This window comes from Anomaloglossus baeobatrachus, unplaced genomic scaffold, assembly GCF_048569485.1.
Source record: "Anomaloglossus baeobatrachus isolate aAnoBae1 unplaced genomic scaffold, aAnoBae1.hap1 Scaffold_98, whole genome shotgun sequence".
In the NCBI taxonomy this organism is placed as follows: domain Eukaryota; kingdom Metazoa; phylum Chordata; class Amphibia; order Anura; family Aromobatidae; genus Anomaloglossus; species Anomaloglossus baeobatrachus.
The window spans coordinates 35,839-324,196 of record NW_027445382.1 but is presented as its reverse complement, the minus strand read 5'-3'; the positions used below and the strand labels follow the sequence as shown (position 1 = coordinate 324,196).

General features: G+C 48.5%; 2 protein-coding genes across 3 annotated transcripts; one reads left to right on the top strand and one right to left on the bottom strand.

The window, feature by feature from the left end:
- Positions 1-51,552: 51,552 nt before the first annotated feature.
- LOC142289581 (uncharacterized) lies at positions 51,553-67,946 on the bottom strand. Of its 2 annotated transcripts, none has more exons than XM_075333604.1 (3): positions 67,832-67,946; positions 56,308-56,408; positions 51,553-52,585 (listed from the first exon to the last, which is right to left on the bottom strand). In XM_075333604.1, the coding sequence occupies exons 2-3, from the start codon at positions 56,384-56,386 to the stop codon at positions 51,624-51,626; spliced, it is 1,041 nt and encodes a 346-aa protein (XP_075189719.1). In that variant the 5' UTR covers positions 56,387-56,408; positions 67,832-67,946; the 3' UTR covers positions 51,553-51,623. The 2 variants fall into 2 exon arrangements, with proteins under 2 accessions (XP_075189719.1, XP_075189718.1); XM_075333603.1 differs by having other exon boundaries at positions 67,666-67,945.
- Positions 67,947-90,411: 22,465 nt separating this feature from the next.
- LOC142289579 (uncharacterized) lies at positions 90,412-218,533 on the top strand. The gene is given in 10 exon segments (XM_075333599.1): positions 90,412-90,425; positions 102,743-102,843; positions 109,064-110,810; positions 111,260-111,349; positions 113,721-113,746; positions 156,828-157,015; positions 209,856-209,944; positions 213,646-213,746; positions 217,420-218,257; positions 218,259-218,533. Coding segments are annotated over 10 exon segments (3,402 nt in total). The 3' UTR covers positions 218,467-218,533.
- Positions 218,534-288,358: the final 69,825 nt, after the last annotated feature.

Here is a 288,358-nt window from a genome sequence, read left to right as displayed (position 1 = left end):
AGCTCTATAATTATAGTATTCCTTTACTCCCATTTACCTATCATAATTGTTGTTTTTTCATTTGTTTGTTCACACTTCATATATTTTTTATATATATATATATATATATATATATATATATATATATATATATATATATATATTTATATTTCTATATTTTATTCTGTGGTTATATGTTTATATCATGAATGTTGAATACTCTTCTTTAGTCTCCTTAATTAGTGGATACAGGTGATTTGGCCCGTTCCACTTACGATTTTTTGCATTTCCGCCCATTTTCCTGGTGTGTATTTCATTTCCTTTCTTATATGAGTTGCTTCCAGCCGAGCATAGGTCACTTATGATTAAGGACTCGTTTGTTTTTATTCCCTAAGTCCGAAACGCGTAAAATACACCTATGCGCTAATTGTAAATACTTTCCTCACCCCCGGTCTCTGAAGATTTTTAACTTATGAAATAAAGGATGAATTTTTACTTTTAACCCATGAGGATTTGTGCTGGATCCTTCCTCTGTTCAATTTCCCTGTTACCTTGGCTGGCTTGGACCTGCCAGCGGATCCGTGCACTCAGGAGTTCGTAGCAGTTGAGTCGGCAGGTGAGCTGAAATTTCCTTATTTTCACATTGATACCTTTTAATGGCTAACTAAAATAAAAATAAAATATGATGTTATAAAGCAAGCTTTCGAGACACATCAGGTCTCTTCCTACCATGCCTGAGGAAGAGACCTGAGAAGTCTCAAAAGCTTGCGTTATAACATCATATTTTATTTTTATTTTAGTTAGCCATTAAATGGTATCACAACTACAAAATTTCAATTTTGTTTCTCTCAGTGAGAGCAGTCAATCGTGAACCTACTTGACATATGTAAACGAAATGGGTGTATTCAATTGCAATGTATGTAAATTTTGAAAAATGTCAAACTGGTTTTCATTTAATTTTCTTTTACAGATTTCTGGCCACTGGAGAGAGTTTTGCATCCCTGCATCTTCAATTTCGGGTTGGTAAATCTACCATTTCCGAAATTGTGAGGTGCACATGCAACGTGATTTGGCAGAAGTTGCAGCCCATAGTGATGCCTTCCCCAACCGAGGAAACTTGGCTGCAGGTTGCGGCAGGCTTTCAGACTGTGGCCAACTTCCCCAACTGCATAGGTGCCGTTGATGGCAAACATGTTAGGGTTCAGAAGCCACTGCGATCAGGATCCAATATTTTTAATTACAAAAAATATTTTTCAGTGGTCCTCATGGCGGTGGCTGATGCCCATTACAACTTCGTGGCCATTGATGTTGGTGCTTATGGCAGTACGGGGGATTCTCGGGTGTTGAGAACATCACAGATTGGTCTGCAAATTCTTCAAGATTGCGGAACGCTCCCAGCCCCACAACCTCTGCCGGGCTCCACAGATCCAGTCCCCTTTGTGATGGTATCGGATGAGGCCTTCCCTTTACGAACAAGCCTGCTGCGCCCATACCCACGGAGGGGACTGGATGACCGTCAGAGGATCTTTAATTATCGGCTGAGTCGTGCACGTAGATATGTGGAGTGCACCTTTGGAATCATGAGTAGTCGGTGGAGGATCTTTCACACAGCCATCCAGTTAAAACCAAACACTGTCGATGCTGTCATAAAAGCGTGCTGTGCTCTACACATTTTTTGCTCGTCAGTACAGCAGTGATGTAGTTAAAGAAGCACAAGCACGAAGCTTTATGCCAGTATTGACCGTTTCTGGTCGGCCAAGTAACTTCGGTGTCTCGGTGAGAGAGACTTTCACTGACTACTTTGAGTCCTGAAGGTGCCGTGCACTGGCAATACTCCAGTGTCGGTGTTGAGCAGCCAGACCAGCAGAGAAGACAGGACCCTGAATGAAAGACAAGAGGTTGAAGATTTTTTTTCTTTCCCCGCTCAATGGAATAGTACACCTTGTCCCCCCAAATTAATCCCTCAAATGCAACATGTTTATGTTATGTGAAATAACAAAAACGGAAAGTGCCCAGGGGCTGAAGGGGTTAAGATACAGATTGAATATGTCAACAGATACGTTATTAGCAAAATTAAAAAAATAAAACAAAAAAAAGGAAAATAGCCTATAGAGATGCATATAAAAATATGGTATTACATACACATAAACATATGTAGCAAAATAAAGACACTAGGTTTTGCTCACCGCCTTAAATCGCTGTACAGTAAGGTGAAATGGCCTTTCTCCTCACGTGCCATAACAAGAGGATGCACACACATCTTTTTTGTCATTGCCTACAACATATTGTATTGGTTAAAATAGAGCCCAACACAGAAAACAGAAACATTATAAAATTTTGGTAAAAACTTACCTGGCGTCTACGACGACGAAGTAATAACAGTAGAATAATCAGCAGCCGACTTCGTTGTGCCCTGCGTAGATGAATCTGTCCTGTGGGGTGCGGCATTTTTTATTACAGCCAAGATCACTCTGTTTCCACAATGGAGAATGTAGAGAATGTGGAGAAGAAGGAAATGACATCACAGGCTTTTTTTTCCTAAGTTCTGTGTTCAACAAACTTTATTTAAACACTAAAGTGTTCAAAAACGCACCTAAAAAACACATAAAAAACGCATGAAAAACGCATAAAAAACGCATGCGTTTACGATGCGGGTTTTTTTCAAAACGCATTGTTTACAATTAGCTCCTCTGCCAGAGGGTGCATTTTTTTCTGCACTGAAACGCAACGTGCGCACATAGCCTTAGTGCGTTTTTTTCTGAACTTTTAAACCCTTCAACCCATTGATTACAGTGAGAAAAACGTATGGCACAAAAACGTACCAAAACGCATGTTTTTTGGTGCATTTTTCTGTCAGAAGATGCAGATGTCATGGAGAACATTTCTGCACCAAATCTGCAAAGTGCGCACATAGCCTAACAGAGCGACACCAACAGAGTCGTCATAATTTACAACATTGGATTGGAGTGGATTTTTTGATGATCTCCTTGTAGCCTCCAGCAGTGGCATACCACCAATAGAGGCAGGCCACATGACCACTATGGGGCTCGTGAGTCAGAGGGGCCCGATGCCAGCGCTGGCACCAGCCCCCCTCCCCTTCCACAGGCCCCCCTCCCCTTCCACAGGCCCCATGCCATGGATTGCACTTACATTTATATTGGCATCACAGATGCCAATACAATTGAAAGCAATGATGAGAGGAGCAGCAGAGCACTCCCTTTCTCATCAGTCTCCCGCTGTGTGTCTGTGACACTCTGATGTGTCAGCACAGAGAAGCGCGGTGACGTCACTACTGTGCGCCGCTGTGCTAAAATGTCAGAGCGGCAGAACAGTGGACACACGCTGAGGAGACCAGAGCAGTGGAGGAATGAGGAGAAGTGAGTGTATTTGTGTATTTAATCAGGATGGCCAGAGGTCTGAGGGTGCATACTACTATATGGGGGTTGCAAAAAAGTGCATGGGGCTGCATATAACTATATGTTGCGCACAATACTATATTGGGGTGCACAATATGGTGGTGCAGTATATGAGGGATGCATTCTAGTACATGGCGTAATATAAGGGGTGCATACTATTATATGGAGGAATATAAGGGGTGTATAATACTATATGGAGGATTATAAGGGGTGCATAATACTATATGGAGGAATATAAGGGGTGTATATGTGGGGCCCCTGCGGCTTCGGGCGCCACAGGGTACTACACCTCAGCTGAGGTGCAGTATTCATTCTGGGTAAGGAGGAGGTTATTCACCGGTGTACATTATAATATATACAACACTCAGTACAGGAGCCCTCACACTGGGACTGGGCTAGAGTAGGTGCTGGGGGGTGGCCATCATGAGGTATGGGACCTCCTGCCATTGAGTTCAGCAACCCGGGAGGTGGGGCACCATCAGGGGAAGTTAGTGGCCATCACACACTCAAGTCAGTCAAGTTGGGACCTCCACTCCAAGCAACAGCAGACAACAGGAGAGAGCACACAGCAAGGGATCTGTGGTCTGGAGCTGGAGTGCTTGACCCAGGCTCTTAGGAAGAAAGGGGGATCCCAGGGTTCGTGGGGAGTGCAGCGGACACTCGTGACCCATTCCACGGCCCAGGAGCTGTGGTGGAGAGAATACCACAAGAAAGGACACACAGAAGGGAACACCGGCCTTGACCTCCAAACTATCCGGGATCGACTGGAGCCCATAACAGCGGAGCTTGGCACTCCAAAAGCGGTGACATCTCAGTGAGTAAAGAATTTTAACTGCAACCACTGTGTCGTCCAATCACTGCCGGGGTTGTTGCCCTCGCGCTCCGGCGCCATAGACTACTACGACTCCCAACATCACTGGGAGACAGCTCTGCCTGTGGAGAGCTGCACCAACTCTGCTGCATCACACCATCTGCCCCAGCGAGCACGTCCCACAGCAGCGGCACATAATGGCCACATACCACAGGTGGCGTCACGAATAATCACTAAATCAACTCCATCAATCCCTTTTATTGACACCGCCGGTGTCATGGAACTGGGCCTGGCCGCTGTGACATCCCATTCCTACACCGGCCCAGTGAAGAGTAACCCCCAGGACCCCTTGGGCGCGTCATATACTACTGCTGTATATGGAGGGATATAAGGGGTGTATAATACTATATAGAGGAATATAAGGGGTGCATACATAATACTATATGGAGGAATATAATGGGTGCATAATACTATATGGAGGAGTATAAGGGGGACATAATGCTATATGAAAGATACCTTTTACATGGACTATAGGGGTGCATTATACATGGAGGACTATGGGGCTGCATAATACAATATGAAGGACTATGGGTGCATTATAATACCTATAGGAGTATGGGGGCTGCATTATATGAGGACTAATGGGGTTATCTTATACATGGACTATGGTACTGCATTATAATACATGGAGGACTATTGGGTGAATATTACAATATGAAGGACTATGGGGACTACATTATAATACATGCAGTACTATGGGGGCTGCATTATAATATATGAAGGACTATTAGGACTATCTTATACATGGATTATGGGAGTTCATTAGAAAACATGGAGGACTATGGGACTGCATTATAATATATGGAGGACTATGGAGGCTGCATTATAATATATGGAGGACTATGAGGGCTATCTTATACATGGATTATGGGAGTTCATTAGAAAACATGGAGGACTATGGTGGCTACATTATAATTTATGGAGGACTATGGTGGCTGCATTATAATATATGGAGGACTATGGTGGCTGCATTATAATATATGGAGGACTATGGAGGCTGCATTATAATATATGGAGAACTATGAGAGCTACCTTATACATGGAGGATTATGGGAAATGCATTATAATACATGGAGGACTATGGTGTGCATTCTAATAATATTAAGGGTTACGTGGGAACCTTTATTCTATATGGAAGGCTATGTGGGGGCCATTATAGTATTTGGAGAACTATATACGAGGGGGGACAAAGACACAAGCTTGGGATGGGAAAGTTTTGTGCTGAGTGAAAGAGGCTGTTTCCCTCAGCACCCAGCTTTCCGATGCTATGATATGGGAAACCTGTGTGCTGAGGGAAAGATGTATAGCAGAGCATGGGGAATTTGGGTGCTTAGGACAAGATGGATTTCAGAACATAGGAAAGCTGGGTGCTGATAGAAAGAGGAATTTCAGATTATGGAAAACCTGGGTGCTGAGGGAAAGCGCCAAATGTCAACGTCATTTTACCATAATCCGAGTGTCAGCGTCAATATCCCATACTACGAGTGTCTGTGTGTTGGGGGGGGGCAGGTCCAAACTTTGCACTGGGGCCCATCAAACTCTATTTACACCACTGCTTGGTATAGAGATGACTAGATCGCTGTTGTCGCACTGAGGCTCATGATTTCTGGGCACTGTACTGTCTATAAGGCCAGAGTTACACTGGCGTATGACTCGAGAAAATCTCGCATTGCACTCGGCCAAATGTTAGACAATGATGCAGCTCAGATCTATGATTTTTTTTCTTCAGCCCCAATTGAACTGAGTAAAAATGGCAGCATGCTGTGATTGCAGGGAGTCTCGACTCACTTACACCCATACAAGTCTATGGGTGTGTGTGTGTGAAACATCATACTGCGCTTGGATGACATCTGGATATACGCAGAGACAAGCAATGGAGAAGATGGAGAGATTAATCCCTCCCTCTCCCCTGCACCTGTGATCCGATCACTGATTGGATCACTGTATAATGACACTGGACTCACACTCGCAGCAGAGCCTGATCTGAGTGCCATTAGCATATCGCATCTGATGCCTTATGCTAGTGTGGCTCTGGCCTAAGGAAAACCCTCTGTACAGACACTCCATTCTAGCTGTCTCACCACTGAGGCTCATGATGTGTTATCTCCCAGCACTGTCTATAAGGAACGTCCTCTGTACAGTAACTCCATTCTATCTCACTACAGAGGTGACTAAATCGGAGTTGCTGCACTGAGGCTCATGATTTCTGAGCTTACTGTACTGTCTATAAGGACGGCCTGTGTACAGCAACTCCACTAAAGATGTTTCAGGACAGAGATGACTAGATCGGAGTTGTTGCACCTAGGTCCATGATTTCTGGGTACTGTACTGTCTATAAGGACGTCTTCCCTGCAGCAACTCCATTCTAGCTGTCTCACTACAGGGATGACAAGATCGGAGTTGCTGCACTGAGGTTCATGTTCTCAGAGCTCCCAGTATTGTCTATAAGGACGGCCTCAGCCAGTCCATGCATTGCGTTCTTAGACTGTACCGACGTAAATAGATGTTTGAATAAGCCCTTATACATATTACATGAAGGCTCCCATAGACATAGGGCTACAGTTGGCAGGATCAGATAACAATGCGATGAGTATGGGGGCTTCCCGACTTACCTCAAGAATGGATGTCAAGGGAGGGTAGGAACTGGCGTGTTGGACTGTTGCACTGTGGTGACGCATGCGCATTTGGCCTTTACTCTGGCACTCGCTTCCTTGTGAAACGACTGTTATTACCTGGTCTCTTCTTTTCACGTTCACATAGAATCACCATTCATAGTGTCTCTAACACACACTATTCTATTATTATACAAATATACATTTCATTGGCACCTTGGGCATTTCTCAGTGTTTGCTTTCCCTTTACTCCATACCTTCTGGTGGAGGCTAATACTAATGGTGTACGCGATGATCTCCCACGTCGTTGTAGAGTTCTATCCCAATGACACATGTCCCGTTTATTTTTACTATTTACACCATTAAATTTTTATTCATTAAATTAATTATTTTTCAATTTTCACAAATTCAGCAAACAGAACCGATTCTTTACATTTGATTTCAACACACACTTTAATTATTCTATATTTCCTTTATACACGCTGTTTCACTTAAAATATCACCAACTAGGAATATTCTACATGAATATTCTCAAGACAATGGGTATTGTGTTATTATTTTTCACATCAATTTTTTCTTTAATGCATTTTTATCGTGATACCCATAACTCGCAGGCCCCTAATTCATATGCCACTATAGTGCCGCGTACTAACCTCCTTACTCCATATATATGCCCTACTCTATGATGCTAAGTTCTAGACCCGTTTATGACGTCTCCCAAAATACATATATTTTAATTTTCACAGCGATTTTCTATTTAAATTATTTATTCACAAATATTTTTTTGAATTTTGGTTATTAAATACTCACAAATGTTGCGTTTTTTACATTTTATTTATTAAGGCGATTATACATTTTGTTTTGATGCATATGTTCTGTTATTTGCATATCCGTTATTGTAACTGTCAGAGATCCCACCAGTATTTGAAATACAGCGGGCGGTCCTCTGGTGTGTATGTACTTGTATATATAAGGGTTCACCCCGGCCATACTTCAATGTTGATTTTTCTCTGATGTCCTGATGAAGGAGACTGTGATCTCTGAAACGCGTTGACCTGTGCATAGAATAAAGAGATGCTGTAATATCAACATCGTTTATCTCTTGGTGATAGCGCGGCAAAAAAAAGCCGATTCTCGTGTTTCACGCTCCTATTGATTACCTCCGGGTTGCGGCTGTTCACCATTCTACTAAGATAATACTAGGAGTTGTGACTTTCACAACCCTACCAGGTGAGTGTATATACCTGCACTCGCGGATTGTTTTACTGGATAAGACCCTATTGGCGCATTTGTGTCCAGTTTTCTTTCTCTCTGTATTTGTTGTTTTTTTTTTTCTGGCAGCCATATTGAGAATGAGTAGAGCAGTGGTTGGACATCCATCTTATTGTTCCATTCTGTAACGGATAAAAATTCCCCATTTTCCCAATCAGTGCAGGTCCTGGTGACCGGGCACTCTGATCAGCAAATTATCACCTAGCCCATGGAGAGGTGCCAACTTGTTTTCACTACACAAACCCTTTAAGGCCCATAAACAACCAATCCCCACAATTGTTTGGCCGACAGCTCTCTTTTGACTATCACATACAGGAATGCTCAGCCAAATGTACTTGTGTTCTCTATTAGAGAGCAGATGTCGGCCTCCTCTGGTGGTGGATTATCTTTGAAGAGAAAAAAGGATCAACAAGTGGAATTCCAACACGCCAGTTCCTACCCTTCCTTCACAGCCAACCTGTTCGATGGAAGCATTCACCTTCTCGGCCCAGGAAACCGACATTGATCGTGTGGAATGAGCTGTTAGGCGATCCAGAGGAAGGCGGCCCTGGTTAGAGTATGCTTCTTTGATAGCGTTTTTTATCCAGTTGGATAACGTGCTTTTGGCCGCTTTTTTTCCCAGCATTCCGACCCACAATCTGGATAAAAAGATTGGAATCCTTCCTGAAGGATTCGGTCTTCTGTAGTTAGAGTACCTCCGTTCTACGCACATCGAGTGAATGGAATTCCATCTCTTTCTGGTTAGCCGGGTTCTGGCAAGAAAAAGATGGTAGGATAATGTCCTGGTTTCTATAAAAGTCTGACACCAATTTTGGAAGAAACTATTAATCCAGACGGAAGACAATCCTATCATCAAGAATCTTCATATAAGATTCAAGTATGGAAAGAGCCTGAAGTTCACCCACACGCCTGGCTGTGGTGATTCCTATATGTTAATATCTTATACGTGTATGGTGTTATTTGATACATTTTAAAAGGTATCTCTGATCTAAAGTGTCACTAACTTTTATATACTCTCTATATACATGGTCCTTTATGACATTCTGTATATAGAATACAATTTTGACATTATGCTGTATTTATTTGATCTGCATAAACGTGTATATTTACATGGTGACACCCATATTTATAACAGCTTACCTGTCTTATTATAGAACAATATAGGTCATATGCCTTAATAGTGACGACTCTATCAGCAATAGTTTCTATTGGTAATTTATTTATGACACCACACATGGTGATCTTTACAATATAGTAAAATAACGAACTGTAATGGACCATACGAATATTGTGATATTTATTAATATAAGGATATTTTCATAATTTATTGTATTCATTTAAGTATTATATATTCCCCCATTCAACCATTTTTCATATGAGGATATTGTACAATTGACCACACTGCCCTGTCTAGTTTTATGCACGGGTTTGCACATGGTTTTTATCTAACACTTTCTTCACTAAATGTCCCAGAAAACATAAATAAAGTTTGATATAATAATTTGACATAAAACACATGTCTGTCTATTTTTGGACTTTATTATATTAAAAATTTAAGAAGTGACCAATGGTCATATGTAGGTTGATATTTCACGAAAACCTAAGCATGATCATCGTACTGTGAAGAGATTTGTGGCCGATTCTGAGCACATATGTGTTTGTGCTGATAAAGGCAGAATGAGGAAGGTTTCTGCCAGGCAAGTTCATCGGAGAGCAGCTGCTAATAAGCCATTACAAACCAGCAAACAGATATTTGAAGCTGCTGATGCCTCTGAAATCCCTCGAACCTCAAGGTGTGGGATCCTTCAAAGACTTGCTGTGGTGCATTAACCTTCTATTTGGCCACCCCTAACCAGTGCTCACAAGCAGAAATGGTTGCCGTGGGCCCAGACATACATGAAGACTAATTTTCAAACAGTCTTGTTAACTCATGAGTGTTGAGCAACCCTGGATGGTCCAGATGGATGGAGTAGTGGATGGTTGGTGGATGGCCACCATGTCCCAACAAGGCTGCAACGTCAGCAAGGAGGTGGAGGAGTCATGTTTTGGGTCGGAATCATGGGGGGATAGCTGGTAGGTCCTTTTAAGGTTCCTGAAGGTGTGAAAATGACCTCTGCAAACTATATAGCAAACTTCCATGGTACAAAAAGCAGAAACGTGCCTTCTGGAGCAAAATCATCTTCATGCATGACAATGTAGCATCTCATGGTGCAAAGAATACCTCTGTGTCATTGGCTGCTATGGGCATAAAAGGAGATAAACTCATGGTGTGGCCACCATCTTCCCCTGACCTCAACCCTATAGAGAACCTTTGGAGTATCATCAAGCAAAAGATCTATGAGGGTGGGAGGCAGTTCACATCAAAACAGCAGCTCGGGGAGGCTATTCTGACATCATGCAAAGAAATTTAAACAGAAACTCTCCAAAAACTCACAAATTCAATGGATGTGAGAATTGTGAAGGTGATATCAAAGAAAGGTTCCTATGTTAACATGTAACTTGGTGTAACGCCTGCCTGGATCTACAGACTCAGACGGGCTGTAATATACAGGCTAAAGGGAAGCCACTCACCAAGCAGGACCCCCAGAACCCTGAAACCCTTTAACCCCTATACAGGGATTTGGAATTACACAGGGCCCTGGAGATCACTACCTGTGGAAGGCTGCAGTCTGAGAGAGTAGTCATCAGGCAGGGTCAAACCAGGAATTGCGGAACAGGGACAGAATCGGCAGGCAAAGGATGTAATCAGAAACAAGCAGAGGTCAAAACCGGTTCGGACAGCGAGGTACAAAAACAGCAGGCAGGAGGGTAATAAGGAAACAATCGGTAATCAGCACACGAAATCACAGGACGAACCAGGCGCCAGAATTCTCAGAACTATCTCTGGCAGAGGTCAGCAGACAGGAGGGGCATTAAAAAGGGTGTGGTGTCTTCCCATAGGCTGTAGCTGAATGATGGTACCTCAGCTGGGAGACACCCGCCACCTACAGTCAGCCAGTGCCACTGCAGATCCCCAGGAAACCCAGACCAGTGGATGTACGGAGCCTGCGCCCACCGGTACCGCTGGCATCTACTCCTCTCCCATCACCAGCACCATCCACGGCAGGAACATGGCTTCGCCTGGCGATCGGAGCAGAAGTCGATGGAGCGGACTCCGGCGGTGACGTAACACTTGGCCTGTTAGGATGTTTTGGAGTTAAATAGCTTTTTATTTTAGTGAATGTGACCTAATAATGCTGCAAATTCTACAAATGAGCATTTTCAGTTCTTTAAAACATATAAAAATGTTTAGACGCTCTACTGTGCCTAATAATTTGGAACAGTGCATTTTGAGCTTTTTTCAATTTTGAACTTTATCCTGTTATCATTGGGAGGTTTCTTCAATAAAATTTGATTTATACTCTAACGTTTGATGACTAATTTGACTGACTGTCATTTGCACCAACCGTTTAGAAAAATCAGAGAAAAATATAAATTTGCATAATAATTTGGAACATGGTGTATAGCTAGTTGTCTACAACAAGACCTGAACACCGAAGACAGAAATCTTTTTACCCAGCGATGGTTTGCTAGGTCTTGATCAAAATAAGCACTCAATGCCGATACCTGGACCTTAAAAGTGCTGGGACAGACCTCAAGGGCGTTTTGTAGGAAGTCCAGAATGTGAGCCCCATTCAGATGAAATAGGTCAGGAACCTGAGGTTTGCACCAGGCGGTAAAGGTTTTCCATATCTTGAAATATATGAGGTTAGTGACTGGCTTACGGCTTTTTTGAAGAGTCTCAATTACTCTCTCTGACAGGCCAATTGCTATCAGAATTATGGCTTCAGAAACCATGATCTCCTGAGATCTTGGTGGAAGGGTGGATCTTGATGGAGAAAGTCGTGGACTTGAGGCAATATGAAGGGCCCGTCCTGAGACAAGTTTATGAGGGTCCCAAACAAACTTCTCCTGAGCCATATTGGTGCAACCATTATGGTAGGCACTTTGTCTGTTATCTTTTGCAGAGTCCTTGCCAGTAGTTGTATTGGTGGAAAAGCATAGGCTAGTAGAAACCTCCAAGGGAGGGAGAAGGCATCCACTGCTAGAGCCTGATCGTTGGGATTCAGGGAAAAAAGTTAATCTACCTTTGCGTTCTACTTGTTCGCAAAGAGATCCACCTCTGGACGGCCCCACCTCAGGACTAAGATGTGGAATACGTCTGCCTTCAAAGACCATTCCCCAGGATGAATGTCCTTCCTGCTGAGATAATCCGCCTGGGTATTTGCGGAACCCTTCAGATGGACGGCCGACAGAGATAGAAGATGTCTTCCTGCCCATGTGTCGCCCTGGGCAAGCCAGGGGACACAGGTCACAGCACCACCACACCCCACACTCCAGGTAGGCACATCACAGCTAACCACAAATCCTTGTTGCCTTCCTCCAGGAGTCTGATGATGCACACCAGGGGGTGGGCCAGGCGGTTGGCTCCGCCCACCGAGGAGCTCACAACTCTGGAGGCAGGAAGAAACCAGGCAGTCAGCTCAGGGACGAGCTTGAGTGAACAGCAGATTAGCCCAGGCAGGGCTTGAGTGCAGAAGAGCTCAGGGAGAGCTGGAGTGAGGAGTCTAGTCAGGGAGGAGGAAGTGGAAGAAGTGGAGGAGTAGTCTAGACAGGCAAAAGTCAACAGGAAAGTGAAAGTGGAAAAGGAGGAAAAGCAAGTAAAGTGACAGAAGAGAAAGACAGCCTGAAGGGTCCAGCTTTGTGAGGGCCAGAACAGCAAGGTCAGCAACGGCGGTGACTGTCTGGAGGGGGACCGTTTGGAAGTTCCTGGAAGGACCCCGTTGGCTGTGTGCCCGGTGGTCTGGAGCAGTGTTCCGAAGGACAGTCAGCACCAGGGCAGGGGCCTCTCGGACCCCGGCAAGGCTAGGAGTCGCCAGATTTGCCAAATCCGTCAGTGACGGGGACGCAGATCCCCCAACAACCAAGTCCCGATTGAAGGCAACAGCCCAACCCGTATTGGAGAGACACCGCCACCGCCACGGCACCAGTTTCTCAGGGCCAGCGGCTGCGGGCAAAGTGTAGAGCTCCTCCGGCCCAGATTGCAGCCGGGGAGCGGGTAACCGGAGGGAATCCACCGCTACCATCAGTCAACACAGGTGTAAGGAAGAGGGACATCACCGTCACCTACCGGGAGTGCAGGTGCAGCCGTCTGTGGGACCGTCCTACCAGCCGTTGGTTTACCGTACAAACTGTGTCCGTGTGTCAGGCTGAGTGAGTACCATAGTGCCGCAAGGCACAGCGCTGCCCCCGCGTCCCTGCGCCCTCCAGGCCCTACACTTTACATCTCATCACCGGGCCCCGGGATCACCAGCCCCTACCCACGGAGGGGCAACACAACACCTGGCTGCTCCGCATCACCATCCCCGGGACCCCCATACTGAGCAGCGGTGGTGCAATCACCACAACCGTGGGTGGCGTCACGAACTATAACAATCCCCACACCCAACAACCCCCTTTCACTCACGGGCGAGGAGTGTCGCTCGAGAAACCCCGGGATCCGGCCCACAGCTCGAGCCACCAGGAGCAGCTGCCGGACCCGAGCAGAAGGGGTGAGCGCGGTGTGCTGACACCCTCCTCCCCGCCCGCGACAACTTGGCGTCACGAACAGGATCTTACCGCTCTGCCATCAGGTAGAGGTGCGCCTTGTTACCGCCGGAGGCATCCGGCAGAAAAATTTCAGAAGCCGCCATCTTTGGCGCGAAAAGTTCCCGCTCGAGCGTCTTCTCGAGCAGTAGAGGCGCGAAGGCCAAAACCCCGCCCCGAGAGAGGAGGGGCCGGAAAGAGCTAAGGGGGACGCGATGGCGGCTGGACGCATGTAGCTGCGGCTATAAAAGCAGGGACGCCAGGACCTTGCGAGAATACCGTTCCTGGAAGCAAACAGTGAAGACACCATGTGGATGCCGTCCCGCGATACCGTACCCCCCGCGCCTGGAACCGCGGCGTGGGTGGAGATCCGGACCGCGTAGCTCTCCCAACGGCTGCAGGTGAAGATGCAGCTCCTCGTGGAGGAGTGGGAGGCCGACATGGCGGACGTTGTAGCCACCGTGCAGAGACGCGAGGAGGAGGCGGAGAAAGGGAGGGTGAGTGACCCACGTCCCGATGCCCTTGCAGGGCCGGTCATCGCGGCTGTGGGGCCCGGTCCAAGCCCTCTCCCCCCGTTGCCTCCCTCGCCACCCATCCCGGAGGCCGTGACCCTGCCACTAGGCCCGCTACCACCGCAACCGGTAGCGATACCCAGCCCGTCCGCCCCAGCGGACCGACCTGTAGCCGGAGCCCGTAGCAAACCGGAGGCATTACCTTGGAAGGCCCCGAAGATTGTGCCAGAGACAGTCCCCGAGCAGTTTCCCGAGCCGGAGCCGACGACCCGCTCTGAGCCGAAGGCCCGGCTGCGGAAAGCCCCTGTGCCCATCCCCCACACCTCGGCTGAGGTGGCGCCGGGTTGTTGCTGCAAGGCAGCGCCCGAGGCCATGACACCGCGGGATACGCTACCCACCTTCCTGACAGTGGGTAACGTGCTGGATGTCCCGCGGGGCTCAACCCGTGCGCCAGAGCAGGTAGCAGCGCCATACTGGGACAGGGAGCCGACAAAGCTGGGCCTGGAGATCGCGGAGAGGGAGAGAAGGAAAGCCGAGCTGGTGGCCCGAGCCATTCGGGAAAAAGAAAACCTGCGGCAAGCGACCTTCCGTGTCCGGGGCCCGTACTACGAGGGGCAGGTGAGGCGATTTGATATCCGCCGGGGCTACGGATTCATATACGAACCGGGCCTGGAGGCCGAGGTGTTTGTGGCCCGGCGGGACGTGAATGCCCATCTGCCCGAGGAGCATCCTGGCCGCAATCTTATACCGGGGGACATGGTGCGTTACACCCGGCACTGCGGAGAGAGGGGGTGGTTTGCCCTCGATGTAAAGCTGAAGGGCAGCCCGGAGAGCAAGGTGAGCTCTGCATCCCCTCCCTCGGATGAAGCAGCAAAGGGACCGGAGTAGGGCAGCGGATGCCCGTTGCACCGTCCCCGTTGGGACCATCACTGAAGTTGCTGTTTGTTTGAAAAAGTTTTGAAAAAGTTGTTGAAAGAATGATAAGTGAAATGATACCGAGTACTTCACCAGATTTGCTTTGTGATTTGTAACCGGCTGGAGCCGGCACCGTTGTCCCCGTGGGGACCGTTTAAAGTTTATATGCATGGGAACTATCCATGGACAAGCCCGTGAACTTGCAGGGCACCACAAACGTTAAGTGGCTTGTAAATATGTTGGGTACCGTTACCGTTTCCGCAATGCCGCCTCCGGAGAGGCAGGTTGGAGGGAGGGCCCTGAGCAGAGCAGGCCAGGGCCCAGCCATCAAAGGAACCGGTGGCCACCCTCTGGAGGGGAAGGACAGATCCCGCTCGGGTAACTTGTGCTGGACTGTGGGTCAAGGGGTGCTGCCTGGGCTTTAGGGGCAGCATCAGGGCCAGGTTGCTTGGGTGGGAGAGAGCGGAAACCGTGACCGTATACCGTTGCAACGTTTAAGTAAATGTGCCTCCCGTCTTGGGAAGAGTTTTGATTAAAAATGTATTTATGTTTTGCTTAACCCTGTTATCCCCTTTTTACAGAAAAATAAAACCGGTGTAGGACGGCAGCCCGCGGACGGTCTGCATTTTGCTAAGGGGGAATGTGTCGCCCTGGGCAAGCCAGGGGACACAGGTCACAGCACCACCACACCCCACACTCCAGGTAGGCACATCACAGCTAACCACAAATCCTTGTTGCCTTCCTCCAGGAGTCTGATGATGCACACCAGGGGGTGGGCCAGGCGGTTGGCTCCGCCCACCGAGGAACTCACAACTCTGGAGGCAGGAAGAAACCAGGCAGTCAGCTCAGGGACGAGCTTGAGTGAACAGCAGATTAGCCCAGGCAGGGCTTGAGTGCAGAAGAGCTCAGGGAGAGCTGGAGTGAGGAGTCTAGTCAGGGAGGAGGAAGTGGAAGGAGTGGAGGAGTAGTCTAGACAGGCAAAAGTCAACAGGAAAGTGAAAGTGGAAAAGGAGGAAAAGCAAGTAAAGTGACAGAAGAGAAAGACAGCCTGAAGGGTCCAGCTTTGTGAGGGCCAGAACAGCAAGGTCAGCAACGGCGGTGACTGTCTGGAGGGGGACCGTTTGGAAGTTCCTGGAAGGACCCCGTTGGCTGTGTGCCCGGTGGTCTGGAGCAGTGTTCCGAAGGACAGTCAGCACCAGGGCAGGGGCCTCTCGGACCCCGGCAAGGCTAGGAGTCGCCAGATTTGCCAAATCCGTCAGTGACGGGGACGCAGATCCCCCAACAACCAAGTCCCGATTGAAGGCAACAGCCCAACCCGTATTGGAGAGACACCGCCACCGCCACGGCACCAGTTTCTCAGGGCCAGCGCCTGCGGGCAAAGTGTAGAGCTCCTCCGGCCCAGATTGCAGCCGGGGAGCGGGTAACCGGAGGGAATCTACCGCTACCATCAGTCAACACAGGTGCAAGGAAGAGGGACATCACCGTCACCTACCAGGAGTGCAGGTGCAGCCGTCTGTGGGACCGTCCTACCAGCCGTTGGTTTACCGTACAAACTGTGTCCGTGTGTCAGGCTGAGTGAGTACCATAGTGCCGCAAGGCACAGCGCTGCCCCCGCGTCCCTGCGCCCTCCAGGCCCTACACTTTACATCTCATCACCGGGCCCCGGGATCACCAGCCCCTACCCACGGAGGGGCAACACAACACCTGGCTGCTCCGCATCACCATCCCCGGGACCCCCATACTGAGCAGCGGTGGTGCAATCACCACAACCGTGGGTGGCGTCACGAACTATAACAATCCCCACACCCAACAACCCCCTTTCACTCACGGGCGAGGAGTGTCGCTCGAGAAACCCCGGGATCCGGCCCACAGCTCGAGCCACCAGGAGCAGCTGCCGGACCCGAGCAGAAGGGGTGAGCGCGGTGTGCTGACACCCTCCTCCCCGCCCGCGACACCCAACAAAATATTTTTGCGGAAATCCTTTGAAGCCTCACGAGGTGTGTGCTTCCTTGATAATGAAGGTGTGCCACAGACGTCATATTGTCCAAGTAGACTATCACGTTTCCCCTGTGGATAATGGGGGATGCTGCTCTGACAGCTTGGTCCACAGCTTCTAGCTCTCGGTAATTTGTGTATCTGCGGTTGACCTCCTGGGACCAGAGACCTTGAAAGGGAACTTGAGAGACTATTGCTCCCCAGCCTCTCTGGCTGGCATCCGTTGTATTCATCATCAGTGATTCCCGATTCCAGCAGACTCCCCTTTGTAGATGAGTTGGAATCATTCACCACAGCAAAGATGTTTTTACCGGACCTGGCAAAGATATATTTTTGTTCAGGGACCTCTGAGAACCGTCCCAAGAAGCTAGGATGTGAGCTTGTAGTGAGCTTGAGCCCAGGACACTGCTGGGAGACATGTCATAGACCCTAAGGCTATGTGTCCACGGTAGAATGTACCTGCGGATTTTTCTGCATGAAAATCCGCGACTTTCGCGGCAAATCCGCACCTTATTTTTGCCGCGGATTTGCCGCGGATTTACCGCGGATTACCGCGAATTTGCCGTGGATTTTGATGCGGATTTTTTTTTTTCCCCATTCTATACCCAAAATCCGCAACAATAATTGACATGCTGCAGATTTTTCCGGATCAAAATCCGCGGCAAATCCGCCGCGGAAAAATCCGCAGCATGGTCACAGCATTTCCAAAATGCCATTGAAATGGCTTGGAAGTGCCGCTGCTGCAGATTTTCGGAAAATCCGCGGTAAATCCGCGGCAAATCCGCGGCAAAATCCGCGGTAAATCCGCAGCGTGGGCACATAGCCTAACACTGACATTGCGAATCTTAGGGTTATCCATCGCTGATGATGCAGGGCAAAAACTTTGTTTTTCATCCTCACTTGTTTGTCTATGGGCAGAAAGGACATTTGTTTGATGGTAACTCTGAGGAAGACCTTCCTTGTAGAGGGAAGTAGGTCCAATTTTTTGAGGATTTATCACCAGTCCCAATCTCTGTAGGATTTTGAGGGTCATCGGTACCTGTTGTCGAGGTAAGGAATGACACAAATGTTCTGACTTTGTATGAACACCACCACCTCCCCCATTAGCTTGGTGGACACCCAAGGGGCTGAAAAGAGACCAAACGGGAGGGCGTTGAATTGGTAGTGATGGAGAAACCCGTTGTGACGAACCGCAAAATGGAAGATTTTTTGTGAGCGTGACAGATTGGGATGTGATAATATGCATTCTTTAAATTGATAGTAGCCATGAAAAACCCGTGACTGATAAGAGGTATGGTGGATTTGACGGACTCCATTTTGAAACGTCTGTGGACGATATGACTATTTAATGGTTTTAGATTTATAATCAGCCTGGGGGCGCCGTTTTTTTTTTTATCAAGAACAGACTGGAATATTGACCGTGACCCACCTCTGTCTCTGGTACTGAAGATATTACTCCTACATTTTGGAGATTTTGAATGCTTAGCATAAGGGTGTCTCATGATCCCTGAGGAGGGGGTGTTCCTAAAGCCTGCTTTACACGTTGCAATTAGTTGCACAATCGCATTTGCGATGTGACACGCCCAGGTTGCATACGGGATCTTATGAGTAGAGATGAGCGAACCGGTCCCGGTTCGGCTCGAGGTCGGCTCGCCGAACGGGGGTCCCGTTCGAGTTCGGTTCGTCGAACGTTCGACGAACCGAACTCGAACGTATAGGCTAGAATGGGAGGCAATCACAAACACATAAAAATGCATGATAAATGTACACAAACAGTTAATAAACATTGCCATAACACTTACCGGTCCTCGCGATCCCTTCTGCACTCTGTCTCCTGCCGCTATTCCATCCGATGATCGCTGAATCCTCCCGGTGACCGGCACTGCCAGCAGAGATGCAGGACCTATCGTGACGTCAAAATAGCCATGTGACCAGTCACGTGGCTATTATCTCATTGGCTACAGACTGGTCACATGACTATGACACGTCATGTAGGACCTGCGAATGCATCACTCCGGTACACGGTGCACATATGTGTATCGCCGTGTACCGGCGACATGCTCTAGCACACGGTCGACTCCCCGTTCCGTTAGGGACCGGCTGACACAGCCGGTCATTAACGGAGATCACCGTTGCCATAGCAACGCAGTTAGCGGTGATGTCACCGCTAACCGCGGCTCCGAGAGCACCGTTGCTATGGTAACGCGTCTGTCAGCGTTACCGCTGTTACCGCTGACAGCCAGCACTGATCACTCACGGAGTGAAGGCTGCACGCTGCTTCCCGATTGTAGTGAGGATTGTAGTGAGGATGGAGGTTCCCCAGCCCCAAGTGATGAGCTGGTGAATCTCATCCTCACTACAATCGTCACTACTACTACACTAGTGAGGATTGTAGTGAGGATGGAGGTTCCCCAGCCCCAAGTGATGAGCTGGTGAATCTCATCCTCACTACAATCGTCACTACTACTACACTAGTGAGGATTGTAGTGAGGATGGAGGTTCCCCAGCCCCAAGTGATGAGCTGGTGCACCTCATCCTCACTACAATCGTCACTACTACTACACTAGAAAGAAAGAAGACAGAAGAGCAGGATCGTGGAGGGGTGACAGGGGGTAATAAAGATGGAGTCTCTAATGTGTCTGTGTATTTATTTCTATTAAAGTATTTTTTCTCTGTGTGGTGTTTTTTTTAACCCTTTATTGGAGATTCTTAATGGCCGGGTCAAACATGCCTGACATTAAGAATCTCTGGCTTAATACTGGCTAGTAAAACAAAGCCAGTATTAACTCATGATTACCCAACAAGCCACCCGGCTCCAGGGCTGTTGGAAGAGTTGGATACAGCGCCAGATGATGGCGCTTCTATGAGAGCGCCATTTTCTGGGACGGCTGCGGACTGAAATCCGCAGTAGAGGCGCCCAGAAACCTCGGGCTAACCTGTGCTGCGGATTCCAATCCCCAGCTGCCTAGTTGTACCCGGCTGGACACAAAAATGGGGCGAAGCCCACGTCATTTGTTTTTTAATTATTTCATGAAATAAGTGAATAATTAAAAAAAAACGGGCTTCCCTATATTTTTGGTTCCCAGCCGGGTACAAATAGGCAACTGGGGGTTGGAGGCAGCCCGTGGCTGCCTGCTGTACCTGGCTAGCATACAAAAATATGGCGAAGCTCACGTCCTTTTTTTTGTAGTTTTTTGGCAAAAAAAAATAAAAAATGCTTCCCTGGATTTTCCATTGCCAGTGAAGGTAACACCAAGCAGTGGGGGTTAGCAGCCAGTAGCTGCTTGGATTACCCTTAGCTAGCAATACAAAAAATGCAGCGGGAGCCCATATATATTTTTTTTAATTATTTATTTAAATAACTAAAAATAAAATGGGCTTCCCTGTATTTTGATTGCTGGACATCACAGTGCTGTAAAAATAAATCTTTAAAAAAATGACGTAGCGCTCCGCGGTATTTTTGATTCTCAGCGCAGATAAAGCAGACAGCTATGGGTTGCCACCCCCATCTGCCTGCCGTTACCTTGGTTGGCAATCAAAATACAGGGAAGCCCATTAATTTTTTCTATTTAAAAAATGGTTAAAAAAAAAATGACGTTGGGTCCCCCCATTTTTGATAGCCAGCTAGGGTAAAGCAGATGGCTGTAGCCTGAAAACCACAGCTGGCAGCTTTACCGTGGTTGGGGATCCAATGTGGAGGTCCCCTCAGGCTCTTTTTTATAATTATTTTATAAATATTAATAATTACACAATAAAAGTAGGGTCCCCCCCAAATTGGATCACCAGCCAAGGTAAAGCGGACAGCTGTGGTCTGGTATTCTCAGGGTGGGAAGGTCCATAGTTATTGGGCCTTCACAGCCTAAAAATAGCAGGCCGCAGGCACCCCAGACGTGGCGCATCCACTAGATGCGCCAATCCTGGCGCTTCACCCCAGCTCATCCCGTGCCCTGGTGCAGTGGCAAACGGGGTAATAAATCGGGTTGATACTAGCTGTAAAGTCACCTGAGATCAAGCCCAGCAGTTTGTGATGTCATGGCGTCTATTAGATACCCAACATCATAAACTGTCAGTACTAACAAAAACAAAAAATCGAAAAAAGAAATTTATTTGAAAAAACAGTCCCCAAAACATTTCCTCTTTCACCAATTTATTGTAAGAAAAAAAATAAAGGGGTCCCACGACGACTCTGGACCGTCTAGAATATGGGGGGGAGACACTCAGGGAACGTATCCCCCATTTTCTAGGAGTGCGGACCCTTCATGTGAGGAGTGTGGGTGCAATGAATCTGCACTCACTCTCCCCGGGTCCACAGCAGCAGAGTCCATGTCGTAATGGTTGCTACCAAAGCTGCAATGCCCTGCTCATGAGGTAAGGGTATGCCTAATCAGGAGAACTACTGTAGAGGAAGCTCTGCTCACTGGTATATAGGTGCTCAGAGGTAATAATAGATAAAATTAGTGAGTAACCTCGGCACTCTAAATCTCCCAGACTAAGTCAGTAAGTCACAACGGATAGTAATGCAAAATCACTCTTTATTGGTCCGTATTAAGAAAAAAATTTTTTTCAGAAGCATATATGTTTTTGTCCAAAACAAGTTACAAATGACGTTTCGGCCTGAGCCTTCGTCAGATTGGACTTATCTGCATGTAATCATGAAAAATGACAATAATCAGTATCACATAAGAGTGAGAGAACAATAACATAAACTCGAACAATGTAGAGGTACAATTGGGATGCAGCAAAAAAATTGCAACACAGCAAGAAATGAAACACATGATACAAATGTCATAATACAGTACAAGGACAATATAGTAATGACAAATATGGGGTCAGAGTAGACTTAGACAGCTCTGGTACGAAAGAGATGTCAATCATAAAGTAACATGTGCAGTAGGTGTAGAGCTACAGTATGCATGGCAGAGCTAATGGGTAGACCGACCATAGAAAAAGAACGGAGAAAAAGTGGAGAAAAAGTGAAGAAAAAAGTGGAGAAAAAAGTGGAGAAAAAAGTGGAGAAAAAGTGGAGAAAAAGTGGAGAATAAGTGGAGAAAAAGTGGAGAAAAAGTGGAGAAAAAAATGGAGAAAAAGTGGAGAAAAAAATGGAGAAAAAGTGGAGAAAAAAATGGAGAAAAAGTGGAGAAAAAGTGGAGAAAAAGTGGAGAATAATTGGAGAAAAAGTGGAGAAAAAGTGGAGAAAAAAGTGGAGAAAAAGTGGAGAAAAAGTGGAGAAAAAGTGGAGAAAAAAATGGAGAAAAAGTGGAGAAAAAGTGGAGAAAAAGTGGAGAAAAAAATGGAGAAAAAGTGGAGAAAAAAATGGAGAAAAAGTGGAGAAAAAGTGGAGATAAAAATGGAGAAAAAGTGGAGAAAAAGTGGAGAAAAAGTGGAGAAAAAGTGGAGAAAAAGTGGAGAAAAAAATGGAGAAAAAGTGGAGAAAAAAATGGAGAAAAAGTGGAGAAAAAGTGGAGAAAAAAATGGAGAAAAAGTGGAGAAAAAGTGGAGAAAAAGTGGAGAATAAGTGGAGAAAAAGTGGAGAAAAAGTGGAGAAAAAGTGGAGAAAAAGTGGAGAAAAAAGTGGAGAAAAAGTGGAGAAAAAGTGGAGAAAAAGTGGAGAAAAAAATGGAGAAAAAAATGGAGAAAAAGTGGAGAAAAAGTGGAGAAAAAAATGGAGAAAAAGTGGAGAAAAAGTGGAGAAAAAGTGGAGAATAAGTGGAGAAAAAGTGGAGAAAAAGTGGAGAAAAAAGTGGAGAAAAAGTGGAGAAAAAGTGGAGAAAAAGTGGAGAAAAAAGTGGAGAAAAAGTGGAGAAAAAGTGGAGAAAAAGTGGAGAAAAAAAATGGAGAAAAAGTGGAGAAAAAGTGGAGAAAAAGTGGAGAAAAAAATGGAGAAAAAGTGGAGAAAAAAATGGAGAAAAAGTGGAGAAAAAGTGGAGATAAAAATGGAGAAAAAGTGGAGAAAAAGTGGAGAAAAAGTGGAGAAAAAGTGGAGAAAAAAATGGAGAAAAAGTGGAGAAAAAAATGGAGAAAAAGTGGAGAAAAAGTGGAGAAAAAAATGGAGAAAAAGTGGAGAAAAAGTGGAGAAAAAGTGGAGAAAAAGTGGAGAAAAAGTGGAGAAAAAGTGGAGAAAAAAGTGGAGAAAAAGTGGAGAAAAAGTGGAGAAAAAGTGGAGAAAAAAATGGAGAAAAAGTGGAGAAAAAGTGGAGAAAAAAATGGAGAAAAAGTGGAGAAAAAGTGGAGAAAAAGTGGAGAAAAAAATGGAGAAAAAGTGGAGAAAAAAATGGAGAAAAAGTGGAGAAAAAGTGGAGATAAAAATGGAGAAAAAGTGGAGAAAAAGTGGAGAAAAAGTGGAGAAAAAGTGGAGAAAAAGTGGAGAAAAAGTGGAGAAAAAAGTGGAGAAAAAGTGGAGAAAAAGTGGAGAAAAAAATGGAGAAAAAGTGGAGAAAAAGTGGAGAAAAAGTGGAGAAAAAGTGGAGAAAAAGTGGAGAAAAAAATGGAGAAAAAAATGGAGAAAAAGTGGAGAAAAAAATGGAGAAAAAGTGGAGCACCCTTTGGTACCTTTCATATGGCACTAAGGGGTGCTTAGCTTTGTATTTAGCCAAAAAAATGAAAAAAAAAATGACGTAGGGTTCCCCATAGTTTTGTATCCAGCTAGGGTAAAGCAGACGGCTGCAGCCTGCAGACCACAGCTGGCAACCTCACCTTGGCTGGTAATCCAAAACTGAGGGCACCCCATGCTGTTATTTTAAATTAAATAATTAAAAAAAAAACACGTAGGGGTCCCCCAAAATTGGATCACCAGCCAAGGTAAAGCAGACAGCTGGGGCCTGATATTCTCAGACTAGGGAGGTCCATGGTTATTGGACTCTCCCCAGCCTAAAAATAGCAGGCCGCAGGCGCCCCAGAAGTGGCGCATCCATTAGATGCGCCAATCCTGGTGCTTCGCCCCAGCTCATCCCGCGCCCTGGTGCGGTGGCAAACGGGGTAATATATGGGGTTAATACCAGATGTGTAATGTCACCTGGCATCAAGCCCTGGGGTTGGTGAGGTCAGGCGTCTATCAGATACCCGACATCACCAACCCAGTCAGTAATAAAAAAAAATAGACGACAACCACATTTTTATTTGAAAAAACACTCCCCAAAACATTCCCTCTTTAACCAATTTATTAGAATGAAAAACAAATCCAGGTCTGGTGTAATCCAAGGGGTTGCCATGACGATCCACACTGTCCCAGTCAATGAAGAGCAGAATGTTCCCCATTGGCTGGGAGAGCAGTGCAGTGACCTGAGCTAACATCAATGGGTCAGCCCAGGTCACTGCAGGGCATGACAAGTGCTGCTGTCAGTGAGGTACATTACCTGCGCTGATCTCCTGCACTGCCGACAGCCCCTGTCACTGAGGTCAATGACCGGCGCCTTCACATCAAGTATCGCGAGAGGTCCGTGACGTCACCGCTAGTCAGTCTCGGGTCGGAAGCGAGAGGTGATGTGACAAGCGGCGGCCATGGAGGACAGTGACAGCGCTGAGGTCGGGATGGCGGGACTTCATCACCGCAGGTAAGCCGAGCGGGACCATGTGTGTGTGTGTGTGTGTGTGTGTGTGTGTGTGTGTGTGCGTGTGCGTGTGCGTGTGCGTGTGTGTGTGTATGTATGTATGTGTACATGCCGAGGGCAGGAGGGGGCAGAGCGAGCTGAGCGGGGAAGTGTCGGCTTCCTGCACGTAACTAAGATAAACATCGGCTTACTAACCAAAGCGTTTTGCTTGGATACCCGATGTTTATCTTGGTTACCAGCTTCTGGCAAGCTGCCAGCGATGGCTCCTGCACACTGTAGCTGTAAAAAGCCCTGCTTTTTGCTGCTAGAACCATTCTCGAACGTATCTAGAACTATCGAGCTTTTGCAAAAAGCTCGAGTTCTAGTTCGATCTCGAACAGCCCCCAAAATCACTCGAGCCTAGAACTGGAGAACCTCGAACCGCGAACCGCGCTCAACTCTACTTATGAGATTGCACGTAGGTCGTTCATTTGCTGTCACACGTGCGTTAGTAGTCTATGTTAAATTGATCAATTTTGTGTGCGATCCTTTAGATCAGGGGTCGGGAACCTATGGCTCGCGAGCCAGATATGGCTCTTTTGATGGCCGTATCTGGCTCGCAGACAGGGCTCCTACCTGTCTATGGGAAGGATGCATGCACCGCGCTCCATCAGGCCGCGGTGCACGCTGATCAGGCCCGGACTGACAGGCGGGAGGGGCGAGTGCTCGGGCAGCCGCTGATCTTGTCTATTGCCGGCAGACAGCACTGAGGGTGGGACTTCCTCCCTCCGGCTCCTACATGCTCCCCTGTGAAATTGCAGATAGAAGCAGAGTGATGGGGCAGGGGCCTGTATAGTGCCGTGCGTTCTGCCTCTCACCCTCCAGTTCTGTGCTCTGCTGCTCAGGTCTATAAGGTCTTTTCTTGGAGAGAAAAGAGGAGAATGAAGCCAGCCCTTGAACTGCTGCATCCATCACTTGTGCTGGACCTGATCTTACAGGGCAACTAAGCAGCAGGTACTTATATCTGTGTGTGCTGTGCATACGGCGCGTGCGTGTGCTGTGTATACGGCGCGTGCTGTGTATACGGCGCGTGCGTGTGCTGTGTATACGGCGCGTGCGTGTGCTGTGTATACGGCGCGTGCGTGTGCTGTGTATACGGCGCGTGCGTGTGCTGTGTATTCGGCGTGTGTGAGTGTGTGCTGTGTATATGGTGTGTATGTGTGCTGTGTTTGTTGTGTTTGGCACTTAATAAAGTTTCATATTGTGAGGTTTATTGGTATATCTAATTCCTGGTGTGCATATATTTACATGCAGAGCTTTTTTTCTTCTCCTTATGTACTGTGTATACGGCATGTTGAGTGCTGTGTATGGCTTGTGTGTGTATCTCCTGGGTCTGAGCCTCTCTTTTTTGTTCATTTTCTGTAAGACCAACACTTTTAAAAGGGCCACTGACAGATACAATTGCTCCAGCGGTCACTTAGTACACAAAGGAGTGTTCCTCTCTGCTGCACTAAGCCACCGCTGGACCTAAACAATAATTCGCTGTAAAATAATAAAATAGATAATTGACATAACTGACAATGCGTTGTGTGACATGTGTAGTGGGTGAGCATACCCCCTACAAAGAGAGTCAGTTAACCGGAGTTATTGTTAATAAAAATGTTTTATTTATACTGTGTTAGGGCACCCCCTAGTGGCCGGGTGGGACGGCTGTCGCCACAGTGAGAGGAGGAGCCGGCAGAAACCAGAGGGAAGAGTGTGTGTATGTGTGAGAGAGAGTGAGTTGGATCCGGGACGTGAGAGAGTGAAGATCAAGGGGCAGAGTGTGGGGGCTGAATCAAGAGGGGACGCCGGAGAGAACAGGAGTGTACGGAACCTCGAGAGAGTGAAGCAACCGGTGTGGGTCCGGTGTGTGTGTAACCGCTAGTGGGAGCCCGGTGAAGCGGAGTAATCAGGGCACAGCCCCACGTGAGGATTCGTTAGGGCAGGTTGTCCCCCAGCCCAGGAAGTGTTTTCTTGTCTGCAACAGCCGGATTGAGACTACGTGTGTCAAGTGTGTCAATAAATATGTCTTTTGTTTGCATCACATCTTGCCTGAAGACTGTTTGTACCACTACCGACGACGACACCACCACACTCTGCCCCACCAAGTCAGCTCCCGACCTTGAAGTAGTGATGGAGCCAGGGGTGAGCCTTGCATCAACAAAGGCCACGACTACAAGGCCGGAGGCGCCTCTGGCGCCTCATTACACATGTCCAATATTCCAGCTTCTTTCTTCTGCGAATGCCTCAAAGCTGGCATTCTCTCAACATCAGGTGGGAAGAATGCCAGCTTCCAGTCATGCGCAGGAAAAAGAAGAAGCCAGACTGCTGGACTGATGTCATGCATCGCAAGTTCACAATGTAAGTTATTTATTTGATTTTTTTACTGCTAATTACCATTGTTTCAGTCCAGTTGTGGCTTTATACAGCAGGGAGGAGCATTCCTTGCTGTACTAAGTGAACATTGGAGCGATTGATCTGTCAATGGCCTTTAAACATATTGTACGGCTCTCGCGGAATTATATTTCAAAATATGTGGTGTTTACGGCTCTCTTAGCCAAAAAGGTTCCTGACCCCTGCTTTAGATCATGTGTTCTGTGACGTATGCATTGGGCACCTTTTTTTTTTTTATTTATTGACTTGACAAGCGTGTGTAATGTGTAGGGATGCGTTTTTATTATGTCATCTGCCATTCAGCTCTGCTACATGGCCGCTAACAGCAGACACAGGCAGCCATGTAGCAGAGCTGAATGGCAGATGACAGCAGACACAGAAAGAGCCGCACTGTCAGAATGAACTCGGGTGAACTTCCCCCGACTTCATTGTCATGCTGCGGCTCTGTCTGTGTCGCGTCCTGATTAGCGGTCACCAGTGAAGGACTCACCGGTGACCGCTAAACTCCTGAGTAACTGAATTGAGCAGCCCTCTCTCATATACTCACCGATCCCCGGCGTGGCGCTGCACGGCGTTCACACTGCTCCGGCGGCTTTTACTGTTTTGAAAAAGCCGGCCGCTCATTAAACAATCTCGTATTCCCTGCTTTCCCCGCCCACCGGCGCCTATGATTGGTTACAGTGAGACACGCCCCCACGCTGAGTGACAGGTGTCTCACTGCACCCAATCACAGCAGCCGGTGGGCGTGTCTATACTGTGTAGTGAAATAAATAATTAAATAATTTAAAAAAACGGCGTGCGGTCCCCCCCAATTTTAAAACCAGCCAGATACAGCCATACGGCTGAAGGCTGGTATTCTCAGGATGGGGAGCTCCACGTTATGGGGAGCCCCCCAGCCTAACAATATCAGTCAGCAGCCGCCCAGAATTGCCGCATACATTATATGCGGCAGTTCTGGGACTGTACCCGGCTCTTCCCGATATGCCCTGGTGCGTTGGCAAATCGGGGTAATAAGGAGTTATTGGCAGCCCATAGCTGCCAATAAGTCCTAGATTAAACATGTCAGGCGTCTCCCCGAGATACCTTCCATGATTAATCTGTAAATTACAGTAAATAAACACACACACCCGAAAAAATCCTTTATTAGAAATAAAAAACACAAACATATACCCTGGTTAACCACTTTAATCAGCCCCAAAAAGCCCTCCATGTCCAGCGGAATCCAGGATGGTCCAGCGTCGCATCCAGCGCTGCTGCATGGAGGTGACCGGAGCTGCAGAAGACACAGCCGCTCCTGTCACCTCCACACAGCAACTGAAGACAGCGGCGCGATCAGCTGCTGTCACTGAGGTTACCCGCTGTCACTGGATCCAGCGGTGGCCGCGGGTAACCTCAGTGACAGCTCAGCTGATCGCGCTACTCACCGCCGCTCCTCTCAGCTCCACGCAGCAACTGAGGTGAGTAGCGCGATCAGCTGAGCTGTCACTGAGGTTACCCGCGGCCACCGCTGGATCCAGTGACAGCGGGTAACCTCAGTGACAGCTCAGCTGATCGCGCGGCTGTCTTCAGTTGCTGTGTGGAGGTGACAGGAGCGGCTGTGTCTTCTGCAGCTCCGGTCACCTCCATGCAGCAGCGCTGGATGCGACGCTGGACCATCCTGGAGTACGCCGGACATGGAGGGCTTTTTTGGGCTGATTAAAGTGGTTAACCAGGGTATATGTTTGTGTTTTTTATTTCTAATAAAGGATTTTTCGTGTGTGTGTGTTTATTTACTGTAATTTACAGATTAATCATGGAGGGTGTCTCATAGACGCCTGACATGATTAATCTAGGATTTAGTGGCAGCTATGGGCTGCCAATAACTCCTTATTACCCCGATTTGCCAACGCACCAGGGCAAATCGGGAAGAGCCGGGTACAGTCCCAGAACTGCCGCATATAATGTATGCGGCAATTCTGGGCGGCTGTTGGCTGATATTGTTAGGCTGGGGGGCTCCCCATAACGTGGAGCTCCCCATCCTGAGAATACCAGCCTTCAGCCGTATGGCTTTATCTGGCTGGTTTTAAAATTGGGGGGGACCGCACGCCGGTTTTTTTAATTATTTAATTATTTATTTCACTGCACAGTATAGACACGCCCACCGGCTGCTGTGATTGGGTGCAGTGTGACACCTGTCACTCAGCGTGGGGGCGTGTCTCACTGTAACCAATCATAGGCGCCGGTGGGCGGGGAAAGCAGGGAATACAAGATTGTTTAATGGGCGGCCGGCTTTTTCAAAACAGTAAAAGCCGCCGGAGCAGTGTGAACGCCGTGCAGCGCCGGGGATCGGGGATCGGTGAGTATATGAGAGAGGGGGATAGACTGACATGGACTGAGAGAGAGGGACAGAGATAGTGACCGACTGACAGAGATTAGTGACTGACAGACATTGTGAGGCGCTTCAGAACGCAGCTTTTCAGCTGCGCTCTGAAGCGGACCTTTTTTAAGCTGTGGTGCAGAGCGCACACCTGCGCACATAGCATCAGACACCAAAATCGTATGAGGGATGTCACACGTTACAATTGACTAGGTTCGTGCAACAAAATGCTCAATTCTAGACAAAGATACGATGTGTTTGCGATCAACGGTTTTGCGTTCAATCCTGATCGCACTTAGATGTCACACGCAGATACCTCACAAACGATGCCGGATGTGCGTCACTTACAACTTGACCCCAACGACGGATTGTGAGATATATTGAAGCGTGTGTAGCGGGCTTTAGACATTGTGGTAGGTATGTGGCAAATTCGAATTTTAGACCATCCCTGATGGTGTTTATGACCCACTGATTTGAAGAAATCTCTTGCCACCGATGAAGAAAACTGGATAGACGAACCCCTCTTCTGAGGGCGTCATTGCTTCTCTTGATGATGGCTCCAATATTCGGACTTCTGGAACATAAAGATGTACCTACCTTTGCCCCCTTTTTGATAACTCCACCGACCCATTTTATCTTTCCCTTGGTACTGGGTAGGCTGACTCTGGGGGAAGGACGAAAACATTTCTTCCTTTGCTTCTCCTCTGGCAAGCTTCTTTTTATCTGTTGCCATCTCCAGGATGTCATCCAGGGCAAGGCCAAAAACATATTCTCCCCGAAAAGGGATAGAGCATAGCTTAACTTTAGAAGCCGCTTTGCAGCTCCAAAGGTTAAGCCAAATGGCTCGTCTTGTAGAATTTGAAAGAACCCCACTTCTTGCTGCCACCTGGACTGACTCAGGTGATGAATCTGCAAGACATCCTGTCGCCATCTGTAGAGGTGGAAGGGAAGCCAAGAGATCTTCCTTTGGTGTGTCTTGGGCGAGATGCTCCTGAACAGTGATCTGGCTACACATGTAGAGGCCACCCCGGTCCTATGTAGTACCGCGGAGGTCTCCCAGGACTTCTTAAGAACGCTGTCAATCTTACGGTCCATGGGATCCTTAAATTGTGATGAATCCCCAAAAGGGAAGAGTCGTCCTTCTGGCCGCTCAGGCTACTTGTACATCCACCTTAGGCACCTCCCAGCAGCAGGCAGGATTGTCTTCTAGCAGGAACCAGTTCCTCAATTCCCGAGGAATGATAAGGCGCTTCTCTGGGGATTCCCACTCCTGGATAATCATATCTCTGATGATCTCATGCACCGGGAATCCTACTTTTTTTTGGGTTCTTAAACCCCCAAACATTTCCTCCTGTACTGACATGGCAGATTTCTTTTCCTCAACCCCCATAGTATCCCGCACCGCTCCCAGTAGTTCATCCATATCATCCATGGAGAAGAAATATTTGTTCTCGACTTTATCCACTGAAGAGATACCTTCATTCTCCTCTATGACCTCATCTGGTAGTGATGATGGACCTTCTAAAGAGTCTGACTCTGACTCCTCCATGAGGCTGTTTCCTCTTTTTGGGTGCTGGGGCTGCAATGGGAAGAGCCTGGGAGAGGGATGCTAGGGAAGACTGAACCTCCTGCCGTACCAGGCTTCTTAACTCTTCAATGAGGGAGGGTTGTTCCTCTCTAACTACTTGGTCAGTACAGGGTTGGCATAGTCTCTTATTATGGCTCGAAGGAAACCTCTTGCTACACAACACATTTATGGCTGGAGGTCTTCTCCTTCTTGGGTGCCACATTCTTGTTTCCCCCAACTTCCCCCAAGTTGCGAGAGAGAAAAAAACTTCAGCACTCAAAAGGAAACAGTGGAAAATGTGTTTCTTTTGAAAAAGATTTCTTTTATTAATGGCTCTTCATTTGAAAAAAGAAAAGAGAAAAAACAGTTGTTGACGTTTCGGCTAATACAATAGCCTTTCTCAGTAAACTGTCTATGTATACAGGGTATAATAAAAAAATATATGCATGGAAAACCTCGTCACCAGTCTTCTTCACTTTGTCCTTGGATCAGGTGCTCACTAGATACCATCACTGCATGTATACCATTGACTGGGTTCAAGAGCAGACTCTTGGTATCTTTCTCATAACAGGAAATTTCCTGACCGCATATATATCACTACTGCATGATTATCATCGACTGAGTTCAAGAGCAGACTCTTGCTATCCTTCTCATAACAGACCACGGAATTGTCAAACTGGTGACGAGGTTTTCCATGCATATATTTTTTTGATTATACCCTGTATATATAGCTTATTGAAAAAGGCTACTGTATTAGCCGAAACGTCAACAACTGTTTTTTCTCTTTTCTTTTTTCATATGAAGAGCCATTAATAAAAGCAATCTTTTTCAAAAGAAACACATTTTCCACTGTTTACTTTTGAGTGCCGAAGTTCTTTCCTCTCTCTTGGTTAAATTTTGACATCTAACCACCAATTATCACGGTTGAGCCAGATTCTTTACTTTTCTATTCCCCCAAGTTGCAGTATACTCACTGAACTGGGGGCTGTGTTGGGCTCCACAGAAGCAGAGTGGGTAGAGCGATCTCTCTCCATCCTCAGTCCAGCCTAGAAAGTGCTCTGACTGGGATCTTTATGTGGTCCAGATGATATCCCAGCTTCCCACTGTGGGGGTGACTCCACCCCTACCATTGGTAAGGGGGACGCAGGCCATCTAACGGGGTGAGTGCCTGGTTTACCGCCACGGTGCTGTGATCACGCATGCGTTCCACAGTGGAACGTATGAAATCTGAAAGTGACGCTGACAAGGAGCCCCTGATGACGTCACTTTCTGCTCTCCCCACAGCCACCGTCCTTGAGGTGCCGAGGAGCTAAAGGAAGCCCCTGGCGAGTCAGCCTGCCTCGCTTTAGCTCTGAGAGGCGCAGGAGGGGCAGGCAGGTCCCAAATCCGAATGAGACAGAAGCAGCAATAGAGGAGGAAGCAGGTTGGCTCAGATCTCAGCTGCCCGATTGGTAAGGAAGTATGTATACGACGTTCTCATCACCGGCCACAGAAGCACCGCAGGTCACTTCTTCGTGCCCCATAGGGACAGGAAACAACACTGGAGATGGGAGGTGGAAAGGGATTATTTAACCTCTTTGTGTTTCCTGTCCCTATTAGGGTAGAGAGGTAAACTCCTGTGTGCTGTCGTGGAAGGTGACTAGAGAAAAATAAAATGTTTAATATTTTGCACACTTAAGCACTAGGGGGAGCAGCTGCTGAAATCCTACTGTAGACCTACTGTACTGTATAACTAGCTCACATTACAACTGCAGTATACGTGGGTGGAATCTGTTCATGTGTGTGATGTCACCTCCGCCTTCTGTTCTGGGTGTTTCCAAAAGGATAACAGAGAATGAAGTTAAGGATCACAGTGCGGAGCCATTTTGTTGGTGAGCGCAAAGTGATCCTAATATCTAGTGTCACCAAGGACAGCTGCATAGTGCTCCTTACATAGCGCTCTGCACAACCCATACCAGCAATGCTCTGCCGCATGCCCGCCTTCAATGATCTGCTGCATGCATGCCAGCCGTCAAATTTCTGCCGCACGCACGCCCCCAATGCTCTGTCGCATGTACGCCCCCCAATGCTTTGCTGCACGCACGCCCCAATGCTCTGCTGCATGCAGGCCCCCAGTGCTCTGCAGCATTCACACCTCCCAATGCTCTGCTGTATGCACGTCCCTCAATGACTGTCAATCTTACTCGGTTTGAGGCTCCATGCAAGATCTCGCCTCATGGGGGTAAGTATAATTCTGAGAAAGGTCAAGAATCAGCCTAGAATTACACGGGAGGACCTGGTCAATGAACTGAAGAGAACTGGGACCAAATTCTCAAATATTACTGTAACACACTATGCCGTCATGGATTAAAATTCTGCAGGGCACACAGGGTCCCTCTGCTCATGCCAGCACATCCAGGCTCATTTGAATCTTGCCAGTGACCATCTGGATGATCCAGAGAGGCATGGGAGAAGGTCATGTGGTCAAGGGAGACCAAAATAGAATTAGTATTAGAGCATTGAAGATGGGTTGTGACTGAGTCTAAAGGCCACTTTACATGCTGCGATATTGTGACCTATATCGCTAGTGTGCACACCCGCCCCCATCGTTCGTGCGTCACGGGACAATCGCTGCCCGTGGCGCACAAAATCGTGTGCACCCATCAAATTACTTACCTGTCTAGCGACGTCGCTGTGACCAGCGAACCGTCTCCTTTCTAAGGGGGCGGTTCGTTTGGCGTCATAGCGACGTCACTAAGCAGCCGCCCAATAGAAGCAGAGGGGCGGAGATGAGCGGGACATAAACATCCCGCCCACCTCCTTCCTTCCTCATTGCAGCCGGCGGCAGGTAAGGTGAGGTTCCTCCTTCCTGCAGTGTCACACATAGCGATGTGTGCTGCCGCAGGAACGATGAACTACATCGTTGCAGTAGCAGCAACGATATTCGAGATTAGGGTGGCATGTCACCGATGAGCGATTTTGAACGTTTTTGCGACGATTCAAAATCGCTCATAGGTGTCACACGCAACGACATCGCTAATGCAGCCGGATGTGCGTCACGAATTCCGTGACCCCAACGAGATCGCTTTAGCGATGTCGTAGCGTGTAAAGTGGCCTTAACAGCATGACGATGACCCGAAACACACAGACAGGGCAACTAAGGACCTGAGCCTAATAGAAAATCTTTGGAAGGAACTGAAACTCAATGCAGCCCAGTGACAGCCAAGAAACCTGAAACATCTGGAGAAGATCTGTATGGAGGAGTGAACCAAAATCCCTGCTGCAGTGTGTGCAAACTGGGTCAAGAACTGTAGGAAACGTCTGACCTCTTTAACTGCAAACAAAGGTTTCTGTACCAAATGCTAAGTTCTGTATTTCCATTGTATCAAATACTTATTTCACGCAATAAAATATAAATTCATTATTTAAAAATCATGCAATGTAATTTTCTGTATTGTTTTTTTATTGTGTCACAGTTGAAGTTACCTACAATAAAAATTACAGCCCTTTCCATTCTTTGGAGGTGGATATTATTTTTGAAATTTAAGTGTTTTATTGGTTTTCATGAAAAAAGACAACATAATGGGTCAGGTTATACAGTTACATGTTGCATAACAACTATGAGTATTGGGACCATGAGGTCCAACAAGCAAAGGAAAGAAGGGGAGAGAGGGGGCTGGAGGGCATTGCACGTAGACGATATTGTGACAATTATCCAATACGCCACATAAAAGAACTCCTGGCGCACAGACTCCCCCTTCCACCCCTCTCTTACCCTCCTAAAGGAAACTTACCATGAAAGAAAACTCCTAATAAGAAAGGTCAGAGAGTGGAAGGAGAAAGGAAGGAAGACAGAAAGGGAGAAAGAGTATCGAAAGAGGGTGCCATGGGGCCTTCACCTGCCCGCCATGTTTATGTAAGGAGGTAAAAAGTTCCGATCAAAAAGGGGATTTGAGTCATGTCATGGGTTTGAGCCAGACCCTGCCAAATAAGACTCCCAGTGAGACCATTTTGTGATCACAGACTCTGCATCCCCCCGCGACTGGACCAGAACCCTCTCCATCCGATATATTGCATTCACCTCGTCAATCCACTCTTCCAAGGTTGGAGAGTCTGCCTTCTTCCAGTGACGGGGTATAGCCATCTTGGCCGCCTGTAGGAGGTGTCGCAGAACAGATTTTTTGTACGCAGCCTGCGGCATAGGGAACATGTAGAGCAGAACCGCCTCAGGGCGTCTAGGCACGATCACTCCTGAAACCTCTCTGATCGCCTCTAGCACCCCCTCCCAAAAGGACTGCAAGGCTAAACTCGACCACCATATATGCGTCATGGTACCCCCTTGGCTTCCGCACCTCCAACAGTTATCTGGGGTCTCAGGCCACCACCGATGTAGGAGGGAAGGGACCCGATACCATCGTGATACGACTTTATAACTGGTCTCCTGGGACTTAGTAGCAGTCACCGACTTGTGTGACAAATGGAAGCATCGCCCCCATTGTTCTCTAGAGAATGTTTGGTTGAGTTCCCCCTCCCATGCTCCGCAAAAGGGGGGGGGATTGTCCAAGCCCCCGGAGACCAGCAATTTGTATATAACTGAAATGTTGTGATTCGGGGCAGTCTTTGTTGTACACATGGCCTCATAAGGGGATGGAGAGAGTGAAAGCTCATGCGTCTGTGTAAGTGATGTAATAAATGCTGGAGTTGGGCGTATTCGAAATTGGGGCGTAGTTTTTGGGGTTTCTCCCCCAAAATTACAGGATGGATGGGGGTAGTGGTCCGTCCCTGTGGGGCAAGACGGGGGGGGGGGGGGGGGGGGGGGGGGGAGGGGGGGGAGGGGGGGGGGGGGGGGGGGGGGGGGGTGGGGGGGGGGGGGGGGGGGGGGGGGGGGGGCCAGGAAGCGGGGGGGACAAGAGGCACCCGGAAGGAAATCCGGACTATCGGTCACCGGCATCAGCGGTCCATATGCACGAATCAAATCGCATTTCCTTCCAGGGGCATGTATGGTGCGCAGAGTCTACTCGACACTGTACCCCACCACAAGTTTGCGACGGTTCAGCCGTGGCCACGTCCAAGGCAGAGTTGGTGCCGACAGAGAGCATAGATCATGGGCCAAACACACCCATAGTTTAGACCCCTCACCGTGCAGCAGGTCCAGGACACGGGCATGGGCCACTGCTAGGTGATACTTTCGGCAGTCCGTCAGTCCCAACCCTCCCGCGTCCTTTGGTCTGGTCAGAACACTACCTCGTATTCTAGGTCGGCCCTTGGCCCAGACAAACTGGATAAATAATTGTTGAATTTTGTACCAGTATGACGCAGGGATGTGGACGGGTACCGTCTGCAGGAGGTATAATAATCGGGGCAGAACTGTCATTTTGAGGGCGCCAACCCTACCAAACCAGGACACCACCCCCTGATGTCAGGTGGCTAGGTCCCTCTCTAATTTGATAAGAAATTGTTGGAAGTTAAGTGGAAACAGTTTGGACAGGTCAGATGGAATGGTGATACCCAAATATCGGATACTATTGTTTTGTGGCCACTTAAAAGGGTGTTTGGATTGTAGGGAAGAAACTAGATTTGGAGGGAGGGAGATGTTCAAAGCCTCTGATTTGTCGAGGTTTATCCGGAAATTGGACCATCTCCCAAAGCTATCCAACTCTGACATCAGGGATGGAAGTGCCTCAAGCGGATTAGTGAGAAAAACTAATAGGTCATCGGCGAAAGCCGAGCATTTATATTCATGGTTCGCTATCTTGATCCCGTGGATGTCTGGGTTGGCTCGCAGGGCCGCCATGAGATGCTCCATCACTAGGATGTATAGAAGAGGGGATAAGGGGCATCCCTGTCTCGTCCCGTTATGGATGGTGACAGGGTCCGACAGGGTGCCATTGATTTTTATACGCGCCGATGGGGTGTGGTACAGAGCAAGGATTTTAGCCGTTAGGTTTGGGCCCAGCTGCAGATGATTTAATGTTTGGGCGAGTGACTCCCATGAAATCCTGTTGAAGGCCTTCTCTGCATCTAAGGACAGGATCATCAATGGGATCCCTCGGTTGCGAGCAAATTGAATAATATCTAGAGTTTTAAGAGTGTTGTCTCTAGCCTCTCGTCCCGGGACAAACCCAACCTGGTCTAGGTGGATCAGATCCGGAAGGAGAGGATTCAGCCTATTGGCAATAAGTTTAGCATAGCACTTGACATCTACATTGAGCAGGGAAATCGGTCTGTAGCTACCGCAAACGCCCGGGTCCTTGCCCACTTTGGGAATAACTGTAATGTGCGCCGCTGTAGAGTCCGTTGGAAAGAGGGTGGTGTCTGAAATTGAATTAAAAGACTCCAACATCAGAGGCGCAAGTAGGGTCGAAAAGGATTTATAGAATTTTGCCGTTAGCCCGTCCGGACCTGGACTTTTATTGCCAGGAGCGCTCTGGATAACCTGCAATAGTTCTTCTATCGTGAACGGGGCCTCAAGATTTTCTATTATGGCGCTATTCAGTTTTTTAAAGGGGGAAGGGGGGGCACCCGTTGAGGCGTTGGGGGACACCCTAGGAGGGGGTAGATTGTACAACCTAGAATAATATTTATGAAAGGCACTTGAAATTTTTGGGGTAGTATGCACCAGGCCACCCGATGAGTCCTGAATATGTGAAATCAGGTTTGTTGCCCTTTTGGCTCGTAACGCGTTGGCTAGCATTTTGCCTGGTTTGTCGCCGAACTCGTAAAATCTGCTCCTGCCCAATTGGATAATGTGTCTATATGAGGAGTCCAGTAATTTCCTAACCTCAACCTCGCTCTCAGAAGTGCTTGGAGTGTCGAGGCCGCCAGAGCACGTTTATGGAAGAGTTCAAGTGTTGTGACTTTTTGAAGAGCGTCTTTGCTGGCTTGTGCCCTACTTTTTTTAATTCGAGAGCCGTGTTTAATGAGAGTCCCACGGAGGATACATTTCAGGGCCTCCCACTTAAACACAGGCGCAGTGCTGTCTGATGCGTGGTCCCCAACAAAATTTGTGATAGAGGTGCAGATATCTGAAGTGCAGCTCTCATCCAAAAGCAGGGACTCGTTAAGCCACCAGGATCCTGCCGTCTTTGCCATGGATGGAACATGCATGGAGCAGAACACTGGAGCGTGATCCGACCATAGGATGTTTCCAATCCCCGTATGGGACAGCCAAGATAAAACATTATGCTGAACCAGAATATAATCCAAGCGGCTGTACGAGTCCTGCGAGTGTGAGTAGAAGCTGTAATCCCTGTCCGAGGGGTGCTGTATGCGCCACGCATCATACAGTTGGAGCTGTAATAAAGATTTTTTAACTCGTTTAATTAGTGCATAGGAGAGGCTTGATCGACCCTTGGAGTTATCCATAGCCGGATCGAGCGTAATGTTTAGGTCCCCACAGAGAACCACTGAACCCCTAACCAAAGGGAGGGCCGAACGTACTAATCCGGCGACAAAGCAGTCTTGGTTCTGATTGGGTGCGTACGCATTAATTATAGCAAAATCCTGTCCACTGAGAGATAATGATAAAACAATATAACGTGCCGCCTCATCTATTTTAACGTCCAATACTTGGTGAGGGAGTGATTTGTGTATGCCTATCGCCACCCCCTTTGAATGTGTCTCTGGATTGTTGGCAAAAAACCATGTGGTGTAGTATTTGTTTTTGATCTTTGGGGTGTGGTTAGTTTTAAAGTGCGTCTCCTGGAGGCAGATCAGGTGTACCTTACGTTTGTGCAGGTGATAAAGGATCTGGGCCCGTTTCTCTGGGGTATTGAAACCCTTCACGTTGAAGCATGTAATGTTCAGGTCCGCCATTTAGAGGGGAATCCGGATGTTGCGATGGAAGGAGGGCAGGGCTGCAGTTTTGGTGGACAGTCCCCATGGCGAGGTCTAGTACAGAGAAAGAAGATTAGGAAAAAGAGAGAAAAGAGGAAGGGAGACGATTCAGAGGAACAAAACAAAAGCAGAGGGAAAGCCTCCGCACTTAACACTAAGCAAGTTAATACAATCAACGGGAGCATGCCCGCCGCACACCGGCGGGGCAGGGGCTTCCAACCTATTGGGGGGAGAAACTGGTCAGACATAACCAAAAGACAACTCCTTTCCAATTGAGCATGAATACAGAGAGACAAATAACATTAGCATGGTACGAAACCATCGGCATCTCATGTAATCAATATCATGTACTATAGATATCTTAGAGAGGTTCCTTCAGGCGGGGTCCAGACTACTGCGGCTCAGATGTGGGTGTCTCTTGCCCCGGAATCTCTCCTCTCTCCGAGGGGGTCCCGCAGACTGCCGATTCGTGGAGGGGCTCTCAGGAGGACCCGTGCGTAGCCCCATACCCCATGGACGGAGCAGCGTGTTAGGCCACTGGGGGAGAAGAATCGGCGGCAAGCCAAGGCCCGTAGTAAAAGAGGGCAAGTCCTCGGGTGTACGGAGGGTGAAGTATTTCGAGCCCTGGCGGACCGAAAGGGAGAAAGGAAATCCCCATCGGAACTGGATCTCTCTATCCTTTAAAACATCTAATAGAGGTTTGAGGGCCGCTCTTTGAGCTAGTGTATGGCGAGAAAGGTCCGGTAAGATTCTAATAGGGGTCCCATTATAGGAGAGGTCAGCTTTTTTCCTACTCGCCAGTAGGATCGCCTCCTTGAGAGCGTAGAAATGGACCCGGCAGATAACATCCCTTGGGTGGGGGTCCTCCGGATTGAAAGGGCGGAGTGCTCTATGGGCTCTGTCCAGCTCTATTCTGACCCCTGGCGGGCGCCCGAGCAGCCTGTTGAAAATTGTGGTGAGCACCGATGGTACATCCACGGAAGCAATAGATTCTGGCAATCCTCTGACACGGAGATTGTTTCTCCTATTGCGGTTCTCTAGATCGTCCATATTTTGCTGCAGGGAGAACAATTGTTTGGCGTGTTCTGTCACTGTAGCTTGTAAGGCATGGATAGAGGTAGAGTTATTTTCTTGTATCGTGGAAACCGTATCCACTCTATCTGTTAGAGATGAGAGTTCCGCTCTGAATTGAGCAAATTCCAGTTTGCATTCCGCAACGACTTGGTTCGCTAGAGCCGCGATGTCACTTTTGGTAGGTATCGCCTGCATGAATGCTCGGAGGTCCGCCAGGGAGGCCGGCCTATCCTCACCCCCTGCAGTCGGAGAAAAGGCCACATGGGAGGTATGGAAGCTTGACTGTGGCCTGTATATTTGTGGTCTCCCCTCTCTCGGAGTTGCGATCATGATTGGGGTGTGAGGTACCATTTGAGTGTCAGGGCCCGCTAGAAGCAAGGTGGGATGCCTCTCAGGTGTGACCGGGTGCTTAGCGGGGGGGGCTGTCTGCCCATGATGAGCCAGTGGACCATCTGGTTGGGGGGCTTGATGCTGCCTCCTCCCTCTGTAACCTTTCTTGCATGACAGCCTCATCTTTCTGGGGGGGGACTCCCCATCCTCCTCTCCCATATGTGGGGGGCAGGTGTCCCCAGCTCTCTGTGAGACCCCGGGCTCTGTGCTTCCACACCCATTGGGATCGTAAGCTGGGGTGGAGGGGGGGCCTGGACAGACTCCAGCTACTCCCATCTATGGCTCCGGATTTTCTGCCAGGATCAGGGGCGACTGGTGTCCCAGGCATAGTCCTCCCCCTCCCTCTTGTGCGGCCTGATCGCCGCTTGTCAGCTGCTTCAGCTGCAGGGTCTGGGGCCTGCTTACCCGGTCCGTCTCGGCTGGGGATCTGCTGCGGCGGCCATCTTGGAATGGCGCCGCTGCCGCGCCAGGCCTCTCCGCCTCCGGTATGGGGGTCCCGATCGTTCCGATTACGGACCCATTCCTCCGGGTCTGAGCTGGGGTGCTTCCCGCTTCCTCCGATGACCCGGGTCCCGCTCGCCGCGGCGGCGGATTCAGCTTGACAATCTGGTCCCCGGGCAGGACGCATGGAGGCCTCAGATTTTTCACTCCCCGCACTGGTGAGGTAAGCCTCCATAGTGTGCTGTGGGGACGTCGGGCGGGCAGCAGAACGGGACCGGGCTTTCTTGGCAGCGGTACGCACCATTTTGGTGTGGGGATGCCGGTGGATCGTGGGATTCTGCAGCGGAGCTCAGGAGCTGCACGTCTCTACACGGCCATGTCTAGCCACGCCCCCATAAATATATTATATGCTAACTCCACTACTTGATAATGTATAAAGAGAAAACACAGGAGCAATTGCGCATTTCAAAATTAAGAAAATTACTTTTATTACAAAATAATAACAACATAAAAAAAGACATACATAAACACATAAAATTGAAGTGTGACAGTGTATAAAACACACATAGATGGGGAGGACTGAAACTGGCTGAGTTTCCGATGCTATAATGTTATTTGCTTATTGCAAGTAAAAAGTGAAGGAACCCACATTGGTTATATCCCTCTGCTATTACATAGCAACGGAGTGCAGAACTGTGGAGCATGAGCTACATGGATGCAAATGCGTATATACGAAAAACACTCAGTATACGGTTTCATATCGTGGCCATTAAAGGGTTAAGTTCATGAGGTGCGCCTCTGCATCCAAACGACCATGCCCACAGACAGCATTACACCATAGAATATACAATTAAAGTGCTTAGTGCATACAGCATGTAAACTGATGCTATGTGATCCAGAGAATAGATAAATATTAGTGATAAGCGAGTATGCTTGTTACTACTCGGTACTCGCACGAATATCACTGTACTCGGGCTACTCGGCGGGGACCGAGTAATCTCGCGATACTCGTGCTGTACTCGTGGTCTTCATCCCTGCATGTTGGCGCTCTTTTGAGAGCCAGCCCTCATGCAGGGATTGGCTGGCAGACCACTGCAATGCCACAGCCCTGTTAGTTGTGGAATTGCAGTGATTGGTCGGCCCGCACAGCGTGACCGAGCCTTTATACCGGTGGGCGCGCTGTGCTCTGCTCACAGCCATCCAGACAGTCAGTGCAGGGAGAGTGTTGCTGCTTCAGGGAAAGGTTTGCAGCCCTTTATAGCTATTTCCGTAGCAGGGCTGCAAACAGTGTGACCAGAAGTCCTTCTCAGGACTATTATAGTTGTATACAGTCAGGCAGGGTATAGCCAGGTCGGAGTACAGTAGCAGAGTCCTTCTCAGGACTATTGTTGCTGTATACAGGCAGGGTATAGCCAGGTCGGAATACAGGCTAGTGACCAGAAGAGTCCTTGTCAGGACTATTATAGCAGTATACAGGCAGGCAGGCAGGCAGGCAGGGTATATAGCCATTCCTAGTGGTGACCGTATACCAGCCTTCATCATATCTGGGGCTGGTGTACACAGTCTAAAAGTCCAGATAGTGTCAGACTTCTCAGTAATTGTCGCTCCTAAAAACCTGTTAGGTTCTTAGTGCGTCCGTGCTTGCATTTAAAAACCGCACGTGTGTGCCTGTCGGTGGCAGCGTACAGGTGCACTTGTGTGCGTTTTGCACAAACTTGGATATAACGCACAAGTCTAGTGAATACACGTCAGCACAGCATTGCAAAATGCGTAAGGGCGTTGGCAACGAACAAGGAAGTGGACGTGATGGTGGTGCAGGCAGAGGCCGAGGTCGTGGGCAAGCTCTAATTTCGCCACAACAAAGGGCCACATCTAGTCGCTCGCACGTCCTGTCCCAAATTCTTGGGGACCGCAGCAGTACACCGCTCTTGAACCAAGACCAGTGTCAACAGGTTGTTAGTTGGATAGCGGATAATGCTTCCAGTCAGATTGGCACCACCACAAACACTCTGTCTTCCACACGGTCAAGTGTCAGTAGCCGTGATACTGCACCGCACATTTCAGAACCTGATCCTCCTTCCTACCACAAGGCTGAGTACACGTCCTCGGACATTACTGATCCCACACTTGGACACTCGGAAGAGCTGTTCACGTTTCCATTCGCACATTCTGGCCTCTCGCCAGCTCATGTTGAAGTGGGTCATGAGGAGATCGTATGTACAGATGCCCAAATATTTGAGCAGCCACGTTCTCACGAAGTTGGCAACGTGTCTCAACAAGGGGTGGACGATGATGAGACACAATTGTCAGGAAGTCAGGAGGAGGAGCAGGGTGCGGAAGAGGAAGACGACGTGGTGGATGATCCAGTAACTGACCCAACCTGGCAGGAGGATATGCAGAGCGAGGACAGCAGTGCACAGGGGGAGAGAGGCGTAGCATCCCAACAGGCAGTAAGAAGCAGGGTGGTGGCTCCAGGCAGAAGTCAGGCAACCGTTCCCCGGAACAACAACACGACACAAGGTGCCTGTACAAATGTTAGGTCTTCCCGAGTCTGGCAGTTTTTTAAGTTGGCTCCAGATGATTCTAAAAAGGCCATTTGCAACACCTGCCATGCCAGCATCAGCAGGGGTACCAAAACTAGCAGCCTGACCACCACCATCATGATCAGGCACATGTCAGCCAAGCACCCGACTTTGTGAGATGTACAACAGAGTCGAGGAGCAGTGCTTGCTGATGTCACTGCTACGTCTTCGCTTGTTGTGCATGCGAGCCAATCCCCTGTCCATGCTGCCTGCGAACAAGCCTCCTCCGGTCCTGCACCTGCAGTTGCCTACGCAGAAATAACACCATCATCAAGCACGTCCTTGTCCCAGCGCAGCGTTCAGTTATCCATTCAGCAAACCTTTGAACGCAGGCGCAAATACACTGCCAACGCCCCACATGCCACAGTTCTAAATGCTAACATTTCGCGACTGCTTGCGCTGGAAATGTTGCTTTTTAGGCTGGTGGAGACAGAAGCATTCCGCGACCTGATGGCGGCAGCTGTCCCACGTTACTCGGTCCCCAGCCGCCACTATTTCTCCCGGTGTTCCGTCCCCGCGTTGCATAACCACGTGTCACAAAACATCACACGTGCCCTGAACAACGCTGTTTCACCCAAAGTCCACCTAACCACAGACACGTGGACAAGTGCTTGTGGGCAAGGCCGCTACATCTCGTTGACGGCACACTGGGTTAATATTGTGGAAGCTGGGACCCAGTCTGAGCGAGGGACGGAACACGTCCTTCCCACACCAAGGTTTGCAGGCCCTACCTCAGTCAGGGTTTCACCCACACTCTACAGCTCCGGAATGTCATGCTCTTCAGCCTCCTCCTCCTCCTGCGCATCCTCATCCACTTTACCCTCCACACCAGTCCCAAGCTGGAAGCACTGCAGCACTGCCTCGGCGAAGCGGCAACAGGCTGTGCTGAAGCTAATCTGCATAGGTGACAAACCCCACAATGCAGAAGAGGTGTGGACAGCTCTGAAACAGCAGGCAGATCACTGGCTCACACCTCTGAACCTAAAGCCAGGAAAGGTCGTGTGTGACAATGGCCGGAACCTGGTGGCGGCTTTGAGGCGAGGCCAGCTGACACATGTTCCATGCGTGGCCCATGTGCTCAACCTCGTGGTTCAGCGGTTTCTAAAGTCATACCCAGAGCTGTCTGATCTGCTGGTAAAAGTTTGCCGCCTGTCTGCACATTTTCGAAAGTCACCTACTGCTTCAGCCGGCCTTGCCGGCTTTCAGCGCCATTTGCATCTTCCGGCTCACAGACTGGTGTGTGATGTCCCCACGCGTTGGAATTCAACTCTGCACATGTTGGTCAGGATATGTGAGCAGAAGAGGGCAGTTGTTGAGTACCTGCATCACCTAAGCCGTCGGGAAATGGGTCAAACTCCACACATAACACCTGAGGAGTGGAGATGGATGTCCGACCTATGTACCATCCTACAAAACTTTGAGGACTCCACCAAGATGGTGAGTGGTGATGACGCCATTATTAGCGTCACCATACCGCTTCTCTGCCTTCTAAAACGGTCTCTGCTCAAAAACAAACATGATGCATTGCAGGCGGAGCGCGATGAGTTGGAGCAAGAAACAGTAGTGGGTGTGGGTGATAACACACAGCCCAGCCTCGTCTCATCACAATGTGCAGTGGAGGACTATGACGAGGAGGAGATGAAGACATGGAGCAACTCTCCGGCCAAATTGAGGATATGACATGCACACCAGTCATATCCTCGGTTCAGCGTGGCTGGCCAGAGGACAGGGTAGATGAGGAGGAGGAGGACAGCATGTTCAGTCATCGTGTTGGTCAGGATACTGAAGTACTGGCTGTTAAGAGTCTGGCGCACATGGCTGACTTTATGGTAAGCTGCCTGTCTCGTGACCCTCGCGTTAAGAACATCTTGGCCGACAATCATTACTGGTTGGTAACACTGTTAGACCCACGCTACAAGGAGAACTTTATGTCTCTTATTCCCGAGGCGGAGAGGTCAGCCAAAATGCAGCAGTTCCGGAAGGCCATAGTCACGGAAGTAGGCAAAGCATTCCCCTCACAAAACGCTAGCGGCATAGGTCAGGAATCAGTAGACAACCAAGGCGTACAGCCGAGAGAGGCACAAGTCCAATCCGCCAGAGGTAGGGGAACAGTCTTTAAGATGTGGGACAGTTTTCTCAGCCCCTCACGTACCACAGCCCCTGAGGTGCGGGGTAGTGCCACAAGAAATCCTAAGTTTGCCCAGATGCTCAAGGAGTACCTTGCAGATCGAACAACTGTACTCCGACATTCCTCTGTGCCTTACAATTATTGGGTATCCAAGGTGGACACGTGGCATGAATTGGCTCTCTACGCCTTGGAAGTCCTGGCCTGCCCTGCCGCTAGCGTTTTGTCAGAGCGTGTTTTTAGTGCCGCAGGTGGAATCATTACAGATAAACGCACCCGCCTGTCAACTGAAAATGCTGACAGGCTGACTCTGATCAAGATGAACAAGGGTTGGATTGGGCCAGACTTCACCACAACACCAGCAAATGAGAGCGGAATTTAAAGTTTGTAACGGGAATTTGCCATGTACCTCCACTCACCCATGGGTACACACTTCTGGACTTTGGATAATCGCTGGACTGCTCCTCCTTCTCCTCATGCGCCACCATGATGACCGTTACAATAGTTAGGCCTTTGTTTCAGGTATACCCCCAGTGGTAAATTGTTTCGCCCATTCTTTCAGAATGGACATTACAACGACAGGAGACCCGCTCCTTTGCAATGGGAACAATGTTTTGAGGCCCTCATGCACGTCTCTATCCAGGGACAATGTGGAGCCTCCCAATTTTTGGCTGCCCTGCCTAAGGGCTATACTACAATACACCCACTTCCTGACAATGGACACTTCAGGTTTACAGGCCCTCATGCACGTCTCTATCCAGGGACAACGTGGAGCCTCACAATTTTTGGCTGCCCTGCCAAAGGGCTATACTACAATAGACCCACTTCCTTACAATGGGCACTTCAGGTTTACAGGCCCTCATGCACGTCTCTATCCAGGGACAACGTGGAGCCTCCCAATTTTTGGCTGCCCTGCCAAAGGGCTATACTACAATAGACCCACTTCCTTACAATGGGCACTTCAGGTTTACAGGCCCTCATGCACGTCTCTATCCAGGGACAATGTGGAGCCTCCCAATTTTTGGCTGCCCTGCCAAAGGGCTATACTACAATAGACCCACTTCCTTACAATGGGCACTTCAGGTTTACAGGCCCTCATGCACGTCTGTATGCAGGGGCATTGGTGAACCTCACAATTTTGGACTGCCCTGGCAAAGGAAAATACTACAAAGACTCACTTCCTCAAAATGGGCACATTAGACTCAAGAGGCCTTCATGTACGTCTCTTCTCAGGGACATCGGAGTGCCACACAATGTTTTACGTAAAATCTTTCATGTATTAATCTCAAAAAGTAACATACACCAGCTCTATCTCACTATTGGGTATGTGCCCTTAACATTTCCGCCATGAAAATTCATTTTGGTGTCATTTTGAAGGTTTTCTGGTGAGTCCGTAAAAATGGCGTAAAACGCGGACAAAATTGTTCACAGCTGTGACTTTTGAGTGATAAATGCTTCAAGGGGTCTTCCCCATGCTGTTGCCATGTCATTTGAGCACTCTTCTGAGACTTTTGTGACATTTTTAGGGTTTCTACATGCTGCCGGGGGTCATTTCATAAAAATACTCGGGTCTCCCATAGGATAACATTGGGCTCGGTGCTCGGGCCGAGTACACGAGTATCTTGGGAGGCTCGGCCCGAGCTTCGAGCACCCGAGCTTTTTAGTACTCGCTCATCACTAATAAATATATATATAGCCACTACATCCGGTCAAATAACATGGTTATAGTAAAATACAATCATCACAGTATAAACCAGTATAGGTAAGAATACTATATTCCTGGAATAGAGGTCATAGAATTGGCTCGAAAAGAGGACCTGCGCGTGTTAGTAATCTGTCATCCGTAAAAATTCACATCTCATTCAGTGCAGGTTACCATATGACCTAAATGGCTCAGGCAATCATGGCATCACATTACCCATTGTAAATTGGTGGATCAGCACTGTTCAACCTCCACCCGAATGTACATTTCACAATAGAATGCTTCCTCAGGGGTCTGCTGTTAATCGATATACCCTCACCTTTTATAGTGTGGTCACCCAAATGAGTCTCACCTGCGATCACACGCCGGCGCATGTGCGTTGACGTCCACCGGCCCTCCCGGGAGCGCCGCTCGTCAGCATCGCACGTGCGTGCTCAGTGGCTCAGAACGCCAATGATCACGTGCGTCGCCCATGACAGCGGTGCCACCCGGGGGATGGGTGGAGAGCAGCGGGCACGCGCACAGGAACACACCTGGGACTGATCACATCCACTAGAATGCGGCACCATACACACCAGTACTCCGCATGTCATTCTATGTGGATACAAGGTATGTGACATGTTTGCCTCACAAAATATATACAGGGTGATTAATGTTCGTAATGACTTGGTTCCCAGGTGGTGTGGGATATCACCAGGAGATAAATGCAGTTCCATTGGGATCAGTTTCACATACAAGGTGCTCCTCAGGATGGCAAGGGAGAAATTACCTGTCAACAAATACACAAATTAAAATAGCTTAAAAACAAACAGTGTAGGAGAGTAATGGAAATATAACAACTGTTTAAAGTACTAATAAGTATCATAGATGCTGCGCAAAAATCCAAAACCAGACCTAGAAGGCCAATTTTAAGATCTATTTTAAGACTAAGGTGGACCATGGACTAATTCACAAAAAACATGCAAATGAGTTAATTTCGTTTAGCCCTATAGGTGATTCCGTTTGCAGCAGGGTGATCTATTTACATTCCTGCTGCAGCAGTTTTATTATGTTACCACCACGAATTCCTACTGACACTTGTTCAATACCCCTCACCTTAAACATGGATGTGATCCCCGCACCTTTAAGTTTGAAATGTCGTGGGATTGTTTTTAAATCCTCCAAACTGGTAACAGTTTTTGCCGCAAGAATGTCACGGACATGTTCTCTCGTCCGGACTCGCAGTTGGCGAGATGTCAACCCGATATAAATCAGGTTGCATCCGCAAACCGCGTAGTATATAACCTGCGTAGTGGAGCAGGTGATATACTGTCGGATTGTAAATTCTTTATCACCCCCAGAAGACTTAAGGCTACTTTACACACTGCGATATCGGTCCCGATATCGCTAGTGTGGGTACCCGCCCCCATCTGTTGCGCGACACGGGCAAATCGCTGCCCGTGCTGCACAACATTGCCCAGAGCCGTCACACATACTTACCTGTCCGGCGACGTCGCTGTGACCGGCGAACCGCCTCCTTTCTAAGGGGGCGGTCCGTGCGGCGTCACAGCGACGTCACTGAAGCGTCACTGAACCGCCGCCCAATAGCAGCGGAGGGGCGGAGATGAGCGGGACGTAACATCCCGCCCACCTTCTTCCTTCTGCATAGCAGCCGGGAGTCAGGTAAGGAGAGGTTCCTCGTTCCTGCGGCGTCACATGCAGCGATGTGTGCTGCCGCAGGAACGAGGAACAACTTCGTTACTGCTGCAGTAACGATTTTTAAGAATGGACCCCCATGTCGCCGATTAGCGATTTTGCAACGATGCAAAATCGCTTATCGGTGTCACACGCAACGGGATCGCTAATGCGGCCAGATGTGTGTCACAAATTCCGTGACCCCAACGACTCCGCATCAGCGATGTCGCAGCGTGTAAAGCCCCCTTTAAACGTTTTCATTCTACTCATATTGGCACATGCCTTGAATCCACCATACAGATAAAACCCCGATTGGTGGGCCCGTCCCAAATGGTTTGTTGGTAGTTACCACATAGTGGCTTCTAACCAACAAATCTTTCAGATTTTTGTTTCTTTTATAAGACATCTGGGGGTAATCCAATAGGTAGTTCTTCAAAGTTGGTTCAGTTTGGAGAACTGACAAGTAACGCTGTAAGATTTTCTTAATTTCCTCACTTTGTGAGTAGAAGGTCGAAATTAATCTAATATGGTCATTATCCTTGGAAGTTCGTTTTGAAGACTGGAGTCTGCTTTCTCTGGTAGAGTTCTTTGCCCTGTTGTAGCCTTCTTTGATGGCTCTGTTACTGTACCCTCGTGACTGGAATCTCTTTCTCAATATCTCTGCCTGATGTTCAAATTTTTGTGGGGTGGAACAGATCCGCTTCGTTCTCATGAACTGACCAACTGGAATGGCTTTGATGGTTGTGTAATGTTGACTAGACCCAGCATGCAGCAGGGAGTCATCTATGTGTGTTTTGTACACTGTCACACTTCAATTTTATGTTTATGTATGTCTTTTTTAATGTTGTTGTAATTATTTTGTAATAAAAGTAATTTTCTTAATTTTTAAATACGCAATTGCTCCTGTGTTTTCTCTTTATACATTATCAAATTCAAATATTGTAAGAATAAGCTTCTTACCTTTTGATACAGCTCGAGTTGCCTTTCTGAGGAAGGCAAGGTGGTTGGATCAGCGGTTCTCAGGAATAGCGGGTCCCTGTTCAGGCACCAGATTTTGTTGTCACCATTCAGCATGGGACATAAAAGATTTTGTGTGTGTGTGGTCCTAATTAAATTAAATAGATCATGTATGTATGTATGTGAGACACCCCTCTGAGACAATAAAGTATCAGACGTAGCTCTCCCTTTGTCTCAAACAAATAAAAGATTACATCATCATCACTCATTTATATAAGACTATAAACTTTTTAGTTTCACATTCCTGAACTTCACTTTTAACAAAGAAACTGAAACTATAGAAGTCCTTATCTAACGTAAACAGGAGGTCTCTGCTGCATTACACCAGGGGAGACACAGTACAGACTCTTATGGTCATGTCACACACAACGACAGCGACATAGTCACTGCTGTCGCCATTTTCTGTGACGTAGCAGCGACCGTGCTAGTGATGTCACTGTGTGTAACATCCTGCAACGACCTGGCCCCTGCTGTGAGGTCGCCGGTTGTTGCTGAATGTCCTGGACCATTTTTTGGACGTTGCTCTCCCGCTGTGAAGCACACATCGATGTGTGTGAGACAGAGACAAACTAAACGTGCAGGGAGCCGGCTTCTGCGGACGCTGGTAACCAAGGTAAATATCGGGTAACGAAGCAAAGGCTTTGCTTGGTTACCCGATATTTACCTTTGTTACCAGCGTCCGCAGCTTCTTGAAGCCGGCTGCCTGCATACGTAGCCAAGGTACACATCGGGTAACTATAAGCAAAGCGGTTTGCATGTTAATCCGATGTGTACTCTGGCTACGAGTGCATTCAGCCAGCGCTAAGCGGTGTGCACTTGTAACCAAGGTAAATATCGGGTAACCAAGCGAAGCACTTTGCTTGGTTACCCGATATTTACCTTAGTTACCAAGCGCAGCATCGCTTCCACGCGTCGCTGCTGGCTGGGGGTTGGTCACTGGTCGCTGGTGAAATCAGCCTGTTTGACAGCTCACCAGCGACCAGGTAACGACGCAGCAGGGATCCAGATAAGGTCAGATCGTCGTCGTGATCGCTGCTGCGTCGCTACGTGTGACCTAGGCTTTAAAGGTCCCGTCACACACAACGAGATCGCTACCGAGATCGTTGCTGTGTCACCGTTTCTGTGACGCAGTAACGATCTTGCCAGCGATCTCGTTATGTGTGACACCTACCAGCGATTAAGCCCCTGCTGTGAGATCGCTAATCGTTGCCGAAGGGTCCGGAGCATTTTCTTCAAAGGTGATGTCCTGCTGGGCAGGACACATCGCTGTGTTTGACACCTAACAATGACCTCCTATACAGTTCGCTCATCGTTACTGCATCGTTGGTAAGGTCTGACTGTGTGACATCTCACCAGCGACCTCCCAGTGACTTACCAGCGATCCTTATCAGGTCACATCGTTTTCGGGATCACTGGTAAGTCGTTACATGTGACGGGGGCTTTACACAAAGACAAAATGGAGTGTAGATTTAACAAAATGAATTCTGCTCTCATTCAAGCAATACACAAATGGATGAGTAAAGCATACAACTTGGCTATAAAAAAAAAATAAAGAAAAAAAAAATTCTCCATCAAAAATTAAAAAAATGTGTAAAAAAAATGAATAATTTGTAAATGATCCATTATAAAAAGTACACAACCGTAATGACCTAAAATTAACTCTTTATTAACAGATAGTAAAAGTCTATTAATATTTACTAAAACAGACATTCTATTCATGACTATGGCTTCACTCCTGTGTAATAAGCCTTGATTTCCGAGCAAAACAAACATGAATATGGCTTCACGCCTGTGTGAATGCTCTCATGTATAATGAGACTTGATTTGTCAGCAAAACATTTCTCACATTCTGCACATGAATATGGCTTCATTCCTGTGTGAATTCTCTCATGTCTAATAAGATGTGATTTCCGAGCAAAACATTTCTCACATTCTGAACATGAATATAGCTTTTCTCCTATGTGAATTCTCTCATGTTTAACAAGATCTGATTTCCGAGCAAAATAATTTCCACATTCTGAACATGAATATGGCTTCTCTCCTGTGTGAATTCTCTCATGTCTAATAATATGTGCTTTCCGAGCAAAACATTTCCCACATTCTGAACATGAATATGGCTTCACTCCTGTGTGAATTCTCTCATGTTTAACAAGATCTGATTTGCAAGCAAAACATTTCTCACATTCTGAACATGAATATGGCTTCTCTCCTGTGTGAATTCTCTCATGTTTAACAAGATCTGATTTGCAAGCAAAACATTTCTCACATTCTGAACATGAATATGGCTTCACGCCTGTGTGAATGCTCTCATGTGTAATGAGACTTGATTTGTCAGCAAAACATTTCTCACATTCTGAACATGAATATGGCTTCATTCCTGTGTGAATTCTCTCATGTCTAATAAGATGTGATTTCCGAGCAAAACATTTCTCACATTCTGAACATGAATATAGCTTTTCTCCTGCGTGAATTCTCTCATGTTTAATGAGATTTGATTTGCAAGCAAAACATTTCTCACATTCTGCACATGAATATGGCTTCATTCCTGTGTGAATTCTCTCATGTCTAATAAGATTTGATTTGCAAGCAAAACATTTCCCACATTCTGCACATGAATATGGCTTCGCTTCTTTGTTACGTTCACTTTCCTTAGCATTCTGTGTGGAACTCCTGGTACCGTCATCTGCCATAAATAAAATTGAAGTTATAAGCTTTTAATAATATAACCTCAAACATACACAGACACACATAAATCCATACAAATTCCAAAGAAAGTGTGTAGTGTATTACTTTAAAAGGCCTATGTGACAGAAAATACCCAAAATGACATCATTTTAAAAACTGCACCCTTCGAAGGGCTCAAAATGACATTCAATAAAACATATCTACAAAAGCATATCCAGTGGCACTCAATAATATAAGGATACTTTCGCATTGCATTACTGCTGTAGGAATATTAGAAAAAAGGGATTAATACATAGGTAATGAGAAAAATGAGTAAAACGACATAGGCATTGCATTACTGCTTTAGAGATATTTGTAAAGTGAGATTCTTAGTTTATGTATTGACCAATCCATGTGAGCCAGATAACCGTGACAAGCACCTGACCAAGCACTCTGCCCTATAGCCAGGGTGTGTCCACCATCTTATTTAGCCAGGAAGCAGAAATGCAGATTTTTTAACCACACAGCGGCATTTAAGGTTAGGTTCCCAATAGAATAAGATCACCTTGTCAAGGTGATCGGCCTCACATGGATTGGCCAATACATAAGCTAAGAATCTCTCTTTGCAAATATCTCTAAAGCAGTAATGCAATGCCTATGTCTTTTTACTCATTTTTCACATTAGCTATGTATTTATCCCTTTTTTGTAATATTCCTACAGCAATAATGCATCACAGAAATTAAAGCAATGTGGAAGGAAAAAAAAAAACATTTTAATTTTTCCCACAAAAGTGTTGCGTTACCACAAATTTTTATTTTCCCAAGGGTAAGATGAGAAAATGGACCATATAATTCTGTTGTGCAATTTCTCGTGTGTACGCCGATATCCCAGGACTCGGAAGGGAAGGAGCACCATTTGACTATTGGAGAACAGAACTGGCTGAACTAGAGGATGCCATGTCATGTTTGTAAAGCCCTTGATGTGCCTAAACAGTGGAACACCCCACAAATTCTCATTTTGAAATCTACACCACTGAAGGAATGTATCTAGGTGTGGAGATCATAGAAGTACCCATATATAGGGCAAGGGGTCTTTAGCAGACCCCAGCTATTATGGCGACCCATATGCACCCAATGATAAATGTTGCTGGGGGCGTTGGATAGGTGGAACGTTGTACCCCATAGGCTGCAAGCTGCGAATGCTGCTGTCAAAGATTGAAAAGTTAACAGCAGTGGGTGAAGCCTACCTCCACTGAATAACTCAGACATCATCTGCTGGCAATAATGGAGACTCAGCTTCTGAGCCCGCCAGAAGCAATAGGATGTAATAATATGTTATATATCGAGAAGGGGTTAAAGAAAATCTGGCAGCTACAAAAACACTATTTACCTGCAGATATAGTGGTAATCTGAGTACCTAGCATTAAATGATCTCTATCTGGTTTATTAGAACAGTGTGTGACGCTAGTCACTGCATGGACAAGCCGTGAGGCAGGGTTATCAAATGTTCTGGGGTCAAATACAAAGAACATGCCATGAACTAAGGGGAAAGACAAAGGCGTAGTCAGCTCTGGGGTCAGAATATCAGGAGGATAGCGGATATGGGCAAATGGATGGTCAGAGGAGGTCCAAGGTCTCCCAGCTATAGATCAGAGCACAGATAACCAAGGCCCACATTCGCAGGGAGCCACAGTGGCGACGGACTCTGTTCACAGGCAACCTAAAATTAGTTGCTCAGCCTCAGCTGAGTGTTTTACACTGTTTTCCAGTCCTGTGGAGTGGTTTGTGGCTTCTTGAGACTCAGGGGGCTAATTTCTTTTCAGCTGTCTTCTCCCCATTTAAGGTTCGAGATTCCTCTTGTTACTGCAGATGATACCTTCAGTTTATGCTCCTGTCATTCCGGTTTTTGTGGCGATTCTTTGTGGGGTTTGCATCTCCACTCCCGGTGGAGGGGGGGGGGGGGGGAGGGTTAGATCAGGGTTTGGACAGGTGTTAGTGTGGCACCCCAGGCTTCAGTTGCCACAAATATACCTGTACCCGGGGCAGGGAAGGATCTCCACATCAGGTAGTCCCACATACAACACTTCCACTCCAAGCCTGGAGGGGGAGCTCTACAAGCAGAGTTCAGGTGAGGTCCCCTTTAAATCCAGGTTTGGAGGCGGAGTTAAAAAGACAGTTGACAGTTGGAGAAAAGGAGACAGTGCGAGCAGAGAGTGAGGGAAGACATCAAAATAGAGAGGGCTGTGCTTAGCCCGTACGAGCAACTGTGTGACCGCCTGAGGGGTCAGGAGTGAGGCAAAAGAGGAGTGACCGGGAAGGTGGAGCCAGATCGGTTCATCCCCAAGGAACAGCGCTGATTACCGGACACCGGCGTCCGAGTTTGTGAGGGATCTAATCTACCCAGCAATAAAGACCGGAGGCCAGGAAGACTCCAGGTCTCCTGGCCGCAGCAGCACCTGAAGGCAAAGCCGCTACACAGAGCTTAGGGACCGCAGTGAGTACAGCAGTGCCCCTTAAAGAAGCTCCCGCCGCCTGCCATACAGGTGAAGACAGTGAGAGAGGGACAAGGTATAGCTACAGGCAGCCTAGTACGAAGGAGAGAGACAGCGCAGCAGGGAGGTCTCACAACTAACATGGTGCAGAGATCCTGAACTGTTTCCAGATTACCCAAAAACTGTCACATCAGAAACTGAACCCATTTGTAATAACACCTGCAACTAAAACCTGGTCAGAGTTAATGAATTGGTGTAACGCACTTTATTTCTTCATCTGAGGAGCCATAGGCTGCTGCACTAAAGTGACAGTTGAAAAGGCTGTGAGGAAAAACCGCCATATCTGTGTAGAGACTGCTAAAACTGCCCTGGGGACCCCGCTTCACCTACGGGAAGCATAAACAACTGGCTGCCTAACCATCACCCCAGAGGTCTGACCTGCAGCCCCAGTAACCATACTGGAACCGTAGGTGGCGTCACGAAAGTTTTATTTTTTTTTAATTTTCTTTATTATTTTTTTTATTTTATTTTTATTATTTAATGAGTTTCAGCGAACACCAGGGCCATGGAACTGGGCACAGGCCCCCGTGACATAATCCCATTAACCAACACCTGGAACCGAGTACCCCACGGCCCTGGGGCGGGTCATTAGGGTTAAGCTGGAGGTCCAGACCTGGATACCATCAAGCCTACCTCTGGGATCAGGGACAGCACAAGTTCCCTAGTTTGAGGGCCAGTTTTAGGGTCCCTGCTCCAGCTATCCTGGCACCTCCATGATACTCTGGGTTTAGGACTGATTACTCAGAACAGGGAACCCCTGAAGAAACCAAGCACCTCCCAGTTTCAGATTGAACTGAGCTTTCGCTCAACAAACAGCTTGGCACGACCCGGATTCCATAGGGAGCCAAAATTGTCACTCACTGCGTACAAGACAGCGGATAGAGTGTGACACAGTAACTACAAGGAAAAAATGCAGTTACATTCTCCCAGCAGCTGCTCACTTCCAGTCACCAGCACAGTGGGAGAGGCTGAAACAGTCACCACTCACTACATAGTGGGTGCACAGTAATCAACCCTCTTGTTCCTTGGCTGACAGCCTGTGAGCGGTAAGTGTTACTGTTTCCCGCACTGCATCGGTGACTGTATACGAGCGGCAGCAGGGAGAATGTAACTTCATTTTCTCCTTGCAGCTGGGAATGTGACTGTTCTCCTTGTTATTTAATGGTGACTCTTCACTGAGGAGGGTTACCTGTGGAAAGGTCTCTACTCCGTTCATCACCCCGCACATCCATTTCTCCTTTTTCCATTGTGTCTGCAGCGTTCTGCATATCTTTTCCCTGAATTTCAAAGCTGTAAAATAAATAATGTAAAAGTCATGGACAGAAGGAAAAGTCATGTGGAAGGTTCTAGATCAGCGTTTCTCAACTCCAGTCCTCAAGACCCACCAATAGATCATGTTTTCAGGATTTCCTTAATGTTGCACATGTGATGGAATTATTCCCTTTCTAATATTAAGGAAAACCTGAAAACATGATCTGTTGGTGGGTCTTGAGGACTGGAGTTGAGAAACACTGTTCTAGATTGACGCTTCTGCTACCAGAGTCTTATGGCACCTGAGACCAATCGATGCTTGGCCTCTACGCCTCCTATATCCCCCGTGCTGCCCCAGAGTCAGTTCAGCAGGGATAGAAGCAGACGTGGCAGGATCCACTTAGTGTGGTACATTATGACATTGGGATTTCCTTCATTGTTTTGTCTTCACAATTTGGATGCCCTAATGCTTATTTTTCCATCATTTTAGAATTGGTTTAGTCAACAATGTTATATTTTTGAAAGTCTTTTTGAGGAAATACGTAATTACTTACCGGTAATGTGTTTTTTCTGAACCCATGATGGCACCACGAGAGAGGGGATCCGCCCTTACAAAACAGGAAACCTCCAGAATAAAAAGGGGCGGCACCTCTCCCCGCATCAGTTGATTACCGAGCATGACAGGACCTCCGAAACAAGGAACATCGTTAAAACATATCCCGCCACCAGAACTGCCCAGTGAAGAGGAGCGAAAAAGGAAGCAAACTAGCAACCCCTAAGTGCAGGGAGGGAATGTAAGGGTGCCGTCATGGGTTCAGAAAAAACACATTACCGGTAAGTAATTACGTATTTTTCCAGCACCCATGATGGCACCACGAGAGAATTACAGAGAGGAAGACCTAGGGAGGGACAACAGTTTGCAGAACCCGTCTCCCAAAGGTGATGTCGGTGAATGACAAATCAAGGCGATAGTGATTAAAAAAGGTGGACGGAGAAGACCAGGTTACTACCTTACATATTTGCTCGATAGAGACCTCTGACCTCTCCGCCCAGGAAGATGCCATCGCTTGCGTGGAGTTCGCCTTCATACCAGGAGGTACGGCTTCACCCCCGGCCGTGTAAGCAACAGAGATGGAATCCCTGATCCACCTGGCCAAGGTGGATTTAGAAGCCTTAAGCCCCTTCCTACAACCCTGGAAGACTACAAACAGAGACTTATCCCTCCTCCCTTCTGAGGTGACCAACAGATACCGTTGAAGACAACGCCTAACATCCAGGCAGTGCCATCCCATCTCCTCCGGAGTAGAAGGGTTGGCATAAAAAGAGGGGAGCACTATTTCTTGTGATCTATGGAAGTGGGAATGCACCTTCGGCAAATAGGCAGGGTCAGTTCTTAAAACCACTCGGTCATCAAAAAACTGGGTATACGGAGGAGAAATGGATAAGGCCTGAAGGTCACTAACCCTACGAGCGGAAGTGAGTGCGACCAGGAGAATCGTTTTGAGGGACAGATGCTTGAGTGAGATAGAATCTAAGGGCTCAAACGGGTGCCGTGTTAAAGCTGAAAGGACCAAGTTAAGGTCCCAGGACGGCAGTGGCATGTTGCCCCGAGGCCTAGACCTAGCACAGGACCTAACGAACCTAGACACCCAGGGATTTCCGGCCAGGGCATGGTTATACAAGGCGCTCAGTGCGGAGATTTGCACCTTTATGGTACTAACCGACAGACCCAGTTCCCAACCCCTCTGGAGCAATTCTAGGACAACCGGGACAGAGGGTGGCTTAGTAGGATCCGCACCCGTAGAGGCCAGGAATTTGGCCCAAACGCGCCCATAAATACGAGTAGCGACAGGCTTTCGACACTGCATCAAGGTGGAGATCAGACCTGGAGAAAACCCCTTGTGGCCTAACAGTGACCGCTCAAGCGCCACGCCGTCAGGTGTAACCTGGTGTTCTGCGGGTGGAAGGCTGGACCCTGGGATAGGAGATCCGGTAGGTCCGGGAGAACCCACGGATTGGTGATGGACAGATGCGTCAGCCAATAAAACCAAGGTCTCTTTGGCCAAAAGGGTGCTATGAGAATCACGGCTGCTTGATCCTCCCGTATCTTCCTGAGCACTGCAGGGAGGAGGATGATCGGAGGGAAGGCATATGCGAGGCGGAAGTCCCATCTGAGTAATAGGGCGTCCACCGAGTGGGGATGATCCCTCGGATCCAGGGAACAGAATTGGGGAACCTTCCTGTTGGTTCGGGTTGCAAAGAGGTATATCTCAGGAACCCCCCACATCTCCGTTATCCTGTCGAAAACGGACTGATTTAGAGACCATTCGCCTTGGTGAAACTGGGTGCGACTGAGAAAGTCCGCCAAAATGTTCTCCTTCCCTCGGATGTGCACTGCCGACAGGGAGCCCAGATGAGCTTCTGCCTGAGACATGATCCTGCTTGTGATGGACATTAGGTGCCTGGAGCGAGTACCCCCCTGGTGGTTGAGATACGCTACTGTCGCTTGGTTGTCAGACAGAACTTTCACATGGCGACCCCGCAATAACGGCAGGAAACGACCTAACGCCTTTTCCACCGCCAGCAATTCCCTTGTATTCGAGGAACTTTGAGTTTCTCCTCCAGACCATCGTCCCTGAATGAACTGAGTGTCCAAGTGTGCACCCCAACCGTAGAGACTGGCGTCGGTGGTTACCACCACGGGCTCCGGCGCCATCCAAGGCACCCCTCTGCCCAAGTGGACCGGATCTAGCCACCAATAGAGGGACTGCAATGTGCTATGGTCGAGAATGATGAGTCTGTCCAGATGGTCTCCGTGAGCGGTCTGATGCTGCAAGATATTCCACTGCAGGACCCTGGTGTGTGCCTGAGCCCATCGGACTGCCGGGATGGCCGCAGTCAGGGAGCCCAGGAGGGACATCGCACCCCGGAGAGACATGCGCTGGTGCCGCAGAGTCCGGTCTATCTGGGTCTGGAGGGCTTCCACTTTGGAAGGAGGCAACCGACATAGTTGAGTGTTGGAGTCCCAAGTGAGTCCCAGAAACAGGTGAACCTTGGAGGGGATTAATCTGGACTTCTCCTCGTTGATCAACCAGCCCAACTCCAGTAGGGAAGCTTGCACCTGCCGTAGAAGCGCCGCACAATGGCGAGCTGAGGCGCCCACAATCAAGAAGTCGTCCAGATAAGGAATCAGAAGGATCTCTCTCTGACGCAGATATGCCGACATTTTTGCTATTATCTTCGTAAAAATTCTCGGGGCGATGGCCAGACCGAAGGGGAGGGCTTTGTATTGAAAGTGGCAGACCCGACCGTCCATGTGGAGGGCTATTCTGAGGAAGCATTGGAAGAGAGAGTGGATTGGGACATGATAATATGCATCGCACAAGTCTATGACAGCAATGTGACAATGGGGATACAGATATTTCACGATGGACCGCACGGACTCCATCTTGAAGCTGTCTATTTGAAGGAACCGGTTGAGGGCTTTCAGGTTGATGATTGTGCGATAGGAACAGTCAGGCTTCCCCACCAGAAAGAGGGTGGAGTAGAATCCTCCTTGTTCCCGTGCGGGAACTTCCATGAGAACCCCCTTGAAGAGGAGGTTGCTTCCAAAGCCAGCTGTTCCGCCAGAGAACGACGCAGAGGGGTAACCAGGAATCGGGGAGGAGGAGGGTGATGGAAGGGGAGCCGGAGGCCTGAGCGTATGAGGCCCAGGATCCATGCACTGGATGAAGTCCTTTCCCAAGCCCGAAGGAACTGAGAGAGCCTCCCTCCGACCTGGGAAAGCGAGTCACTTGGACGACTTATTCTGATCTTTTGAGGGGCCCTTGAACATGAACCCCTTTCCCGGATTCTTTCTATCGGACCAGGTATTCCGATCCCGGGGCCGGGTGGGGCGAAAGGACCGCCGTGAAGAAGGAAATGACGGAAAGGGAAAACCACCTTTCTTGTCGCTAGCTTTTTCCAGGATGTCATCCAGGACGAACAGATATTCACCTTGACAGGGGATATTGCAAAGTTTAGACTTAGTTTGCAGATCCCCCGGCCAGCATTTCAGCCAGAGAGCTCTTCTAGCCGCATTGGAGAGGGACGCTGACTTTGAAGCCAACTTAGTGGAGTCCGCCGAGGCGTCCGCAAGGAAGGCCGCCGCCCCCCGCAATTTGGAGAGGGAGGAAGCAATCTCCTCCTTAGGTGCCCGTGATCTAAACTGGTCTTCCAGTTCGTCAATCCATATAGTCAGGGATCTAGCCATACATGTAGCCGCAATTGCGGGTCTCAGTCCTCCAGCAGAAGCTTCCCAGGTAATCTTCAGGAAGTGATAAGCTTTCTTATCCAACGGGTCTTTCAAGGAGCCCATGTCCTCAAATGGCAAGGCAAACTTTTTGGACGCCTTAGCGACAGCCACATCCAATTTTGGCGCCTTATCCCATGTGGAGCAGGAGGCCTCCTCAAACGGATATTTTCTCTTAAAGGCGCCTGGAAGGGAATGCTTCTTATCAGGTCTCTTCCATTCCCGGGCAATCAAGGCCTGTACTTTATCCACCACCGGGAAGGAGCGTCGTTTTTTCTGCTCCATGCCCCCGAACATCCTATCCTGGATAGATTTTTCAGGTTTCTCATCCGGGATGCCCATAGTGGTCCGCACCGCCTTAACCAACTTCTTCATATTTTCGATTGGGAAGCACTGGCGACCCCCTGAGTCGCTATCTGAAGAGGAGCGGGAAGTAGAGCCAGAGGAATCACAATCCCCATCAGACCTATCAGAGTCCTCGAGGGTAGGCGAAGGGGGCCTAGAACCCCCAGCACTCTGCGCCCCAGACAGGGATCGGAGGGAGTCCCTGACCTCTTCCCTTATGATGGACCGGAGATCGGAGGCAAATCCCGGCTGTTCCACCGACAAAGTCTGCTGAATGCAGCCTTTGCACAGCCTCTTAGTCCAGGAACCAGAAAGTTCTTTACAGCACAAGGCACATTCCTTATGGCTGGATTTAGATAAACACTTCTTAGGTTTACTGCGATCCTATAAAAAACACAGACAAGACGACCGCCGGTTAGAAGCGGAACTCATGAGGTAGCACTCACCCACAGATGCAAGAGGCTATACCGGGTCAGCAGGGACATCATCTGACTTCCCTCCTTTAGAGGGCCTTTTTCTGTCAGGAGAGTCAGGGTCCTTCCACTTGGAGGACCGGTCGTCAGACATCCCACGCTTGACCCCCGAGCCAGTGACACTGTCATCCTTGCCACCTCTCTGCTGCCGCTTCAGGGAGGCAGTATCCATGATCAGAGGGAGGCTTTGGGGAGGAGGGAGGCGAAGGAGACGCAGCTGACTGCTTGTCAGCCATGGTAACCGAGCACAGGCACCATAGAGAAGATTGCCGCTCTGATTTTCAAAAAAAAAAACCTTGGCAACTCCGCCCCCTATTTCCGGTAGATGACAACCCATCCGCGCGTCCAACAGGAAAAGGCGCGCTGCGCATGCGCACCGCCCGGACATCCCCGCCGCCACACACAACATGGCGCTCAGTCACCCGGAAGCGCCATAGCATCTGCCGCCATGAGGACGCCCTGCAGGGAGCGCAGCAGCAGCCACCCGTATCCCATCCCCTGGTGCTGGTACGACGTGGTAAGGAGAGGGGGGGGCCGGGAGCAGGGAGGGAAGGAGCCCACGCGCAGACAGGACCCCCGTGGGTATGCTGCGTCGGGAGAGCCCTGCGGTCGACCGGACATACCTGGTCCCCGCAGGCTCATGGCGCTCCTATCGGGCGCGCCGCACGCAATCCTGACCCCCACTGGTCCGCTGCGGCAGCTCCACAGCACCTCGGCCGACCGCAGCAGGACCCGTGCCGCTGCCAGAGTCGGCCGGCCGGGCGCCAGACTTGAATCTTCGGCCCATCAGGACCTTCTTGGATCCAGTGGATCCCTGGAGGCTCCCTGTTCAAGGACAGGAAACCAACTGATGCGGGGAGAGGTGCCGCCCCTTTTTATTCTGGAGGTTTACTGTCCTTGAAGGGCGGATCCCCTCTCTCGTGGTGCAGTCATGGGTGCTGGAAAAAATTAGTTTTATTCAATTGTTTTTCTTTAACGGGACGAACAGAGGTGTACATAAAATCATGGGACCCCATAGCGGAAGTTGTAATTGGTACCCCCCTCCCCCAAAAAATAAAAATGTAATTAATATTCAACTGGGTCATATAAGAACCTCTCTCACAACTTTACAGCCCTTAAAAAGTAACTTTCCTCCTAATGAAGCCCAAAGATTCCCCTTTCACTGCCCCATAATGTATAATACAAGCACTGTATGATACCTCCACAGTCACTTCCTCCACACCAGGGCTGAGGAGAAAAACGAGAAGTTTCCATCCGCTCTCTATACAGACACATCTGCAGGTTTTTCCCTCCGCTCTCTATACAGACACATCTGCAGGTTTTTCCCTCCGCTCTCTATACAGACACATCTGCAGGTTTTTCCCTCCGCTCTCTATACAGACACATCTGCAGGTTTTTCCCTCCGCTCTCTATACAGACACATCTGCAGCTTTTTCTCACTATCTGACATCAAATCAGAATAAAGTGAAGAAATAAATCCAGCACTCAAAATATTTTCAATTTTTTTTTTTTATTTTTTAAATCCAGTGAATAAAGACCACAATGTGAGTCAATCAGTGACGTTTCGGTCCTTGCTTGGACCTTTATCAAACTCACACTATAAAGATACATAAGAAAAATACAAAGTGAATATTATGGGATATTGCAGCCGCTGGGGACGAGGCCATGTTCCAATTGTGCCCATTTTCTGTTATATAGATAAATCTTTTCTATCTTTCCACAAGTAATATGTATGATTTTTGCTCTAATATTCATGCACCGTATTTTTCGGACCATAAGACGCACCCTGGTTTTAGAGCAGAAAAATAGAAAATAAAATTTTAAGCAAAAAATGTGGTCATGACACTTATTATAGGGCGAGGATCTGCTGCTGACACTGTTATGGGTTAATGTCCCCAAATTCTCTACTAGGATACCCCATCCTGGTAATGATCCTCCTGCCTTGTATATACAGTATATACCCCCATCCTTGCTCATATACCCCCATCCTTGCTCATAATATACCATGACACTTATTATAGGGCGAGGATCTGCTGCTGACACTGTTATGGGTTAATGTCCCCAAATTCTCTACTAGGATACCCCATCCTGGTAATGATCCTCCTGCCTTGTATATACAGTATATACCCCCATCCTTGCTCATATACCCCCATCCTTGCTCATAATATACCCCCATCCTTGCTCATAATATACCCCCATCCTTGCTCATAATATACCCCCATCTTGCTATACACCCCCATGCTGGTATACGGCCCGCATCCTGTGGCACATAAAAAAAAAAAAAAATAAATAAACGTTCATACTCACCTTACCTCACTCCCTGCAGCCCCTCCTCCCGTCTGTGTCAGCAGCAGCGCCGCTGAGTGGAGCCGTCCCCGTTCCCCTGCAGTACCGCGATCTCCTCCTGGCTGCCGGCGGCCAGCCAGGAGGAGAACGCGGTACTGTAGGGGAACGGGGACAGGTGAGTATACTGATTCCCTGCACCCCGCGCTGATGATGATGCACGGGGAGCAGTAAATACAGCCGCACATGATCACTCCAGGCTGTAGTTGCCAGGGGTGATCATGCGGCCGGCTGTTTATCCCTCGCCCATCATCCCGTCCACCTGTCAGCGCTGAGAGATGGGCGGGAGGATGGGCGTGCATATGGAATGAATGGGCCCACGTGGTCACGGCAGGTGCTGCTGCAGCCTGCTCGTGCCCCCGATGACCCGCTCCACCGCAGCACCCTCATTCCCCGCAGCCCTACATTCAGACCATAAGACGCACCCCCCACATTTGGGGGGGGGGGGGGGGGGGAGTTCGTCTTATGGTCCGGAAAATACGGTACCTTTGAGAGAATATTCACTTTGTATTTTTCTTATGTATCTTTATAGTGTGAGTTTGATAAAGGTCCAAGGAAGCACCGAAACGTCACTGATTGACACACATTGTGGTCTTTTGTCACTGGATATAAAAACCCTAGATGTGCATCCATCCTTCCTACAGGCCCACCCCGGGTGTGCCCCCATCCATCAATCCATCTATCCTTCCTACAGCACCCCCATCCATCAATCCATCTATCCTTCCTACAGCACCCCCCCAACTTGCAGTCTCTCCCCCCTGCGAGCCCCCCCCAACGTGCAGTCTCTCCCCCCTGCGAGCCCCCCACAGCTTGCAGTCTCGTCCCCCTGTGAGCACCCCCAAACGTGCAGTCTCTCCCCCTGCGAGCACCCCCAAACGTGCAGTCTCTCCCCCTGCGAACCCCCCCCAACGTGCAGTCTCTCCCCCTACGAACCCCCCCAACGTGCAGACGTGCAGTGTCTTCCCCCTGTGAACTCCCCCCAACGTGCAGTCTCTCCCCCCCAAAGTGCAGTCTCTTCCCCCTGTGAGCACCCCCACAGCTTGCAGTCTCTTCCCCCTGCGAGCACCCTCAAACGTGCAGTCTCTTCCCCCTGCGAGCACCCCCAAACGTGCAGTCTCTTCCCCTGCAAACCCCCTTCCCAACGTGCAGACATGCAGTCTCTTCCCCCTGCGAGCACCCCCACAGCTTGCAGTCTCTTCCCCCTGCGAGCACCCCCACAGCTTGCAGTCTCTTCCCCCTGCGAGCACCCCCACAGCTTGCAGTCTCTTCCCCCTGCGAGCACCCCCACAGCTTGCAGTCTCTTCCCCCTGCGAGCACCCCCACAGCTTGCAGTCTCTTCCCCCTGCGAGCACCCCCACAGCTTGCAGTCTCTTCCCCCTGCGAGCACCCCCACAGCTTGCAGTCTCTTCCCCCTGCGAGCACCCCCACAGCTTGCAGTCTCTTCCCCCTGCGAGCACCCCCACAGCTTGCAGTCTCTTCCCCCTGCGAGCACCCCCACAGCTTGCAGTCTCTTCCCCCTGCGAGCACCCCCACAGCTTGCAGTCTCTTCCCCCTGCGAGCACCCCCACAGCTTGCAGTCTCTTCCCCCTGCGAGCACCCCCACAGCTTGCAGTCTCTTCCCCCTGCGAGCACCCCCACAGCTTGCAGTCTCTTCCCCCTGCGAGCACCCCCACAGCTTGCAGTCTCTTCCCCCTGCGAGCACCCCCACAGCTTGCAGTCTCTTCCCCCTGCGAGCACCCCCACAGCTTGCAGTCTCTTCCCCCTGCGAGCACCCCCACAGCTTGCAGTCTCTTCCCCCTGCGAGCACCCCCACAGCTTGCAGTCTCTTCCCCCTGCGAGCACCCCCACAGCTTGCAGTCTCTTCCCCCTGCGAGCACCCCCACAGCTTGCAGTCTCTTCCCCCTGCGAGCACCCCCACAGCTTGCAGTCTCTTCCCCCTGCGAGCACCCCCACAGCTTGCAGTCTCTTCCCCCTGCGAGCACCCCCACAGCTTGCAGTCTCTTCCCCCTGCGAGCACCCCCACAGCTTGCAGTCTCTTCCCCCTGCGAGCACCCCCACAGCTTGCAGTCTCTTCCCCCTGCGAGCACCCCCACAGCTTGCAGTCTCTTCCCCCTGCGAGCACCCCCACAGCTTGCAGTCTCTTCCCCCTGCGAGCACCCCCACAGCTTGCAGTCTCTTCCCCCTGCGAGCACCCCCACAGCTTGCAGTCTCTTCCCCCTGCGAGCACCCCCACAGCTTGCAGTCTCTTCCCCCTGCGAGCACCCCCACAGCTTGCAGTCTCTTCCCCCTGCGAGCACCCCCACAGCTTGCAGTCTCTTCCCCCTGCGAGCACCCCCACAGCTTGCAGTCTCTTCCCCCTGCGAGCACCCCCACAGCTTGCAGTCTCTTCCCCCTGCGAGCACCCCCACAGCTTGCAGTCTCTTCCCCCTGCGAGCACCCCCACAGCTTGCAGTCTCTTCCCCCTGCGAGCACCCCCACAGCTTGCAGTCTCTTCCCCCTGCGAGCACCCCCACAGCTTGCAGTCTCTTCCCCCTGCGAGCACCCCCACAGCTTGCAGTCTCTTCCCCCTGCGAGCACCCCCACAGCTTGCAGTCTCTTCCCCCTGCGAGCACCCCCACAGCTTGCAGTCTCTTCCCCCTGCGAGCACCCCCACAGCTTGCAGTCTCTTCCCCCTGCGAGCACCCCCACAGCTTGCAGTCTCTTCCCCCTGCGAGCACCCCCACAGCTTGCAGTCTCTTCCCCCTGCGAGCACCCCCACAGCTTGCAGTCTCTTCCCCCTGCGAGCACCCCCACAGCTTGCAGTCTCTTCCCCCTGCGAGCACCCCCACAGCTTGCAGTCTCTTCCCCCTGCGAGCACCCCCACAGCTTGCAGTCTCTTCCCCCTGCGAGCACCCCCACAGCTTGCAGTCTCTCCACCTGCGAACCCCCCCCAAGCGTGCAGTCTCTCCCCCTGCGAACCCCCCCAAGCGTGCAGTCTCTCCCCCTGCGAACCCCCCCCAAGCGTGCAGTCTCTCCCCCTGCGAACCCCCCCCAAGCGTGCAGTCTCTCCCCCTGCGAACCCCCCCAAACGTGCAGTCTCTCCCCCTGCATACCCCCCCAACGTGCAGACATGCAGTCTCTCCCCCCTGCCAACCCCCCCCAACGTGCAGTCTGTCCCCCCTTCCAACACCCCCCCAACGTGCATTCTCTCCCCCCTGCCAACACCCCCCCAACGTGCAGTCTCTCCCCCCTGCCAACCCCCCCCAACGTGCAGTCTCTCCCCCCTGCCAACCCCCCCCAACGTGCAGTCTCTCCCCCCTGCCAACCCCCCCCAACGTGCAGTCTCTCCCCCTGCGAACCCCCCCCAACGTGCAGTCTCTCCCCCCTGCGAACCCCCCCCCCCAACGTGCAGACGTCCAGTCTCTCCCCCTGCGAGCACCCCCCAACGTGCAGTCTCTCCCCCCTGCGAGCCCCCCCAATGTGCAGTCTCTCCCCCCTGCGAGCCCCCCCAATGTGCAGTCTCTCCCCCCTGCGAGCCCCCCCAATGTGCAGTCTCTTCCCCCTGCGAGGCCCCTCAGTGTACAGCCTCTTTTCGTTAGCCCGCTCCATCGTGCAGCATCGCCCAGTGCCAGCCCCCCCCCCTCCCCCAAACGTGCAGCTTCACCCCCTGTCCAGTGCGAGTCCACCCCAAACATGCAGAGTCGCTCTGTGGCAAGTGCGAGCCGCCCAAATTGTTCCACATTGCCTCCTGCAAGCCCCCCAAACATGCAGCGTCGCATCCTGCCTAGAGTAACCCCCACATTCCTTATGAAACCTCCACAGCATCACCCCCTGCTCCGTGTAACCCCCCCCATAAGCCACTTACCTTATTGAACCCTCCACAGCCCCGTGCTGCAGCCTCCGTACATTCCCTGTGACATATACACGAGCTGCAGCTCCCAACACAGACAGGAGACACTGCTCTGTGCCCCCAACATCCAGGCTGAGACCCCAGAGCTATAACTAATGTGGGAAAGCTGAATCTTCCCCACCTCAGGGTCAGGATCCTCCGCTCTGCACAGAGGAGCCCGAGCACTGCTGCTTCCGCTCACAGATCTGCACGGCACAGCACGAGAGGCCCCGCCCCTTCCGGTGACATCATGATTTCATGAGATCACCTCAAAAAATCAACTCCGATCTAGCCTCTACCTATAGAATACAGGCTGCTTGCAGATTTTGACGTCACTTCCGGGGCGTATTCAGGTACTGTTAGGGGGCGTGTCCTTTATTCAGCGCGGCCTGTAGCTCTAGGCTCAACCGATCTGGATTTTGGGGGAAGAAATAAAAGTGTCTCCTGTCACTACTGGGGGCTGCAGCTCGTGTATATATCACAGGGAAGGGGCTGAAGCTGCAGCACAGGGCTGTGGAGGCTTCCATAAGGAGGGGGATATGGGGGGCTACACAGGGCAGGGGGCGATGCTGCATATTGGGGGGCTACACAGGGCAGGGGGCGATGCTGTGGAGGTTTTCATAAGGAATGTGAGAATAACACTGGGCAGGGGGCTATACTGCACATTTGGGGGGGCTCGCAGGGGGCGACGCACGTTTGGGGGGCTCACTGTGCATGGGGCTACGCTGCTTGTTTGAGGGCCTCGTAGGGGGGTGACTGCATGTTTGGGGGAGCTTGCACTGGACGGGGCGATGCTACACGTTTGGGGGACTCGCAAGGGGGTGGTGCTGCACGTTTGGGGGCTTGCAGGGGGTGACGCTGCAGTTTAGGGGGGGCTCACTCTGGCCAGGGGGTGACGCTGCACATTTGGGTTTGGACTAGGCAGGGGGCGACGCTACATGTTTGGGGGACTCGCAAGGGGGCGACGCTGCACTTTCGGGGTGCTCGCAGGGGCGATGCTGCACGTTTGAGAGGATCGCACTGGGCAGAGGGCGATGCATGTTTTGGGGGGGCTCGCACTGGGCAGGGGGCGACTGCACGTTTGGGGGGCTCACTGTGCATGGGGCTACGCTGCTTGTTTGAGGGCCTCGTAGGGGGGTGACTGCATGTTTGGGGGAGCTTGCACTGGACGGGGCGATGCTACATGTTTGGGGGACTCGCAAGGGGGTGGTGCTGCACGTTTGGGGGCTTGCAGGGGGTGACGCTGCAGTTTAGGGGGGGCTCACTCTGGCCAGGGGGTGACGCTGCACATTTGGGTTTGGACTAGGCAGGGGGCGACGCTACATGTTTGGGGGACTCGCAAGGTGGCGACGCTGCACTTTCGGGGTGCTCGCAGGGGCGATGCTGCACGTTTGAGAGGATCGCACTGGGCAGAGGGCGATGCATGTTTTGGGGGGGCTCGCACTGGGCAGGGGGCGACTGCACGTTTGGGGGGGCTCGCACTGGGCAAGGGGCGACTGCACGTTTGGAGGGGCTCGCACTGGGCAGGGGGCGACTGCACGTTTGGGGGGGCTCGCACTACGCAGGGGGTGACTCTGCACGTTTGGAGGGGCTCGTACTGGGCAGGGGGCCACTCTGCATGTTTGGAGGGGCTCGCACTGGGCAGGGGGCGACTGCACGTTTGGGGGGGCTTGCACTGGGCAGGGAGCGACGCTGCACGTTTTGGGGGACTCGCACTTGACAGGGGGCGATGCATATTTGGGTGCAACGCTGCACTTTGGGGGAGCTTGCAGGGTGTGCTGAGCAGTTCGCCATGTTGCACGCTGGGGGGCTTACACTGGGCGATGCTGCATGTTGTAGGGGGCTTACACTGGGCGATGCTGAACATTGAGGGGCTGATGCTGCATGATGGGACCACATCGGGGGTGGGGAGTGTAGGAAGGATGGGTGGGGGCACATCGGGGGTGGGGGCTATAGAAGTCCATCGCTTATAGGGAACCTGTCACCAGTTTTTTGGTGTATAAGCTGCGGCCACCACCACCAGGCTCTTATATACAGGATTCTACCATGCTGTATATAAGAGCCCAGGCCGCTGTGAGAACATAAACACTTTATAATACTTACCTAGCGGTCGTGCGGTTGGCCATATGGGCGTCTCTGTTCTCCGGTGCCGGCGCCGCCTCTATCGGCCATCTTCGTCCTCTTTCTGAAGCCTGTGTGCATGACGCGTCTACATCATACACACTCGCCGATCCTGCGCAAGCGCACTACAATACTTTGATCTGCCCTGCTCAGGACCTGAATGCCGGCGAGTGTGGATGATGTCGGACCCGTCGTGCACCGCGGCTAGAGAAGGAGGACGAAGATGGCCGAAAGAGGCGGCACCGGAGAACGGAGACACCCATATGGTCCACCGCACGACTGTTAGGTGAGTATTATAAAGTGTTTTTTATGTTCTCACAGCGGCCTGGGCTCTTATATACAGCATGGTAGAATCCTGTATATAAGAGCCCGGTGGTGGTGGCCGCAGCTTATACGCCAAAAAAGTGGTGATAGGTTCCCTTTATCATATTTCCTCCAGCAGGATATATATTATCTCTTCCTCCTTTATGGACCTGAAATCCCGGGAAGATATCATAGTCTCCTGAAGCGAGTGTCCCTCACTGCTGAGTGTTTGGTGCAGTGTAGCAGGAGGTGGGTTTCATCCTTCCTTGGCCTCCAGGTCAGTGTTGGCACAGTCTGTCCTCCCTGGGCTTGTAGCTCTGCTTGTGTGGGAATTGATGGCTAGACTGTGGGCACTGAGTCTATATTGGCTCATAGTCCTGCGGTCTCTGGGGTCTGGGGGTTTCTCCAGATATGGGGCCAGTCTGTAGTCTCTGGTACGTGGTCAGTTTCTGTGAGGTGTAGATATCGGTCCTCCAGTCACTGACACCTCTCCTGGCCCTCGTCTACCATCTTCCTGATTCTGGCTTTTGTCAGGCTGCTGTGATTGGTCATTTTGTCCTGTTGAGTTTGGGAGAGCTGTGCCAGGGGTCCTGGTTCATCTGGACCACCTATATGTATCAGGGCGTTATGGTGATGGGAGCGTGGATTGCTATTCTGTAGGTGAGACTGACATGACAGTGTCCTCTTCAGAACTGCTAGGTGTAGAGGGAATCTGCCCAGCTCGGCCTGACAGGCGCTGTTGGAGGTGATTTGATGGACCTGGAGAAGGCGCCTACAAAATTCCAGGTTGAATATTTATGTTGGGCTGGAATCCCACCTTGACCAATCTGGGTAAGCCCGGTTTCACACATCCTTCTTTTCACTGGTTTTGCGGATGCGGCGAACTCCCGTACAGTGTATACAGTACAATGACAGCGCTGTAACGTCCGGGTCACATGCGCCGGTCACGTGACAGCATGTGACCAGAGCTTGTCGCGCTGCCACTGTACTGTATACACTGTAGTGGCGTGCGCCGCATCCGCCAAACCAGCGAAAAGCCGGATGTGTGAAATCGGGCCAAGTGTGAGGGCCCCAGACTTCACTGTTGTACAGGAGGATTGGGGTGATGATGGAATTGAAGCTTTTTAGCCAGACCCTCACTGGTGGCTTCAGATGATGGTTTCCTTCGGATGGCATAGCAATCTCTATTGCTCATTTGAAGCTCCCTGACTGGTGAATTTCCAGGCCCAGGTAGGTGTATGTGTCCGTTCCTGTATGAGCGCAATTATTTAAGACAAATGAAGGTGCTGGTCCGATCTTCATTTTTCTGTTCTGGAACTCTATGATGTTGGCCTCCTTTTAGGTTGATCAGTGGCGCACACGTAGAGCTGGATTTCTCCAAGATTTGTAGGTTGTCTTGGAGGCCTTTCTCAGTTGGTGTCAGCAGCAGGAGGTCATCTGCATAGAGCAAGAATGTCACCTGAGCGTCATGGAGGGTAAGGCCTGGAGCTGTGGAACGTTCCAGAGCAGTGTACACTCATTGATGGAGATATTAAAGAGCGTTAAGGTGGCTTTACACGATACGACATCGCTAAAGCGATCTCGTTGGGGTCACGGAATTTGTGACGCACATATGGCCGCTTTAGCGATGTCGTTGCGTGTGACACCTATGAGCAATTTTGAATCATCGCAAAAACGTTCAAAATCGCTCATCGGTGACATCACCCCCTATTCCCAATTATCGTTGCTGCTGCAGTAACAATGTTGTTCGTCGTTCCTGCGGCAGCACGTGTCGCTGTGTGTGACACCGCAGGAACGAGGAACATCTCCTTACCCACGTCCCGCCAGCAATGAGGAAGGAAGGAGGTGGGCGGGATGTTCGTCCTGCTCATCTCCAGCTTTATGCTTTGATTGGGCGGCCGCTTAGTGATGTCGCTGTGACGCCGTATGAACCGCCCTCTTAGAAAGGAGGCGGTTAGCCGGTCACAGCGACGTCGCTAGGCAGGTAAGTAGTGGGACTGTTCCTAGTTACGTTGTGCGCCACGGGCAGAAATTTGCCCGTGTCGCACAACCAATGGGGGCGGGTACGCATGCTAGCGATATCGGTAACGATATCGCAGCGTCTAAAGCGGGCCTTAGACTTAAGCTGCAGCCCTGTCTGACTCCTCGGCTCTGCTGGAAATAAGCCATTCTTCTATCGTTCACACTCACACTGCAGAGGTTCTCGGTTTAGGAGCTTTTGATGACATCGTAGGACTTTCCTCCTATTCCGCTCTCCAGAAATTTCAAGAACCCGGGTGCCAGACGGAGTAAAAAGCCTTTTTTAAGTCCACAAAACAGGCGTATATCTTCACGTACTTTGTTTTGTGGATGTGGCTCTGAATGAGACTGTGCAGGGTGTAGATGTGATCCGTGGTGCGGTGGTTTGGCAGGAACCCTGGTTGGCTCTTGCTGTGGACATTGTGCTCGGTGAGGAAACTGAGGATCCTCTTGTTCAGGAGGCTGGTGAACAGTTTTCCCAGGTTCCTGCTGACACGTCTTCCTCTGTAGTTGGCAGGGTCATACCTGTCCCCGCTCTTGTGGATGGGTGTGATGGGCCCTTGCTTCCAGGTACGAGGGAAGTAGCCGGCACTCAGCACAATATTGAACAGTTTAACCATTGCAGCTTGTATTTGCGGTGGCTTTATATCAGCATCTCTGGGGGGATTCCATCCGGCCCCCTGGCTTTTTTACACCTTATGGAAGAGATTCTCTGCATCTTCCCCTAATGTAATTGGTGTATCCAGAGGGTTTTAGGAAATGTTTGACTTTCTCCTCCATCGCCTTTAGTTTTGATGTTCTGTTTTCCTGTTCTTGGCTTAGCCCTTCTTTTGGGAAGTCTTTGTAGAGGTCTCTAAAGTAACCTGAGTGATGTCATCACGGCTCAGTCATTCTCTGCCTGAGGCTGGAATCACACTTGCGTATGAAAAATCGGTCCGATTCTCATGCCGGAGATTAGGACGATTGTTTGCCACTTGTCATCCTTGTGCTGTCCGTGTGCAATCTGTTTGTTTTCTCAGCAGCTTTTAGGCCTTGTGCGCACTAGGCGTTTTTGTCGCGTTTTTAGCGCGTTTTTGTGCTGAAAACGCAGTGACATTGCTTCCCCAGCAATGTCTATGGGATTTCATAAGTGCTGTCCGCACACAGCGTTTTTTTTTGTGGTGACCACAAAAATGCCGCATGTCAATTATTTCTGCGTTTTTCACCCATTGAGTTCAATGAGATGTTCAACAACGCAATGAAAAACGCATATAGCCGCGTTTCTATGACTAAAAACGCAGCTATAAACGCAATGGGTGGGCAGTAAAGTGACGTGTACAGGAAGAGGATTCCTTCTGTTGGTAAACACAGAAGCATGAATCCTCCCAATACCGTCACCGCTGCTTCCACCTCCCGTCCTGGGCATGTATGCTGCCGTGCAGCGCCATGTCTGGGCGGGAGGTGGAGGCAGCGGCGAAAACAAAAGTGAACAGTAGAAAAAAAAAAAAATGTCATATATACTCACCTGTCTGCAGGGTCCCGGTGCCATGCCCGCTCCCAGCCCCTGTCTCGGTACCTCCGCTCTGGCTGTGTGCAGTCTCTCCGGGGCAGGACCTTGCTTGCAGGACCTGGCGGTGGATCACCTGATGCAGTCACCTGACGCATCAGCTGATCGTAGTCTCGCCGGCTTTTTCGCGCCCGGCCGGCTATCAGCTGATCCTGCCGTCAGGGGACTTCATCAGCTGATTACCGGCAGCTCCTGCAGCGATCGGACAGGATCAGACTCCTGTCCAATCGATCGCTCCAGGAGCTGCTGGTAATCAGCACAGCACATAAGTGAGTATTATTTTTTTTTTTGCACTGATTCATCAGCTGATTGTATAATCGGCTTTTATACAATCAGCTGCTGTATCATGTGATTCACATCCTGGATCCTGACACATCATCTGATCGCTCTGCCTTCCAGCAAACCGATCAGATGATATTGGATCCAGATTGGACGGCGCGGGACCCTCACCCAGGATTACTGCGGAGGGGGGTTCTTTATTTCAATAAAGATGGAGTCACTAATTGTGTTGTGTTTTATTTCTAATAAAAATATTTTTCTGTGTGTTGTGTTTTTTTTTTTTATCATTACTAGATATTCATGGTGGCCATGTCTAATATTGGCGTGACACCATGAATTTCGGGCTTAGGGCTAGCTGATAATATACAGCTAGCCCTAACTCCATTATTACCCAGCTAGCCACCCGGCATCAGGGCAGCTGGAAGAGTTGGATACAGCGCCAGAAGATGGCGCTTCTATGAAAGCGCCATTTTCTGGGGTGGCTGCGGACTGCAATTCGCAGTGGGGGTGCCCAGAAAGCTTGGGCACCCTGCACTGTGGATTCCAATCCCCAGCTGCCTAGTTGTACCCGGCTGGACTCAAAAATTTGGCGAAGCTCACGTCTTTTTTTTTTTTAATTATTTCATGAAATTCATGAAATAATTAAAAAAAAGGGCTTCTCTATATTTTTGGTTCCCAGCCGGGTACAAATAGGCAGCTGGGGGTTGGGGGCAGCCCGTACCTGCCTGCTGTACCCGGCTAGCATACAAAAATATGGCGAAGCCCATGTCATTTTTTTTTTCTTTTTGGGCAAAAAACTGCATACAGTCCTGGATGGAGGATGCTTAGCCTTGTAGTTCTGCAGCTGCTGTCTGCTCTCCTGCATACACTAGTGAATGGAGGATGCTGAGCCTTGTAGTTCTGCAGCTGCTGTCTGCTCTCCTGCATACACTAGTGAATGGAGGATGCTGAGCCTTGTAGTTCTCCAGCTGCTGTCTGCTCTCCTGCATACAATGAACATTTTGAAGAAGGAAATGACATCAGACCTTTTTTTTTTTTTTTTCCATCAACAATCTTTAATGGCATTGTGCACTGATTAAAAACGCAGTGAGCAAAAATGCAGCAAAAAACGCACCAAATCGCGGCAAAAACGCATGCTTTTTTTAGCCGCGGGTGCGTTTTTTGAGACAAAAACGCACATAAAAACGCAGCGTGAAAAAAATGCCTAGTGCGCACATACCCTTAGTCATTTACAGGACCTTTTATAGGAGCATTAAGGCCTTGTGCGCACGCTGCGGTTTTTTGCTGCGGTTTTGCTGCATGAATTGCTGCAAAAAATGTTCCTTTCTGTAACCTTTCTGCAGTCATTCCCCAGTAAAACCTATGGTAAAAAAAAAAAAGATGTGCGCACACTGCGTTTTTTCCCCTTCAGGTTCTGCTGCAGAATTTCTGCAGCAAAAATAATGTGCATGTCACTCCTTTTCCGCAGGTACCTGCGGTTGTTGCCCTAGATAATGCTACAAAACCGCAGGGAACAACCTGCAGAAAATTCACGGCAATACCGCAGCCAAACCGCGGTAAAACCACATGCGGTTTTCAGGTGCGGTTTGCTGCGTTTTTTTAGCGCAGGTGCGGTAATCTTTCAGAAGGTGCAGAATTTGCTTAAGAAAATTCCATTTTCTAGTGCGCACAGGGCAGTGTTTTCTGCTACATGATAGAATTGTATCCTGAAAAACGGATGTCACTAGGATGGTCCGTGTGACATTGTTTTTTTTCTCGCACCCACAGACTTGCATTGGCGAGTCTCGAGCGAGATACCTGTGCAATCGCAGCATTCTGTGATTTTTTTTTTATTTATTTTATTTTTCCTCAGTCCAATTGGAGCTGAGAAAAAAAACGCAGATCGGAGCTGCCTCATTGATTAATTTTGTTTTGAGGCCAATGCGATATTTTCTCACATTGCACTTGTGCGAGTCATACACAAGTGTGACTCCTGCCTGAAGCCATGTTCTATGGCCACACGCTGTGATTTCAGATGTAGCAGAGCTGCAGCCGTCGTGGAACCTTGTGTGGATTACGTCGGTCCTGGGTGTTTTGGGGGTTAATAAAGGGGTGCTTTTTTTGTATTTTATTTCAGATAAAGGATTTTTTTGGTGTTTGTTTATTTCTTTTCACCTACATATTACTAATGAGGGGTCTCATAAACACCTCCCCATTACTAATCCAGGACTTAGTGGCAGCTCTGGGCTGCCATTAACCCCTGATTACCTTGATTGTCACCACACCAGGGCAATCGGGATGAGATGGGTAAAGTGCCTGACTGGCGCATCTAATGGATCCAGCAATTCCAGGCGGCTACAGGCTATATTTAGACCGAGGGGGCCCAATAACCATGAGTCTCCCTGTAATACTATTGTATGTTTTGAGGATTTCGATAGCGTTAGGGCAATGACAGCCAGAGACGAGTTTGTGGTACAAGATGTTTATGATATGTAACCACGGTAGATACACAACGGAAATACACAGTATAACAAACACATGAAAATACCTTTCCGAAACGGAGCGAAGGGGATTCCCGGGGCCACGCACCGGACTCCCCCAGGGAGACCACCAGAGCGAACCCCTATACAGGGACTGTCCGGCAATCAACCCCGGAAGGCCTAAATGCGCCGCAGCCGGGACACAAGGGGCAAGCGGTAAAGTCCAGAAGTGTCCGTACGGGATGAAAGTCCAGAATGGTTATGAACCGGAAGAAACCGGGCAGACGTGCTGACCAAAGACGGCAGACGGAGTCCGGGCACAGTTTGAAGAAACCGGGTATGGTCCAGAGTCGGTCGGTAGATTTTCAGGAGGATTCAAAGGTAATCAAGTAGCAGCAGCAGCAAAGCAGGAGCACACAGCAAGCAGTATACTCAGGCACTGGACTAGGCTTAGAGGCGGCCTTTTAAGCAGCTGGACAGGAAGTAGGGCAACAGAACATAAAACTCCATGTTAACGGAGGGCAAGCTCTTTCAAAAGAGGACTGGAAAACCCGGAAACCTGACATTACTCCCCCCCCCCCCAGAAACGGCCTCAGGACGGGTCAGGGCCCGGCTTGTCCGGGTACCGTCGATGAAACTGAGCGATCTTCCGGGGTGCTCGAATGTTACCCACCGGTTCCCAGGAATCGTCCTCGGGGGCGTACCCCTGCCAACGTACCAGATACTGAAGCCGACGACGATGGAGCCGGGAGTCAATAATGTCCTCAACCACGAACTGCTCCTCGCCGTCGACCATCACAGGCGGAGGAGGAGGCACGACACGACCATGAAACGTATTGGGAGAGACGGATTTGAGGAGAGAAACATGAAAGACCGGGTGTACCTTTAGATGGTGCGGTAACCGCAGCCGACAGGCCACAGGGCTCACGATCCCGGTGATCTTGAACGGACCGATGAATTTTTGTCCCAGCTTCTGCGAAGGGACACCCAATCTCAGGTTCTTGGTGGACAACCATACAGAGTCCCCTACCTTATACATGGGTGCCGGTTTCCGGTGAGCGTCTGCCGACCTCTTGTAACGCTCCTGAGCTGTAGCCACAGTGTCCTTCAGAACCTCCAGATTTTGTCGTAGCTCTGTCAATCGGTCCTCCACCGCAGGCACTGAGACCGCAACCGGTGACCTAGGCAAAATAGTCGGATGGTAACCCAAGTTAGCAAAGAAGGGCATTACCTTAGTGGAGCTGCTCTGAGTGTTGTTATACGAGAACTCCGCCAACGGAAGCATCTTCAACCAATCGTCCTGCAGATGGCTGACATAACAGCGAAGGTATTGTTCCAGGGTTTGATTGGTCCGTTCGGTTTGCCCATTTGTCTGAGGATGGTATGCAGAAGACAAACAGACATCAATCTGGAGTGCCGTACAAAACCCCTTCCAGAACCTAGACGTGAACTGCACGCCCCGGTCAGAGATGATCTCGTCTGGTACCCCATGCAATCGGAATACGTTCTGGATAACCAGATCCACTGTCTCTGCGGCTGAGGGAAGACCGGCACACGGAATAAAGTGAGCAGCTTTAGTCAACCGATCCACCACCACTAAAATGGTATTGTGACCGTCTGAGACGGGCAACTCCACAATAAAATCCATTGAGATAGACCCCCAAGGGCGAGATGGCACGGGTAACGGTTGGAGGAGTCCTGTAGGAGCCACACGAGGGACCTTGCACCGGGCACAAACCACACATGAGTGGACATAGTCCTTTACATCCTTTAAACAGGTAGGCCACCAGAAAAAACGGTTCAGAAATTCCTGCGTCTTCTGTACCCCCCTATGACCAGCCAACACGGAGTCATGGACCAACTTGAGAACCCGAAGTCTTACGGCCTCCGGGACATAAATGCGTCGCTCTCTCAACCACACACCATTCCGAAGAACAAGAGTTACATCATTCGGGGGGGCAGCAAGAAATACGTCACCATCATAGGCCAGCTTGATGTCCTTCCACAAGTCCTGGTCCTGGATTACTCCAACGAAATTGGCATCCGATAACACGGTCTGAGACGGGGTTCCAGGCACGGAGTCCACGGCGTGGATTCGGGACAAGGCATCGGCTTTCCCATTACGTGAACCTGGACGGTATGTAACGACAAAATTGAACTGGTTAAGGAATAGGCTCCAACGGGCTTGCCGTGGAGACAGGCACCGGGCAGACTTAAGAAATTCCAGATTACGATGATCTGTGAGTACTATCACTTGCTGCGCGGCTCCCTGTAAGTGGTGTCTCCATTCCTTGAAAGCGGAAATAATCGCTAACAATTCCTTGTCCGCAATGTCATAGTTCCTTTCTGCAGGGGACAACCGGCGGGAAAAGAAAGCACACGGATGTAAGAGACTCTTGTCCCCAGTCCTTTGAGAAAGGATGGCCCCTAATGCGTAGTCGGAAGCGTCGACTTCCACGATAAAGGGAAGTGCGGGATTTGGATGTACTAATATAGGCGCTGAGGTAAAACAAACCTTGAGACGATGGAAAGCTTCCTGGGCCTGGGCGGACCACACAAACTTCTGTCCTTTCTTGGTTAACAGAGTGATGGGACGAACGATCTCTGAAAAGTTACGGATAAAGCGTCGGTAAAAGTTGGCAAAACCGACAAAGCGTTGTACCTCTTTGATGTTCCCCGGTTCCGGCCAGTCTAGAATTGCTTGTATCTTGCCAGACTCCATGTTCAGTCCCTGAGGAGAGATGACATAACCTAAGAATTGTATTTGTGAGCAATGGAATTCGCATTTCTCCAGTTTGATGTACAGGTGGTTTTCCCTCAGCCGGGTAAGTACGGTCTTGACGTGTTCCTGGTGTTCCTGTAGGGAATCAGAAAAGATTAGGATATCGTCCAGATAAATCACCATGAATTGGTCCATGATATCCCTAAAAATATCATTAACTAGATGTTGGAAAGTCGCGGGAGCGTTACAAAGTCCAAAAGGCATCACTAGGTACTCAAAATGTCCATACCGACATCGGAACGCGGTCTTCCACTCGTCTCCGGGACGTATACGGAGTAGATTGTATGCCCCACGGAGATCCAATTTGGTGAATATTTTTGCCTGTTGGACCCTCTCCAATAGCTCAGGAATCAACGGTAACGGATACCGGTTCCGGATAGTTATTTTATTCAGTTCCCGGTAGTCAATACAGGGTCTCAGAGTCCCCTCTTTCTTTTTCACGAAAAAGATGGGTGCCCCTGCTGGTGAGGTAGACGGACGAATAAATCCCTTAGCTAGACTTTCATCAATGTATTCTTTTAGTGCTTCTAGCTCAGGTGCCGCCAACGGGTAGACATGACCAAACGGGATCTCCGCCCCTGGGAGTAAGTCTATGTGGCAATCATACGGTCTATGCGGGGGAAGCCGATCGGCTTTTCTTTTGTCGCATATATCCGCAAAGTCGTTATACACCGGGGGTAGAACAGGTACCTGTACAGTGCCTTCCGCATTCGGTGTTACTGGAACCGGAACAGTTGGACTAATGGTCGGAATACTCTGCGGTGGGAAGGATATTTCCTTAGTTTCCCAATCGATGACCGGATTTGTAGACCGTAGCCACGGAATACCTAGAATAATCGGAAAATGAGGAGAAGAAATTAACATGAAAACAAGGGTCTCCTGCTGACCTGGCTTCATGACGCATTCTAGCGGTACGGTTTCCCGATCAACTGGTCCAGAGATTAACGGAGATCCGTCAACCGTCTCCATGGTAACCGGTGAGGATCTTTGCTGAGTCCGGATACCGTGTTTCCTGGCAAAAGAGGAGTCCATGAAATTTCCCCCTGCCCCAGAATCTATCATTGCAGAGGTAGGTATTAGCTGTCCCTCCCACCGGATCTGAATGGGGAGCGAGCAATGGGTATATTTCCCTTCCGAGTCCTTCGGTGAGGTTGACATTACAGTCAAGGGAAATACCGCATCCAAGTGTCCGCTTGCCTCAGAGATATCGGACTCTGCGTCCGTGTTGTCACACTCTGCCATGGCTGCCAATACCTTATTTGGGCGATTCGGACGTTTCGGGCAGTCGATCAAGAAATGGTCTGATTGACCGCAATAGAAACACAAACGCTCACGGAGCCGGTGTTCGCGACGTTCATTGGTCTCTCGCTTTTGCAGAGAGTCCACTTGCATAGGAACGTCCTCGGCCTCCCGTGGCGTCCTGAGAGCGGGTTCTCTGGAAGGAAATGCAAAGTTGTTCACACGGTTTACAGCTGCCCATTTTTCCTGTCTACGTTCCGTCAAGCGGGTATCAATACGCACACAGTGCTGGAGAAACAGTTCAAAATCCCCTGGAGATTCGGAACGGGCTAACTCGTCTTTGATGGTACCGGACAAACCCTTTCTGAAAACAGACAATAATGCATTGTTTCCCCAGTCGGTGTCTACCACTAACCTCTTAAATTCAGTGGCGTATTCAACGACAGAACGCTTTCCCTGACGTAAGGAAAGGAGAGCCGATTCAGCGGTAGCACGGCGATTCGGATCATCAAACATCTGCGCCATTGCGGTCAGAAAGTCCTCCAGGTGATTTAAACGGATGTCCCGGTTCTCTATCATAGGATTAGCCCAAGCCAGTGCTCGTGAGGTTAATAACATAATTATACATAACACCTTGGACCGGTCAGAACGGTAATAATCAGCATGTACATCAAAAAAACAGTATACATTGGTTCACAAATCCACGAAACTGACTACGGTCACCATTGAAACGGAATGGGGGTAACCTAGGCATACCGGCAGCTGATACGGACGTAGTGGGGCCGGCTTCCTGAGCCTCCACTCTGACTTGCAAATCCTGTATAGCCGGACCCAGTACCTGGTGATCATGGCCCAGCTGTGTCTCCACATCTCTAAGTTTAGTCTGCACCACCTCCATCTCCTGCTGCAAGGAGTTAATCATAGAAAAGAGCTGATCTACTCGTGTCTCAGTCATTGCCCCAGCGAAATCCTCTTAGTGGCCTGAGTATAATGTAATACTATTGTATGTTTTGAGGATTTCGATAGCGTTAGGGCAATGACAGCCAGAGACGAGTTTGTGGTACAAGATGTTTATGATATGTAACCACGGTAGATACACAACGGAAATACACAGTATAACAAACATGAAAATACCTTTCCGAAACGGAGCGAAGGGGATTCCCGGGGCCACGCACCGGACTCCCCCAGGGAGACCACCAGAGCGAACCCCTATACAGGGACTGTCCGGCAATCAACCCCGGAAGGCCTAAATGCGCCGCAGCCGGGACACAAGGGGCAAGCGGTAAAGTCCAGAAGTGTCCGTACGGGATGAAAGTCCAGAATGGTTATGAACCGGAAGAAACCGGGCAGACGTGCTGACCAAAGACGGCAGACGGAGTCCGGGCACAGTTTGAAGAAACCGGGTATGGTCCAGAGTCGGTCGGTAGATTTTCAGGAGGATTCAAAGGTAATCAAGTAGCAGCAGCAGCAAAGCAGGAGCACACAGCAAGCAGTATACTCAGGCACTGGACTAGGCTTAGAGGCGGCCTTTTAAGCAGCTGGACAGGAAGTAGGGCAACAGAACATAAAACTCCATGTTAACTGAGGGCAAGCTCTTTCAAAAGAGGACTGGAAAACCCGGAAACCTGACACTCCCCAGCCTGAAAATACCAGCTTCCAGCTGTGACCTTTATCATGGCCGGGTATCAAAATTAGGGGGGGTGCAAGCAGATTTTTTTTAAATTATTTAATTTTAAAAAAGCTGCATGCGGTTTTTCTTTTTTTTTTTTTTTTTTAATTCACAGCCAATGTAAGGGTACGGCTGGGGGCTTCAGCCTGTAGCTGTATGCTTTATCTGTACTGGGTTTCATAATACGGGGGGATGCTACACCAATTTTTATTTATTTTTATATATTGCAGTCAGACACACTGTTACACAGGATGGGGGCGCGTCTGACTGCAACCAATCAGCGATGTGGGGATTGGCAGTGGGCGGAGAAGCAGTGAATGTGTGTGAGGTTAATGAGGTTATTGCGGTTCAGAAACTCTAAGTATAATGTGTCTGCTCCAATCCCACTATCCCTTCTACCACAATTTTAAAGCACAGGACTCTGGTCTCCATAGACTTATATGGAGACCGCCATCCGGCCAGATATCCGGTATCAATTCCAGGCCCGAATCAGGTTTTTATGTTAAACCCATATGGACCTGCCTCCCGGGTATCTGAGAGTCCGCTCATCACTATCTATTATTTATCTATCTCTATTCTCTATCTTTATCTATGGGGCGGCATGGTGGCTCAGTGGTTAGCACTGCAGTCTTGCAATGCTGGGGTCCTGGGTTCAGATAACACCAAGGAAAACATCTGCAAGGAGTTTGTATGTTCTCCCCGTGTTTGTGTGGGTTTCCTCCGGGTTCTCTGGTTTCTTCCCACACTCCAAAGACATACTGATAGGGAATTTAGATTGTGAGCCCCAATGGGGACAGTGTTGTCAATGTATTTAAAGCGCTATGGAATTAATAGTGACATATCAATGAATAAATATATATTATAATCTAATATATAAAGCTGAATGTGTGTATGTATGTCTGTGTGTGTGTGTGTGTGTGTCTGTGTCTGTCCGGGATTGCCATCTGCACCATCGCAGCTACAGCCACAAAATTTTGCACACTCACACGTCTGGACCCCAAGAGCATCATAGGCTATGTTTTGAGGGGAAATTTTAACCTCGCGCTTTACAGTTATTCACCAAAAAACCTGCCTCCATTAAAGCGAATGGAGCTGGGAGCCCCAGTGCAGCCAGAACTTCAGAAGATTGCGCAGCCACGCCCTTAAATGGAATGTTTGTGTGTCACAATGCAGCCAGGGAAAGAGACAGACACAGACAGGGTAAGAAACAGACATAGCTTAGCTTCTATTTTGCTACAGTTATGGACCCCGAGAGCGTGATAGGCTATGTTTTGAGGGGAAATTTTAACCCCGTGCTTTACAGTTATTCACCAAAAAACCTGCCTCCATTAAAGTGAATGGAGCTGGGAGCCAGATATGAAAACAAGAGCAGCTTCCTCAAGAGCCAATGAGTCATCTCAGCAGAGACAAGGCCGACTTGCCACTAAGAAAATTGCTATTTCTTCCTCCAGGGCACAGGAAATGGTTGGAGATTTGAAACATGCTGCCTTTTGTTACCAGTCAGACATAAACTATCAGGATCATCCTAAAGTTCAGATAGGAAAAATGGATGTGGTCTGTATGTACTGCAGTGCCCTGAAATGGAAAGATGAACCGCCGAGTTTATGCTGTGCAAATGGCAAGATAAAACTTCCACGTCTCCTGTCACCACCAGATCCCCTGAAGTCTCTGATGACAGGCACCAGTACAATATCAAAGCATTTCTTGGACAAGATTAGGAAGTGCAACTCCTGCTTCCAAATGACATCATTTGGTGCAACAAAAGAAATATTTACAACACGATTTATGCCGACATTTAAAGTTCAAGGACAGGTTTACCACTCAATTGGGTCACTGCTTCCATTACAAGGAGAAGAACCTCAATTTCTTCAACTCTTCTTCATGGGAAATGCAGAAGCGGAGGCTCAGCGGAGATAGTCTTTAATTCCTAACACTCGCCTTGATATTGTCACTATTTTGCAGCAGTTTCTTCACTCCAACAATCCATATGTTCAACTTTTCAAGACTGCACTTGAATGCATGCCAAATGACGATTACAAGGTTGTCATTCGAGCTGACAAATCACCACAAGGTGAACATCAGACGTTTCAATGCTCCCACATTTGATGAGGTAGCCATCTTGATTGTAGGCAATGATTTTCAAAGCCGTGACATTGTGCTTCAAAAAAGGAACAATAGTTTGCAACGAGTAGCAGAAACGCCACATGTAATTGAGGCAACCATTATGACAGGATGTGCCACAGGAGAAGAGGTTTTCATTCCAACAATTCCTCTTATTCCATCTGATTTGCCTTTTGATTTTAAACGCCTCCAGTTTCCTGTTCGACTGGCATTTGCTATGTCCATCAACAAGGCTCAGGGACAGTCTTTGAAAGTAGTGGGAATTGATTTACAATCTCCATGCTTTTCTCATGGTCAACTTTATGTGGCCTTTTCAAGAGTTGGAACAGCCAAAAATCTGTTTGTCTTTGCACCTGAAGGAAGAACTAAGAATGTCGTCTATCAAAAGGCTCTCGAATAAGGAGTAGAAGATTACTTCACATTACTTGGCCAATTTAAATAAACAATTTAATAATTACATTTCTATCTATTTGTTTTGTGGTTTTTGTGTGCAGAATACATTTTTGTTAATACAGTCTATTTTGTTAACAGCAGTTATTAACCCGTAGTTGGCTCTCAAGCCTATACAGCTTGGAGTAGGACAATATGTATAAAAAGCATCATGTGATCAAAATACTCATTTGCCTAATAATTCTGCACACAGTGTATTTATATACATTTTACTGGTTCTGAGCCTGTACACATGTAGCAAGCGATAATATGTAAAATTACATGACCGCAAGGGTTTCTACATTAGTATTTATGTTAGTAGCATTAAAGGGGTTGTCCAGGTTTGGGATGAAAGTTTCTATGTGACTGCAGACTTCTGAATCCTCAGTGTGCACACTGTAAGGACGCTCTGATGCCAGCAGTGAGAGCTTCAGGGCACGTAACTATTGAGTGAGGGTGCACACGTCTAATTTGAATGTGGCCGGATGTAGGCAAATCGCATACTTGCAGTCCCATGACTACTTGCCCATGGCACGGGAAAATCATGACAGTGTGCAGTCCGCAAGCTGTGAGAATTCAGAAGTCTGCAGTCATATAGAATAACTACAAATTTTCCTTGTCGACCTGAACAACCCCTTTAATAATAAAAGTAAGCCCCGTAGCATGCCCAATCCAACAACCTGTAATATACTCTATGTAAGGATTCAGCTCTGCTTGCTAATTCCAGAAGTGGTCACATGACCACTTGCAGGTCATTTTAATACTTCGAGTCACAATTTGCTTCTCTTCCTGCTTCTCTTTATGGGCTGTAGTATTTCACTTAACATTGAGAGAATTAGGAAGAGCAGCTCATCGGCACGTGGCTAAGTGTGAAAATCACGTATGTGCGGTCACATGACGACTACTCAAACCGCATAAGCCATGTATAGAAGGGGGCGCCAAACTGAACTCCTACTCCATGGACAGGAAAACCTAGATCCACCTCTGATACTGTGTATGGTATACCGTGTACAGACATCAGCTGCTATGTACTACTCTGGAGATAATACAATAGAGAGCACATTGTTATTTTTAGCAACCATTGCTGCCAGTGAAAACTTCCCCTTTCTGCATTTTTACTATTCCTTCACTTTCTTAACATTGGGATCAATAAAAAAATATGAGTAATTCTACTTTCTGTGTATTAGTGACGGCTGTGAGTGATCCTGGACTGTATCTGTATTGTAGTACTGTAAATCTGAATGTGGCAGAACAAGAGGATAAGATCCATGCTCATTGGATTTATATCTAAATGCTACAGTTCGCGCTCTACTGTTATGGCTAAATATGTTAAGGTTATTGGGCCCCCACCAGATTTTCTGCCCAGGGGCCCCCACCAACCTTAATCTGGCCCTGTATCTACCGTATTTTTCACTTTATAAGACGCACCGGATTATAAGATGCACCCCAAATTTGGACATAAAAAAAGGTAAAAAAAAAGAAAAATGGGGTCCGTCTTATACTCCGGTGTTGTCTTACCGGAGGGGGGCAGCAGTGGTGGTGAAGCGAGGTCACAGGAGGAACAGGTTGTGCTGGCAGGCGCGGCGGCTAAGTGGCAGCGGGTCCGTGGTGGCAGGAGCCGCGGGGTCCGTGGTGGCGGCAGCAGCGGCGGGTGAGTCGTGCAGCATGCCGGTGCAGTGAGTGTCCCAGTGTCCGCGGTCCTGGTTCAAATGATGGCTCAGTGGTGGCAGCGGCGGTGACGGCTCAGTGGTGGCAGCGGCGGTGACGGCTCAGTGGTGGCAGCGGCAGTGATGGCTCAGTGGCGGCAGCGGCGACTGCTCAGTGGTGGAGCAGACCGATGCGGTGTTTTCCCAGTGTATCCGCGGTCCCGATTCAAGTGATGGCGCCCGGAGCGGCGCATGCGCACATGGAGCTCTCATCCAAGGGCTCCATCTGCACACGCGCTGACTCCCGGAGCAGCGCGTGCGCAGATGGAACTCTCATCCAAGAGCTCAATCTGTGCACGAGCCCGCTCCCGACGCCATCATTTGAAAGTGAGACCACGGACAAACTGGGTAATTTGCTGCACAGCCGCCCACCCCGCACGCACAGAGTGGCAGCCAGCAGGCTGCCCGCCCACCCTGCGTGCAAGTGGCCGGGTACCTGTGCGGGCAGCAGCCAGGTGCCTGTGTCAGGGCGGCAGCCGTCTGCCGTCTGCCGCCCGCACGGGCACCCGACGGCCGCACACGGCCACGGGTACCCGGCTGCCACCGCATGCAAGCACAGGTACCCGGCAGCTTGCACACAGGCACCCGATCGCCGCACAGACAGGACCGCCAGGTACCGCTATATTCTGATTATAAGACGCACCCCCCATTTTCCTCCCAAATTTTTGGGAGGAAAAGTGTGTCTTATAAAGCGAAAAATACGGTATCTATTATCTATTTATCACTATTATCTGTCTATCTATATATCTATCTATTATATATCTGTCTATTGACTTCCACTATACTCAGTAAACAAGTCGATCCCGTCCGAGCATCAAAATGCTTGTACTGAGCACCGGAGCATGGTCATGTTCGCACTCGCTGGAGTCTATGAAACAGTGTGTGCACATACGAGGTCTACACTGATGTACAAATGATCACAATACAGAGCCTTGTGTATTATATCAACGAGCAGAGGATCTCAAGACTAGAGATGACCCCGATGTTCGGTGTTCTTTTTTTTTTTTTTTTTTTTCGAGCCAAAAGCCAACTTTAAAAAAAAACCCCCAAAAAACAGAGTTTGGATGCTTTACGTAAGCTGACCAATGGCGCCAGCATCGCTGTGCTCAGCCCGGTGCGAGCCTCTTGCAGTGTTTAAACTGCTCACACTGGGGGTAACAGCGGGATCACATGTAATGTGCAACCCCCCCCCTCTCGTAAAAGACAAAAATGGAAACACCCCACCCACCATCTCCCAGAAATATTCTGCTTATGTCTGGCATTATGTGGGCGGACACTCGAACGGCCAATCAGTGATTTCCATTGGGGTCCGGGTCAATTTCCAACTAGTGGAGGTACGACTGCTGCCGCCGAACCGAACTTTCACAGGTTCCCTCATCTCTACTCAACACCCCAAACTGGGAGAAAAGACAGTGAATAAGAAGATCAAAAAGGTTTTATATAAATCAAAAAAATATTTCATACAAAAAAATCTAAAGAAAACATAAAAAAATTATACATGTGAAACAGCTTTTTGTAAAATAAAACATAAAGCAGAGATCCGGGGGGGGGGGAGTATTGGCGTGATGTCAGCGCTGGCACCATTCGTTCCCCTGCTCAGCATTGCAATTTTAACTGTATCAGCATTGCAGATGTCGCCACAGTTGAAAGCAATGATGAAAGATGGAGCTCTCTGCTTCCTCCTCCATCGTTCTCCTTTGGCGTCTGAGATCTGGCGTCTCAGCACAGGGGGGGCGCGATGACGTCACTACTGTGTGCCCGCTGTGCCGAGATGTGCAGAGCTGCAGAACACGCACCACTGCAGAGACTGGAGCAGTGCGGGAAAGAGGAGAGTTTTGTCTTTTTTTTTTTTTTTTTATATAGTATACTAGCTGTACTACCCGGCTTCGCCCGGGTTAATAACTGCTGTTAACAAAATAGAATGTATTAACAAAAATGTATTCTGCACACAAAAAACACAAAACAAATAGATAGAAATGTAATTATTAAATTGTTTATTTGAATTGGCCAAGTAATGTGAAGTAATCTTCTACTCCTTATTCGAGAGCCTTTTGATAGACGACATTCTTAGTTCTTCCTTCAGGTGCAAAGACGAACAGATTTTTGGCTGTTCCAACTCTTGAACAGGCCACATAAAGTTGACCATGAGAAAAGCATGGAGATTGTAAATCAATTCCCACTACTTTCAAAGACTGTCCCTGAGCCTTGTTGATGGACATAGCAAATGCCAGTCGAACAGGAAACTGGAGGCGTTTAACATCAAAAGGCAAATCAGATGGAATAAGAGGAATTGTTGGAATGAAAACCTCTTCTCCTGTGGCCCATCCTGTCAAAATGGTTGCCTCAATTACATGTGGCGTTTCTGCTACTCGTTGCAAACTATTGTTCCTTTTTTGAAGCACAATGTCACGGCTTTGAAAATCATTACCTACAATCAAGATGGCTACCTCATCAAATGTGGGAGCATTGAAACGTCGCTGATGTTCACCTTGTGGTGTTTTGTCAGCTCGAATGACAAGCTTGTAATCGGCATTTGGCATGCATTCAAGTGCAGTCTTGAAAAGTTGAACATATGGATTGTTGGAGTGAAGAAACTGCTGCAAAATAGTGACAATATCAAGGCGAGTGTTAGGAATTAAAGACTCTCTCTGCTGAGCCTCCGCTTCTGCATTTCCCATGAAGAAGAATTGAAGAAATTGAGGTTCTTCTCCTTGTAATGGAAGCAGTGACCCAATTGAGTGGTAAACCTGTCCTTGAACTTTAAATGTCGGCATAAATCGTGTTGTAAATATTTCTTTTGTTGCACCAAATGATGTCATTTGGAAGCAGGAGTTGCACTTCCTAATCTTGTCCAAGAAATGCTGATATTGTACTGGTGCCTGTCATCAGAGACTTTAGGGGATCTGGTGGTGACAGGAGACGTGGAAGTTTTATCTTGCCATTTGCACAGCATAAACTCGACGGTTCATCTTTCCATTTCAGGGCACTGCAGTACATACAGACCACATCCATGTTTCCTATCTGAACTTTAGGATGATCCTGATAGTTTATGTCTGACTGGTAACAAAAGGCAGCATGTTTCAAATCTCCAACCATTTCATGTGCCCTGGAGGAAGAAATAGCAATTCTCTTAGTGGCAAGTCGGCCTTCTCTCTGCTGAGATGACTCATTGGCCCGAGGAAGCTGCTCTTGTTTTCATATCTGGCTCCCAGCTCCATTCGCTTTAATGGAGGCAGGTTTTTTGGTGAATAACTTTAAAGCGGAGGGTTAAAATTTCCCCTCAAAACATAGCCTATGACGCTCTTGGGGTAGAGAACTGTAGCAAAATAGAAGCTAAGCTATGTCTGTTTCTTACCCTGTCTGTGTCTGTCTCTTTCCCTGGCTGCATTGTGACACACCAACATTCCATTTAAGGGCGTGACTGCGCATTCTTCTGAAGTTCTGACTGCACTGTGGCTCCCAGCTCCATTCGCTTTAATGGAGGCAGGTTTTTTGGTGAACAACTGTAAAGCACGGGGTTAAAATTTCCCCTCAAAACATAGCCTATGATGCTCTTGGGGTCCAGACGTGTGAGTGTGCAAAATTTTGTGGCTGTAGCTGCGACGGTGCAGATGCCAATCCCGGACATACACACACATATTCAGCTTTATATATTAGATGAGTGAGTACATTGGTGGCCATTGGTTATAATACTATGTGGAGGACTATGGGGGTGCATTATACTATATGGAGGACTATGGTGGGTGCATTACACAATATGGAGGACTATGGTTGTTACATTATATTATATGGTGGACTATAGGGATGCATTATAATATATAAAGAGTGCATTAGAATATGTGGAGGACTATGAGGGCTGAATTATACTACATTGCAGGCTATGGGGTGTGTTACATACCCATAATCCTTCATATATTGTATTATATATGGAAGACTATGGAGTGCATTATATTATATGGTAATATATGAAAGGCAGTGTGAAGACCATTATACTAAATGGAGAGCTAATGGGTGTGCATTATATTTAGAGGAATAAGGAGGTTGCATTCATGGCCGGCTTTAGGTATGTGCGATTAGTGCAGTTGCACAGGGCGCCAGCCGGCAGATAGCACAGGGGGTGCTGGAGGGAGCATCAATTCACTTTCATTTGCTGCTGCTGCGGTGCACAGGCTCCAGCAGAGGGCGCCCTCCCCTCCTGTGTGTTTTGCGTCCTGTCTTCTCCTGTCTTCACCAGTGAGAGGGGGGAGGGCCGCCTGCACTGCTGCAGCTGGAGAAGCTGCTTCTAAAGACCCTCTGTACTCCAGGAGGCCAGGAAGGCGGTGAGTATAATGTGAATCATGTATTATGTGCCGTCTGTCTGTGTTATGTATAAGATATGTTTGTCCTGTATAGTGTGCAATATATCATAGTATCATAGTTTTTAAGGTTGAAGGGAGACTCTAAGTCCATCTAGTTCAACCCGTAGCCTAACATGTTGATCCAGAGGAAGGCAAAAAAACCCCAATGTGGCAAACAAGTTCCAATGGGGAAAAATTTTCTTCCTGACTCCACATCCGGCAATCAGACTAGTTCCCTGGATCAACACCCTGTCATAAAATCTAATATACATAACTGGTAATATTAAATTTTTCAAGAAAGGCGTCCATGCTCTGCTTAAATGTTACTAGTGAATCACTCATTACAACATCATGCGGCAGAGAGTTCCATAGTCTCACTGCTCGTACAGTAAAGAATCCTCGTCTGTGGTTATGATTAAACCTTCTTTCCTCAAGACGTAGCGGATGCCCCCGTGTTACAGTCGCAGGCCTAGGTGTAAAAAGATCTATGGAAAGGTCTCTGTACTGTCCCCTCATATATTTATACATTGTGATTAGATCCCCCCCTAAGCCTTCGTTTTTCCAGACTAAATAACCCCAAGTTTAATAACCTGTCTTGGTATTGCAGCCCACCCATTCCTCTAATAATCTTGGTCGCTCTTCTCTGCACCCTCTCCAGTTCAGCTGTGTCCTTCTTATATATCGGTGACCAGAATTGTACACAGTATATAAGTGCAGTCGCACTAGTGACTTGTACAGAGGTAGAACTATATTTTTTTACATGAACACTTCTACCTCTTTTAATACATCCCATTATTTTATTAGCCCTGGCAGCAGCTGCCTGACACTGTCCACTAAAGTGAAGTTTACCATCCACCCATACACCCAAGTCTTTTTCTGTGCCTGTTTTACCCAGTGTTCTACAATTAAGTACATAATCATAAATTTTATTTCCTCTACCCAAGTCTACCATACATTTATCTACATTAAACTTCAATTGCCACTTCTCAGCCCAATTCTCCAATTTACATAAATCTCCCTGTAATATAAAATTATCCTCCTCTGTATTGATTACCCTGCAGAGTTTAGTATCATCTGCAAATATTGAAATTCTACTCCGCATGCCCCAAACAAGGTCATTAATAAATATGTTGAAAAGAAGCGGGCCCAATACTGACCCCTGTGGTACCATATAAGAACAAGAGAACAAGGAGTATATGTGCAAAATAGACAAGTTTTATTTCATATGAAAAAACCACAATAGACAATTAAAAACATGATTAAGACATCACCAAAATGAATCATCTGGGGGAGATGTGAGAATTGTTACACAGGCAGGGCTTTTCTCAGAAAAAAACCAGGATCATTCAAAATGCACAGGATACAAATGAATCCTAGAAGTGAATCAACCACAGTGTCTCTAAACAGTGCTTTACACGCTGCGACATCACTACCAATATATCGTCGGGGGTCACGTCGTTAGTGACGCACATCTGGCGCCGGTAGTGACATTGCAGCGTGTGACACCAAGGAGCGACGATCAACGATCGCAAAATCGTTCAATAACGGTGATCGTTGACACGTCGCTCCTTTCCTTAATATCGCTGCTGCCACAGGTACGATGTTGTTCGTTGTACCTGCGGCACCACACATCGGTATGTGTGACACCACAGGAACGACGAACATCTCCTTACCTGCGTCCACCGGCAATGCAGAAGGAAGGAGGTGGGCGGCATGTTACGTCCCGCTCATCTCTGCCCCTCCTCTGCTATTGGACGGCCGCTTGAAGGAGGGATTTTTCGGTGGTCACAGCAACGTCGCTGACAAGGTATGTTTGTATGACGCGATGTCGCAGCGTGTAAAGCACTCTTTAGTGCAATTAAAATTCAGTCTGGTAAATTTGAGACCCCTAGTCTGTGTGAAATTACAAACTGAAGGATTGAAATAGGTGTCAAGAAGAAAAGAAACTAACAAGGACTATATAGTAAATAAATAGCTATATAAAGCTAAAAAGTCCAATGCAGGAGTATACTCATCACATGTAGACTATATGTATATAAATAGACCGTTCTTGTAGACTCCCAAATATGGACAGGGTATTACCTGGAGCTCTGATGTATATCAAAAATAAACCTTCAGACTGAAAAACCACCAATGGGGAACCTGGACTTCATCGACGCGCGTTTCGCATGGACTTTTTAGCTTTATATAGCTATTTATTAACTATATAGTCCTGGTTAGTTTCTATTCTTCTTGACACCTGTTTCAATCCTTCAGTTTGTAATTTCACACAGACTAGGGGTCTCAGATTTACCCGACTGAATTTTAATTGCACTAAAGGGTGCTTTACACGCTGCGACATCGCGTCACACGAACATACCTCGTCAGCGACGTCGCTGTGACCGCCGAAAAATCCCTCCTTCAAGGGGGAGGTGCGTTCGGCGTCACCGTGACGTCACTAAGCGGCCGTCCGATAGCAGAGGAGGGGTGAAGATGAGCGGGACGTAACATGCCGCCCACCTCCTTCCTTCCGCATGGCCGGTGGACGCAGGTAAAGGAGATGTGTGTCGTTCCTGTGGTGTCACACATACCGATGTGTGGTGCCGCAGGAACGACGAACAACATCGTACCTGTGGCAGCAGCAATATTAAGGAAAGGAGTGACGTGCCGATGATCACCGTTTTTGAACGATTTTGCGATCGTTGATCATCGCTCCTTGGTGTCACACTGCGATGTCGCTACCCGCCGCCGGATGTGCGTCACTAACGACGTGACTCCCGACGATATATCGGTAGCGATGTTGCAGCGTGTAAAGCACCCTTTAGAGACACTGTGGTTGATTCACTTCTAGGATTCATTTGTATCCTGTGCATTTTGAATGATCTTGGTGTTTTTCTGAGAAAAGCCCTGCCTGTGTAACAATTCTCACATCTCCCCCAGATGATTCATTTTGGTGATGTCTTAATCATGTTTTTAATTGTCTATTGCGATTTTTTTTCATATGAAATAAAAGTTGTCTATTTTGCACATATACCGTATTTTTCGCTTTATAAGGCGCACCTGATTATAAGACGCACACCCCAGTTTGGTGAAGGAAAAGACAATTTTTTTTTTTATAATGTTAAATGGGGTCCATCTTATATAATGCCAGTGTCCGTCTAACAAATCATATAGGGTATATGTCCCTCATAGCCCCCCATCCTAAAATTAGCCTCCTTAATCTGGATATGGCCCCCTTATATTGAATATAGCCCCCTTGTGCTGGCACACGTTCCCCTGTGATGCCTATTTACCCCCTATGGATTGCACACGTTCCCCTGTGCTGCCTATGGCCCCCTATGAATTGCACATATTCCCCTGTGCTGCCTATGGACCCCTTTAGATTGCACACGTTCCCCGGTGCTTCCTATGGCCCCCTATGGATTGCACACGTTCCCCTGTGCTGCCTATGGCCCCCTATGGATTGCACACATACCCAGTGCTGCCTATGGCCCCCTATGGATTGCACACATTCCCCTGTTCTGCGTATGGCCCCTTTGGATTGCATACGTTCCCCCTGTGCTTCCTATGGCCCCCTATGGATTGCACACGTTCCCCTGTGCTGCCTTTGGCCCCCTATGGATTGCACACATACCCTGTGCTGCCTATGGCCCCCTATGGATTGCACACATACCCTGTGCTGCCTATGGCCCCCTATGGATTGCCTACGTTCCCCTGTGCTGCCTATGCCCCCTATGGATTGCACACGTTCCCCTGTGCTGCCTATGGCCCCCTATGGATTGCATACGTTTCCCTGTGCTGCCTATGGCCCCCTATGGATTGCACACATTCCCCTGTTCTGCGTATGGCCCCCTTTGGATTGCATACGTTCCCCTGTGCTGCCTATGGCCCCCTATGGATTGCACACATTCCCCTTTGCTGCCTATGGCCCCCTATGGATTGCATACGTTCCCCTGTGCTGCCTATGGCCCCCTATGGATTACACACGTTCCCCTGTGTTAGATATCGCCCCCATGCTGCTGCCCATAGTAAAATAAAACCCTCTTTCCTTACCTCCTCCAGCGCTGATCTCCCTCCTGTCTCCCTCCGTGCTTCTGTTCCTCCACTTCCTGGTTCTCGGTGCGGTCATGTCATCGGCACAGCAGAGTGAGATTTCTGCGTGCCTGATCACACTGGAAGCAGGGACACCGGGGAGAAACGCTGGAGGGGGTAAGTAAAGCTTTTTTATTTTAGGATGAGCAGCAGCATGGGGGCCATAGCTAACGCAGGGGGGCATGTGCCATCACAGGGGGGCGCAGGCTCATATAATATGCACCGCTCCCCCAGCCCGTCGCTGCGGTGCGGTTTCAGCAGCACGGTGATGGACAGCGGCTGTGCATATTATATGAGCGGGAGCAGGAGATCTAACGCTTAATATTATATATGACGCACCCCCTACTTTCCCCCAAATTTTGGGGGAACAAAAGTGTATCTTATAAAGTGAAAAATACGGTACTCGTTGTTCTCTTGTTCTTATATATTCATATGAGTAGTGCTTATCTGAGATATTGGTTCCTTGTGACCAGCTCTCAGCATAATTGCCCTAGGTTCTAATGTTGAGAATTTTGTACTTGATAGTGTGCAATATGTAGCTGTTTTTCTGTGTATACATTCTGTCTGTCTATACATCCATCCTATTATCTGTCTATCTATTAAGCATCAATCTGGCGCACAGACACAGTCAATGCCCTGGTGCGCCCCCAAACTGGACACAGAGGGGACCTGGCGACACGGGCATTGCTGGCATCCAAGACTCGGGGCTCCAGCTCCGAACTTCTTGCCTGCAGCCCTGAATCTTTTGCCACTACCGCATTGAACTGTTTTGGTGTCACATTGCCCCCAATACAGTCCAATCCTGTAACAGAGCAAGAGTTCTATGCTCTATCATTCCCCGTCTCCTAAGCTGCAGACCGCTACAGGTCTATGGCTGTGTGGGGGGCTCCTGCAGTGCATAGGAGGCTGTGTGGGGGCTCCTGCCGTGCATAGGAGGCTGTGTGGGGGCTCCTGCCGTGCATAGGAGACTGTGTGGGGGCTCCTGCCGTGCATAGAAGGCAGTGTGGGGGCTCCTGCCGTGCATAGAAGGCAGTGTGGGGGCTCCTGCCGTGCATAGAAGGCAGTGTGGGGGCTCCTGCCGTGCATAGAAGGCAGTGTGGGGGCTCCTGCCGTGCATAGAAGGCAGTGTGGGGGCTCCTGCCGTGCATAGAAGGCTGTGTGGGGGCTCCTGCCGTGCATAGGAGGCAGTGTGGGGGCTCCTGCCGTGCATAAGAGGCAGTGTGGGGGCTCCTGCCGTGCATAAGAGGCAGTGTAGGGGCTCCTGCCGTGCATAGGAGGCTGTGTGGGGGCTCCTGCCGTGCATAGGAGGCTGTGTGGGGGGCTCCTGCCATGCATAGGAGGTTGTGTGGGAGCTCCTGCCGTGCATAGGAGGCTGTGTGGGGGCTCATACCGTGCATAGGAGGCTGTGTGGGGGCTCCTGCCGTGCATAGGAGGCAGTGTTGGGGGCTCCTGCAGGTATTTGCATATAGTTGTAGTGTGGCCCCTAGAGTTACCTCCTCCTTTGGACCCCAGACACCCCAGTCTCACCCTGCAGCCATCTATCTAATGTATCCATCTATCTATCTTTCTTATAGTATCTATGTGTGTGTCATGTATATGGTGCAATTTATGCAGGGGCACAACGACTAGGCCTGTGAGTGATGGGGGCCATTACTATTTCCTCGGATGCAGGTTAAACAGCATTGAGGAGCAGATGGCCACTGGCTCCCTGTTCCGCACTTGCTCTGCAGCTGTGGGCCCCTGATAGGCGTAATGACATCAGGGGGAGCCTGTGTATGACATTACCCTCTCTTCTGTCTCTCTCTCATTATTCCGGCATTTGGCAAATAGAAATAATTTTGGTTCCTAAATGACCTAAAACGGGAAAGATTTATTCTGATTTCATGTCATATAGTGAGAAAAACCTTCACATGTGTCTTTATAGAGAGCGGAGGGAAAAACCTGCAGATGTCTGTATAGAGAGCGGAGGGAAAAACCTGCAGATGTGTCTGTATAGAGAGCGGAGGGAAAAACCTGCAGATGTGTCTTTCTAGATAGTGGATGGAAACTTCTGGTGTGAACTGTATGAGGGAATCGCTGAGTCAGAGTTGGAATCAGTGAAATTGAGTTGTCGGAGGTCTTTCTTACCGACTCCTCAGCCCTGGTGTGGAGGAGTCGCTGTGGAGGTATCATACACTGCTTGTGGGACACTTTTGTTGGCATTATACATTATGGGAGAAATGAAAGGGGAATCAATGGGCTTCATTAGAAGGAAAATTACTTTGTAAGGGCTGTAAAGTTGTGAGATAGGTTCTTATATGACCCAGCTGAATATTAATTACATTTTTATTTTTTGGGGGAGGGGGTACCAATTAGAACATCCGCTATGGGGTCCCATGATTTCTATGTACGCCTCTGTCCACCCTCTTAAAGGTGTTATCCGGCTTATTTCGCCTTTTTTTTGTAATTACACTATTGGGCTATATTAGGGCAGGTAAGTAGACAGTAACTACCTATCCGCCCTGCTGTCAGCCCCTCTCCCCCGGCTCAGAGCGGTCATGTGACGGCTCCTGACGTGATTTTGCTGCTTCCTGTGATGTCACGACGACAGGGGTAGAAGCTTATGTTCTGCCTTGTCGACGCCGTGTATCACAGCCAACGTCATGTAGCCGCCCTGCTGGGCAGGTACAGTGCGTGGAGTCCCAGCTTCCATTCCTCCGCACCCTCCCTCACATTCCCCGGCACCCTCCCCACACTCCGTACTCTCCCCTTCCACTGCTGTGGGGCCCGTGAACTCAGGGGAGGGGCCTGGCGGCGACTACCGCCAGGTCACCGCCAGCATGGGGCCCCTGCTCAGGATTGCACATTCAAATGTATCAGCATCACAGATGTTAATACATTTGAAAGCACAGATGACAGGCAGCACCTCGCTGCTTGTCATCATTGTCACGCTGTCTGCTCTGACAGTTCAGGACAGCGGTAATGTCACCACTGTGGTGATATGTCCCGAGCACAGACAGCGGGTGAACGTGGAGTAGCGGTAGGGACCGAGGAGAGGTAAGTGTGTATTCCCTACACGGTGGGTGTGGGTGTGCAGAACACCATGTTTGGGGGGGGTGCAGAGCACCAGTTGTAGGGAGGGGTGCAGAGCCCGATGTGTGGGGAGGGGTGCAGAGCCCGATGTGTGGTGAGGGGTACAGAGCCCAGTGTGTGTGTGTGTGTGTGTGGGTGTGTGGTGCAGAGCTCAATGTGTATGGGGGGTACAGAGCCCCATATGTGTGCAGCCTGCAAAGCCCGATGTGTGTGGGGGGTTGCAGAGCCCTGTGGGGGGGTTGCAGAGCCCTATGTGGTTGGGGGGTGCAGAGACCGATGTGTGTGTGGGGGGGTTGCAGAGCCCTGTTTGGGGGGTGGTTGAAGAGCCCTGTGTGGTGGGGGGTGCAGAGCCCGATGTGTTCGCGGGGGGGGGTGCAGAGCCCGATATGTATGTGTGTGTGTGTGTGTGTGTGTTTGTGTGTGGGGGGGTGCAGAGCCTGATGTGTGTGTGTGTGTGTGTATGTGTGTGTGGGAGGGGGGGGTACAGAGCCCGATGTGTTGGGGGGTGCAGAGCCCTGTGTGTGTGGGCATGCAGAGCCCGATGTGGTGGGGGGTGCAGAGCTTGATATGGGGCTGTTATTTCCACTGCTAGAGTGATAACAGGTCAGTGCTGGGCCGAATACTGACAGGTAAGGCTATGTTCAGACTTCCGTTGTTTTGCATCCGTCACAATCACTTGTGTGACTGATGCAATGAATACGTTGCAGCTGGTGGCACAACTGATGTGACTGATTCTGCAAAACAACGATCTGTTGGTTTTTTTTGTTTTACGGTTTAACCAGCGGCCAGCTATTATGAATGATCAGCTGATCACTCACAGAAGCCGGCAGCCGGGTGATCAGCTGATCGCTCACAGAAGCCGGCAGCCGGGTGATCAGCTGATCGCTCACAGAAGCCGGCAGCCGGGTGATCAGCTGATCGCTCACAGAAGCCGGCAGCCGGGTGATCAGCTGATCGCTCACAGAAGCCGGCAGCCGGGTGATCAGGTGATCGCTCACAGAAGCCGGCAGCCGGGTGATCAGCTGATCGCTCACAGAAGCCAGCAGCCTGTGATCAGCTGATCGCTCACAGAAGCCGGGTGATCAGCTGATCGCTCACAGAAGATGGGTGATCAGCTGATCGCTCACAGAAGCCGGGTGATCAGCTGATCGCTCACAGAAGATGGGTGATCAGCTGATCGCTCACAGAAGCCGGGTGATCAGCTGATCGCTCACAGAAGCCGGCAGCCGGATGATCAGCTGATCGCTCACAGAAGCCAGCAGCCTGTGATCAGCTGATCGCTCACAGAAGCCGGGTGATCAGCTGATCGCTCACAGAAGATGGGTGATCAGCTGATCGCTCACAGAAGCCGGGTGATCAGCTGATCGCTCACAGAAGATGGGTAATCAGCTGATCGCTCACAGAAGCCGGGTGATCAGCTGATCGCTCACAGAAGCCGGCAGCCGGATGATCAGCTGATCGCTCACAGAAGCCGGCAGCCGGATGATCAGCTGATCGCTCACAGAAGCCGGCAGCCGGATGATCAGCTGATCGCTCACCGAAGCCGGGTGATCAGCTGATCGCTCACAGAAGCCGGCAGCCGGGTGATCAGCTGATCGCTCACAGGAGCCGGCAGCCGGGTGATCAGCTGATCGTTCACAGAAGCCGGCAGCCGGGTGATCAGCTGATCGCTCACAGAAGCCGGCAGCCGGGTGATCAGCTGATCGCTCACAGAAGCCAGCAGCCTGTGATCAGCTGATCGCTCACAGAAGCCGGGTGATCAGCTGATCGCTCACAGAAGCTGGGTGATCAGCTGATCGCTCACAGAAGCTGGGTGATCAGCTGATCGCTCACAGAAGCTGGGTGATCAGCTGATCGCTCACAGAAGCTGGGTGATCAGCTGATCGCTCACAGAAGCTGGGTGATCAGCTGATCGCTCACAGAAGCTGGGTGATCAGCTGATCGCTCACAGAAGCCGGGTGATCAGCTGATCGCTCACAGAAGCCGGCAGCCGGATGATCAGCTGATCGCTCACAGAAGCCGGCAGCCGGATGATCAGCTGATCGCTCACCGAAGCCGGGTGATCAGCTGATCGCTCACAGAAGCCGGCAGCCGGGTGATCAGCTGATCGCTCACAGAAGCCGGCAGCCGGTGATCAGCTGATCGCTCACAGAAGCCGGCAGCCGGATGATCAGCTGATCGCTCACAGAAGCCGGCAGCCGGATGATCAGCTGATCGCTCACAGAAGCCGGCAGCCGGATGATCAGCTGATCGCTCACCGAAGCCGGGTGATCAGCTGATCGCTCACAGAAGCCGGCAGCCGGGTGATCAGCTGATCGCTCACAGGAGCCGGCAGCCGGGTGATCAGCTGATTGCTCACAGAAGCCGGCAGCCGGGTGATCAGCTGATCGCTCACAGAAGCCGGCAGCCAGGTGATCAGCTGATCGTTCGTCCGCCGAGAGAGACCTTGATTTGAATAATTAAACACAAGATTTGACCATGCGCAGTGAAATCAAAAGGATTCCACTGATCAAAAAACGTTACATGCTGCGTTCCTGCCACCCGATGGTCAGTCGTTCCATGACTTATCAGTCGCGCTGCGGATGCAACGCAATGGCATCAGTCACAATCCACCGCTCATACAAGTCTATGGGAAACAATGGAATCCGCCAAACGGATTGTGTTGTTTATCAGAGCGGCGGATTGTGACGGATACTAAATAGCGGAAATGTGAACATAGCCTAATCAGTGTGCAGAGGGTGGGAAGAGGGCGGGGCTGGACAGTGAGGCCGGGTGGGGCCAGCTCTCACTGTGAGGTTCGGCATAGGAAGATTTCAAGTTTGGTTGAGCTGAAGGTAAATAACCACATTTGTCACCCATTGAAATCAATGAGGGCATCAAAAAGGCAAGGAAAAATGCATGCTATCAAATTGGTGCATTTGGCATGCATTTTGCATGCGTTTTACCTGCGGTTTTGTCAACAGAAACGCAGCTCACCAACTTAGTTCCATAATGACAAAATCAATGCTGGAGAGATTTTGACATGTCGGTGCCTGTGTTGGTTTCTCTTTCTCCCCAAGCAGTACATACTCGCCTATCACGGCTGTCACACTGCTCCCCCGCCTCTCATCTTCTTTCGGACCCGCTCATTAGCCTCATACATATTGACTCCTCCCCCGTCTGTGATTGGTTGCAGTCAGAGAGTCAAGCAACCAATCACAGCCACGGTGAACGTGTCTACATAGAGCGACTCTCTTCAGTGCTGTACTATCAGTGGAGGAGGACTCGAACTGTGACAGCAAACACCTGAGTGATGGCACCGCTGACACTCGGGTGGTTTGCTGTGACAGCTGGAGGACATCAGGCTTCAACCGCAGTGAACCCGTGATGTCATTGCTGCGACACCCGCCGTACTGTGGGAGCCGTAGCTGTGATGTCAGGGATTCACCCTAGTTTATTCTGATCGCTGCGTCTCTGTCCACACTCACAGCTGGCAGCCATGCTGTATGAGCGCTGGCTGTGACAGGACAGGGATGTAGCAGAGCTGGAAGCGTCGTGGGACCTCGTGTGGATTACTTCGGACCTCGAGGGGTGTTGTGGGGGTTAATAAACTGGTGAAATAGGGTGGCTTTTTATTTCAAATAAAGAATTTTTTGGCTGTTTTGATGTGATGTGGGGTGTCTCATAGACGCATAACATCACTAACCTAGGGCTTAGTGTTAGCTATGGTCTGCCATTAACCCCTTATTACCCCGATAGCCACCGCACCAGGGCAACTGAAGGAGCCAGTTCCAACGCCAGAATTGGCGCATCTTATGGATATGCCACTTTTAGGGCGGCTGTGGGCTGCTATTGTTAGGCTGGAAAGGGCCAAATAACGATGGCCCTTTCCACCCTAATATTATCAGCCCCCAGTTGTCTGCTGCACCTTGGCTGGTATTAAAAAAATGAGGGGATCCCATGTCATTATTTTTTTTTTTTTTAATAAATCAAATCCTAAAAAAAAAAAAGTGTGCGATCCCCTCTATTTTTCATAACTAGCCAAGGTACAGCAGACAGCTGAGGATTGCAGCTGCTGCTGTTCCTGTACTGTATATGAAAAATGGGGGGACCCCATGTTTTTTTACCCCCCGCCCCCCCAACAAAAAAAAAACAAAACAGCTAACCAAGCTGGCTATTCCTCTATCAAGCTATTGTTATTTCTTTCTATGTATTCTTTCTGTTCTTTCTTATTATCCAATCTAAATGTTCTTATCATCTATCTATCCATCTAGCTATTCTTTCTATTTTTTACTATCTATCATGTATTCTAGCTATCTATCCATTATCCTTTCCTATCATATTTCGTTTCTCCTTCAAAAAAAGCTGTGAGAAAAAACGCACTAAAAACGCACCTACATTACAAGCGTTTTTGGGACATTTCCAAGCTCACTCTGACAAGGTGCAGTTTAGGTTGCAGTTTGTGTGCAGAAAAAACTGCAGCGTGCGCATGTAGCCTTATATTACAATACAGCACAGAATAGCTTGCAAAAAATGTTTGCGCTTATGTCGGACAACTCCTTTAAAGTAAAAAAAATTGAATAAAACTAATGTACCTCAAAAAGAAAGCTTTCAAAAATATAGCATTGACTAAAACTATTCTAAAATGAGGGAAAAATAAGCATTAGGGCGTCCAAATTGTGAAGACAAAACAATGAAGGAAATCCCAATGTCATAATGTACCACACTAAGTGGATCCTGCCACGTCTGCTTCTATCCCTGCTGAACGGACTCTGGGGCAGCACGGGCAATATAGGAGGCGTAGAGGCCATGCATGGATTGGTCTCAGGTGTCATACGGCCTTGGTAGCAGAAGCGTCCATCTAGAACCTTCCACATGACTTTTCCTTCTGTCCGTGACTTTTACATTATTTATTTTACAGCTTTGAAATTCAGGGAGAAAATATGCAGAACGCTGCAGACACAATGGAAAAAGGAGAAATGGATGTGCGGGGTGATGAACGGAGTAGAGACCTTTCCACAGGTAACCCTCCTCAGTGAAGAGTCACCATTAAATAACAAAGAGAACAGTCACATTCCCAGCTGCAAGGAGAAAATAAAGTTACATTTTCCCTGCTGCTGCTTGTATACAGTTACCAATGCAGTGCGGGAAACAGTAACAGTTACCGCTCACAGGCTGTGAGCCAACGAACAAGAGGGTTGAGTACTGGGCACTCACTATATAGTGAGTGGTGACTGTTTCAGCCTCTCCCACTGTGCTGGTGACTGAAAGTGAGCAGCTGCTGGGAGAATGTAACTGCATTTTCTCCTTGCAGACACTCTGTCACAATTTCTCCACTGTCTTGGACGCAGTGAGTGACAATTTTGCCTCTCTATTAAATCAGGGCCGTGCCAAGCTGTTAATTTGTTGAGCGTCAGCTCAACTGTCCAATCTGAAACTGGGAGGTGCTTGGTTTCTTCAGGGGGTTCCCTGTTGTGAGTGATTGATCAGTTACTTAGCTGAGTAGTTAGTCCCAAAACCATGGTATCACGGAGGTGCCGGGGTAACTGGAGAAGGGACCCCCCAAAATGGGCCCTCAGACTAGGGATCTTGTGCTGTCCCTTTTTCCAGGGGTAGGCTTGATGGTATCCAGGTCTGGACTGCCAGCGTAACACTAACTCCTGTCCAAACCCTGATCTAACACCCCCTCCCCCCCCACCGGGAAAGGAGATGCAAACCCCACAAAGGATCGCCACACAGACCGGAATCACAGGAGCATAAACTGAAGGTATCATCTGCAGTAACAAGTAATATCTCAAACCTTAAATAGGGAGAACACAGCTCAATAGAAATTAGCCCCCCTCTCAAGGAGCCACAAACCACTCCACAGGACTGGAGAACAGTGTAAAAGACTCAGCTGAAGCTGAGCAGCTAGTTTCAGGTTGCTTGTGAACAGTCCGTCGCGGCTCCCTGCGAACGTGGGCCTCGGTTATCTATGCTGTGTTCTGATCTATACCTGCCAGACCTTGGACCTCCTCTGACCATCCATTTGCCCATATCCGCTATCCTCCTGATATTCTGACCCCAGAGCTGACTATGCCTTTGTCTTTTCCCTTAGTTCACGGCATGCTCTCTTTGTATCTGACCCCAGAACATTTGATAACCCTGCCTCACGGCTTGTCCGTGCAGTGACTAGCATCACACACTGTTCTAATAAACCAGATAGATATCATTTAAATGCTAGGTACTCAGATTACCACTATATCTGCAGGTAAATAGTATTTTTGTAGGTGCCAGGTTTTCTTTAACTCCTTCTCGATATGTAACATATTATTAGATCCTATTACTTCTTGCGGGCTCAAAAGCGGAGTCTCCATTATTGCCAGCAGATGATGTCTATTCAGTTATTCAGTGGAGGTAAGCTTCACCGGCTGATGTTAACTTTTCGATCTTTGACAGCAGCATTTGCAGCTCGCAGCCTATGGGGTACAATTTTCCACATATCCAACGCCCCCAGCAACATTTATCATTGGGTGCATATGGGTCGCTGTAATAGCTGTGGGTTTGCTAAAGACTCCTTGCCCTATATAAGGGTACTCCTATGATCTCCACACCTAGATACATTCCTTCCGTGGTGTAGATTTCAAAATGAGATAATTTTTGGGGTGTTTCCACTGTTTAGGCACATCAAGGGCTTTACAAACGTGACATGACATCCTCTATTTCAGCCAATTTTGTTCTCCAAAAGTCAAATTGTGCTCCTTCCCTTCTGAGTCCTGCCGTTGACCCAAGCAATAGTTTTACACCATATATGGGCTATCAGCGTACACATGAGAATTGCACAACAGAATTACTGTATATGGTTCATTTCCTCATCTTACCCTTGAGAAAATGAAAATTTGTGGGAAAAATTAAAATCTTTATTTTTTTCCTTCCACATTGCTTTAATTTCTGTGATGCATCTAAAGTGTACTTTGGCATTGCATTACTGCTGTAGGAATATTACAAAAAAGGGATAAATACATTGCTAACATGAAAAATGAGTAAAAAGACCTAGGCATTGCATTACTGCTTCAGAGATATTTGCAAAGAGAGATTCTTAGCTTATGTATTGGCCAATCCATATGAGCCCGATAACCTCGACAAGGTGATCTCATTATATTGGGAACCTAACCTTAAATGCCTCTGTGTGATTAAAAATCTGCATGTCTGCTTCTTGGCTAAATAAGATGGTGGACACACCCTGGCTATAGGGTGGAGTGCTTGGTCAGGTGCTTGTCAAGGTTATCGGTCTTACATGGATTGGTCAATACATAAACTAAAAAATTGTTTAAAAGAACTGAAGTCCTCAGTGGTTGATACCTTTTTAATGGCTAACTGAAAAGATGGAACTAAAGACACTTCTGAAGAAACGTGCACAACTGGACAGCGACATATTTTTCTTATCCAAATGCAAAAAGGAGAATCTGATCCCCCAAAGGACTCTGGATTACAAACCCAATTCTACATACCTACAATACCCATTATGCACAAAACCTTTGTCACAGGACTTCTGAGAGACTAAAGCCTGCTGTATACGTTGCAATTTCGCATACGATATCGTATGCGATTTGCAACGCCCCCATCGTATGTGCGGCACGTTCAATTTGTTGAACGTGCCGCACAAACGATTAACCCCCGTCACACATACTTACCTTCCATACGACCTCGATGTGGCCGGCGAACGTCCACTTCCTGGAGTGGGAGGGACGTTAGGCGTCACATCGACGTCACGCGGCAGCCAGCCAATAGATGCGGAGGGGCGGAGCTCAGCGAGACTTAAACATCCCACCCACCTCCTTCCTTCCGCGTTGCTGGCCGGGAGCCGCAGGACGCAGGTAAGATCTGTTAATCGTTCCCGGGGTGTCACACACTGCGATGTGTGCTACCCCGGGTACGATGAACAATCTGACGTTCAATTCTAGAGAAATGAACGACGTGCGTGCGATGAACGTTTTAACGTTCAATCGCACGTACCTGTCACACGCTACAACATAGCTTACGATGCCGGATGTGCGTCACTTACGACGTGACCCCACCGACACATCGTAAGATATATTGTAGCGTGTAAAGCGGGCTTAAGGAACCACCTTTTGCATGTCTTCTACAGCATCAAGAGTAAAATCCAGAGGGAATTTGAAACACAAAGGAAGACACTTCCAGAAAGCACAGAGCAAAAAGTACAATAATACTACTACAGACTACAAACTCTTCTGATCCACAACAAGGAAAAGAAACTACATAGACTGCGCCTCAATTCTGGACTTAATACAAACAGGTTGAGAACAAAGCTAAAACCTGACAACTTGGACAACCACTCCATTCAAGACACAAAAGCATCTAACTGTGTTATCAATCTCTCGGATTATAAAGGAAAGAAAGTGGAACTTGCTGTGCTTTCTAGGGTACTCTCATTTTGTCCTAGACAAAACTGAACTCTGCAGCAACATGGAAGATTACTTCAGGAGACTACGTCTGAGGGAATATTTTAACGATGCAGATGTTTCAGAATCCACCCAGACTGAAGGAAGACGGATCTTTACAACCAGGAAAAGGACAGATTGGACACCTCCACCAGAACACAACCCTTATTTGGATAACTATATAGACCCTTTCAGACATTTGGTAAAATCCACTATCCTAGACACACACAGGAGGCAACGATCCAATATCAGTGCCCAGGAAAGAAGGGCCATAAAATCTTTGAAAACCAACAAAGAAATCATTATTAAACCTGCAGACAAGGGGGGTGCAATAGTCATGATAAACAAATCAGACTACATGAATGAAGCACGTAGACAACTGATAGACACACGCTACTATAAAAAATTGGAGTCTGACCTTACACAGGACTATTATAAGGAACTTAAGAAGTTGGTCTCTTGTCTGCCTGACATATCCTCAACAGCTGATGAACTGATACCGGTAAGTCCAAGAATAGGCACATTCTACATGCTTCCCAAAATTCACAAATCTGGAAATCCAGGAAGACCCATCATTTCATGTGTGGGCACTGGGCACCCTCAATGAACAAGTCTCTGGATGGTAGAGGGTATCCTTAAACCCGTGGTAAGGGATACATCCAGGACACTACTGACCTATTGAGAAAACTATCAGCAATAGGTTCTCTACTACAGGGAACCATCCTTGCCACCATGGATGTGGAATCCTTGTACTCTAATATTCCACACCAGGATGGATTGAATGCCTGCAAAGTCTTCCTGGAAAATACAGGAACTGATGCCGATTCTGTAGTGAAGCTTACAAAATTCATCCTCACCCATAATTACTTTGCATTTGACAATAAGATATATCTACAGGAGACTGGGACTGCAGTGGGAAGCAAAATGGCACCACAATATGCAAATCTTTTCATGGCCAAGCTTGAGAGTGACTTTTCATCCTTTTGTCCTATCAGGCCTCTGGCCTCCTACCGTTACATTGACGATATTTTAATCATCTGGACAGAGTCTGAGGAGCAGCTGAAGACCTTCCATGAACACTTTAATCCGTTTCATCCCACCATCAACCTAACACTCAACTACTCCTGCACTGAAATCAACTTCTTGGACACCATCATTAAACTACGGAACAATGAAATAGACATCCCTGTAGAAGAAGCCAATTGACCGTCCAACATACCTGAAATGGGACAGTTTTCATCCAAAACACATAGCCTGTCTGTATATAATAGTTTATCAGGTACAATTGGATATGTTCCAACAGTACAGATAAAGACAATCACCTTGAGGGCCTCAGAAAGACCTTTATGAATCAAGGCTACCACTTAAGAACCATTGAAAACCAGATTACAAGAGCCATGAGAATATCAAGAAACCATCTCCTACATTATAAAACTAAAGAAGAAAACAACTGGGTCCCTCTTGCAATCACTTTCCACATCTGGAGGTGTTAAGAGGAGCTACACGGAAACTACAACCATTAGTGCAAAAAGATGCCCAGTTAAAATCTATTTTTCCAGCCCCCCCACTTCTGTGTTTTAGACAGCCCCCAAATCTAAGAAGCTTCATTGTCAGAAGCTCCCTGTCCTCTCCAACAACTACAAGAACACTTCCCTTCAACCAGAAAAAAATGTAAGACCTGTCCATTTATATTGACAACGGACAAGATAAAGATTCCCAGATCACATCAGGACTACAAGATCCCATTTATCTTCAGCTGCACCACAACCAATGTGGTGTACTTAATTATATGTACTAAATGTCCAACTGGGGTCTGTATGTAGGGGAGACAGGACAACAGCTCAGGACAAGGATGAATTCTCACCGCCACATTATTAGAGAAAAAAGGATAGATCTACCTGTGGCCAAACATTTTTGTAACCCAGACCACAGCATCATGGACATGAAATTGCTGGTATTGAAAGGTAACTTCAAGTCCCAGAGAGATAGGAGACTATGGGAGTACAAACTTATGATGACCTTTGACACATTCAGAGCAGGACTGATGATTGTGTCTCATGGATTCATGTCTTTTTACATCAATTAAGAGATGTGCTCCTCAGACCATCCAGGGGCAAAACTTTCACACTGAACTGCAGCAATATTTATGGCCACAACAGTTTGTCCTCTTGCCATAGTGATAGTTCTGCTTCACATAACTTGTTTTATTTACTGCCCCATTCTATGTCCTGTTGTGTATAAATATGTGACTCTTCAGATTGTGTTATATTGAGCCTGAAGAAGAGACCTGAGTAGTCTCGAAAGCTTGCTATTATTACCATCTTTTCAGTTAGCCATTAAAAGGTATCAAGCACTGAGGACTTCAGTTCTTTTAAACAATTTTTTTTCTCTACTGGCTAACACGGTACAAAGATCTATTTTACCTGTACATAAACGAAGAATCTCACTTTGCAAATATCTCTAAAGCAGTAATGCAATGCCTATGTCGTTTTACTCGTTTTTCTCATTACCTATGTATTAATCCCTTTTTTCTAATATTTCTACAGCAGTAATGCAATGCCAAAGTATCCTTATATTATTGAGTGCCACTGGATATGCTTTTGTAGATATGTTTTATTGAATGTCGTTTTGAGCACTTAGAAGGGTGCAGTTTTTAAAATGTCATTTTGGGTATTTACTGTCACATAGGCCTTTTAAAGTAGAACACTACACACTTTGGAATTTGTATGGATTTATGTGTGTCTGTGTATGTTTGAGGTTATATTATTAAAAGCTTATAACTTCAATTTTATTTATGGCAGATGACTGTACCAGGAGTCCCACACAGAATGCTAAGGGAAGTGAAAGTAACAAAGAAGCAAAGCCATATTCATGTTCAGAATGTGAGAAATGTTTTTCTAAGAAATCAAATCTCATTACACATGAGAGAATTCACACAGGAGTGAAGCCATATTCATGTTCAGAATGTGAGAAATGTTTTGCTTGGAAATCACTTCTTATTAGACATGAGAGAATTCACACAGGAGAGAAGCCTTATTCATGTGCAGAATGTGGGAAATGTTTTTCTCTGAAATCAAATCTTGTTACACATGAGAGAATTCACACAGGAGAGAAGCCATATTCATGTTCAGAATGTGAGAAATGTTTTGCTCATAAATTGGCTCTCATTACACATGAGAGAAATCACACAGGAGAGAAGCCATATTCATGTTCAGAATGTGGGAAATGTTTTGCTCAGAAACCACATCTTGTTACACATGAGAGAATTCACACAGGAGAGAAGCCATATTCATGTTCAGAATGTGGGAAATGTTTTAATCGGAAATCAAATCTTATTACACATGAGAGAATTCACACAGGAGAGAAGCCTTATTCATGTGCAGAATGTGGGAAATGTTTTTCTCTGAAATCAAATTATGTTACACATGAGAGAATTCACACAGGAGAGAAAACATATTCATGTGCAGAATGTGGGAAATGTTTTGATCGGAAATCAAGTCTTGTTACACATGAGAGAATTCACACAGGAGAGAAGCCATATTCATGTTCAGAATGTGAGAAATGTTTTGCTCATAAATTGGCTCTCATTACACATGAGAGAAATCACACAGGAGAGAAGCCATATTCATGTTCAGAATGTGGGAAATGTTTTGCTCAGAAATCAGATCTTGTTACACATGAGAGAATTCACACAGGAGAGAAGCCATATTCATGTTCAGAATGTGGGAAATGTTTTGCTCAGAAATCACATCTTGTTACACATGAGAGAATTCACACAGGAGAGAAGCCATATTCATGTTCAGAATGTGAGAAATGTTTTAATTGGAAATCAAATCTTATTACACATGAGACCATTCACACAGGAGAGAAGCCATATTCATGTTCAGTATGTGGGAAATGTTTTGCTCAGAAATCAGATCGTGTTACACATGAGAGAATTCACACAGGAGAGAAGCCATATTCATGTTCAGTATGTGGGAAATGTTTTGCTCAGAAATCAGATCGTGTTACACATGAGAGAATTCACACAGGAGAGAAGCCATATTCATGTTCAGAATGTGGGAAATGTTTTGCTGTAAAACCAAATCTTGTTCAACATTTGAGAATTCACACAGGAGAGAAGCCATATTCATGTTCAGAATGTGAGAAATGTTTTGTTTTAAAACCAAATCTTGTTAAACATTTGAGAATTCACACAGGAGAGAAGCCATATTCATGTTCAGTATGTGGGAAATGTTTTGCTCAGAAATCAGATCGTGTTACACATGAGAGAATTCACACAGGAGAGAAGCCATATTCATGTTCAGAATGTGGGAAATGTTTTGCTGTAAAACCAAATCTTGTTCAACATTTGAGAATTCACACAGGAGAGAAGCCATATTCATGTTCAGAATGTGGGAAATGTTTTGCTCGGAAATCACTTTTTATTAGACATGAGAGAATTCACACAGGAGAGAAGCCTTATTCATGTGCAGAATGTGGGAAATGTTTTGCTTGGAAATCACTTCTTATTAGACATGAGAGAATTCACACAGGAGTGAAGCCATAGTCATTAATAGATTGTCTGTTTTAGTAAATAGTAAAAGTCTATTAATTTCTGTTAATAAAGAGTTCATTTTATGTCATTACGGTTGTGTACTTTTTATAATGGATCATTTAAAAATAAAATAAAAAATAAATCTTTATTTTTATATAGCGCTAACATATTCCGCAGCGCTTTTCATACATCAGGAACACTGTCCCCATTGGGGCTCCCAATCTAAGGTCCCTATCTTTATGTCTTTGGAATGTGGGAGGAAACCGGAGTACCCAGAGGAAACCCACGCAAACACGCGGAGAACATACAAACTCGTTGCAATTGTTGTCCTTGTTGGGATTCGAACCCAGGACCCCAGCGCTGCAAGACTGCAGTGCTAACCACTGAGCCACCGTGCCGCCTGTTTACAAATTATCTTTTTACACATTTTTAATTTGATAGATTTTTTTTTTTGTTATAGCCAAGCTGTACGCTTTATTCATCCATTTGTATATTGCTTGAATGAGAGCAGAATCCATTTTGTTAAATCTACACTCCATTTTGTCTTTGTGTAAGAGCCTGTACCGTGTCTCCCCTGGTGTAATGCAGCAGAGACCCCTCTGTTTACTTTAGATAAGGACTTGTATAGTTTCAATTTCTTTGTTAAAAGTGAAGTTCAGGAATGTGAAACTAAGGCTAGGTTCGCACACTGCGTCTTTTTGAAGCTGCGTTTTTGTGCGTTTTTGGCCGCTAAAACGCACAAAAACGCACCTGCGTCGAAAAAAAGCGGCAAAAAACGCACACGTTTTGCCGCGATTTGGTGCGTTTTTTTTGCTGCGTTTTGCTGCGTTTTTGCTCACTGCGTCCTTATGCGTTTTTTATCAGTGAACAAAAAAAAAAGGTCTGTCATTTCCTTCTTCAATGTGTTCTTCATTCTCCACTAGTGTATGCAGAAGAGCAGACAGCTGCAGAACTACAAGGCTCAGCATACTCCATCCAATAGTGTATGCAGGAGAGCAGACAGCAGCTGTCGAACTACAAGGCTCAGCATCCTCCTTCCAGGACTGTATGCAGGATTTCTTTGCCCCCGCCAAACAAAAAAAATGACGTGGGCTTCGCCATATTTTTGTATGCTAGCCGGGTACTGCAGGCAGGGACGGGCTGCCCCCAACCCCCAGCTGCCTATTTGTACCCGGCTGGGAACCAAAAATATAGGGAAGCCCTTTTTTTTTAAATTATTTCATGAATTTCATGAAATAATTTAAAAAAAAAATGACGTGAGCTTCACCTAATTTTTGAGTCCAGCCGGGTACAACTAGGCAGCTGGGGATTGGAATCCACAGTGCAGGGTGCCAATGCTTTCTGGGCACCCCCGCTGTGAATTGCAGTCCCGCAGCCACCCCAGAAAATGGCGCTTTCATAGAAGCGCCATCTTCTGGCGCTGTATCCAACTCTTCCAGCTGCCCTGATGCCGGCTGGCTCGCTGGGTAATAATGGGGTTAGGGCTAACTGTATAGCTGGCCCTAAGCCCGAAATTCATGGTGTCACGCCAATATTAGACATGGCCACCATGAATTTCTAGTAAAGATAAAAAAAAAACACAACACACAGAAAAATATTTTTATTAGAAATAAAACACAACACAATTAGTGACTCCATCTTTATTGAAATAAAGAACCCCCCCCTCCGCAGTAATCCTGGGTCAGGGTCCCGCGCCGTCCAATCTGGATCCAATATCATCTGATCGGTTTGCTGGAAGGCAAAGCGATCAGATGATGTGTCAGGATCCCATCACACATCAGCTGATTGTATAAAAGCCAATTATACAATCAGCAGATGCATCGGTGCAAAAAAAAAAAATAATACTCACTTATGTGCTGATTACCGGCAGCTCCTGCAGCGATGGGGCGGGAGTCTGATCCTGTCCGATCGCTGCAGCAGCTGCCGGTAATCAGGGATGAAGTCTCCTGACGCATCCGCTGATACCGGCCGGGCTCCCGCGTCACCGCGATACTTACGATCACCTGATGCGTCAGGTGACTGCATCAGGTGATCCATCGCCAGGTCCTGCATCCATCGGAGGTTTCCCGGCCGTCTGCACACAGCCGGAGCGGGGGTGGCGATACCGTGAGAGGAGATGGGAGCGGGCATGGCACCGAGAGTCTGCAGACAGGTGAGTATAACTTTTTTTTTTTTTTCTACTGTTAACTTTTGTTTTCGCAGCCGCTTCCACCTCCCGCCCAGACATGGCGCCGCACGGCAGCATACATGCACAGGACTGGAGGTGGAAGCGGTGGTGACGGTACCGGGAGGATTCACGCTTCTGTATATACTGACAGAAGGAATCCTCTTACTGTACACGTCACTTTACTACCCACCTCCTGCGTTTATAGCTGCGTTTTTGGTCTTAGAAACGCAGCTATTTGCGTTTCTCATTGCGTCTTTCAACATCCCATTGAACTCAATGGATGAAAAGCGCAGTGAAAAACGCGGGAATAATTGACATGCTGCGTTTTTGTGGCACCACAAAAACGCAGCTGAAAAAAAACAGATGTGTGCGGACAGCAAAAATGAAAACTCATAGACTTTGCTGGGGAAGCAAAGTCCTGCAGTTTTGAGGCCAAAAACGCACCCGAAAAACACGCAAAAACGCCGCGAAAAACGCACTGTGCGCACATAGCCTAAAAGTTTATATAGTCTTATTGAAATTAGTGATGATGATGTAATCTTTTATTTGTTTGAGACAAAGGGAGAGCTACTTCTGATACTTTATTGTTTCAGAGGGGTGTCTTCTATACATACATACATGATCTTTATAATTTAATTAGGACCACTCACGCAAAATCTTATATGTCCCATGCTGATTGGCAACAAAATCTGGTGCCTGAACAGCGACCCACTATTTCTGAGAACCACTGATCCAACCACCTTGCCTTCCTCAGAAAGACAACTCAAGTTGTATCAAAAGGTAAGAAGCTTATTCTCACAATATTTGAATTTGATACGTGGACAATTTAGCAAATTTTCCCACCTGCAAAGAATAGAGAGGGCTGTAATTTTTATTGTAGGTAACTTCAACTGTGACAGAATAAAGAAACAATACAGAAAATTACATTGCATGATCTTTAAATAATGAATTTAGATTTTATTATGTTAAATAAGTATTTGATACAATGGAAATACAGCACTTAGCAATTGGTACAGAAACCTTTGTTTGCAGTTAGGCTAGTTTCACACTTGCGTTGAACGGCATCCGTTGCATTGCGTTGTGTGACGGATGCCTTGCAAATAGTGTGATAATAAAGGCAACGGATTTGTCACGAACAGCCGGGGAAGTCACTCAGAAATCCGCAGCTGTTCACTGATTTGTCACACACGACTACTCTCTAGCGCCCCCCTTGTCTGCAGGCCACTTTTGGTACTGCAGGACAATGCATAAGATGGGGCTGCTGAGCTGATAATGCCAAATATTGGAGGTCTCACAGCAAGGGTAAATGTATATATCCACGATTCCTGCTAATGGAATATTTATATACCTCGGTACCCTTAATGATAGCACTCCAATAATTCTATGCAATAGAATTACGCTGCCACCACCCAGACTTTCTACAGGTAGCTGGGGACCCGTTTCAGATAGCATAAGGCCCTTCGGGTTTTTGGATTCGTATATAAAGCATAAGGAAAGAAACTTACATTTTTTATATATTTAATCCGAAAATAGGCAATGTTTAAAGAATATACAAGAATTTACAAAAGGGAACAATACACATTATGGCATACACAGTTACATTAAAATAAAAGGTATAAAAGTGAAACTTACTAAGCTTGTGCCATAGAAGTGACGTCTGCTTAGGGAGTGGAGGGAACTCCAAGAGAAGAAGATGTTATAATCGGCCAGCATCACCCTTCATGATGCCCTATAAAGTACTGACTGACTGGCCCCCCGAGAGGGCCAGTTCCTATTATGCCTTAGGTGACCCCCCTTCTCTGTGACATTATTTTACAATCTTTGTGGGCTGTGCTTGAGATGGTTACAAAGCTTCTTAATTCTAGGATTTTTCATATCTTTGCTCCCGGGCCACTCAGGTGCAAGATATTAGCGTCATATTTAATATCTCGATTTTTCATTTACATTGATACCAAACACAACGCCTCTAGTACAATTTTACTGGACAATACTAATTTTTTGTGATTCCAGCGATTCCCCGGTAGAACTAGACGGTGCGTTGGGCTCAGCACTCCACAGGGATTCTGGAGATATGTTTTTCATTTTTCTGGCATTAATACAGCCCTTAAAACCTGCTTTGGAAGTTTTCCCGCCAATATAACAAAGAATTGTCTTTCTCTGAATCTTTTGGCTTTAGTTCTACCATTACCCAAAGTCATAAATACCTTAAGCTTCCAGGCCAATCAGATAATCGTCATGACGACCTGTGGCTGGTGAAGAAGAGGAGGGGGATGAAGACCCCTCAACAGTTCTACATGACAGGATTCCTGTGAAATAACGCGTTGCGTTAACTTTTCTAGCCGAGAGAGAGCGCCCCCATCATCACGGCACACGCAGGCACTACCACACTCATCATCTCCGCACACGCAGGCACTATCGCACCCATCATCACCGCACACCCACAGGCATTACCCCAGTGACGTCCCTGCTGACAGCGCGACTCAGTTCAGTTACTGCGTGGAGCTGACAGAGAGCGGTCGTGTTCTATGGCTGCTCCTGTCAGCTTCATGTAGCAGAGCTGGATGCGTCGCGGGACCTCGTGGATTACGCTGGACCTGGAAAGGTATTTGGGGGATTTTAATTAAGTGGGGAAAGAGGGTGTTTTTTGTCTTTTATTCCAAATAAAGTATTTTTTCGGGTTTATGTGTTTATGTACTTTCACTTACAGGCTAATTATGGAATGTGTCTCATAGACGCCTGCCATGATTAACCTAGGACAGTGATGGCGAACCTATGGCACGCGTGCCACCAGGGGCACGCTGAGCCCATTCTGCTGGCACGTGTGCTGTCGCCCGATCCTGCAGCTCCTCCTCTCCCAGGCTGCAGGTGTGTTGCCTAGGAGACGGAGGAGCGTCAGAGAGCGGCGCCGGTGTCGTCTGCTGGCTGCGTGGGATCTGAAGACCCAGCGGCGCGCAGCGGGGGAGGGGTGCAGGAAGGTAAGTTGTGTGTTGCTTTTTTTTTTTTATAACTCGTGTGCGGCTGTGCCAAGGTGGGGATGGGGGGGCAGCGCCAGCATGGGGTGGGGGAACGCACATGCCAGGGTGGGGTGGAGGAGGAGGAACGCACATGCCAGCATGGGGTGGGGGAGGGGGAACGCACATGCCAGCGGGGGGTGGGGGAACGCACATGCCAGCATGGGGTGGGAGAACACACATGCCAGCATGGGGTGGGGGAGGGGGAATGCACATGCCAGCATGGGGTGGGGGAGGGGGAACGCACATGCCAGCATGGGGTGGGGGAGGGGGAACGCACATGCCAGCATGGGGTGGGGGAGGGGGAACGCACATGCCAGCATGGGGTGGGGGAACGCACGATTCCCTGAAAATTGCCCACAGGAAAATTGCCCACAGGAAAAATGCCCACAGGAAAAATGCCCACATGGAAAATTGCCCACACGGAAAATTGCCCACACGGAAAATTGCACACATGGAATATTGCCCACATGGAAAATTGCCCACACAGAAAATCGCCAATTCCAGCATCACAATGTTTCAGATCTATGATATTTGAGGTGCAAGGTGAGGATGTTCACATGATAGGTGATAAACTTGTGATTTACAGTTGACCTAGTGCAAAACTGCAAAAATGCTGAAGATCTGTGGTTTGTAGCAACAGTCTGTCATTATCAGCTATAGATAGATACAGTCTGCTCTCATCTCTCACTGATTCTGCCTTAGGATACTTTATACTTGCGTTGAACGGCATCCGTCACAATGCGTTGTGTGACGCATGTCACGGATGCGTTGTAAATAGTGTGATATAAAGGCAACAGATTCCTGTGAAATAACACGTTGCATTAAGCCAAGAGAGAGCCCCCCATCATCACTGCACACACCCCAGCACTACCGCACTCATCATGATCACTGCACACACCCCAGCACTACCGCACTCCTCATCATCACTGCACACACCCCGGCACTACCGCACTCATCATCATCACCGCACACACCCTGGCACTACCGCACCTATCACCGCACACACTACCGCACCTATCATCACCGCACACACTCCCGCACTACCGCACTCATCATCATCACTGCACACACCCCGGCACTACCGCACTCATCATCATCACCGCACACACGCAGGCACTACTGCACTCATCATTATCACTTCACACACGCAGGCACTACCGCACTCATCATCACCGCATACACACCAGCACTACCGCTCCCTTCGTCACCGCACACATTACCTCAGTGACGTCCCCGCTGACAGCGTGACTCACTTCAGTTGCTGCCTGGAGCTGACAGAGTGGCGGTGTTCTATGGCCGTTCCTGTCAGCTTCATGTAGCAGAGCTGGATGCGTCGCGGGACCTCGTGGATTACGCTGGACCTGGAAAGGTATTTGGGGGATTTTAATAAAGTGGGGAAAGAGGGTGTTTTTTGTCTTTTATTCCAAATAAAGTATTTTTTCGGGTTTATGTGTTTATGTACTTTCACTTACAGGCTAATTATGGAATGTGTCTCATAGACGCCTGCCATGATTAACCTAGGACAGTGATGGCGAACCTATGGCACGCGTGCCACCAGGGGCACGCTGAGCCCATTCTGCTGGCACGCGTGCTGTCGCCCGATCCTGCAGCTCCTCCTCTCCCAGGCTGCAGGTGTGTTGCCTAGGAGACGGAGGAGCGTCAGAGAGCGGCGCCGGTGTCGTCTGCTGGCTGCGTGGGATCTGAAGACCCAGCGGCGCGCAGCGGGGGAGGGGTGCAGGAAGGTAAGTTGTGTGTTGCTTTTTTTTTTTTATAACTCGTGTGCGGCTGTGCCAAGGTGGGGATGGGGGGGCAGCGCCAGCATGGGGTGGGGGAACGCACATGCCAGGGTGGGGTGGAGGAGGAGGAACGCACATGCCAGCATGGGGTGGGGGAGGGGGAACGCACATGCCAGCGGGGGGTGGGGGAACGCACATGCCAGCATGGGGTGGGAGAACACACATGCCAGCATGGGGTGGGGGAGGGGGAATGCACATGCCAGCATGGGGTGGGGGAGGGGGAACGCACATGCCAGCATGGGGTGGGGGAGGGGGAACGCACATGCCAGCATGGGGTGGGGGAGGGGGAACGCACATGCCAGCATGGGGTGGGGGAACGCACGATTCCCTGAAAATTGCCCACAGGAAAATTGCCCACAGGAAAAATGCCCACATGGAAAATTGCCCACACGGAAAATTGCCCACACAGAAAATTGCACACATGGAATATTGCCCACATGGAAAATTGCCCACACAGAAAATCGCCAATTCCAGCATCACAATGTTTCAGATCTATGATATTTGAGGTGCAAGGTGAGGATGTTCACATGATAGGTGATAAACTTGTGATTTACAGTTGACCTAGTGCAAAACTGCAAAAATGCTGAAGATCTGTGGTTTGTAGCAACAGTCTGTCATTATCAGCTATAGATAGATACAGTCTGCTCTCATCTCTCACTGATTCTGCCTTAGGATACTTTATACTTGCGTTGAACGGCATCCGTCACAATGCGTTGTGTGACGCATGTCACGGATGCGTTGTAAATAGTGTGATATAAAGGCAACAGATTCCTGTGAAATAACACGTTGCATTAAGCCAAGAGAGAGCCCCCCATCATCACTGCACACACCCCAGCACTATCGCACTCATCATGATCACTGCACACACCCCGGCACTACCGCACTCCTCATCATCACTGCACACACCCCGGCACTACCGCACTCATCATCATCACCGCACACACCCTGGCACTACCGCACCTATCACCGCACACACTACCGCACCTATCATCACCGCACACACTCCCGCACTACCGCACTCATCATCATCACTGCACACACCCCGGCACTACCGCACTCATCATCATCACCGCACACACGCAGGCACTACTGCACTCATCATTATCACTGCACACACGCAGGCACTACCGCACTCATCATCACCGCATACACACCAGCACTACCGCTCCCTTCGTCACCGCACACATTACCTCAGTGACGTCCCCGCTGACAGCGTGACTCACTTCAGTTGCTACCTGGAGCTGACAGAGTGGCGGTGTTCTATGGCCGTTCCTGTCAGCTTCATGTAGCAGAGCTGGATGCGTCGCGGGACCTTGTGTGGATTACGCCGGACCTGGAGGGGTATTTGGGGATTAATTATAACCAAGAAATTGTATAGTGATAGGAGTCAATATGAAGAAAACCAAAAAGAAAATACTGCTAAAAAGGTACTTTATTCTAATCAAATATTAAAAGCTATGAGTATAAAAACAATGCTTATACATAATAATTACAATAATACGTTTTAAGTGGGTGTAGAAGAGTGGTAGATCCGATTAGTGGGGATAGTGCTGTTTGTTTGCTATTCTCAGGGTAGGGGCAACAATAGTAGTTGCACTTCTTGCTCCAATAAACTAAGATAAGGAGATTGGGGGATGAAATATCTATCCCTCCCTTTCACCTACCTACCAGCGGAGGTGCACCATAAATTATTGGGTACCCCCCGCTCCACGTCGTCTCTCCCTAATATCTCCCTGCAACTAATCAGTTACGCACGGGAGACCCACCACCAGGAAAAATAGTCGTGCAAATAGTCACAATAAGTAGTTCAGGCATATATAGGTATATTATAGCCACTAATAGATATTATATAGATCTCAGACCAAAAAATTATTTGTTATATATATATATGGATGTAAAATCCCAGCAGGGAATAACTTATCTGCCGAGACCATCCAGTACTCTATCCCGACGCGTTTCCCCCCTGTATTTTTCTAGGGGTTCATCAGGGGAATGATCCGAGGTAGATCTCTAAGAAAAATACAACATATCCATAGTATAATATAATATCTTGTTCTATTTCAAAAATCTAAAAGGTTCTCAAAGAGAAAGTGGAACCACTAATAATAGTGTATGATGGGGACATACCTTGTAGCTTTATAAATGACGGTCAAGAAACAGTGTGGAATCAGCCGCCCATAATAGGGTTAATCATTCGATGCGTAATGAATGGCTGCTTTCAGAGTTCTGCATGTCCCATAATGTCGACTATCATATACTGCGGCTTCCCTTATCCATCACTGTCTTATAAGTGATTTAAGTTCTTACCGTTCCCGCCTCCCAGTTTCGCTCCGGAAGTGCTTGATATGTCACTTCCGCATCCGCTCACTGGGACTGCATCGCGACGCACCACGGCGACTAACCGGAAATGACCGGGAGGTCACTTCCGCAACTGCGCAGTACAGTGCGTTCCATTGGTTTCTAGCCGGAAGCGGTCATCCAGCGTCACTTCCGGTACGCGGCTTCTCCATTCCTCCCCATCATCCTGCGTTCCAAAATGTCTAGGAAGCAGCCAATGACATCACTTCCAGTGTACGATTCTTATAGACCTCCCCACACATACTGCATTCAACAGTACCGAGCCGGAGATAGCTAAATAGCATTAATTCCACCTTACAAATTCTCCAGTCCTCAATGTATCTCCTCAAAGCCATATGGTTTTATCATGCCTTCCAGGACATGTGAAAAATATATGTCCCGGTGCCTTATGAGTTGTTACTATGGGGAAGATTATAAGTATTTCCATCTATTAAACCCCATATATGCCACACAAAAGGTGATGGCCCACTATCTAGGAAGGCAATCTATTTTCAATTATCTAGGAGTACTTAGGAGGCAATTAGATAATACGGAGGTCTAATCTCAAAGAGAACCTATCACCTAAATGCACAGAATTAAATTACATACGTATATTAAAATTCTGACACGAATTTCTACTGTCAGACAAAACAACATGACAAAATTATCAAAATTAGCCTGGCTATACTTGTAAATATGATACCTCTCGGGTATAGCAACATACATTAGGGCTCATATGACAATTCTAAATAAAGCTGGTGTAACTGAGAACCTCATTAAGTCCTTTTGGACTGACTGTATCAAGTAAAAATGTCCACCGTGCCTCTCTCTGAAGGATTTTAATATCCCAATTACCTTTCCTGATTGGCCTAGGGACGACTTCGATTCCCTGGAATCGTATACTTTTTAGATCTCCTTGATGACACATGTTCACATGTCTCGCTATAGGCGTGTCGCGTTTGTGAATTATATCACCTATATGTTCTCCTATGCGGACACGTAACTGGCGTTTTGTCTTGCCAATATAACTCAGCGGGCATGTACACGTGCACCTATACACTAGCCCCTCCGTCCGGCAGTTGGCAAAGTCCCTAATATAAAAAACTCTTCCCGATTGATGATTACTGAAGGTTTTATTCTGATCAATAAAGGGACAGAACTTACAAGACCCACACCTAAAAGTTCCATGGGGCTTTCTTTCTAGCCATGAACCTGGTGCTTTTTCTGCCACATAGTGGCTATGTACTACATAGTCTTTGATAGTCTTGCCTCTTCTGTAAGTAACGCTCGGATGAGGTGTGATGTAATCACAAATATCGGGGTCCGATCTTAAAATCCCCCAATGTCGTCTTAGTATGTGCATGATCTTGGTATTTTCATCATCATATGAACCAATCAGTCTGGTAATATTTTCTTGTTCCGGTTTAGGTTTAGGACTTAGCAATGTAGCCCTGTATTTGGGGATTAACAAAGTGGTGAAAGAGGGTGGTTTTCATTCTTTTATTCCAAATAAAGTATTTTTTCGGGTGTATGTGTTTATTTACTTTCACTTACAGGTTAATCATTGTGGTTGTCTCATAGACACCTGCCATGATTAACCTAGGACTTAGTGGCAGCTATGGGCTGATGCCATTAACTCCTTATTACCTCGATTTGCCACTGCACCAGGGCAATTCGGGATGAGCAGGGTAGAGTCCCGGGACTGTCGCATCTAATGGATGCGGCAATTCCGGGCGGCTGCTGGCTGATATTGTTGGGCTGGGGGGCTCCCCATAACGTGGGGCTCCCCATCCTGAGATTACATTCTTTAAATGTGTGACTTTATCTTGGCTGGTATCAAAATTAGGGGGGACCGCATGCCGTTTTTTAAATTATTTATTGTACTGCACGATATAGACCTCCCACCGGCGGCTGAGATTGGTTGCAGTGAGACAGCTGTCACTCAGCATGGGGGCGGGTCTGACTGCAACCAATCATAGGCACTGGTGGGTGAGGGAAGCAGTGAATACTAGATGGAATAATGAGCGGCCAGAATTTTCAAAAGAGGAAAAGCCGCCGGAGCTTTGTGACAACTGTGCAGCGCCGCGCCCGTGATCGGTGAGTATGAGAGAGGGGGTGAGACCAGGAGTGATTTTAAATGATTTTGATCGTTCTGCTAGACATGCTGAGCATGCTCAGTATAACGTGACGGTATCCGTCAGTGGATTCCGCCGCTTAGCACATAGCGGCGGAATCCGCCACCATAGACAATCATTAGACACCTTGGCGGATTCCAACAGAGGTGCGTTATTTTAACGACCCAAAAAACGCTACATGTAGCATTTCCTCCGCTCGAGGCAGCGTCAAAATAACGACGCAGCATCGTCCAGCAGATGGAACGCAGACACTTGCGTTACAGTGCATTGTCAATACAAGTCTATGGTGAATAGCGCAGTGCGTTAACGGACTGCGCTATTCCCCATAGCGGCAGTTTGCGCTGAACGCAAGTGTGAAAGTAGCCTTACTCCTCCCACCAGCCTAAAACAGCAGCACATGCAGAACCAGCAGCAGTGTGATCCAGAGGAGCAATCACTACTATCTGTACTCACAAAAGTATAACTGTATTATCTGTTGAGTTACATGGGACTGCAAGTCACATCTAATGCATTATCATCTCAGTGGGAGCCCACCAAAAGCAGGGTGCTGTTGGCAGAGATAGTTGGTCCTGAAATCCCCAAAGGCACAGCAGAAAGGTGAGACTGTCGCTTGTACGACCTCGTATTTGTGCTGTAAATGTATGATATGTTTTTTGCAGGGCCGCCATCAGAGCATGACTACTGTGACTGCTGTAGGGGGCCCAGTGAAGAGAGGGGGCCTGGACAGGCCAGGGGTAATTACTTAGCTTTGTTAAGCCCTGGGCAGGCCAGGCCTCCCCTCTTCACCGGGTCCCAGTCACAGCCGTAGCAAAGGGGCTCTGCTGTTTCAGCCACTGCGCACACACACACTGGTAAAACAAGGCCGGAAACAAGGCGCATGGAGCAGAGCAGGGAGGCGGCGCGTCATCCCGCAGCCCATGTGATGAGGTCATCACTCTGCGCCTCATCACAGTGCTGCGGGCAACGCGGAGGTGGCGAGGACACGGCATCCGGCGGGGAAAGGTAGGCACTCGGTGAGCTGAACACCACCGGTGATGGGGGGCGGGGGCGCCCCTGCCTTGCTTTAGCTGAGGGGTTGGAACCACGGGCCTGCAATGACTTTTTCTGTGCCCCTGGGCAGATTCCCGGGGGCCGCAGTGCTCCGGTGCTTACATACAAATGTGGTTGGGACTGTGTGAGCGGGTTTAGCTGTGTGCCTGGAGTCCCCCCTCTGTTGTGTGCCTGCTCTCCAGTGAGGTCAGCCCCCTAATGCTGTGTACAGCCCCCCCAATGCTGTGTGCAGTCCTCTAGTGCTGCATGTAGCCCCCTCAATGCTATGTGCAGCCCCTCCGGTGCTATGTGCAGCCCCCTAGCACTGTGTGCAAGCCCCCAGTGTTGTGTACATGTTCTCAGTGCTGTGTGCAGCCCACCCAATGCTGTGTGCATCCCCTTAGTGCTGTGTGCAGCCCCCAATGCTGTGTGCAGCCCCCCAGTGCTCTGTGCCACCCCCCCGTGCTCTGTTCTGCCCCCCCCAGGGCTCTGTGCCACCCGCCAGTGCTCTGTACAGCTCCCCAGTGCTCTGTCTGTGCAGCCCCCTCCAGTGCGGTTTATCACCACCAGTGTTGTGTTCCGTCCAATGCTGTGTACCACCTCCAGTGTTGTTTGCTTCCCCTAGTGATGTCTGTACTCTGCAATTGCTGACCGTGCCACCCAGTGATGTCCATGCCCCCCCCCTAGTGATATCTGTGCCCCCTAGTGATGTCTGTGTCCCCCTAGGGATGTTCGTGCCAACCTAGGGATGTCTGTGCTCACCTAGGGATGTATGTGCCTCCTTAGGGATGTCTGTGTACCCCTCTAGTGATGTCTGTGTACCCCTCTAGTGATGTCTGTGTACCCCACCTAGTGATGTCTGTGTACCCCCCTAGATGTCTGTGTATCCCCCTAGTGATGTCTGTGCGCCCCCCCTAGTGACGTTTGTAAAGTAATTTTTTTAGGGAAACACTTCTTTTTCTGGAACAACTTCAAGGGTGCTAACACTTTTGGCCGTGTGTATTTGTGTGTGTGTATGTATGTATGTATCTACAGCATATGTGTATATATATATATATATATAATATCCAGAGTTGCCTGGGTTGGTAGCTGTCTCTCTCTCCCTCACTGTCCCTCTCTCCCAGCCTCACTCTGTCTGCCTGTCTGTCTCTGCCTCTTTCCCTGTCTGCCTCTTTCCCTCTCCCTATCTGTCTCTCTCCCTATCTGTCTCTCTCCCTATCTGTCTCTCTCCCTGTCTGCCTCTCTCCCTGTCTGCCTCTCTCTATTTGTCTCTTTCACTGTCTGTCTCTCTCTGTCTCTCTCTGTCTCTTTCTCTCTCTGTCTCGCTCTCTGTCTCCCCTCCGATATCATATTATCTCATACATAAGCTTCTTATACTAAGAATGTCCTTTGTTCCTATAGCAACCAATCACAGTTCCTATTAATGACCTGTAGCTCCCAGCTCTGTTGACTTTAATGGAGGCAGGATTTTTGGTGAAAAACTAAAGTGTGGGGTTAAATTTTCTCATAAAAACATAGTCTGACAGTCCCTGAATCACATGACGCATCTGGAAAATGTTGTGATTGTAAATGTGACGGTGCGGATTCCTTTAGCGGACATACACACATAGATACATACAGCTTTATATATTAGATTATATATATATGCACACACACACGTTTTTCCAAGCATGGCGTCAGGAGTGTGGAAGGTTTGAGGGGTGGAGGCAGAGCTGGGGTGCCACCTATATGGGGTCTCAAGGGGGCCCAAAAATTTTGCCAGTATGGGGTCCTGAAATTCCTAGTGGCGGGCCTGTGTTTTTGCAGTGGTGTAACTAGAGTCCAATGGGCCCCAGTGTGAAATTTGGACCTGCTCCCACCACTCACACATGTTTTTCACATGTATGGGCCCTTAGCATTCTAAGGGTGGCTTGCACACTACGACATTGCAGGTGCGATGTCGGTGGGGTCAAATCGAAAGTGACGCACATCCGGCGTCACTTGCGATGTCGTAGTGTGTAAAACCTTTTTGATACGATGAACAAGCGCAAAAGCTTCGTTATCATATCATCGGTGTATTCTCCGACATTTCCATAATGCCGGTGCATCGACAGGTACGATGTCGTTCCTCGTTCCTGCGGCAGCACACATCGCTGTGTGTAAAGCTGCAGGAGCGAGGAACATCTTCTACCTGCCTCCCGGCTGCAATGAGAGGGAAGGAGGTGGGCGGGATGGTTACATCGTGCTCATCTCCGCCCCCTCCGTTGCTATTGGCCGCCTGCCGTGTGACGTCGCTGTGACGCCGCACGGCCCGCGCCCTTAGGAAGGAGGCGGGTCGCCGGCCAGAGCGACGTCGCAGGACAGGTGAGTGCATGTGAAGCTGCCGTAGCGATAATGTTCGCTACGGCAGCAATCACAAGATATCGCACGTACGACGGGGGCGGGGACTAACGCACTTGACCGCAGCATCGGCTTGCGATGTCGTAATGTGCAAAGCCCGCCTAACTTCTACCAAGACTTATGAACTGCCTCCCCTCCCCCTCCTGGTATATATGCCTATCATCCTGGTGAATATGTCCTCATCCTGGTATATATGTCCCAATGCTGGTATATAAGGTCCTCATCCTGGTATGTATGGTCCACGTTGTCTCAATCCTGTTATATATGCCCCCTTCCTGGTATATATGTTCCCATTCTGGTTTACATGGTCCCCAATCCTAGTGGGCATTCATGTCTGTTGGCAATTTTCTGTGAACATTTTTCACATATCATGTGAACATCCTCACCTTGCACCTCAAATATCATAGATCTGAAACTTTCTGATGCTGCAATTGGCAATTTTCTGTGTGGGAAATTTTCCATGTGGGAAATTTTCTGTGTGGGCAACTTTCCGTGTGGGCAACTTTCCATGTGGGCAATTTTCCGTGTGGGCAATTTTCCATGTGGGCAATTTTCCATGTGGGCAATTTTCCGTGTGGGCAATTTTCCTGTGGGCAATTTTCATGTGGGCATTTTTCCTGTGGGCAATTTTCCTGTGGGCATTTTTCTGGTCACCGGAACGCACATGCCAGCATGGGGTGGGGGAGGGGGAACGCACATGCCAGCATGGGGTGGGGGAGGGGGAACGCACATGCCAGCATGGGGTGGGAGAACACACATGCCAGCATGGGGTGGGAGAACACACATGCCAGCATGGGGTGGGAGAACACACATGCCAGCATAGGGGGGATGACATGCATGCCAGGATGGGGGGGAAACATGCTTGCCAGGATGGGGAACAATGCATGCCAGGATGGGGAAACATGCATGGCAAGATGGGGAAAAATACATGCCAGGATGGAGGAAACATGCATGCCAGGATGGGGAAAACATGCATGCCAGGATGGGGAAACATGCATGCCAGGATGGAGGAAACATGCATGCCAGGATGGAGGAAACATGCATGCCAGGATGGGGGAAACATGCATGCCAGGATGGGGAAACATGCATGCCAGGATGGGGAAAACATGCATGCCAGGATGGAGGAAACATGCATGCCAGGATGGGGAAACATGCATGCCAGGATGGAGGAAACATGCATGCCAGGATGGAGGAAACATGCATGCCAGGATGGGGAAACATGCATGCCAGGATGGAGGAAACATGCATGCCAGGATGGAGGAAACATGCATGCCAGGATGGGGAAACATGCATGCCAGGATGGAGGAAACATGCATGCCAGGATGGGGAAACATGCATTCCAGGATGGGGAAAACATGCATGCCAGGATGCAGGAAACATGCCACGATAGGGTACATTTACCTGGATGGGGGTAAATTAACCAGGATTGGGAACATTTACCAGGAATGGGGTACATGCCGGGATGGGGGAACATTTATAAAGCCCACTTTACACGTTGCAATTAGTTGTACAATCGCATTTGCGATGTGACACGCCCAGGTTGCATACGGGATCTTATGAGATTGCACGTTGGTCGTTCATTTGCTGTCACACGTGCGTTAGTAGTCGATGTTAAATTGGTCATTTTTGTGTGCGATCCTTTAGATCATGTGTTCTGTGACGTATGCATTGGGCACCCTTTTTTTTTTTTATTATTTATTGACTTGCCAAGCGTGTGTAATGTGTACAGAGGCATTTTTACTATGTCATCTGCCATTCAGCTCTGCTACATGGCCGCTGACAGCAGACACAGACAGCCATGTAGCAGCGGTGAATGGTAGTTGACAGCAGACACAGGCAGAGCCGCACTGTCAGAATGAACTCGGGTGAACCTCACCCGACTTCACGGTCATGCTGCGGCTCTGTCTGTGCCGCGTCCTGATTAGCGGTCACCAGTGAAGACTCACCGGTGACCGCTAATCTCCTAAGTTACTGAAGTTAGCAGCCCTCTCTCATACTCACCAATCCCCGATCCCCGGCGCTGCACGGCATTCACACTGCTCCGGCGGCTTTTACTGTTTTGAAAAAGCCGGCCGCCCATTAAACAATTTCGTATTCCCTGCTTTCCCCGCCCACTTGCGCCTATGATTGGTTACAGTGAGACACGCCCCCACTCTGAGTGACAGGTGTCAGACTGCACCCAATCACAGCAGCCGGTGGGCGTGTTTATACTGTGCAGTGAAATAAATAATTAAATAATTAAAAAAAACGGCGTGCGGTTCCCCCCAATTTAAAACCAGCCAGATAAAGCCATACGGCTGAAGGCTGGTATTCTCAGGATGGGGAGCTCCACGTTATGGGGAGCCCCCCACCCTAACAATATCAGCCAACAGGCGCCCAGAATTGCCGCATACATTATATGCGACAGTTCTGGGACTGTACCCGGCTCTTCCCGATTTGCCCTGGTGCGGTGGCAAATCGGGGTAATAAGGATTTATTGGCAGCCCATAGCTGCCAATAAGTCCTAGATTAATCATGTCAGGCGTCTATGAGACACCCTCCATGATTAATCTGTAAATTACAGTAAATAAACACACACGCCCGAAAAAATCCTTTATTAGAAATAAAAAACACACACATATACCCTGGTTCACCACTTTAATCAGCCCCAAAAAGCCCTCCATGTCCGGCGTACTCCAGGATGATGCAGCGTCGCTTCCAGCAGTGCTGCATGGAGGTGACCGGAGCTGCAGCAGACACAGCCGCTCCGGTCACCTCCACGCAGCTAATGAAGACAGCCGCGTGATCAGCTGAGCTGTCACTGAGGTTACCCGCTGTCACTGGATCCAGCGGTGGATGCAGCGGTGGCCGCGGGTAACCTCAGTGACAGATCAGCTGATCGCGCGGCTGTCTTCATTTGCTGTGTGGAGGTGACCGGAGCGGCGGTGTATTCTGCAGCTCCGGTCACCTCCATACAGCACTGCTGGAAGCGACGCTGGAGCATCCTGGATTACGCCGGACATGGAGGGCTTTTTGGGGCTGATTAAAGTGGTGAACCAGGGTATATGTTTGTGTTTTTTATTTCTAATAAAGGATTTTTTCGGGTGTGTGTGTTTATTTACTGTAATTTACAGATTAATCATGGAGGGTGTCTCAGACGCTTAACATGATTAATCTAGGACTTATTGGCAGCTATGGGCTGCCAATAAATCCTTATTACCCCGATTTGCCAACGCACCAGGGCAAATCGGGAAGAGCCGGGTACAGTCCCAGAACTGTCGCATATAATGTATGCGGCAATTCTGGGCGGCTGTTGGCTGATATTGTTAGGGTGGGGGGCTCCCCATAACGTGGGGCTCCCCATCCTGAGAATACCAGCCTTCAGCCGTATGGCTTTATCTGGCTGGTTTTAAAATTGGGGGGAACCGCACGCCGTTTTTTTTAATTATTTAATTATTTATTTCACTACACAGTATAGACACGCCCACCGGCTGCTGTGATTGGGTGCAGTGTGACACCTGTCACTCAGAGTGGGGGCGTGTCTCACTGTAACCAATCATAGGCGCCGGTGGGCGGGGAAAGCAGGGAATACGAAATTGTTTAATGGGCGGCCGGCTTTTTCAAAACAGTAAAAGCCGCCGGAGCAGTGTGAATGCCGTGCAGCGCCGGGGATCGGGGATCGGTGAGTATATGAGAGAGAGGGATAGACTGACATGGACAGAGAGAGAGGGACAGAGATAGTGACCGACTGACAGAGATTAGTGAATGACAGACATTGTGAGGCGCTTCAGAACGCAGCTTTTCAGCTGCGCTCTGAAGCGGACCTTTTTTAAGCTGCGGTGCAGAGCGCACACCTGCGCACATAGCATCAGACACCAAAATCGTATGAGGGATGTCACACGTTACAATTCACTAGGTTCGTGCAACAAAACGCTCAATTCTAGAGAATGATACGATGTGTTTGCGATCAACGGTTTTGCGTTCAATCCTGATCGCTCGTAGATGTCACACGCAGGTACCTCACAAACGATGCCGGATGTGCGTCACTTACAACTTGACCCCAACGACGGATTGTGAGATATATTGAAGCGTGTGTAGCGGGCTTTAGGATGGGCAATATGTCAGGATGGGGTACATTTACCAGGATGGGGCCATGATGGGGACAAATATACCAGAATGTAGTAAATATATGTCAGGATGGGGGACATGTTTACCAGGAAGTGGCCAGGAAGGGGGACATAACTACACAATGAAGGGGAGGGGAGCAACTCGTACATCTTTATGGGTTTTCAAGATGTTCAGACTTTGACATGTAGATGTGGATTACAGGGTGACATCTGATTGCATTCCAGGCTAAAATCTCTGTGTAATATGCTGCAATTTTTTTCCAGAAAGATCAATCCAACTGCTGTGTCTGGAAAGGGCAGGGGCTCAGCTTCAATGTGTGGTAAGCATGCATAAGCATGATGCCCACTGCTGAAGAGAAGACTGCAAAGGTAAGGTTACAATCAATTATTTACATAATACGATTGGTTGGCACTTCGGAAAAAAAAATTGGGTTTAGGGCTACAGTTTGGGCACTCGGCCTGTAAAAAGTTCGCCATGACTGACCTAGGACTTAATGGCAGCTATGGGCTGCTGCCATTAACTCCTTATTACCCCGATTGCCACAGCAGCAGGGCAATTCGTGATAAGCCGGGTAGAGTCCCGGGACTGTCGCATCTAATGGATGTGGCAATTCCGGGCTTCTACCGGCTGTTATTTTTAGGCTGTGGGGCTCCCCATCCTGAGAATACCAGCCTTCAGCTGTGTGGCTTTAACTTGGCTGGTATCAAAATTGGGGGGGGACTGCTCGCCGTTTTTTTTAAAAAAAATTTATTTATTGGACTGCACGATATAGACCCGCCCACTGACGGCTGTGATTGGTTGCAGTGAGACAGCTGTCACTCAGCGTGGGGGCGTGACTGACTGCAACCAGTCATAGGCACCGGTGGGCGGGGGAAGCAGTGAATACTAAATGGAATAATGAGCGGCTGGCATTTTCAAAAGAGAAGAAGCCGCCAGAGAAGTGTGACAGCCGTGCAGCGCCACGCCGGTGATCGGTGAGTATGAGAGAGGGAGAGACAGACCAACAGAGAGTTGGAGACCGAGAGAGAGCGAGACCAGGAGTGCTTTCAAACTATTTATAACGTTCTGCTGGACATGCTGAGCATGCTCCGTAGAACGTGACTGAGTCCTGCACTGGAATCCGTCGCCAAACACATGACGACGGAATCCAGCACCATAGACATTCATTATGCCTCGTAACGGATCCCAACGGAGTCCTGCGGAGTGCCTTTTTTTTTTTTTTTCTACAGCAACAAAAAACGCTACATTCAGCGTTCCCTCCGCTCGACGATCACTGACGGTCAGTGACAAAACAACTGATGCGTCGCAAGTAGAGTTGAGCGCGGTTCGTGGTTCGTGGTTCTCCAGTTCGCGGCTCGAGTGATTTTGGGGCATGTTCTAGATCGAACTAGAACTCGAGCTTTTTGCAAAAGCTCGGTAGTTCTAGAAACGTTCGAGAACGGTTCTAGCAGCCAAAAAACAGCTAAATCATAGCTTGGTTTCTGCTGTAATAGTGTAAGTCACTCTGTGAATCAAACTATTATCACATTTCAGTGTATAGTGTGCGTGAACAGCGCCTTCAGATCACTGCTGTTTCTATAATGGCGATCGCCATTTTTTTTTTTTTTTTTTCTTGTCTTCCTTCCCTAAGCGCGCGCGTCTTGTGGGGCGGGCCAGCATGTCAGCCAATCCCAGACACACACACAGCTAAGTGGACTTTGAGCCAGAGAAGCAACGGCATGTGTGATAGGATGTCCATGTCACATGTCCCTGCATTATAAAACCGGACATTTTCTTCACGGACGCCATTATCTGCCTTCTGCGTCTTTGGTGTCAGACATCACTGTCGCAGCTCCGTCTTCCTGAGTCCTATAGCCGATACAGCTGTATGCGCTGCATACACAGCGTTAGACAGCTTAGGGAGAGCACTTTATAGCAGTCCTTTTAAGGGCTCCAACCGGCAGGGTCAGAGAGCCATAGGTGACAGGTCCTGAAAACAGCGCCAGCGTCTGTGTAGCCCAGGTCAGGGATTTCCTACCTGCATTTCACCATTAGGAGGGAATAGAAAGGCAGGCTTCCATTCCTCTACCCAGAGCACCACAATCCTGCCACTGTACCCTCTTGTCCTCTGCACACTCCAACTGATAACTAAGCCATTATACTAGCAAACACTCAGTGTACCTAGTGGCATCCTATACGTGGCTATTGGACTTTGCTATAGTCCCACTAGTGCAAAGACATTTGCAGAGCGCGTCTGCCTGCATTGCACACTACAACTCATTCTAACCAAGCCATTATACTAGCAAACACTCAGTGTACCTAGTGGCATCCTATACGTGGCTATTGGACTTTGCTATAGTCCCACTAGTGCAAAGACATTTGCAGAGCGCGTCTGCCTGCATTGCACACTACAACTCATTCTAACCAAGCCATTATACTAGCAAACACTCAGTGTACCTAGTGGCATCCTATACGTGGCTATTGGACTTTGCTATAGTCCCACTAGTGCAAAGACATTTGCAGAGCGCGTCTGCCTGCATTGCACACTCCAACTCATTAAAACCAAGCCATTATACTAGCAAACACTCAGTGTACCTAGTGGCATCCTATACGTGGCTATTGGACTTTGCTATAGTCCCACTAGTGCAAAGACATTTGCATAGCGCGTCTGCCGGCATTGCACACTCAAACTCATTTTAACTAAGCCATTATACTAGCAAACACTCAGTGTACCTAGTGGCATCCTATACGTGGCTATTGGACTTTGCTATAGTCCCACTAGTGCAAAGACATTAGCAGAGCACATCTGCCTGCATTGCACACTACAACTCATTCTAACCAAGCCATTATACTAGCAAACACTCAGTGTACCTAGTGGCATCCTATACGTGGCTATTGGACTTTGCTATAGTCCCACTAGTGCAAAGACATTTGCAGAGCGCGTCTGCCTGCATTGCACACTCCAACTCATTAAAACCAAGCCATTATACTAGCAAACACTCAGTGTACCTAGTGGCATCCTATACGTGGCTATTGGACTTTGCTATAGTCCCACTAGTGCAAAGACATTTGCATAGCGCGTCTGCCTGCATTGCACACTCAAACTCATTTTAACTAAGCCATTATACTAGCAAACACTCAGTGTACCTAGTGGCATCCTATACGTGGCTATTGGACTTTGCTATAGTCCCACTAGTGCAAAGATATTAGCAGAGCACATCTGCCTGCATTGCACACTCCAACTTTTTTAAACTAAGCAATTTTACTAGCAAACACTCAGTGTACCTAGTGGCATCCTAAACGTGGCTATTGGACTTTGCTATAGTCCCACTAGTGCAAAGACATTTGCAGAGCACGTCTGCCTGCATTGCACACTACAACTCATTGTTACTAAGCCATTATACTAGCAAACACTCAGTGTACCTAGTTGTATCCTAAACGTGGCTATTGTACTTTTGTCTATTCACAGTATTGGAACGATATTTGCAGCACGTCTGCCTGCATTGCACACTCTAACTTTTTTAAACTCAGCCATTTATAGTAGCAAACACTCAGTGTACCTAGTTGTATCCTAAACGTGGCTATTGTACTTTTGTCAATTCACAGTATTGGAACGTTATTTGCAGCACGTCTGCCTGCATTGCACACTCTAACTTTTTTAAACTCAGCCATTATACTAGCAAACACTCAGTGTACCTAGTTGTATCCTAAACGTGGCTATTGTACTTTTGTCAATTCACAGTATTGGAACGTTATTTGCAGGACGTCTGCCTGCATTGCACACTCAAACTTTTTTAAACTCAGCCATTTATAGTAGCAAACACTCAGTGTACCTAGTTGTATCCTAAACGTGGCTATTGTACTTTTGTCAATTCACAGTATTGGAACGTTATTTGCAGCACGTCTGCCTGCATTGCACACTCAAACTTTTTTAAACTCAGCCATTATACTAGCAAACACTCAGTGTACCTAGTTGTATCCTAAACGTGGCTATTGTACTTTTGTCTATTCACAGTATTGGAACGTTATTTGCAGCACGTCTGCCTGCATTGCACACTCAAACTTTTTTAAACTCAGCCATTATACTAGCAAACACTCAGTGTACCTAGTTGTATCCTAAACGTGGCTATTTTACTTTTGTCTATTCACAGTATTGGAACGTTATTTGCAGCACGTCTGCCTGCATTGCACACTCAAACTTTTTTAAACTCAGCCATTATACTAGCAAACACTCACTGTACCTAGTTGTATCCTAAACGTGGCTATTGTACTTTTGTCAATTCACAGTATTGGAACGATATTTGCAGGACATCTGCCTGCATTGCACACTCAAACTTTTTTAAACTCAGCCATTATACTAGCAAACACTCACTGTACCTAGTTGTATCCTAAACGTGGCTATTGTACTTTTGTCTATTCACACTACTGCAAATCTATGTGCAGCACCTCTGCATGACAACCTCGTGCTCTGTTTTTAATAAGCTATAATGATAGCACAAAATACTGCCATTTTGTGGCATCATAGAACTGGCTGTTGTATTCCATTAGTGCCCCACTGGTGACAAGCTATTTCTAGCACCTCTACATCACACCCTCATGCACATTTAGCTACGCTAATGTTATAGCAAACTCATGGAATTCATTGCTGCATTTCATAATTCGGAGGGATAGAAAGTCAGGCTTCCTTTAGCTTTTCCTTCTGTTCATAGACAGCATCTCCAAGACAAATTTCCCCTCCACGTCTAAGTGTGGAGAGGCAGCTAGTGCGCATGCGTGTGCCGATGTACCCCAGCTGCAGCATAATTACAGTGTTTCGCCTAGTGAGTATGCTCAGCCTGACTGTGCCATTCCTGACGCTAAGTCTTCATTTCGGGATACAGCGCATGCTCCCACACTAAGTGTGAAAAGCCTCTTTGCACAGGTGCTTGCATTCTGTGCCGGGTCTAAGTCCTGTTTTGTGCCTAGACACCATGCTAAAGCTGATAGTCTTTTTTCAGAGACTGTATTTCATGCTACTGAGCATGCTCAGGCACTTCCTGCATCAGAGACTAGGTCCGGTAATGAACTCTTTGGCCCTGGCCCTGATGTGGGGGTCCCATATAGACCACAGGGCATCAGGTGTCCTCCCAAATGGCTTGCAGAGGCCCACACCTATGACTTGTCACCGCATTATTGATGGTCAGACGATGACTGGTGAGGTGTTTGGGTCATGGCAGCCATGAGGTCATCATTGAAGTTGCGTTTCCAAATAGGACGCTAGTTATGCCACTCATGACGTGTCACTCTGCTTTTGTCTCCAGGAGGTGCATTGTGGTTCACCCTGGTTTGGTGCGGACCCAGGTTATAAAAGGGGCTGGAGCCAACAAGGAGGTGCGCAGTCTTCTATTATGCTCCGAAAGAGCACACCTCCATGTGTTGAACCCATTGCGGCTTTAGGCCAGAGGTAGGCAGGGATAGGGTGGTGGATGCAGGCCACCACCACAGTTGGTAACGCAGAACGGTTAAGACCAGCTCCTGTCCTAACAGTCCTGCTTGTGCAGCCCAGTGGCATTAACAGGCCTGCTGCTGCTGATGCGCCTGCTGTCCACAGGTGTGGCCCCTACGCACACGGTCAGCGTACTCAATGGCCCCTGTGTTGTTAACAGGGAGTTCCTGGGCTGGGTGGGCATGTGGACCCTGTGACGCTAACAGGGCTCACAGTCTCCAGATCCGAATGGCGTCTAACTCGGTTCAGGCTACTATTAGTTTCATAGCCACACAGCTCTGTATCCTCCACCAAACCTTCAAGTTGCCAACCTCTCCTTTTCCAACTGGGAGCACGGTGGACACTGACTGCTGAAGGTGATATATACCTTTCTCTTTCTTTTCTTATTAATTTTTGTTATATAGCGGTCACAGATTATATACCACTTTATCCAAATCTGCCAGTCCCACTGTAACAGATGTTGTTTCTTCAGCAAATGTTACAGTTGTTTAACCACCAAATCCACGGACCAAAATTTTTTTCCCCTTTCCAACACACCTGTTCCCCTTTCCAACAGCATCTGTCCTTTTTCAACTCATTTTGGGATATGACCAAAAGTGCAACTGTGCAGGGACACCGTACTCAACGCCATCTCAGCACAGCAGCCATCCCTCGGTCCCTCCGATGTGGACAAGTAAAAGACCATTTCCTCCTATCCATGACAAAGTGTTGAGATTCACTCTGTGCAGCACTGGTGTTTAGTGGAAAAGTAGATCTAAGATTGCGTACCACATTCTGCAGATACTCCTGTATACGTGCGTCTATTTCTATGGCAGGAATTAGTTCGCCAAATTTTGTCTTGTACCGGGGATCTAACAGTGTGGCAACCCAGTATTCAGGATTACTTCAAATTCATACAATCCGAGGGTCATGTAGGTAGTGCAGCAAGAAGGCGCTCATGTGTCTTGTGCATCCAGGAGGACCAAGTCCTTGGTGTGTTGGTGGCAGAGAGGTGAGAATCGTGCATCCTTCCTCTGCCCTCTACCCACAACCTCGCACAACCGAAATGTGAGCAAGCTCTCACTCATCTGCTGAGTCTTCCATGCCCATCGCCAGTTCGTCCTCCATTTCTTCATGGGCTCCTGCACTTTCATCAACACTTTTTGCTGATACTATGCGCCCTTGTTAATCCCTCTCCCTCACCATGACTGCCGCATAGGTGCCGCTGACCATCTGGACCTCGTAGATCTTGTTATCCCTTCCGCATATGACTCCTCCTGTACTTCCTCTCCTTCCTCTTGTCCCAACACCTGACTCCGAATAATAATTACAGTGTGCTCCATCATGTAGATGACCAGAATTGTCACGCTGAGAATGACATTGCCAGTGCTAAACATCTTCGTCGACATTTCAAAACTGTGTAGCAGGGTGCATAGGTCCTTGATCTGACACCACTCCAGCAGCGTGATCTGCACCACCTCTGGATCAACTTATCCCAGGCTATATGTCTTACCGTATTTCAGCAGGGCTCTGCGGTGCTGCCACACACGCTGCAACATGTGCAGATTCCAATTCCTGCGTGTCGGAACATCGCATTTCCGGCGTTTAACTGCCAGACCCTAAGACTTCCGGAGTGATGAAAGTTGTTGAGCTGCTGTGTGCGCACGATGGAAGTGAGCACATAGCGAGCGTGCCCGCTGCACAAGGCCATGTAGGCCGTGATGGTGTTTTAAAAATTGCTGGAGAATTCGGATCAACACGTGAGCCATAAAAGGCACGTGTGTCACATTGCCCTGAGGATGGCCCGCAGCCAGGTTTGCATCATTGCCGCACACGGCTGTTAAGTCACCAACGGAGTCCGCTCCGTCAATTTGTACTCCGGTCGCCAGGTGACAACGTGTTCCTTTCATGAATAGTGCTGATGATGGGAGAGTAGTCGATGCCAGCGGCGCAGGTGGACGCAGGTTATGCTCACCCACTGGGCTGCATTACCTTGACAGATGCAGAATCTCTGGCTGAATGTAGCTGGTGGGTATCTCACAGATGAAATACCATCATTCAGCTACAACCAATGGGAAGACACCACACCCTTTTTTATGCCCATCCTGTCTGCAGACCACTGCCAGACATAGCTATGAACCTCTGGTTAATTTTACCCCCAGTTCAGTTTTATGATTTTGTGTGCTTGTTACCTGACTACTTTTCCTGCTTGCTGTTTATGTACCTTGTTGGCCGATACGCATTTCACCTCTGCTTGTTTTCTGATTAAGTCCTGGCCGTCTCATTCTGTTCCTGTTCCTCAATTAATGTTTTGACCCTGCCTGACTACTATTCTCTGTAATAGCGGTGTGACTCACATTTCCCATACATTTCAAAGTAAAACTTTGACCGCCTGATGGCATTGAGCTCTGCTGCCAGCATAGTAAGGAGGTGTGTGGTAGTCCTTGTGCGCAGTTGCAAGGAAGGGTGGCCTGACCACACAGGGTTTGCGCAAAGGTAGAGGACCCACACGAGGTTGAAGAGGCAGAAGCAGTGTATTAACTTCTACATACAGAACAAGGATTGAAACAACTCGTGGGGACGGCAAGACTTGTACAGCAGACCCTTCTCCATCTCTCACCATAGTTTGCCAGTGCCCAGTCAGTGACATGTAATGACCCTGTCTATGCTTACTGGTCCAAGTATCTGTGTTGAAATGCACCCTGTCGCACACAGATTTTCTCAAGGAAGTGGTGATGTTGTGTGCGACATGCCGGTGTAGCGCGGGCATGCTTTTCTTGGAGAAGCAGTGGTGATTGGGCATCTGGTACTGGGGCACAGCGACAGACATAAGGTCTGTAAAATCCTGTGTGTCCACTACGCGTAAAGGCAGCATTTCGGTAGCCAACAGCTTACAGAGGGATAGAGTCAACCACTTAGCTTTGTCATGGGTCGCAGTAAGTGGCCTTTTATTTGACCACATCTGAGGGACAGAGATCTGGCTGCTGTCTGTAGACGGTGTTGAGTAGGGTGTCCCTGGAAAAATGCAGGTTTGTGAGAAAAGTGCAGGCGGAGACATGATGTTGGCTTCATCTTGCCTTCAGATCTGTTTGTGGCACCCCAGGGTTGCCACAGTAACAACACAAAGGGTTAACTCCCCACACACAACACCAAGACCTCCTGGCCAGAAGGGGGAGACCAAGATGCTTCCCTGTACATTCTGCTGGGGGGGAGGAAATGGTCAGAAGTAGTTTTCAGTTTGGAAGTTCAGTGCAGAGCACTGAGGAGAAAGGATCTGTAGGTTGGAAGCTGGCTTTAGCTCACCTCAGGATCCACTGACCAATTCCAGGCCTAGCCGAGGGTCTGAGGAAAGGAGACAGATTACACAGAGAACATTCCTGGGAGGCAGAGCATTGCAGAGCTCATCCCCAGTGGAGCACACAGAACGGATGCTGGATCCGAGACTGCAGGTTACATACTGCACAGTTACCACCAGAGAAGTGAAGATTCCAGATCTTTCACCTGTACCACAGACACAAGCAACAAGCGCAGAGTTCAGGAACATACTAGTAAGGACTCGAGTTGCCTGTCAGGTCGGTACCGAGGAGCACAGGGCCGGCTGCATAGTTCACTCAGCAGCGGGGCCACAGACACACAGTGCAGGCAAGGAAGCCAAAACGGCCCGGCTGGGTGGGAGAAACCCTGAACCCCTCACAGACTCCGTGGACAGTACTCTGCTGAATAACATCATCAGTAAAAGACAAAGAAACTGCAAAACCGTGAGTCTGCCTGTTTATTGTGCTCGTGTCCTGCACTCCCCCCATAGACTAACATACTGCCCCGGGGAAAAGGCTCTACCCGTGGGGAGCCGTCCCATCTCACGCGGCCTTCCATCACCCCGGAGGTTCTGCAGCAGCGGTGGTCATCTCTGATCACATTCCACGGGTGGCGTCACGAACATAACCCCCCTTTTTATTGTGGAACCAGGGAGCACAGACCGGGTCACGACACCGTGATCCCCTTTCCAGAAGCGACCCCTTGGCCCGGTTCTGGGTATCCCCTTTACCCCTGGCGACACAACTTTGGCGTCACGAACAGGATGCGGACTGGACCCGGCTGCAACCCGGGTGACGTGCGCCTGTAAAGACTTGTTGCATCGCATAAAAGACTTGCACTGTGAATTGTTGCAACAAAGAACGGACTTTAAACTTTGCAAAGATACCTGGAAAAATCCAAAAAACATCATTGGTAAAATTTTCCAGGCGCCATCTTTAATCGCGCCATTAGCTGCTACGCGCGGGAAAACATCGCGCCTAAACTAAGACTCCGCCCACCGCTTGCAGAGGAGGTGCGCTCGGTGCTGCGACCCGAACGGAAACGCAGAAAAGTGTCCCAGGCTTGCTGTCAAGAAGACTGGTGAAATTAACTAAGGGGGCGCAAAGATGTCGCAGCAGGGAGACGCTGTTGTACCCGGCGGTGCAGCGGCACCTATCATGCCGTTCCTGATGCCGTACACCCCGGGTGCAGTGTGGCTGCCGCAGTACTCAGGTGAGCCCAACACACTTAATGACTTTATCGGAAAGCTAAAAATCTACTACAGCATGTACCCCCTGACAGAAGCTCAGCGTGTTGGTATGCTTATGGGACAGTTAACCGGCAATGCCCAGCGGGAGGCTACATCCTGGCCGGACGATGCAAAGGACACTGTAGAGCATATAATAGCTGGACTAAAAGCAGCTTTTGAATCCACTGCTGGCAGCCGGGCTAAAATGAGGTTCTTTGGATGCAAGCAAAAACCTAGAGAGAGCGCAAGAGACTTTGCCTTAAACTTGCAGGAGGCGCTCAGAGCACTTAAATTAGCAGAACCTGCCTTAGCCCCTGGAGCAGATAAGCTGCTGATAGACCAATTCCTGGATGGACTTTCATCCCCTTCCCACCGGGGACAACTGAGCATGATGGTGATCCAGGATCCAGGACTAACATTTGCCCAGCTAAAGGATAGAGCCATCCGCCTCCAGCAGGTGGAGGAGCCGCAGGATATAGACTCTGTTCAACACCTTACAGTGGCACCCCAGCAGCCAGTAGTGCCGGTGACATCGGCCATGTCAGCGGCTGCTGCTAACCACCTGGAGCCCATCACTAATGAGGCTCTCCATCAAAAGCTTGAAGCCCTTACAGACACTGTTGCTTCCATGGCTAGAATCGTCCAGGAGCTGCGTGGATCCAAGTCTGCACCCAAGATTGAGCTGGCGACCAGCAAGGAGGATGTCCCATGGATGAGGCCTAGGAGATACCAAGCGACGAGAGGACGACCCAGCGACCGCTACCAGCCGGATGGACAGCCCATTTGCCGCCGTTGCAATGAGCCAGGTCACTTTGCCCGTGAATGTGCTTTAAATGGGGATCCCCTGGGGAGGCGGGCCGCTCCTCAGGAATGAACTCTCAAGGTCCTTCACCCTGGCACGACAAGTATGTGGGGGGACGTCCAGTCATCCCCATCGTGCTGGATGGCATTCCGCTCAACGCCTTGCTGGACACTGGTTCCCAAATATCATCAATTCCGCATGTCCTTTATAAGAGGTACTGGGCTGATTCAGACGTTAGCAGTGGTCCATCTAATGTTGCATTGAATATATGGGCTAGCAATGGTGAATTAGTACCACAGGTTGGTTTCAGAGAAATGACCATTAAGATTGGGAGAGTAGAATTGCAGAATCAGGGTATTATCATTGTTGATGTTGACCGACGAGAACGTGAACCAACTATGCTGCTAGGAATGAATGTAATTGAAAATTGTTTTGCAGAGGTAATTACTGTCTTGCAGCAGATCGTCGAGACTGCCAAACCTGGGCAACAGAGACTCCTGCAGAAGGAAATTAAAGCCTTGATGCTGAAGCAGCAGGTAGAAATGTCAGGAGGTGAAATTGGCAGTGCAAGGGTAAGTGACCCAATACCTATTGTAATTCCTCCCAAAACTGAAATGCTGGTCTGGTGTAGAGCCGCAATAGGCATCAGAGGGCGAGACTATCAGGCCCTGGTAGAACCTGTGTACTCAGACAGTAGGCCCACTGTATTGACGGCCAGAGGAATAGTTGAGGTACACAGGGGAAGAGTGCCAATACGCCTTCTAAATTGTGGGGAAGATGAGGTCACCCTACCTAAGTATGCTACCATGGCTAAGCTATATACGGTTGATAACAACGCCATCACCACCGTTGAGCCCTTGAAGCCGTCAAGTCGGGCGGAAGACAATGGCTCAGAGGGAAAGCTGGAGGATTGGTGCCAAAAGCTACATGTAGGTACCGATTCTACACCCTCCCATCAAAAGCATGGAGTATACCGAGTAGTGAAAGAATATGAACAAATATTCAGCAAACACCCATTAGACTTTGGGCAGATCAAAGGGGTAGAGCACACTATACCCACAGGTAACCATCCACCAATAAAGGAGAGGTATAGACCAGTACCACCAGCTCACTACCAATGCGCCAAAGACATGCTCAAAGAAATGAAAGAAGCAGGGGTAATAAGAGACAGTTGTAGCCCCTGGGCAGCCCCACTAGTGCTAGTTAAGAAAAAAGATGGGACCATGAGGATGTGTGTAGACTACAGACGGATCAACCGCATTACACACAAGGATGCATACCCATTACCTAGGATAGAGGAGTCATTGGCTGCATTAAAATCCGCTACTTACTTTTCCACCCTAGATCTGACTAGTGGGTATTGGCAAGTTCCTGTGGCAGAGGCTGATAAGGAGAAGACAGCATTCACCACGCCGATGGGCCTCTGTGAGTTCAATTGTATGCCGTTTGGACTCTGCAACGCGCCTGGTACCTTCCAGCGAATGATGGAGTGCTGCCTAGGACATAAGAACTTTGAAACTGTCCTCCTGTACCTGGATGACGTCATAGTCTACTCCAAGACCTATGAACAGCATCTACAAGACCTGGCGGAAGTGTTTGAAGCCTTATCCGGATACGGCATGAAAATCAAGCCATCCAAGTGTCACCTTCTAAAGCCAAGGGTACAGTACCTGGGACATGTCGTGAGCTCAGAAGGGGTAGCACCAGATCCTGAAAAGGTTACCGTGATCAGAGATTGGCCGAGACCCACTAGCGTGAAAGAGGTGAGGCAATTCCTGGGACTGGTGGGCTACTATAGAAGATTTATAAAAGGGTTCACGAAGCTAGCAGCTCCCCTACAAGACATCCTGGTAGGACAGTCAAAGAAGTCTGCAGCCCGAAATCCTCCTTTCCAGTGGAGTGATGAGAGAGAAGAGTCCTTTAAGAAGTTGAAGTGGGCACTGACAGGAGAAGAGATCCTGGCATATCCAGATTACCATCAACCCTTCATTTTGTACACAGATGCCAGCAACGTAGGACTGGGAGCAGTATTGTCTCAAAAGCAGGAAGGCAAGGAGAAAGTTATTGCTTTTGCAAGCAGGAAGCTCCGGCCTACAGAAAGAAACCCAGAGAATTACAGCTCCTTCAAGTTAGAACTACTGGCAGTAGTTTGGGCTGTAACAGAGCGTTTCAAACACTACCTGGCAGCTGCAGAATTTACCATCTTTACTGACAACAATCCGTTGACCCACCTGGACTCTGCAAAACTAGGTGCGCTGGAACAGCGATGGATAGCCCGACTGTCAAACTACAACTTTGTCATCAAGTACAGGGCAGGCCACAAGAATGGGAATGCAGATGCCTTATCCCGGATGCCACACTCGGGGAACGTGGAAGAGGAACCGGAGGGACTGGAAGAAATTGAGCTACCGGCCTTTCACCGTCCTAAGGTGGGACAGTATCAACCGAGTGTCTACCAAAAACAACAGCAGGCAACTCTCAACCCATTAGCACACCACGGATGGGCTGACACACAAGACAGTGATCCAGCTGTGAAGCTAGTGAAAGAACTGCTTACACAACAAGGTGCTTACCCTAATCAGAATGCCCCAGCTGAGACACAACATCTCTGGAAAGAGAGAGGTAAATTGTTCCTCTACCAAGGGAAGCTCTGTAGAAGGCACACCAATCCAAAAACACATGAGTTGGTCTGGCAGATCATCGTGCCCAAGAGAGACGTCAAGATGGTTCTGGAAGCTTACCACGACGGTGCTGGTCATTTTGGTTGGAAAAAGTTGGAAGTGCTCTTAAGAGAAAGATTCTACTGGGTTGGCATGAGAAAATCAATTGAAGATTGGTGTAGAAAATGCGGACCGTGCAACCTCAGAAGAAAGGATCAACAGAACCAGAGAGCTCCACTCCAGTCCATAGTAACCAAGCAACCACTCGAGCTAGTCGCATTAGACCACGTCAAGTTGTCACCAAGCCGGTCCGGCTATGTTTATGCCTTAACCATCGTGGACCATTACTCACGCTTCTTAGTGGTGGTACCCGTGAAAGACCTTACAGCTAGAACAGCAGCTAAAGCATTCCAGACGTACTTTTGCAGACCCCATGGTTACCCAGAACAAGTCCTTGCAGATCAAGGTCCAGCTTTTGAATCACAGATTTTCCAAGAATTCTGCAACATGTATGGCTGTAAAAAGATCCGCACAACAGCATACCATCCCCAAACAAATGGCTTATGTGAGAAGATGAACCATATTGTGATTGACCTGTTGAAGACCTTACCAGAGTCAGAAAGAAATCAATGGCCAGAGAAGTTGCCAGACCTAGTGGACTTGTACAATCATGTCCCGGTGAGTTCTACAAACTGCACCCCCGCTTACCTTATGCGTGCAAGGCCCGGTAAACTGCCAATTGATTTAGATATGGGAATTCTGAAGCCAGATGCGGAAGTTCAAGAATCCAATCGGGATACCCTACGTCAGCAGCAGTATCGCCAAGTACAAGAGTGCGTAGAGAAAAGTCTCCAACAAGCTAGGGGAAGACAAGAGAGAAACTTCAACCAGCATGCTCTAGCAACCCCATTGCAACCTGGTGACCAAGTTCTCAAGAGGAAACGACGCACAAACAAATTGGATAATCAATGGGAAACCACCCCATATACAGTCTTACCATCCAGTATGGATAATCCCAAAGTGTGTCTCATCAGTAAGGATGAAGGAAGGACATCAGCTGTCGTGTCAAGAGATCAACTCAAACCGTGTCCTGAAACCCTGAAGACACCAGAAGTCACCTTACCCATACAGGTACAACCTGTCAAGGAGGAAGAAGACGTATTCCATACAGTCTTAGGAGATTTCCCAAAAACATGGCCAAATTACTATGGAGCAGTAGTAGTCCCAATGATCGCCTTCCCTCAAGTGGCGGAACCAACATCAGAATCCATACCACAAGAAGTCCCAATACATGAAGAACTGGAAGTTGAAACCGTAGAGGAAGAACAGATTCCTGGTCCCAGTGAGCTTGCCAGTCCTACAGTCAGCCCCCCATCCTCACAAGTACCAGAAACACCAAATAGGTACACTTCCACCCACACCATTATGCTAAGTACACCCAGTACAACAGCAGTACGCAGGTCACAGCGTAGTACTCAGGGTCAGATACCAGCAAGATATAAAGACTAATGTGGAATTGCATATAAAATGTACATATAATATAATGTTTATATGAAAAACCGTAACAGTTTAGTGTACAGAAAAGGTGAGAGAAGAGTGGTGTAAGGTGGCAGCACGGAGAGTTACAACTTGATCACATTGTTGGTGGCCCGAGGGCCGTGAGGCCTACTGCACTTATGACCAGAGTAGAGACACCTTTAAGAAGTGTTTGTTGATTGAAATGTTTATTTAATTGCAACGTTAAGACCAAAAGCCCAGTACCTACAGAGACTATACTGTATGAACACTTATATATTTTTGAACATTTTGGACTCTTTTTGAGCTTTAAGGTTTTTGTATTTTTTCCTTTTGAGACTCTGTATATATATAATTGTTGTGATAACTTGTTTGTTTGTTTCACAGTCCCGGAGTACTGTTCTTCACTAAGGGGGAATGTGGCACCCCAGGGTTGCCACAGTAACAACACAAAGGGTTAACTCCCCACACACAACACCAAGACCTCCTGGCCAGAAGGGGGAGACCAAGATGCTTCCCTGTACATTCTGCTGGGGGGGAGGAAATGGTCAGAAGTAGTTTTCAGTTTGGAAGTTCAGTGCAGAGCACTGAGGAGAAAGGATCTGTAGGTTGGAAGCTGGCTTTAGCTCACCTCAGGATCCACTGACCAATTCCAGGCCTAGCCGAGGGTCTGAGGAAAGGAGACAGATTACACAGAGAACATTCCTGGGAGGCAGAGCATTGCAGAGCTCATCCCCAGTGGAGCACACAGAACGGATGCTGGATCCGAGACTGCAGGTTACATACTGCACAGTTACCACCAGAGAAGTGAAGATTCCAGATCTTTCACCTGTACCACAGACACAAGCAACAAGCGCAGAGTTCAGGAACATACTAGTAAGGACTCGAGTTGCCTGTCAGGTCGGTACCGAGGAGCACAGGGCCGGCTGCATAGTTCACTCAGCAGCGGGGCCACAGACACACAGTGCAGGCAAGGAAGCCAAAACGGCCCGGCTGGGTGGGAGAAACCCTGAACCCCTCACAGACTCCGTGGACAGTACTCTGCTGAATAACATCATCAGTAAAAGACAAAGAAACTGCAAAACCGTGAGTCTGCCTGTTTATTGTGCTCGTGTCCTGCACTCCCCCCATAGACTAACATACTGCCCCGGGGAAAAGGCTCTACCCGTGGGGAGCCGTCCCATCTCACGCGGCCTTCCATCACCCCGGAGGTTCTGCAGCAGCGGTGGTCATCTCTGATCACATTCCACGGGTGGCGTCACGAACATAACCCCCCTTTTTATTGTGGAACCAGGGAGCACAGACCGGGTCACGACACCGTGATCCCCTTTCCAGAAGCGACCCCTTGGCCCGGTTCTGGGTATCCCCTTTACCCCTGGCGACACAACTTCATCTTGTATCATTTTTAAAAAACACAGCAAGCAAGGGTTACTCCAAGCGGAGTCTCCCTTTTTTTCCAAAAATTGGGCCCCACACAGACACCTTATCAGTGGCAGCACTTGTGCCCTAGTTGCAAACAGGATGTTTTGATTTGCATCAAGCACATTCCAAATCCACAAGCATTTACTCTCCCCAGGATGACACAGGGGTAGTAAATTCCTTCTGGATCCATGACTTGTTCATTTTGATGAACGTCAGTCTGTCCACATTGTCACTGGACAGACGCGTGCGCTTATCTGTCAGCACACACCCAGCAGCACTGAAGACACGTTCAGAGACAACGCTGGCAGCTGGACACGACAAAATCTTCGAGGCGTAACTGGAGAGCTCTTGACATTTTTCTAGATTTGAAGCACAAAAGGAGCAAGGCTCCATTTGCAAAGTCATTGCATCGATGTTCATTTGGAGATACTCCTGTATCATCCTCTCCATCCGTTGACTATGTGTCAGACTTGTTGTCTCTGGTGGCCTTGCAAAGGAGGGTCTAAAAAAATTATGAAAAGATTCCATAAAATTGCTGTTACCAGCACCAGATACGGTCCTACTGGTACGGGTAGACTGTTGAAGATGACGAGGCCGTCCCATGTTTGTCAAGTTACAACTGGGAGAATCACTCCCTTCACCTGCACGGTTGTTTGGTGGAAAAGCCGAGCTAAGATCGAGTAACAGCTTCTGCTGATACTCCTGCATACGTGCGTCCCTTTCTATGGGTGGAATTATGTCACAAAATTTGGACTTGTCCCGGGGATCTAATAGTGTGGCAAGCCAGTAGTCATCATCACTTCTAATTTTGACAATACGAGGGTCATGTTGGAGGTAGTGCAACAAGAAGGCACTCATGTGTCTTGCGCAGCCATGCGCACCAAGTCCACGCTGTGTTTGTGGCATAGAGGTGCTAACCGTTCTTTCTTCCTCTGTCATCTCCCCCCAACCTCTTTCAACTGAAATTTGACCAAGGTCCCCCTCATCTGCTGAGTCTTCCATGTCCATGGACAGTTCGTCCTCCATATCTTCATGTCCTCCTGCACCTTCCTCAACATCTCACCTGCTACCATGCGCCCTTGTTGATCCCTGTCCCCCATGGTCCCATGCCTGCCGCGTTGGTGATGATGAACGTCTGGACCTTGGTGATGTTGTTGTGTCTTGCGCATATGAATCCTCCTGTAGTTCCTCCCCTTCCTGTTGTCCCACCCCCTGACTACGAATAGTGTTTAGCGTGTGCTCCAGCATGTAAATGACTGTAATCGTCATGCTGATAATGGCATTGTCAGCGCTAAACATATTCGTCGCCATGTCGAAACTGTGCAGAAGGGTGCATAGGTCCTTGATCTGAGATCACTCCATCAGGGTGATCTGCCCCACTTCTGCATCTCGTTGGCCCAGGCTATACATCATGACGTATTGCACCAGGGCTCGCCGGTGCTGCCACAGTCGCTGTAACATGTGGAGAGTTGAATTCCAGCGTGTCGCCACATCGCATTTCAGGCGATGAACCGGCAGGCCGAAAGACTTCTGGAGCGATGCAAGTCGCTCAGGTGCGGCGGTTGAACGGCGGAAGTGAGCACTGCAGACAGTTTCCGTGCCCTGGTCAGAAGGCCATCTAGGCCGGGATAGTGTGTTAAAAATTGCTGGACAACAAGGTTAAACACGTGAGCCATACAAGGCACGTGTGTCACCTTGCCCAGGCGAAGGGCCGCACCCAGGTTTGCAGCATTGTCGCACACGGCCTTACCAGGCTGCAGGTTGAGTGGAGACAACCATTTATCAAAATCAGTCTCCAGAGCTGCCCACAACTCAGTCGCTGTGTGACTCCTATTTCAAAGACATGTCAAGCTAAAGACCGCCTGATGCCGTTGCGCTCTGCTACCAGCATAGTAATGAGGGGTGCGTGATTCCTTCTGCGCAGTGAGAACGCTGGTGGCCTGACCAGGCAGGCTTGGGGCGGAGGTGGAGGACCCAGATGAGGTGGAGGATGCAGAAGCAGTGGCGGAACTTGGACAGACAGAGGATTGACACACAAGTCGTGGGGACGGCAAGACTTGTGCAGCAGACCCTTCACCATCTATCACCATAGTTACCCAGTGGCCAGTCAGCGACATGTAACGTCCCTGTCCATGCTTACTGGTCCAAGTATCGGTGGTGAAATGCACCCGTTCACACACAGAGTTTCTCAAGGAAGCGGTGATGTTGTGTGCGACATGCTGGTGTAGCGCGGGCACACCTTTCTTAGAGAAGTAGTGGCGACTAGGCATCTGGTACTGGGGCACAGCGACAGACATAAGGTCTCTAAAATCCTGTGTGTCCACTAGGCGGAAAGGCAGCATTTCTGTAGTCAACAGCTTACAGAGGGATAGAGTCAACCTCTTCGCTTTGTCATGGGTCGCAGGAAGTGGCCTTTTATTTGACCACATCTGAGGGACAGAGATCTGGCTGCTGTGTGTAGACGGTGTTGAGTCGGGTGTCCCTGGAAAAATGCAGCTTTGTGAGGAAAGTGCAGGCGGAGACATGATGTTGCCTTCATCCAAAGTTGGTGCTATCGATGTCTGAGAGAGCTGTACACACTCACTTGTTTCCCCTTCCAAACCAACTGACGACCTACCAAGCAAACTGCCTGTTGCGGTTACAGTGGTGGAAGTTGTGGGTGGAAAAACAGGTGTGACAGCTGTCCCCACAGTCCTAGAAGATGACGAGCGCGCGGATGCACTGGAAGGGGCAGGCGGTGGATGGTTCGCTCCGCTAGGCCGCATTGCAGCACGGTGAGCTTCCCATCGGGCCATATGATATTTATTCATGTGACGATTCATGGAAGAAGTTGTCAAACTGCTGAGGTTTTGACCTCTACTAAGAGAACCATGACAAATTTTACAGATCACATAATTTGGGCGATCTTTTTCTATGTCAAAAAAGGACCTGGCTAGGCAAGGCTTAGAGGCCATGCGACCTGTTGATCCACCCCGAATAATGCTCAGAGGCAGAGTGGTGGCTGAGGATGCAGTTGTAGACGTGCTACCAGTGCTCCGACTGTGTCCAGGAAGGCGCCAGGTTACTTCGACGTCGGTTGCATCCTCCTCCACCGCCTCTGTTGACCTCCTCGAGTGTCTGACTGTGGGTTGACAGTAGGTGTGATCTAGAACTTAATCATCAATTGTTGTGTTTGCACTCCCCTACCCCTCAGACCGAGTTTCTTCTTGCCCTGACCGAATATTTAAGTTGTCATCCCAATCGGGTATCTGCGTCTCATCTTCATCAGTATGTTCCTCATTGCCTATAACCACAGTTGTTGGAAAGGCAGCATTTTGGTAGCCAACAGTTTGCATATGATGAAAGTCAACCTCCAAGCCATTTCATGCCCTTCTAAAAGCATGTAAAACACAGCGAGGGGACTCCAACCACAGTCTCCCTCGTTGCCACTAACTGGGCCACACACACCCCACTTGACTGGCATCGGTTGAGCCCCCTTTTGAAAAAGAAAAAGATGCTTTGCATGAAGCACTCTCAAAAATACGCGTGCCTTTCCCGTCCCCTGGCTGACCCAGGGGAAGAAAAGTCCTCTGAGAGCCATGACTTGTTCATCTTGGTTCTTTTAGAGACACAGCGAGGGGACTCCAACCACAGTCTCCCTCGTTGCCACTAACTGGGCCACACACACCCCACTTGACTGGCATCGGTTGACCCCCCCTTTTGACAAAGAAAAAGATGCTTTGCATGAAGCACTCTCAAAAATACGCGTGCCTTTCCCGTCCCCTGGCTGACCCAGGGGAAGAAAAGTCCTCTGAGAGCCATGACTTGTTCATCTTGGTTCTTTTAGAGACACAGCGAGGGGACTCCAACCACAGTCTCCCTCGTTGCCACTAACTGGGCCACACACACCCCACTTGACTGGCATCGGTTGACCCCCCCTTTTGACAAAGAAAAAGATGCTTTTCATGAAGCACTCTCAAAAATACGCGTGCCTTTCCCGTCCCCTGGCTGACCCAGGGGAAGAAAAGTCCTCTGAGAGCCATGACTTGTTCATCTTGGTTCTTTTAGAGACACAGCGAGGGGACTCCAACCACAGTCTCCCTCGTTGCCACTAACTGGGCCACACACACCCCACTTGACTGGCATCGGTTGAGCCCCCTTTTGAAAAAGAAAAAGATGCTTTGCATGAAGCACTCTCAAAAATACGCGTGCCTTTCCCGTCCCCTGGCTGACCCAGGGGAAGAAAAGTCCTCTGAGAGCCATGACTTGTTCATCTTGGTTCTTTTAGAGACACAGCGAGGGGACTCCAACCACAGTCTCCCTCGTTGCCACTAACTGGGCCACACACACCCCACTTGACTGGCATCGGTTGACCCCCCCTTTTGACAAAGAAAAAGATGCTTTGCATGAAGCACTCTCAAAAATACGCGTGCCTTTCCCGTCCCCTGGCTGACCCAGGGGAAGAAAAGTCCTCTGAGAGCCATGACTTGTTCATCTTGGTTCTTTTAGAGACACAGCGAGGGGACTCCAACCACAGTCTCCCTCGTTGCCACTAACTGGGCCACACACACCCCACTTGACTGGCATCGGTTGACCCCCCCTTTTGACAAAGAAAAAGATGCTTTTCATGAAGCACTCTCAAAAATACGCGTGCCTTTCCCGTCCCCTGGCTGACCCAGGGGAAGAAAAGTCCTCTGAGAGCCATGACTTGTTCATCTTGGTTCTTTTAGAGACACAGCGAGGGGACTCCAACCACAGTCTCCCTCGTTGCCACTAACTGGGCCACACACACCCCACTTGACTGGCATCGGTTGACCCCCCCTTTTGACAAAGAAAAAGATGCTTTTCATGAAGCACTCTCAAAAATACGCGTGCCTTTCCCGTCCCCTGGCTGACCCAGGGGAAGAAAAGTCCTCTGAGAGCCATGACTTGTTCATCTTGGTTCTTTTAGAGACACAGCGAGGGGACTCCAACCACAGTCTCCCTCGTTGCCACTAACTGGGCCACACACACCCCACTTGACTGGCATCGGTTGAGCCCCCTTTTGAAAAAGAAAAAGATGCTTTGCATGAAGCACTCTCAAAAATACGCGTGCCTTTCCCGTCCCCTGGCTGACCCAGGGGAAGAAAAGTCCTCTGAGAGCCATGACTTGTTCATCTTGGTTCTTTTAGAGACACAGCGAGGGGACTCCAACCACAGTCTCCCTCGTTGCCACTAACTGGGCCACACACACCCCACTTGACTGGCATCGGTTGACCCCCCCTTTTGACAAAGAAAAAGATGCTTTGCATGAAGCACTCTCAAAAATACGCGTGCCTTTCCCGTCCCCTGGCTGACCCAGGGGAAGAAAAGTCCTCTGAGAGCCATGACTTGTTCATCTTGGTTCTTTTAGAGACACAGCGAGGGGACTCCAACCACAGTCTCCCTCGTTGCCACTAACTGGGCCACACACACCCCACTTGACTGGCATCGGTTGACCCCCCCTTTTGACAAAGAAAAAGATGCTTTTCATGAAGCACTCTCAAAAATACGCGTGCCTTTCCCGTCCCCTGGCTGACCCAGGGGAAGAAAAGTCCTCTGAGAGCCATGACTTGTTCATCTTGGTTCTTTTAGAGACACAGCGAGGGGACTCCAACCACAGTCTCCCTCGTTGCCACTAACTGGGCCACACACACCCCACTTGACTGGCATCGGTTGAGCCCCCTTTTGAAAAAGAAAAAGATGCTTTGCATGAAGCACTCTCAAAAATACGCGTGCCTTTCCCGTCCCCTGGCTGACCCAGGGGAAGAAAAGTCCTCTGAGAGCCATGACTTGTTCATCTTGGTTCTTTTAGAGACACAGCGAGGGGACTCCAACCACAGTCTCCCTCGTTGCCACTAACTGGGCCACACACACCCCACTTGACTGGCATCGGTTGACCCCCCCTTTTGACAAAGAAAAAGATGCTTTGCATGAAGCACTCTCAAAAATACGCGTGCCTTTCCCGTCCCCTGGCTGACCCAGGGGAAGAAAAGTCCTCTGAGAGCCATGACTTGTTCATCTTGGTTCTTTTAGAGACACAGCGAGGGGACTCCAACCACAGTCTCCCTCGTTGCCACTAACTGGGCCACACACACCCCACTTGACTGGCATCGGTTGAGCCCCCTTTTGAAAAAGAAAAAGATGCTTTGCATGAAGCACTCTCAAAAATACGCGTGCCTTTCCCGTCCCCTGGCTGACCCAGGGGAAGAAAAGTCCTCTGAGAGCCATGACTTGTTCATCTTGGTTCTTTTAGAGACACAGCGAGGGGACTCCAACCACAGTCTCCCTCGTTGCCACTAACTGGGCCACACACACCCCACTTGACTGGCATCGGTTGAGCCCCCTTTTGAAAAAGAAAAAGATGCTTTGCATGAAGCACTCTCAAAAATACGCGTGCCTTTCCCGTCCCCTGGCTGACCCAGGGGAAGAAAAGTCCTCTGAGAGCCATGACTTGTTCATCTTGGTTCTTTTAGAGACACAGCGAGGGGACTCCAACCACAGTCTCCCTCGTTGCCACTAACTGGGCCACACACACCCCACTTGACTGGCATCGGTTGAGCCCCCCTTTTGACAAAGAAAAAGATGCTTTGCATGAAGCACTCTCAAAAATACGCGTGCCTTTCGCCTCCCCTGGCTGACCCAGGGGAAGAAAAGTCCTCTGAGAGCCAGGTCCACATTGTCAGTGGACAGACACGTGTGCTTATCTGCCAGCAGACCCCCAGCAGCACTGAAGACAGGTTCCGAGAGAACGCTGGCTGCAGGACACGACAAGATCCTCAAGGCGTACGTGGCGAGCTCAGGCAATTTATCCAGATTGGAAGCCTAAAATGAGCAGGGCTCAAGTTGCACAATAATGGAATCGATGTTTCTTTGCATATACTCATATATCTGTGTGTCTCCCTCTTTTTCCTTGTCCAGCTGTTTTGTTTTCACATGAGTATATGTCCTTGTCACTTTCCCATGTGTTTGTGTTATGTTGTGAGTTGTTTGTCACCTTTTGGACACCTTTCAGGGTGTTTTCTAGGTGTTTTACTGTGTTTGTGATTGCCTGCCATTGTTTCCTATGGGCTCGAGTTCGGTTCGTCGAACGTTCGACGAGCCGAACTCGAGCCAGACCCCCCGTTTGGCGAACCGCCTCGAGCCGAACCGGGACCGGTTCGCTCATCTCTAGTCGCAAGATGGATGCAACGCAAGACCATCCGTTGCTATCCGTAGCTAATGGAAGTCTATGAGGAATAAACCGTTTCCTGCAACGGTTACTGTAATTCCTCAAGGCGGCGGATAGCAACGGATGCCGTTTAACGCAAATGTGAAACTAGCCTTACAGAGGTCAGATGTTTCCTACAGTTCTTGACCCAGTTAGCACACACTGCAGCAGGGATTTTGATTCACTCCTCCATATAGATCTTCTCCAGATCTTTTAGGTTTCTGGGCTGCATTGCGTTTCAGTTCCTTCCAAAGATTTTCTATTAGGCTTAGGTCCTTAGTTGCCCTGTCTGTGTGTTTCGGGTCATTGTCATGCTGTATGGGGTACTTTGCACGCTGCGACATCGCTACTGCGATATCGTCGGGGTGAAATCGAAAGTGACGCACATCCGGCACCGGTAACTATGTCGCAACGTGTAAAGCCTAGATGCGCCGATAAACGATCTCAAAAGCGTCGTAAATCGGTGATCTGTGTAGCGTCGGACATTTTCATAATGTCTCACCAATTGGAGATTCGATGTTCCTCGTTCCTGCGGCAGCACACATCGCTGTGTGTGAAGCCGCAGGAGCGAGGAACATCTCCTTACCTGCCTCCATCGGCTATGCGGAAGGAAGGAGGTGGGCGGGATGTTTACGTGCCGCTCATCTCCGCCCCTCGGCTTCTAGTGGCCGCCTGCCGTGTGATGCCGCATGACCTGCCACCTTAGGAAGGAGGCGGTTCGCCGGCCAGAGCGACATCGCAGGGCAGGTAAGTGCGTGTGAAGTAGCTATCACAAGATATCGCATGTGCGACGAGGGCGGTACTATCGCGCTTGGCATCACTAGCATTGGCTAGCGATGTCGCAGCGTGCAAAGTACCCCTAAGACTCAGCCACGATCCATCTTCAATGCTGTAATACTAATTCTAGTTTGGTCTCACTTGACCACATGACCGTCTCCCATGCCTCTCTGGATTATCCAGATGGTCATTGGAAAGATTCAAATGAGCCTGGATGTGCCGGCATGAGCAGGGGGACTGAAGAATTTTAATCCATGAAGGCATAGTGTGTTACAGTAATATTTGAGAATGTGGTCCCAGTTCTCTTCAGGTCATTGACCAGGTCCTCCTGCGTAATTCTAGGCTGATTCTTGACCTTTCTCAGAATGATACTTACCCCCAAGAGGCGAGATCTTGCATGGAGCCCCAAACCGAGTAAGATTGACAGCGCATGCAGCAGAGCATTGGGAGGTGTGCGCGCTGCAGAGCATTGGGGGGCCTGTATGCGACAGAGCATTGGGGCGTGCGTGCGGCAAAGCATTGGGGTGGGGCGTGCGTGTGGCAGAGCATTGTGGGCGGGCGTGCGGTAGGAATTTGCGGGCTGGCATGCATGCAGCAGATCATTGAAGGCGGGCATGCAGCAGAGCATTGCTGGTATGGGTTGTGCAGAGCGCTATGTAAGGAGCACTATGCAGCTGTCCTTGGTGACACTAGATATTAGGATCATTTTGCGCTCACTAAGAAAATGGCTCCGCACTGTGATCCTTAACTTCATTCTCTGTTATCCTTTTGGAAACACGCAGAACAGAAGGCGGAGGGGACATCACACACATGGGCAGATTACACCCACTTTTACTGCAGTTGTAATGTGAGCTAGTTATACAGTACAGTAGGTCTACAGTAGGATTTCAGCAGCTGCTCCCCCTAGTGCTTAAAAGTAAAATATCAAACATTTTATTTTTCTCTAGTCACCTTCCACGACAGCACACAGGAGGTTACCTCTCTACCCTAATAGGGACAGGAAACACAAAGAGGTTAAATAACCCCTTTTCCACCTCTCATCTCCAGTGTTGTTTCCTGTCCCTATGGGGCACGAAAAGGTGACCTGCGGTGCTTCCGTGGCTAGTGTTGAGAACGTCGCATACATACTTCCTTACCAATCGGGCAACTGAGGTCTGAGCAAACTCGCTTCCTCCTCTATTGCTGCCTCTGTCTCATTCAGATTTGGGACCCGCCTGCCCCTCCTGCACCTCTTAGAGCTAAAGGTGGGTAGGCTGACTCGCCAAGGGCCTCCTTTAGCTCCTTGGCACCTCCTATCTCACGGACGATGGCTTTGGGGCGAGTAGGAAGTGACGTCATCAGGGGTTCCTTGCCAGCGTCACTTTCAGATTTCATACGCATGCGTGATTACAGCACCGTGGCGGTAAACCAGGCGCCCCCCCGACCGATGGTAGAGGTGGAAACACCCCATAGTGGGAAGCTGGGATATCATCCGGACCGCATAAAGATCTATGTCAGAGCACTTTCCAGGCTGGACTGAGGATGGAGGGAGATCGCTCTACCCACTCTGCTTCTGTGGAGCCCAACACAGCCCCCGATTCAGGGAATATACTGCAACTTGGGGGAATAGAAAAGTAAAGAATCTGGCTCAACCGTGATAATTGTTGCTCAGAAGTCAAAATTTAACCAAGAGAGAGAAAAGAACTTCAGCACTCAAAAGGAAAACAGTGGCAAATGTGTTTCTTTTGATAAAGATTGTTTTTATTAATGGCTCTTCATATGAAAAAAGAAAAGCGAAAAAACAGTTGACGTTTCGGCTAATACAATAGCCTTTCTCAATAAACTGTCTATATATACAGGGTATAATCAAAAAATTATATGCATGGAAAAACCTAGTCACCAGTTTAACAATTCCGTGGAATGTTATGAGAAGGATAGCAAGAGTCTGCTCTTGAAATCAGTCGACGATAATCATGCAGTAGTGAGATTTATGCGGTCAGGAAATGACCTGTTATGAGAAAGATAGCAAGAGTCTGCTCTTGAACCCAGTCAATGGTAATACCAGTGATGGTATCTAGTGAGCACCTGATCCAAGGACAGAGTGAAGAAGACTGGTGATGAGGTTTTCCATGCATATTTTGTTTTATTATACCCTGTATACATAGACAGTTTACTGAGAGGCTATTGTATTAGCCGAAACGTCAACAACTGTTTTTTTCCTCTTTTCTTTTTTCATATGAAGAACCATTAAAAAAGCAATCTTTTTCAAAACAAAACACATTTTCCACTGTTTCCTTTTGAGTGCCGAAGTTTTTTTTCTCTCTCGCAACTTTGGTGAAGGTCAGAAGAGATAAGAATGTGGCTTCCAAGAAGGAGAAGACCTCCAGCCGTAAATGTGTTGTGTAGCAAGAGGCTTCCTTCGGGCCATAATAAGAGACTATGCCAACCCTGTACTGACTGAGTAGTCAGAGAGAAACAACCCTCCCTCATTGAAGAGTTAAGAAGCCTGGTACATCAGGAGGTTCAGTCTTCCCTAGCATCCTTCTCCCAGCGTCTTCCCATTGCAGCCGCAGCACCCAAGAAGAGGAAACTTAGCCTCATGGAGGAGTCAGAGTCAGACTCTTTAGAAGGTCCATCATCACTACCAGATGAGGTCATAGAGGAGAAGGTATCTCTTCAGTGGATAAAGTCGAGAACAAATATATCTTCTCTATAGATGAACTACTGGGAGCGGTGCGGGATACTATGGGGGTTGAGGAAAAGAAATCGGCCAGGTCAGTACAGGAGGAAATGTTTGGGGGTCTAAGAACCCAAAAGAAAGTAGGATTCCCGGTGCATGAGATCATCAGAGATCTGATTCTCCAGGAGTGGGAAGCCCCAGAGAAGCGCCTTATCATTCCTTGGGTACGCGTTGGGTGGGCTTACGGTGGGCGATGCTGCACGTTTAAGGGTACTTTACATGCTGCGATATCGGTACCGATATCGCTAGCGAGCATACCTGCCCCTGTCGTTTGTGTGTCACAGGCAAATCGCTGCCCGTGGCGCACAACCTCGCTTACACCCGTCACACATACTTACCTTCCCTGTGACGTCGCTGTTGCCAGCAAACCGCCTCCTTTCTAAGGGGGCGGTTCGTGCAGCGTCACTAAGTGGCCGTCCAATAGCAGAGGAGGGGTGGAGATGAGCGGCCAGAATATTCCGCCCACCTCCTTCCTTCCTCATTGCCGGTAGATGGAGGTAAGGAGATGTTCATCACACATAGCGATGTGTGTTGCCGCAGGAACGAGGAACAACATCGCTACTGACCAGACAACGATTTTTCATAAATAAACGACCTCTCTCAGACAAACGATTTTTGCCTCTCTTGTGATCGTTTAAGGTTGCTCCAGCCTGTCACACGCTGCGATGTCGCTAACGACGCCGGATGTCCGTCACAAGCACTGTGACCCCGAAGATATATCGTTAGCGATGACGCAGCATATAAATGGCCCTTTAGGAAGCTTACACAGGGCAGGGCGTGTAGCTCCATGTTGGAGGGCCCTACACTTGCCGATACTGCATGATGGGGCCACATCCGGGGTGGGGACTATAGGAACGAAGGATGAGGGCACATCCGGGATGAGGACTGTAGGATGCATGGATGGGGGTACATCCGGGGTGGGGGCTATAGAAGTCCATGGCTTATCATATTTCCTTCAGCAGGATATATGTTTTCTCTTCCTCCTTTATGGAGCTGAAATCCCGGGAAGATATCATAGTCTCCTGAAGTGAGTGTCCCTCACTGCTGAGTGTCCCTCACTGCTGAGTGTCCCTCACTGCTGAGTGTCCCTCACTGCTGAGTATTTGGTGCAGTGTAGCAGGAAGTGGATTTCATCCTCCACAGCCTCCAGGTCACTGTGTTGGCACAGTCTGTCCTCCCTGGGCTTGTAGCTCTGCTTGTGTTGGAATTGATGGCTAGACTGTGCGCACTGAGTCTATATTGGCTCATAGTCCTGCGGTCTCTGGGAGTTTCTCCAGATATGGAGCCAGTCTGTAGTCTGGTATGTGGACAGTTTCTGTGAGGTGTTGATATTGGTCCTCCAGTCACTGACACCTCTCCTGGCCCTCGTCTACCGTCTTCCTGATTCTGGCTTTTGTCAGGCTGCTGTGATTTTTCATTTTGTCCAGTTGAATTTGGGAGACCTGTGCCAAGGGTCCTGTTTCTTCTGGATCACCTATATGCATCGGGGCTTTATGGTGATGGGAGCGTGGATTGCTATTTTGTAGGTGAGTCCGACATGACAGTGCGCTCTTCAGAACTGATAGATGTAGAAGGAATCTGCCCAGCTCGGCCTGACAGGCTCTATTGGAGGTGCTTCGATGGACCTGGAGAAGGTGCTTATAAAACTCCAGGTGGAATATTTCTGTTTGGGCTGGAATCCCACCTTGACCAATCTGGGTAAGTGTGAGGGCCCCAGACTTCACTACCGTGCAGGAGGATTGGGGTGATGATAGAATTGAAGCTTTTTAGCCAGACCCTCACTGGTGGCTTCAGATAATAGTTTCCTTTGGATGGCATAGCAATCTGTATTGCTTATTTGAACCATCCTGACTGGTGAATTTCTATGCCCAGGAAGGTGTATTTGTCCGTTCCTGTATAAGCGCAGTTGTTTAGGACAAATGAAGATGCTGGTCCGATCTTCTTTTGTCTCTTCTGGAACTCTATGGTGTTGGCTTCCTTTAGATTGATCGGTAGCGCCAATGTAGAGCTGAATTTCTCCAAGATTTGTAGGTTGTCTTGGATGCCTTTCTCAGTTGGTGGCAGCAGCAGAAGGTCATCTGCATAGAGCAAGAATTTCACCTGGGCGTCATGGAGGGTAAGACCTGGAGCTGTGGAACATTCCAGAGCAGTGGCCACTCATTGATGTAAATATTGAAGGGTGTTAAGGCCGCTTTACAAGTATCGATATATCGTACAATCGCATATGCGATCGCACCCGCCCCCATCGTTTGTGCGTTTCGGGCAAATAGTTGCCCGTGTCACACAAAGTCGTAAACCCCCGTCACACGTACTTACCTTCCAAACGACCTCACTGTGGGCGGCGAACATCCACTTCCTGAAGGGGGAGGGACGTTCGGCGTCACAGCGACGTCACACAGCAGCCAGCCAATAGAAGTGGAGGGGCGGAGATGAGTGGGACGTCAACATCCCTCCCACCTCCTTCCTTCCGCATTGCCGGCAGGATACAGGTAAGCTGTGTTCATCGTTCCCGGGGTGTCACACGAAGCGATGTGTGCTGCCTCGGGAACGATGAACAACCGACGCCCAGAAGGACGTTCTATTTTTTGAAAATGAGCGACGTGTCAACGAGCAACGATAAGGTGAGTATTTTTGCTTGTTCACAGACGCTTGTAGCTGTCACACGCTATGATATGTCAAACGATGCCGGATGTACGTCACTAACGACGTGACCCCGACGACATATCGTTATATATATCGTAGTGTGGCGCCCTGGACAAGCCAGGGGCCACAGGTAACTACATCACCACACCCTACACCCCGGTTAGGCACATCAAAGCCAGACACAAAACCCTTGTTGCCTTCCTCCAGGGGATGATGTCCACACCAGGGGGTGGAGCCAGGCGGTAGGTCTCCGCCCACCGAGGAGTACAAAGTCCTGGAGGAGGGAAAGCAGTCAGTTGAGTTTTCAGTTGGAGTTGGAGTTGTGAGGTGAAAGTGAGCAGAGGTGAAGTGGCAGTAGAGCAAACTGAAGTTGGTCCGGGTGTGCGGCCCGGACGGAGCAGCAAGGTTGGCAAACGGTGGTGACCGTCTGCAGGAGAGGCCGATTGGAGCTTGCCGTAAGGACCGTGGATGGGCGGTGGCCCGGCGGTACCGGACCGGTACACAAAGAGAAGCCAGCACCACTCGGCAGGGCGTTTCGGACCCCGACCAGGCTTTTAGTCGCCAACAATTGGTCAAATCCGTTAGCGAAGGGGACCTCCTGGGTTTCCCAACAGTCAAGTCCCGTTAGAAGACAACAGTCCAACCGTGAAGGGGAGCACAGCCACCGCCAAGGCAACCGTTCCCAGGGCCAGCGCCTGCGGGCAAAAGGGTGTTAGGGCCAGGTGGACGGGCAGACCCAGGAGGTGGATCCACTGGGCCGAACTCCTTGATAAAGGCAAGGGGTCCGGTAGCCGGAGCACTACGGGTAGCAGGACAGTCCGTGCACAAGAGTGGAATGGAGAAGTCCCTGGGACCACGGAGTCACTGATGGTAGTCCGGGTGACGGAGCTCAGGTTCGGAGGCCGAGATGTAGTCAGGCAGAGTCCGGAACCGATGGAGCGAGAGGACGGGTCACCACAGGGATCAGAGATGGAACGGACTGACGGGATGGCAGATAGTCAGCGGTCGGGAATCGGCAGGACCGGATGGCGAGGCAGGAGCGGCTCTAGAAGAGAGATAGGTAAGTATGGCACAGAGACACAAGGAGACCTGACTCCTAGCTTAGGAAACACGAAGAACAGGCCCCGCCCACTTGGACACTAAACCCCTTTATACCCTGTACCTGTGTGCTCAATTTCCTGTCAGTGGACGCTGGCCCTTTAAGAAAGGGTCAATGACCGCGTGCGCGCCCTAATGCGCATGCGCGAGGCCCGGGTGCCAGAAGCCAGGGCAGGGAGCGGTGAGCAGGAAGCAGGAGAGCCGGGCTGGGGCTGAGTAGCCGACGGGCGCCGGGAGCGGGGACCGGGCCGCCTGGAGACCGCAGGCAATGGAGGCTGGAGACCGGGGAGAGAAGCAGGGAAGCCGGGGAGCGTGACAGGTGAGCCGGGGAGCAGAGCAGGGGACCCGGAGAGCGTGACAGTACCCCCCCCCACGCCCCCCTCCCCGCAACCGGGACAGGAAGGCACGGATCAGAGGAGTACCCACATTCTCCCGGGGCTCCCAGGATCTATCCTCAGGACCATACCCTGCCCAGTCTACCAGGAAGAACTGTCGGCCCCGTACGGTTTTCATGGCCACGATATCCCTTACCGCATAGATGTCATCATCGGCAATAGGAGGAGGAGCCGAACTGGCAGCAGCGGAGAAGGGACCAAGGACAACCGGCTTGAGCAGGGAGACGTGGAAGGAGTTGGGTATCCTCATCGTGGCCGGGAGCTGCAGTTTGTAGGAGACCTCATTGATCTTGCTGAGGACTTTAAACGGCCCGATGTAGCGAGGACCCAGCTTGTAGGATGGTAGCTTCAATCAGACGTACTTGAAAGCAAGCCAGACGAGATCTCCTGGAGAGAAACACGGAGGGTCCAGACGCCTCTTGTCTGCGTGTCTCTTCATCCGCAGGGAAGCACTTCCAAGGGACGCCTTGACAGAGTCCCAAATCGTTGCAAAGTCACGGGCTACAGCATCAGCAGCAGGGACATCCGAGGAAGAGGATACAGGTAATGGGACGGAAGGCTGAAGTCCGTAAACGACATGGAAGGGAGAGCTGGAGGAGGACTCACTGACGTGGTGGTTATGGGAGAATTCAGCCCAAGGAAGAAGCGTGGACCAGTCGTCATGATGGGCGTTGACGTAGTGACGTAAGAAGGAGGTCAAGATCTGATTGACTCGTTCCACTTGGCCATTCGACTGAGGATGGTAGGCTGAAGAAAAGTCCAGAGTCACTCCCAGATGTTTGCAGAGGGCCCTCCAGAAGCGGGAGGTGAACTGAGTTCCTCTGTCGGACACAATGTGTGATGGAAAGCCATGCAAGCGGAAGATGTGTTGTATATAGGCGTCAGCGAGTTCCTGGGCAGAGGGCAGTCCAGCCATTGGGACGAAATGAGCCATTTTGGAGAACCGATCCACCACGACCCATATGACTGTGTGTCCGGAGGACAGGGGCAAGTCCGTAATAAAGTCCATCGCAATGTGTTGCCACGGAACTGAGGGTATAGGCAGAAGCAGAAGACAGCCATATGGCAGATGTTTGGGCGTCTTGTTCCTGGCACAAGAGGAGCAGGCTGAGACAAAAGAAGCGACGTCCGTGCGAAGGGATGGCCACCAGTAATGACGTACAATCGTACTCCATGTTCTCTTCTGACCAGCATGGCCGGCTGTTTTCGAGGCATGGCCCCAATGCAACACTTTTTGCCTGTCAGTCTCAGAGACATAGGTCTTCCCGGGCGGTATCTGGGCCAGGGTGACAGGGGCCACCGGAATGATTTTACTAGGGCAGATGATGGGCTGGGATGTCTCCTCCTCCTGTTCCATGGGCAGGAATGACCTGGACAAGGCATCTGCGCGTACATTCTTGTCCGCAGGTCGGAAATGGAGCTGGAAGTCGAACCTGGCAAAGAACAAGGACCACCTGGCTTGCCGTGGGTTCAGTCGCTGAGCGGACAGCAGGTATTCCAGGTTCTTGTGGTCCGTGTAAATGATCACGGGGTACACTGCTCCCTCTAGAAGGTAGCGCCATTCCTCCAGAGCCAGTTTGGCTGCCAATAGCTCTCGGTCACCGATGGTGTAGTTGCGTTCAGGCGCTGAGAAGCTCTTGGAGAAGAAACCGCAAGTTACCATCTTCCCGGAGGAGGACTTCTGCATGAGCACTGCTCCGGCTCCCGAGGAGGAGGCATCCACCTCCAAGGTGAACTGTCGGTTTAACTCCGGACGGTGGAGCACAGGGGAGGAGGCAAATGCCCGCTTCAGAGAGCCAAACGCGGCGTCGGCCGCAGGTGACCAGTCCTTTGGATTAGCCCCCTTCTTGGTCAAGGCGGAGAGAGGAGCAGTCAGAGCCGAGAAGTGAGGGATGAACTGGCGGTAATAGTTTGCGAATCCCAGAAAGCGTTGGATTGCCTTCAGTCCAGAAGGAGGAGGCCAGTTGAGAATGGAAGAGACCTTCTTCGGATCCATCTGCAGTCCGGTATCGGAGATGACGTAACCCAGGAAGGGAAGAGAAGACTGCTCGAAGACACACTTCTCGTACTTGGCGTACAGACGATTTTCCCTCAGTCGTTGTAGTACCAGCTGCACGTTCTCTCTGTGGGTCTGGAGGTCCGGAGAAAAGACCAGGATGTCATCAAGATACACCACCACACAGATGTAGAGAAGGTCCCGGAACACGTCGTTCACCAATTCCTGAAAGACTGCTGGTGCGTTACACAGGCCGAAGGGCATCACACAGTATTCATAGTGCCCATCACGGGTATTGAACGCGGTCTTCCATTCGTCCCCAGAGCGGATGCGGACCAAGTTGTAGGCACCCCGAAGATCCAACTTGGTAAACACACGAGCTCCTCTAAGCCGATCAAACAATTCGGGGATGAGCGGCAGGGGGTATTTATTCTTCACGGTGATTTGGTTCAATCCCCGGTAGTCAATGCATGGGCGTAGGTCGCCCTCTTTCTTCTTAACGAAGAAGAAGCCTGCTCCAGCAGGAGAGGAGGATCTCCGAATGAATCCCCTTGCCAGGTTCTCTGTGATGTAGGTAGACATGGCCCTTGTTTCGGCAGGAGACAGCGGATATATCCGTCCTCGAGGTTGTGTAGTTCCCGGGAGCAGGTCGATGGCACAATCGTAAGGACGATGTGGCGGCAGTACCTCTGACTCCTTTTTATCAAAGACGTCCGCGAAGGACCAATAGGCCGAGGGCAGTCCCGGTAGGGACTCTGGAACCGGAGGTCGTCGGATGGGTTGAATCGTCTTCAGACAGTTCTCGTGGCAAGAGGAGCCCCATCGGGTGATTTCACCAGTACCCCAGCTGACTGAGGGTTCGTGTGTCCGTAACCAGGGGAGTCCCAGCAGGATTTGATGAGACATGTGCGGGAGGACGTAGAGAGCGATGTTCTCGGTGTGCAGGGCACCGATACGTAGTTCCACCGGCTTGGTGATCCACGAGATGGTGTCAGAGAGGGGTCTCCCATCCACAGAGGCAATCACGAGGGGTTTGTCGAGTGGAGTAACAGGCACCTGGTACTTGTCCACCGTGGCCTGCTGGATGAAATTGCCTGCTGCCCCGGAATCGAGGTATGCCTCGGCCGTGAACCGCGTCTCTCCCATTGTCACTTGAACTGTCCACGTAACCGGGTCTGAGAGAGTCCCAGCACCTAGGGTGGCCTCTCCTACCAACCCTAGGCTTTGGAGTTTCCCGGCCTCTCTGGACAGGAGCGTAGAAGGTGTGTGCCCTCTCCGCAGTAGAAGCAGAGGCCCTTGGCGAGCCGTTCTGCTCGGCGTTGTTCAGACTGCCGCAAATGGTCGATCTGCATGGGCTCGTGGACGGAGACACCAGATGACGTTGACTGAAGTACGGCGGGCTTCTGCGGTGGAGAGGAATGCCGTATCGGACATCTCTCACGGGACACCTCTTTGGATCGTTCCTGAAAACGAAGATCCACTCGAGTCGCTAGGGCAATCAGGGCATCCAGGGTGGACGGCACATCACGACCAGCCAGCTCATCTTTAATTCGACCCGAGAGGCCCTCCCAGAAGGCGGCGGTTAGAGCCTCATTGTTCCACCCGAGTTCCGAGGCCAAGGTGCGAAAACGGATGGCATATTGACCCACCGTCAGAGTCCCCTGACGTAGCCGGAGGAGAGATGAGGCAGACGCGGAGGCGCGTCCGGGCTCGTCAAAGGTGCCACGAAATGCCTGCAGGAACTCCTGGATGTTGGTGGTCACCGGATCCTCCTTCTCCCACAAGGGGTTCATCCAGGCCAGCGCCTCACCCTCTAGATGGGACATCATGAACGCGACCTTGGCTTGGTCGGAGGCAAACAAGTGCGGCAGCTGCTTGAAATGGAGGGAGCATTGGTTTATGAATCCCCTGCAGGTCTTGGGATCTCCGGCGTACCGGGGTGGTGAGGCCAAACGAAGTCTGGAAGCATCCGAGGAGGCTGCCACGGGAGCTGTGGCCGTGGATTGTCCAGTGGAAGCTCGAGATGCCGAAGATGTGACCGACGCTTGCAGCGTGTTCAGGCGGGCGTCCACAGAAGACATGAAGTTCAGCATGCGGGTCTGGGTCTCACGCTGGCGTGTGAGTTCCTCCTGCAAGGCCGCTAGTGCTTGGGCGGGATCCATGGCCTGTTCTTACTGTTAGGGCCAGGTGGACGGGCAGACCCAGGAGGTGGATCCACTGGGCCGAACTCCTTGATGAAGGCAAGGGGTCCGGTAGCCGGAGCACTACGGGTAGCAGGACAGTCCGTGCACAAGAGTGGAATGGACAAGTCCCTGGGACCACGGAGTCACTGATGGTAGTCCGGGTGACTCAGGTTCGGAGGCCGAGATGTAGTCAGGCAGAGTCCGGAACCGATGGAGCGAGAGGACGGGTCACCACAGGGATCAGAAATGGAACGGACTGACGGGATGGCAGATAGTCAGCGTTCGGGAATCGGCAGGACCGGATGGCGAGGCAGGAGCGGCTCTAGAAGAGAGATAGGTAAGTATGGCACAGAGACACAAGGAGACCTGACTCCTAGCTTAGGAAACACGAAGAACAGGCCCCGCCCACTTGGACACTAAACCCCTTTATACCCTGTACCTGTGTGCTCAATTTCCTGTCAGTGGACGCTGGCCCTTTAAGAAAGGGTCAATGACCGCGCGCGCGCCCTAATGCGCATGCGCGAGGCCCGGGTGCCAGAAGCCAGGGCAGGGAGCGGTGAGCAGGAAGCAGGAGAGCCGGGCTGGGGCTGAGTAGCCGACGGGCGCCGGGAGCGGGGACCGGGCCGCCTGGAGACCGCAGGCAATGGAGGCTGGAGACCGGGGAGAGAAGCAGGGAAGCCGGGGAGCGTGACAGGTGAGCCGGGGAGCAGAGCAGGGGACCCGGAGAGCTTGACAAAGGGGCTCCTCCGGCCCATATCCAAGCCGGGGAGCGGGTTACCGGTGGGAACCCATTGGAACCATTTACCATACATAGGTGCAGGGAAAGGCAGTCATCGTCAACCTGCCGGGGAAAAAGCAACAGCAGCCGTCCGTGGGACCCGTCTTTCCAGCCGTGTGTTTTACCGAGAACTGTGTCATCGTCTCAGGCTGAGTGAGTACCACCGTGCCGTACGGCACCGCACTGCCCCCGCGACCCTGCACCTCATCAGGCCCCGTAACCCGCCTGCCACCCATTCCCTACCTCCTCCATCACCGGGCCCCGGGACAACCAACCCCCTACCCACGGAGGGGAGAACTAACATCAAAGCTGCTCTATACCATCACTCCCGGGATCCCCGTCCAGAGCAGCGGTGGTGTTCCAAATTCACCACAACCGTGGGTGGCGTCACGGACAATATCCCCAAATCAAACCACCCTTTTCACTCGCCGAGCGAGGAGCGCCGCTCGAGACCCCGGGATCCGGCCCACCGCTCGAGCCACAGCCGAGCAGCTGCGAGCAGCAGCAGTAGCCGGACCCGAGCAGTGGGTGAGCGCTGCGTCATCCTCCCCGCCCGCGACAACTTGGCGTTACGAACAGGATCTTACCGCTCTGCCGTCTGGTAGAGGTGCGCCTTGTTACCGCCGGAGGTGTCCGGCCGAAAAATTTCAGAAGCCGCCATCTTGGGCGCGAAAAGTCCCCGCTCGAGCGTCTCCTCGAGCAGTGGAGGCGCGAAGGCCTAGACCCCGCCCCTGCAGAGGAGGAGCCGGAAAGAGGCTGAAGGGGAAGGAATGGCGGCAGGCCGCATGTGAGCGCGGCTATAAAAGTGGGGACGCCAGGACCCTGCGGCTATTTTTGCTAGTTCCTGGAAGAAGCGACCACAGCGATGCATAGGCCAACCAGCAACAGCGAAACCCCTGCGCCCGGCACTGCAGCGTGGATGGAGAACCGGTCCGCCCCGCTGAGCAACCGTCTGCAAGTCCGCATGCAGCTCCTTCTGAAGGAGTGGGAGGCCGACATGGCGGATGTGGTGGCCACTATACGGAGATGCAAGGTGGAGACAGAGTTGGAGGAGCGGGTAAGAGACCCACGCCCCTGTATTCCGGACGGATCGGGCACTGCGGCTGAGGGGCCCGGCTCGCACTCGACCACCCTGCTGCCTCCCCCGCTATCCGCGACGGTTTCCGCCGCCCTGCCGCTAGGCCCGCTACCCGCCCAACTGGTAGCGGTACCCTGCCCGTCCGCCTAAGCGGACCGACCGGCTGCAGATGCTCAGAGTTGCCCCGAATTGTCCCTCGGGGAGCCATCGGGACCGCAGCCCCTTAACGGTGGTGTATCAGAGGCCCCTGAAGGGGTTGCGCCAGGTTTCGTACCCGAGCCCGGGACCGTAGCGTGGATGAAGGCCATCAACGGCAGCAGTATCAGCTATACCTCATGATGGAGCAGTGGGCCAACGAGGTGGAAATGCTGGTTGCGACTGCTCCGATGTGTGAGCTGAGAGTCGACGTAACGGAGCCGGCGAATGACCCAAGCCTCCATGTCCCGCATGGACTGGCCATTGCGGCTGGGGGGCCCGGTCCGGTCTCGGCCCATGTACCGTCCCCACCATTACCCAGAGAGTGCCCCGGTCTTGACCGGCTTGACCTGCTGCCCCGCGCTACACCGATAGAGCTCGATGTGCTGAGTGCTAGAGACCCGGAGGCTGCACCAGCTGGCGGCAACCCGCCTGGCGCAGGGGCAGATGATAGCGATTCCAGCTCCAGCACCGGACCTGGTTCCGAGTCTGAAAGGGCGAGTGAGCGTCGCCGCTACGAAGGGGAGCCGGTAGTCTTCTATAGCCCGCGCAATGGTGGAAACGGATATCGGGCACCCCTTTCCCAGCAGGCCTGCCACTGCATGTTTGACATGCTGGTAGCCGAGGATGAGGCTACCGCAGCAGACACAGAAGAGTCGGAGTAAGGGCAGCGGGATGCCGTTGTCACCGTCCCCGTTGGGACCACCAGAGTGCAGTTTACAGTTTAAATGTTTTAAAAAGTTTTGAAAATCTGCAAAGAATGAATGATTAACCGAAGATTTATCTGATTGCTTTGTTGATTAAGACCGGTCATTGCCGGCACCGTTGTCCCCGTGGGGACCGTTTACAAGCTGCATAAAGAACTCTTTATGGACAAGCCTGAGAACTTGCAGGGCAACCACGAACTAGTGGCGTGTAAATAAAAATGTTTGTGCAGGCTTCCACCGTTACCGCCTCCGGAGAGGCAGATTGGAGAAAGGGCCCGCAGCAGAGCAGGCTGGGGCCCAGCCACCACCGGAACCGGTGGCAAACCTCGGGGGGTTCAGGGGTCCCCATGGACGCGGGTCCCCTGAAAAGGACAGAACCCGCTCGGGCAACTTGTGCAGGACTGGGGTCAAGGGGTGCTGCCTGTTTGCTTAGGGGCAGCATCAGGGCCAGGTTGCTTGGGTGGGAGAGAGCAGAAGCCGTATCGTTTAGTAACGTTTAAGAGTACCTCCCGTTGTGGGAAGATGTTATTATAACTGTATTGTGTGTTACCGTTTTTTCTATTTTTACAGTTGAAAAAGAAAAATAAAACCGGTGATGGACGGGCAGCCCGCAGACGGTCTGCATTTTGCTAAGGGGGAATGTGGCGCCCTGGACAAGCCAGGGGCCACAGGTAACTACATCACCACACCCTACACCCCGGTTAGGCACATCAAAGCCAGACACAAAACCCTTGTTGCCTTCCTCCAGGGGCTGATGTCCACACCAGGGGGTGGAGCCAGGTGGTTGGTCTCCGCCCACCGAGGAGTACACAGTCCTGGAGGGAAAAGCAGTCAGTTGAGTTTTCAGTTGGAGTTGTGAGGTGAAAGTGAGCAGAGATGAAGTGGCAGTAGAGCAAACTGAAGTTGGTCCGGGTGTGTGGCCCGGACGGAGCAGCAAGGTTGGCAGACGATGGTGACCGTCTGCAGGAGAGGCCGATTGGAGCTTGCCGTAAGGACCGTGGACGGGCGGTGGCCCGGCGGTACCGGACCGGTACGCAAAGAGAAGCCAGCACCACTCGGCAGGGCGTTTCGGACCCCGACCAGGCTTGCAGTCGCCGACAATTGGTCAAATCCGTTAGCGAAGGGGACCTCCTGGGTTTCCCAGCAGTCAAGTCCCGTTAGAAGGCAACAGTCCAACCGTGAAGGGGAGCACAGCCACCGCCGAGGCAACCGTTCCCAGGGCCAGCGCCTGCGGGCAAAAGGGGATCCTCCGGCCCATATCCAAGCCGGGGAGCGGGTTACCGGTGGGAACCCATTGGAACTGTTTACCGTACATAGGTGCAGGGAAAGGCAGTCACCGTCAACCTGCCGGGGAAAAAGCAACAGCAGCCGTCCGTGGGACCCGTCTTTCCAGCCGTGTGTTTTACCGAGAACTGTGTCATCGTCTCAGGCTGAGTGAGTACCACCGTGCCGTGCGGCACCGCGCTGCCCCCGCGACCCTGCACCTCATCAGGCCCCGTAACCCGCCTGCCACCCATTCCCTACCTCCTCCATCACTGGGCCCCGGGACAACCAACCCCCTACTCACGGAGGGGAGAACTAACATCAAGGCTGCTCTATACCATCACTCCCGGGATCCCCGTCCAGAGCAGCGGTGGTGTTCCAAATTCACCACAACCGTGGGTGGCGTCACGGACAATATCCCCAAATCAAACCACCCTTTTCACTCGCCGGGCGAGGAGCGCCGCTCGAGACCCCGGGATCCGGCACACCGATTGAGCCACCGCCGAGCAGCCGCGAGCAGCAGCAGTAGCCGGACCCGAGCAGTGGGTGAGCGCTGCGTCATCCTCCCCGCCCGCGACAGTAGCATGTAAAGCGGCCTTTAGACTTAAGCTGCAGCCTTTTTTGACTCCAGGGCTCTGCTGGAAATAAGCCATTCTTCTACTGTTCACACACTGCAGAGGTTCTCTGTGTAGGAGCTTTTGATGATATCGTAGGACTTTCCTACTATTCTGCTCTCCAGAAATTTCAAGAAGCCCGGGTGCCACATTTAAGGCCCCGTTACACGCAACAACATCGCTAACAAGACATCGCCCCGGGGTCATGGAATTCGTGACGCATATCCAGCCTTTTTAGCGACGTTGTTGCGTGTGACACCTACGAACGAGCGTTAACGATCACAAATACTCACCTAATCGTTGATCGTTGACACGTCGTTCATTTTCAAAATACCGTTGTTCGTGTTGGACGCAGGTTGTTTGTCGTTCCTGAGGCAGCACACATCGCTACGCGTGACACCCCGGGAATGACGAACAACACCGTTCCTGCGTCCTCTGGCAACGAGGTGGGCGTGTCGTTAATGCAGCTGGTCTCTGCCCCTCCGCTTCTATTGGTGGCCCGCTGTGACGGCGCTGTGATAGTGCATAAACCTCCCCCTTAAAAAAGGGGTTATTTGCTGCCCACAGCGACGTCGCTAGGAAGGTAAGTATGTGTGACGGGTGTTAGCAATATTGTGCACCACGGGCAGCGATTTGCCCGTGACGCACAAACGATGGGTGCAAACGCTAGCGACATCACTAGCGATGTCGCAGCGTGTAAAGTGGCCTTTAGGGTCCCGTTTCACTAAACGACGTACCAGCGATTCCGACCACGATATGACCTGGTCAGTATCGCTGGTGCGTCGCTACATGGTCGCTGGTGAGCTGTCAGTCAGGCAGATCTCACCAGCGACCAGCCATCAGCGACTCGTGGAAACGATGCTGCGCTTGGTAACCAGGGTAAATATCGGGTAACCAAGCAAAACGCTTTGCTTAGTTACCCGATATTTACCCTTGTTACCAGCGTACACCGCTTAGCGCTGGCTCTGTTACGGGGGGCTGTCTGATAATAAAACCTAAAGGAATATCAGACAGTCAGGGTCCACCGTGCAAGACTCTGCAGACTATGGCAGAGGATAAGGGGTATATAAGTGTGCCACTGTAAATAATAATAGCATAAGTGCAGAGTGCAATACCTCTGTTAAACTCACAGAGGAATATAATTAGAAAATAAAGCAATTCCTCTCTTACTTGGAGGGTGTGTGGAATGGTCTCTGTTAAAGATCACAGAGACAAAAGCAGTGAGTGTGAAATGGCACCTACCTAGGTCCGTTCCTCTAGTGGTGCCAGGAGACGCTCCACTAAGAGGTAAGGATACGGACTGCCGCCGAAGCTTAAGGTATAAGAACGCTACCCTGCCGGTAGCGCTCACCTAACATAGACAGAGAGATGCCTAGAGGGACGTGCACGGAGCGTCTACTCTCATGCATGAACCAAGAGGACTGAGTGCCGGGCGGCGTGCGTCAGGGTCTTATATAGACTCTGTGCCTCATCCAAGATGGAGGACACCAGAGCCAATCCGCTGCCAGAATGACAGCAATGACGTCACGCTGGCCTATCACCGAGCAAAGCGTCACAAGCACATGACCAGCGTCCAACCGGCATAGAAGGTGTCAGAGACATGTGACCACGTGTCACAAGCACATGACCAGTGGCCAATCAGCTTATAAGGTGTCAGAGACATGTGACCTCGTGTCAGCGATGATGTCACCCGCACATGTGCAATGGCTCCAAGATAGGACTTAGTCTCCAGCGCTTGCACATGTGCAGTAGCAAGAAATCCGGACATAGTCTCCAGAGCCACAGCAACCATAACAGTACCTCCCCCTCAAGGGCCCCCCCTCCCGGTGACGCAGGTAATCGGCAACTAAGTCGGGAGCATGGACAGCCTCCTCAGGCTCCCAAGAGCGATGTTCCGGGCCGTAGCCCTCCCAATCTATCAAGAAGAACCTGCGCCCTCTAACCATCTTAGAACCAACTATGGCTCATACCTCATAGCTAGAGCGAGAGGAATCAGAGGCAGGAGAGTGCACTTCACGAGCGTGAGGTAAAATAGCCGGCTTTAGCAGTGAAACATGGAATTTGTCATGGATCCTAAGATGGACGGGTAACTTCAATTGGTAGACTACAGGATTTACCTGTCGAAGAACTTCATAAGGACCCAGGAAGCGAGGAAGCGAGGAGCAAATTTGACAGAGCTCACTCTAAGTTTCACGTGTTTTGCAGAGAGCCACACAAAGTCCCCTGGAGAAAAGACAGGAGCCGGGCGACGAAACCGATCGGACACCGTCTTCATACGGTCCTTAGCTGCTTGGATCGACTCTTGAGTCCGATCCCAAACCTCTCTGGCATTAGTTGCCCAGTCGGCCACAAGAGGAGAAGGTGCAGCAGCGGGAAACGGTACCGGTACCCTAGGGTGTTGCCCATTATTGAGTACGAATGGTGTCTGCCCAGTGGCCTCAGCCAGCGAATTGTTAAGGGCAAATTCTGCCCAGGGTAGGAGGGAGGACCAGTTATCGTGGTTCTCAGCAACAAAGTGTCGAAGGTATATAATCATGGATTGATTGGTACTCTCAACCAAACCATTGGTCTCCGGATGGTATGCCGAAGAGAGATTCAACTCAATTTGCAGAAGGCTACAAAGATCTCGCCAGAAACGGGAAGCAAATTGCGGGCCTCTATCACAAATGATACGATCTGGCATCCCGTGAAGCCTAAAGACATGCTTGAGGAATAGTTTGGCTAGTACCCTGGAAGATGGGATTCTCGATAACGGTACGAGATGAACCATCCGGGAGAAATGGTCCGTAATGACCCACACAAATCTATGTCCCTGTGAACACGGAAGATCACCCACAAAGTCCATGCCTACCACCTCCCATGGTCTATCTGGCACTGGTAAAGGATGCAAGAGCCCAGCCGGTCTCTGCCGTAATGGACGGTTGCGAGCACACGAGTAGCAGGAACCGACATATCTCTTGACGTGGCTGGCTAAGTGTGGCCACCAATACCACCTCTCCAGTAACTCTCGTGTCCGTCTAATACCAAAATGCCCACCCACCTTTGAGGTGTGGGCCCACGACAGTATATCATTCTGTCGATCAGGCGGAACAAAGGTCTTGCCCGGTGGGATTTGGTCTAACGTCACAGGGGAGAGCGTATGAAAAACCCTGGAGGGAAGGATAAGACGAGGTTTGTCAATCTCTTCCTGGGTAGAAACCATAGAGCAAGACAGGGCGTCTGCCTTGTTATTCTTTCTCCCAGACAGATAGTTGATGGAGAAGTGAAAACGGGAGAAAAACAAGGACCAGCGGGCTTGGCGAGGATACAGACGCTGAGCGGTTTGTAAGTACGTCAGATTCTTATGGTCTGTATAGACCTGGAAAGGATGTTTCGCTCCTTCCAGCAAGTGACGCCACTCCTCCAAGGCTAATCTCAGGGCGAGCAGTTCCCTATCCCCAATGGTATAGTTTCTCTCTGCCGGTGAAAAGGTTTTAGCAAAGAAGAAACACAGCCTTTTTCTACCTGCACCGTTCTTTTGATACAAGACCACACCAGCACCCACTGAAGAGGCATCAACCTCCAAGAGGAAGGGCTTATTCTCATCGGGTCTCTGAAGAACGGGAGCAGTTGAAAAGTGTCTTTTTATTGGCTCAAAAGCCTGAGCTGTCTCAGTAGACCAGACTTTTGGATTAGCACCTTTCTTAGTCAAGGCCACCAAAGGGTCCACCAAAGTAGAGAAATGGGGTATGAACTGCCTGTAATAATTTATGAATCCTAAGAAGCGTTGCACCGCCTTCAAGGAATGAGGTTCGGACCATTCCAGAACAGCAGAGAGCTTCGCAGGATCCATAGCCAGACCCTCTTGTGAGATAATGTAGCCCAAAAAAGGCAAGGATGACTGCTCGAATACACATTTTTCGAGTTTAGCAAACAATGAGTGCTCCCTTAAACGGGAAAGGACACGAACGACATCCTGACGATGAGTCTCCAGATCAGGAGAAAAAAATCAGGATGTCGTCCAGATACACCACTACAGAGGATAACAGTAAATCCCTGAACACATCGTTTCCGAAGTCCTGAAATACTGCGGGTGCATTACATAAACCAAAAGGCATGACGAGGTATTCATAGTGACCGTCTCGGGTGTTAAAAGCGGTCTTCCATTCGTCACCCTCTCGAATTCGTACCAAGTTATACGCACCCCGCAGATCCAACTTCGTAAAAACCTGAGCTCCCCTCAGTCTGTCAAAGAGCTCCGAAATTAAAGGTAACGGGTATTTGTTCTTTATTGTGATTGCATTGAGACCCCTGTAATCTATGCAGGGACGCAAATCACCCTCTTTCTTCCGAACAAAGAAAAACCCAGCTCCCGCGGGAGAGACAGACTTACGAATGAACCCCTTCTCTAAACTCTCTCTTATATAGGTCGACATGGCCTCTGACTCAAGTATCGACAGGGGGTAAACCCTGCCCTTAGGTGGAACCGAACCTGGGATAAGGTCTATGGCACAGTCATACGGCCTATGGGGTGGAAGAACCTCAGCACCCTGTTTGGAGAACACGTCAGCGAAATCCAAATAGGGTGTAGGTATGGGAGAGAGATCAGTTGATGCAACCGCAACGACCTTAGGTGGTAAGGGAAGACATCGGAACTGACATTTCGAACCCCAACTAATAATGCTGTCGGACTCCCAGTCAATGTGAGGAGCATGAGTCCGAAGCCATGGGAGACCCAGAAGGATGTCGTCTATACCCTCAGGCAAAACAAGAAAAGAAATCTCCTCTATGTGACCCTGAGGCAGGGAAAGGCGCAAGGGAACTGTCCTCAATGTAATGGAGTCAGACAACATAGTCCCATTAACAACACGGACAGGAATAGGCGCCTCTAACATGATAGAGGGAATATTGTGTCTCTTTACAAATCCTGAGGACACAAAAGTCCCGTCAGCTCCAGAATCCACAAAAGCCATAATAGGCCATGCATTCTCAGAGAATGAGAGCTGACCTGGGATACTACACTTAGAGGGTGCAGAAAACGTCTCTAGTAACCCCCCTCTAATGGTTACTAGGCCTGGGAGTTTCCCTGATGACTAGAACACTTGTTGGCATAGTGCCCAGCCTGACGACATACGTAACATATAGGAGGACCAGACTTGCGTAGTCTGGAGGACGTCTGACCTAACTCCATAGGAGTGGGAGATGTTTCAGATGCTGAGGAAGATGGTAGTGGACCCTCAACAACTGGAATAGCCCGATGCTTAGGGCGTGAGGAAGAGACCTCGAGTCTACGTTCCCTATGGCGTACGTCGATCCTCGTTGCTACTGTGATCAAGTCCTCCAGAGAAGCAGGGACCTCACGAGTAGCAAGGGCATCCTTAACATAGCCTGCCAACCCTCTCCAGAACATAGGAATCAACACCTTCTCTGGCCAATCTAGTTCTGCCACCAGAGGTCTAAAAGCAATGGCATAAGAACTAGTGGATAACGAACCCTGAGATAGATCTAAGAGTCTCAGGGCCGCATCATGGGTAACCTGCGGACCCATGAATACCGCTTTAAGAGCATCAAGAAAGTCTTGATGTCTCAGAGTAACCAATATCAGAGCGCTCCCATAGGGGAGTCGCCCATTCTAAGGCTTTGTCCTGAAGTAAGGAGATTATAAAGCCTACTCTGGACCTCTCCGTAGAGAAGCGAGAAGAGTTGACCTCTAGGTGTATCTGACACTGACTAATGAAACCACGACATGATCTGGCATCGCCCGAATATCTGTTTGGCAGAGCAAGTCGAGGATCATGTGCAGATGTCAGCATGGTCTGAGGTTTATCCTCTATACTCTTGAGCCGCGACTCAAGTACTTGTATGTAACGGTGTAACTGCTGATATTCTGCCATAACTGCCAGACCCTTGGCTCAGTCCTAATGTTACGGGGGGCTGTCTGATAATAAAACCTAAAGGAATATCAGACAGTCAGGGTCCATTGTGCAAGACTCTGCAGACTATGGCAGAGGATAAGGGGTATATAAGTGTGCCACTGTAAATAATAATAGCATAAGTGCAGAGTGCAATACCTCTGTTAAACTCACAGAGGAATATAATTAGAAAATAAAGCAATTCCTCCCTTACTTGGAGGGTGTGTGCAATGGTCTCTGTTAATGGTCACAGAGACAAAAGCAGTGAGTGTGAAATGGCACCTACCTAGGTCCGTTCCTCTAGTGGTGCCAGGAGACGGACAGCAGCATAAGCCGCACAAAGCTCCTACCTGCGTTCGCTCCACTAGTGTGCGAGGACACGAACCACTAGATATGGCACCTGCCTAGGTCCGCTCTTCTAGTGGTGCAAAAGAGACGGACAGCAGCATAAGCCGCACAAAGCTCCTACCTCTGTTCGCTCCCCTAGTGTGCGAGGATACGAACAACTGCCAGACGCAGTATAAGGAACGTTACCCTAGCGGCAACGTCCACCTACGAGTAGAATCACAAGGCCCAGCCGGACCATGTGCCTCAGGCACCTGCCTATGTCCACTCCACTAAGAGGTAAGGATACGGACTGCAGCCGAAGCTGTAAGGTATAAGAACGCTACCCTGCCGGTAGCGCTCACCTAACATAGACAGAGAGATGCCTAGAGGGACGTGCACAGAGCGTCTACTCTCATGCATGAACCAAGAGGACTGAGCGCCGGGCGGCGTGCGTCAGGGTCTTATATAGACTCTGTACCTCATCCAAGATGGAGGACACCAGAGCCAATCCGCTGCCAGAATGACAGCAATGACGTCACGCTGGCCTATCACCGAGCAAAGCGTCACAAGCACATGACCAGCGACCAATCAGCATAGAAGGTGTCAGAGACATGTGACCACGTGTCACAAGCACATGACCAGTGGCCAATCAGCTTAGAAGGTGTCAGAGACATGTGACCTCGTGTCAGCGATGATGTCACCCGCACATGTGCAATGGCTCCAAGATAGGACTTAGTCTCCAGCGCTTGCACATGTGCAGTAGCAAGAAATCCAGACATAGTCTCCAGAGCCACAGCAACCGTAACAGGCTCCCTGCACACGTAGCCAGGGTACACATCGGGTTACTAAGCAAAGCGCTTTGCTTAGTAACCCGATGTGTACCCTAGCTACATGTACAGGGAGCCAGCGCTAAGCAGTGTACGCTGGTTATCAGGGTAAATATCGGGTAACCAAGCAAAGCGCTTTGCTTGGTTACCCGATATTTACCCTGGTTACCAGCGTACGCTGCTTACACAGTCGGTGCCCGTTGGTCTCCCGCCGTCAAACAGAGATGCGTGCTGCACAGCGGGAGACCAACGAGCAAAAAATGAACCAGAACATTGTGTAACGATCAGCGATTCCACAACAGGGGCCAGGTCGCTGCTTAGTGTCACACACTGCGAGATCGCTGATGAGATCACTGGTACGTCACAAAACCAGTGACTCAGCAGCAATCTCGCTATGTGAGAAGTACTCTGTAGTCAAAAGCCTTTTTAAAGTCCACAAAACAGGCGTATATCTTCACATACTTTGCTTTTGTGGATGTGGCGCCGAATGAGACTGTGTAGGGTGTAGATGTGGCCTGTGGTGCGGTGCTTTGGCATGAACCTTGCTTGGCTCTTGCTGAGGAAATTGTGTTTGGTGAAGAAAATGAGGATCCTCTTGTTCAGAAGGCTGGTGAACAGTTTTCCCAAGTTACTGCTGACATATATGCCTCTGTAATTGGCAGGGTCATATCTGTCCCCGCTTTTGTGGATGGGTGTGATGAGGCCTTGATTGCAAGTATGAGGGAAGTAGCCAGCACTCAGCACAATATTGAACAGTTTAACCATTGCAGCTTGTATTTCCGGTGGGCTGTACTTCTGGGGGGATTCCATCCGGACCCCTGGCTTTTTTACACCTTATGGAAGAGATTCTTTCTGCAGCTTCCTGTAATGTAATTGGTGTATCCAGAGAGTTTTGGAAATATTTGACATTTTCCTCCATCGCCTTTAGTTTTGATGTTCTGTTTTACTGTTCTTGGCTTAGTCCTTTTTTGGGATCTTTGTAGAGGTCTCTGAAGTACTGGAGCCAGATGTTACCATTTTCGATATGGATGTCGTTTTTCTTGTATTTTGTGTCCATGTGACTCCATAGTTCCCAGAAGGAGTTGTCTTGGAGGGCGTCTTGGAGTTGGCTAAGTTTCTTCCTCCTCAGGATGATTTTGTACTGCCTTTGTATGGTGTGATAGGCTTCCCTCAGGCCCGGGTGGTTGGGGTCTCTGTGTTTATTGTTTGAGGCTGTTTTCTGGGTTTTTGGTACGGCTTTACATTCTCTGTCAAACCAACCATTGATCTGCTCTTCTTTTGGTCTCTTGTAGTTGACTTGTTTAAGGTGGGACAATTTGGCCATGGTGTAGAATATTTTGTTGAGGTCTTTTGCAGCTTGACTCCTGGGTTACACTTGAACTTGTAGCTGTAGAAGTTATGGAGCATCTCCTGTATTTCGAGTCTGTTGGGAGCCTCTTATATTTTATTGCTGACGTCTTGGACCATTGATAGGATGGAGGTCGGCTGAAGAGGATGCACTGCTGTGGCTTTTGTGTGGATGGTTTCTCTGTAGATTTCATGTATGGAAGGAGTTGGCTGTGGTCAGACAGGTGCATTTGTGGTGTGACTATGAAGGCGCTGATATTTGCCAGCTCCATATCTGTAATGGCATAGTCTACTACTCTCCTTCCTACATGGGAGTTTAGTGTATATCTCCCCAGAGAGTCTCCCTTAGTAGGTCCATTAAGAATATGAAGACCTAAACGTCTACATAAGTTCAAGAGCTTTTTGCCACTTTCCTTGACTGTACTGTTTGTTATAGCATCATAGCTGTTTCTCCCTGAGTGTTCACATTGTGACCTTCATTCTCTGCCCCAAATATGTAGATGTTTCCATCTGTGGTCAGAAAGTCTTTTTCTCTCCCTGTTCTTGTATTGAGGTCTCCCTCCCTCCCTCCTGCCTAGCGTGTGTGGGGGCGGGCCCTGCCTCGTGTGCGTGGTGGTGGGGGACAAGGGGGCCTGCTTCCCGTGCGTGTGGGGGGGGGTCTCTGCGTGGGGGCTCCTGCAGGTATTTGCATATTGCTGTAGTGGGGCCCTGTAGCAGGGAAGTTAATTGTGCTGGATGGGGGAGGGTAACACACACAGAAGATCATGTCTTTTACTCTCAGCCAGGTTGGGAGGCGTTCTCCAACACCTGGCTATACACACACCCCCATGACATCACAGGTTACAGCCAATCATAGGGCTAAATGAATGTTGGTCATAAGCCCTATATTAAGCTGACCTCTCTCTCTTCTCTCTTGCTTCCTGGATGGTCACACAAAAGGATGGCTGAGTACTCCTCATCTAGGGATAGATAGTATATTGTTGGGTGGGCTGTAACTGTGTGAGTGTCTTAGTGGGTGGTATGTAACTGTGGGTTTTATAGTAAAGTATTTACTGGTGTTTTATTGTATTGTATGTGTATATATTAGTATATGCTTTTCATAGTGATTACATGTGCTTGAATTATATAGTGTATTCTTGTAGTCTTGTTAGTTAATAATAAACTTGTTATATTTTATTATTATAACAAAGTGACTGAGTATATGCTTGATTGGGATGCACCAGGTATTAAGGGCAAAGCAGAATAAGGCAATAGGAACAGAGAAATTATTACCCTTGGGAATATATACAGTATATTTGTGATATTGGGAATAGATCCTTTGTGATAGTAAAGAGACGAAGGTCTTTTACACCTTTTGCACAACAATAGTTGGGGTGTTGATGCTTTTACTCCCCTTCTAACAATGTTCCCTTTTACAATGGCGAGCCAAGGCCCAGACTGTTTTTAATTTGTTTTTCTGTGTTTATGTGATTAATTGTGAACTAAGATAGGGAGAGAGGATTGCAGATAGATAACATTGAATACGGTGAAGTGTTGTGTTATTCTGTGCACCTAGGCCTTGAAGTTCAGGCAATTATACTTAACATAGAATTAAATTAAAATCAGAGAACTTAAGAATCAGTGCGTTTTGTGTCCTAAGGGTATCCCCTTTTTGTCTGTTTACTTTGCATACGGTGTTTGGGTAGATCTCTACACAGGCAGTTACTGTTCTCCAGGAACAAAGAGGACAAATCCAAGATTCATTGTTGTTGTTTTTTTTTTTCGTGTTTTGCTCTGTTGAAATCGAGGGGTCATCCTCTGTGTAGTTACCAGGCCGGAGGAACGTGCGACAGATAATATAGACGTGGTGTAGCGTTATATTGATCTGTGCGTTCGGTGCGCTGGTAGCCCAGACAGGTGACGAAGATATTCAGCCTGAGCTATACACGAAACAAAATTCAACAGAGAACTTAATCTTTTGGTTTTGTCAGATTTTTAATGTTTTTCTGATTCCTTTGCACGCTCTTTGCCACATACGGTCTACGGTGGAGAAGATCATCACGTCGTTGGCAGACCATCAAGGGTCGGGTCATCGAAGGAGTACAGCTGGTCGGAAAACAAGGCGATCCGGTGTTGGACCTGTTTTCAAGCAGCGGAAAAGGGACTAAGGAAGCGTTGACACCGAAAAAGATGGCCGAACGAGTGAGTATGAATTTCCCCACACTTAAACACATAAGTGAAAACAGCACATTTATCCCTGTAATTCCCAACACATACAAGTCCACGGAGATGCTCTGGTCCGCTCTGCTGGACCAGGCATATGCTTATGATAAATCATGCATAAGTAGATGTGTTTTCAAAAAAACAAAAAAACGCTTAGTAATGCTAGCAAAATTAGTGTCTACATTTGAGGAGAGCATTTCCAAGTCAGAGCACTTGGAAACACTTGCTAGTACAAGGAATGCAGAGGAAGTTACCTTCCATTGCCAGTGTTGTGTGGAAAACACGAAACACATCCACACACTGGAAACAGAGTTACAAGATAGGGTTGAGTCCTCAGCTCAGAGGGGCGAGCGGATCTCCATGCTTGAGTCACAACTGCTGGAGATGAAAAAGCATTCTGATGATATTGAAAAAAAGCTGACTCCGTTTAATGCTGAGGTCAAACAACAAAAAGCGACAATTAATCAGTTACATGTTGAACTTGCAGCTAGTTCTAGAAAGATAACTAGTATGCAGAATATCATCAATGATTTTTCAAGCAAGTTGCCGGCCTTGTCTAAAAAAACAAGGCCTTACCCCAAAGTTTTGCCCTATATCGGGCAAAAAGGGGGGATACATGGACATATTAACGAATGTAAAAGTAAAGTAGTAAAAAGTACATCACTACTAATTGAAGAATTTAAAATGTCTAAAGAAAACAAACCAGGCCCAAAATATAGCATGGCATGTGTTAGATGCTATGCTTGTAATAGATTAGGTCACATAGCCAGGTTTTGTAAATGGTCAGGGACCAAACTAGAGAAGAAACATGGCTCTGTTCAGTGTTTTAAATGTCATCTTTTTGGACATATTGCCAGAAACTGTAAGTTCAGCCATATTGTGGGGGAGAGTAGACACGTAAAGCATCAGAATGGGCAGAAAGATGTGTTTTTCTCATGTGTGGTCCCACATGTGCAACAACATGGCTGTGTGACAAACAGGGACGATATATTGAGTACAACTAAGGCCTTGATTTGAGATAACAGGCCCATAGTTTTTATTTTATGCATACAGTGTTGTGTGTATACAGTTGTTTTCTTTATTAGTTTATAGGTTTGAATATATTAAGTGGTCTTGTATAAAGTTTATTTCTACTTTTGCTTTGTTTAGTAGCTTTTGATAACAAATAACGGTTAGATTTGTGAGGTATAGACAAGCTGGAAGAATAGTGTAATATTAGTTCTTATGTGAGAGTAATTTAAATGTAAACCCAGCCTAGGCTGTTGCTTTGTTTTCTGTATTTTTTTTCTATCAGACCTCCTTTGTCAAGTATATGAGATTGTACTTTTGTTTTAAGCTACAGTCTTTTATATATAGTTTTACAGTCTTTTACCAGATCCCTGAGATGAGATAACTGAGCAGCAGTGCAGGGAATGTAAATTTGTTTTGTCTCTAAGTTAAGTAGATGCAAGAGTTGACTGTAAGTTCTTTTGTCTTAGAAACTGGTTTTTCATGTTGTCCTATACATTCAGGTTGATTGATTATTTAAATCTTGATGTAGGAAACAGATAAAACAGTGTATCTAAGTTTGTTTTTGTTGATAGAGAATGCAGTAACAATAGAAATGGGATATATTTTATTGGGCAGCTCTCCAAAGGTTAACAGGGGGAGGTGGACCTGAAATAACAGCCACACTCACACTGTATAACGTGGAAAGAGTGAGTTTAGTGCAGCCACTCAGCATAAAATAAAACATTGTATATTATGTTCTAACTGCACCTGACAATCCAGGAGCATATATTCCTTTCTCGTTTTAGGTCAAACAGATTCGGCTGTGATGTTCCAGAAAATCCTTTGTGGGTTTGACAAAGAATGGAAGACCTCTCCTGACAGATTGCAGCCATGAGGAGACTGGAATATAAAGATTCCAGTGTCATGGCTGGAGGGTGGGATTGGTTGTTAATTTACATTCACAAAGTTACATCACTCTTCTAATATTGCCTCCTTGTCGTGGTCATTATCATTAATACCGGACTCCATCATTATATACTGGACTGTCTAAAATTTCAGGAGTACCAAAAGAGGGACTACTCAACAGCACAGAGATAAGGCTGAGCACTATAACGCAGCCAGAAACGGGGTCTTAAGGACAAAAGATGAATCCAGTCCTTTACCCCGGATTCAATATATATATATTTATATATATATATGAACATTTTATGTATAAATATATGGTAATGTTGTGTTTGTTGTCTATGTCTGGGTATTGCACCCCTACTAAATTCATAAGCATGCATTTATCACTGGGAGATAATCCATATACACATGGGTCAATAATCTTTATGGATGTGCTTTATGGATCAGGAGATATTTGCTATTTTTACCTTAAGTCTATATATGCATTCGTAGCAAAGGTTTAAATTTTGTGTAATAAAGATTTTTATGTGTCGTGTGGTGTGAATGGGGAAATTAGAATAAGGTTCTTTAGGGACAGCTCCCCTCATTTCATAGTTATGTTCCACTTCAACCCTAGCATTTGGTAATGTTCATAAGGGATGGATTGAAAGTCAGTTAGTTAAGACGGTGTTTAAATCCCGCAGTCAACTTAGGTATCGCTGACATCACGCCCCACCCTAAATATTCCGACCTGCTATGCATAAACCTATGTATCTATTCATGGATGAACCTCATCAATGGTAAGATGGCAGGGTAAGGGGTGTGTACATAGGATAGTTACGTGGGCGACCTATGGTCAATGTGGGTGGAGCCCTTCTAGAGTCTGACCAGCAATAACAGACTTTGGGTAGGCGGATACTATAAGATCGGCAATGATGTTGTCCGGTCCCCATCACGCCAGGATGGAAAGAGTGGCTGGGTGAGGGAGTGTAGACAGGCCATGATTATTGGTACCCCTAAATGAGGGAGGGGCTCCACGAGGCCAGGCCCAACTACCGGTTGTGACACTCGGCAGTCCCATCACGCCAGGACACCAGGATGAAGACGGTATATTCTGTGGATGGACACGGTTACCATACAGCAGGGGAGTTACCAGAATGGGTGATGTTTAGATACCTAAGTTTAATACTTCATTCCATCCTGAACTATTATCAGTTATAGGATTGAGCAGACACATAGACACAGCACTAAGCTTCCCGCATCATAATTGTCGTGTTCTCGACAACAGGGGGAATGTAGCATTGAAGTTAATTGTGCTGGATGGGGGAGGGTAACACACACAGAAGATCATGTCTTTTACTCTCAGCCAGGTTGGGAGGCGTTCTCCAACACCTGGCTATACACACACCCCCATGACATCACAGGTTACAGCCAATCATAGGGCTAAATGAATGTTGGTCATAAGCCCTATATTAAGCTGACCTCTCTCTCTTCTTCTCTCTTGCTTCCTGGATGGTCACACAAAAGGATGGCTGAGTACTCCTCATCTAGGGATAGATAGTATATTGTTGGGTGGGCTGTAACTGTGTGAGTGTCTTAGTGGGTGGTATGTAACTGTGGGTTTTATAGTAAAGTATTTACTGGTGTTTTATTGTATTGTATGTGTATATATTAGTATATGCTTTTCATAGTGATTACATGTGCTTGAATTATATAGTGTATTCTTGTAGTCTTGTTAGTTAATAATAAACTTGTTATATTTTATTATTATAACAAAGTGACTGAGTATATGCTTGATTGGGATGCACCAGGTATTAAGGGCAAAGCAGAATAAGGCAATAGGAACAGAGAAATTATTACCCTTGGGAATATATACAGTATATTTGTGATATTGGGAATAGATCCTTTGTGATAGTAAAGAGACGAAGGTCTTTTACACCTTTTGCACAACAATAGTTGGGGTGTTGGTGCTTTTACTCCCCTTCTAACAATGTTCCCTTTTACAGGCCCCTAGAATTAACTCCTCCTGTGGACCCCAGACACCCCAGTCCAACTCTGCATCCATCCATCTATCTAATATAGCCATCTATCCATCTTTTATATAGTATGTGTGTGTGTGTCATGTATATAATGTAATTTATGCAGGGACAATGACTGTTAGTGATGACGGCCTTCGCCATTTCCTTGGATCCATGGTTGGACACCAGTGAGGAGCAGATGGCCACTGGTTCCCTGTTCGGCACTTGCTTTGCAGCTATAGGCCTCAGCAGGCACATGAGACGGCGCGGGAGGGCTTCATTTCCTCTGAAATGCACTTCATGTTTCCATGATATATTCTTGTGACTCCGCAATCACAGCGACACTGTGAATAAGACCTCAGGTTAAGGTTGAAACATTAATTTCTGTGGCATTTTCCTTCTGTATATATTATCCGCACCATCTCTACGGATCCACACGTGCACCTGCATTGTATGAACAATAAAAAGTACTTGTTAATAAGTGAAACAAAGAGTGTGCATAGACATGTTCTTGATGTCAGAGCATGTGTAGGGGGTAATATAAATTTATATAATATTATATATATATATTTTTTTTTACCCAAGAAACATGCCTGCATGATGAAATAAACCTGAAGTCTTTACCTGAAGAGCTGGATTCTCTTGTTTCTTGGATGACTTCGGTCGTGTGTCTGTCCGTGCTCCAGGCAAGAAGCTAAAAGGAGTGGGTCAAAAAGGGTTTTAAACAGTGATCTTGTATACATGGTATATCATAAAATATTGGTCATGATAGATCATAAATAGAATCAGGGACTATATAGGAAGGACAAATCGCATAAACATGTTTAGGAAAAGAGGGGAGAAAAGCGATCATAAAAGCCCAAAACTGCAAGAAGGCAATCGGATTATTCAAAAGGTGAATTTTTATTAAGTATAAATATAAATAGTAAATTTACACAGGTACCTATAGGGACAACTATGCGTGCATCAATATTGAACAATTAACAGAACCGTGTCATAGCTCGATAAATATTTAGCTATAAATACATCCATACATAGTTTCAAAAATTATAATGGGCCAACCAGAAGAGAATATAATAAATCAGCTCCATCAGCAATGCGTATAAGTAATTAGAGACCACTAGGGGTCACTCTTGGTGCACAAAATAAATCTAAACCATCTGCAATACATACAATTGAAGACCACTAGGGGTCACTCATGGTGCACTTAGGGATATTTAAAGCTACAATGCCTATGGTGTAGCAGGATATTAAACGCTATTTGTAATAAAGACAATTCTATGGTGACCCATTAAGTTGAAAATACAAACAAGATATAGATACATAGAAGATTTCTATATAAATGAACCCATATAAGCGGTTACCGTTAGGAACGTGCGACACCCGACACATATTTCGGTTTCTTCGTCAGGGGGCGTCAGGACAGGAGACTGAAGATCAGCACCACGGACAGCGATGCCAGGGACAGGTGCGTAGAAAGTTCCCGTTCTCCGTGTGTTATCACGGATAACACACGGAGAACACACGTAGTCCATAAACACGGCTCACGGAGGGCAAAACGCACCTCTGACACGTCCATGAAAAACGTGCGTGGTTTTTCACGAACGCGTGAAAGAGGCCTTATAGTGGACAGGAAAACACATAGCCACGCCCATGACCTGACTGCAGCCCGTACATTCTAGGCTTAACACTCTGCACAGGAGCCCGAGCACTGCTGCTTCCTGGTTAGCATCTAGAGTAAGGGCGGCGTCACACGGTACGATCTATCGTGCGATCGTACCCGCCCACGTCGTTTGTGCGTCATGGGCAATTAGTTGCCCCTGGCGGACAAAGTTGTTAACCCCCTGTCACACGCACTTACCTCCTGGACGACATCCCTGTGGGCGGCGAACATCCTCTTCCTGTAGGGGGAGGGACGTTCTGCGTCACAGCGACGTCACACAGAGGCCGGCCAATAGAAGCGGAGGGCTGGAGATGAGCGGGAGGTAACATCCCGCCCACCTCCTTCCTTCCACATTGCCAGCGGGACGCAGGTAAGCTGTGTTCGTCGTTTCCAGGGTGTCGCACGGCGCGATGTGTGCTGCCTCGGGAACGATGAACAAAAGGAGCACAGAAGGAGGACCGACATTTTGAAAATGAACGATGTGTCAACGAGCAATGATAAGGTGAGTATTTTTGCAGTCACAGTCGTTCGTAGCGGTCACACACTACGATATGTCTAACAATGCCTGATGTGCGTCACGGAATCCGTGACCCCAACGACGTATCACCCGATATATCGTACCATGTGACGCCGCCCTAAAGATGATTTTTTTGGAGGGAAACATGTCACCGGGAGGGGCGGGGCCTCCTCGGTGCGGTGTAGTAGAGCTGTGTGGGTTGTGTCTAGAATGGAGTTGATTTTTTTGAGGCTTTCACAGTATATACACTTTTTTGAGGACCTCATTATATCAACTCCACACTAGACGGCTCTGTACTGAGGGGACTAGAATGGAGGTGATATATTGAGGATCTCCCTCAGAAAAGCAACATCAATCTAGACAGATACCACTAGAATGGAGCTGATTTCAGGAGCCTCTCAGTTATGTATACACATGTGACGCCCTGGCAAAACCAGGTAGTTACAGAGGTTGTACAAATCTCTCAGGTGCAAAACTCCATCCTCCTTGGCAGTCCAACACAAAACCCACACCCACGTGCACCACACAGCCAGTAAAGCCTAGTCACCCCCCATAATAATAGGGACACACCAGAGAGCGGGACCAGGCGGAAGGGAGCACCCACCTAGGGTTCCTGAGGTGTCAGGGGCAGGAACACAACAGAACAGTGCTGACAGTTGACAGTGGAGGAGTGTGCAGCACAGCGGAGTCAGGGGTAGGGGCCCCTGGACTACGTGGCAGACGGCAAGCAGGACCATAGGCGACAGAGATCCGGTCGCGGGAGACCTAAAGTGGACCGGGACAGGGTAGTGGCCCACCGGTGCCGACAGCGGGAATCCGGTCCGGAGGCCGTGCATAGACGGGGTGTCTGGACCTTAGGGTGAAAAAGGTTGCAAGCCCCTTGTCAATTGACCAGCTGAGGACGAGGTTTCAGGCCTTGTTCTACAGAAGCCCAGAGAGCGAAAAGGAAGCCCAACGCGGGGGATAGAGTGTCCGTCAGATCCCACAGAGATCCCAAGGGTCATATTTCGCGGGCCACAGATCCCAACATACACAGTACCGGGAGTGGACTTCCCCCGTTCCAAGCGGGGTTGTCACATTGAAGACACAAACATTGAGTGCAGGAGGAAGGGACCCCTGTTTGCTACACCTGGGTGTGGGACCCGAATACACCCGCCGGAGGCGACTGGTCACTGGCAATTTGGTTTACCACTGTGTTTGTGTGCAATTCTTTGAACTGTGAGTACACCATCCATCCCCGGTCCAACCCTGAACGCCATCCTCAGCAGTCATTGCTCCCGTACTCCCCCGGGCCCCGGGACTACACCTCCCCTACCCGTGGAGGGGATTCCATCCAGCTGCCCCGCTCCATCAGCCCCGGGCGTCCCATCACCAGGCAGCGACAGTGCCACCAGCTCTCACCGCAACCCACAGGTGGCGTCACTAACAAAAACTCTCTCCCCTGTAAATACCCCCCTTTTCTACGGTTGTGAGGACGGGCGGCTGTACGAGCCCATGTCTGGCTACCACTCGAGCCGCAGTAACGAACCCGGATCCGAGCAGCCCCTGCAGCGGCCCGGCCCCCGTCTGCAACACACACATATGCAAGCACACAAATATATAGACACATATATATACATATATATAGACGCACATATATACACATATCTATACACACATATTTACAGTGCTGGCCAAAAGTATTGGCACCCCTGCAATTCTGTCAGATAATACTCAGTTTCTTCCTGAAAATGATTGCAATCACAAATTCTTTGGTATTATTATCTTCATTTAATTTGTCTTCAATGAAGAAAAAAAAAATTAAAATTTGTCATAAAGCCAAATTGGATATAATTCCACACCAAACATAAAAAAGGGGGTGGACAAAGTATTGGCACTGTTTGAAAAATCATGTGATGCTTCTCTAATTTGTGTAATTAACAGCACCTGTAACTTACCTGTGGCACCTAACAGGTGTTGGCAATAACTAAATCACACTTGCAGCCAGTTGACATCGATTAAAGTTGACTCAGCCTCTGTCCTGTGTCCTTGTGTGGACCACATTCAGCATGGAGAAAAGAAAGAAGACCAAAGAACTGTCTGAGGACTTGAGAATCCAAATTGTGAGAAAGCATGAGCAATCTCAAGGCTACAAATCCATCGCCAAAGACCTGAAAGTTCCTGTGTCTATGGTGCGCAGTGTCATCAAGAAGTTTAAAGCCCATGGCACTGTGGCTAACCTCCCTAGATGTGGAAGGAAAAGAAAAATTGACAAGAGATTTCAACGCAAGATTGTGTGGATAGTGGATAAAGAACCTCTACTAACATCCAAACAAGTTCAAGCTGCACTGCAGTCCGAGGGTACAACAGTGTCAACCCGTACTATCCGTCGGCATCTGAATGAAAAGGGACTGTATGGTAGGATGCCCAGGAAGACCCCACTTCTTACCCCGAGACATAAAAAAGCCAGGCTGGAGTTTGCCAAAACTTACCTGAGAAAGCCTAAAACATTTTGAAAAAAAAGTTCTCTGGTCAGATGAGACAAAAGTAGAGCTTTTTGGGAAAAGCCATCAACATAGAATTTACAGGAAAAAAAAAAGAGGCATTCAAAGAAAAGAACACGGTCCCTACAGTCAAACATGGCGGAGGTTCCCTGATGTTTTGGGGTTGCTTTGCTGCCTCTGGTACTAGACTGCTTGACCGTGTGCATGGCATTATGAAGTCTGAAGACTACCAACAAATTTTGCAGCATAATGTAGGGCCCAGTGTGAGAAAGCTGGGTCTCCCTCAGAGGTCATGGGTCTTCCAGCAGGACAATGACCCAAAACACACTTCAAAAAGCACTAGAAAATGGTTTGAGAGAAAGCACTGGAGACTACTAAAGTGGCCAGCAATGAGTCCAGACCTGAACCCCATAGAACACCTGTGGAGAGATCTCAGAATGGCAGTTTGGAGAAGGCCCCCTTCAAATCTCAGGGACCTGGAGCAGTTTGCCAAAGAAGAATGGTCTAAAATTCCTGCAGAGCATTGTAAGAAACTCATTGATGGTTACCGGAAGCGGTTGTTCGCAGTTATTTTGGCTAAAGGTTGTGCAACCAAGTATTAGGCTAAGGGTGCCAATACTTTTGTCTGGCCCATTTTTGGAGTTTTGTATGAAATGATCAATGATTTGATTTTTGTTTCATTCTCTTTTGTGTTTTTTCATTGCAAGCAAAATAAATGAAGATAATACCAAAGAATTTGTGATTGCAATCATTTTCAGGAAGAAACTGAGTATTCTCTGACAGAATTGCAGGGGTGCCAATACTTTTGGCCAGCACTGTACATATAAAGGGTGGTCCAAAAGTAGGTGGACAGTATGCGTAAGGCTACATGCGCACACTGCATCTTTTTATGTTCACAAACTGCAGCAAAAAACTGCAGCCTTAGGAAAACGCACCGAAAGCGCAGCAAAAACGCACCTACAATTACAAGCAATTTTTGTGACATTTCCAGGCTCTCTCTGACCAGGTGCAGTTTTGGCTGCAGTTTGTGAACACAAAACGATGCAGCGTGTGCACATAGCCTAAAGAGTACTTTACATGCTGCGACATCGCTAGCGATCTCATTAGCGATGTGAAATTCTAGATCGCAAGTGCGATCTTTTGAGGTCGCACATAGGTAATTTTACGCATGTGCGATCTCTAAATATCACACTTGCGATCTAGAATTTCACATCGCTAACAAGATCGCTAGCAATGTCGCAGCATGTAAAGTACCCTTTAGGCTATGTGCACACGCTGCATCCAGTACCTTGCAGAAATGAACGCATCCTCTGGCAGAATTTGTCATTGTCAAATTTGGTTTTGGCCACAAAAACGCAGGAAATACGCTTGTGTTTTTACCGTGTTTTACATACTTTTTCAGTGCTTTAAAATGGGATGCGTTTTCAATACAAAGACACATTCAAACCTTAGAAAATAAAACTTGCTATAAATCATACACAAAAATGTTAATTTTTAGAAAAAGATTATTGAGATTTCATATTTATTAATAAAATATAATTATTTTATTATTGGACTCTTTTTTTTTTTAAAGTAGGGCTGAATGTGAGGGCAAAAGGAAACGTCATGACCTCACTATCATGTCATAAACCCATGCTTTGATTTTGTCATTAAAGCATGTGTTTTGCATCATAAATGCATGAAAAACGCTAGGAATTTGATTTGGATGCGTTTTGATAATTCTCATTGACTTTAATGTTAGCAAAACGCAGCCAAAATGCTCATAAGAATTGACATGTTGCTTCTTCAAACGCAGAGATTTTGACAAATTTTTGACACCAAAAACGCAGCGTTTTTTTATGCACCGTGCGCACAAGAAATCCCTATTTCCCATAGACTTTGCCTGGAAATCAAAACGCATGTTTTTTTGCATTAAAACGCTGCAGTTCAAAACGCTGCGGAAACTCATGAAAAAAACGCAACGTGCGCACATGGTTTAATAGGGTTATCAAACATGGTGTAAAGTGAAAATGACTCAGTTGCCCTTAGCAACCAATCAGATTCCACTTTTCATTCTTCACAAACTGTTTGGAAAATGAAAGGTGGAATCTGATTGGTTGCTAAGGGCAACTGAGTCAGTTTCACTTTACACCATGTTTGATAACCCTATTAAACCATGTGCGCACGTTGCGTTTTTTTCATGAGTTTCCGCAGCGTTTTGAACTGCAGCGTTTTAATGCAAAAATGCATGCGTTTTGATTTCCAGGCAAAGATAACGCTATTACACATACTGTCCACCTACTTTTGGACGACCCTATATATACATTATATATAATATATATATATTTTTATATATATATATATATATATATATATATATATATATATATATATTATATCACACACACAAACATACAGTATATATACTGTGTGTGTGTGTATATATATAGCAATGCAAAAGAACAAGGGGTGTAAAAAAAAAAATGGGATCACCAAATATTAAGTCAAATAGAACAATTTTTATTTAGCAAAAAAGACACCAATACTGTATTAAAACCATTTAAAATACACACAGAGTGTTCAAACAAACAGATGGGGTTGCATATAATAAAACAAAACCCCACAAGTCCCCCCTCCATATGGATAAGTATCATGTACAAAGCACACTATAGGCCAGTAAATAAAGGCAAAGCCTCAATACAAATGAATACAGATATAAATGACAAGGAAGCATATAAACACCCAGTACATATGCAAAATGCACAAAATATCATAGATACCAGCCACATGTAGAAATAAAGGCACCAGCTATCAGGAAAAAGGGCCTATAGGTGCAAATGGGACAACCATGATGGAGGAAGGCAACAAAGAGAACCCCCCCCCCCTTTTTTTTTTTACACACCCTCTTGTTCTTTTGCATTGCTCTGTTGTTATAGGTGTGCCTAATGGATTGATCCCAACCATTATTGTAGTGGTGCCCTCATAAACTTGTATTTTCCTTTATTATTATATATATATATATATATATATATATATATATATATATCTCACACACACACACACGCGCACATGTATATATATATACACAAATATATATACACACACGCATATATACACACACACACACATATATATATATATATATATACACACACACATACACACACATGTATATATATATATACACACACACACATGTGTGTGTATATATATATATATATATATATATATTACACACACTATATATATATATATATATCTATATATATATATATATATAAAAACAGCTCTTTATAATTTTAATGATTTCATGACTATTGATTTAATGCTTTTTTAGGAATTGCTCAAGTTTTTAATGGCGCAAACATCCACACTGTTATATATTTTTTTTTATGTATTTCTATAGGGAAAATATCCATTTTGACTTTTACTTTACGCCCTCCAGCCCCAGCCTCAACAGCGACATTTTTGAAGAGTGGGTGGAGCCTCACGGGGAGAAGTGTAAGGCTGTGTGCACACAGTGCGTTTTTTGTTGCAGATTTGGTGCAGTTTGTAGCACAGATCTGTATGCCTATCTTTATACCATCTATGGCAGCAAAGTCAATGTAAATGCTGACGTGTTTTGCGCACATTATTTTTTTTGCTGATTTGGTGCAATCTACAGCATGTGAATATTATTGTGTTTTTTCCTGCACTTTTTAGCCCTTCAATTCATTGACTACATTAAGAAAAACGTATGGCACAAAAATGTACCAAAATGCATGTGTTCTTTGGTGCATTTTTGTGTCAGAAGATGCAGATTTCATGGAGAACATTTCTGCACCCAATCTGCAACATGCGAACAGAGCGCAGCCAACAGAGTCGTCATAATTTACAACATTGGATCGGAGATGATTTTTTGAGGACCTCAGTTTAGCCACTCCATTCTAGATGATTCACTAGTGAGCCGGCTAGAATGCAGTGGATTTTTTGACGCTCTCCCTATAGCCTCCACTGTGGAAGGGTCGATGCTGAGGTGACTAGAATTGAGTCTTTTTTTAAGATTGGGCAGAGCCTCACAGGGAGAAGTGTAACAGAGCGCAGCAGAGTCGTCATAATTTATAACATTGGATTGTAGTTGCTTTTTGAGGACCTCATTTTAGCAACTCCATTCTAGATGATTCATTAGAGAGCTGTCTAGATTGGAGTGGATTTTTTGATGGTCTCCCTGTAGCTTCCACCAGTGGCATACCACCAATAGAGGCAGGCCACATGACCGCTATGGAGCCTGTGAGTCAGGGGGGCCCGATGCTAGCGCTGGCACCGGCCCTCCTCCCCTTCCACACGCCCCCTGCCGAGGATCGCACTTTCATTTATATCGGCATCACAGATGCCAATACAGTTGAAAGCAATGATGAGAGAAGGAGCAGAGCACTCCCTTTCTCATCAGTCTCCCGCTGTGTGTCTGTGACACTCTGATGTGTCAGCACAGAGGAGCGCGGTGATGTCACTACTGTGCGCCGCTGTGCTAAAATGTCAGAGCAGCAGAACAGTGGACAAACAATTGAGAAAGAGAAAAGCTGTGTGTAAAAATAATTAGGATCACCAAAAATCAGGTGTAGAAATGTCTTTTATTTAACACGGTTTTAAGGACAGCAAACACAAGCCATTAAAAACATTTAAGTAGCATATGCGGACGATCTCCTGTTTTTTGTTTCGGCTCCCAGAATTTCTCTCCCTAAGGCTATGTGCACACTTACCGGATTTTGCCGCGGATTTTCCGCGGATTTGCTGCATGTTTCGCTGCAGAAAATGTTCATAACATCTCTGCAGTGAATCACCAGCAAATCCTATGGAGAAAAAAAATCCTGTGCGCACTAGGCAGAATTTGACAGCTGCATGTTTTGCTGCGGAAATCCCGCAGCAAAAACAAGTGCATGTCACTTCTTTTCCGCAGGTAGCTGTGGGTTTTCCCTAATCTAATGTAAAAATCACGCAGGGAACAGCTTGCGGAAAAAACGCACCAAATCCGCACCAATTCCGCACCAAATCCGCAACAAAACGCGACAATCCGCATGCGGATTTGGGTGCGGATTTGATGCGGATTTTTTCCGCAGGTGATAAGATCTTTGAGAGCCTGCGGAATTTACGCAAGGAAATTTCATTTCCCAGTGCGCACATAGCCTAAAGCCCGCTACACACGCTTCAATATATCTCACAATCCGTCGTCGGGGTCAAGTTGTAAGTGACGCACATCCGGCATCGTTTGTGAGGTATCTGCATGTGACATCTACGTGCGATCAGGATTGAACGCAAAACCGTTGATCGCAAACACATCGTATCTTTCTCTAGAATTGAGCGTTTTGTTGTATGAACCTAGTGAATTGTAACGTGTGACATCCCTCATACGATTTTGGTGTCTGATGCTATGTGCGCAGGTGTGCGCTCTGCACCGCAGCTTAAAAAAGGTCCGCTTCAGAGCGCAGCTGAAAAGCTGCGTTCTGAAGCGCCTCACAATGTCTGTCATTCACTAATCTCTGTCAGTCGGTCACTATCTCTGTCCCTCACTCTCTGTCCTTGTCAGTCTATCCCCCTCTCTCATATACTCACCGATCCCCGATCCCCGGCGCTGCACGGCGTTCACACTGCTCCGGCGGCTTTTACTGTTTTGAAAAAGCCGGCCGCCCATTAAACAATCTCGTATTCCCTGCTTTCCCCGCCCACCGGTGCCTATGATTGGTTACAGTGAGACACGCCCCCACGCTGAGTGACAGGTGTCACACTGCACCCAATCACAGCAGCCGGTGGGCGTGTCTATACTGTGTAGTGAAATAAATAATTAAATAATTAAAAAAAACGACGTGCGGTCCCCCCCAATTTTAAAACCAGCCAGATAAAGCCATACGGCTGAAGGCTGGTATTCTCAGGATGGGGAGCTCCACGTTATGGGGAGCCCCCCAGCCTAACAATATCAGCCAACAGCCGCGCAGAATTGCCGCATACATTAGATGCGACAGTTCTGGGACTGTACCCGGCTCTTCCCGATTTGCCCTGGTGCGTTGGCAAATCGGGGTAATAAGGAGTTATTGGCAGCCCATAGCTGCCAATAAGTCCTAGATTAATCATGTCAGGCGTCTATGAGACACCTTCCATGATTAATCTGTAAATTACAGTAAATAAACACACACACCCGAAAAAATCCTTTATTAGAAATAAAAAACACAAACATATACCCTGGTTAACCACTTTAATCAGCCCCAAAAAGCCCTCCATGTCCGGTGTAATCCAGGATGCTCCAGCGTCGCTTCTAGCGCTGCTGCATGGAGGTGACCGGAGCTGCAGCAGACACAGCCGCTCCGGTCACCTCCACGCAGCTAATGAAGACAGCCGCGCGATCAGCTGAGCTGTCACTGAGGTTACCCGCTGTCACTGGATGCAGCGGTGGCCGCGGGTAACCTCAGTGACAGCTCAGCTGATCGCGCTACTCACCGCCGCTCCTATCACCTCCACGCAGCAACTGAGGTGAGTAGCGCGATCAGCTGAGCTGTCACTGAGGTTACCCGCGGCCACCGCTGGATCCAGTAACAGCGGGTAACCTCATTGACAGCTCAGCTGATCGCACGGCTGTCTTCATTAGCTGCGTGGAGGTGACCGGAGCGGCTGTGTATTCTGCAGCTCCGGTCACCTCCATGCAGCAGCGCTGGAAGCGACGCTGGAGCATCCTGGAGTACGCCGGACATGGAGGGCTTTTTGGGGCTGATTAAAGTGATGAACCAGGGTATATGTTTGTGTTTTTTATTTCTAATAAATGATTTTTTCGGGTGTGTGTGTTTATGTACTGTAATTTACAGATTAATCATGGAAGGTGTCTCATAGACGCCTGACATGATTAATCTAGGACTTATTGGCAGCTATGGACTGCCAATAACTCCTTATTACCCCGATTTGCCAACGCACCAGGGTAAATCGGGAAGAGCCGGGTACAGTCCCAGAACTGTCGCATCTAATGTATGCGGCAATTCTGGGCGGCTGTTGGCTGATATTGTTAGGCTGGGGGGCTCCCCATAACGTGGAGCTCCCCATCCTGAGAATACCAGCCTTCAGCCGTATGGCTTTATCTGGCTGGTTTTAAAATTGGGGGGGACCGCACGCCGTTTTTTTTAATTATTTAATTATTTATTTCACTACACAGTATAGACACGCCCACCGGCTTCTGTGATTGGGTGCAGTGTGACACCTGTCACTCAGCGTGGGGGCGTGTCTCACTGTAACCAATCATAGGCGCCGGTGGGCGGGGAAAGCAGGGAATACGAGATTGTTTAATGGGCGGCTGGCTTTTTCAAAACAGTAAAAGCCGCCGGAGCAGTGTGAACGCCGTGCAGCGCCGGGGATCGGGGATTGGTTAGTATATGAGAGAGGGCTGCTAACTTCAGTCACTTAGGAGATTAGCGGTCACCGGTGAGCCCTTCACAGGTGACCGCTAATCAGGGCGCGACACAGACAGAGCCGCAGCATGATCATGAAGTCGGGTGAAGTTCACCCGAGTTCATTCTGACAGTGCGGCTCTGTCTGTGTCTGCTGTCATCTGCCATTCACCGCTGCTACATGGCTGTCTGTGTCTGCTGTCAGCGGCCATGTAGCAGAGCTGAATGGCAGATGACATAGTAAAAACGCATCCCTACACATTACACATGCTTGGCAAGTCAATTAAAAAAAAAAAAAAAAAGGTTCCCAATGCATACGTCACAGAACACATGATCTAAAGGATCGCACACAAAATTGATCAATTTAACATAGACTACTAACGCTCGTGTGACAGCAAATGAACGACCTACGTGCAATCTCATTCAATCGCATATGCAACCTGGGCGTGTCACATCGCAAATGCGATTGTACAACTAATTGCAACGTGTAAAGTGGGCTTTAGGCCCATTTCACACGTCAGTGAAAAACAGTGACGTTTTTCACTGGCGTGTAAAACACGCACATGTCCCTGCGTGTGCCGTGATTCACGGCACTTGTGGGTTGTCTAAGTGCAATCCGGGCTCCGTTCTCCGTGGCCCATGATTGCCCTTAGAAATCAACTCACCTGTGCCCGCTCCCGCTGTCCATGGTGCTGATCGCTCCCGCGGGGCAGCATCCGGCCGGCGCTGACCCCTGCAGCAGCTGCTTTCGGGTCGGCTGTGTCGTGCATCATTAATATGCGCGACAGTAATCAGCCGGCTTAGAAGCAGCAAGCTGCACGGGCTGCAGAGAGCGCGGTTGAAGCTGGGTGAGTAAAAATGTTTATTATTTTAAATGCACGTTTTTTTCTGGGACGTGTTTCACGGACCACACCACTGCGTGGCCCGTGGGACATCAGTGATGCCAGAAAAAAATGGACATGTCTCCGTGCGGCAATCACGCACACGCGGGTACGCCGCACGGAGACACGTGCAGTGAAAAATCACTGACGTATGAGCAGACCCATTCATTATAATGGGTCTGCGTATGTCAGTGATTCTGGTACGTTTAAAAAAAAGCACAAACGTACCAGAATCACTGACGTGTGAAAGGGGCCTAACTTGATGAAAGAGTTTCAGATATATTCTCAATTAGCAAATTTCAAAATTAACTTCTCAAAATCGGAGGTTCTTAACATCAATCTGTCTTCCAGGGAAGTGGAGGAGTTGAAATCATCCTTTAGTTTTCGGTGGGCAGTTCGGTCTCTTAATTATCTGGGAATACGTCTTACCAGTGACTTGGGCCTCCTCTATGTCCATAATTTTCCACCTTTGCTAGCATCTATTAGGAAAGACTGTGACCGGTGGGGAAAATCTCTGTTCTCATGGTTTGGTAGAAATCAAATCTTTAAGATGAATATACTGCCCAGGCTCTTATACATTTTCCAAGCTCTCCCAATTAAAATTCCAACCGCATTCTTCCGGACACTTGAGTCAATTAAGTCATCATTTATATGGGCGGGCAAACCAGTACGCTTAAAGAGAACCACCCTATTTAGATCCAAACGCAGAGGCGGGATCGGGCTGCCGGACATGAAGCGTTACCATTTAGCAGGCCACCTCACCAGAGTAATTGATTGGTGCAGGAACGGTACACAGAAGGTGTGGGTTCAAATTGAACAGACTTTTTCTCAAATACCTCTAAATAAATTGCCTTGGGTGCTTCCGGAGGCTCCTGCGGGGCTGAAGGTACATCCAACTATTGGCCCTACGGTGACGTATTGCAATACGGGTCCGGTGCGTGCAGAATTGATCCCCCTTCACTCCCGCATGATGCCTATCTTGAGCCATCCCTCTTTTGAGCCGGGAAGAACGGACCCCATATTTCAGTTGTGGATACACAATGGGATAGATCAGGTAGAAGACTTGGGAGATCGGGAGGGTTGGCCCTCGATTGCCAATCCCACGCTGGAGATGTTTACAGCTGGCACATTTTCTCAGTAAAATTCCAAATAGGGCCTACTTCCAGCAGCCCAAGACACGATTTGAAATTATCTGTGGGGGAACAGGCCCGACTCGACACTCGTTATCCGCGGTATATTTTTTGTTATCCTCTCCTTCAGACCAACCTCCTCCATCATTTGTAGCGAAGTGGGAGAGTGACCTCGGCGTGAGCCTCTCCTCTGACCAGTGGGAACGTATCTGTCTGCTTGCACACAGTTCATCCATTAGCTCCAGATTCCAGGAAGCCAGTTACAAATTGCTGTCCAGATGGTACAGGGTGCCATCTAGAATTCATGCCATTTTTCCATGGGTGGATCCTACTTGCTGGAGATGTGGTGTGGAGGAGGGTACTCTCTGCCACGTGTTTTGGGAATGCGAGGCGATCCAGCCGTTCTGGAAAGGTGTGTCTGATATCATCCGGTTGGTCACAGGAACCACTGAGGAAATGGGTCCAACCATCTTCCTGTTACATCACTGCGAGACCCCACTAAAAACATAGAAAGGATCCCTGAGGAGGTTCCTCATAATGGCAGCGAGACTATGTATCCCGGAGAGATGGAGATCTCAGACCCCCCCACTGTGGCACAGTGGATCACTAAGGTCAATGACCTAATGCATATGGAGGATCTGACCTCCTCACTGCATGACTCCTATATGAAATTCTGGGCCACCTGGCGGGGGTGGATGGACTTCCAACAAACAGGGGACTATAGAGAGCTGGTGGGAGACGGCACGGGAACCAACGAATCCGCACTTCTGTAAGTGTGCTGATAAACAGCGAGTATGAATGTCCGCCTACTCCTCCCCCCCTCTACCCCCCACCCTTCTACCTTACCTCCTCCCGTCCCACTTCTTCCCTGCTCATCCTCTTATGCCTCTTCTATATTCTCTTCCTTTTTCTATCTTGTCTTCTTTTCTTCTTCTTTTTTCAAACGTGCGTATCTTAATATCTTAAGGCAGAATGTGCTTTTTCATTTAGAAAAATAAGAAAGAATAACCTTACGGGAACCTTGCATAGGTAGATGTTCGGGATTGGGCGTACGTCTTATATACCTTACCTAGTTGTGCATATGATTGGTCTCAATTTACTTTCTATTCTGAGCAGACTGTGATTATTGCAGACGGGCCGTTAGGTCCATGGACCTGTATTTTGTTGTTATGATGGTTTCTAAATAAATAAAGAATTAAAAAAAAAAAAACATTTAAAAGCTCGAAAGGGATTCCTGTGCAATATGCATCTCAGGAAGAGATACATGATCCCTCCAATATATACAAAAGTGGGTGTGCATACAACAGATATACAAAAACAGGTCCTCCAATAGAAAACGGGCTCAGGTTTACAAGCAATTCTAATGAGTCAAACATGACAAAAAATAAGGGCAAAAAAACCCCAAAAGCACAACAGGCAATAAGCCAGCATCCTGCTATTACAATATAAAATCCTTGCTAATGATGTATGAAGAGTAAACGAACCTGGGCACATAAATAAGCGAGTAAAGGATCAAAAACATACCCAGAAGAACTGTGTGCTACAGAGTCTATAATTAAGACTCGCAGTGCCCCGATGAACCTCTTGTTTATGTAGAGGAAAGATTAGTCAAGTTGGGAAAATATCTCAAGGAACCTAGTTGATGTGGAATGAGAAGGATGCGCTCTCCCTAAGGTTACACATGCTGGTCTAACAGAAAAACCAGACAAGTGTTACCGAGGAGAAGTATATATAGTTTACCCTCATAGTGTGCATTCCATAATGGGAAGAAAGGGAAAATGTCCGGGAATGTGGGAAACCCCACGCGTATCGCCACACGCCTGTTGCTTCGCTAGGGGTAGATGTGAGCACAAAAAGTGTTTTGTGTCCTCTTAAATACCAAAAATGAAAGTAAAATCAATAACCCGTCACCTTGGAGTGCAGAGCAGCCGCAAGCCGTGGCGTCCGGAAGTGTTGGAGTACGCATGCGTGCGTCAGCTGTACACTGTGAATAGTGTGCCAATTCGCACGCGCAGAATGTGGCTTGAGAAATACGGGGTTGCAAGATTCTTTCGCTGTTGGAGCCATCATACATCACGCATGCGTCAGCTGCACACTATGAGCGGTGTGTCAGTGCGCATGCACAGAATGTAAATTGAAAGGTACGGCGCCGCAAGGTTTTTTTCCACTGCTGGAGTCGTTATACAGCACGCATGCGCGGTATGGATATCAAGTCCCTTTCTGCTGTCGAAATATCAAACCCACTATGAGTGTGTTCAATTACGGCCATCAAACAATGCGCAAGCGCAATGCAGGTTGTTTTGTATCGCTGCTATTCCTAAATGTGGAAAATAATCAATTACTTGACCGTTTTTATCATTATATACAGCACCAATCCAATAGGGATTCCGTAACTATGCTTTTGATTCTGTATATACAATTTAGATATTATAGTATATAGGCGAATGCGCGAGATACAAAGAGTAAACTGGCCCGTTGATTTTTTAACCCTTATTGTGCCATTATATAGCGTACATGCACCAAACACTGTGATTTTGTCAGAGTAAGTACAGTACTATAATGTGGCATGCACATGCCAAGCATTTACTGATTATATCCGCATAGGTACAGTTTTTCGGTATGTGTACCCATATATATTTTCATCAAGCAAGCATATAACATATTTTTAGTCCTATAGGGGCCAAGAAAGAGCACCTATTGATGAAATATCTTGTTTAGGTGGCGCACCTGTAATGTTGCCCAATAAAGTAAAATTTGTTATACCTATACATAAATAACTTGACCACACACACTCTCCCTGAGATGCAGATTGCACAGGAATCCCATTCAGGTTTCTAAATGTTTTTAATGGCTTGTGTTTGCTGTCCTTAAAACCGTGTTAAATAAAAGACATTTCTACTTCTGATTTTTGGTGATCCCAATTATTTTTACACACCGCTTGTCTCATTCTCAATTGTTTTTTACAAATTTTGGTGTGTTAATTGGTTTCGATCCCATTCGATATCTGTGGTGCCCTCAATAAATTGTGGTTTGTTGCAGAACAGTGGACACACGCGGAGGAGACCGGAGCAGCGAGGGAATGAGGAGAAGTGAGTATATTTGTGTATTTAATCAGGAGGACCAGAGGACTATGGGGAAGCATACTACTATATGGGGGATGCAAACTAGTATATGGGGGCTGCATATAACTATATGTTGGAGCACAATATTATATAGGGGCACACAATATGGTGGTGCACTATATATGGGGGCTGCATACTAGTATGTGGCAGAATATAAGGGGTGCATACTCTTATATGGAGGAATATAAGGGGTGTGTACTACTATATGGAGGAATATAAGGGGTACATAATACTATATGGAGGAATATAAGGGGTGCATAATACTATATGGAGGAATATAAAGGGTGCATAATACTATATGAAGGATCCCTTATACATGGAATATAGGGCTGCATTATACATGGAGGACTATGGAGTTGCATAATCCAATATGAAGGACTATGGGGTGCATTATAATACATACAGGACTATAGGAGTTGCATATTATGAGGACTAATGGGGTTACCTTATACATGGACTATAGGGGTGCATTATATATGCGGGAATATGGGGCTGCATAATACAATATGAAGGACACCTTATACATGGAATGAGGGGGTGCGTTAGACATGGAGAACTATGGGGCTGCATAATACAATATGAAGGACTATGGGGCTGCGTTATAATACATGTAGGACTATGGGGGCTGCATTATATGAGGACTAATGGGGTTACCTTATACATGGACCACGGGGCTGCATTAGAATACATGAAGGACTATGGGGTGAATAATACAATAGGAAAGACTATGGGGACTACATTATAATACATATAGGACTATGGGTATGCATTATAATATATGGAAAACAATGGGGTGCAGTATAATATAAGGAGGACTATTGGGTGCAGTGTAATATATGGAGTACTATGGGGTGAATTATACATAGATGACTATGGAGTTCATTATATATAGAGGACTTTGGGGGCTGCATTACAATACATGAAGGACTATGGGGAGTGCATTATACAGTAATACATGGAGTACTATGTGAGCTGCATTATAATATCTGCAGGATTATGGGGGCTGCATTATTATACATAGAGACCTATGGGGTCTGCATTAGAATACATGGTGAGCTGTGGGGTGCATTATAATACATGCATGACTATGGGGGCTGTATTATAATATATGAAGGCCTATGAGGGCTACCTTATACATGGACTATGGGGGTGCATTATAAAACATGGAGGACTATGGGGGTGCATTGTAATATATGGAGGACTGTGAGGTGAATTGTAATACATGGAGGACTATGGGAGTTGTATTATAATATATGGAGTACTATGAGATCTATCTTATACATGGAGTATTATGGGAAATGCATTATAATACAAGGAGGACTATGGGGTGCATTCTAATAATATGAAGGGTTATGTGGGACCGAATATACTATATGGAAGGCTATGTGGGGGCCATTATAGGATTTGGAGAAATATATATACGAGGGGGGACAAAGACACAAGCTTGGGATGGGAAAGTTTTGTGCTGATGGAAAGAGGCTCTTTCCCGCAGCACCCAGCTTCCCAATGCTCTGATATGGGAAAGCTGGGTGCTGAGAGAAAGATGTATATCAGAGCATAGGGAAGCTGGGTGCTGAGGGAAAGAGCCAAGTGTTAACGTCATTATCCTGTACCCCGAGTGTCGGTGTCATTATCCCGTACCCCGTGTGTCTGTGTTGGGGGGGGGGGGGGGGGGCAGGTCCAAACTTCGCACTGGGGCCCATCAAACTCTAGTTACACCACTGCTCAGTACAGAGATGACTAGATCGCAGTTGTTGCACTGAGGTTCATGATTTCTGGGCACTGCACTGTCTATAAGGCCAGAGTCACACTGGCGTATTACTCGAGAAAACCGCACTGCGCTCGGATGACATCTGGATATACGCAAAGGCAAGTAATGGAGAAGATGGAGAGATTAATCCCTCCCTCTCCCCTGCACCTGTGATCCGATCACTGGATCGGATCACTGTATAATGACACTCAACTAAAGGGTGCTTTACACGCTGCAACATCGCTAATGATGTATCGTTGGGGTCACGTCATTAGTGACGCACATCCGGCGCCGTTAGCGACATCGCAGCATGTGACACCAAGTAGCGACGATCAACGAGCGCAAAAACGTGAAAAATCGTTGCTCGTTGACACATCGCTCCTTTTCCAAATATCGTTGCTGCTGTAGGTACGATGTTGTTCGTCGTTCCTGCGGCAGCACACATCGCTATGTGTGACACCGCAGGAACGACGAACATCTCCTTACCTGCGTCCACCGGCAATGAGGAAGGAAGAAGGTGGGCGGGATGTTCCGGCCGCTCATCTCCAACCCGCCTCTGCTATTGGACGGCTGCCGTGCGACATCGCTGTGACGCCGCACGAACCGCCCCCTTAGAAAGGAGGCGGATCGCGGGCCAGAGCGACGTCCCAGGGAAGGTAAGTCCGTGTGACGGGTGTTAGCGATGTTGTGCACCACGGGCAACGATTTGCCCATTACGCACAACCGACGGGGGCAGGTACGCTCGCAGCGTGTAAAGTACCCTTAACACTCGCAGCAGAACCTGATCTGAGTGCCATTAGCATATCGCATCTGATGCCTTAAGCTAGTGTGGCTCTGGCCTAAGGAAAACACTGTGTACAGCAACTTCATTCTAGTTTTCTCAGTACAGATATGACTAGATCAGAGTTGCTGCACTGAAGGTCATGATGTCTCATCTCCCAGCACTGTCTATAAGGAACGTCCTCTGTACAGTAACTCCAATCTATCTCACTACAGAGGTGGCTAGATCGGAGTTGCTGCACTGAGGTTCATGATTTCTGAGCTCACAGTATTGTCTATAAGGATGGCCTCAGCTAGTCCATGCATTGCGTTCCGAGATTGTACCGACGTGCATAGATGTTTGAATAAGCCCTTATACAGATTACATGAAGGCTCCCATAAACATAGGGCTAAAGTCGCCAGGATCAGACAACAATCCGATGAGTATGGGGCTTCCCGACTTACCTCGAGAATGGATGTAAAGGGAGGGAAGGAACCGGCGTATTGCAATTCCACTTGTTGATTCCTTTGTTCTCTTGAAAAATAATCCACCCCCAGAGGAGGCGACATCTGCTCTCTGATAGAGAACACAGAACATTTGGCCGAGCACTCCTGTGATAGTCAAGAGAGAGCTGTCGGACAAATGACTGTAGGGATTGTTTACGGGCCTTAAAGGGGTTTGTGTAGTGAAAACAAGTTATAACCTATCCATATGACAGGTGATCACCTGCTGATCAGTGTCCGATCACTGGGACCGCACTGATTGGGAAAGCAGGGAATATTTATCCATGTTTCAGGTATGTGTGACATCCATTTTTAACACGGATGCCACACGTACTCATGTTATTCTATAGTGTTCCTCACACATGCATGTTTTTACATGGACCGTGTGGCCCCACATTTCCTTGCACGCAGACATGTCCGTTTTTTTCTCCAGCAGCATGAGTGTCACACACTGATGTGATCTGTATGACACGTACGGGAGAAAATACGGGTCTGAAATAAAATGATTTTTTTATACTCCCTTGTCTCCAGCCCTGCTGTCTTCGGCTCTGCTGTCACTTGCTTCTGATTCCCGCTCATTATACTCAATAAATATGTACTGCACAGAGGACCTAGAAGCAGCAGCACCAGAGACATCAGTGCCAGGGACAGCATCACTGGGGACAGGTGAGTATCCAGGAGTGTGTGCGCAGTGAGGTCAGGAGTATCCAAGGAACTCTGATGATATCCTGACGACACCCACCCTACTGCGGGTGTAGTGACAGTGACTTCACGGGTTCATCAAAGTTCATTGGGTACTCTAATGAACCCATGATGTTACTGCCGCGACACCCACAGTACCGCGGACGTCACAGGGGTGTCATCAGGATGTGATCCGAATTCATTGTGAACTCTGATTAACCCGTGACATCACTGCCACACCCGCACACATACTGCTGAGGTCGTCCCTGCGGTGACCTGAGCTCACCTTATGAGATCCAGGTCACCGAACTGAAGCATACACAGCAGTGTGTGTGCGCTCTCACAATCAATGAGGAACGTTCTGTTCTCCATTGAATGTGACAGCAGTTGTGGGATTGACGTGGCCACCCCCCAATTGGATTTCGGCAGACCAGGATTAGGGCTTTGCTAGAGAAATAAATTGGAAAAGAGGGTGTCTCGTCTTTATTTATTGAATGATTCTTTTTATGTCTTTTGAGGTTTGTTTTTGGGGAATGTCATGGGACCTCACCATGGATTACAGCAGAATTTTTATTTATAAAAATCAAATAAATTGGTGAATGAGGGCCGAGTCGGAGGTTTGTTGTTCAAATAAACCTTGTTATTCTTATTTCAGCTACTGGATTAGTAATGGCAGTGTCTGCTAGACGCCACCCATTACTAATACCAAGTCTTGATGCCAGCTGGAGCTGGCATCAACCCTACATATATTACCCCATTTGTCATCGCACCAGAACAACGGGAAGAGCAGAGTCCAGCACCAGAATTGGCGCCTCTAATGGATGTTCCACTTTTCAGGCGTCTGTGGGCTGCTATTGTAAGGGCTCATGCGCACACGTACCTGCCGAATATTCTGCAGCGATTTGACAGCACATGTGCGCTTCAAATCGCTGCAGAAACACAGCATAATGGATGCAGTTTTTTTGTTAAAAAAAGCCGATTTCCTGCGCTCGGGATGCTGCAACCACCATAGACAGAGTGGGAGCTGCATCCATAACGCACGGAAGAATTGACATGCTGCTTTTATGAATTAATGGATTTGGGTAAAAATTTTAGCACCCAAATCGCTGTGTTCAAAAAAAGCAATGTGCGCACGTCTCATGCCCAATTACATAGATTGTGCAGTGAACACAGGACGCATGCATTTACGATGCAGTGCTATACACAGCGTAAATGCATGTAAGTACGCAACGTGCACATGAGCCCTTAGGCTGGAAAGGGCCAAATAACCATGGCCCTTTCCTTTTTTTACCGATACCACACGGACGACCATAAGGTCATGTGTGACTTGCACCTGTTTAAACACGGACATCTGAAAGGGGCCTTATGGATACCCATCTACTGTATGTACTATCGTTTTGTGTTGTTGCAAATTATGATGTTTTCCTCAGCGGCTAAAAATACTTCTCAAACTTTCTAAGGAGTATTGTTACCCCTCTGTAAAATATGTAGTGTGACCTCTGCCAGAGCCTGTCCTATGGAACAGTGGTGACAACAGCTTCAGACCCTCAGCGACTTACGTCCCTTTAAATAAATAAAAAAAGATTTCGCCCCATATGACCTGAATCAGGCGGTGTGAGCCTTATGGAGTTATGTTGCCACAAAAAGAGGGAAACACCGAGAAACACGACTGGGGCCTAATATATGTGGGGCATAAGAGGATCAGGGGCTGCTAAAGACAGAAAATAAACTGTCAGCGAGATCTGATCAATTTACTGTGGGTCTACATGTGAGGATTGTGGAAACTACCTCCAGCAATGTGTGACCGCAGCCCGATACAGATCCAACCGGCAATGTGTGACCGCAGCCCGATACCGATCCAACCGGCAGCGACTGATCACTAATGTCACACCGAGCGTTATCATTATAGAGATGAACATTCAGCCCATACGTCTACAACAGTTTTATTAAACAAGTATCAATAATTCTAACAAAGAGGAGAAATATTTATACAGTTTTATTTTTATAGAGAACATTGATTCCATGCTGTACATGGGAACGGGTAACACAAAATACAGATATAAATTACAGTGAATAAACCAGCCCTGACAGACGGGTACAGAGGGGAGCGGACCCTGCCCTCGGGGGCTACAGTCTACAGGGTAATGAGGGTGGGGGAGACAGAAGTACAAATATACTGTAACAATCAACTTTACAAATCAATACGTAGAATTAAGCCATGTTGGACATCGGCAACAATGAAAGAAAAAAAAATCTTTTGTATCGGAGTCTCGTGCGTTTTAGGTGTAAAAATTGTATTTCACCATTTACCATAAAAATCCTCTCTCGTTGAATACATTGGAGGACACAGGAGGAGGATGTGCATTACACCACACTGTTCTCTCAGTCTCTAAGGTGGGACGACGGGGGGCAATTACACCCAGATGCCAGTAGTCACAAACTGTATTTGAAAAACAAAGGGAGAAGATTAATAACACACAGAGTTCCCTGTGCAAGCCCCCCCCGCCCCAACATGCAGCCTCTCTCCCTGCGAGCCCCCCCCAACGTGCAGCCTCTCTCCCTGCGAGCCCCCCCAACGTGCAGTCTCTCTCCCTGCGAGCCCCCCCCAACGTGCAGTCTCTCTCCCTGCGAGCCCCCCCCCAACGTGCAGTCTCTCTCCCTGCGAGCCCCCCCCCCCCAACGTGCAGTCTCTCTCCCTGCGAGCCCCCCCAACGTGCAGTCTCTCTCCCTGCGAGCCCCCCCCAACGTCCAGTCTCTCTCCCTGAGAGCCCCCCCCCCAACGTGCAGTCTCTCTCCCTGCGAGCCCCCCCCAACGTGCAGTCTGTCTCCCTGCGAGCCCCCCCCCAACGTGCAGTCTGTCTCCCTGCGAGCCCCCCCCCCCCAACGTGCAGTCTCTCTCCCTACGAGCCCCCCCCAATGTACAACACGGCCCCCTGCCCAGCACGAGCCCCCCCCAACGTGCAACACTGCCCCCTGCCCAGCACGAGCCCCCCCAACGTGCAACACAGCCCCCTGCCCAGCACAAGCCCCCCCAACGTGCAACGTTGCCCCCTACCAACTGCACCCTGCAAGGCCCCCCAAAGTGCAACACAGCCCCCTGCAAGCCAACAAAATGTGCAGCGTCGCCCCCTGCCCAGTGCGAGCCCACCCCACAATGTGCAGCATCGCCCCCTGCCCAGTGCGAGCCCACCCCACAATGTGCAGCGTCGCCCCCTGCCCAGTGCGAGCCCACCCCACAATGTGCAGCGTCGCCCTCTGCCCAATGCGAGCCTCCCAAACGTGCATCGCCCCCTGCAAGCACCCCCAAATGTGCAGTATAGCCACCTGTCCAGTGCGAACCTCCCAAACGCGCTGCCCCCTACCAACTGCACCCTGCAAGGCCCCCCAAAGTGCAACACAGCCCCCTGCAAGCCAACAAAATGTGCAGCGTTGCCCCCTGCCCAGTGCGCGCCCACCCCACAATGTGCAGCGTCGCCCCCTGCCCAGTGCGAGCCCACCCCACAATGTGCAGCGTCGCCCCCTGCCCAGTGCGAGCCCACCCCACAATGTGCAGCGTCGCCCCCTGCCCAGTGCGAGCCCACCCCACAATGTGCAGCGTCGCCCCCTGCCCAGTGCGAGCCCACCCCACAATGTGCAGCGTCGCCCCCTGCCCAGTGCGAGCCCACCCCACAATGTGCAGCGTCGCCCTCTGCCCAGTGCGAGCCCACCCCACAATGTGCAGCGTCGCCCTCTGCCCAGTGCGAGCCCACCCCACAATGTGCAGCATCGCCCCCTGCCCAGTGCGAGCCCACCCCACAATGTGCAGCGGGGGCGCTGCGGGAGGTCTAGCTGGGCAGGGAGAGCCCCCCGCTGCCCAGTGAGAGCCCCCGCAACAGGCACCGCTGCCCCGCGAGAGCCCCCACAATACGAACCAATGCCCCGCTGCCCAGCGAGAGCCCCCACAATATGCACCAATGCCCCGCTGCCCAGCGAGAGCCCCCACAACACGCACCAATGCCCCGCTGCCCAGGGAGAGCCCCCCCCCCCAAATGTGCAGCGTCGCCTTCCGCGAGCACCCCCCCAGACATGCAGCGTCGCCCCTGCCCAGAGTGAGCCCACCCCAAACGTGCAGCGTCGACCTCCGCGAGCCCCCCACAGACGTGCAGCGTCGCCCCCTGCCCTGAGTGAGCCCCCCCCAAACATGCAGCGTCGCCCCCTGCTCAGTGCAAGCCCCCCCAAACGTGAGGAGTTGCTCGCTGGCAAGTGCAAGCCCCCAAAAACATTCCACATTGCCTCCTGCAACCCCCCCAAAACATGCAGGGTCGCCTCCTGCCTAGTGTAACCCCCACACATTATGGAACCCTCCACAGCATCACCCCCTGTACCCTGTAGTAACCCCCCCCCCCCTTTCTTATGGAAGCCTCCACAGCCCTGTGCTGCAGCTTCAGCCCCTTCCCTGTGATATATACACGAGCTGCAGCCCCCAGTAGTGACAGGAGACACTTTTATTTCTTACCCCAAAATCCAGATCGGTTGAGCCTAGAGATACAGGCCGCGCTGAATAAAGGACACGCCCCCTAACAGTACCTGAATACGCCCCGGAAGTGACGTCATACCAGAAAGCAGCCTGTATTCTCTAGCATCTACCATCCCAGTGGCCAGAGGGCAGCGTCTAGAATGGAGTTGATTTGTTTGAGGGAATGACGTCACCGGAAGGGGCGGGGCCTCCTCCTGCTGTGCCGATCTTTGACCGGAAGCAGCAGTGCTCGGGCTCCTGTGCAGCGCGGACGGATCCTGACCCTGAGGTGGGGAAGATTCAGCTTTTCCTCATTAGTTATAGAGCTGAGGTCACACTGGATTTTGGGGGAAGAAATAAAAGTGTCTCCTGTCACTACTGGGGGCTGCAGCTCGTGTATATATCACAGGGAAGGTGCTGAAGCTGCAGCACAGGGCTGTGGAGGCTTCCATAAGGAAGGGGGATATGGGGGGCTACACAGGGCAGGGGGCGATGCTGCATATTGGGGGGCTACACAGGGCAGGGGGCGATGCTGTATATTGGGGGGGCTTACACTGGGCGATGCTGCACGATGGAGCGGGTTAACGGAAAGAGGCTGTACAATGGGGGGGCTCGCAGGGGGGAGAGACTTCACGTTGGGGGGGGGCTCGCAGGGGGGAGAGACTGCACGTTGGGGGGGGGCTCGCAGGGGGGAGAGACTGCACGTTGGGGGGGGGCTCGCAGGGGGGAGAGACTGCACGTTGGGGGGGGGCTCGCAGGGGGGAGAGACTGCACGTTGGGGGGGGGGCTCGCAGGGAGGAGAGACTGCACGTTGGGGGGGGGGGCTCGCAGGGGGGAGAGACTGCACGTTGGGGGGGGGGCTCGCAGGGGGGAGAGACTGCACGTTGGGGGGGGGGGCTCGCAGGGGGGAGAGACTGCACGTTGGGGGGGGGGCTCGCAGGGGGGAGAGACTGCACGTTGGGGGGGGGGCTCGCAGGGGGGAGAGACTGCACGTTGGGGGGGGGGGGCTCGCAGGGGGGAGAGACTGCACGTTGGGGGGGGGGGGGGCTCGCAGGGGGGAGAGACTGCACGTTGGGGGGGGGCTCGCAGGGGGGAGAGACTGCACGTTGGGGGGGGGGCTCGCAGGGGGGGAGAGACTGCACGTTGGGGGGGGGGCTCGCAGGGGGGGAGACACTGCACGTTGGGGGGGGCTCGCAGGGGGGAGAGACTGCACGTTGGGGGGGGGCTCGCAGGGGGGAGAGACTGCACGTTGGGGGGGGGCTCGCAGGGGGGAGAGACTGCACGTTGGGGGGGCTCGCAGGGGGGAGAGACTGCACGTTGGGGGGGGGCTCGCAGGGGGGAGAGACTGCACGTTGGGGGGGGGGCTCGCAGGGGGGAGAGACTGCACGTTGGGGGGGAGAGACTGCACGTTGGGGGGGGACTCGCAGGGGGGAGAGACTGCACGTTGGGGGGGGGGGGACTCGCAGGGGGGAGAGACTGCACGTTGAGGGGGGGCTCGCAGGGGGGAGAGACTGCACGTTGGGGGGGAGAGACTGCACGTTGGGGGGGAGAGACTGCACGTTGAGGGGGAGAGACTGCACGTTGAGGGGGAGAGACTGCACGTTGAGGGGGAGAGACTGCACGTTGAGGGGGAGAGACTGCACGTTGAGGGGGAGAGACTGCACGTTGGGGGGGGTTCGCAGGGGGGAGAGACTGCACGTTGAGGGGGGTTCGCAGGGGTAGAGACTGCACGTTTGGGGGGGCTCGCAGGGGGAGAGACTGCAAGCTGTGGGGGGCTCGCAGGGGGGAGAGACTGCACGTTGGGGGAGGGCTCGCAGGGGGGAGAGACTGCAAGTTGGGGGGGGTGCTGTAGGAAGGATGGATTGATGGATGGGGGCACACCTGGGGTGGGCCTGTAGGAAGGATGGATGCACATCTGGGGTTTTTATATCCAGTGACTAAAGACCACAATGTGCGTCAATCAGTGACGTTTCGGTCCTTCCTTGGACCTTTATCAAACTCACTATAAAGATACATAAGAAAAATACAAAGTGAATATTCTCTCAAAGGTACCGTATTTTTCGGACCATAAGACGCACTTTTTTCCCCCCAAATGTTGGGGGAAATTGGGGGGTGCGTCTTATGGTCTGAATGTAGGGCTGCGGGGAATGAGGGTGCTGCGGTGGAGCGGGTCATCGGGGGCACGAGCAGGCTGCAGCAGCGCCTGCTGTGACCACGTGGTCCCACTCATTCCATATGCACGCCCATCTCTCAGCGCTGACAGGTGGACGGGATGATGGGCGAGGGATAAACAGCCGGCCGCATGATCACCCCTGGCAACTACAGCCTGGAGTGATCATGTGCGGCTGTATTCACTGCTCCCCGTGCATCATCATCAGCGCGGGGTGCAGGGAATCAGTATACTCACCTGTCCCCGTTCCCCTACAGTACCGCGATCTCCTCCTGGCTGGCCGCCGGCAGCCAGGAGGAGATTGCGGTACTGCAGGGGAACGGGGACGGCTCCACTCAGCGGCGCTGCTGCTGACACAGACGGGAGGAGGGGCTGCAGGGAGTGAGGTAAGGTGAGTATGAACGTTTATTATTTTTTTTATGTGCCACAGGATGCGGGCCGTATACCAGCATGGGGGTGTATAGCAGGATCGGGGTATATTATGAGCAAGGATGGGGGTATATGAGCAAGGATGGGGGTATATGAGCAAGGATGGGGGTATATACTCTATATACAAGGCAGGAGGATCATTACCAGGATGGGGTATCCTAGTAGAGAATTTGGGGACATTAACCCATAACAGTGTCAGCAGCAGATCCTCGCCCCATAAGTGTCATGACCACATTTTTTGCTTAAAATTTTATTTTCTATTTTCCTGCTCTAAAACCAGGGTGCGTCTTATAGTCCGAAAAATACGGTGCATGAATATTAGAGGAAACATCATACATATTACTTGTGGAAACATAGAAAAGATTTATCTATAGAACAGAAAATGGGCACAATTGGATCATGGCCACGTCCCCAGCGGCTGCAATATCCCATAATATTCACTTTGTATTTTTCTTATGTATCTTTATAGTGTGAGTTTTATAAAGGTCCAAGGAAGGACCGAAACGTCACTGATTGACTCACATTGTGGTCTTTATTCACTGGATTTAAAAAATAAAAAAAAAATTGAAAATATTTTGAATGCCAGATTTATTTCTTCACTTTATTCTGATTTTGATGTCAGATAGTGAGAAAAACCTGCAGATGTGTCTGTATAGAGAGCGGAGGGAAAAACCTGCAGATGTGTCTGTATAGAGAGCGGAGGGAAAAACCTGCAGATGTGTCTGTATAGAGAGCGGAGGGAAAAACCTGCAGATGTGTCTGTATAGATATTGGATGGAAACTTCTCGTTTTTCTCCTCAGCCCTGGTGTGGAGGAAGTGACTGTGGAGGTATCATACAGCGCTTGTATTATACATTATGGGGCAGTGAAAGGGGAATCTTTGGGCTTCATTAGGAGGAAAGTTACTTTGTAAGGGCTGTAAAGTTGTGAGAGGTTCTTATATGACCCAGTTGAATATTAATTACATTTTTATTTTTGGGGGAGGGGGGTACCAATTAGAACTTCCGCTATGGGGTCCCATTATTCTATGTACACCTCTGTTCGTCCCGTTAAAGAAAAACAATTGAATAAAACTAATTTTCCTCAAAAAGACTTTCAAAAATATAACATTGTGACTAAACCAATTCTAAAATGATGGAAAAATAAGCATTAGGGCGTCCAAACAATGAAGGAAATCCCAATGTCATAATGTACCACACTAAGTGGATCCTGCCACGTCTGCTTCTATCCCTGCTGAACTGACTCTGGGGCCGCACGGGGGATATAGGAGGCGTAGAGGCCATGCATGGATTGGTCTCGGGCCACACGGCTCTGGTAGCAGAAGCGTCCATCTAGAACCTTCCACATGACTTTTCCTTCTGTCCGTAACTTTTACATTATTTATTTTACAGCTTTGAAATTCAGGGAAAAGATATGCAGAACGCTGCAGACACAATGGAAAAAGGAGAAATGGATGTGCGGGGTGATGAACGGAGTAGAGACCTTTCCACAGGTAACCCTCATCAGTGAAGAGTCACCATTAAATAACAAGGAGAACAGTCACATTCCCAGCTGCAAGGAGATAATGAATTTACATTCTCCCTGCTGCCGCTCGTATACAGTCACCGATGCAGTGCGGGAAACAGTAACACTCACTCACAGGCTGTCAGCCAAGGAACCAGATTGTTGATTACTGTGCACTCACTATGTAGTGAGTGGTGACTGTTCCAGCCTCTCCCACTGTGCTGGTGACTGGAAGTGAGCAGCTGCTGGGAGAAAGTAACTGCATTTTCTCCTTGTAGTTACTGTGTCACACTCTATCCTCTGTCTTGTACACTGTCAGTGACAATTTTGGCTCCCTATGGAATCCGGGTCGTGCCAAGCTGTTTGTTGAGCGAAAGCTCAGTTCAATCTGAAACTGGGAGGTGCTTGGTTTCTTCAGGGGTTCCCTGTTCTGAGTAATCAGTCCTAAACCCAGAGTATCATGGAGGTGCCAGGATAGCTGGAGCAGGGACCCTAAAACGGGCCCTCAAACTAGGGAACTTGTGCTGTCCCTGATCCCAGAGGTAGGCTTGATGGTATCCAGGTCTGGACCTCCAGCTTAACCCTAGTGACCCGCCCCAGGGCCGTGGGGTACTCGGTTCCAGGTGTTGGTTAATGGGATTATGTCACGGGGGCCTGTGCCCGGTTCCATGGCCCTGGTGTTCGCTGAAAGTCAGTAAATAATAATAATAAAGAAAATTTAAAAAAAATAAAACTTTCGTGACGCCACCTACGGTTCCAGTATGGTTACTGGGGCTGCAGGTCAGACCTCTGGGGTGATGGTTAGGCAGCCAGTTGTTTACGCTTCCCGTAGGTGAAGCGGGATCCCCAGGGCAGTTTTAGCAGTCTCTACACAGATATGGCGGTTTTTCCTCACAGCCTTTTCAACTGTCACTTTAGTGTAGCAGCCTATGGCTCCTCAGATGAAGAAATAAAGTGCGTCACACCAATTCATTAACTCTGACCAGGTTTTACTTGCAGGTGTTATTAAAAATGGGTTCAGTTTCTGATGTGACAGTTTTTGGGTAATCTGGGAACAGTTCAGGATCTCTGCACCAGGTTAGTTGTGTGGCCTCCCTGCTGTGCTGTCTCTCTTCTTTGTACTAGGCTGCCTGTAGCTATACCTTGTCCCTCTCTCACTGTCTTCACCTGTATGGCAGGCGGCAGGAGCTTCTCTAAGGGGCACTGCTGTACTCGCTGCGGTCCCTAAGCTCTGTGTAGCGGCTTTGCCTTCAGGTGCTGCTGCGGCCAGGAGACCTGGAGTCTCCCTGGCCTCCGGTCTTTATTGCTGGGTAGATTAGATCCCTCACAAACTCGGACGCCGGTGTCCGGTAATCAGCGCTGTTCCTTGGGGATGAACCGATCTGGCTCCACCTCCCCGGTCACTCCTCTTTTGCCTCACTCCTGACCCCTCAGGCGGTCCCACAGTTGCTCGTACGGGCTAAGCACAGCCCTCTCCATTTTGATGTCTTCCCTCACTCTCTGCTCGCACAGTCTCCTTTTCTCCAACTGTCTGTTTAACTCCGCCTCCAAACCTGGATTTAAAGGGGACCTCACCTGAACTCTGCTTTTAGAGCTCCCCCTCCAGGCTTGGAGTGGAAGTGTTGTATGTGGGATTACCTGATGTGGAGATCCTTCCCTGCCCCGGGTACAGGTATATTTGTGGCAACTGAACCCTGGGGTGCCACACTAACACCTGTCCAAACCATGATATAACCCCCCCTGCCCCCCCACCGGGAGTGGAGATGCAAACCCCACAAAGAATCGCCACAAAAACCGGAATGACAGGAGCATAAACTGAAGGTATCATCTGCAGTAACAAGAGGAATCTCAAACCTTAAATGGGGAGAAGACAGCTGAAAAGAAATTAGCCCCCTGAGTCTCAAGAAGCCACAAACCACTCCACACGACAGGAAAACAGTGTAAAACACTCAGCTGAGGCTGAGAAACTAATTTTAGGTTGTCTGTGAACACAGTCAGATGCCACTGTGGCTCCCTGCGAATGTGGGCCTTGGTTATCTGTGCTCTGATCTATAGCTGGGAGACCTTGGACCTCCTCTGACCATCCATTTGCCCATATCCGCTATCCTCCTGATATTCTGACCCCAGAGCTGACTACGCCTTTGTCTTTCCCCTTAGTTCACGGCATGTTCTCTTTGTATCTGACCCCAGAACATTTGACAACCCTGCCTCACGGCTTGTCCGTGCAGTGATTAGCGTCACACACTGTTCTAATAAACCAGATAAATATCATTTAAATGCTAGGTACTCAGATTACCTCTATATCTGCAGGTAAACAGTGTTTTTGTAGCTGCCAAGTTTTCTTTAACCCCTTCTCGATATGTAACGTATTATTACATCCTATTGCTTCTTGTGGGCTCAGAAGCTGAGTCTCCATTATTGGCAGCAGATGATGTCTATTCAGTGGAGGTAAGCTTCACCCACTGCTGTTAACTTTTCAATCTTTGACAGCAGCATTCGCAGCTTGCAGCCTATGGGGTACAACGTTCCACATATCCAACACCCCCAGCAACATTTATCATTGGGTGCATATGGGTCGCCATAATAGCTGGGGTCTGCTAAAGACCCCTTGCCCTATATAAGGGTACTTCTATGATCTCCACACCTAGATACATTCCTTCAGTGGTGTAGATTTCAAAATGAGATAATTTGTGGGGTGTTCCACTGTTTAGGCACATCAAGGGCTTTACAAACATGACATGGCATCCTCTAGTTCAGCCAGTTCTGGTCTCCAAAAGTCAAATGGTGCTCCTTCCCTTCCGAGTCCTGGGATATCGGCGTACACATGAGAAATTGCACAACAGAATTATATGGTCCATTTTCTCATCTTACCCTTGGGAAAATAAAAATTTGTGGTAAAGCAACACTTTTGTGGGAAAAATTAAAATGTTTTTTTTTTTTCCTTCCACATTGCTTTAATTTCTGTGATGCATTATTGCTGTAGGAATATTACAAAAAAGGGATAAATACATAGCTAATGTGAAAAATGAGTAAAAAGACATAGGCATTGCATTACTGCTTTAGAGGTATTTGCAAAGAGAGATTCTTAGCTTATGTATTGGCCAATCCATGTGAGCCCGATCACCTTGACAAGGTGATCTTATTCTATTGGGAACCTAACCTTAAATGCCTCTGTGTGGTTAAAAAATCTGCATTTCTGCTTCCTGGCTAAATAAGATGGTGGACACACCCTGGCTATAGGGCAGAGTGCTTGGTCAGGTGCTTGTCACGGTTATCGGGCTCACATGGATTGGTCAATACATAAACTAAGAATCTCACTTTACAAATATCTCTAAAGCAGTAATGCAATGCCTATGTCGTTTTACTCATTTTTCTCATTACCTATGTATTAATCCCTTTTTTCTAATATTCCTACAGCAGTAATGCAGTGCCAAAGTATCCTTATATTATTGAGTGCCACTGTATATGCTTTTGTAGATATGTTTTATTGAATGTCATTTTGAGCCCTTTTAAAATGATGTCATTTTGGGTATTTTCTGTCACATAGGCCTTTTAAAGTAGAACACTACACACTTTCTTTGGAATTTGTATGGATTTATGTGTGTGTGTATGTTTGAGGTTATATTATTAAAAGCTTATAACTTCAATTTTATTTATGGCAGATGACGGTACCAGGAGTTCCACACAGAATGCTAAGGAAAGTGAAAGTAACAAAGAAGCGAAGCCATATTCATGTGCAGAATGTGGGAAATGTTTTGCTAACAAATCAAATCTCATTAGACATGAGAGAATTCACACAGGAATGAAGCCATATTCATGTGCAGAATGTGAGAAATGTTTTGCTTGCAAATCAAATCTCATTAAACATGAGAGAATTCACGCAGGAGAAAAGCTATATTCATGTTCAGAATGTGAGAAATGTTTTGCTCGGAAATCACATCTTATTAGACATGAGAGAATTCACACAGGAATGAAGCCATATTCATGTGCAGAATGTGAGAAATGTTTTGCTGACAAATCAAGTCTCATTACACATGAGAGCATTCACACAGGCGTGAAGCCATATTCGTGTTCAGAATGTGAGAAATGTTTTGCTTGCAAATCAGATCTTGTTAAACATGAGAGAATTCACACAGGAGAGAAGCCATATTCATGTTCAGAATGTGAGAAATGTTTTGCTTGCAAATCAGATCTTGTTAAACATGAGAGAATTCACACAGGAGTGAAGCCATATTCATGTTCAGAATGTGGGAAATGTTTTGCTCGGAAAGCACATATTATTAGACATGAGAGAATTCACACAGGAGAGAAGCTATATTCATGTTCAGAATGTGAGAAATGTTTTGCTGACAAATCAAGTCTCATTACACATGAGAGCATTCACACAGGCGTGAAGCCATATTCATGTTCAGAATGTGAGAAATGTTTTGCTCGGAAAGCACATATTATTAGACATGAGAGAATTCACACAGGAGAGAAGCTATATTCATGTTCAGAATGTGAGATGTTTTGCTGCCAAATCAAGTCTCATTACACATGAGAGAATTCACACAGGAGTGAAGCCATATTCATGTTCAGAATGTGGGAAATGTTATGCTCTGAAAGCACATATTAGACATGAGAGAATTCACACAGGAGAGAAGCCATATTCATGTTCAGAATGTGGGAAATGTTTTGCTCGGAAATCAAGGCTTATTACACAGGAGTGAAGCCATAGTCATGAATAGAATGTCTGTTTTAGTAAATATTAATAGACTTTTACTATCTGTTAATAAAGAGTTCATTTTATGTCATTACGGTTGTGTACTTGTTATAACGGATCATTTACAAATTATTCATTTTTTTACACATTTTTTTTAAACATTTTTTTAATTTTTGATGGAGAATTTTTTTTTTTCTTTTTTTTTATAGCCAAGTTGTATGCTTTACTCATCCATTTGTGTATTGCTTGAATGAGAGCAGAATTCATTTTGTTAAATCTACACTCCATTTTGTCTTTGTGTAAAGCCCCCGTCACATGTAACGACTTACCAGTGATCCCGAAAACGATGTGACCTGATAAGGATCGCTGGTAAGTCACTGGGAGGTCGCTGGTGAGATGTCACACAGTCAGACCTTACCAACGATGCAGTAACGATGAGCGAACTGTATTGTTAGGTGTCAAACACAGCGATGTGTCCTGCCCAGCAGGACATCACCTTTGAAGAAAATGCTCCGGACCCTTCGGCAACGATTAGCGATCTCACAGCAGGGGCTTGATCGCTGGTAGGTGTCACACATAACGAGATCGCTGGCAAGATCGTTACTGCATCACAGAAACGGTGACGCAGCAACGATCTCGTTAGCGATCTCGTGTGTGACGGGACCTTAAAGCCTAGGTCACACGTAGCGACGCAGCAGCGATCACGACGACGATCTGACCTTACCTGGATCGCTGCTGCGTCATTACCTGGTCGCTGGTGAGCTGTCAAACAGGCTGATTTCACCAGCGACCAGTGACCAGCCCCCAGCCAGCAGCGACGCGTGGAAGCGATGCTGCGCTTGGTAACTAAGGTAAATATCGGGTAACCAAGCAAAGTGCTTCGCTTGGTTACCCGATATTTACCTTGGTTACAAGTGCACACCGCTTAGCGCTGGCTGAATGCACTCGTAGCCAGAGTACACATCGGATTAACATGCAAACCGCTTTGCTTATAGTTACCCGATGTGTACCTTTGCTACGTATGCAGGGAGCAGGCAGCCGGCTTCAAGAAGCTGCGGACGCTGGTAACAAAGGTAAATATCGGGTAACCAAGCAAAGCCTTTGGTTACCCGATATTTACCTTGGTTACCAGCGACCGCAGAAGCCGGCTCCCTGCACGTTTAGTTTGTCTCTGTCTCACACACATCGATGTGTGCTTCACAGCGGGAGAGCAACGTCCAAAAAATGGTCCAGGACATTCAGCAACAACCGGCGACCTCACAGCAGGGGCCAGGTCGTTGCAGGATGTCACACACAGTGACATCACTAGCACGGTCGCTGCTACGTCACAGAAAATGGCAACAGCAGCGACGATGTCGCTGTCGTTGTGTGTGACATGACCATAAGAGTCTGTACTGTGTCTCCCCTGGTGTAATGCAGCAGAGACCTCCTGTTTACTTTAGATAAGGACTTCTATAGTTTCAGTTTCTTTGTTAAAAGTGAAGTTCAGGAATGTGAAACTAAAAAGTTTATAGTCTTATATAAATGAGTGATGATGATGTAATCTTTTATTTGTTTGAGACAAAGGGGGAGCTACGTCGGATACTTTATTGTCTCAGATGGGTGTCTCCTATACATACATACATACATACATACATACATACATACATGATCTATTTAATTTAATTAGGACCACACACACACAAAATCTTTTATGTCCCATGCTGAATGGTGACAACAAAATCTGGTGCCTGAACAGGGACCCACTATTCCTGAGAACCGCTGATCCAACCACCTTGCCTTCCTCAGAAAGGCAACTCAAGCTGTATCAAAAGGTAAGAAGCTTATTCTTACAATATTCGAATTTGATAATGTATAAAGAGAAAACACAGGAGCAATTGCGTATTTAAAAATTAAGAAAATTACTTTTATTACAAAATAATTACAACATTAAAAAAGACATACATAATCACATAAAATTGAAGTGTGACAGTGTACAAAACACACATAGATGACTCCCTGCTGCATGCTGGGTCTAGTCAACATTACGCAACCATCAAAGCCATTCCAGTTGGTCAGTTCATGAGAACGAAGCGTATCTGTTCCACCCCACAAAAATTTGAACATCAGGCAGAGATATTGAGAAAGAGATTCCAGTCACGAGGGTACAGTAACAGAGCCATCAAAGAAGGCTACAATAGGGCAAAGAACTCTACCAGAGAAAGCAGACTCCAGTCTTCAAAACGAACTTCCAAGGATAATGACCATATTAGATTAATTTCGACCTTCTACTCACAAAGTGAGGAAATTAAGAAAATCTTACAGCGTTACTGGTCAGTTCTCCAAACTGAACCAACTTTGAAGAACTACCTATTGGATTACCCCCAGATGTCTTATAAAAGAAACAAAAATCTGAAAGATTTGTTGGTTAGAAGCCACTATGTGGTAACTACCAACAAACCATTTGGGACGGGCCCACCAATCGGGGTTTTATCTGTATGGTGGATGCAAGGCATGTGCCAATATGCGTAGAATGAAAACGTTTAAAGGGGGCTTTACACGCTGCGACATCGCTAATGCGGAGTCGTTGGGGTCACGGAATTTGTGACGCACATCCGGCCGCATTAGCGATGCCGTTGCGTGTGACACCGATTAGCGATTTTGCAACGATGCAAAATCGCTTATCGGCGACATGGGGGTCCATTCTTAAAAATCGTTACTGCAGCAGTAACGAAGTTGTTCCCCGTTCCTGCGGCAGCACACATCGCTGCATGTGACGCCGCAGGAACGAGGAACCTCTCCTTACCTGCCTCCCGGCTGCTATGCAGAAGGAAGAAGGTGGGCGGGATGTTACGTCCCGCTCATCTCCGCCCCTCCGCTGCTATTGGGCGGCGGTTCAGTGACGCTTCAGTGACGTCGCTGTGACGCCGCACGGACCGCCCCTTTAGAAAGGAGGCGGTTCGCCGGTCACAGCGACGTCGCCGGACAGGTAAGTATGTGTGACGGCTCTGGGCAATGTTGTGCGGCACGGGCAGCGATTTGCCCGTGTCGCGCAACAGATGGGGGCGGGTACCCACACTAGCGATATCGGGACCGATATCGCAGTGTGTAAAGTAGCCTTAAGTCTTCTGGGGGTGATAAAGAATAGTGATGAGCGAGTATGCTTGTTACTACTCGGTACTCGCACGAGTATCACTGTACTCGGGCTACTCGGCGGGTACCGAGTAATTTCGCGATACTCGTGCTTTACTCGTGGTCTTCATTTCTGCATGTTGGCGCTCTTTTGAGAGCCAGCCCTCATGCAGGGATTGGCTGGCAGACCACTGCAATGCCACAGCCCTGTTAGTTGTGGAATTGCAGTGATTGGCCGGCCTGCACAGCGTGACCGAGCCTTTATACCGGCCGGCGCGCTGTGCTCTGTACACAGCCATCTCATATTCCCTGCTTTCCACGCCCACAGGCGCCTATGATTGGTTGCAGTGAGACACGCCCCCACGCTGAGTGACAGGTGTCTCACTGCACCCAATCACAGCAGCCGGTGGGCGTGTCTATACTGTGCAGTAAAATAAATAAATAAATAATTAAAAAAAACGGCGTGCGGTCCCCCCAATTTTAATACCAGCCAGATAAAGTCATACGGCTGAAGGCTGGTATTCTCAGGATGGGGAGCTCCACGTTATGGGGAGCCCCCCACCCTAACAATATCAGTCAGCAGCCGCCCAGAATTGCCGCATACATTATATGCGACGGTTCTGGGACTGTACCCGGCTCTTCCCGATTTACCCTGGTGCGTTGGCAAATCGGGGTAATAAGGAGTTATTGGCAGCCCATAGCTGCCAATAAGTCCTAGATTAATCATGTCAGGCGTCTATGAGACACCCTCCATGATTAATCTGTAAATTACAGTAAATAAACACACACACATGAAAAAATCCTTTATTAGAAATAAAAAACAATAACAAAGTCCCTCATCACCAATTTATTACCCACAACAAAGCCCTCCATGTCCGGTGTAATCCACGGTCCTCCAGCGTCGCGTCCAGCTCTGCTGCATGCAGGTGACAGGAGCTGCAGAATACACCGCCGCTCCGGTCACCTCCACGCAGCTAATGAGGTGAGTATAGCGATCAGCTGAGCTGTCACTGAGGTTACCTGGATCCAGCGGTGGATGCAGCGGTGGCCGCGGGTAACCTCAGTGACAGCTCAGCTGATCGCGCTACTCACCGCCGCTCCGGTCAGCTTCACACAGCAACTGAGGTGAGAAGCGCGATCAGCTGCTGTCAGTCAGGTAACTCGCGGCCACCGCTGGTTCCAGCGGTGGCCGCGATTAACCTCAGTGACAGCAGCTGATCGCTATACTCTCCTCAGTTGGTGCATGGAGCTGACCGGAGCGGCGGTGAGTAGCGCGATCAGCTGAGCTGTCACTGAGGTTACCCGCGGCCACCGCTGCATCCACCGCTGGATCCAGGTAACCTCAGTGACAGCAGCTGATCGCTATACTCACCTCATTAGCTGCGTGGATGTGACCGGAGCGGCGGTGTATTCTGCAGCTCCTGTCACCTGCATGCAGCAGAGCTGGACGCGACGCTGGAGGACCGTGGATTACACCGGACATGGAGGGCTTTGTTGTGGGTAATAAATTGGTGATGAGGGACTTTGTTATTGTTTTTTATTTCTAATAAAGGATTTTTCGGGTGTGTGTGTTTTTTAACTGTAATTTACAGATTAATCATGGAAGGAATCTCGGGGAGACGCCTGACATGATTAATCTAGGACTTATTGGCAGCTATGGGCTGCCAATAACTCCTTATTACCCCGATTTGCCAACGCACCAGGGTAAATCGGGAAGAGCCGGGTACAGTCCCAGAACTGTCGCATATAATGTATGCGGCAATTCTGGGCGGCTGCTGACTGTTATTGTTAGGGTGGGGGGCTCCCCATAACGTGGAGCTCCCCATCCTGAGAATACCAGCCTTCAGCCGTATGGCTTTATCTGCATGGTATTAAAATTGGGGGGGACCGCACGCCGTTTTTTTTAATTTAATTATTTATTTCACTGCACAGTATACACACACACACACCGGCTGCTGTGATTGGGTGCAGTGTGACACCTGTCACTCAGAGTGGGGGCGTGTCTCACTGCAACCAATCATAGGCGCCGAAAAGCAGGAAAGCAGAGAATACGAGATTGATTAATGAGCGGCCGGCTTTTTCAAAAGAGGAAAAGCCGCAAGAGCAGTGTGAATGCCGTGCAGTGCCGCAGCAGTGATCGGGGAACGGTGAGTAAGAGAGAGGGGGGAGAATGACCGACAGACTGTGAGAGGGGGACAGACAAGACAGAGAGAGACCGACAGAGCGAGACCGACCGACGGGAGATAGAATGAAAAAAAAAATGACCGACATCGCTAGTAAAAAGCACAAAACGTGCGTTTTGGACATCGGAGTGCCACACAATGTTTATGTAAAATCTTTCATGTATTAATCTCAAAAAGTAACATACACCAGCTCTATCTCACTATTGTGTATGTGCCCTTAACATTTCCGCCATGAAAATTCATTTTGGGGTCATTTTGCAAGGTTTTCTGGTGAGTCCGTAAAAATGGCGTAAAACGCGGACAAAATTGTTCACAGCTGTGACTTTTGAGTGATAAATGCTTCAAGGGGTCTGCCCCATGCTGTTGCCATGTCATTTAAGCACTCTTCTGAGACTTTTGTGACATTTTTAGGGTTTCTACATGCTGCCGGGGGGTCATTTCACAAAAATACTCGGGTCTCCCATAGGATAACATTGGGCTCGTTGCTCGGGCCGAGTACACGAGTATCTTGGGATGCTCGGCCCGAGCCTCGAGCACCCGAGCTTTTTAGTACTCGCTCATCACTAATAAAGAATTTACAATCCGACAGTATATCACCTGCTCCACTACGCAGGTTATATACTACGCGGTTTGCGGATGCAACCTGATTTATATCGGGTTGACATCTCGCCAACTGCGAGTCCGGACGAGAGAACATGTCCGTGACATTCTTGCGGCAAAAACTGTTACCAGTTTGGAGGATTTAAAAACAATCCCACGACATTTCAAACTTAAACATGGATGTGATCCCCGCACCTTTACGGTGAGGGGTATTGAACAAGTGTCAGTAGGAATTCGTGGTGGTAACATATAAAAAAACTGCTTCAGCAGGAATGTAAATGGATCACCCTGCTGCAAACGGAATCACCTATAGGGCTAAACGAAATTAACTCATTTGTATGTTTTTTGTGAATTAGTCCATGGTCCACCTTAGTCTTAAAATAGATCTTAAAATTGGCCTCTTAGGTCTGGTTTTGGATTTTTGCGCAGCATCTATGATACTTATTAGTACTTTAAACAGTTGTTATATTTCCATTACTCTCCTACACTGTTTGTTTTTAAGCTATTTTAATTTGTGTATTTGTTGACAGGTAATTTCTCTCTTGCCATCCTGAGGAGCACCTTGTATGTGAAACTGATCCCAATGGAACTGCATTTATCGCCTGGTGATATCCCACACCACCTGGGAACCAAGTCATCACAAACATTAATCACCCTGTATATATTTTGTGAGGCAAACATGTCACATACCTTGTATCCACATAGAATGACATGCGGAGTACTGGTGTGTATGGTGCCGCATTCTAGTGGATGTGATCAGTCCCAGGTGTGTTCCTGTGCGCGTGCCCGCTGCTCTCCACCTATCCCCCGGGTGGCACCGCTGTCATGGGCGACGCACGTGATCATTGGCGTTCTGAGCCACTGAGCACGCACGTGCGATGCTGACGAGCGGCGCTCCCGGGTGGGCCGGTGGACGTCAACGCACATGCGCCGGCGTGTGATCGCAGGTGAGACTCATTTGGGTGACCACACTATAAAAGGTGAGGGTATATCGATTAACAGCAGACCCCTGAGGAAGCATTCTATTGTGAAATGTACATTCGGGTGGAGGTTGAACAGTGCTGATCCACCAATTTACAATGGGTAATGTGATGCCATGATTGCCTGAGCCATTTAGGTCATATGGTAACCTGCACTGAATGAGATGTGAATTTTTACTGATGACAGATTACTAACACGCGCAGGTCCTCTTTTTGAGCCAATTCTATGACCTCTATTCCAGGAATATAGTATTCTTACCTATACTGGTTTATACTATGATGATTGTATTTTACTATAACCATGTTATTTGACCGGATGTAGTGGCTATATATATATATTTATTAGTGATGAGCGAGTACTAAAAAGCTCGGGTGCTCGAGGCTCGGGCCGAGCATCCCAAGATACTCGTGTACTCGGCCCGAGCACCGAGCCCAATGTTATCCTATGGGAGACCCGAGTATTTTTATGAAATGACCCCCGGCAGCATGTAGAAACCCTAAAAATGTCACAAAAGTCTCAGAAGAGTGCTCAAATGACATGGCAACAGCATGGGGAAGACCCCTTGAAGCATTTATCACTCAAAAGTCACAGCTGTGAACAATTTTGTCCGCGTTTTACGCCATTTTTACGGACTCACCAGAAAACCTTCAAAATGACACCAAAATGAATTTTCATGGCGGAAATGTTAAGGGCACATACCCAATAGTGAGATAGAGCTGGTGTATGTTACTTTTTGAGATTAATACATGAAAGATTTTACGTAAAACATTGTGTGGCACTCCGATGTCCCTGAGAAGAGACGTACATGAAGGCCTCTTGAGTCTAATGTGCCCATTTTGAGGAAGTGAGTCTTTGTAGTATTTTCCTTTGCCAGGGCAGTCCAAAATTGTGAGGTTCACCAATGCCCCTGCATACAGACGTGCATGAGGGCCTGTAAACCTGAAGTGCCCATTGTAAGGAAGTGGGTCTATTGTAGTATAGCCCTTTGGCAGGGCAGCCAAAAATTGGGAGGCTCCACGTTGTCCCTGGATAGAGACGACGTGCATGAGGGCCTGTAAACCTGAAGTGCCCATTGTAAGGAAGTGGGTCTATTGTAGTATAGCCCTTTGCCAGGGCAGCCAAAAATTGGGAGGCTCCACGTTGTCCCTGGATAGAGACGTGCATGAGGGCCTGTAAACCTGAAGTGTCCATTGTCAGGAAGTGGGTGTATTGTAGTATAGCCCTTAGGCAGGGCAGCCAAAAATTGGGAGGCTCCACATTGTCCCTGGATAGAGACGTGCATGAGGGCCTCAAAACATTGTTCCCATTGCAAAGGAGCGGGTCTCCTGTCGTTGTAATGTCCATTCTGAAAGAATGGGCGAAAAAATTTACCACTGGGGGTATACCTGAAACAAAGGCCTAACTATTGTAACGGTCATCATGGTGGCGCATGAGGAGAAGGAGGAGCAGTCCAGTGATTATCCAAAGTCCAGAAGTGTGTACCCATGGGTGAGTGGAGGTACATGGCAAATTCCCATTACAAACTTTAAATTCCGCTCTCATTTGCTGGTGGTGTGGTGAAGTCTGGCCCAATCCAACCCTTGTTCATCTTGATCAGAGTCAGCCTGTCAGCATTTTCAGTTGACAGGCGGGTGCGTTTATCTGTAATGATTCCACCTGCGGCACTAAAAACACGCTCTGACAAAACGCTAGCGGCAGGGCAGGCCAGGACTTCCAAGGCGTAGAGAGCCAATTCATGCCACGTGTCCACCTTGGATACCCAATAATTGTAAGGCACAGAGGAATGTCGGAGTACAGTTGTTCGATCTGCAAGGTACTCCTTGAGCATCTGGGCAAACTTAGGATTTCTTGTGGCACTACCCCGCACCTCAGGGCCTGTGGTACGTGAGGGGCTGAGAAAACTGTCCCACATCTTAAAGACTGTTCCCCTACCTCTGGCGGATTGGACTTGTGCCTCTCTCGGCTGTACGCCTTGGTTGTCCACTGATTCCTGACCTATGCCGCTAGCGTTTTGTGAGGGGAATGCTTTGCCTACTTCCGTGACTATGGCCTTCCGGAACTGCTGCATTTTGGCTGACCTCTCCGCCTCGGGAATAAGAGACATAAAGTTCTCCTTGTAGCGTGGGTCTAACAGTGTTACCAACCAGTAATGATTGTCGGCCAAGATGTTCTTAACGCGAGGGTCACGAGACAGGCAGCTTACCATAAAGTCAGCCATGTGCGCCAGACTCTTAACAGCCAGTACTTCAGTATCCTGACCAACACGATGACTGAACATGCTGTCCTCCTCCTCCTCCTCCTCATCTACCCTGTCCTCTGGCCAGCCACGCTGAACCGAGGATATGACTGGTGTGCATGTCATATCCTCAATTTGGCCGGAGAGTTGCTCCATGTCTTCATCCTCCTCCTCGTCATAGTCCTCCACTGCACGTTGTGATGAGACGAGGCTGGGCTGTGTGTTATCACCCACACCCACTACTGTTTCTTGCTCCAACTCATCGCGCTCCGCCTGCAATGCATCATGTTTGTTTTTGAGCAGAGACCGTTTTAGAAGGCAGAGAAGCGGTATGGTGACGCTAATAATGGTGTCATCACCACTCACCATCTTGGTGGAGTCCTCAAAGTTTTGTAGGATGGTACATAGGTCGGACATCCATCTCCACTCCTCAGGTGTTATGTGTGGAGTTTGACCCATTTCCCGACGGCTTAGGTGATGCAGGTACTCAACAACTGCCCTCTTCTGCTCACATATCCTGACCAACATGTGCAGAGTTGAATTCCAATGCGTGGGGACATCACACACCAGTCTGTGAGCCGGAAGATGCAAACGGCGCTGAAAGCCGGCAAGGCCGGCTGAAGCAATAGGTAACTTTCGAAAATGTCCAGACAGGCGGCGAACTTTTACCAGCAGATCAGACAGCTCTGGGTATGACTTTAGAAACCGCTGAACCACGAGGTTGAGCACATGGGCCACGCATGGAACATGTGTCAGCTGGCCTCGCCTCAAAGCCGCCACCAGGTTCCGGCCATTGTCACACACGACCTTTCCTGGCTTTAGGTTCAGAGGTGTGAGCCAGTGATCTGCCTGCTGTTTCAGAGCTGTCCACACCTCTTCTGCATTGTGGGGTTTGTCACCTATGCAGATTAGCTTCAGCACAACCTGTTGCCGCTTCGCCGAGGCAGTGCTGCAGTGCTTCCAGCTTGGGACTGGTGTGGAGGGTAAAGTGGATGAGGATGCGAAGGAGGAGGAGGAGGCTGAAGAGCATGACATTCCGGAGCTGTAGAGTGTGGGTGAAACCCTGACTGAGGTAGGGCCTGCAAACCTTGGTGTGGGAAGGATGTGTTCCGTCCCTCGCTCAGACTGGGTCCCAGCTTCCACAATATTAACCCAGTGTGCCGTCAACGAGATGTAGCGGCCTTGCCCACAAGCACTTGTCCACGTGTCTGTGGTTAGGTGGACTTTGGGTGAAACAGCGTTGTTCAGGGCACGTGTGATGTTTTGTGACACGTGGTTATGCAACGCGGGGACGGCACACCGGGAGAAATAGTGGCGGCTGGGGACCGAGTAACATGGGACAGCTGCCGCCATCAGGTCGCGGAATGTTTCTGTCTCCACCAGCCTAAAAGGCAACATTTCCAGCGCAAGCAGTCGCGAAATGTTAGCATTTAGAACTGTGGCATGTGGGGCGTTGGCAGTGTATTTGCACCTGCGTTCAAAGGTTTGCTGAATGGATAACTGAACGCTGCGCTGGGACAAGGACGTGCTTGATGATGGTGTTATTTCTGCGTAGGCAACTGCAGGTGCAGGACCGGAGGAGGCTTGTTCGCAGGCAGCATGGACAGGGGATTGGCTCGCATGCACAACAAGCGAAGACGTAGCAGTGACATCAGCAAGCACTGCTCCTCGACTCTGTTGTACTTCCCACAAAGTTGGGTGCTTGGCTGACATGTGCCTGATCATGCTGGTGGTGGTCAGGCTGCTAGTTTTGGTACCCCTGCTGATGCTGGCACGGCAGGTGTTGCAAATGGCCTTTTTAGAATCATCTGGAGCCAACTTAAAAAACTGCCAGACTCGGGAAGACCTAACATTTGTACAGGCACCTTGTGTCGTGTTGTTGTTCCGGGGAACGGTTGCCTGACTTCTGCCTGGAGCCACCACCCTGCTTCTTACTGCCTTTTGGGATGCTACGCCTCCCTCCCCCTGTGCACTGCTGTCCTCGCTCTGCATATCCTCCTGCCAGGTTGGGTCAGTTACTGGATCATCCACCACGTCGTCTTCCTCTTCCGCACCCTGCTCCTCCTCCTGACTTCCTGACAATTGTGTCTCATCATCGTCCACTCCTTGTTGAGACACGTTGCCAACTTCGTGAGAACGTGGCTGCTCAAATATTTGGGCATCTGTACATACGATCTCCTCATGACCCACTTCAACATGAGCTGGCGAGAGGCCAGAATGTGCGAATGGAAACGTGAACAGCTCTTCCGAGTGTCCAAGTGTGGGATCAGTAATGTCTGAGGACGTGTACTCAGCCTTGTGGTAGGAAGGAGGATCAGGTTCTGAAATGTGCGGTGCAGTATCACGGCTACTGACACTTGACCGTGTGGAGGACAGAGTGTTTGTGGTGGTGCCAATCTGACTGGAAGCATTATCCGCTATCCAACTAACAACCTGTTGACACTGGTCTTGGTTCAAGAGCGGTGTACTGCTGCGGTCCCCAAGAATTTGGGACAGGACGTGCGAGCGACTAGATGTGGCCCTTTGTTGTGGCGAAATTAGAGCTTGCCCACGACCTCGGCCTCTGCCTGCACCACCATCACGTCCACTTCCTTGTTCGTTGCCAACGCCCTTGCGCATTTTGCAATGCTGTGCTGACGTGTATTCACTAGACTTGTGCGTTATATCCAAGTTTGTGCAAAACGCACACAAGTGCACCTGTACGCTGCCACCGACAGGCACACACGTGCGGTTTTTAAATGCAAGCACGGACGCACTAAGAACCTAACAGGTTTTTAGGAGCGACAATTACTGAGAAGTCTGACACTATCAGACACTGCTGACTGACGTGTATTATACACTAGACTTGTGCGTTATATAATAGTTTGTGCAAAACGTGCACCTGTACGCTGCCACCGACAGGCACACACGTGCGGTTTTTAAATGCAAGCACGGACGCACTAAGAACCTAACAGGTTTTTAGGAGCGACAATTACTGAGAAGTCTGACACTAACAGGACTGTTTTAGACTGTGTACACCAGCCCCAGATATGATGAAGGTTGGTATACGGTCACCACTAGGAATGGCTATATACCCTGCCTGCCTGCCTGCCTGTATACTGCTACAATAGTCCTGACAAGGACTCTTCTGGTCACTAGCCTGTATTCCGACCTGGCTATACCCTGCCTGTATACAGCAACAATAGTCCTGAGAAGGACTCTGCTACTGTACTCCGACCTGGCTATACCCTGCCTGCCTGTATACAACTATAATAGTCCTGAGAAGGACTTTTGGTCACACTGTTTGCAGCCCTGCTACGGAAATAGCTATAAAGGGCCGCAAACCTTTCCCTGAAGCAGCAACACTCTCCCTGCACTGACTGTCTGGATGGCTGTGTGCAGAGCACAGCGCGCCCGCCGGTATAAAGGCTCGGTCACGCTGTGCAGGCCGGCCAATCACTGCAATTCCACAACTAACAGGGCTGTGGCATTGCAGTGGTCTGCCAGCCAATCCCTGCATGAGGGCTGGCTCTCAAAAGAGCGCCAACATGCAGGGATGAAGAGCACGAGTATCGCGAGATTACTCGGTCCCCGCCGAGTAGCCCGAGTACAGTGATACTCGTGCGAGTACCGAGTAGTAACAAGCATACTCGCTCATCACTAATATTTATCTATTCTCTGGATCACATAGCATCAGTTTACATGCTGTATGCACTAAGCACTTTAATTGTATATTCTATGGTGTAATGCTGTCTGTGGGCATGGTCGTTTGGATGCAGAGGCGCACCTCATGAACTTAACCCTTTAATGGCCACGATATGAAACAGTATACTGAGTGTTTTTCGTATATACGCATTTGCATCCATGTAGCTCATGCTCCACAGTTCTGCACTCCGTTGCTGTGTAATAGCAGAGGGATATAACCAATGTGGGTTCCTTTACTTTTTACATGCAATAAGCAAATAACATTAGCATCGGAAACTCAGCCAGTTTCAATCCTCCCCATCTATGTGTGTTTTGTACACTGTCACACTTCAATTTTATGTGTTTATGTATGTCTTTTTTTATGTTATTATTTTGTAATAAAAGTCATTTTCTTAATTTTGAAATGCGCAATTGCTCCTGTGTTTTCTCTTTATACATTATCAAGTAGTGGAGTTAGCATATAATATATTTATGGGGGCGTGGCTAGACATGGCCGTGTAGAGACGTGCAGCTCCTGAGCTCCGCTGCAGAATCCCACGATCCACCGGCATCCCCACGCCAAAATGGTGCGTACCGCTGCCATGAAAGCCCGGTCCCGTTCTGCTGCCCGCCCGACGTCCCCACAGCACACTATGGAGGCTTACCTCACCAGTGCGGGGAGTGAAAAATCTGAGGCCTCCATGCGTCCTGCCCGGGGACCAGATTGTCAAGCTGAATCCGCCGCCGCGGTGAGCGGGACCCGGGCACCGGAGGAAGCGGGAAGCACCCCAGCTCAGACCCGGAGGAATGGGTCCGTAATCGGAACGATCGGGACCCCCATACCGGAGGCGGAGAGGCCTGGCGCGGCAGCGGCGCCATTCCAAGATGGCCGCCGCAGCAGATCCCCAGCCGAGACGGACCGGGTAAGCAGGCCCCAGACCCTGCAGCTGAAGCAGCTGACAAGCGGCGATCAGGCCGCACAAGAGGAAGGGGGAGGACTATGCCTGGGACACCAGTCGCCCCTGATCCTGGCAGAAAATCCGGAGCCACAGATGGGAGTAGCTGGAGTCTGTCCAGGCCCCCCCTCCACCCCAGCTTACGATCCCAATGGGTGTGGAAGATAACAGAGAGCATGAGAGAAAGGGTGTTTGATACTGCGCCAAAAGATCACTGGAACCGATGTTGAGATTAATGTATCTTTATTTATCCAGGTCTACGCGTTTCCGGAGCCACTGCCCCCTTCCTCAGGACCGTCAGGAAAGACAAACATCAAATCTGTCCTGGTAGCCACCAGTATACAGATAAATCGGTCTATTTATCTGTATACTGGTGGCTACCAGGACAGATTTGATGTTTGTCTTTCCTGACGGTCCTGAGGAAGGGGACAGTGGCTCCGGAAACGCGTAGACCTGGATAAATAAAGATACATTAATCTCAACATCGGTTCCAGTGATCTTTTGGCGCAGTATCAAACACCCTTTCTCTCATGCTCTCTGTTATCTGCCGTTTTGGGTGGCTGCAGCCTTTGATCTGATACTACATGCGACTACAGTTGTTGTGACTCTCACAACGACATCTGGTGAGTAGTTCCACCCTCCTCCTACCCCTTACGTACTGGGGTAAGACCCTATATGCGCTTTTTCTCCACAGCTTTCCTGTCTGAATGGGTGTGGAAGCACAGAGCCCGGGGTCTCACAGAGAGCTGGGGACACCTGCCCCCCACATATGGGAGAGGAGGATGGGGAGTCCCCCCCCCAGAAAGATGAGGCTGTCATGCAAGAAAGGTTACAGAGGGAGGAGGCAGCATCAAGCCCCCCAACCAGATGGTCCACTGGCTCATCATGGGCAGACAGCCCCCCCGCCAAGCACCCGGTCACACCTGAGAGGCATCCCACCTTGCTTCTAGCGGGCCCTGACACTCAAATGGTACCTCACACCCCAATCATGATCGCAACTCCGAGAGAGGGGAGACCACAAATATACAGGCCACAGTCAAGCTTCCATACCTCCCATGTGGCCTTTTCTCCGACTGCAGGGGGTGAGGATAGGCCGGCCTCCCTGGCGGACCTCCGAGCATTCATGCAGGCGATACCTACCAAAAGTGACATCGCGGCTCTAGCGAACTAAGTCGTTGCGGAATGCAAACTGGAATTTGCTCATTTCAGAGCGGAACTCTCATCTCTAACAGATAGAGTGGATACGGTTTCCACGATACAAGAAAATAACTCTACCTCTATCCATGCCTTACAAGCTACAGTGACAGAACACGCCAAACAATTGTTCTCCCTGCAGCAAAATATGGACGATCTAGAGAACCGCAATAGGAGAAACAATCTCCGTGTCAGAGGATTGCCAGAATCTATTGCTTCCGTGGATGTACCATCGGTGCTCACCACAATTTTCAACAGGCTGCTCGGGCGCCCGCCAGGGGTCAGAATAGAGCTGGACAGAGCCCATAGAGCACTCCGCCCTTTCAATCCGGAGGACCCCCACCCAAGGGATGTTATCTGCCGGGTCCATTTCTACGCTCTCAAGGAGGCGATCCTACTGGCGAGTAGGAAAAAAGCTGACCTCTCCTATAATGGGACCCCTATTAGAATCTTACCGGACCTTTCTCGCCATACACTAGCTCAAAGAGCGGCCCTCAAACCTCTATTAGATGTTTTAAAGGATAGAGAGATCCAGTTCCGATGGGGATTTCCTTTCTCCCTTTCAGTCCGCCAGGGCTCGAAATACTTCACCCTCCGTACACCTGAGGACTTGCCCTCTTTTACTACGGGCCTTGGCTTGCCGCCGATTCTTCTCTCCCAGTGGCCTAACACGCTGCTCCGTCCATGGGGTATGGGGCTACGCACGGGTCCTCCTGAGAGCCCCTCCACGAATCGGCAGTCTGCGGGACCCCCTCGGAGAGAGGAGAGATTCCGGGGCAAGAGACACCCACATCTGAGCCGCAGTAGTCTGGACCCCGCCTGAAGGAACCTCTCTAAGATATCTATAGTACATGATATTGATTACATGAGATGCCGATGGTTTCGTACCATGCTAATGTTATTTGTCTCTCTGTATTCATGCTCAATTGGAAAGGAGTTGTCTTTTGGTTATGTCTGACCAGTTTCTCCCCCCAATAGGTTGGAAGCCCCTGCCCCGCCGGTGTGCGGCGGGCATGCTCCCGTTGATTGTATTAACTTGCTTAGTGTTAAGTGCGGAGGCTTTCCCTCTGCTTTTGTTTTGTTCCTCTGAATCGTCTCCCTTCCTCTTTTCTCTCTTTTTCCTAATCTTCTTTCTCTGTACTAGACCTCGCCATGGGGACCGTCCACCAAAACTGCAGCCCTGCCCTCCTTCCATCGCAACATCCGAATTCCCCTCTAAATGGCGGACCTGAACATTACATCCTTCAACGTGAAGGGTTTCAATACCCCAGAGAAACGGGCCCAGATCCTTTATCACCTGCACAAACGTAAGGTACACCTGATCTGCCTCCAGGAGACGCACTTTAAAACTAACCACACCCCAAAGATCAAAAACAAATACTACACCACATGTTTTTTTGCCAACAATCCAGAGACACGTTCAAAGGGGGTGGCGATAGGCATACACAAATCACTCCCTCACCAAGTATTGGACGTTAAAATAGATGAGGCGGCACGTTATATTGTTTTATCATTATCTCTCAGTGGACAGGATTTTACTATAATTAATGCGTACGCACCCAATCAGAACAGAGACTGCTTTGTCGCCGGATTAGTACGTTCGGCCCTCCCTTTGGTTAGGGGTTCAGTGGTTCTCTGTGGGGACCTAAACATTACGCTCGATCCGGCTATGGATAACTCCAAGGGTCGATCAAGCCTCTCCTATGCACTAATTAAACGAGTTAAAAAATCTTTATTACAGCTCCAACTGTATGATGCGTGGCGCATACAGCACCCCTCGGACAGGGATTACAGCTTCTACTCACACTCGCAGGACTCGTACAGCCGCTTGGATTATATTCTGGTTCAGCATAATGTTTTATCTTGGCTGTCCCATACGGGGATTGGAAACATCCTATGGTCGGATCACGCACCAGTGTTCTGCTCCATGCATGTTCCATCCATGGCAAAGACGGCAGGATCCTGGCGGCTTAACGAGTCCCTGCTTTTGGATGAGAGCTACACTTCAGATATCTGCACCTCTATCACAAATTTTGTTGGGGACCACGCATCAGACAGCACTGCGCCTGTGTTTAAGTGGGAGGCCCTGAAATGTGTCCTCCGTGGGACTCTCATTAAACACGACTCTCAAATTAAAAAAAGTAGGGCACAAGCCATCAAAGACGCTCTTCAAAAAGTCACAACACTTGAACTCTTCCATAAACGTGCTCTGGCGGCCTCGACACTCCAAGCACTTCTGAGAGCGAGGTTGAGGTTAGGAAATTACTGGACTCCTCATATAGACACATTATCCAATTGGGCAGGAGCAGATTTTACGAGTTCGGCTACAAACCAGGCAAAATGCTAGCCAACGCGTTACGAGCCAAAAGGGCAACAAACCTGATTTCACATATTCAGGACTCATCGGGTGGCCTGGTGCATACTACCCCAAAAATTTCAAGTGCCTTTCATAAATATTATTCTAGGTTGTACAATCTACCCCCTCCTAGGGTGTCCCCCAACGCCTCAACGGGTGCCCCCCCTTCCCCCTTTAAAAAACTGAATAGCGCCATAATAGAAAATCTTGAGGCCCCGTTCACGATAGAAGAACTATTGCAGGTTATCCAGAGCGCTCCTGGCAATAAAAGTCCAGGTCCGGACGGGCTAACGGCAAAATTCTATAAATCCTTTTCGACCCTACTTGCGCCTCTGATGTTGGAGTCTTTTAATTCAATTTCAGACACCACCCTCTTTCCAACGGACTCTACAGCGGCGCACATTACAGTTATTCCCAAAGTGGGCAAGGACCCGGGCGTTTGCGGTAGCTACAGACCGATTTCCCTGCTCAATGTAGATGTCAAGTGCTATGCTAAACTTATTGCCAATAGGCTGAATCCTCTCCTTCCGGATCTGATCCACCTAGACCAGGTTGGGTTTGTCCCGGGACGAGAGGCTAGAGACAACACTCTTAAAACTCTAGATATTATTCAATTTGCTCGCAACCGAGGGATCCCATTGATGATCCTGTCCTTAGATGCCGAGAAGGCCTTCGACAGGATTTCATGGGAGTCACTCGCCCAAACATTAAATCATCTGCAGCTGGGCCCAAACCTAACGGCTAAAATCCTTGCGCTGTACCACACCCCATCGGCGCGTATAAAAATCAATGGCACCCTGTCGGACCCTGTCACCATCCATAACGGGACGAGACAGGGATGCCCCTTATCCCCTCTTCTATACATCCTAGTGATGGAGCATCTCATGGCGGCCCTGCGAGCCAACCCAGACATCCACGGGATCAAGATAGCGAACCATGAATATAAATGCTCGGCTTTCGCTGATGACCTATTAGTTTATCTCACTAATCCGCTTGAGGCACTCCCATCCCTGATGTCAGAGTTGGATAGCTTTGGGAGATGGTCCAATTTCTGGATAAACCTCGACAAATCAGAGGCTTTGAACATCTCCCTCCCTCCAAATCTAGTTTCTTCCCTACAATCCAAACACCCTTTTAAGTGGCCACAAAACAATAGTATCCGATATTTGGGTATCACCATTCCATCTGACCTGTCCAAACTGTTTCCACTTAACTTCCAACAATTTCTTATCAAATTAGAGAGGGACCTAGCCACCTGGCATCAGGGGGTGGTGTCCTGGTTTGGTAGGGTTGGCGCCCTCAAAATGACAGTTCTGCCCCGATTATTATACCTCCTGCAGACGGTACCCGTCCACATCCCTGCGTCATACTGGTACAAAATTCAACAATTATTTATCCAGTTTGTCTGGGCCAAGGGCCGACCTAGAATACGAGGTAGTGTTCTGACCAGACCAAAGGACGCGGGAGGGTTGGGACTGCCGGACTGCCGAAAGTATCACCTAGCAGTGGCCCATGCCCGTGTCCTGGACCTGCTGCACGGTGAGGGGTCTAAACTATGGGTGCGTTTGGCCCATGATCTATGCTCTCTGTCGGCGTCAACTCTGCCTTGGACGTGGCCACGGCTGAACCGTCGCAAACTTGTGGTGGGGTACAGTGTCGAGCAGACTCTGCGCACCATACATGCCCCTGGAAGGAAATGCGATTTGATTCGTGCATATGGACCGCTGATGCCGGTGACCGATAGTCCGGATTTCCTTCCGGGTGCCTCTGTTACCCGCTTCCTGGAAGGAACTAAACTGACGCCTCTTCGGCTCATCCATATTGCCCCACAGGGACGGACACTACCACTCTCTGTAATTTTGGGGGAGAAACCCCAAAAACTACGCCACAATTTCGAATACGCCCAACTCCAGCATTTTATTACATCACTTACACAGACGCACGAGCTTTCACTCTCTCCATCCCCTTATGAGGCCATGTGTACAACAAAGACTGCCCCGAATCACAACATTTCAGTTATATACAAATTGCTGGTCTCCGGGGGCTTGGACGATCCCCCCCCCTTTTGCGGAGCATGGGAGGGGGAACTCAACCAAACATTCTCTAGAGAACAATGGGGGCGATGCTTCCATTTGTCACACAAGTCGGTGACTGCTACTAAGTCCCAGGAGACCAGTTATAAAGTCGTATCACGATGGTATCGGGTCCCTTCCCTCCTACATCGGTGGTGGCCTGAGACCCCAGATAACTGTTGGAGGTGCGGAAGCCAAGGGGGTACCATGACGCATATATGGTGGTCGAGTTTAGCCTTGCAGTCCTTTTGGGAGGGGGTGCTAGAGGCGATCAGAGAGGTTTCAGGAGTGATCGTGCCTAGACGCCCTGAGGCGGTTCTGCTCTACATGTTCCCTATGCCGCAGGCTGCGTACAAAAAATCTGTTCTGCGACACCTCCTACAGGCGGCCAAGACGGCTATACCCCGTCACTGGAAGAAGGCAGACTCTCCAACCTTGGAAGAGTGGATTGACGAGGTGAATGCAATATATCGGATGGAGAGGGTTCTGGTCCAGTCGCGGGGGGATGCAGAGTCTGTGATCACAAAATGGTCTCACTGGGAGTCTTATTTGGCAGGGTCTGGCTCAAACCCATGACATGACTCAAATCCCCTTTTTGATCGGAACTTTTTACCTCCTTACATAAACATGGCGGGCAGGTGAAGGCCCCATGGCACCCTCTTTCGATACTCTTTCTCCCTTTCTGTCTTCCTTCCTTTCTCCTTCCACTCTCTGACCTTTCTTATTAGGAGTTTTCTTTCATGGTAAGTTTCCTTTAGGAGGGTAAGAGAGGGGTGGAAGGGGGAGTCTGTGCGCCAGGAGTTCTTTTATGTGGCGTATTGGATAATTGTCACAATATCGTCTACGTGCAATGCCCTCCAGCCCCCTCTCTCCCCTTCTTTCCTTTGCTTGTTGGACCTCATGGTCCCAATACTCATAGTTGTTATGTGTCACGCTCCCCGGGTCCTCACCCCCGCTCCCCGGCTCACCTGCCACGCTCCCCGCTCTCCAGCCTCCGGTGCCCGTCCTTCCCAGGTCCCCTGGTCTCCGATTCCGGCGCCCGACGGCTTCCCAGGTCCTGGCCGGCTCCCCTGCGTCCTCCTCGCAGCCTCCTTCCCTGGCTTCTGGCACCCGGGCGGCGCGCATGCGCATTAGGGCGCGCGCGCGGTCACTGACCCTTTCTTAAAGGGCCAGCGTCCATTAACAGGAAATGAGGCTAAACAGGTACAGGGTATAAAGGGGGTTGTTGTCCAAGGGGGCGGGGCCTGATCTTCGTGTTTCCTAAGCTAGGAGTCAGGTCTCCTGGTGTTTCTGTGCATGTACTTACCTATCTCTCTCGTAGAGCCGTGCCTGCCTCGCCATCCAGTCCTGCCGTATCCCGAACCCCGAACGCTGTCCATCTGCCATCCTGACAGTCCGCACCATCCCGGATCCCTGCGGTGACTCATCACCTCGCTCCAAAGGTTCCGGACCCCGCCTGACATCATCTCGGCTTCCGAACCAGAGCTGCGTCACCCGGACTACCACCCGTGACTCCGTGGTCCCAGGGACTTCTCCGCTATACTCGTGTGCACGGACTGTCCTGCTGTTTATAGTGCTCCAGCTACCGGACTCTTTACTACCATCTAGGAGTTCGGCCCAGTGGATCCACCTCCTGGGTCTGCCCGTCCACCTGGCCCTGACAGTAAGATCAGGCCATGGATCCCGCTGCAGCACTAGCAGCCGTACAGGAGGAACTCCAACGCCAGCGTGAGACTCAGACCCGCATGCTGCAATTTATGTCTTCTGTGGACGCCCGCCTGAACACGCTACAAGCGGCAGTTACGACTTCAACATCCCGGGCTTCCACTAGTCAAGCCACGGCTCCAGCTCCTGTGGCGACTTCTTCAGATACCACCAGACTTCGGTTGGCTTCACCACCCCGGTACGCCGGAGACCCCAAGACCTGCAGGGGATTCTTAAACCAATGCTCCCTCCATTTCACGCAGCTGCCGCATTTGTTTGCCTCCGACCAAGCCAAGGTCGCCTTCATCATGTCCCATCTAGAGGGTGAGGCACTGGCGTGGATGAACCCCTTGTGGGAGAAGGGGGATCCTGTGACCACGAATATCCAGGACTTCCTGCAGGCATTCCGTGGTACCTTCGATGAGCCCGGACGCGCCTCCGCGTCTGCTTCGTCTCTTCTCCGCTTACGTCAGGGGACTCAGACGGTGGGTCAATACGCGATCCGGTTTCGCACCCTGGCCTCAGAACTAGGGTGGAACAACGAGGCTCTAACCGCCGCCTTCTGGGAAGGACTCTCAGGGCGAATTAAAGACGAGCTGGCGGGTCGTGACGTACCGACCACCCTAGATGCCCTGATTGCCCTAGCGACTCGAGTGGACATTCGCTTTCAGGAGCGATCTAAGGAAGTGTCCCGTGAGAGACGTCCGGTACGGCATTCCCCTCCTCCGCAGAAACCCTCCGTACTTCAGTCATCGACAGCTGGGGCTCCCGTCCACGAGCCCATGCAGATCGACCGTGTGCGTCAGTCGGAACAACGTCGAGCAGAGCGGCTCGCCAAGGGTCTCTGCTTTTACTGCGGTGAGGGCACACACCTGCTACGCTCCTGTCCAGAGAGGCCGGGAAACTCCAAAGCCTAGGGTTGGTAGGAGAGGCCACCCTAGGTGCTGGGACTCTCTCTGACCCGGTTACATGGACAGTGCAAGTGACAACGGGAGAGACGCGGTTCACGGCTGATGCCTACCTCGATTCCGGGGCAGCAGGCAATTTCATCCAGCAGACCACGGTGGACAAGTACCGGGTGCCTGTTATTCCACTCGACAAGCCCCTAGTGATTGCCTCGGTGGATGGGAGACCCCTCTCTGACACCATCTCCTGGATCACCAGGCCGGTCGAACTGCGTATCGGTGCCCTTCACACCGAGAACATCGCTTTCTACGTCCTCCCACACATGTCCCACCAGATCCTGCTGGGACTTCCATGGTTGCGGACACACGAACCATCAGTCAGTTGGGGCACTGGCGAAATCACCCGATGGGGCGCTTCGTGTCATGAGAGGTGCCTAAAGTCCATACAACCCATCCGACGACCTCCGGTTCCAGAGAACCTACCGGGGCTGCCCTCGGCCTATTGGTCCTTTGCAGATGTTTTTGATAAAAAGGAATCCGAGGTACTGCCGCCACATCGTCCATACGATTGTGCCATCGACCTGCTCCCAGGAACAACACCACCACGAGGACGGATATATCCTTTATCTCCAGCCGAAACAAGGGCCATGTCTACCTACATCTCAGAGAGCCTGGCAAGGGGGTTCATTCGGAGATCCTCCTCCCCTGCTGGAGCAGGTTTCTTCTTTGTCAAGAAGAAAGAGGGCGACTTACGCCCATGCATAGACTACCGGGGTTTGAATCAAATCACCGTAAAAAACAAGTATCCCCTGCCGCTCATCCCTGAATTGTTTGACCGGCTTAGAGGAGCTCGTGTGTTCACCAAGCTGGATCTTCGGGGTGCTTACAATCTGGTACGCATCCGCTCTGGTGACGAGTGGAAAACCGCGTTCAATACGCGCGATGGACATTATGAATACTGCGTGATGCCCTTCGGCCTGTGTAACGCTCCTGCCGTCTTTCAAGAACTGGTGAACGACGTGTTCCGGGACCTTCTCTACATCTGTGTGGTAGTGTATCTAGATGACATCCTGGTCTTCTCTCCGGACCTCCAAACCCACAGAGAAAACGTACAGCTGGTTCTACAAAGACTGAGAGAGAATCGTCTGTACGCAAAGTATGAGAAGTGTGTCTTTGAGCAGTCTTCTCTCCCCTTCCTGGGGTACATCATCTCTGATACCGGACTACAGATGGATCCCAAGAAGGTCTCCGCCATTCTCAACTGGCCTCCTCCTTCTGGACTGAAGGCAATCCAACGCTTCCTGGGATTCGCCAACTACTACCGCCAGTTTATCCCTCACTTCTCTGCCTTGACTGCTCCTCTCTCCGCCCTGACTAAGAAGGAGGCTAATCCAAAGGACTGGTCACCTGCGGCTGACGCCGCGTTTGGCTCTCTGAAGCGGGCATTTGCCTCCTCTCCTGTACTTCACCGTCCGGAGTTAAACCGCCAGTTCACCTTGGAGGTGGATGCCTCCTCCTCAGGAGCCGGAGCAGTGCTCATGCAAAAGTCCTCCTCCGGGAAGATGGTGACTTGCGGATTCTTCTCCAAGGGCTTCTCAGCGCCTGAACGCAACTACACCATCGGTGACCGAGAGCTCTTGGCAGTCAAACTGGCTTTGGAGGAATGGCGCTACCTCCTGGAAGGGGCAGTGTACCCCGTGATTATTTACACGGACCACAAGAACTTGGAATACCTGCGGTCCGCTCAGCGACTGAACCCACGGCAAGCCAGGTGGTCCCTATTCTTTGCCAGGTTTGATTTTCAGCTTCACTTCCGACCCGCGGACAAGAATGTACGTGCTGATGCCTTGTCCAGGTCTTTCATGCCCATGGAGCAGGAGGAAGAGACTACCCAACCCATCATTTGTCCTAGCAAAATCATTCCGGTGGCCCCTGTCACCCTGGCCCAGATACCGCCTGGGAAGACCTATGTCTCCGAGGTAGACAGGGAAAAAGTGTTACACTGGGGTCATGCCTCGAAAACAGCCGGTCATGCTGGTCAGAAAAAGACATGGGGTGCGATTGTACGTCATTACTGGTGGCCATCCCTTCGCACGGACGTCGCTGCTTTTGTATCCGCCTGTTCCTCTTGTGCCCGGAACAAGACGCCCAAACACCTCCCATATGGCCGTCTTCTGCCTCTGCCGATACCGTCAGTTCCGTGGCAACACATAGCAATGGACTTTATTACGGACTTGCCATTGTCCTCCGGACACACAGTCATATGGGTCGTGGTGGACCGGTTCTCTAAAATGGCCCATTTCGTCCCTATGGCTGGACTGCCCTCTGCTCAGGAACTCGCGGACGCCTTTATACAACACATCTTCCGCTTGCATGGCTTTCCATTACATATCGTATCCGACAGAGGAACTCAGTTCACCTCCCGCTTCTGGAGGGCTCTCTGTAAACATCTGGGAGTGACTCTGGACTTTTCATCTGCATACCATCCTCAGTCTAATGGCCAGGTAGAGAGGGTCAATCAAATCTTGACCTCTTTCTTACGTCACTATGTTAACGCTCATCACGACGACTGGTCCGCTCTTCTTCCTTGGGCTGAATTCTCCCACAACCACCACGTCAGTGAGTCCTCCTCCAGCTCTCCCTTCCATGTCGTTTACGGACTTCAGCCTTCCATCCCATTGCCTGTATCTCCTTCTTCGGATGTCCCTGCTGCAGATACAGTAGCCCGTGACTTTGCAACCATTTGGGACTCTGTCAAAGCGTCCCTTGGGCGTGCTTCCCTGCGGATGAAAAGACACGCAGACAAGAAACGTCTGGACCCTCCGTGTTTCTCTCCTGGAGATCTCGTCTGGCTTGCTTCCCAGTACGTCCGCCTGAAGATACCATCCTACAAGCTGGGTCCTCGCTACATCGGGCCGTTTAAAGTCCTCCACAGGATCAATGAGGTCTCCTACAAGCTACAGCTCCCGGCCACGATGAGGATACCCAACTCATTCCACGTCTCCCTGCTCAAGCCGGTTGTCCTTGGTCCCTTCTCCGCTGCTGCCAGTCCGGCTCCTCCACCTATTGCCGATGACGACATCTATGCGGTAAGGGATATCGTGGCCATGAAGACCGTACGAGGTCGACAGTTCTTCCTGGTGGACTGGGAAGGGTATGGTCCTGAGGATAGGTCCTGGGAGCCCAGGGAGAACGTGGGCACTCCTCTTATCCGTGCCTTCATGTCCCGGTTGCGGGGTGGGGGGCGTGGGGGGGGGGTACTGTCACGCTCCCCGGGTCCTCACCCCCGCTCCCCGCTCTCCAGCCTCCGGTGCCCGTCCTTCCCAGGTCCCCTGGTCTCCGATTCCGGCGCCCGACGGCTTCCCAGGTCCTGGCCGGCTCCCCTGCGTCCTCCTCGCAGCCTCCTTCCCTGGCTTCTGGCACCCGGGCGGCGCGCATGCGCATTAGGGCGCGCGCGCGGTCACTGACCCTTTCTTAAAGGGCCAGCGTCCATTAACAGGAAATGAGGCTAAACAGGTACAGGGTATAAAGGGGGTTGTTGTCCAAGGGGGCGGGGCCTGATCTTCGTGTTTCCTAAGCTAGGAGTCAGGTCTCCTGGTGTTTCTGTGCATGTACTTACCTATCTCTCTCGTAGAGCCGTGCCTGCCTCGCCATCCAGTCCTGCCGTATCCCGAACCCCGAACGCTGTCCATCTGCCATCCTGACAGTCCGCACCATCCCGGATCCCTGCGGTGACTCATCACCTCGCTCCAAAGGTTCCGGACCCCGCCTGACATCATCTCGGCTTCCGAACCAGAGCTGCGTCACCCGGACTACCACCCGTGACTCCGTGGTCCCAGGGACTTCTCCGCTATACTCGTGTGCACGGACTGTCCTGCTGTTTATAGTGCTCCAGCTACCGGACTCTTTACTACCATCTAGGAGTTCGGCCCAGTGGATCCACCTCCTGGGTCTGCCCGTCCACCTGGCCCTGACATTATGCAACATGTAACTGTATGACCTGACCCGTTATGTTGTCTTTTTTCATGAAAACCAATAAAACACTTAAATTTCAAAAATAATATATTTATAATGAAAATATGGATATATGTACTAATATTCGAATTTGATACGTGGACAATTTTTCCCACCTCCAAAGAATGGAAAGGGCTGTAATTTTTATTGTAGGTAACTTCAACTGTGACACAATAAAAAAACAATACAGAAAATTACATTGCATGATTTTTAAATAATGAATTTATATTTTATTGCGTGAAATAAGTATTTGATACAATGGAAATACAGAACTTAGCATTTGGTACAGAAACCTTTGTTTGCAGTTAAAGAGGTCAGACGTTTCCTACAGTTCTTGACCCAGTTTGCACACACTGCAGCAGGGATTTTGGTTCACTCCTCCATACAGATCTTCTCCAGATGTTTCAGGTTTCTGGGCTGTCACTGGGCTGCATTGAGTTTCAGTTCCTTCCAAAGATTTTCTATTAGGCTCAGGTCCTTAGTTGCCCTGTCTGTGTGTTTCGGGTCATCGTCATGCTGTTAAGGCCACTTTACACGCTACGACATCGCTAAAGCGATCTCGTTGGGGTCACGGAATTCGTGACGCACATCCGGCTGCATTAGCTATGTCGTTGCGTGTGACACCTATGAGCGATTTTGAATCGTCGCAAAAACGTTCAAAATCGCTCATCGGTGACATGCCACCCTAATCTCGAATATCGTTGCTGCTACTGCAACGATGTAGTTCGTCGTTCCTGCGGCAGCACACATCGCTATGTGTGACACTGCAGGAAGGAGGAACCTCACCTTACCTGCCGCCGGCTGCAATGAGGAAGGAAGGAGGTGGGCGGGATGTTTATGTCCCGCTCATCTCCGCCCCTCTGCTTCTATTGGGCGGCTGCTTAGTGACATCGCTATGACGCCAAACGAACCGCCCCCTTAGAAAGGAGACGGTTCGCTGGTCACAGCGACGTCGCTAGACAGGTAAGTAATTTGATGGGTGCACGCGATTTTGTGCGCCACGGGCAGCGATTGTCCCGTGACGCACGAACGATGGGGGCGGGTGTGCACACTAGCGATATAGGTCACAATATCGCAGCATGTAAAGTGGCCTTTAGACTCAGTCACAACCCATCTTCAATGCTCTAATACTAATTCTATTTTGGTCTCCCTTGACCACATGACCTTCTCCCATGCCTCTCTGGATCATCCAGATGGTCACTGGCAAGATTCAAATGAGCCTGGATGTGCTGGCATGAGCAGGGGGACTCTGTGTGCCCTTCAGAATTTTAATCCATGACGGCATAGTGTGTTACAGTAATATTTGAGAATTTGGTCCCAGTTCTCTTCAGTTCATTGACCAGGTCCTCCCGTGTAATTCTGGGCTGATTCTTGACCTTTCGCAGAATTATACTTACCCCCACGAGGCGAGATCTTGCATGGAGCCCCAAACCGAGTAAGATTGACAGTCATTGAGGGACGTGCATACAGCAGAGCATTGGGAGGTGTGTATGCTGCAGAGCACTGGGGGCCTGCATGCAGCAGAGCATTGGGGCGTGCGTGCAGCAAAGCATTGGGGGGCGTACATGCGACAGAGCATTGGGGGCGTGCGTGCGGCAGAAATTTGACGGCTGGCATGCATGCAGCAGATCATTGAAGGCGAGCATGCGGCAGAGCATTGCTCGTATGGGTTGTGCAGAGCGCTATGTAAGGAGCACTATGCAGCTGTCCTTGCTGACACTAGATATTAGGATCACTTTGCGCTCACCAACAAAATGGCTCCGCACTGTGATCCTTAACTTCATTCTCTGTTATCCTTTTGGAAACACCCAGAACAGAAGGCGGAGGTGACATCACACACATGAACAGATTCCACCCACGTATACTGCAGTTGTAATGTGAGATAGTTATACAGTACAGTAGGTCTACAGTAGGATTTCAGCAGCTGCTCCCCCTAGTTCTTAAGTGTGCAAAATATTAAACATTTTATTTTTCTCTAGTCACCTTCCACGACAGCAGACAGGAGTTTACCTCTCTACCCTAATAAGGACAGGAAACACAAAGAGGTTAAATAACCCCTTCCTACCTCCCATCTCCAGTGTTGTTTCCTGTCCCTATGGGGCACGAAGAAGTGACCTGCGGTGCTTCTGTGGCCGGTGATATGAACGTCGCATACATACTTCCTTACCAATCGGGCAGCTGAGGTCTGAGCCAACCCGCTTCCTCCTCTATTGCTGCTTCTGTCTCATTCGGATTTGGGACCTGTCTGTCCCTCCTGCGCCTCTCAGAGCTAAAGCGAGGCAGGCTGACTCGCCAGGGGCCTCCTTTAGCTCCTCGGCACCTCAAGGACGGTGGCTGTGGGGAGAGCAGAAAGTGACATCATCAGGGGCTCCTTGTCAGCGTCACTTTCAGATTTCATACGTTCCACTGTGGAACGCATGCGTGATCACAGTAAACCAGGCACTCACCCTGTTAGATGGCCTGCGTCCCCTTTACCAATGGTAGGGGTGGAGTCACCCCCACAGTGGGAAGCTGGGATATCATCTGGACCACATAAAGATCCCAGTCAGAGCACTTTCTAGGCTGGACTGAGGATGGAGAGAGATCGCTCTACCCACTCTGCTTCTGTGGAGCCCAACACAGCCCCCAGTTCAGTGAGTATACTGCAACTTGGGGGAATAGAAAAGTAAAGAATCTGGCTCAACCGTGATAATTGGTGGTTAGATGTCAAAATTTAACCAAGAGAGAGGAAAGAACTTCGGCACTCAAAAGTAAACAGTGGAAAATGTGTTTCTTTTGAAAAAGATTGCTTTTATTAATGGCTCTTCATATGAAAAAAGAAAAGAGAAAAAACAGTTGTTGACGTTTCGGCTAACACAGTAGCCTTTTTCAATAAGCTATATATACAGGGTATAATCAAAAAAATATATGCATGGAAAACCTCGTCACCAGTTTGACAATTCCGTGGTCTGTTATGAGAAGGATAGCAAGAGTCTAATCTTGAACTCAGTCGATGATAATCATGCAGTAGTGATATATATGCGGTCAGGAAATTTCCTGTTATGAGAAAGATACCAAGAGTCTGCTCTTGAACCCAGTCAATGGTAATACATGCAGTGATGGTATCTAGTGAGCACCTGATCCAAGGACAAAGTGAAGAAGACTGGTGACGAGGTTTTCCATGCATATATTTTTTTATTATACCCTGTATACATAGACAGTTTACTGAGAAAGGCTATTGTATTAGCCGAAACGTCAACAACTGTTTTTTCTCTTCTTTTTTCAAATGAAGAGCCATTAATAAAAGAAATCTTTTTCAAAAGAAACACATTTTCCACTGTTTCCTTTTGAGTGCTGAAGTTTTTTTCTCTCTCGCAACTTGGGGGAAGTTGGGGGAAACAAGAATGTGGCACCCAAGAAGGAGAAGACCTCCAGCCATAAATGTGTTGTGTAGCAAGAGGCTTCCTTCGAGCCATAATAAGAGACTATGCCAACCCTGTACTGACCAAGTAGTTAGAGAGGAACAACCCTCCCTCATTGAAGAGTTAAGAAGCCTGGTACGGCAGGAGGTTCAGTCTTCCCTAGCATCCCTCTCCCAGGCTCTTCCCATTGCAGCCCCAGCACCCAAAAAGAGGAAACAGCCTCATGGAGGAGTCAGAGTCAGACTCTTTAGAAGGTCCATCATCACTACCAGATGAGGTCATAGAGGAGTGAAGCGACCGGTGGTAGGGCCGCGGGTGTGTGTGTATGCTCTATTCCAACAAAATCCCCATACTCAGATTTTACCGGTAGTAACATTTCTTTACTATGAAACATATTTATAATACAATCAACCGAACTATCTGCGCACATGTGTATGGTGGAGTCCCCCCGGATCTACACTCCTTCCGGGTACGCAGCAAAAAGAAAGGAAGAAAACAACAAAGAAATGGCAGCAACTTTCCCTAACTTTCCTTACAATCACGTACCAGTCTATCCCAGTAGAAGATGCCGCTCCCACGTCGCAGGCCTGGAGTCTCACGATGATGGGTCCCGGTGCAGCGCTGAAGGGATGCAGCTCCTCGGTCTTTTCCTTTGCTCTTCTCCCGCTGGTAACGGATTCTAGTCAGTCTTTTAGTCCCGGGGCACACCGAGCAGAAGAAGGGAGGTCACGGCCCCTGTACTTGTACGCAGGGTGCGATGCTCTGCAGTCAAGTTGTCACAGCCCCTGGATTTGCACTCCGGGCGCGATGCTCTGCAGTCCGGGGATGGCAGGAACCACTTCCACAGGGTGATTCCTCCAAGAATCCGGTGGCAAAAGAGCCCTGTGTTCAGAGAGACCACACGCAGCTCTCTCCTGGCTAAGCTCCGGGGCTGAATAATCTTCCCGCACTTTTTCTTCCTGATTAGCACACACAAACTGCAGCAGGGGATTTCCCAGCTCTGTGTTTGTGATTGCACAGTCTGACACTGCCCCCTTGTGGGCAAGTGCTGAAGCAAAATTCAAATCCATTTCTACATTAATGATGCAGTCTGAATTGTTGATCCCATTACAGGAGAATGAAGGTATCTCTTCAGTGGATAAAGTCGAGAACAAATATTTCTTCTCCATGGATGATATGGATGAACTACTGGGAGCGGTGCGGGATACTATGGGGGTTGAGGAAAAGAAATCTGCCATGTCAGTACAGGAGGAAATGTTTGGGGGTTTAAGAACCCAAAAGAAAGTAGGATTCCCGGTGCATGAGATCATCAGAGATATGATTATCCAGGAGTGGGAAGCCCCAGAGAAGTGCCTTATCATTCCTCGGGAATTGAGGAACTGGTTCCTGCTAGAAGACAATCCTGCCTGCTGCTGGGAGGTGCCTAAGGTGGATGTACAAGTAGCCTGAGCGGCCAGAAGGACGACTCTTCCCTTTTGGGGATTCATCACAATTTAAGGATCTCATGGACCGTAAGATTGACAGCGTTCTTAAGAAGTCCTGGGAGACCTCCGCGGTACTACATAGGACCGGGGTGGCCTCTACATGTGTAGCCAGATCACTGTTCAGGAGCATCTCGCCCAAGACACACCAAAGGAAGATCTCTTGGCTTCCCTTCCACCTCTACAGATGGCGACAGGATGTCTTGCAGATTCATCACCTGAGTCAGTCCAGGTGGCAGCAAGAAGTGGGGTTCTTTCAAATTCTGCAAGACGAGCCATTTGGCTTAACCTTTGGAGCTGCAAAGCGGCTTCTAAAGTTAAGCTATGCTCTATCCCTTTTTGGGGAGAATATGTTTTTGGCCTTGCCCTGGATGACATCCTGGAGATGGCAACAGATAAAAAGAAGCTTGCCAGAGGAGAAGCAATGGAAGAAATGTTTTCGTCCTTCCCCCAGAGTCAGCCTACCCAGTACCAAGGGAAAGATAAAATGGGTCGGTGGAGTTATCAAAAAGGGGGCAAAGGTAGGTACATCTTTATGTTCCAGAAGTCCGAAGATCGGAGCCATCATCAAGAGAAGCAATGACGCCATCAGAAGAGGGGTTCGTCTATCCAGTTTTCTTCATCGGTGGCAAGAGATTTCGTCAAATCAGTGGGTCATAAACACCATCAGGGATGGTCTAAAATTCGAATTTGCCACATACCTACCACAATGTCTAAAGCCCACTACACACGCTTCAATATATCTCACAATCCGTCGTTGGGGTCAAGTTGTAAGTGACGCACATCCGGCATCGTTTGTGAGGTATCTGCGTGTGACATCTAAGTGCGATCAGGATTGAACGCAAAACCGTTGATCGCAAACACATCGTATCTTTGTCTAGAATTGAGCGTTTTGTTGCACAAACCTAGTCAATTGTAACGTGTGACATCCCTCATACGATTTTGGTGTCTGATGCTATGTGCGCAGGTGTGCGCTCTGCACCACAGCTTAAAAAAGGTCCGCTTCAGAGCGCAGCTGAAAAGCTGCGTTCTGAAGCGCCTCACAATGTCTGTCAGTCACTAATCTCTGTCAGTCGGTCACTATCTCTGTCCCTCTCTCTCTGTCCATGTCAGTCTATTCCCCTCTCTCATATACTCACCGATCCCCGATCCCCGGCGCTGCACGGCGTTCACACTGCTCCGGCGGCTTTTACTGTTTTGAAAAAGCCGGCCGCTCATTAAACAATCTCGTATTCCCTGCTTTCCCCGCCCACCGGCGCCTATGATTGGTTACAGTGAGACACGCCCCCACGCTGAGTGACAGGTGTCTCACTGCACCCAATCACAGCAGCCGGTGGGCGTGTCTATACTGTGTAGTGAAATAAATAATTAAATAATTTTAAAAAACGGCGTGCGGTCCCCCCCAATTTTAAAACCAGCCAGATACAGCCATACGGCTGAAGGCTGGTATTCTCAGGATGGGGAGCTCCACGTTATGGGGAGCCCCCCAGCCTAACAATATCAGTCAGCAGCCGCCCAGAATTGCCGCATACATTATATGCGGCAGTTCTGGGACTGTACCCGGCTCTTCCCGATATGCCCTGGTGCGTTGGCAAATCGGGGTAATAAGGAGTTATTGGCAGCCCATAGCTGCCAATAAGTCCTAGATTAAACATGTCAGGCGTCTCCCCGAGAAACCTTCCATGATTAATCTGTAAATTACAGTAAATAAACACACACCCCCGAAAAAATCCTTTATTAGAAATAAAAAACACAAACATATACCCTGGTTAACCACTTTAATCAGCCCAAAAAAGCCCTCCATGTCCGGCGTACTCCAGGATGGTCCAGCGTCGCATCCAGCGCTGCTGCATGGAGGTGACCGGAGCTGCAGAAGACACAGCCGCTCCTGTCACCTCCACACAGCAACTGAAGACAGCCGCGCGATCAGCTGAGCTGTCACTGAGGTTACCCGCTGTCACTGGATCCAGCAGTGGCCGCGGGTAACCTCAGTGACAGCTCAGCTGATCGCGCTACTCACCTCAGTTGCTGCGTGGAGCTGAGAGGAGCGGCGGTGAGTAGCGCGATCAGCTGAGCTGTCACTGAGGTTACCCGCGGCCACCGCTGGATCCAGTGATAGCGGGTAACCTCAGTGACAGCAGCTGATCGCGCCGCTGTCTTCAGTTGCTGTGTGGAGGTGACAGGAGCGGCTGTGTCTTCTGCAGCTCCGGTCACCTCCATGCAGCAGCGCTGGATGCGACGCTGGACCATCCTGGATTCCGCCGGACATGGAGGGCTTTTTGGGGCTGATTAAAGTGGTTAACCAGGGTATATGTTTGTGTTTTTTATTTCTAATAAAGGATTTTTTCGGGTGTGTGTGTTTATTTACTGTAATTTACAGATTAATCATGGAAGGTATCTCGGGGAGACGCCTGACATGTTTAATCTAGGACTTATTGGCAGCTATGGGTTGCCAATAACTCCTTATTACCCCGATTTGCCAACGCACCAGGGCATATCGGGAAGAGCCGGGTACAGTCCCAGAACTGCCGCATATAATGTATGCGTCAATTCTGGGCGGCTGCTGACTGATATTGTTAGGCTGGGGGGCTCCCCATAACGTGGGGCTCCCCATCCTGAGAATACCAGCCTTCAGCCGTATGGCTTTATCTGGCTGGTTTTAAAATTGGGGGGGACCGCACGCCGTTTTTTTTAATTATTTAATTATTTATTTCACTACACAGTATAGACACGCCCACCGGCTGCTGTGATTGGGTGCAGTGAGACACCTGTCACTCAGCGTGGGGGGCGTGTCTCACTGTAACCAATCATAGGCGCCGGTGGGCGGGGAAAGCAGGGAATACGAGATTGTTTAATGAGCGGCCGGCTTTTTCAAAACAGTAAAAGCCGCCGGAGCAGTGTGAACGCCGTGCAGCGCCGCGCCGGGGATCGGTGAGTATATGAGAGAGGGCTGCTCAATTCAGTTACTCAGGAGTTTAGCGGTCACCGGTGAGTCCTTCACAGGTGACCGCTAATCAGGACGCGACACAGACAGAGCCGCAGCATGACAATGAAGTCGGGGGAAGTTCACCCGAGTTCATTCTGACAGTGCGGCTCTTTCTGTGTCTGCTGTCATCTGCCATTCAGCTCTGCTACATGGCTGTCTGTGTCTGCTGTCAGCGGCCATGTAGCAGAGCTGAATGGCAGATGACATAATAAAAACGCATCCCTACACATTACACACGCTTGTCAAGTCAATAAATAAAAAAAAAAAAGGTGCCCAATGCATACGTCACAGAACACATGATCTAAAGGATCGCACACAAAATTGATCAATTTAACATAGACTACTAACGCACGTGTGACAGCAAATGAACGACCTACGTGCAATCTCATAAGATCCCGTATGCAACCTGGGCGTGTCACATCGCAAATGCGATTGTACAACTAATTGCAACGTGTAAAGCAGGCTTTAGGATCACCCCCTCCTCAGGGATCATGAGACACCCTTATGCTAAGCATTCAAAATCTCCAAAATGTAGGAGTAATATCTTCAGTACCAGAGACAGAGGTGGGTCACGGTCACTATTCCAGTCTGTTCTTGATAAAAAAAAAACGGCGCCCCCCAGGCTGATTATAAATCTAAAACCATTAAATAGTCATATCGTCCACAGACGTTTCAAAATGGAGTCCGTCAAATCCACCATACATCTTATCAGTCACGGGTTTTTCATGGCTACTATCAATTTAAAGAATGCATATTATCACATCCCAATCTGTCACGCTCACAAAAAATCTTCCGTTTCGCGGTTCGTCACAACGGGTTTCTCCATCACTACCAATTCAACGCCCTCCCGTTTGGTCTCTTTTCAGTCCCTCGGGTGTCCACCAAGCTAATGGGGGAGGTGGTGGTGTTCATACAAAGTCAGAACATTTGTATTATTCCTTACCTCGACAACAGGTACCGATGACCCTCAAAATCCTACAGAGATTGGGACTGGTGATAAATCCTCAAAAAATTGGACCTACTTCCCTCTACAAGGAAGGTCTTCCTCAGAGTTACCATCAAACAAATGTCCTTTCTGCCCATAGACAAACAAGTGAGGATGAAAAACAAAGTTTTTGCCCTGCATCATCAGCGATGGATAACCCTAAGATTCGCAATGTCAGTGTTAGGCTATGTGCCCACGCTGCGGATTTACCGCGGATTTTACCGCGGATTTGCCGCGGATTTACTGCGGATTTTCCGAAAATCTGCAGCAGAGGCACTTTCAATGGCATTTTGGAAATGCTGTGTCCATGCTGCGGATTTGCCGCGGATTTTGATCCGGAAAAATCTGCAGCATGTCAATTATTGTTGCGGATTTTGGTGTGGATTTTGGGTATAGAATGGGGGGAAAAAAAAAAAATCCGCATCAAAATCCGCGGCAAATTCGCGGTAATCCGCGGTAAATCCGCGGCAAAAATAAGGTGCGGATTTGCCGCGAAAGTCGCGGATTTTCATGCAGAAAAATCCGCAGGTACATTCTACCGTGGACACATAGCCTTAGGGTCTATGACGTCATGTCTCCCAGCAGTGTCCTGGGCTCAAGCTCACTACAAGCTCACATCCTAGCTTCTTGGGACGGTTCTCAGAGGTCCCTGAACAAAAATATATCTTTGCCAGGTCCGGTAAAAACATCTTTGCTGTGGTGAATGATTCTAACTCATCTACAAAGGGGAGTCTGCTGGAATCGGGAATCACTGATGATGAATACAACGGATTCCAGCCAGAGAGGCTGGGGAGCAAGAGTCTCTCAAGTTCCCTTTCAAGGTCTCTGGTCCCAGGAGGTTAACCGCAGATACACAAATTACCGAGAGCTAGAAGCTGTGGACCAAGCTGTCAGAGCAGCATCCCCCATGATCCACGGGGGAAACGTGATAGTCTACTTGGACAATATGACGTCTGTGGCACACCTTCGTCATCAAGGAAGCACACACCTCGTGAGGCTTCAAAGGATTTCCGCAAAAATATTTTGTTGGGCAGGAAGACATCTTCTATCTCTGTCGGCCGTCCATCTGAAGGGTTCCGCAAATACCCAGGCGGAATATCTCAGCAGGAAGGACATTCATCCTGGGGAATGGTCTTTGAAGGCAGACGTATTCCACATCTTAGTCCTGAGGTGGGGCCGTCCAGAGGTGGATCTCTTTGCGAACAAGTAGAACGCAAAGGTAGATGAACTTTTTTCCCTGAATCCCAACGATCAGGCTCTAGCAGTGGATGCCTTCTCCCTCCCTTGGAGGTTTCTACTAGCCTATGCTTTTCCACCAATACCACTACTGGCAAGGACTCTGCAAAAGATAACAGACAAAGTGCCTACCATAATGGTTGCACCAATATGGCTCAGGAGAAGTTTGTTTGGGGCCCTCATAAACTTGTCTCAGGACGGGCCCTTCATATTGCCTCAAGTCCACGACTTTCTCCATCAAGATCCACCCTTCCACCAAGATCTCAGGAGATCATGGTTTCTGAAGCCATAATTCTGATAGCCATTGGCCTGTCAGAGAGAGTAATTGAGACTCTTCAAAAAAGCCGTAAGCCAGTCACTAACTTCATATATTTCAAGATATGGAAAACCTTTACCGCCTGGTGCAAACCTCAGGTTCCTGACCTATTTCATCTGAATGGGGCTCACATCCTGGACTTCCTACAAAACGCCCTTGAAAAAGGTCTGTCCCAGCACTTTTAAGGTCCAGGTATCGGCATTGAGTGCGTATTTTGATCAAGACCTAGCAAACCATCGCTGGGTAAAAAGATTTCTGTCTTCGGTGTTCAGGTCTTGTTGTAGACAACTAGCTATACACCATGTTCCAAATTATTTTGCAAATTTATATTTTTCTCTGATTTTTCTAAACGGTTGGTGCAAATGACAGTCAGTCAAATTAGTCATCACCCGTTAGAGTATACATCAAATTTTATTGAAGAAACCTCCCAATGATAACAGGATAAAGTTCAAAATTGAAAAAAACTCAAAATGCACTGTTCCAAATTATTAGGCACAGTAGAGCGTCTAAACATTTTTATATGTTTTAAAGAACTGAAAATGCTCATTTGTAGAATTTGCAGCATTATTAGGTCACATTCACTAAAATAAAAAGCTATTTAACTCCAAAACATCCTAACAGGCCAAGTGTTACGTCACCGCCGGAGTCCGCTCCATCGACTTCTGCTCCGATCGCCAGGCGACGCCGTGTTCCTGCCGTGGATGGTGCTGGTGATGGGAGAGGAGTAGATGCCAGCGGTACCGGTGGGCGCAGGCTCCGTACATCCACTGGTCTGGGTTTCCTGGGGATCTGCAGTGGCACTGGCTGACTGTAGGTGGCGGGTGTCTCCCAGCTGAGGTACCATCATTCAGCTACAGCCTATGGGAAGACACCACACCCTTTTTAATGCCCCTCCTGTCTGCTGACCTCTGCCAGAGATAGTTCTGAGAATTCTGGCGCCTGGTTCGTCCTGTGATTTCGTGTGCTGATTACCGATTGTTTCCTTATTACCCTCCTGCCTGCTGTTTTTGTACCTCGCTGTCCGAACCGGTTTTGACCTCTGCTTGTTTCTGATTACATCCTTTGCCTGCCGATTCTGTCCCTGTTCCGCAATTCCTGGTTTGACCCTGCCTGATGACTACTCTCTCAGACTGCAGCCTTCCACAGGTAGTGATCTCCAGGGCCCTGTGTAATTCCAAATCCCTGTATAGGGGTTAAAGGGTTTCAGGGCTCTGGGGGTCATGCTTGGTGAGTGGCTTCCCTTTAGCCTGTACATTACAGCCCGTCTGAGTCTGTGGATCCAGGCAGGCGTTACACCAAGTTACATGTTAACATAGGAACCTTTCTTTGATATCACCTTCACAATTCTCGCATCCATTGAATTTGTGAGTTTTTGGAGAGTTTCTGTTTAAATTTCTTTGCATGATGTCAGAATAGCCTCCACGAGCTGCTGTTTTGATGTGAACTGCCTCCCACCCTCATAGATCTTTTGCTTGATGATACTCCAAAGGTTCTCTATAGGGTTGAGGTCAGGGGAAGATGGTGGCCACACCATGAGTTTATCTCCTTTTATGCCCATAGCAGCCAATGACACAGAGGTATTCTTTGCAGCATGAGATGCTACATTGTCATGCATGAAGATGATTTTGCTCCAGAAGGCACGTTTCTGCTTTTTGTACCATGGAAGAAAGTTGTCAGTTAAAAACGCTATATAGTTTGCAGAGGTCATTTTCACACCTTCAGGAACCTTAAAAGGACCTACCAGCTTTCCCCCCATGATTCCGACCCAAAACATGACTCCTCCACCTCCTTGCTGACGTTGCAGCCTTGTTGGGACTAGAGATGAGCGAACCGGTCGCGGTTCGGCTCGAGGTTGGTTCGCCGAACGGACCTCCCGTTCGAGTTCGGTTCGTCGAACGTTCGACGAACCGAACTCGAACTGCATAGGAAACAATGGCAGGCAATCACAAACACAGAAAAACACCTAGAAAACACCCTCAAAGGTGTCCTAAAGGTGACAAACAACTCAAACACATTGGAAAGTGACAAGGACATATACTCATGCGAAAACAAAACAGCTGGACAAGGAAAAAGAGGAGGACACACAGATATAGGCATGGCACGCCCTTCTAAAATCATGTAAAACACCGCAAGGTGACTCCAAGCGGAGTCTCCCTTTTTTCCAAAAATTGGGCCACACACACACCCACCCCTTCAGTGGCAGCAGTTGTGCCCCAGTTGTACACTTCACAGCTAGATTTGCATCAAGCACATTCAAAAATACGCCATTCTTATCCGTCCCCAGGATGACACCGGGGTAGGTAGCAAAGTCTTTCCTGATCCCAGCTCTGTTCATCTTGGCTTCTTTTAAAAACACAGCAAGCAAGGGTTACTCCAAGCGGAGTCTCCCTTTTTTCCAAAAATTGGGCCACACAGACACCCACCCCATCAGTGGCAGCACTTGGGCCCTAGTTGCAAACAGGATGTTTTGATTTGCATCAAGCACATTCAAAAATACGCCATTCTTATCCGTCCCCAGGATGACACCGGGGTACGTAGATAAAGTCTTTGCTGATCCATGACTTGTTCATCTTGGCTTCTTTTAAAAACAATGTAAGCAAGGGTTACTCCAAGCGGAGTCTCCCTTTTTTTCCAAAAATTGGGCCACACAGACACCCACCCCATCAGTGGCAGCACTTGGGCCCTAGTTGCAAACAGGATGTTTTGATTTGCATCAAGCACATTCAAAAATACGCCATTCTTATCCGTCCCCAGGATGACACCGGGGTAGGTAGCAAAGTCTTTCCTGATCCCAGCTCTGTTCATCTTGGCTTCTTTTAAAAACACAGCAAGCAAGGGTTACTTCAAGCGGAGTCTCCCTTTTTTCCAAAAATTGGGCCCACACACACCCACCCCTTCAGTGGCAGCAGTTGTGCCCCAGTTGTACACTTCACAGCTAGATTTGCATCAAGCACATTCAAAAATACGCCATTCTTATCCGTCCCCAGGATGACACCGGGGTAGGTAGCAAAGTCTTTCCTGATCCCAGCTCTGTTCATCTTGGCTTCTTTTAAAAACACAGCAAGCAAGGGTTACTCCAAGCGGAGTCTCCCTTTTTTCCAAAAATTGGGCCACACAGACACCCACCCCATCAGTGGCAGCACTTGGGCCCTAGTTGCAAACAGGATGTTTTGATTTGCATCAAGCACATTCAAAAATACGCCATTCTTATCCGTCCCCAGGATGACACCGGGGTAGGTAGCAAAGTCTTTCCTGATCCCAGCTCTGTTCATCTTGGCTTCTTTTAAAAACACAGCAAGCAAGGGTTACTCCAAGCGGAGTCTCCCTTTTTTCCAAAAATTGGGCCCACACACACCCACCCCTTCAGTGGCAGCAGTTGTGCCCCAGTTGTACACTTCACAGCTAGATTTGCATCAAGCACATTCAAAAATACGCCATTCTTATCCGTCCGCAGGATGACACCGGGGTAGGTAGCAAAGTCTTTCCTGATCCCAGCTCTGTTCATCTTGGCTTCTTTTAAAAACACAGCAAGCAAGGGTTACTCCAAGCGGAGTCTCCCTTTTTTCCAAAAATTGGGCCACACAGACACCCACCCCATCAGTGGCAGCACTTGGGCCCTAGTTGCAAACAGGATGTTTTGATTTGCATCAAGCACATTCAAAAATACGCCATTCTTATCCGTCCCCAGGATGACACCGGGGTACGTAGATAAAGTCTTTGCTGATCCATGACTTGTTCATCTTGGCTTCTTTTAAAAACAATGTAAGCAAGGGTTACTCCAAGCGGAGTCTCCCTTTTTTTCCAAAAATTGGGCCACACAGACACCCACCCCATCAGTGGCAGCACTTGGGCCCTAGTTGCAAACAGGATGTTTTGATTTGCATCAAGCACATTCAAAAATACGCCATTCTTATCCGTCCCCAGGATGACACCGGGGTAGGTAGCAAAGTCTTTCCTGATCCCAGCTCTGTTCATCTTGGCTTCTTTTAAAAACACAGCAAGCAAGGGTTACTCCAAGCGGAGTCTCCCTTTTTTCCAAAAATTGGGCCACACAGACACCCACCCCATCAGTGGCAGCACTTGGGCCCTAGTTGCAAACAGGATGTTTTGATTTGCATCAAGCACATTCAAAAATACGCCATTCTTATCCGTCCCCAGGATGACACCGGGGTACGTAGATAAAGTCTTTGCTGATCCATGACTTGTTCATCTTGGCTTCTTTTAAAAACAATGTAAGCAAGGGTTACTCCAAGCGGAGTCTCCCTTTTTTTCCAAAAATTGGGCCACACAGACACCCACCCCATCAGTGGCAGCACTTGGGCCCTAGTTGCAAACAGGATGTTTTGATTTGCATCAAGCACATTCAAAAATACGCCATTCTTATCCGTCCCCAGGATGACACCGGGGTAGGTAGCAAAGTCTTTCCTGATCCCAGCTCTGTTCATCTTGGCTTCTTTTAAAAACACAGCAAGCAAGGGTTACTCCAAGCGGAGTCTCCCTTTTTTCCAAAAATTGGGCCCACACACACCCACCCCTTCAGTGGCAGCAGTTGTGCCCCAGTTGTACACTTCACAGCTAGATTTGCATCAAGCACATTCAAAAATACGCCATTCTTATCCGTCCCCAGGATGACACCGGGGTAGGTAGCAAAGTCTTTCCTGATCCCAGCTCTGTTCATCTTGGCTTCTTTTAAAAACACAGCAAGCAAGGGTTACTCCAAGCGGAGTCTCCCTTTTTTCCAAAAATTGGGCCACACAGACACCCACCCCATCAGTGGCAGCACTTGGGCCCTAGTTGCAAACAGGATGTTTTGATTTGCATCAAGCACATTCAAAAATACGCCATTCTTATCCGTCCCCAGGATGACACCGGGGTAGGTAGCAAAGTCTTTCCTGATCCCAGCTCTGTTCATCTTGGCTTCTTTTAAAAACACAGCAAGCAAGGGTTACTCCAAGCGGAGTCTCCCTTTTTTCCAAAAATTGGGCCCACACACACCCACCCCTTCAGTGGCAGCAGTTGTGCCCCAGTTGTACACTTCACAGCTAGATTTGCATCAAGCACATTCAAAAATACGCCATTCTTATCCGTCCCCAGGATGACACCGGGGTAGGCAGCAAAGTCTTTCCTGATCCCAGCTCTGTTCATCTTGGCTTCTTTTAAAAACACAGCAAGCAAGGGTTACTCCAAGCGGAGTCTCCCTTTTTTCCAAAAATTGGGCCACACAGACACCCACCCCATCAGTGGCAGCACTTGGGCCCTAGTTGCAAACAGGATGTTTTGATTTGCATCAAGCACATTCAAAAATACGCCATTCTTATCCGTCCCCAGGATGACACCGGGGTACGTAGATAAAGTCTTTGCTGATCCATGACTTGTTCATCTTGGCTTCTTTTAAAAACAATGTAAGCAAGGGTTACTCCAAGCGGAGTCTCCCTTTTTTTCCAAAAATTGGGCCACACAGACACCCACCCCATCAGTGGCAGCACTTGGGCCCTAGTTGCAAACAGGATGTTTTGATTTGCATCAAGCACATTCAAAAATACGCCATTCTTATCCGTCCCCAGGATGACACCGGGGTAGGTAGCAAAGTCTTTCCTGATCCCAGCTCTGTTCATCTTGGCTTCTTTTAAAAACACAGCAAGCAAGGGTTACTCCAAGCGGAGTCTCCCTTTTTTCCAAAAATTGGGCCCACACACACCCACCCCTTCAGTGGCAGCAGTTGTGCCCCAGTTGTACACTTCACAGCTAGATTTGCATCAAGCACATTCAAAAATACGCCATTCTTATCCGTCCCCAGGATGACACCGGGGTAGGTAGCAAAGTCTTTCCTGATCCCAGCTCTGTTCATCTTGGCTTCTTTTAAAAACACAGCAAGCAAGGGTTACTCCAAGCGGAGTCTCCCTTTTTTCCAAAAATTGGGCCCACACACACCCACCCCTTCAGTGGCAGCAGTTGTGCCCCAGTTGTACACTTCACAGCTAGATTTGCATCAAGCACATTCAAAAATACGCCATTCTTATCCGTCCCCAGGATGACACCGGGGTAGGTAGCAAAGTCTTTCCTGATCCCAGCTCTGTTCATCTTGGCTTCTTTTAAAAACACAGCAAGCAAGGGTTACTCCAAGCGGAGTCTCCCTTTTTTCCAAAAATTGGGCCCACACACACCCACCCCTTCAGTGGCAGCAGTTGTGCCCCAGTTGTACACTTCACAGCTAGATTTGCATCAAGCACATTCAAAAATACGCCATTCTTATCCGTCCCCAGGATGACACCGGGGTAGGTAGCAAAGTCTTTCCTGATCCCAGCTCTGTTCATCTTGGCTTCTTTTAAAAACACAGCAAGCAAGGGTTACTCCAAGCGGAGTCTCCCTTTTTTCCAAAAATTGGGCCACACAGACACCCACCCCATCAGTGGCAGCACTTGGGCCCTAGTTGCAAACAGGATGTTTTGATTTGCATCAAGCACATTCAAAAATACGCCATTCTTATCCGTCCCCAGGATGACACCGGGGTACGTAGATAAAGTCTTTGCTGATCCATGACTTGTTCATCTTGGCTTCTTTTAAAAACAATGTAAGCAAGGGTTACTCCAAGCGGAGTCTCCCTTTTTTTCCAAAAATTGGGCCACACAGACACCCACCCCATCAGTGGCAGCACTTGGGCCCTAGTTGCAAACAGGATGTTTTGATTTGCATCAAGCACATTCAAAAATACGCCATTCTTATCCGTCCCCAGGATGACACCGGGGTAGGTAGCAAAGTCTTTCCTGATCCCAGCTCTGTTCATCTTGGCTTCTTTTAAAAACACAGCAAGCAAGGGTTACTCCAAGCGGAGTCTCCCTTTTTTCCAAAAATTGGGCCCACACACACCCACCCCTTCAGTGGCAGCAGTTGTGCCCCAGTTGTACACTTCACAGCTAGATTTGCATCAAGCACATTCAAAAATACGCCATTCTTATCCGTCCCCAGGATGACACCGGGGTAGGTAGCAAAGTCTTTCCTGATCCCAGCTCTGTTCATCTTGGCTTCTTTTAAAAACACAGCAAGCAAGGGTTACTCCAAGCGGAGTCTCCCTTTTTTCCAAAAATTGGGCCACACAGACACCCACCCCATCAGTGGCAGCACTTGGGCCCTAGTTGCAAACAGGATGTTTTGATTTGCATCAAGCACATTCCAAATCCACAAGCATTTACTCTCCCCAGGATGACACAGGGGTAGTAAATTCCTTCTGGATCCATGACTTGTTCATTTTGATGAACGTCAGTCTGTCCACATTGTCACTGGACAGACGCGTGCGCTTATCTGTCAGCACACACCCAGCAGCACTGAATACACGTTCAGAGACAACGCTGGCAGCTGGACACGACAAAATCTCCAAGGCGTAACTGGAGAGCTCTGGCCATTTTTCTATGTTTGAAGCCCAAAAGGAGCAAGGCTCCAGTTGCACAGTCATGGCATCGATGTTCATTTGGAGATACTCCTGTATCATCCTCTCCAGCCGTTGAGTATGTGTCAGACTTGTTGTCTCTGGTGGCCTTGCAAAAGAGGGTCTAAAAAAATTATGAAAAGATTCCATAAAATTGCTGTTACCGGCACCAGATAGGGTCCTACTGGTACGGGTAGACTGGTGAAGATGACGAGACCGTCCCATGTTTGTCAAGTTACAACTGGGAGATTCCCTCCCTGCACCTGCACGGTTGTTTGGTGGAAAAGCCGAGCTAAGATCGAGTAACAGCTTCTGCTGATACTCCTGCATACGTGCGTCCCTTTCTATGGCTGGAATTATGTCACAAAATTTGGACTTATACCGGGGATCTAATAGTGTGGCAATCCAGTAGTCATCATCAATTCTAATTTTGACAATACGACTGTCATGTTGGAGGTAGTGCAACAAGAAGGCACTCATGTGTCTTGCGCAGCCATGCGGACCAAGTCCACGCTGTGTTTGTGGCATAGAGGTGCTAACCGTTCTTTCTTCCTCTGACATCTCCCCCCAACCTCTTTCAACTGAAATTTGACCAAGGTCTCCCTCATCCGCTGAGTCTTCCATGTCCATGGACAGTTCGTCCTCCATTTCTTCATGTTCTCCTGCACCTTGCTCAACATTTCGCCTGCTACTATGCCCCCTTGTCGATCCCTGTTCCCCATGGTCCCATGCCTGCTGCGTTGGTGATGATGAACGTCTGGATCTTGGTGATGTTGTTGTCCCTTGCACATATGAATCCTCCTGTAGTTCCTCCCCTTCATGTTGTCCCACCCCCTGACTCCGAATAGTGTTTAGCGTGTGCTCCAGCATGTAAATGACTGGAATCGTCATGCTGATAATGGCATTGTCAGAGCTAAACATATTCGTCGCCATGTCGAAACTGTGCAGAAGGGTGCATAGGTCCTTGATCTGAGACCACTCCATCAGGGTGATCTGCCCCACCTCTGCATCTCGTTGGCCCAGGCTATACGTCATGACGTATTGCACCAGGGCTCTGCGGTGCTGCCACAGTCGCTGTAACATGTGTAGAGTTGAATTCCAGCGTGTCGCCACATCGCATTTCAGGCGATGAACCGGCAGGCCGAAAGACTTCTGGAGCGATGCAAGTCGCTCAGCTGCGGCGCTTGAACGCCGGAAGTGAGCAGACAGTTTTCGTGCCCTGTTCAGAAGGCCATCTAGGCCGGGATAGTGTGTTAAAAATTGCTGCACGACAAGGTTCAACACGTGAGCCATACAAGGTACGTGTGTCACCTTGCCCAGGCGAAGGGCCGCACCCAGGTTTGCAGCATTGTCGCACACGGCCTTACCAGGCTGCAGGTTGAGTGGAGACAACCATTTATTAAACTCGGACCGCAGAGCTGACCACAACTCCTCAGCTGTGTGACTCTTATTACCAAGACATGTCAAGCTAAAGACCGCCTGATGCCGTTGCGCTCGGCTGCCAGCATAGTAATGAGGCGTGCGTGATTCCTTCTGCGCAGTGAGAACGCTGGTGGCCTGACCAGGCAGGCTTGGGGCGGAGGTGGAGGACCCAGATGAGGTGGAGGATGCAGAAGCTGTGGCGGAACTTGGACAGACAGAGGATTGACACACAAGTCGTGGGGACGGCAAGACTTGTGCAGCAGACCCTTCACCATCTATCACCATAGTTACCCAGTGCCCAGTCAGCGACATGTAACGTCCCTGTCCATGCTTACTGGTCCAAGTATCGGTGGTGAAATGCACCCGTTCACACACAGAGTTTCTCAAGGAAGCGGTGATGTTGTGTGCGACATGCTGGTGTAGCGCGGGCACACCTTTCTTAGAGAAGTAGTGGCGACTAGGCATCTGGTACTGGGGCACAGCGACAGACATAAGGTCTCTAAAATCCTGTGTGTCCACTAGGCGGAAAGGCAGCATTTCGGTAGCCAACAGCTTACAGAGGGATAGAGTCAACCTCTTAGCTTTGTCATGGGTCGGAGGAAGTGGCCTTTTATTTGACCACATCTGAGGGACAGAGATCTGGCTGCTGTGTGTAGACGGTGTTGAGTAGGGTGTCCCTGGAAAAATGCAGGTTTGTGAGGAAAGTGCAGGCGGAGACATGATGTTGCCTTCATCCAACGTTGGTGCTATCGATGTCTGAGAGAGCTGTACACACTCACTTGTTTCCCCTTCCAAACCAACTGACGACCTTACAAGCAAACTGCCTGTTGCGGTTACAGTGGTGGAAGTTTTGCGTGGAAAAACAGGTGTGACAGCTGTCCCCACAGTCCTAGAAGATGAAGAGCGCGCGGATGCACTGGAAGGGGCGGGCGGTGGATGGTTCGCTGCGCTAGCCGGCATTGCAGCACGGTGAGCTTCCCACCGGGACTTATGATATTTATTCATGTGACGATTCATGGAAGAAGTTGTCAAACTGCTGAGGTTTTGACCTCTACTAACAGAATCATGACAAATGTTACATATCACATGAGTTGGGCGATCTTTTTCGATGTGAAAAAAGGCCCAGGCTAGGCAAGGCTTAGAGGCCATGCGACCTGTTGATCCACCCCGAATAATGCTCATAGGCAGAGTGGTGGCTGAGGATGCAGTTGTAGACGTGCTACCAGTGCTCCGACTCTGTCCAGGAAGGCGCAAGGTAACTTCGTCGTCGGTTGCATCCTCCTCCACCGCCTCTGTTGACCTCCTCGAGTGCCTGACTGGGGGTTGACAGTAGGTGGGATCTAGAACGTCATCATCAATTGTTGTGTTTGCACTCCCCTCCCCCTCAGACCGAGCCTCTTCTTGCCCTGACCGAATATTTAAGTTGTCATCCCAATCGGGTATCTGCGTCTCATCTTCATCAGTATGTTCCTCATTGTCTATAACCACAGGTGTTACAGTTTGTGACAAAGGGTCAACATTATGCTCAGAAACTTGGTCCTCACGGCCTGAATCTGAGTCACAAAGGTTCTGGGCATCACTGCAGACCATTTCCTGTTCTGTACTCACTGTAGCTTGGGAGCAGACCTCTGATTCCCAGGCTATAGTGTGACTGAACAGCTCTGCAGACTCAGCCATCTCAGTTCCACCATACTGTGCAGGGCTGATGGAGACTTCAGAGCTGGGAGAAATCAAGTGTGATTGGGATGACAACTCAGAGGAATGGTGTTTTTTGGATGCGGTACTTGAAGTGGCTGAGAGGGCACTTGTTGGACCACTTGAGATCCATTCAAGCATTTTCCTTTTTTGCCCATCATCTACCTTTGTTCCTCTTGTTCGTGTCCGTAAAAAAGGGAGCACATCGGATTGTCCACAATAAGTAGTAGACATCTTACTTTTGCTAGTAGATGGTCTATCTTCAGCAGATGATAATGGAGCTTTGCCACCTTCCCCACTGACAAAACATTTTTTGCCTTTTCCACCACGCCTCTTCCCCTTTCCACCAGCATCTGTCATTTTGCCACTCATGTTGATTGCGACAAGATTGTGGACTGAAAATGTGGTAGTAAAAATTGAGAGGTGGTGAAGATTGCAGTGGTGGTCTAGCTTTATTAACAGCAGAATAATAAAGAATAAATATCCCTGACAATGTAACTTAGTTATAATTCGTTGGAGTGTGCAACGCAGGCAGACGTGCTGCAAATGTCTTGGCACTAGTGGGACTATAGCAAAGCCCAATAGCCACGTATAGGATGCCACTAGGTACACTGAGTGTTTGCTAGTATAATGGCTTCGTTATAATTAGTTGGAGTGTGCAACGCAGGCAGATGCGCTCTGCAAATGTCTTGGCACTAGTGGGACTATAGCAAAGTCCAATAGCCACGTATAGGATGCCACTAGGTACACTGAGTGTGTGCTAGTATAATGGCTTCGTTATAATTAGTTGGAGTGTGCAACGCAGGCAGATGCGCTCTGCAAATGTCTTGGCACTAGTGGGACTATAGCAAAGTCCAATAGCCACGTATAGGATGCCACTAGGTACACTGAGTGTGTGCTAGTATAATGGCTTCGTTATAATTAGTTGGAGTGTGCAACGCAGGCAGATGCGCTCTGCAAATGTCTTGGCACTAGTGGGACTATAGCAAAGTCCAATAGCCACGTATAGGATGCCACTAGGTACACTGAGTGTTTGCTAGTATAATGGCTTCGTTATAATTAGTTGGAGTGTGCAACGCAGGCAGATGCGCTCTGCAAATGTCTTGGCACTAGTGGGACTATAGCAAAGTCCAATAGCCACGTATAGGATGCCACTAGGTACACTGAGTGTGTGCTAGTATAATGGCTTCGTTATAATTAGTTGGAGTGTGCAACGCAGGCAGATGCGCTCTGCAAATGTCTTGGCACTAGTGGGACTATAGCAAAGTCCAATAGCCACGTATAGGATGCCACTAGGTACACTGAGTGTGTGCTAGTATAATGGCTTCGTTATAATTAGTTGGAGTGTGCAACGCAGGCAGATGCGCTCTGCAAATGTCTTGGCACTAGTGGGACTATAGCAAAGTCCAATAGCCACGTATAGGATGCCACTAGGTACACTGAGTGTTTGCTAGTATAATGGCTTCGTTATAATTAGTTGGAGTGTGCAACGCAGGCAGATGCGCTCTGCAAATGTCTTGGCACTAGTGGGACTATAGCAAAGTCCAATAGCCACGTATAGGATGCCACTAGGTACACTGAGTGTGTGCTAGTATAATGGCTTCGTTATAATTAGTTGGAGTGTGCAACGCAGGCAGATGCGCTCTGCAAATGTCTTGGCACTAGTGGGACTATAGCAAAGTCCAATAGCCACGTATAGGATGCCACTAGGTACACTGAGTGTTTGCTAGTATAATGGCTTCGTTATAATTAGTTGGAGTGTGCAACGCAGGCAGATGCGCTCTGCAAATGTCTTGGCACTAGTGGGACTATAGCAAAGTCCAATAGCCACGTATAGGATGCCACTAGGTACACTGTGTGTTTGCTAGTATAATGGCTGAGTTTAAAAAACTTGGAGTGTGCAACGCAGGCAGATGCGCTCTGCAAATGTCTTGGCACTAGTGGGACTATAGCAAAGTCCAATAGCCACGTATAGGATGCCACTAGGTACACTGTGTGTTTGCTAGTATAATGGCTGAGTTTAAAAAACTTGGAGTGTGCAATGCAGGCAGATGTGCTCTGCTAATGTCTTTGCACTAGTGGGACTATAGCAAAGTCCAATAGCCACGTATAGGATGCCACTAGGTACACTGAGTGTTTGCTAGTAAAATTGCTTAGTTTAAAAAACTTGGAGTGTGCAATGCAGGCAGATGTGCTCTGCAAATGTCTTGGCCCTAGTGGGACTATAGCAAAGTCCAATAGCCACGTATAGGATGCCACTAGGTACACTGAGTGTGTGCTAGTATAATGGTTTCGTTATAATTAGTTGGAGTGTGCAACGCAGGCAGATGCGCTCTGCAAATGTCTTGGCACTAGTGGGACTATAGCAAAGTCCAATAGCCACGTATAGGATGCCACTAGGTACACTGAGTGTGTGCTAGTATAATGGCTTCGTTATAATTAGTTGGAGAGTGCAACGCAGGCAGATGCGCTCTGCAAATGTCTTGGCACTAGTGGGACTATAGCAAAGTCCAATAGCCACGTATAGGATGCCACTAGGTACACTGAGTGTTTGCTAGTATAATGGCTTCGTTATAATTAGTTGGAGTGTGCAACGCAGGCAGATGCGCTCTGCAAATGTCTTGGCACTAGTGGGACTATAGCAAAGTCCAATAGCCACGTATAGGATGCCACTAGGTACACTGTGTGTTTGCTAGTATAATGGCTGAGTTTAAAAAACTTGGAGTGTGCAACGCAGGCAGATGCGCTCTGCAAATGTCTTGGCACTAGTGGGACTATAGCAAAGTCCAATAGCCACGTATAGGATGCCACTAGGTACACTGTGTGTTTGCTAGTATAATGGCTGAGTTTAAAAAACTTGGAGTGTGCAATGCAGGCAGATGTGCTCTGCTAATGTCTTTGCACTAGTGGGACTAAATCAAAGTCCAATAGCCACGTATAGGATGCCACTAGGTACACTGAGTGTTTGCTAGTAAAATTGCTTAGTTTAAAAAACTTGGAGTGTGCAATGCAGGCAGATGTGCTCTGCAAATGTCTTGGCCCTAGTGGGACTATAGCAAAGTCCAATAGCCACGTATAGGATGCCACTAGGTACACTGAGTGTGTGCTAGTATAATGGCTTCGTTATAATTAGTTGGAGTGTGCAACGCAGGCAGATGCGCTCTGCAAATGTCTTGGCACTAGTGGGACTATAGCAAAGTCCAATAGCCACGTATAGGATGCCACTAGGTACACTGAGTGTTTGCTAGTATAATGGCTTCGTTATAATTAGTTGGAGTGTGCAACGCAGGCAGATGCGCTCTGCAAATGTCTTGGCACTAGTGGGACTATAGCAAAGTCCAATAGCCACGTATAGGATGCCACTAGGTACACTGAGTGTTTGCTAGTATAATGGCTTCGTTATAATTTGTTGTAGTGTGCAACGCAGGCAGATGCGCTCTGCAAATGTCTTGGCACTAGTGGGACTATAGCACAGTCCAATAGCCACGTATAGGATGCCACTAGGTACACTGTGTGTTTGCTAGTATAATGGCTGAGTTTAAAAAACTTGGAGTGTGCAATGCAGGCAGATGTGCTCTGCTAATGTCTTTGCACTAGTGGGACTATAGCAAAGTCCAATAGCCACGTATAGGATGCCACTAGGTACACTGAGTGTTTGCTAGTAAAATTGCTTAGTTTAAAAAACTTGGAGTGTGCAATGCAGGCAGATGTGCTCTGCAAATGTCTTGGCCCTAGTGGGACTATAGCAAAGTCCAATAGCCACGTATAGGATGCCACTAGGTACACTGAGTGTGTGCTAGTATAATGGCTTCGTTATAATTAGTTGGAGTGTGCAACGCAGGCAGATGCGCTCTGCAAATGTCTTGGCACTAGTGGGACTATAGCAAAGTCCAATAGCCACGTATAGGATGCCACTAGGTACACTGAGTGTGTGCTAGTATAATGGCTTCGTTATAATTAGTTGGAGTGTGCAACGCAGGCAGATGCGCTCTGCAAATGTCTTGGCACTAGTGGGACTATAGCAAAGTCCAATAGCCACGTATAGGATGCCACTAGGTACACTGAGTGTTTGCTAGTATAATGGCTTCGTTATAATTTGTTGTAGTGTGCAACACAGGCAGATGCGCTCTGCAAATGTCTTGGCACTAGTGGGACTATAGCAAAGTCCAATAGCCACGTATAGGATGCCACTAGGTACACTGAGTGTGTGCTAGTATAATGGCTTCGTTATAATTAGTTGGAGTGTGCAACGCAGGCAGATGCGCTCTGCAAATGTCTTGGCACTAGTGGGACTATAGCAAAGTCCAATAGCCACGTATAGGATGCCACTAGGTACACTGAGTGTTTGCTAGTATAATGGCTTCGTTATAATTAGTTGGAGTGTGCAACGCAGGCAGATGCGCTCTGCAAATGTCTTGGCACTAGTGGGACTATAGCAAAGTCCAATAGCCACGTATAGGATGCCACTAGGTACACTGTGTGTTTGCTAGTATAATGGCTGAGTTTAAAAAACTTGGAGTGTGCAATGCAGGCAGATGTGCTCTGCTAATGTCTTTGCACTAGTGGGACTATAGCAAAGTCCAATAGCCACGTATAGGATGCCACTAGGTACACTGAGTGTTTGCTAGTAAAATTGCTTAGTTTAAAAAACTTGGAGTGTGCAATGCAGGCAGATGTGCTCTGCAAATGTCTTGGCCCTAGTGGGACTATAGCAAAGTCCAATAGCCACGTATAGGATGCCACTAGGTACACTGAGTGTGTGCTAGTATAATGGCTTCGTTATAATTAGTTGGAGTGTGCAACGCAGGCAGATGCGCTCTGCAAATGTCTTGGCACTAGTGGGACTATAGCAAAGTCCAATAGCCACGTATAGGATGCCACTAGGTACACTGAGTGTTTGCTAGTATAATGGCTTCGTTATAATTTGTTGTAGTGTGCAACGCAGGCAGATGCGCTCTGCAAATGTCTTGGCACTAGTGGGACTATAGCAAAGTCCAATAGCCACGTATAGGATGCCACTAGGTACACTGAGTGTGTGCTAGTATAATGGCTTCGTTATAATTAGTTGGAGTGTGCAACGCAGGCAGATGCGCTCTGCAAATGTCTTGGCACTAGTGGGACTATAGCAAAGTCCAATAGCCACGTATAGGATGCCACTAGGTACACTGAGTGTTTGCTAGTATAATGGCTTCGTTATAATTAGTTGGAGTGTGCAACGCAGGCAGATGCGCTCTGCAAATGTCTTGGCACTAGTGGGACTATAGCAAAGTCCAATAGCCACGTATAGGATGCCACTAGGTACACTGAGTGTTTGCTAGTATAATGGCTTCGTTATAATTAGTTGGAGTGTGCAACGCAGGCAGATGCGCTCTGCAAATGTCTTGGCACTAGTGGGACTATAGCAAAGTCCAATAGCCACGTATAGGATGCCACTAGGTACACTGAGTGTGTGCTAGTATAATGGCTTCGTTATAATTAGTTGGAGTGTGCAACGCAGGCAGATGCGCTCTGCAAATGTCTTGGCACTAGTGGGACTATAGCAAAGTCCAATAGCCACGTATAGGATGCCACTAGGTACACTGAGTGTTTGCTAGTATAATGGCTTCGTTATAATTAGTTGGAGTGTGCAACGCAGGCAGATGCGCTCTGCAAATGTCTTGGCACTAGTGGGACTATAGCAAAGTCCAATAGCCACGTATAGGATGCCACTAGGTACACTGAGTGTTTGCTAGTATAATGGCTTCGTTATAATTAGTTGGAGTGTGCAACGCAGGCAGATGCGCTCTGCAAATGTCTTGGCACTAGTGGGACTATAGCAAAGTCCAATAGCCACGTATAGGATGCCACTAGGTACACTGAGTGTTTGCTAGTATAATGGCTTCGTTATAATTAGTTGGAGTGTGCAACGCAGGCAGATGCGCTCTGCAAATGTCTTGGCACTAGTGGGACTATAGCAAAGTCCAATAGCCACGTATAGGATGCCACTAGGTACACTGTGTGTTTGCTAGTATAATGGCTGAGTTTAAAAAACTTGGAGTGTGCAATGCAGGCAGATGTGCTCTGCTAATGTCTTTGCACTAGTGGGACTATAGCAAAGTCCAATAGCCACGTATAGGATGCCACTAGGTACACTGAGTGTTTGCTAGTAAAATTGCTTAGTTTAAAAAACTTGGAGTGTGCAATGCAGGCAGATGTGCTCTGCAAATGTCTTGGCACTAGTGGGACTATAGCAAAGTCCAATAGCCACGTATAGGATGCCACTAGGTACACTGAGTGTTTGCTAGTATAATGGCTTCGTTATAATTTGTTGGAGTGTGCAACGCAGGCAGATGCGCTCTGCAAATGTCTTGGCCCTAGTGGGACTATAGCAAAGTCCAATAGCCACGTATAGGATGCCACTAGGTACAGAGTGTTTGCTAGTATAATGGCTGAGTTTAAAAAACTTGGAGTGTGCAATGCAGGCAGATGTGCTCTGCTAATGTCTTTGCACTAGTGGGACTATAGCAAAGTCCAATAGCCACGTATAGGATGCCACTAGGTACACTGAGTGTTTGCTAGTAAAATTGCTTAGTTTAAAAAACTTGGAGTGTGCAATGCAGGCAGATGTGCTCTGCAAATGTCTTTGCACTAGTGGGACTATAGCAAAGTCCAATAGCCACAGATAGGATGCCACTAGGTACACTGAGTGTTTGCTAGTATAATGGCTTAGTTAGAATGAGTTGGAGTGTGCAGAGGACAAGAGGGTACAGTGGCAGGATTGTGGTGCTCTGGGTAGAGGAATGGAAGCCTGCCTTTCTATTCCCTCCTAATGGTGAAATGCAGGGAGGAAATCCCTGACCTGGGCTACACAGACGCTGTTGCTGTTTGCAGGACCTGTCACCTATGGCTCTCTGACCCTGCCGGTACGAGCCCTTAAAAGGACTGCTAGAATGTGCTCTCCCTAAGCTGTCTAACGCTGTGTATGCAGCGCATACAGCTGTATCGGCGATAGGACTCAGGAGGACGGAGCTGCGACAGTGATGTCTGACACCAAAGACGCAGAAGGCAGATAATGGCGATCGTGAAGAAAATGTCCGGTTTTATAATGCAGGGACATGTGACATGCAGATCCTATCACACATGCCGTTGCTTCTCTGCCTCAAAGTCCACTTAGGTGTGTGTGTGTCTGTGATTGGCTGACATGCTGGCCAGCCCCACAAGACGCGCGCGCTTAGGGAAGGAAGACAAGAAAAAAAAAAAAAAAAATGGCGATCGCCATTATAGAAACAGCAGTGATCTGAAGGCGCTGTTCACGCACACTATACACTGAAATGTGATAATAGTTTGATTCACAGAGTGACTTACACTATTACAGCAGAAACCAAGCTAAGATTTAGCTGTTTTTTGGCTGCTAGAACCGTTCTCGAACGTTTCTAGAACTATCGAGCTTTTGCAAAAAGCTCGAGTTCTAGTTCGATCTAGAACATGCCCCAAAATCACTCGAGCCTAGAACTGGAGAACCACGAACCACGAACCGCGCTCAACTCTAGTTGGGACATGGTGGCCATCCACCAACCATCCACTACTCCATCCATCTGGACCATCCAGGGTTGCTCAACACTCATGAGTTAACAAGACTGTTTGAAAATTAGTCTTCATGTATGTCTGGGCCCACGGCAACCATTTCTGCTTGTGAGCACTGGTTAGGGGTGGTCAAATAGAAGGTTAATGCACCACAGCAAGTCTTTGAAGGATCCCACACCTTGAGGTTCGAGGGATTTCAGAGGCATCAGCAGCTTCAAATATCTGTTTGCTGGTTTGTAATGGCTTATTAGCAGCTGCTCTCCGATTAACTTGCCTGGCAGGAACCTTTCTCATTCTGCCTTTATCAGCACAAACACGTATGTGCTCAGAATCGGCCACAAATCTCTTCACAGTACGATGATCATGCTTAGGTTTTCGTGAAATATCAACCTACATATGACCATTGGTCACTTAAAATAGACAGACAGGTATTTTATGTCAAATTATTATATCAAACTTTATTTATGTTTTCTGGGACATTTAGTGAAGAAAGTGTTAGATAAAAACAATGTGCAAACCTGTGCATAAAACTAGACAGGGCAGTGTGGTCAATTGTACAATATCCTCATATGAAAAATGGTTGAATGGGGGAATATATAATACTTAAATGAATACAATAAATTATGAAAATATCCTTATATTAATATATATCACAATATTCGTATGGTCTATTACAGTTCGTTATTTTACTATATCGTAAAGATCACCATGTGTGGTGTCATAAATAACTTACCAATAGAAACTATTGCTGATAGAGTCGTCACTATTAAGGCATATGCCCTATATTGTTCTATAATAAGACAGGTAAGCTGTTATAAATATGGGTGTCACCATGTAAATATACACGTTTATACAGATCAAAATAAATACAGCATAGATGTCAAAATTGTATTCTATATACAGAATGTCATAAAGGACCATGTATATAGAGAGTATATAAAAGTTAGTGACAAATTAGATCAGAGATACCTTTTACAATGTATCAAATAACACCATACACGTATAAGATATTAACATATAGGAATCACCACGGCCAGGCGTGTGGGTGAACTTCAGGCTCTTTCCATACTTGAATCTTATATGAAGATTCTTGATGATCGGATTGTCTTCCGTCTGGATTAATAGTTTCTTCCAAAATTGGTGTCAGACTTTTATAGAAACCAGGACATTATCCTACCATCTTTTTTTGCCAGAACCCGGCTAACCAGAAAGAGATGGAATTCCATTCACTCGATGTGCGTAGAACGGAGGTACTCTACTTACAGAAGACCAAATCCTTCAGGAAGGATTCCAATCTTTTTATCCAGATTGTCGGTCGGAATGCTGGTAAAAAAAGCGGCCAAAAGCACGTTATCCAACTGGATATAAAACGCTATCAAAGAAGCATACTCTAACCAGGGCCGCCTTCCACTAGATCGCCTAACAGCTCATTCCACACGCTCAATGTCGGTTTCCTGGGCCGAGAGGGTGAATGCTTCCATCGAACAGGTTGGCTGTGAAGGAAGGGTAGAAACTGGCATGTTGGAATTCCACTTGTTGATCCTTTTTTCTCTTCAAAGATAATCCACCACCAGAGGAGGCCGACATCTGCTCTCTAATAGAGAACACAAGTACATTTGGCTGAGCATTCCTGTATGTGATAGTCAAAAGAGAGCTGTCGGCCAAACAATTGTGGGGATTGGTTGTTTATGGGCCTTAAAGGGTTTGTGTAGTGAAAACAAGTTGGCACCTCTCCATGGGCTAGGTGATAATTTGCTGATCAGTGTCCGATCACCGGAACCCGCACTGATTGGGAAAATGAGGATTTTTTATCCATTACAGAATGGAATAATAAGATGAATGTCCAACCACTGCTCTACTCATTCTCAATGTGGCTGCCAGAAAAAAAAAAAAACAACAAATACAGAGAGAAAGAAAACTGGAGAAAAATGCGCCAATAGGGTCTTATCCAGTAAAACAATCCGCGAGTGCAGGTGTATACACTCACCTGGTAGCGTTGTGAAAGTCACAACTCCTAGAATTACAGTGCCTACAAGTAGTATTCAACCCCCTGCAGATTTAGCAGGTTTACACATTCGGAATTAACTTGGCATTGTGACATTTGGACTGTAGATCAGCCTGGAAGTGTGAAATACACTGCAGCAAAAAAGAATGTTATTTCTTTTTTTATTTTTTTTTTAAATTGTGAAAAGTTTATTCAGAGGGTCATTTATTATTCAACCCCTCAAACCACAAGAATTCTGTTTGGTTCCCCTAAAGTATTAAGAAGTATTTCAGGCACAAAGAACAATGAACTTCACATGTTTGGATTAATTATCTCTTTTTCCAGCCTTTTCTGACTAATTAAGACCCTCCCCAAACTTGTGAACAGCACTCATACTTGGTCAACATGGGAAAGACAAAGGAGCATTCCAAGGCCATTAGAGACAAGATTGTGGAGGGTCACAAGGCTGGCAAGGGGTACAAAACCCTTTCCAAGGAGTTGGGCCTACCTGTCTCCACAGTTGGGAGCATCATCCAGAAGTGGAAGGCTTATGGAACTACTGTTAGCCTTCCACGGCCTGGACAGCCTTTGAAAGTTTCCACCCGTGCCGAGGCCAGGCTTGTCCGAAGAGTCAAGGCTAACCCAAGGACAACAAGGAAGGAGCTCCGGGAAGATCTCATGGCAGTGGGGACATTGGTTTCAGTCAATACCATAAGTAATGTACTCCTCCGCAATGGTTTCCGTTCCAGACGAGCCCGTAAGGTACCTTTACTTTCAAAGCGTCATGTCAAGGCTCGTCTACAGTTTGCTCATGATCACTTGGAGGACTCTGAGACAGACTGGTTCAAGGTTCTCTGGTCTGATGAGACCAAGATCGAGATCTTTGGTGCCAACCACACACGTGACGTTTGGAGACTGGATGGCACTGCATATGACCCCAAGAATACCATCCCTACAGTCAAGCATAGTGGTGGCAGCATCATGCTGTGGGGCTGTTTCTCAGCCAAGGGGCCTGGCCATCTGGTCCGCATCCATGGGAAGATGGATAGCACGGCCTACCTGGAGATTTTAGCCAAGAACCTCCGCTCCTCCATCAAGGATCTTAATATGGGTTGTCATTTCATCTTCCAACAAGACAACGAACCAAAGCACACAGCCAAGAAAACCAAGGCCTGGTTCAAGAGGGAAAAAATCAAGGTGTTGCAGTGGCCTAGTCAGTCTCCTGACCTTAACCCAATTGAAAACTTGTGGAAGGAGCTCAAGAGTAAAGTCCACATGAGACACCCAAAGAACCTAGATAACTTGGAGAAGATCTGCATGGAGGAGTGGGCCAAGATAACTCCAGAGACCTGTGGCGGCCTGATCAGGTCTTATAAAAGACGATTATTAGCTGTAATTGCAAACAAGGGTTATTCCACAAAATATTAAACCTAGGGGTTGAATAATAATTGACCCACACTTTTATGTTGAAAATTTATTAAAATTTAACTGAGCAACATAACTTGTTGGTTTGTAAGATTTATGCATCTGTTAATAAATCCTGCTCTTGTTTGAAGTTTGCAGGCTCTAACTTATTTGCATCTTATCAAACCTGCTAAATCTGCAGGGGGTTGAATACTACTTGTAGGCACTGTATCTTAGTAGCATGGCGAACAGCCGTAGTCCCGGAGGTAATCAATAGGAGCGTGAAACACAAGAATCGGATTTTTTTGCCGCGCTATCACCAGGAGATAAACGATGTTGATATTACAGCATCTCTTTATTCTATGCACAGGTCAGGTCAGCGCGTTTCAGAGATCACAGTCTCCTTCATCAGGACATCAGAGAAAAATCAACATTGAAGTATGGCCGGGGTGAACCCTTATATATACAAGTACATACACGCCAGAGGACCGCCCGCTGTATTTCAAATACTGGCGGAATCTCTGACAGTTACAATAATGGATGTTCAAATATCAGAGCACATGCATCAAAACAAAGTGTATAATCGCCTTATTAAATAAATTGTAAAAACATTTGTGAGTATTTAATAACCAAAATTGAGAAAAAATTTGTGAATAAATAATTAAAGAGAAAATCGCTGTGAAAATTAAAATATATGGATCTTGGGAGACGTCATAAACGGGTCTAGAACTTAGCATCATAGAGTAGGGCATATATATCGAGTAAGGAGGTTAGTACGCGGCACTATAGTGGCATATGAATTAGGTGCCTGCGAGTTGTGGGTATAACGATAAAAATGCAATTAAGAAAAAATTAATGTGAAAAATAATAAGACATTACCCATTGTCTTGAGAATCTTCATGTAGAACATTCCTAGTTGGTGATATTGTAAGTGAAACAGCGTGTATAAAGGAAACTTAGAGTAATTAAATAAAGTGTGTGTTGAAATCAAATGTAAAGAATCGGTTCTGTTTACTGAATTTGTAAAAATTGAAAAATAATTAAATTAATGAATATAAATTAAATGGTGTAAATAGTAAAATAAAAGGGACATGTGTCATTGGGATAGAACTCTACGACGACGTGGGAGATCATCACGTACACCATTAGTATTAGCCTCCACCAGAAGGTATGGAGCAAAGGGAAAGCAAACATTGAGAAATGCCCAAGGCGCCAATGAAATGTATATTTGTATCATAATAGAATAGTGTGTGTTAGAAACACTATGAATGGTGATTCTATGTGAACGTGAAAAGAAGAGACAAGGTAATAACAGTCGTTTCACAAGGACGCGAGTGCCAGAGTAAAGCCAAGTGCGCATGCGTCACCACAGTGCAACAGTCCAACACGCCAGTTCCTACCCTCCCTTTACTTCCATTCTTGAGGTAAGTCGGGAAGCCCCCATACTCATCGGATTGTTGTCTGATCCTGACAACTTTAGCCCTATGTCTATGGGAGCCTTCATGTAATCTGTATAAGGGCTTATTCAGACATCTATGCACGTTGGTACAATCTCGGAACGCAATGCATGGACTGGCTGAGGCCGTCCTTATAGACAATACTGGGAGCTCTGAAATCATGAACCTCAGTGCAGCAACTCCGATCTTGTCATCCCTGTAGTGAGACAGCTAGAATGGAGTTGCTGCAGGAAGGACGTCCTTATAGACAGTACAGTACCCAGAAATCATGGACCTAGGGGCAACAACTCCGATCTAGTCATCTCTGTACTGAAACATCTATAATGGAGTTGCTGTACACAGGACATCCTTATAGACAGTACAGTAAGCTCAGAAATCATGAGCCTTATTGCAGCATCTTCAATTTAGTCACCTCTGTAGTGAGATAGAATAGAGTTACTGTACAGAGGACGTTCCTTATAGACAGTGCTGGGAGATAAGACATGAGCTTCAGTGCAGCAACTCTGATCTAGAGCCTCTGTGGTGAGACAGCTAGAATGGAGTTGCTGTACAGAGTGTTTTCCTTAAGGCCCCGTCACACTAAACAACATCGCTAGCAACATCGCTGGTAACGAACAACTTTTGTGACGTTGCTAGCGATGTTGCTGTGTGTGACATCCAGCAACAACCTGGCCCCTGCTGTGAGGTCGTTGGTTGTTGCTGAATGTCCTGGGCCATTTTTTAGTTGTTGCTGTCCTGCTGTGAAGCACAGATCGCTGTGTGTGACAGCGAGACAGCAACAACTAATGTGCAGTGAGCAGGGAGCCAGCTTCTGCTGAGGCTGGTAACTAATGTAAACATCGGGTAACCAAGAAGCCCTGTCCTTGGTTACCCGATATTTACCTTTTATACCAGCCTCCCCCGCTCTCACTGCCTGTGCTGCCGGCTCCTGCTCTGTGCACATGTAGCTGCAGCACACATCAGGTAATTAACCCGATGTGTGCTGTAACTAGGAGAGCAAGGAGCCAGCGCTAAGCATTGTGCGCTGCTCCCTGCTCTGTGCACATTTAGCTGCAGCACACATCGGGTTAATTAACCTGATGTGTGCTGTAACTAGGAGACTGGGGGCTGGTCACTGGTTGCTGGTGAGCTCACCAGCAACTCGTGTAGCCACGCTCCAGCGATCCCTGCCAGGTCAGGTTGCTGGTGGGATCGCTGGAGCGTCGCAGTGTGACAGCTCACCAGCAACCTCCTAGCAACTTACCAGCGATCCCTATCGTTGTTGGGATCGCTGGTAAGTTGCTTAGTGTGACTGGACCTTTAGGCCAGAGCCACACTAGCATAAGGCATCGGATGCGATATGCTAATAGCACTCGGATCAGGCTCTACTGTGAGTGTGAAATGAGTGTCATTATACAGTGATCCAATCCAGTGATCGGATCACAGGTGCAGAGGAGAAGGAAGTATTAATCTCTCCATCTTCTCCATTGCTTGTCTCTGCGTATGTCCAGATGTCATCTGAGCGCAGTGCGATGTTTCACACTGTTATGGTTAATATTTGATATTGAGTTTTGATCATCATTTAAGCAATTTATATATGTTTAATAATTTTGTATTTTTTTATTAGCTTTATAAGTGTTATTCATAAAAGCAATAGCACTGGGTGTAGTCTCTTTAAAGAGGCCTTTGTCTAAAGTTTCTTTGTTACTGAAGGTCCAGAAAACTGGACAGATCTGGTTTTAAGGAATTCAGCAGGATCCATAATTTACGATTTTGTTATTTCCAACTTTCATTCCATTTTTGGTCATGTACTAAGCCGTCCCCTTATCTTTTGTGGTTTTAATAAACTACTGTTTGGGCATCTGAGATTCAGACAAAGCCTGGTACACGGACATTGACTGTGTGTTCTTGTGTTTGTCTCCGATGCATCGCTATTAATTGGACCAACATTGGCAGATCTGGAGATCACTTTGCATCTCACCCTAAATTAGCTCTCCCAGGAAAGGGGTTTCCACGACAGAACATGGTGCCTGAAACCCAGGATGGTTAACTGGACCTCTCTGTGACCCGACTACAAAGACCTTCCCAGGAACCACTGAACAAAATCCGCGGTGAGTAACCCATTGTGTTACAAATGTTTCAGTGCTTTCTGGAGGTCCGAGACGGGTACGTAGTGGTCCAACAAGACCATTCTTATCAAACCTCTGCCAGTGTTTGGATTTTGTGTGTATGATTGGAATAATAGAGATATGCCATCTGTGATCTGTTATATGTATCAATGTGTTTTTAAATGTGCGAATGATTGTTGAAGGAAATTGAATGAAGAGTATATCATCTCAGCAGTTGAAAGATTATATGTTGTCCTGTGTTTTCTATATGACTGTTATGTCTGGAATTATATTTTAATCTATGAGGATCCTTTAATGTGGGACTGATTGATCTTTGAGTGACGGATGTATTGTAAAAATGTGATAAACCATTGTGCTGGCGTTTATGTTCTCTTGTATTTGCATTTAAGATAGGAATTGGCTTAATAGGAGTTGTAGTTTGTAATCATGCAGTTTATCCAGACAAAGAAACATATAGCCAGAGAGGGAAAACTTATTGTACATTTTATTTTTGGAGCTGCGCCCTCTACAGGACAAAAAAGGGAACTTGTTGAGTAGTTGAAATCTGATATGCTCTGGTCTGGATACACTGTCTCTTTTGTGTTTGATGTAATCTGTTTGAGTCAGAGGTAGATGGAGATTTTGTAGGAAATTAGCTTAGTCTCCCATGATATATTATATTGAGACGTAGAAGTAATCCCAATAACTGTTGGTAGTAGAGTTTATGAGTTGTTATTTGTTTGGTTCTGTCTCAGAATTGTACGGGTACAAAGGGCTGGTAACCTGATGCTTCCTAGAAATCCTTCTCTTGCGAGAACAGTGGTTCTGGGAGTAGAAATCCTTCTCTTGCGAGCAAATTGGTGCTGGAAGAAGAGTAGAGTCTTCTGCGGTTAAGACTCTATGGCCCATTTCAGTTCTACGGTTAACTGCGGGCATTGAAGTTGCAGTCAGAGGACTGGCAGCTATAGGACGTAATCAGCCTCAGAGGTACCACCCATGTCCCTACAAAGGATACAGAAGAAAGACAAAAAGGAATGAAGCAATGGATTGATGCAACATGTTATTGGAATTTTTTTGTTTTGGGAGACGTTTTTCTGCAAATGTGAAGACTGTTTGAAAGATAAAAACAACCAGGTTAGAATGTGGTAAAGTATCCAAGCGTCTTTCACTGAGTGACCATAAATCAGATTAAACCATTCATGGTGGTGTATATGTAATCTGTGATAGTATAAAGGCCCAGGGAACCCTGCAGTCTCTATAACTGATGTAAAACCTGCACGGCCTCCCCCCTTCAGCACCCCTGCCATATGCAGGATCATTGGGATAGACCTGCAGACACTGTGGCCAACACAGTCCCTCTGGAGCTAATATTGCGTGTTCTGTGTTTCCCCATGCCGAGGCATATTGCCCTTGCTACCCAGATCCTGAATCTCCTGTAAAATTACCCTTACACTTAGAACATATCTCCAGGGTATTCAGGAGGTATATCTGGCCACAGGAAAACCTAATCTTGGTAACTTTCCAGAGAATGGAGTTTAACAGAGGATTAGACACTGGTTTTAGGCAGACTAAGCGACAAGATATGTTGCAGATTGTAGCATAGGACCATACTCAGTTTTGGGTATGAACATAATGATAAGAATCATGGACTATTGCTGCGGTGTGTTATAAATGCCCATAGACCTACAGTCCAGGGCGCTGTACCAGTCTCCCAAAGTGGAGCAATATGAAATGGATGTATTTGAGGGAAATATCCCCTGGGGAGCTGAACTAGAAAGGAAAGCGTTAAGCTGGTGTCACACACAGCGACAACGACAACGACGTCGCTGCTACGTCACCATTTTCTGTGACGTTGCAGCGACGTCCCGTCGCTGTCGCTGTGTGTGACATCCAGCAACGACCTGGCCCCTGCTGTGAGGTCGCCGGTCGTTGCTGAATGTCCAGCTTCATTTTTTGGTCGTCACTCTCCCGCTGTGACACACACATCGCTGTGTGTGACAGCGAGAGAGCGACGAAATGAAGCGACCAGGGAGCAGGAGCCGGCGTCTGGCAGCTGCGTTAAGCTGTAACCAGGGTAAACATCGGGTAACCAAGGGAAGACCTTTCCCTGGTTACCCGATATTTACCTTCGTTACCAGATTCCGCCCTTGCTGCCAGTGCCGGCTCCTGCTCTGTGCACATGTGGCTGCAGTACACATTGGGTAATTAACCCGATGTATACTGTAGCAAGGAGAGCAAGGAGCCAGCGCTAAGCAGTGCGCGCGGCTCCCTGCTCTCTGCACTGTGACATGTAGCTGCAGTACACATCGGGTTAATTAACCCGATGTGTACTATACCTAGGAGAGCAAGGAGCCAGCGCTAAGCGCGGCTCCCTGCTCTCTGCACATGTAGCACAGCGACGTTATGATCGCTGCTTCTGCTGTGTTTGACAGCTAAGCAGCGATCATAACAGCGACTTACAAGGTCGCTGCTACGTCACAGAAAATGGTGACGTAACAGCGACGTCGCTGTCGCTTAGTGTGAACCCAGCTTTAGTTTGGCCCCCCTGAAGCCAAGTAGAAGAAAAGGGAGGGGTAGAGGGGGAATCCACCACAAGAAGGAGATAAGAGACTAAACTACATGAATACACAAAAAAGTGAGGAGAAAAAAAAATAGCCTATATGTAACCATTATAGAGGAGAAATAACACAATCATTTTTATTGATAACAAGTAAAATGGTGAAGTGGGTACAACTGAGAAAGGGCAGCATCACAACAATCAAAATATGTAAAAGGAATATTTATAATGTTGGATTATAAAGGAATGTTTATAATGATGACCACAAGCAGCAATGTGAATAGACCCGTATTGACCTATAATGATACAAAAAGCAGCATGAGTTATAAAAAGTAACATGCTGCGTGTGTATGTAAGGCAATGAGCTTATAGAACAGGATGGAATGATGGTGAAGTATATTACAGCAGAAATGTATGAAGAACCATACAGAAGTAACATGCTGCGTGTGTATGTAAGGCAATGAGTTTATAGAACAGGATGGAATGATGGTGAAGTATATTACAGCAGCAATGTATGAAGAACCATACAAAAGTAACATGCTGCGTGTGTATGTAAGGCAATGAGTTTATAGAACAGGATGGAATGATGGTGAGGTATATTACAGCAGCAGTGTATGAAGAACCATACAAAAGTAACACGCTGCGTGTGTATGTAAGGCAATGAGCTTATAGAACAGAATGGAATGATGGTGAGGTATATTACAGCAGCAATGTATGAAGAACCATACAAAAGTAACATGCTGCGTGTGTATGTAAGGCAATGAGCTTATAGAACAGAATGGAATGATGGTGAGGTATATTACAGCAGCAATGTATGAAGAACCATACAAAAGTAACATGCTGCGTGTGTATGTAAGGCAATGAGTTTATAGAACAGGATGGAATGATGGTGAAGTATATTACAGCAGCAATGTATGAAGAACCATACAAAAGTAACATGCTGCGTGTGTATGTAAGGCAATGAGTTTATAGAACAGGATGGAATGATGGTGAAGTATATTACAGCAGCAATGTATGAAGAACCATACAAAAGTAACACGCTGCGTGTGTATGTAAGGTAATGAGCTTATAGAACAGGATGGAATGATGGTGAAGTATATTACAGCAGCAATGTATGAAGAACCATACAAAAGTAACATGCTGCGTGTGTATGTAAGGCAATGAGCTTATAGAACAGAATGGAATGATGGTGAGGTATATTACAGCAGCAATGTATGAAGAACCATACAAAAGTAACATGCTGCGTGTGTATGTAAGGCAATGAGCTTATAGAACAGAATGGAATGATGGTGAGGTATATTACAGCAGCAATGTATGAAGAACCATACAAAAGTAACACGCTGCGTGTGTATGTAAGGCAATGAGTTTATAGAACAGGATGGAATGATGGTGAGGTATATTACAGCAGCAATGTATGAAGAACCATACAAAAGTAACACGCTGCGTGTGTATGTAAGGCAATGAGTTTATAGAACAGGATGGAATGATGGTGAAGTATATTACAGCAGCAATGTATGAAGAACCATACAAGAGTAACATGCTGCGTGTGTATGTAAGGCAATGAGTTTATAGAGCAGAATGGAATGATGGTGAGGTATATTACAGCAGCAATGTATGAAGAACCATACAAAAGTAACATGCTGCGTGTGTATGTAAGGCAATGAGTTTATAGAACAGGATGGAATGATGGTGAGGTATATTACAGCAGCAGTGTATGAAGAACCATACAAAAGTAACACGCTGCGTGTGTATGTAAGGCAATGAGTTTATAGAACAGGATGGAATGATGGTGAAGTATATTACAGCAGCAATGTATGAAGAACCATACAAAAGTAACATGCTGCGTGTGTATGTAAGGCAATGAGTTTATAGAACAGAATGGAATGATGGTGAGGTATATTACAGCAGCAATGTATGAAGAACCATACAAAAGTAACATGCTGCGTGTGTATGTAAGGCAATGAGTTTATAGAACAGGATGGAATGATGGTGAGGTATATTACAGCAGCAATGTATGAAGAACCATACAAAAGTAACATGCTGCGTGTGTATGTAAGGCAATGAGTTTATAGAACAGAATGGAATGATGGTGAGGTATATTACAGCAGCAATGTATGAAGAACCATACAAAAGTAACATGCTGCGTGTGTATGTAAGGCAATGAGTTTATAGAACAGGATGGAATGATGGTGAAGTATATTACAGCAGCAATGTATGAAGAACCATACAAAAGTAACACGCTGCGTGTGTATGTAAGGCAATGAGTTTATAGAACAGGATGGAATGATGGTGAAGTATATTACAGCAGCAATGTATGAAGAACCATACAAAAGTAACACGCTGCGTGTGTATGTAAGGCAATGAGTTTATAGAACAGGATGGAATGATGGTGAGGTATATTACAGCAGCAATGTATGAAGAACCATACAAAAGTAACATGCTGCGTGTGTATGTAAGGCAATGAGTTTATAGAACAGGATGGAATGATGGTGAGGTATATTACAGCAGCAATGTATGAAGAACCATACAAAAGTAACACGCTGCGTGTGTATGTAAGGCAATGAGTTTATAGAACAGAATGGAATGATGGTGAAGTATATTACAGCAGCAGTGTATGAAGAACCATACAAAAGTAACATGCTGCGTGTGTATGTAAGGCAATGAGCTTATAGAACAGGATGGAATGATGGTGAGGTATATTACAGCAGAAATGTATGAAGAACCATACAAAAGTAACATGCTGCGTGTGTATGTAAGGCAATGAGTTTATAGAACAGGATGGAATGATGGTGAGGTATATTACAGCAGCAATGTATGAAGAACCATACAAAAGTAACACGCTGCGTGTGTATGTAAGGCAATGAGTTTATAGAACAGAATGGAATGATGGTGAAGTATATTACAGCAGCAGTGTATGAAGAACCATACAAAAGTAACATGCTGCGTGTGTATGTAAGGCAATGAGCTTATAGAACAGGATGGAATGATGGTGAGGTATATTACAGCAGAAATGTATGAAGAACCATACAAAAGTAACATGCTGCGTGTGTATGTAAGGCAATGAGTTTATAGAACAGAATGGAATGATGGTGAAGTATATTACAGCAGCAATGTATGAAGAACCATACAGAAGTAACATGCTGCGTGTGTATGTAAGGCAATGAGTTTATAGAGCAGAATGGAATGATGGTGAGGTATATTACAGCAGCAATGTATGAAGAACCATACAAAAGTAACATGCTGCGTGTGTATGTAAGGCAATGAGTTTATAGAACAGGATGGAATGATGGTGAGGTATATTACAGCAGCAATGTATGAAGAACCATACAAAAGTAACATGCTGCGTGTGTATGTAAGGCAATGAGTTTATAGAACAGGATGGAATGATGGTGAGGTATATTACAGCAGAAATGTATGAAGAACCATACAAAAGTAACATGCTGCGTGTGTATGTAAGGCAATGAGTTTATAGAACAGGATGGAATGATGGTGAAGTATATTACAGCAGCAGTGTATGAAGAACCATACAAAAGTAACATGCTGCGTGTGTATGTAAGGCAATGAGTTTATAGAACAGGATGGAATGATGGTGAGGTATATTACAGCAGCAGTGTATGAAGAACCATACAAAAGTAACACGCTGCGTGTGTATGTAAGGCAATGAGTTTATAGAACAGGATGGAATGATGGTGAGGTATATTACAGCAGCAATGTATGAAGAACCATACAAAAGTAACATGCTGCGTGTGTATGTAAGGCAATGAGTTTATAGAACAGAATGGAATGATGGTGAAGTATATTACAGCAGCAATGTATGAAAAACCATACAAAAGTAACACGCTGCGTGTGTATGTAAGGCAATGAGTTTATAGAACAGGATGGAATGATGGTGAGGTATATTACAGCAGCAATGTATGAAGAACCATACAAAAGTAACACGCTGCGTGTGTATGTAAGGCAATGAGTTTATAGAACAGGATGGAATGATGGTGAGGTATATTACAGCAGCAGTGTATGAAGAACCATACAGAAGTAACATGCTGCGTGTGTATGTAAGGTAATGAGTTTATAGAACAGGATGGAATGATGGTGAAGTATACTACAGCAGCAATGTATGAAGAACCATACAGAAGTAACATGCTGCGTGTGTATGTAAGGCAATGAGTTTATAGAACAGGATGGAATGATGGTGAGGTATATTACAGCAGCAATGTATGAAGAACCATACAAAAGTAACATGCTGCGTGTGTATGTAAGGCAAAGAGTTTATAGAACAGAATGGAATGATGGTGAAGTATATTACAGCAGCAGTGTATGAAGAACCATACAAAAGTAACATGCTGCGTGTGTATGTAAGGCAATGAGTTTATAGAACAGGATGGAATGATGGTGAAGTATATTACAGCAGCAATGTATGAAGAACCATACAAAAGTAACACGCTGTGTGTGTATGTAAGGCAATGAGTTTATAGAGCAGAATGGAATGATGGTGAGGTATATTACAGCAGCAATGTATGAAGAACCATACAAAAGTAACACGCTGCGTGTGTATGTAAGGCAATGAGTTTATAGAGCAGAATGGAATGATGGTGAGGTATATTACAGCAGCAATGTATGAAGAACCATACAAAAGTAACACGCTGCGTGTGTATGTAAGGCAATGAGTTTATAGAGCAGAATGGAATGATGGTGAGGTATATTACAGCAGCAATGTATGAAGAACCATACAAAAGTAACACGCTGCGTGTGTATGTAAGGCAATGAGTTTATAGAGCAGAATGGAATGATGGTGAGGTATATTACAGCAGCAATGTATGAAGAACCATACAAGAGTAATGGTGTAAATGTAAGGTGCTAAAAAAAAAGAGAAAATGTGCAAGCAGTAGCAATGGTAACTGTGTCAGCTAAAAAGACTGAAGGTATGTCAGCCATGCTGCATAGGAAAATAACACATTGGTTCTGGACATCACACACCAAGATGTCCATAGCGAGGTACCATCCTCTCACACAATGTGTGGTTTTGTGATTAGTGTGACCTTCATCAGGGTGTGGAGTTATCGCAGCCCTAGAGGCTTTAAAGGCTTAGACTACAGCAATGTAAAAGGTTGGGCTTGTGGGCAAAAAGGGTTTTTTTTTTTTTGAGGGGACAAATGTCCCAAAAAGGCAACAACTACTATCGTGACCCCCACCACCATAGGAAACTGACAATTCAGATGTCTCCCACAACCCCATTGTCATCACCCGGGGACTACATTCACTGTTCCTATTTTGTGACCCAGGTTTTAGTTTTCTCATATTCACTTATTAAGTTAAGGACAGACGTGTTGCAGAAAATTGGGACCTGCATAGAATTTACCCTAATTGGGCCCAAGGTGACCACCCCCCTTAAAAGAAGGCACCCTGTGTAGTCTCCAAATCCTGACTGACAATTCCCAAAGCTAGTTGTTTGACTCGAGAATAAACCCAGACAGTTGTGGTCACATAAGCAAAATAGACGTGGGAAAAACCTTTAACCCTTTACCGCCACAAGCAGGTTGGATATATAGCCGGCGTCCTCACCCAAGAACGGGGGACGCGCGCGAAGTAAACAGCCAGCCGTGATCACCCCTGGCAACTACAGCCTGGAGTGATCATGTGCGGCTGTATTCACTGCTCCCCGCGCATCATCATCAGCGCGGGATGCAGTGAATCAGTGCACATTAATCACCGTTCCAGAGGTGGGAAGAATGCCAGCTTCCAGTCATGCGCAGGAAAAAGAAGAAGCCAGACTGCTGGACTGATGTCATGCATCGCAAGTTCACAATGTAAGTTATTTATTTGATTTTTTTACTGCTAATTACCATTGTTTCAGTCCAGTTGTGGCTTTATACAGCAGGGAGGAGCATTCCTTGCTGTACTAAGTTAACATTGGAGCGATTGATCTGTCA

Coding starts and splice junctions, on each gene's coding strand:
- LOC142289581 (XM_075333604.1), bottom strand. CDS start 56,386: ATGCAGAACGCTGCAGACACAATGGAAAAAGGAGAAATGGATGTGCGG. Junction 52,586..56,307: donor GAGTAGAGACCTTTCCACAG/GTAACCCTCCTC, acceptor TATTTATGGCAG/ATGACGGTACCAGGAGTTCC.